The sequence below is a fragment of the Bubalus bubalis genome, chromosome 5, assembly GCF_019923935.1.
Source record: "Bubalus bubalis isolate 160015118507 breed Murrah chromosome 5, NDDB_SH_1, whole genome shotgun sequence".
NCBI lineage: Eukaryota > Metazoa > Chordata > Mammalia > Artiodactyla > Bovidae > Bubalus > Bubalus bubalis.
The window spans coordinates 51,325,238-51,612,530 of NC_059161.1; the positions used below are offsets into that span (position 1 = coordinate 51,325,238).

The 287,293-nt window shown below is 48.7% G+C and overlaps 2 protein-coding genes across 7 annotated transcripts; one reads left to right on the plus strand and one right to left on the minus strand.

Annotated features, from left to right (window-relative positions):
• The first annotated feature begins 66,886 nt into the window (after positions 1-66,886).
• Positions 66,887-171,948, plus strand: ITPKB (inositol-trisphosphate 3-kinase B). 3 transcript variants are annotated; one of them, XM_006046084.4, is made up of 8 exons: positions 66,892-67,186; positions 68,556-70,689; positions 157,687-157,786; positions 159,019-159,232; positions 163,927-164,131; positions 166,190-166,291; positions 167,841-167,912; positions 168,781-171,948. In XM_006046084.4, the coding sequence occupies exons 2-8, from the start codon at positions 68,770-68,772 to the stop codon at positions 168,994-168,996; spliced, it is 2,829 nt and encodes a 942-aa protein (XP_006046146.1). In that variant the 5' UTR covers positions 66,892-67,186; positions 68,556-68,769; the 3' UTR covers positions 168,997-171,948. The 3 variants fall into 3 exon arrangements, 2 of the variants coding, with proteins under 2 accessions (XP_044799031.1, XP_006046146.1); XR_006551194.2 differs by lacking the exons at positions 157,687-157,786; positions 159,019-159,232; positions 163,927-164,131; ... (1 more) ...; positions 167,841-167,912; positions 168,781-171,948 and adding exons at positions 122,430-123,058; positions 123,517-123,710 and having other exon boundaries at positions 66,887-67,186; XM_044943096.2 differs by lacking the exons at positions 157,687-157,786; positions 159,019-159,232; positions 163,927-164,131; ... (1 more) ...; positions 167,841-167,912; positions 168,781-171,948 and adding an exon at positions 122,430-123,715 and having other exon boundaries at positions 66,887-67,186.
• Positions 171,949-193,002: 21,054 nt separating this feature from the next.
• STUM (stum, mechanosensory transduction mediator homolog) lies at positions 193,003-259,860 on the minus strand. Of its 4 annotated transcripts, none has more exons than XM_006046081.4 (4): positions 259,439-259,851; positions 205,268-205,447; positions 201,162-201,170; positions 193,003-200,046 (listed from the first exon to the last, which is right to left on the minus strand). In XM_006046081.4, exons 1-4 carry the CDS (start codon positions 259,635-259,637, stop codon positions 200,012-200,014), a joined length of 423 nt encoding a protein of 140 aa, XP_006046143.1. In that variant the 5' UTR covers positions 259,638-259,851; the 3' UTR covers positions 193,003-200,011. The 4 variants fall into 4 exon arrangements, with proteins under 4 accessions (XP_006046143.1, XP_006046144.1, XP_006046142.1 ...); XM_006046080.4 differs by lacking the exons at positions 193,003-200,046; positions 201,162-201,170 and adding exons at positions 201,177-203,478; positions 204,405-204,511 and having other exon boundaries at positions 259,439-259,860; XM_006046082.4 differs by lacking the exon at positions 201,162-201,170 and having other exon boundaries at positions 259,439-259,850.
• Between the last annotated feature and the right edge of the window lie 27,433 nt (positions 259,861-287,293).

Sequence of the window (287,293 nt, forward strand, 5' to 3'; positions counted from 1 at the left end):
TACTGGTATCTCAAGGAACCCAAGGGCAAGAAGGGCAAGTAGTCTTACGAGGGCCGGGAACCAGAATAAACATATGTTCCAAACAGACATCTTTCTGAGTCTGCCAGCGGAGAATGTCGCGGAATCTTCCAACACTCAGGAGGTCTAATCCACTCCGTGAAACAGCACAGTCCCAGTTCAAGAGGGGACACGGAGACAGACTTGGCAGCCAGGAAAAATACCGTATTATATATAAAAAGTGAATGTGTGATAAAGAAAGCGTAACAAATGGTGCCGATAGCATTTAGAAGTTCATTTTACTTGATATACCCAAATAAGTTACAAGCTAATTAAAGGGCGCATGCTCAGTTGTGTCCGATTCTTTGTGACCCCATGGACTGCAGCCCAATCTGCTCCTCTGCTTAGGGGATTTCCCAGGCAAGAATACTAGAGTGGGTTGCCATTTCTTTCTCCAGCGGATTTTCCCAACCCAGGGATGAAACCCACATCTCCTGCATTGGCAGGCAGGTTCTTTACCACTGAGATACCTGGGAATCCCAATTAAAAGGTAAACATTTTTAAAGTATTTTTTAAAAGTATACCATAAAAACTAAAATAAAATATCATTTAATATTAATTGAGACTTTAATGGAAAGAAGAGAATAGCTTCTAAGCCCAGAAACCAGAGAGGAAAGTTCATAAAGAAATGTTGGCATCCACTAAGTGCTTATTACAGTCAATCTCGATTTTTAAGCATTTTGTCCACCTTACCTAATGTGTCTTTCAACCTTATGAAAATGGTATCATTATTCTCATTTTTTTTTATTCTCATTTTTTAAAATGAGTGAACTGTGGCAGAGAGATATTAAGTAACTTGCTCAAGATCACACAGTAGGCAGCACAGCCCAGTTTTACCCTGGAACTTTTTATCCTGAAGGCCAATGCACTAATCCTCCATGTCTTAAGGTCTCCTTCATATACATTTAAATGAGTTTATAAGGGTCAATTTCATTCACTCAGTCATTCAACATGTGTTTATTGAGTTCCCACTAAAGGATGGGGCTTCCCAGGTGGCACAGTGGTAAAGAACCCTCCTGCCAATGCAGGAGACACACCTGGGTCAGGAAGATCCCTTGGAGGAGGAAATGGCAACCTCCTCCAGTATTCTTGCCTGGAAACTCCCATGGACAGAGGAGCCTGGTGGGCTACAGTCCATGGGGTTGCAAAGAACAACTGAGCCTGCATGCACACTAAGGAATAAGCACTGCTCTGGGCACTGGGCCTTCAGTGATGGATCAGGCAGGCAAGGTGCCTGACCTCAGGGAGCTTATATTCCAGACTCTAGAATCTAGAGAAGATACACACTATTTAAAAAATTAATAAGCGAACAAGAGAATTTCCGATTGTGGCAAGTGCCATAAAGAAGGAAACCTAGGACTCTGTGATGAATAGTGACGGGGGCAGCTTGATTGGTTGGGGAGGGCTGGAGGAGGGAGCCTGGCTGGTGGATGAGACCTGAGGCATCAGGGAACAGGAGGAATCCAGAAAGACTCGGGATGTGGGCTAGGGTGGACTGGCATGCCATTTACTAAGATGGGGAAGAGCCGAGAAGGTACAGCAGGTTTAGGGAGGAAAATCTAGGGTCCCATTTCAATATATGTTAAATTTGAGTGGCCTACTAGACATCCAAGCTTGCCTTACAACTTCTAATGCATGCATAGCAAATATTACAAAGCATTAGTATTGGCTACATTGACAAGAAAAACACACTTAATTTCCAGCAGATGTGTGGGCAAAGTTGGAAATTCAGCATGTTTTTCTTGTCAATGTAGCCAATACTAATGCTTTGTGATATTTGTTATGCATGCATTAGAAGTTGTAAGGCATACTTGGATGTCTAGAACAATTTAGAAAAGGGAAAACGTAGTAGATAAACATGGGAAAATATTGGATCTCACTAGTAATTCAAGAAATGAAACTTGAAACATTAATGAAGTAGTATATTTTTAAGTACTAAATTAGAAAAAAAGTTAAAGAAAAAATTATACCCAGTGGAGCCAGGGTGAAATTGGTACTCTTCATACACTGATGGTGATATAATAAAGTGGCACAATATTTTGGAAAGTAAGTTGAGAAGAGTTGTAAAAATTCGTATATTTGAAGGGCTTGCTGTGCAGCTTTTTTCACTTTGGGGATTCTCTCTTTAGGAAAAGATACTGTGTGCCCATGGTATTTAGCATGGAATTGTTAAGGGTGAAAATTCAAAAACAAGAGCAAAGCAGTAGGAACTGGTTGGGGCTTCCCAGGTGGTGCTGATGTAAAGAAACTGCCTGCCAATGCAGGAGACGTAAGAGATGTGGGGTCGATCCCTGGGTTGGGAAGATCCCCTGGAGAGGGAAATGGCAACCCACTCCGGTATTCTTGCCTAGAGAACCCAATGGACAGAGGGGCCTGGTGGGCTACAGTCCATGGGGTCTCAAAGAGTCGGAACCAACTGAAGTGACTTAGCTTGCAGAGAACTGGTTACAAAAATGATGGTAAGTCTGCTCCACTAGAGCCCGGGGCTGCCGGTTTACCTCAAGTAACAAGTGCGGAAAGTTCATCCCAGAGGTCAGGTTAATCCAGTAGAAGCAGAGGAGACTGGGAGGCCACAGCCGGCATCAGGTGTCCCGAAGGGCCCAGACCTGGCTGGAGGGGTGCTTCCGCCCTGGTCCCCACAGCCTGGGGAACTGGGAGGATGCAGCTTCTGTGGCTCCTGGGACTGGCTGGAGCCTCTGAGATGCCCCAAGGCAAGAAGGGAGGAACCCACGTGCTGCAAGTCCTGTGCCCCAGACCCTAGGTGGTGGAACTTCTGACAACACCCATGTGGCTGCAGTGACCTTTCCCTGAGATGGACATACGGTCGCTTGGCCCCTGCTGCTTGGGGGAGCGTCTCCTGCCCCAAAGTTTCCCTCTCTCTGGGCTGTTTCTCTTCCTACCCTTTGCCTTGCGTGGGCTTTGTCCTGAAACACCTGGACTCACAACTGAAGTGGCTCAAGGTCATTGCCCTTGCAGCTGCACAGCAAGCCCTTCAAATGTACGACCGGGTGTCACACCATCCAGCTGCCGCCTGGCTGGTTCCTAGGCATTCTAGGCAATTTCCCCCGGCGACTGCTAAAGCTGGCGTGGAATGCGTTCTCCGGTCTCAGGGGGACCTCTCCTGGGAGTCAAAGGACCTCCTGGTGTTTCCATGCGTGTGAGGAGGAGGGAGCCAGGCCCTGCCTCCTGGAGAGCCTTTGTTAGCACAGCCCCTCTGAGCAGCTCAGGCCAAGGGCACTCCAAAAGTGACCTTTTGAAAATGTGGCCCAGGGAAGGGAGGAGGCTCAGAGGAACAGCCCCATCATAGCACGGAGAATCAGGAATCTGGGACCATGTCATACTCCTTCCCAGATCCCCTGGAGAGACTCCTGTGTCCTTGTTAGACAGCGTCCGAACAGGACCCGGGTGCATGTCAGGGGCAGCAGTGTGCCTGCCAGGCCACCAGTCTCCGGGGGTAGTTGTCTGGAGCGGCCACAGCACACAGCGCCACAGAGAAGCCCCAACTGAGGACACCACACGCTTGCTGCATCCCTGGCTAACCTACTCTGTCCCCAGCATTTTCTGGAATCAGCTGTGCCCACCTGAGGTTTCACCTCCTAAGAAAGCAATAAGCCTCCTGGATGCACAGCCCTGTGGTCACACCTCATCCTCACGCAGGGCCTGATGTAGACACCCAGGGTATGTGCCTACTCAGTTGTATCTGACTCTTTGCGACCCCGTGGACTGTAGCCCGCCAGGCTCCTCTGTCCGTGGAGATTCTCCAGGCAAGAGTACTGGAGTGGGTTGCCATCTCCTCCTCCAGGGGATCTTTCCTGCCCAGGGATCGAACCTGTGTCTCCTGCATTGGCAGGCGGATTCTTTACTGCTGAGCCACTTGGGAATCCCAAGGACACCCAGGATCTCACCTCAAATACCTGGTAACAATTTTCCTAATGTGAACTTTGAATACTTGGGGCATTGCCCTTCCCAGTCCCCACCTCGCTCAAACAGCCAGCACGGGGCAGGCTGCAGAGAATTCTCCAGCGGTGCCTGTTGCTGCTTGTCACCCACCTCCCTTCACCGCCATCCCTGCTGAATGGATCCAGCCACACTCATAATTTAGCTGTGGGCCCTGTCCCTGGCTACAGCAGTTTGGTCCAACTAGGGCAACTGAATGTCTGGTCAGTGAACTGTGTGGATGCAGCTCCAGTCCAAGTTGTGGGAGGGGGGTGGGCCTGATCAGATTTCTCTCTGGATTCATCTTGCATCAGGAAACTGAGGGCTCCAGGAGCTCCGGAAAGACAGGAGACTGATAAAGGAGGCGTGCCAAAAGGACAAAGTGCCTCTGTAAGCAGCTGAAGGAAGCACCTGGATCCCTACCAGCAGCAGTCAGCCGGCAGGGAGAGAGATCTTCCTTACAACCCCTTTGGAGTGACGGCCGTCCTAAATCCTTACCACAATGAGCTGTGTTCTGAGGCTCCCAACAAGGGGACTCTCCAATTAGAGACTCCCCTGTCACCCAGACACACGCAACCGATCGGTCCGGGGCTCCTGGGGCGCAGGTACCAGCAGGAGCATCCCCGGTGGGTGGGTCTGACCCACTTCCTCAGACAGCAGAAGGAGGAAGCCGGTGCTTCCTGTTGTCTCACTCTTGTTCTCGCTCAGCACTGACTGCCCACTGGGCTTTCAAGGCTGAAGGCCCCACGACCATCCTGACACCCTCGCTGAAGCCACAGCTGTGTCCTCAGCCTCGCTTTTTACAAGCCCGTGTGATCGGCATGGCTTGGGTGGTCTATTTTTACCCAGTTTGTCTGGATTCCATGCTGCACCAGAATCATTAGAGGAGAAAGATTACTTAGGAATAATGTAGACTCCCAGGTCACACCTCAGACTCAGTGAATCAGAATCTCTGGACCTGGAGTCCTGAATCTGTATTTTTAATGCTCCCAGAGGAGGCTGACGCACAGCTCAGGGTGGGAACCCCTGAGCCACGCCAACTCCATCTACTCCAGATGTGGAAACAGGCCCCAGGAAGGGGTGTGCCTTGCCTTGGTCACTCAACTTTTACCGGTGGTAGTGGCTGGGTGCTTCCCTCTCTAAACAAGGTGAATTCCCAAACAAGATCCCTTTTGTGTAGTCACATGGGTCTGATTTCTTTGATGTTCATGGGGAGCATAGGTGGAGGAGAGAAAAATAGACAGATTGACATTTATTTCACACTCAGGACCTGAAACCCAGACACAGCTCATTCATCCACACCCCTATGGAAATATACATACATGTGTATTAATAAGAAGCTTCTTAGCCATGCAAAAGGAGGACAGAAAGGACACCACCGAGACAGACTTCCTATTTCTGATCAATTGAGCTATTTCTCGTCACTGGATGTGATTTCCCTGCTCATCTCCCTAAGGCTCATAACAATAGAAAGTCAACACACACAAGCCTTGGGCGTTGACAGCACCTCCTAAAAGGAAGTATTAGTTTCTCTTACTCCCCAAGCCTCAAAGGAACCAGAAAAAAAGACACCTTGGAGAAACCATGATAAAACCCCAAGGGCAGAGCCAGACCTGTTTTGCTCATCACCACGTGTGTCTTCAGTCTTGAGCACACTCTCAGACGTACTGTGATGTTTACTAAAGACTTGTCAATGGAGGATTGGATAAAGTAGATGTGGTACATGTATTCAATAGAATATTACTCAGCCATTAAAAGGAATGAAATAATGCCATTTGCAGCAACAGGGATGGACCCAGAGATTCTCATATTGAGTGAGGTAAGTCAGAGAAGAAGACATTCGTTATGTTGGAATCTAAAAAGAAATGATACAAATGAGCTTACAAAACAGAAAGAGACTCACAGACTTGGAGAACAAACTTATGGTTGCTGGGGGGAAGGAAGAGGGGAAGGGATACTTAGGGAGTTTGGGGTGGACATGTACACACTGCTATGTTTAAAATGGATAACCAACAAGGACCTACTGTATATAGCACAGGGAACTCGGCTCAATGTTATGTGGCAGCCTGGATGGGAGAGGGGTTTGGGTGAGAATGTGAAAGTCGCTCAGTCGTGTCCAACTCTTTGGGACCCCATGGACTATACAGTCCATGGAATTCTCCAGGCCAGAATACTGGAGTGGGTAGCCTTTCCCTTCTCCAGGGGATCTTCCTGACCCAGGAATCAAACTGGAGTCTTCTGCATTGCAGGCAGATTCTTTACCGAGTTATCAGGGAAGCCCGGATACTGGGCTGAGTCCCTTCACTGTTCACCTGAAACTATCACAGCATTGTTAATCAGCTGTGCTCCAACACAAAATTAAAAGTTAGGAAAAAACCCTGTCAATCAAACTTTGAGCTGTTTATTGCCCACCACCCCCCATCCCAGTTTTATTGATCTATAGCATCAGCCACCTCCTGGCCTCTGGAATGAAGGGCCATCCTGCATGGCATGAGTAAAACCCACATCTGACACTGCAGAGGAGCTTTCCCCTTTGCCCAGCCATGACAAACCTCTCCTCCTCCACACTGCTGCCTCCCCCCCCGAAAGGCTCCTCCCTCTCTAGTCAGGCTGCACTTGGATGCTGATCTCACCCACAGTACCCAATGGGATCTACCTCTTCAATAAATCTCTCTCATCTTTTGTCCCCTCTATGTGGGCCTCAGAGCTTCCCTGGTGACTCAGGGATAAAGAATCCGCCTGCCAGTGCAGGAGACACTAGTTTGATCCCTGGGTGGGGAAGATCCCCTAGAAGAGGAAATGGCAACCCACTCCCGTATTCTTGCCTGGAAAATCCCATGGACAGAGGATCCTGGCAGGCTACAGTCCACGGGGTCACAAAAAGAGTCGGACACGACTGAACAACAACTGTGGGCCTCAAGTCATTTGCTTGGCTCTTCCAAACCATGTTGATGTTTGGCAGAAACAAATGCAGTATTGTAAAGCAATTATCTTTCAATTAAAAGTAAATAAATTTGATTATGAAAAAAAAAAATAGAGGTTGGGATTTGGACCCCAAGCACCAAATTATACTAAATTTTGAGTCTTAGGGAGTACAATAAATGAGAAGCTTGTTCCCGTCATCCAACTTCTGGACTAACTTAGAGATTAAAAAAAGGAGGAACAAGGCATATGGATATCAAATTTTCATCTTTGCTATAGATAAAGCTGATATTAGAGAATGTGGCTTATCCTGGAAGCAAGTAGAATTTCTTCCCCTACAGTCAGGTGTGGACCCAGGCAGTCTCCTGACTGGGAGACTGGCAGATGTCAGCTTCTGTAAAAACTGAAGCATGGACCAGCAGACAGGGCATGCTGTCTCCCCTGGGAGCAGTCAGAAATGCAATGGTGAGAGACCAGAGTAGTGTACTGACTGATACAAGGGTGACTGATCCTTCTAAGCTTAGAAAGCGACACAAGGAAAAAGGAATTCATATGGCAACTTAAGAAAAGTGGCCTTTCCTCTTTCTTGCTCATCTTCTGTTTCCTGAATGTTTCCCTGGGAGATCTGTAGATAGGCAGGGTTGGGCTGGGGCAGGATCAGACCTCCCCGCATTCTCTATAAGGTTTGTCTGTATCCCTTGTAGGCTTTCCTGATGGCTCAGAGTAAAGAATCCGCCTTCAATGCAGGAGATGCAGATTCGATCCCTGGGGTCAGGAAGATCCCCTGGAGAAGAAATGACAACCCACTCCAGTCTTCTTGCCTGGGAAATCCTGTGGACACAGGAGCCTTGCAGGCTACAGTCCATGGCATTGCAAAGAGTTGGACAACCTTCCGGTATTATGGCATTGAATGTTAGGTTCCAGTCTATGGATTTTAGAAGGACACAAACATTGAGGCCATAGCAGCTCCTCATTAGTGTCTCTAAGCCAGTTCCCCTTTGAAATCCACCTCCCACTTGCACACAGAGTGATGTTTCCAGAAACACAGATCTGACCATGTGACTCTGTTCCTAAAACCCTCAGTAGGTTCCTCCCCAGTTACAAAATGAAATTCTGATTAGCATCACCCTGTTGGGTAAGAGCCCAGACCTTCCAGTGGAGGGGTCAGTGTGAGGGTAGGTGTCTGATTGTCAGGGTTGACATTTCCTCAATTTGGGTTGCCTGAAAATGTAGCTCAGAAATTTTGTGGTAAAGTTCATCTAAGTCCACATGAAGAATCAATTTTAGATTTCTTAGATCAGCATCAACCCAGAAACCCAAAGATCCAATACTTGCCTATCCGTGGCTATTTGTATCTGACATGACATAAACAGGGTGTTCAGACATTGATGTATTTTCCCATCTCCCCTTACCTTTGAGTCTATAGCTGCAACCTCAGCCTAGAGTCTCTCATCTGGTCCTTCTCAGATGGAGGAGAAGGTCAAAATCTGGTAACAAATGATTATCAACTTAGGCCCTCTTCTCTCTTGGTTCACAGACTGGAACCCATAGACTTTAGGATTAAAAAAAAGAAAAAAGAAATCTCAAAGTATTCTGTGCCAGCTTCCACCCCACGTGCTCCCTCACCTCCATGTCACAGATGATGCTTTCACCAACAATGGCAGAACTTTAATCGTGTTTTCAGCCAACTGAGTGGGGAGAAGATGCAACACAGGAGTAGATGCCTGCCTCATAACATCGCATGAACCATCAGATGTTTCTCAGCTCAGCTCTCTCCTGAGCCACCTCAGGGCTGATCATTTGCTCCCCTCCCCCACCTCCCCGCCCCTTGCTGTGGGGCATCCAGAGGTCACCGCTGTCCTCTGTCCAGCTTTCTCTGAATGTGGAAATCAGCCTGAGAGGTATAAAGTAAACTCTTTTCTGATGACAGATGGTGCTGGGCTGGAAAATGAAAGAAAAAAGACTAATGATGCTAGTTGTTCCAACTTTTTTTTTCCTTTTGGGAAAATGTCATACATAAAACAGAAGGAAGCATGATTTTGCCATAAAATATGTCTTCCCAGAATACTCCAGCAGTGATTCCCTTGAGTGGTCAGGCCTGATCTGGCTGAAATAATTCCTTACACAGTCAAGGATGAGAATGAGAACCCAGTCCAGGCCCCTGGAGGCCCCCACGGCTTCTGAGGGATGTCCTGGCATGGGATTGCACTTCCCAGACAGAGAACAGTGGCTGGCAGCAGCTCCTGTCAGCTGGAAGTGCCAGCTGGAAGGGTGAAGCCCACAGAGCTCACCTTTGATGGTTGTGGGACGGTCACTCAGTGCTCGTCCTGGCACTCCTCCCCATGGCCACCAAGGCCAAGGGCCTGTCTTCAGATCTCTGAGAAGATGAGCAGCTGGGTTCCCTCTTGAGGCAGCTGAGAACCTTGATCTGACAGATGCTACGGTCCTGACACAGGTGAGAAGGGAAGGTGGCCAGACAGCTCCAATGCTGTCCGCAGAAGGATAGACCGGGTTCCAATATCCTGTACCAGCTTGACCCTTCCTCTCTAGGAGGAGGAAATCGATGTCTACCTGGGTACGTTTTGAAAGGACAGATGGGATTAGATACAAAAAATGACCAGCAGAGTGCCTGGAACATGGAAATAGTAATTAACTGAGCGAGTGGGTTCACTGCCCTCTGCACAGCAGAAAGACCAAATCCTGAGGCAGTGATATTTTGCAGAAATTAAAAAGCTTTATTGCAGGGCAGCCAAGCAAGGAGACAGGAGGTACTGCTCATATCTGTCTCCCCATCAGCTGTTGAGGGGATATTTATAGTGGAGGAGGGGGTAAGACCAGGAGAAAGCTTAGAAATGATTGGTGAAAGCAGTTTGTAAGTTTCAGGAGTTCTCTGTGCAGACTTGCCTGCTCTTCCTGCTTCTTCTTGAGCCCTACATCTCTGCGGCAAGCTGAAGCCTGAGGCCTTCGGGTGTCGCAGGCCCCCAGTTCCAGGGGGTAGATGGGAACAGGCCCATGATGGGAGGCCAGGCCGTTTCAGAGTCCATCTTGGAGGAAGATGAAGGACAAGAGAGGTAGGCTGGGGGCCGACTCTTTAAGGTAATTCCATGGGGCCCTGCTGCTTGCAGGACAAATTGGTTCTTAAGTCCAAGGGGGACTGAAGGCCTTCAAACCCAGACATTGTCTATCTTCAAAGGTAAAGCCCAGCTGCTTCAGGGAATGCCTTCCTTCTCAGCCAGAAGATATCAGTAACTCTTGTTTTGTCATCATTTTTATAAATAAGGTTGTCCAAAAAGTTCACTTCTCCAGGGGATCTTCCTGATCCAGGGATCAAACCTGAGTCTCCTCCACTGGCAGATTTTTTTACCATCTGAGCCACCAGGGAAGCCCTATCATATATAGGGTTGGCCAAAAAGTTTGTTCAGGTTTTCTGTAATATGTTATAGAAAAACCTAAATGAACTTTTTTGGCCAACTCCATAATATTCAGAGTCCTATGGGGTTCAGACACCCAGCTGGATTCTACGCCTGGGCGGGTGTCCTGAGGACGGGGGCAATGCAGCTCTCTTCCCTCCTCACCCCGCTCCCAGGGGGGTCCAGGATCTGATCTGCCAGTCAGCCTTCCAGACGCTGCTAGAATTGCTGACGATAGGGATTGGCAGTGGTGCAGGGATCATCCAGGAAACAGAAGGCTGGGCCTTTGGAAGTCTGCTGGGGGTTGAGCACTGTGTTCCCAGAGCTCAGGGTGGGAGAGGGTGACTCTTCTGTGCCTCACCTGACAGGGGCCAACTTTCCTTAGCTTCCACTTGGTCTTGCCACCCCTCTGCTACATCATTCACTTGTGCACTGGGGTCTGGAGGAAGAAGGGGCTGGTTCCGTCAGCTGCAGCCTGGAGATGGGGGTACCGGTACCCCACACCTCACCGCCCAGGCAGAGGGTAGGAATCCAAGGCCTTCCCATCTCACCCTTGGCTCTGGCTCCCTGTGGCTTTCTCTACCTTACTTCGCCCTTCTAGATAACCACTAATTCTCACTGTAACCAATAGCTTTGTTCAGGCCTCAGTGTTCCACATGTCCTAAAGAAGTCCTATTCTTAGTGCCCTTTGGAGAAAACCAGAAATGAGTAAATACTGTAGCGATGAAATTAAAAGACGCTTGCTTCTTGGAAGAAAAGCTATGACAAACCTAGACAGCATATTAAAAAGCAGAGACATTACTTTGACAACAAAGGTCCATCTGGTCAAAGCTATGGTTTTTCCAGTAGTCATGTATGGATGTGAGAGTTGGACTATAAAGAAAGCTGAATGCCGAAGACTTGATGCTTTTGAACTGTGGTGTTGGAGAAGACTCTTGAGAGTCCCTTGGACTGCAAAATCAAACCAGTCCATCCTAAAGGAAATCAACCTTGAATATTCATTGGGAGGACTGATGCTGAAGCTGAAGCTCCAATACTTTGGCCACCTGATGCAAAGAGCCAACTCATTGGAAAGACTCTGGTGCTGGGAAAAAATTGAAGGCAAAAGGAGAAGGGGGCAGCAGAAGATGAGATGTTTAGACAGCATCACTGACTCAATGGACATGATTTTGAGCAAACTCTGGGAGATTGTGAAAGACAGGGAAGACTGACATGCTGCAGTCCGTGGGGTTGCAAAGAGTTGGACATGACTTAATGACTGAACACCAGCAAGAACTGGTTAGGAATGTGGGCTCCAATTTGGGGTTTCCGCAGTATAACCATCCCCTGGGGCCACACACCCCCAAGAGCAGGAAGCAACCTGTGACTACCCACACTAATGGGGTAAAGCCAAAAGACAAAGGCCATTAACAACAAGAAACTTGCTTTTGGGAATCAAAACTATTCCGATTCCACAATGCCTCAGCTATGGAAATGCCTCACAATGGAAATACTTTAGGATTACTTCTTTACATACCTTACCTTTTTCAATTTTATCCATCATGGATAGAAATCCTTTTAAAATGTTTTATCCACTTTCTTGTCTTCCCAGAAGAGTAAGTTGAAATTTATTTGACCTACTTTTCATGACTCAGTTATCACTTTGAATATTGATAATGGTCTGTGATATTTGAAATCCCCTCATGAACTATTTAGGAAAAAAAAAAAAAACCAGTTGTCACAATTGGTGGCTAGTCTACTATGTTTTGTGAAGACTACTTTTCTTAATTCTGTCTTTGTTATATATATATTTACATGGATAGAGTAAAAACACATTTCTTTTCTTCCAGTTTTTAGTCTGCAGCAGATATAGAATAAGATGATGAAGTCTGATAGACCGATTTGTAAATTAACTGTCAACATGACTTGAGTGAGAGTCTAAGAGGCTACCCTATACGTGGAGTTCAGGATTTATAGTAGAAATTTTTCAGCATCTCACATATTAAAACACTCAACAGATAGCTTGTGAACACCCAGCAGCTGCCTGGCCTGTTCTGGCCTCCGTGGCTACCATAGCAAACAGGAGAGCACACTCTCGGCTTTCCCACACCCAGCTTGCTCACTAGCAGTTGGCTGTGGTCTGAAAGGTGAAATTGCTGAGTAACTAAGTTCCAGGTAGAGAGAATGTGGCTGCGTGTGCCTTTTGTGTGTGGTTCAGAGACATAACATTTAGTTCAGAAATGTGTTAGGACATGCAAGTAACTCTCCAACACTGTGCTCCCAAATCCCTCTGGATCCAACGGAATCTCCCTCTGGCCCTGGTGCCAAAGACACAGCTGGGAGTGGAGGCGCTCCACCATCGACAGGAAGTAGAATCCTGACTTGAATTGCCATCTGTAGACAGAAGGGCAAATAATTATGAGACAAATTTCAGAAAGAAAAAGTCATAATTCTCAGAGTGTCCTGTCTCCTTTCCTTCCTTCGCCTCTTACTCCCTTCCTTTTATTCATTTAAGAACATTTATTGAGCACCTACTACATGCCAGGCCCTGAGTTAAGTACTGAGGATATGAAATTAAAGAAGACTTCCCTCATCCCTAAGGACCTGACAGTGTAGTAAGAAGTGAGCTGACTGTCGTCATCTGAGATGATAAATACCAGGATGGAAACGCGCTGCTGCACAAGGAGCGCTGGGGATGCATGGTTGGGGGGAGATTTAACTCGGAGTGGAAAGAGCAGGGGGAGGAGATTGAGCACCAAGGACAGCTTCCTGGAGGAGGAGGCAGTGAAACTTAGTTTTGAAAGCTAAGTGAGAATGGGTCTACCTCATGCCTTTGACATCTAACCACTGAGTCAGATCCCAAAGGTTGTAAATCCCATCTAGGCAAGGTGGGCAATAATAGAGTCATCTCAGGATATGGTGGGGTGGGGGAGTAATAAGGGTTGTTAGAACCCTTTGGACTCCCAGTGTTCATGTCCTTCCTCACTAGCATCATTTGGAGCCAAGCCTTTTCAGGACTGATAACCTTTGCGAGGGGCTGTGGGGCCAGCAGACATTGGGTTTGTCTATTTCTGATCTCAATGCCCCAGCAACCTGGTGGAGACTGGTGGGTCAGCAGGTGACGCTTTTGTTCTGTACTTACTATGTGCCAAGTCCAGTCCTGGGCAGTGGGATCCACGTATGAGCAAACAAACCCTCAGCCCTCAGAGGCTGACAGCTTATTCTGTGTAATTTGATGATCTCAAGCAAAACAAAGTCCCCCAGACATGCCCTCACCCACTTGAACCCACTCAAGGTTTCTTTTATTTTAAAAAAAAAGCAGCTATTGACTAACCTTTTTTTCTTCTTTTACAAACATTTCTCCTCAAGAACTGAAATAAGTGTTTTGGCTTCCTTGCTTAAGTGTGTAGTATTTTAACAAACTGTTTTCTTCCTGAGCCGCTTTTGTTAAGGAAAATGAGAAGAGCACCCCTTTCCTTTCTTCCAATGACGAAGCAGAGAACATTTTCAACTCAACATGCCCGCCCGCCACCCATTTCCTCTCTCCACCCCTTCCCAGACCAGTTTGGCATTTTTCCACTTTCCACCTTCAGGTTCAAAGTGAGTCGGTGTGCTGTGAGAACCAGGTCATGGCTGGAACTCACCTCTACCCTGAGTGTTTTGCTTTTTTCAGCAGTAATACCTGGGCTTGGCGGGAAGAAAGGAATCAAGCAGATCTGAGCTCAAATCCTGTCTCCTGCACTTAGACCATTCACACGAACTTGGGTGGGTCACTTCAACCTCTCTGATCCGGTATCCTCCTTGTAAAGCTGAGCTGAACCAGCAAGCCCAACTGTTGACTCTTCTGGGTTGGAAGGGACAGTGACAAATGCGGGGACAGGAGAGAGAGGGTCATCATGGAAGTATACAGGAAATAGAGTCACGAGAAATTGGCCCAGCATCCTGACTATTGGACTGCCAGTAGAATCACTTGTCAGACTGCCCATTGCAGTCCTGGCTCCCCTGAGGCTCAGTTAATGCTCCTTCTTGTCTTGTCCACCTTCCCCAGAGAGGCCAAAGTCAGGGATGATCCAGATGACTTTGGTCTATCCCATGTGTTCTGGGATTGTCAGGACAGCCCTGATTTCCCTTCTAATGGTCTCTACGGAAATTCTCAAATAACATGAAAACTGTTGAGAAATCCAACACTTCAGCAGATATCTAACGACTCTCAGACTCTCTCTCCTATAAGAAGCTACCACAAGTGGGCCCTGTTCAAGCATAAGTCCTGTGATTTCTTTCCAAAATACTATTCATATAGCTGTGAAGTCTCTACGGGGACAGTAGGAGAATGAGGTTGGGTTCATGCAGCCTGTTTCAGTGAGCAGAGCTCTGAACACCCTGGCTTCCATGGGGCCTCCTGAATTTTTCCGGCTCTACAGTCCGGTACTGTGTTCAGTTCCTTGGCAGAAACAGCCTCCCGCCCCCGCCCCCGCCCTCTGATCACCTGCTGTGCACATGGGCCACTTGGAGGCTATTTTCTATGTATGGTTCTGATCAATTTTCATACGAATCCTGCAAAATAAATCTTTGTTTCTGCTTTTTTCAAATTATAAGGGATATTTGTTTTTGTAGTTGTTCAGTCACTAAGTCGTGTTGGACTCTTTTGCAACCCTATGGAGCCCACCAGGCTCCTCTGTCCATGGGATTTCCCAGGCAAGAGGAGCAGGTTACCATTTCCTTCTCCAGGGGATCTTTCTGACCCAGGGACTGAACCAGCATCTCCCGCATTGGCAGGCGATTCTTTACCACTGAGCCATCAGGAAAGCCTTCAAGGAATACAGACAAATGGTATTTGCCCCAGGGCAGGGAGAGCTATTGGAAAGACAGATTGGAAGTAAAGAAACTCTGGGTGTCAAGACATCAGAGCCTCAAGGAGACCAGAGAGATTGTTCTGGATCCCACAGCAGTGGGTGTGCCCTCCAAAGCAGGCCCACCTGAGTGTCAGTCCCACAGTGACTCAGTTATCTGGGTCTCTGTCATATCTGCAGCTGCTTCTCTTGCCCCTACCCTCTCCATCTCTCTTAGAGCACCTTCTTTCTGCCTCAAGGTTTCTGCTGACTCATGGCTTTCCTCACTGTCCTTCCTGGATGACACTCAGCTCCCCCGAGTCCCCTCCGTGCATCTCTCCGCAGCCACCCTCCACTACAGCAGGTAGGGTCTTTCTGCAGGGCCCCTGGGGGCCTCTGTGGCTCTCACAGGCTGCCTTGGAGGTTCCCAGGTCCAATCAGCAGTGGGATCACACACACAGAACAGGGTCACCCATTCTCGTGAAACTGCCAAGGACTGCTGCCCTCAGTGAAGAGCCACGACTGGGCAGCTGCTCAGCTTCACAGCCTGGTGGGGGATTAGCCCTTTCTTAGATGAGGAAATGGACCCCAAGGAAGATTCGGTATTAGTGGGAGGCAGAGCAAAGACCAAACTCAGCTCTGGCATTTCCAAACCCATCACACCCCCCTGCTTCCTGTTTCTGGCCACCCACGCAGGATTGGAGGGAAGAGGGGCTTCTCCTGGCTGCTCCCTGCTTTCAGCCTCTCTCCTGATATGACCTAAGTGTCCCTCATCCAAAGACCCATGAACCTCACTCACCTCGCCTCTCAACAGCTGGCCAAGACTTGAAAGTCCCCCTACCAGAGTCCTTAATGAATCAGACAGGAGGGCCCTGGTCTCCCTGAGGCCCCCGTGAACTCGCCAGTGGCCTGATGGCCAGATGAGACCTGGGATGGTGGGCAGGAAGGCCCAGGCCTATGGCACTGAGTCTGTGCTAAGGAATTGGAGGACCATGAGGAGAGGTGGCTGCAGGTCAGAGAGGGAAGCCTGGACCTCTAGTGGGTGAGGACGGACGTGCAAGGAAGGCCTCTGTTTTCATTTCCATCTAGGGAACGCCCCCTGAATCCATGGCCAGCCAGGTTTTGGGTCCCCAAACTGGAACACGTGGTCCAACATATCATGGTTTTTACAGTGAGATGTAAGATTCAAAATTGGGACTTCCCTGGAAAATCCAATCCCTCCTGTGGTGTTCAGGTGGGTGTGCGGTTGGGTTCAACTTCATGCGCGAGCTCCACTCAACCACAGGCGGCTGGGGCCCAGGAAGGAGGCGCCTCTTGAGAAGAGATAAGGACCGCCCTTGAGAGAGGCACTCTCCTCAGAGCAGGCAGCCTCAACTGCTTCTCAGTTCCTGTGGTAAAGACTCGAGAAGATCAAGGGAGAAGGAACCTGCCACCTCCTCCCGTCTTCGTCCTGTGTCCCCTCAGCCCTAACTCGTCCTCTCTTTCCAGCTCGCTCATGCCTGAAGTGCTCAGCCAGTCCTCCCACTTTGCAGAGGAAGAAGTGGAGGTCTTCAGGACCTAAAGACACTTTCCAAGGTCATAGAGCAAATCTGAGGCCAAACACAGGTTAGCCTGAAGTTTTCTATCATTTAAGACTGACTGTGGCAGCTGATCTCTCCCTGAGAAGGCCTTGCACATGTGCCCAGTGCTGAGTTGGACCATGGGCATTAAAATACAACAGATTAAAATTCCTACTCGAGAGGTATGTGGTCTACATGTGGAGGTAAAGCCAGAAAATGGAGTAGGGACTACAATTCAGCCGGAGCTCTGCTCTCCAAGTTGTGTGCCCTGCTAGGGGTTGGAAGAGCCCCCTTTTTAAAACTTGCACCTAGGACTTCCCTGGAGGTCCAGTGGTTAAGACTCTGTGCTTCTAAAGCAGAGGATGTGGGTTTGATTCCTGGTCAGGGAACTAAGATCACACATATGCACAACATGGCCAAAAAAGAAAAAGTAAAACTTGAATCAGAAGTACCATCTGGGCCAATGAGGACCTTGGGAAGTGAGATTCCTCAAGACTGGGCAAGCTAGATAGAGAGAGGTACTTAATGTTGAGACAGTCAGAGGTAATAGGGAGCCATGGTGTGTCGTGGAGTCACTGAGTACCTAGCCAGGCTGGGGGAGCCAGCAGTGAGAGGAGGGAGAGCCCAGGAGGAGGGGTGTCAGAGCCCACAGCCGTTGCGGTGATGATGGGGAAGCCCTGAGCTGGAGGCGATGATGACAAGGTTATCGTCCCTCCCCAGCCTGAGCCATCACCCACCTTTGCAGGGCCACTTGCAGCCCCTCCTCCACAGCACTTAGCCCACCATGGTAACTTGACACCCACGTGTGGCCATTTGATGACGGTCTGTGGACCTCCCCTTCCCCTACCCCTGGACTGATGCCCCCTGGGAGCAGAGGTTGTATATTTTTCTTTTTTTTTTGGAGTACAACTGATTTACAATGTTGGGTGAGTTTCAGGTGTACAGCAAAGTGAATCTATTATACATATACATATATCCACTCTTTTTTAGATTCTTTTCCCATGTTGGTCATAAGAGAGTATTGAGTAGAATCCCCTGTGCTATACAGTAGATCCTTATTAGTCATCTATTTTATATATAGTAGTGTGTATATGTCAGTCCCTGTCTCCCAATTTATCCCTCCCCTATTTTTCTGTCTTGTATCCCCAGCACTTAGTAGCCACTTCACTAATGACCACTGAATGAATGAAAGAATGAATAAATGAGGGGAAAAGTGCCCCTCATTTAGGGATAGATTTGACAAAGGAGTTTTAATATTTGTTTCCAGTTTTCCAATTCCTACTTTCTTGGTGGGTGGAATGATATGCTTTACTCTTTCCCTCTGATCCCAAAGGTAGAGTGATTGCAACACTTTAAAAACTTGGTATTCCTCTGGGATCTGTTTTTGTTTTTTCTTTTCCAGCTTCTGACCATGAAAATAAATCACAGTCATTACAGGAATTTTTTAAGTAGAAAAAAGCGTAAAGAAGCAGGAAAAAAATTACTCATGACCCCGTCATGAAGACGCTTCAATTTGTTGATCTATTTCCTTCAGGATGGTGACGTCTCTTAGGGGCAGAATGAGATTTCAAAGGCCTTGGCCTCAGGGCTTGTTCTCAGGCCTCTTTCCCAGCTGCCTCACTTGCAGTCATTTCTTCAATTCACCCAGGAACCATTCCCCACCCTTCTCTTCTCTTCTCCTGGGGCTTTCCAAGGGCCTTGACCCTGATGCTGGGAAAGATTGAAGGCAGGAAAAGAAGGGGATGACAGAGGATGAGATGGTTGGCTGGCATCACTGACTCAATGGACATGAGTTTGAGCAAGCTCTGGGAGTTGGTGATGGACAGGGAAGCCTGGTGTGCTGCAGTCCATGGGGTCGCAAACAGTTGGATATTACTGGGCGACTGAACTGAACTGACGAGCTTGGGAGGGGTTAAAGTAGAGGTTGTCCTCTACTTGATGATGGAAATGAAAAAGCACCTTTGGACTTGAGCATTTCCCCTGCAGCTGGCAGCCAAACTCTCCTGGTGTTGGGTGTTTGGCATTATGTTAATCTCTTGCACCATAATTCCTTCCCAACTTTTCTGACTTCCCTTCCAGACTAGCTGAGATTTCAAACAGTTGACTCAGCCATCAGCACGTCACAGAAATGAGTCGTGAGGTTTCTTCCAAATTAGTTGCCTAAAATTTTTATAATTTCTGGGTTTTCAAGACGATGCTGGTTCCTTCTAAACCTCTGTTGGGGACAATGCTGGTACCTAGGAAGCTACAAAAGAAGTGCAGACAGGGATGGAATGCAATTTCATTTGCAGGCTCAACCTGTACAGTTGGTAATTACAGATGCAGGAGCTCTGAGGAGGACTCTGAGGCTACATCCAGGTTCCCTGGGAAAAAGTAATGTGGTTGATTAGTTATGTCTGCTATGGGAATGGACTGAGAATGTGGAATGGAGCTCTTTTGCCAACCAGATTATAAGAGGGTTAGGCTTTCAAGGATCTTAATGATTCTGTGGGGAAGGCAAGTTAAATTCAAAGTCAAATAATATGTGCTAAACTGAGTGATATTATTGGAGTTCCCATGAGGGAGAAATTGAAGCAAGCTGGGAGGTCCTGAACAGAAGTCAGACAATGGTTGGACAGGAGGAAATGAGAAAACCCTCCAGACTAAGGGAAGAACTCAAAGAAAGTACCACTGTGACATGTTTCAGGAGGGTGTGAAGAGACCAGCCTCCTCAAAGTCAACATAAAACTTTAGAATATGTGTAGCCAGAATTTACTGGATAAGTTAAATCATGCCTTGTTGTTGTTCAGTTGCTCAGTCATATCTGAGTCTTTGCAACCCCATGGACTGCAGCACGCCAGGCTTCCCTGTCCTTCACCATCTCCCAGAGCTTGCTCAAACTCACATCCATTGAGTCGGTGATGCCATCTAACCTAGTACAGAGTAAAAATGCATTTAAACGTTTTAAAGTGATGAATACAATTTTTAACTTGTGAAATGTTTAAAAACACAGGGTTGGAGGAAAGAATGATATAATAAAATTTTATTCGTACTGTTTATATATTGTCATATTTGTCCCATCTCTTTTTATTTATTTTTTGAAGAAGTCATTTTATGGTATTTTTTGGCCATGTAGCACATTCCCTGACCAGGGATCAAACCCGTGCCTTGGGATCAAACCCGTGCCCCCTGCTTTGGAAGGGCAGAGTCTTAACCCCCCAACAAGGAAAGTCCCTCCTTTTCTTTTTAAAGAATACTGCACACAAAACTTTAATCTTTTTGACTGTCACACCATCCAGTTCCTTAGGAGCAAGACCCTCTTAGGACCTTCTGGGCACTCGCATCTCCTCTCCTCGTATTATTCAGTGGCCTCCAATTATTCATAGTGCCATGCAGGCACTAATTCTAACTAGTTCCAAACTATTTCCACCACTCCCAAGTAAAATCCCACACCCCGTTTCTTATCTCCCTTCTCCTGGCCCCCAGTCCCTGGCAACCACCTATCTGTGTCATGTGTCTATGGATTTATGTCTTCTGAATATTTTATGTAATAGGATCAGATAATATGTGACCTTTGTGTCTGGCTTCCTTCCCTTAGCATAATGCTTCCAGATTCATCCACAGTGTAGCATTAGTCCTCTGTCTTTATGGAAAAAAAATATTGTGTCCTACGTATATAACAGAATTTGCTTATTCATTCATCTGTTGATGGACCTTTACTTTTGTCAAGGTTCCTGTAAGAGGAAATATTTGCAGATCTGGGAAGTTACAGGCAGGGTCTCATAGGGAGGGGACAGAGGTTCACTTGGGGTCACCACGTGAGCCCGTATTACCCGCGGTTTGGGAGTATCTAGTGCACTCAAGTGCCCCTAGGGACTCAGAAAACCTCATATAATTCCACTCCACTTTTGCTTCCATAATTTCCACCTATGTGAGACAATCAGGACAGAAAAGCTTATTCCCATTTGATAGACGAAGAACTTGAATTCCAGAGACTAGAAGTCAGATGACCTGACTGGGAAATGTTCATTGTCAGGGCACACCCAGCCCTTGTGATCAAATCTCTCTCTCATGTCCTTTAAACAGTTACCATTGACAATAATCACAGTGAAAGACAAAGACCTAGGTGGGAGGGAGATTTGCGTGTCAGGAATAAATTTGGTGGAGAATAAATGGAAGTGAATAATTGCAAGTCTGTAAGCTCAATTGTTACAGACAAATAACAATTGGAACCACACTGCCACTGAGGCTGGAGAATGCCTTTTTCCATCCAACACCCCATCCTTGCTGTGCTGCATCTGCTGCCCACACATCAAAGAATTTGAGCAGGAATTTCCACTTCATCTCCGTGGATCCTGTTTCCTGAAGATCTTGGAAGATGGCATCCTGGATGTGGTGGGTGTGGGGTGGGCAGAGAATGTTCGAAATGGTGGCAGGCAGCATTCTGCCTTCTTACACATAGAGGTACTTAGGCAAAGTTCGTGGGCAGATGAACAAGTGGACAGATGAATATGGTTCAAGGCAGTTTTGAAACTTTTGCAACTTTTTCTTCTAGGCAGATTGTTCTTTTTGCATCAAAAACAAACAAAAATCTCTACATAATGGTGGCCATCAACCATCCAGAACCTGTACCCTCCCCTGCCTCTAGGAGAGGAAGAAGAGCAGAGGTTTCTTCTGTGCATTAGTTAGGGTGGAGGCTAGATACTTGAGCAGAGACCCCAAGATGTCAATAGCTTAAAGAATAAATATCTGTAGAGAAAAGGGAACCCTCCTATACTGCTGGTGGGAATGTAAACTGGTGTAGCCACTGTGGAAAATGGTATGCTGCTGCTGCTAAGTCGCTTCAGTCGTGTCCGATTCTGTGTGACCCCATAGACGGCAGCCCACCAGGGTCCCCCGTCCCTGGGATTCTCCAGGCAAGAACACTGGAATGGGTTGCCATTTCCTTTTCCAATGCATGAAAGTGAAAAGTGAAAGTGAAGTCGCTCAGTCATGTCCGACTCTTAGCAACCCCATGGACTGCAGCCTACCAGGCTCCTCCATCCATGGGATTTTCCAGGCAAGAGTACTGGAGTGGGATGCCATCGCCTTCTCCGGGAAAACGGTATGGATTTTCTCAAAACACTAAAATAGAACCACCCTATGACCCAGCAATTCCACTCCTGTGAATGTATCTGAAAAACAGAAATACCAGTTTGAAAAGATATATGTACTCCAGTGTTCCTAGCAGTATTACTTAAAATAGTTAAGATATGGAAGCAACCTAAGTGTACATCAACAGATGAATGGATAAAGAAGATGTGGTATGTATATACAATGGAATATTACTCAGCCAAAAAAAGAACAAATTTTTGCCATTTGCAGCAATATGAATGGATTTTGAGGCATTATGCTGACTGAAATAAGTCAGACAGAGAAAGAGAAACACTATATGATATTGCATATATGTGGAATTGAAAAAATACAACAAACTAGTGATTATAACAAGAAAAAAAAAGGAAGTCACAGATATAGAGAACAAATTTGTAGTTATCAGTGAAGCGGGAGAGGTAGAATATGAGTGAGGGAGTAGGAGGTAAAACAAGAAATTTTCTAAAAAACTAAAAAAGAAAAAAAATACATTTAAAGTTCTCTCCTGTATAGTTTTCAGGTGGGCATTCTAGGCTGAAGGGCAGCTTTCTTCTGCCTGGTCATTCCAAGAAAAATGGTGCAAATGAACATATTTACAAAACAGAAATAGAGTCACAAATGTAGAAAACAAACTTATGGTTACCAAGAGGGGAAAGCAAAAGGGAGGGATAAATTGGGAAACTGAGATTGACACATACACACTACTATACAAAAAACAGATAACAAGTAGGAACCTACTGTATAACACAGGAACTCTACTCAATACTCTCTAATGACCTATACGGGAGAAGAATCTAAAAAAAGAGTGGATATATGTATATGTATGTGGCTTCCCTGATGGCTCAGTGGATAAAGAATCCACCTGCAATGTGGGAGCTGCAGGAGACATGGGTTCAATCCTTGGATGAGGAAGATACCCTGGAGTTGGTAATGCAACCCGCTCCAGTATTCTTGCCTGAAAAAAAATCCCATGGACAGAAGAGCCTGGTAGGCTACAGTCCAAAGTGTTGAAAAGGGCTGGACATGACTGAGCCACTGAGTGTGCGCACGAATGTACACGTATGACTGATTCAATTTGCTTTTCAGCGGAAACTAACACCACAGTGTAGAGCAAGTATACTCCAATAAAAATTAATTAAAAAAAAAAATACCCAGTCTCCTTCCTAGTCATTGCTGTGTCGTCACTGACACATTGCTGTAATCTGCATGTCAAAGCTTCGTTGCTAAAAGTTCCGACTATCCAGCTGGTGGAAAGAGTGAAAAAGCATGCAGAAGGTAAGCCTGTTGTCTTAATGCCTGGCAGGAGTCACACACATTACTTTTGCTCAAATTCTATCGACAAGAACTTCATCTCATGAGGACACTAACTGCAAGGGAAGCAGGAAATATACAGTTTAACTTTGTACCTTGGAAGAAAGCAAGAATAGATTTTGAATCTTCACCACCCCATAAGCTTGCAGTTTGTTTCTAGAAGGTAGCATAGAAGGCTCACATAAACTCTCAGACAGAAGGGCCTCTGTTCTTGGCTAGAATCTTTTTCCTGACCTTTCCACTCTGACACAGAAGGGAGTCAACACTGAAGGATTCTGATAAGCACAACCTTGCCTTTGGGAAGAAGGACCTCGCAATCTGGAAAGGTGAAGGCAGAGGGGAAAACCACCGAGAGGAAGGACATCAAACACGACCTAGATCCAATAAACATTTAATTCAAACAGGGTAGTTTCCTCTGACACCTGAAAAAAGTAAATCTGAGACCAGATGCTCAGCTTCACACCGTGGGCAACAAATGCTTGGAGTTTTCAGAAAAGTTTTTGACAACACAGGGACTCATATCAACTTTCAACTTGACTTCACGGAGGATACCGTGCCCCCAACACATACACACATACATACACACACAGTCTGACAGTCACAACTCACATACATGCTCCCTAGCCTCGTGACCCCTCTCCAGACTGCCACGTTCCACTGGCCATCTACCCTGTGTATCTGTCTTCTTTTGTCTGATTTTGCAGGTGAAGAAACTAAGGCTTGGAGAAGTTAAATGACTCTTCTGGGACACGTGTAACTGAGCAGGACACTTTGGGGCCTTCCCAAGACAGGACTTCCCTCATATTTTCTGCTTTAGGTCCTCTCTGAAATACCTAGATAACAGGATTTGATGCACGTTTCCTGAGTTGTTTTGCAGATGTGAAACCCCCCGCCCTCAACAAATGGAAGAATTACTTGATGACTATGAGCACACAGCCCCAGGCCTCCTGGAGTCCAAGGACTGACACCGTTAACCACTGTGACACCATCCTGCTGCCTCACCATCCGTCAATCAGAGAATCATGCCTACGCTGATCACATGCCCTGTGACCCGCACCGCCTCCCTCCTGCCCTTTAAAAATGCTTTGCTGAAATCCTTCAGGGAACTCAAGGCTTTTCAGAGCATAACCCACCTCTCCTCCTTGCATGCCTTGCAATAATCCTTTCTCTGCTCCAAACTCCAAACTCAGTTTGTCTGGCCTCACATTGTGTGTTGGGCAAACAAACTTGCGTGAGCCAATAAGTAAGAAGCCAGGAGTTGAACTCAAAGGTGTCTAACCACACAAGTCTCCCATTACGACCATCCTGCCTCTCTTGATGTGAGCAACATCTTAACTGGACAAATTCTGAGGCTCCAAAGAAGCCTCAGGAAGAAGCTGTCACTGTGTCCACACGAGCAACCGTGCTGACAATACAAGGATAGACGTAGGACACATGTGCCTGAGAAATGAAGCATTTCCTGCCGTATCAGTAAACAAAGAACGTCACAGCCCTCAGCGATCGCAGCCACTACAGATGGTGAGCTGGTGAGCCCTGAGGAAGCTCAGGATGTGAAAACACAGGATACTGGCCCCAGATAGCTGAGGTGCATATCAAAGGAATGATTTCACTGAGCCCAGACTCTTGCATCTTCCAATACTTAGAAAAGCACTAAATTACTTAACTTGGGATAGCTGGTTTTCTTTAATTAACAATAATCGTTTGATGTTCCAACTACCTGGCTTTGGTTGCAAAACTTCTATATTACCTGGCTCCTCCCCTTGCCTCCTCAGAGCCGTTCTCACAGGGCTACCTGAGATGCTGTCTCTCTGGCTTGAAGTTCTAAAACCTCCCTCCAAATAAAGCGTAACTCGCAACCTTTAGGTTGCACGTATTTTTTCAGCCTCATGCACATCTGCCTTTGCTTGTGTGAGGCTCTGGTCCCCTCATTCACAGCCCCCGCCTTGTTCCAGGACAATGGGAAGGCTGTAAATCCCTAGGAAAATTCGTCTTTCAAAGACCAAATAAGGGGCTGGACCTTCAAAACAGCAATAAACCCCAAAAGGTTTTGTAAATATCAGCAGTGTAATCCTGGGCGGGGAGGGGTTCCAGGGCCACAAAGAAAGCCCGTAGGACTCCCAAAGGAAAAGAAGGGCTGAACCCGGCTGTCCACCTCTGTTTATTGGAAACGTTGTTCCTCCAACCCAAACTGCATCTCCATAATAGGGAAGAGGAGAGTGGCCCTTTCAGGGAGTTTTGACTCTTAGAGCCGGAAAGGAGTGAGAAATTCTTCTTTGGTCTGCAGAATGTCAGCCTCAGACTTTCAATTTCCCTCTCCTCTCCTCCACCCCACCCCCCCAGCCCTGGGGCTTTTGGCCTTTTGCTCACACAAAAATTTATTTCACATCTTGACACTGTTGAGATAATCCATAGCACCTTCTTAGGGATGAGATGAACAGAAAGCTGCAGGAAATGTAATCAGAATTTCCACTGGCTGGACAGCTGAGCTTCTGGGCAATAAGATGGAGACATCTAAACTCCATCATGGGATCGCAAGGAGTCCGAGGGGCTCTGCCATCCACGGGGGTCCTCAGAGACGCTGGAGTCCTTATTACAGCTGGGTGTGAGGAGGCTGTCCCGGCTATTGAGCTTGGGGAAGGGGCCTGCTCTGTGGTGTCTCTGCCAGAGGCAGGGAGGCAGGAGCTGGCTCTGTGCCCTGAGCAGCTTCGGATTATGAAGATGGCCTGCACGGGGTCTCACTGCACTTGCCAGTCTTTTTTTCCCCCTAAGCTTCCTGGTGTTGTTATAAGTACCTAGGAAGGAGATCTTGTTTTCAAGAAACTGAGAGACTCTTGACCCCACTGGTTCTGACTTTTGCAGGCACTGTGGCATGGATGGATGCCACTGATGAAGACCAGAGTTTCTCAGGCCAGCTCGCCCCTGAGCTGTCAGCGCTTGTTAGGCCCCTCACGGGCACCTAGACACAGGCTGGGTCAGCCTCCTCCTCACCTAATTTGTTAATAGACTCCCTGCCTCCTGGAATCTGATGGATGGCGTGAGTGCGTGTGTGCGTGTGTGTGTGCGTGTGTGTGTGTGTGAGATAAAGTGTGCATGTATTAATGTGGATGGGAGTGTACAGCAGGAGGCCTCCTGGGTTCACAGTTAACTTGGCAAGTTCACCACAGGCCAGGTTCAGTCATTCAGGCTGAGGGATCTAATGTCACTCACAATGAGAGTGCCCATTTTGTCAAGGGCCAATTAACCCTAACCTGGCTCACGAGGACTGATGTATAGACCCAAGTGCCTTGATTCAAAGTGAGAAATACAGTCACGGCAAGAACCAATCAGAGCATTCCCAGTTGACGAGTGAGTGATGTGGGAAGTGAAAATGTCACTTGGACTTTGCTTGGTAAACATGGCTGAGGACCAAGGGGAACTGATTACATCCATTAAATTAAATGGTGTATTTTCCGCTTACTCTTGTTCCCCACACCACAGTCACACCAAACAACTTGCATTTCCATAGATGTGCCGTGTTCCCTATTGTGTATACATCCAGTATGTTTTCCCCTTCAAACAATGCTCAAAATGTTACCCCAGGCATCAGCCACACACACCCCATGGGCTTTGGGAAGACTAACTCTATCCTAAGCTCCCAATCCAGATTGAACATGATTGGCCTCCCAAAACCCATTAAAAATTCCATGCCCTAAATAAAGCATCAGTCAGGGCAGAAAAATGACTTCTTCTGACCCATTCAGGGTGTATCTCAGGAACCTTGCAGGAAAGACAGGGGCAGAGTGTTCTCATTTCTTCTGGCCTCTGCAGTGTGTATGTTCCTGAAACATATCCACAAGCAGCAAACTTGCTTCCAAAAGGAAGGCAAATTGATGATTACGCTGGCACACAGAGAAAGGGAGAGCTGAGAAAATCGTGGAAAACACTTTCAGAGTCCTGATCAAGCCATACCTGGAGCTCACATCCTCCAAACAAATAATTCTTAAATTTGTGGGGCAAGTGGATAGCACTACCCTTTGGGGCATTTTGGAAACGTAATAAGATCCTTTCAGTTGTCTTAATGCTTGAGGATTTTAGGTGTCACTGGCATTTAGTTTATAGGTGCCAGTAATACCAGATATCTGCGATGTGTAGACTATTCCACACAGCAGAGAACAGTCTATAGTTCTGTAAGACTTGTGGATGTCTTATCTGACTTCAGTGTTGGTAAAAATCCTGTTCTTTGAGTTGCTCCCAAAGCAGATCTTGAAGTGTAAGTTTATGTGTGGTTTATTTAGGAGGTGATTAAGCAGATAGAATGTGATGATTAATTTTATGTGTCAAATTGGCCATGAAGTGTCCAGATAGTTGGTTAAAAATTATTCTAAGTATGTCTGTGAGGGTGTTTCTGGATAAGATTAACACTTGAATTAATTGACCAAGTAAGGCAGACTGCCTTCCCTAATGTGGGTGGGCCTCATCTAATCTGTTGATGGCTTGAAGGGAAGGCTGAGTTGTCTGAGTGAAGCTCTCTCCTTGCCTGTCTTTGAGCTGGGACGTTGGTCTTCCATTCCTTTTGGCATTGAATTCTAGCTGGAAAACACCTCCTGGCTCTAAGGCTTCAGACTTGGATGAAACTATATCATTGACTTTCCTGGGTCTCCAGCTTCCTGACTGCAGACCTTGGAACTTCTCAGCTGCCATATATTCCTTTTAATAGTATCTCTCTCTCTCTCATCTCTCTTTCTTTATCTCTGTCTCTATGTACCTATTTAACATATGTTCTATTATATAATAATATTATATAATATAAATAATATATATTCTAGTATATATTATATAATCACATTTTATATATATATATATATATATATATATATAGTCTTCCATTGATTCTGTTTCTCTACAGCAGTGGTCCCTGACCTTTTCGGCACCAGGGACTGGTTTTGTGGAAGACAAACTTTTCCACAGATGGGGGTTTGGGGGTTAGTTTTGGGATAAGCACATTACATTTATTGTGTATTTTATTCCCTTTATTATTACATCAGCTCAACCTCAGATCATCAGGCATTAGATCCCAGATGTTGGGGACCCCTGCTCTAGAAAGCCCTAACTAACACAGAGAGTGAAGCAAGGAAAGAGGAAAAACCAATAGTAAGCAGGGCTCAGTCCCAGGTGAAGAATGAGAGCTATCTCTTATGTTTCCTTGTTGGCCAGAAGTATCCCAGAGGCTACGGTCACCTCCACTTCCTAGTCCTGCAGGTGCTGGTAAGTGCACCCCACAGATAGCCAGGGTGGGAGAAGCCTGGGGCAGGAAGCCAACATGCTTGGGGTGCACTTGAGGCCAGCCTCTCTCTCCTGGGAGTGAAGTCTGCATGAGCCTGCACACTGCAGCAAGAGCTGGAGTCAGTGTCTGGCAGGCAGAATGCTAACCCCCAGGTACAGTCACGTCCTAATCCCCAGAGCCTGTGAATGTTACCTCACAGCAAAAGGGAGTTTGCAGATGTGATTAAGAATCTCAAGGTGGAAAGATTACCCTGGATTATCTAGTTGGGAGTGTAATCACATCACTGATTATAAGATGGACACAGGAGAAGTCAGAGGAAAAGGCCATGTGATGATGAAACAGAGGTTGGAGTGATATGCTCTGAAGGTGGAGGAAGGGGCTGAAGCAGGTGGCCAGGAGAAACTGAAAAAGGTAAACATGTGGATTTTCCTTTCAGAGCTTAGAAGGAACCAGCCTGGGTAACATCTTGGCTTTATCACAGAAACTGGCTTGAGACTTCTGGCTTCTAGACTTGTAAGGAAATAAATTTGTGTTGTTTTAAAACACTAAGTTTGTAGCTTGTTACAGCAGCTATCCAAAACTAATACACAAAGTTGTGTCAGAGGGGACACGAGGCAGCCGAAACATCTGGCTATAATTAACTGGGCCTAGAACCTAAGTCTGTTTTATGTACAAACCCAGAGTGATTTTTTTTCACAATTTTATCTTTTTATGATTTTTAATTATTTATTTATTTGGTTGTGTCAGGCAGCATGTGGGATCTAGTTCCCTCACCAGGGACTGAACCCATGCCTCCTGCATTGGGAACACGGAGTCTTAACCACTGAACCACCAGGGAAGTATCCCTTTTCACAGTTTTAAAATATATCAGATTTTCCAGGGCAGACTGGGGGTTTGCTAGTCAGAACTTCACCGAGAGTTGTTCCTCACTTTAGGCAAAGCTACCTGTGATGTGTGACTCACCAAATCAACCAGACCAGTGTCAGCCTGTGTTCATCACAATCACATTTATGGAGATTCTCAGTTCAGATGCCAATATCGCACTATGTCTTCTAGAGTAGTTGTGCCCCAAAGTTCATATATTGAAATGCATATTATTTTGTTATAAATATGTTCCTTTTTTCTTCCTCAATGTGACCTCCATGACCTAGTTAGGGCCTGATGGTTTTTTTTTAAAAAAACAGATGTATGCACATAGATTATATTATGCATTAATTCCCTTCCAAGAAATATAAACTATTTGTTGGGGGAAAAAGGGGGCTTTGCAGGACTTCCCTGGTGGTCCAGTGGCTAAGACGCCAAGCTCCCAACTCTGGGGGTCTGGATGAGATCCCTGGTCTAGATCCCACATGTCACACTTAAAAGATTCTGCAAGCCACCACAAAGATGGAAGGTCCCTTGCACCACATCTAAGACCTGGTACAGCCAAATAAATAAATATTAAAAAGAAAGAAAAGGGGGCTTCAGATTACATAATGACAAGCTGATAATGAAAACTCTCAAATTCTGCTGCTGTTGTTATGTACCTCCACTATCTAAGAAATCTGTGTCCTATGGCACCCACTCCCTCACCTGCAGGAAGCATATTACTTCAATACAGCATTCTTTTCCACTGAGAGTGATTCTGGCTAAAAATTCTGCTCCACTGAGTGCACTAAGCAGTGCTTTGGCTGAAGTCAGTGGCTGTCCTTTCATCCAGACCCGGAATGCGCCTTGACCTGAAACGTCTTTTCCCTTCCTGAAGGCCACTGCTGGCCTTAGACACCCCCTTCTCAAGAGGACCCCACCCTGAACCCCACCCTCGCCTGGGCAGGACAGGAGTCTGCCCTTGGCTTTCCCACCGTTGCTGTCCTCTCCTCGGTCATCACACCTATCCCCCAGGTTGCAAAAGTTGAAAGTTGAAAATTTAGTCACTCAGTCATGTCCAACTCTGCAACCCCATGGACTGTAGCCTACCAGGCTCCTCTGTCCATGGGATTTTCCAGGCAAGAGTACTGGGGTGGGTTGTCATTTCCTTCTCCACCAGCTTGCAAAGTGCCGGATTATTTCTCTCTCCCCATCTAAATTCAAGCTCCTTGAGAACAGGAGCTATGATGCATCCCTTGTGCTTATCAGAGAGCCTGGCAGGCAGCAGGTGCTCAATAAATCTCTTTCAAAATCAGACATACGAATTGACACCACCTGCTCTTGCCTTCCGATTTTCTATTTCATACTCTTCTGAAACTTACCAATTTCCTTCTAACTGACGATTTTTAATGTAGAGGTGCTAATAGATTCAGTCAGTTTGCAGTAAAGCTGGGGGCCTGTGAGGAACGCATGTCATTTTGGTCACCCACCTGCCAAACAGCCCTCGGTTGGGAGAATTCCGGCCCTGGTGGGAGGGGAGGGCAGGCATGAGGCCAAGATGGGATCAGGTAGGTGCTCTTATGCAGCATTTAGACTCTTGATGGAGATGGAAGGACACTAAGACAGAGTCAGTCTGAACCATCAGCACAGCTGTGGTGGACCCTACAGCCCAGAGCAGGGGTGGGGGGCTCAGAGCAGGGATGGTAGGGGTCCCAGAGCAGTGTAGGGGGGCGATTCCAGAGCTGCAGCATCTGGTGGGATGCTGGTGAGTGTCTGGGGTTTAGAGGAATAATAACAAATGTACATGGTGATGAGGGGGCTTCCCTGGTGGCTCAGCGGTAAAGAATCCTCCTGCAGTGCAAGAGATGCAGGAGATGTGGGTTCAACCCCTGGGTCAGGAAAATCCCCTGGAGAAGGAAATGGCAACCCACTCCAGTATTCTTGTTTGGGAAATTCCATGGTCAGAGGAGCCTGGTGAGCTACAGTCCATGGGGTTGCAAGAGTCAAACACAGCTGAACAACTGAGCAAGTGCATGATGGTGATGAGGGCAGTGGTGGTCTAAACAGACGGCTCCTGGGAGATCTTGACTAAGCCCTGTCTTGTTTGGACCTGTCTGAGCCTGGTTCTCCAGCTCCCTGTCAATTTTGTGAGTTCCCAGAGACCCCCTATTCTCACCTTTGTCCCAGATTCCTGCTCCTTTCTTCACAGCCTCTTTCTTCCTATGTCTCCCACCAAATCTTCAACCTCACCCTCCAGCCTGCCCCACCCCTGAGTGGAATCCATCTAGTTCCCCTGGTGCTTCCCCATCCTGCCCCTAACACACCTCAGATCTTGGCCCCCGTCCCTCCAAGGTCTGTGGCTACACAGGGATGCCGCCCTCACTCTCGAGGAGAGGAACAAGGCCAGAGGTCCGGCCCTAGGTGAGCGAGGACGTGGTTCTCTGCTTGGAATTTCCCTGTTGGAATTCCCACATGTGAGAGGTGGAGCCAAAGTCTACAAAAGCTCCTCGATGGAAACTCATGTTCACTTTTTCATATGTTCGTATGGTTCATTCTCATTGTCTGACACCATATTTAAGACAAACTATTTTCTTAGTTCAGAAGGTGCCCGACCAGCCCTCCTCGTTAATGAAACTGCGTCACAAGGAGGAGGAACTTCGGTTTCTTCTTGCTCCACCCAGAGGCCTACCTGAGTCCATTCATCTCTAATGATGCCTCACTTTGTTACCCTGGGAAAGGCTCCAAGTTCAATGAAATTTTTTTGATGGAGGGGTGTGGAGGGATTAGTCAAATCCTCCTGTCACAATAAGAAGAATGAAGACTGTGAAAGTGTCCTGAGCAGGTATTTTGCTTGGCACAGCCCTCAACATGTGGCAGAGAGCATGTCACTCAGCGTGACAGCAATTCCATGCTTGTGGCAGGCACAAGCACTCGCTCTGTGTCAGTGAGGAAATGCAAGTGCAGAGGGGCTCTGGCAGACACGGAGGACCCCTTCCAGCGTCCTTGGGTAGGCTCTTGCCTAACTCTCAGAAATGAATCGTCTGAGAGACACACATGCCGACAAAGCAAAAGACCTTATTGGGAAGGGGCGCCCGGGCAGAGAGTAGCAGGGTAAGGGAACCCAGGAGCACTGCTCTGCCACATGCCTCGCAGTCTCGGGTTATTTGGTGATGGGGTTAGTTTCTGGGTTGTCTCTGGCTGATCATCTTGCTTGGCACGTATTTGGTCTGACTCAGGTCCCTCCTGGTGGCAGGCGCATCTCTTAGCCAAGATGGACTCCAGTGCAAAGGATTCTGGGAGGTTGGTAGGATGTCCTTTTGGCCCATCTCAGATTCTCCTGGTTAGCGTTTGTTGGCAGCGCCGCGTTCTTTATTGGGACATCCTATTGTGAGACAACTCAGGCAAACAGTTCTCATGCCTGACCAAGGCAGGCAATTTTGATCAACCCTTTGCTAACAGGGCTTTCCTAAGGTCACACAGCTGGTGACAGGCAATCTTAGATACTAAGCCTTGAAGGACAGAAGGAAAAAGTAGAATGAAGAAAGAATGAGGGAAATGTTATAGAGTGGCAGAACAACACTTCCTGGAAATCCTGATCTTCTAGAATAATCTTGGGCAAATAACTCACACAAAGGGCTGTGTACCAACCTTTTGGTACTAAAGGCAAATTTTATTAAAAAAAAAATATGCTGGAGGGTCTTCCCTGGTAGTCCAGGGGTTAAGAATTCACCTTGCAATGCAGGGGATGCAGGTTCGATCCCTGGTCAGGGAACTAATATCCTACAGGCTGTAGAACAATGAAGCCTATGAGCCACAATAAAAGACCCCGAATGACACAACAAAATCTCGTGTGCTGCAGCTAAGATCTGGCACAGCCAAATACATAAATAAATAAATCTAAAAAAAAAGCTATAGAGTTTTAAATACATTGACTGAGTGAAGAGAACTCTTTTCTCTTTCCCAAAAGAATAAAGAAAATTCCTCTTATGAAAGCAAACAAGGATGACAATTTAACATAAATACATTATTCTGGAGAAATTCACATGCAACATTCCATTGTCCTCTTTCTGCTTTATTGACCAAAGCCTTTGACTGTCAAAGCCTTTGACTGTGTGGATTACAACAAACTATGGAAAATTCTTCAAGAGATGGGAATACCAGACCACCTCACCTGCCTCCTGTGAAATCTGTATGTAGGTCAAGGAGCAACAGTTAGAACTGGACATGGAACGACAGACTGGTTCCAAATCAGGAAAGGAGTATGTCAAGGCTGTATATTGTCATCCTGCTTATTTAACTTATATGCAGAATACATCATGAGAAACGCTGGGCTGGATGAAGCACAGGTTGGAATAAAGATTGCTGGGAGAAATATCAATAATCTTAGATATGCAGATGATACCACCCTTATGGCAGAAAGTGAAGAAGAACTAAAAAGCCTCCTGATGAAAGTGAAAGAGAGTGAAAAAATTGGCTTAAAATTCAACATTCAGAAACTAAGATCATGGCATTTAATCTCATCACTTCATGGCAAACAGATGGGGAAACAATGGAAACAGTGAGAGACTTTATTATTTTGGGCTCCAAAATCACTGCAGATGGTGACTGCAGCCATGAAATTAAAAGATGCTTGCTCCTTGGAAGAAAAAAGTATCACCAACCTAGACAGCATACTAAAAAGCAGAGACATTACTTTTCTGACAAAGGTCCGTCTAGTCAAAGCTATGGTTTTTCCAGTAGTCATGTATGGATGTGAGAGTTGGACTATAAAGACAGCTGAGTGCCAAAGAATTGATGCTTTTGAACTGCGATATTGGAGAAAACTCTTGAGAGTCCCTTGGACTGCAAGGAGATCCAACCAGTCTATCCTAAAGGAAATCAGTCCTGACTATTCAATGGAAGGACTGATGCTGAAGCTGAAACTTCAATACTTTGGCCACCTGATGGAAGAACTAACTCATTTGAAGAGACCCTGATGCTGGGAATGACTGAAGGTGGAAGGAGAAGGGGACGACAGAGGATGAGATGGTTGTATGGCATCACTGACTCTTTGGACATGAGTTTGAGTAAGCTCCGGGAGTTGGTGATGGGCAGGGAAGCCTGGCATGCTGCAGTCCATGAGGTCACAAAGAGTCGGACACGACTTAGGGACTGAACTGAACTGATCCTACTAGAACTTTGGTGCTTATAGAGTTGGATTGTGATTAAAAAAAAAAAAAAAGTGGCTGAAGAGCTACATCTTTGCTGTGTTTGGTTTGGATGTCTCCAGGGCAAAACTCAGGTTGCCTCTGTAATCCTTCTACAAGTGCTTTGTCCTGCCCCGGGTCTGGGCTTTCAACACTGTACATATCACACAGGAGCACCAGAAATAAACGTGTCAAATCACATACAGATGGCTTTGTCACTGGGATCTGGTACTCAATGTGAGTACAGCGAGGTTAGTAACCCTAAACTCCCACTGTATGAACTAACACCATCAGGCCTAAGAAAAACACTTCTCTACATCTCTTGCCTCATATTTTCAAAACAGAAAATGACTACTTCTGAATGCAATGAAGTCTGTGGGTTGTATCACTGCCAATATTGGAGATGGAAGTGTCTTTGGAGTGTGGAATGGTTGGAGCAATGGAAAAATTTAGATAAAAGACAAATTAATTTACAAGTTTAAGTCCTCAGTGCAAATGCAATGGATTCTTGTGCAATGAATCACCATTTCTCATTGGCTCAAACACGTATTGTCTTACCTATCATTGGATTCTCACTTGTGGTCCTGGAGGCCTTCAATGGTGCCGTGTCTGTCACAGTAGATGGGCCATCCTTGGAATACTTTGCAATATTAAACATCACTCTTAGATTTGGATATATATAGTCAACTCTTATTCGAAGTAATGTTCTATAAAATTATCACAAACACTGATTTGATGAATCCTGAACCACTGTTCCTGTGAGAAATAGAGGATCAGGCTCCTGTGAATCTCTGGTCACAGCATTTTTGTCCATTGATTTACACATGACCTTGCTTTATGTGTGTTTCTGGTTAAAGACCCCTTACTTAAAAAACACTGCTGATTCATTCACATTGAACTCATAGCCACCGGTGCTGTAAGTCCCGCCCGAGCGAAACTTACATAACACACATCTCGCCTTCTGGGCCAGCACAGCTCCTCGACTTAGGGCACTAGCAGCACGGCGGCACTGTGCAGGGGCCATTCTGAAAATCAAAGTCAGCCAGAGACCTCCAAAGATTCAAAAGTGTGGCTCCACCAAGACTGCAAAAACGGACCCTTACTTACAGTATGAAACAAGAAGACAGGCTGGAGCTTGTTCCACCTCAGCTGGGAACGCGTGTGTCACAGGGCTCAAACTTTTCAACGTAGTACCCAAATGATCTTAGAAGTCTTGAAAAGATTGATTTGAGGGTTATAAGTAAATTTTAGCAAGTAGGTGAATGCTTAAATACAGAATCCATGCATAAAGAGAGACAACTCGTATGTGATCTAGCTACAACCTATATGAATTAAATACTAATTTTTTATATTATATTAGCTGGTTAGGCATGGAATGCCAAAATGCAGGCACTGTTATTTTTATAAAAGGATATAAAAAGATTTAATGAAACCTTCAATAAAGTAAATTAAAAATTTCATCTTTATTTAAATAATTTTGATCAAAATATTCATATTCATTCATTATAATTTACAATTTGACTTTTACTTATAATAGATAAGCTAAAATATTTTTAAAGAAAACCTCAAAGAAAGCATTAATTTTAATTTATTGCATTTTCTTTATATTTTTGTGAAAACATTTTGAAACATACTTTGAATATGGTTGCTTTTATTAGTTAATTCTTTAGATGATTACTGTTAAAGGAAAGCAAATTATCCAAATATCTTTCTAACAATAACATAATTAACAGTGTTTCTAAAACAAAGATAAGAAAAAATAATGTTATGGAGTAAATAATATGATAATATGTGAATTATGTATGTCTTTTATTTTGTTACTCATCAAGATATCACCAGTCTGTCAACTGGAGACCACACACATCTTATCAATAAATTTACAATTATATATAATAATCAGTTCAGTCACTAAGTCATGTCTGACTCTTTGCAACCTCTTGGACTGCAGCATGCCAGACTTCCCCGTCCTTCACCATTTCGTGAAGTTGCTCAAACTCATGTCCATCAAGTCAGTGAAGCCATACAACCATCTTATACTTTGTTGTCCCCTTCTCCTTCCACCTTCAGTCATTCCCAGCATCAGGGTCTTTTCAAATGAGTCAGTTTTTCACATCAGGTGGCCAAAGTATTGGAGTTTCAGCTTCCGCATCAGTCCTCCAATGAATAGTCAGGACTGATTTCCTTTAGGATAGACTGGTTGGATCTCCTTGCAGTCTAAGGGACTCTCAAGAGTCTTCTCCAACACCACAGTTCAAAAGCATCAATTCTTTGGAACTCAGCTTTCTTTATAGTCCAACTCTCACATCTATACATGACCACTGGAAAAACCATAGCTTTGACTTTGTTGGTAAAGTAATGTCTCTGCTTTCTAATATGCTGTCTAGGTTGGTCATAGTTTTTCTTCCAAGGAGCAAATGTATTTTGATTTCATGGCTGCAGTCACCATCTGCAGTGATTTTGGAGCCCAAAATAACAAAGTCTCTCACTGTTTCCATTATTTCCCGATCTATTTGTCATGAAATGATGGGCCTGGATGCCATGATCTTAGTTTTCTGAATGTTGAGTTTTAAGCCAACTTTTTCACTCTCCTCTTTTACTTTCATCAAGAGGCTCTTTAGTTCTTCTTCACTTTCTGCCATAAGGGTGGTGCCATCTACATATCTGAAGTTATTGATATTTCTCCCAGCAATCTTGATTCCAGCTTGTACTTCATCCAGCCCAGCATTTCACATGATGTACTCTGCATATAAGTTAAATAAGCAGGGTGACAGTATACAGCCTTGACGTACTCCTTTCCCAATTTGGAACCAGTCTGTTGTTCCACATCCAGTTCTAACTGCTGCTTCTTGGCCTGCATACAGATTTCTCAGGAGACAGGTGAGGTGGTCTGGTATTCCCATCTCTTGAAGAATTTTCCATAGTTTGTCGTGATCCACACAGTCAAAGGCTTTGGCATAGTCAATTAAGCAGAAGTAGATGTTTTTCTAGAACTCTTGTGCTTTTTCAATATAAACTTATATTTATATAATAAAATTTAGATTTCTTTGATATTTTGTTGACTTGCAATCATACAAAAGTCATAACTTTACACATATTTTTAAATTTTGTTGTTAGAAAAATAAGTTTATCAAGGTAGGAGGATGGAACATGTTTTAACAGTTTAGGGGTTTGCTTTATTGCTTCTTACTATGTAGACAGTGTATGTGGAGCTCCATACTTTTGCCCTGTAGCCTGCTAATGCTAAGGTGGGCCTGTTTCAGTGGAGATTGATGGGGTTAGGGGTGTTTAGGAATCCGCATTCAAGAGGAGCAGCAGCTCCGCCTAGCAGATATTCTGATGTTCTGATCAGGCTTCACCTGGAATATCAGAACAAGAGACAGAAACAGCATCAAATCAAGCTAGAAACTCCCTAATAATAGCACTAAACATTGTCCCAGGGTTGAAAAAGTCCACCCTGGCAGCCTCGAAGCCAGAAGTAGAGGGGGTCAGAAAATGCAGTCAAGATGGCCACAGCAGGACCCTCAGAGGGTTGTTAGTTCTGCTGATTGGAACAAGCAATCAATGATGTCACTGTCTGGCCCTGGAGGACTTCTCCAATGGGACCAAGACCTGGTCCAGCCAGAGCATGGAAGGTTCCAGGCAAGAGAATTGCGTGCTGGGGCTCCCACCTCAGATTAACCCCAAACCAAGACCCCTTCAGAGCACGTTTGTAAGATATTAAAGACAAAACACTATCTGCCCAGGTTAAAGATAGCACCTTCAAGTGTTACAGTTGGGGCTGTAAATCGACTGAGGGAAGGTTCAACATATGCGAAACTTTAGGGGGACACAGAAAGTGACCTGGGCTCTACTTCCAGTTTCTAGTTTCGGTACTAAGTATTTGTGCGACCTTGGGCAATTTCTTTAACCTCGGCAGGACTGTTTCCTCATCTTGAAAACAAAAGCACAGTCTTAGCTGACTTTGAAGGTTCCCTCTTGCTTTGCCATGCCAGAATTTCTCTGCCAGAGGGAGTCCTTCTGTGTGTCTTGGATGACGTCCAGTATCAGGATTACTTATTGCAAAAGGCAGTTGTTCTTTTGTTTGCTGTCCTCAGGGGGAACCCAGATATTTTATGACGTTATGGGGGAGCGGGGGTGGCAGTGAGTGACTGGCGTGTTTCCCTCCGCCTCAGGGCCATGGTCACTGGCATAGGCCCAGCCTCTTTGGTGGAGGTCATCCCACCCTTTTATGCAGTCAGGCTGGCTACCTTCAGGGAAGTACCCTGACAATAGATTCCTTTGGCAGCTCCATGTCCTTTCAATTGTGAGAGACAGCCCTTAAGGTCTCTAACGGGGTTCAATTTGTAACTTCTTTAAACCATAACTTATCTTTATTATCTTATTCAATGAATATTTATTTGGGGAGTAATAATATCTACCTCATACTGTTACTGCAAAGAGTAAACAAATTCATATAGAATGTTGGACTGTGCTTAACACATAATACATTTCAGTAAACATCAGCTATTGAGTATCTACTACGTGCCTGGCATGAGCTAGGCGTTGGAATGCCAACTCCTAGCTCCTGGAGGTGGGCACAGCGGAAATGGACATGCGCAGAACAAGAGTACATGGTGAGAAGTAACGCAACAGGAAGAAATAAAAGTTATGGGAGTACAGACAGGGAGAACTCATTCTTTCTGGGGCAGAAAAGAAGAAAGGAAGGATGGCTTCTGTATACCCAGCATCACATCCCTCCCTTCCTCAGACAGGAGAAACCTATCTTACTCATGGGGAATGCATTCCACGTAGTCAGGTAGGACGAAAAGGGCAGGTGACCCAAGACGGGCCAATCAGAATATCAATCTCCCTGATGACAGTCCTTGCTCGAGGATGAGCGTGTGGCACACACGGGGACAATCAACTACTGAGGACTTTCCCCAAACCTATTAGAAAACATTCATTCTCTCTTTGTCTGGGATCCTGTGCTTTAGGGATAATGCATGCCTGCCTGGAGTTCTCAGTGCCCATCTTTAACTTCAGATGGGGAGAAACTGAGGGGCTTCCCCAGGTGGCTTAGTGGTAAAGAATTTGCCTGCAATGCAGAAGAGGTGGGTTCCATCCCTTGGTGGGGAAGATCCCGTGGAAAAGGGCATGGCAACCCACTCCAGTATTCTTGCCTGGAGAATTCCATGGACAGAGGAGCCTGGTGGGATACAGTCCATGGGGTCTCAAAGAGTTGGACACAACTGAAGTGATGTAGCTTGCACAACTGAACCTAAGTCAGAGGAAACACTCAGAGAGTAGGAGAGAGAGAGACAGAGTAAGAGAGCAATCATGGCATTTTTAACCTCTAGATCCAGTTGAGCCTGAAGCTACTCCGTGAGCTAGTAAAGTGCCCTTTTGCCTAAGTGTATTGGATTTCTGATATTTAGAATCATCAGCCTGAACTAATACAGAAAGGTGTCTTTTCCTCCAGATAGAGAAAGTTTAAAGAAGAGGGGATATATGAGCTGAATTTGAAGAACACGTAGGAGTTCATCAGGCAAAAAAAGTGATATTAGTTTTGGGGATTCGGTAACAAATCATAATTCCCAGGAGTTCTTGAGATTCCCCCCCCCAGATTATAAATTATTCTATATTTTTATAACATTTTATGTAGTTCTTTTCAAATAATAATGGGTGACCACAGTAATAAACTATGACTCATGTTTCTGCAGTAGGGTTATAATAAGCATTTCAGAGGTTTTGCATTTTTAAAAAGGTATAATACTAAATGCATAGTTTACTATTTTATGAGGAAATATATAGTGCTTATATATTGTATATTTCAGTAACACAAATAATCTCTACCTGATATAGACATTTGAGAGTATAAAACATGAAAAATTATACCAAAATAAATACCAAAGTCATTAAAATTGAAAGATATTATCACAAATAGTGAAAGTTATTGTTTTTAAAATGAAATGTTTAAACACAAAGAGCATCAATTGCCCTGAACAACGGTCTTGATCTTTGTTTCGTGACAAATTTTCCAGATAGATAAAGACCTTTCATTTTGTGTTGACACAGGTTAAATTGTTGAGAATGCAACCAAAACCATCTTCAAGTTGGGCCGGAGAGTCCATGTTGCTTCATGTAAACTCATTTCCTGTGTCATGAGGAAAACATTGTGTCTCCCTGATCTGATTATGATTTTGCCTTTAGAATAAGCATCTCTTTTGCTAGTGCAGACTTTAGGCTGTGCCTGACTTTGTGTCAGAGTGGGGCTCCATAACCCCATCATCTTCTCATGGCGTTTCTTCTTTTCTAGCTGGGTACCCCCAGCTACTCAGCAGGGCTTGTCCTTCTTTTCTAGCTGGGTACCCCCAGCTACTCAGCAGGGCTCGTCCATTCTGGCTCTGGGGAAGGCCAGCTGCCGGTGGTACTGCTTGGCCTCTGGGTCTCCAGGTAGCTTTCAGCCCTTTGTCGGGTCCTTGGCCAAGGACCACCACACTCAGAGCCCTGGGCTCCCTTCTCTCTGTTTAACCTCCTCGCAAATCCCAGGGGCTTCAGCAAGACCACCCCTCGCTGCATCACCTTGCTGTTGTTCAGAGAATGCCCCCCAGAGCAGGAAGCTGGCATGTTTGTGGGGCCATCCGTGTGTATCTCAGCTCTGAAGGGTCACAGCCCTGAGTTGCTCACAGTCTAGTCCCTGGAAACAGTTGTCTCATCTATTTTGCTCATTTTTCTAATCATTTTAGCAGGTGAGTATATCCAGTATCAGTTACTCCAATGTGGTCAGAAATGAAAGCTCACCCGTGATTTTCAATAGAAAATTGTGACCATGCTTATGATTATTATTATATCATCCAAGTTTATAGCATGTCTGTTCTGGGTTTGTGGCTATAATTCCACTCCTTTCTTTTCTTTTTAGCAATAATACTATATTTAAATAGATCCAATATTCTATAGATATTTATTATCTATAGATATTATAGATATCTATATCTATATCTATAGATATTATAGATATAAAAAAGATAATTTTTATAATTATCTTTCAATTCTTGAGTGTTTTATTTGATTCATTCCCCTAAAGGTTTGATTTTAAAACAAAATAGGCGTTTTGTGCTTTTTTGCTCCAAAAAAGACTTATAAGTGTTACATTCCTGAGCTCTTTCAAGTTTGGGAATGTCTGCTTTTTGTCTTTATAATGAAACAGCATCTTATCTGGAGAAGGCGATGGCACCCCACTCAGGTCTTCTTGCCTGGAAAATCCCATAGACAGAGGAGCCTAGTAGGCTGCAGTCCATGGGTTCATGAAGAGTCAGACACGACTGAGCCACTTCACTTTCACTTTTCACTTTCATGCATTGGAGAAGGAAATGGCAACCCACTCCAGTGTTCTTGCCTGGAGAATCCCAGGGATGGGGAAGCCTGGTGGGCTGCCGTCTATGGGGTCGCACAGAGTCGGACACGCCTGAAGTGACTTAGCAGCAGCAGCAGCATCTTATCTGGGCATCATTTTCCCAGCCATGCTTTCTCCATAGTGCCACATATTTGTTTTTATAGTGGTCTATTTTCTTCCTTAATTATTTTCCTGGGCTTCCCTTGTGGCTCAGACGGTAAAGCTTCTGCCTACAGTGTGGGAGATCCAGGTTCGATCCCTGGGTCGGGAAGTTCCCCTGGAGAAGGAAATGGCAACCCACTCCAGTATTCTTGCCTGGAAAATCCCATGGACAGAGGAGCCCGGTTGGCTACAGTCCATGGGGTCACAAAGAGTCAGACACAACTGAACGACTTCACTTTAAAAAGGTCTTTAATAACGTCAAACAACAATGAGATATCATCCCCCAACTGTGAGAGTGGCCATCATCAAGAAGCCTACAGATAACAAATGTTGGTGAGGATGTGGAAAAAATGGAACCCTTGCACATTGTTGATGGGAATGTAAATTGGTGTAGCTACTATGGAAATCAGTATGGAGGGTTCCCAAAAAAGCTAAAAATAGAGCTACCATATGATCCAGCAATCCTACTCCTGGGTATATAGCTGGAAAAAATTGAAAACACTGATTTAAAAAAAGGTACATGCAGCCCAGTGTTCATAACAGCACTATTTATTAATATAATAGCTAAAATGTGAAAGCAACCCAAGTGCCCATCAACAGAAGAATGGATAAAGATGTTGTATATCTATCTATCTCTATGTATGTATGTGCAAAACAGAAACAGATTCACAGATACAGAAAATAAGCTAGTGGTTAACAAAGGGAAGACGGAAAGGGGGAGAGACAGATTAGGAACAGAGAGTTAAGAGATACAAACTGCTATGTATAAAATAGATAAGCCAAGGATATATCAGATAGTACAAGGAATTATCCATCATCTTGTTATAACCTTTAATGGAGTATAACATAAATTAATTACATTAATTAATTTTTAATGTCTAGAATTTTGTTTCCTTTTTGCTTATGATATACTGATACCTACTGTGGTGGTGGTTTGGTCTGTAAGTTGTGTCAGACTCTTGCGACCCCATGGACTGTAGCCCGCCAGGCTCCTCTGTCCATGAACTTCTCCAGGCAAGAATACTGGAGTGGGCTGCCATTTCCTTCTCCAGGGGATTTTCCCGACCTAGGGATCAAACCAGGTCTCCTGCACTGCAGGCAGATTCTTTACTGGCTGAGTTACCAGAGAAACTCAATACCTACAGTTTATAACCTATATATCAGAAATCATCATCATAAAATGAACATGTATGAATTCATCAGCTAACCTCCTAACAGGTACATTATTGCCACTGAAAAAGCTTCCTTTTAGGCATGTCCCCACACTGAGCTCCTCCCACAACCCTTCAGCTCAGTTCAGTTGCTCAGTCATGTCCGACTCTTTGCAATCCCATGGACTGCAGTACACCAGCCTTCCCTGTCCATCACCAACTCCTGGAGCTTCCTCAAACTCATGTCCATTGAGTCGGTGATGCCATCCAACCATCTCATCCTCTGTCGTCCCCTTCTCCTCCCACCTTCAGTTATTCCCAGCATCAGGGTCTTTTCAGGTGAGTCAGTTCTTCACATCAGGTGGCCAAAGTATTGAAGTTTCAGCTTCAGCATCAGTCCTTCCAATGAACACCCAGGACTGATTTCCTTTAGGATGGACTTGTTGGATCTCCTTGCTGTCCAAGGAACTCTCAAGAATCTTCTCCAACACCATAGTTCAAAAGCATCAATTCTTCAGCACTCAGCTTTCTTTATAGTCCAACTCTCACATCCATATATGAGTACTGGGAAAACCATAGCTTTGACTAGATGGACCTTTGTCAGAAATGTCTTTGCTTTTTAATATGCTGTCTAGGTTGGTCATAACTTTTCTTCCAAGGAGCAAGCGTCTTTTAATTTCATGGCTGCAGTCACTAAGTCTCTCACTGTTTCCATTGTTTCCCCATCTATTTGCCTTGAAGTGATGGGACCAAATGCCATGATCTTAGTTTCTGAATGTTGAGTTTTAAGCCAACTTTTTCACTCTCCTCTTTCACTTTCATCAAGAGGCTCTTTAGTTTCTCTTCCCTTTCTGCCATAAGGGTGGTGTCATCTGCATATATGAGATTATTGATATTTCTCCCAGCAATCTTGATTCCAGCTTGTGCTTCATCTAGCCCAGTGTTTTTCATGATGTACTCTGCATATAAGTTAAATAAGCAGGATGACAATATACAGCCTTGACATACTCCTTTCCCAATTTGGAACCAGTCTGTTGTTCCACGTCCAGTTCTAACTGCTGCTTCTTGACCTGCATACAGATTTCTCAGGAGGCAGGTGAGGTGGTCTGGTATTCCCATCTCTTGAAGAATTTTCCACAGTTTGTTGTGATCCACACAGTCAAAGGCTTTGGTATAGTCAATAAAGCAGAAGTAGATGTTTTTCTGGAACTCCCTTGCTTTTTCCATGATCCAGAGGATGTTGGCAATTTGATCCCTGGTTCCTCTGCCTTTTCTAAATCCAACTTGAACATCTGGTTGGACAATGACCCTTAGAGGAAGTCATGATACGAAATTTTCTATAAAACTTATCAGGAAATTTTCCTCAAGTAATATAGTTTTTTTAACATGAAATATGCAGTCTGTTTCTTTTTTTATTGGGGCAGTAGTTCATGGGGTTGCAAAAGAGTTGGATGCAACTTAGTGACTAAACCAAAAAGAAGTTGCTTTACAGTCTGTTAGTTTCTGCTCTACAACAAAGCCAGTCGTTAGTTGTATACATATCTCCCCTCTCTCTGGAGTTTCCCTCCTACCCCTATCCACCATCTCACCTCTCTAGGCCATCAGAGAGGGCTGAGCTGAGCTCCCTGTGCTATACAGCAACCTCCCACTAGCAATCTGCTTTACACATGGTAGTGTTTATAAGTTAAAGCTACTCTCACAAATTCATCCCACCTCCCCTTTCTCTCTTCTGTGTCCACAAGCTTGTGCTCTACATCTGTGTCTCTATTTCTGCTTTGCAATAGGTTCATCTGTACCATTTTTCTAGATTCCACATAAATGTTAATGTATTTGTTTTTCTCTTTCGAACTTACTTCACTCTGGATAGCAGACTCTAGGTCCATCCACATCTCTGCAAGTGACCCATTCTCATTCCTTTTTATGACAAGAGGTCAAACCAGTCAATCCTAAAGGAAATCAACCCTGAATAGTCATTGGAAGGACTGATGCTGAAGCCCTTCCAAACTCCAATACTTTGGCCACCTGATGCAAAGAACTGACTCATTCGAAAAGACCCTGATGCTGGGAAAGACTGAAGGCAGGAGGAGAAGGGGATGACAGAGGATGAGACAGTTGGATGTCATCACTGACTTGATGGACATGAGCTTGAGCAAGCTCTGGGAGTTGGTGATGGACAGGGAAGCCTGGCGTGCTTCAATCCATGGGGTTGCAAAGAGTCGGACACGACTGTGTGACTGAAGTGAACTGAATATTCTGTTGTATGTATACACCACATCTTGTTTATCCATTCATTTGCCGGATGGACACAGGTTGTTTCCACATCTTGGCTACTGTAAATAGTGTGCAACAAAGGTTCGTCTAGTCAAGGCTATGATTTTTCCTGTGGTCATGTAGGGATGTGAGAGTTGGACTGTGAAGAAGGCTGAGCACCAAAGAATTGATGCTTTTGAACTGTGGTGTTGGAGAAGACTCTTGAGAGTCCCTTGGACTGCAAGGAGATCCAACCAGTCCATTCTGAAGGAGATCAGCCCTGGGATTTCTTTGGAAGGAATGACGCTGAAGCTGAAACTCCAGTACTTTGGCCACCTCACGTGAAGAGTTGACTCACTGGAAAAGACTCTGATGCGGGAGGGACTGGGGGCAGGAGGAGAAGGGGACAACAGAGGATGAGATGGCTGGATGGCATCACTGACTCGATGGACGTGAGTCTCAGTGAACTCCGGGAGTTGGTGTTGGACAGGGAGGCCTGGCATGCTGTGATTCACGGGGTCGCAAAGAGTTGGACACAACTGAGTGACTGAACTAAACTGATCTGATCTGATGTCTTAAGATTTGGTCACATTAACATGTGTAGCTTAAGTTTGTTTATTATCACTGTAGGAAAGTATTCAATTTTATGAATATGCTACAAGGAAACAGTGGAAACAGTGTTAGACTTTATTTTTCTGGGCTCCAAAATCACTGTAGATGGTGATTGCAGCCATGAAATTAAAAGACGCTTACTCCTTGGAAGGAAAGCTATGACCAACCTAGACAGCATATTAAAAAGCAGAGACATTACTTTGCCAACAAAGGTCCGTCTAGTCAAGGCTATGGTTTTTCCAGTGGTCATGTATGGATGTGAGAGTTGGACTGTGAAGAAAGCTGAGCCAAAGAATTGATGCTTTTGAACTGTGGTGTTGGAGAAGACTCTTGAGAGTCCCTTGGACTGCAAGGAGATCCAACAAGTCCATCCTAAAGGAAATCAGTCCTGACTATTCATTGGAAGGACTGATGCTTAAGCTGAAACTCCAATACTTTAGCCACCTGATGGGAAGAGCTGACTCATCTGAAAAGACCCTGATGCTGGGAGGGATTGGGGGCAGGAAGAGAAGGGGACAACAGAGGATGAGATGGTTGGATGGCATCACCAACTCGATGGACAAGAGTTTGGATAAACTCCGGGAGATGGTGCTGGACAGGGAGGTGACTGAACTGACTGACAAGGTATCTATTTTCTTGTCAGTTGACTGGTTGTTTCTAGCTTTCTTCTTTTCTATTATGAGCAATACTGTTATGAACATTCTTGTGCTTGTCTCCTAGAATATTTACAGTAATTTTTGTAGGATATACATTCAAGGGTGGAATGGGTGTGATTATAGATATGCATTTTCAGCTTTACAATCTAATGCCAAATAGAACAGTTAAACAAACATCCATACCCACTGTAGGGGGCTGGTGTTGTCTTTGCTTGGTGGTTTGTCTCCACTCTCTCCTGGCCTTGAAAATTGCTTGTGAAGAGGACTGAATCTTACCAGTTTTTGCTTCTCTAGAATGATTTGCTTTTTCTGTCATCAAGATGCCTGAAGAATTTTTTCTTGATCGTCACAGTTCACTAGTTGAATTAGACTATATGTTGGTATGTAGCACTCCACATCATGTTTTCTTGTGACATAGTGTATACTTCTTATTTATATGCTTCAGTCATGTTTGACTCTTTGCCACCCTATGGACTGTAGCTGGCCAGGCTCCTCTGTCCATGGGATTCTCCAAGCAGGAATACTGGAGTGGGTTGCCATGCCCTCCTCCAGGGAATCTTCTCCACCCAGGGATTGAACCCACATCTCTTGCATTGGCAGGCGGATTCTTTATTGCTGAGCCACTGGGAAAGATAGTTGGGCCCTCTCCCTAAGGGCTTTGAGTAATCTTTATATTCAATCATTACTTTTCTCTATTTCTCAGTGTCTCTCTTCCATACCTATTTCTTTCTCATTTACATTCACATGACTATCTTAAGCTTTTCTACTGCATCATAATCCATATTTCAACAGTATCTATTGAGTTTCTTCTTATTTTGTTCTTATTTCTAATCTATATTTTCATTCTATAATAATATTGCCCTCTGTTTCCCTAAATCTTCTTTTTCTTGTCATTTCTGTTGTTTTACCATCTTGTCTTTGAGTTCTTTCACCAGATTCAAGCTTTAATTAAACCATATAACATGAAATTGGGAGGAATGTCCTTCTGTTGCTTAAGATGTCTTCTCGTTCACAAGTTGCTTCTTCCCAACCCTCGCTCTGCAGTATGGTTTTATAGTTCTCATGCTTATGCTTTCCTTTTGCTCACGCATAGGGAACTACGTCTATTCAGTTTATTTGCTCTGATAGAGCGTGGGGGACTTGTGTACCCTCCCTGTTGTATCTGAGATCAGTTGATCTGAGATCACTGTTTCATTGTAAGGATGGAGACATCTGTGGGGTGGTGGTGCCAGCAGGGAAGCTCAGTGGGTGGAGTGTTGGTGGTTGGAATTCCTGAACGCTGCTCTCTTTGCTGTGATTTTGCAACAATACCAGGATTTAATCCTCAGGGTTGGCGTTGGATAGTACACACCATTTCTTGAGGGGGCAGAACCTCAGGATTTCACTGTGGCTCAAATTCGGTTTGCTGCCCTGAAGCCTTTACTGAGGTCAGAATCAGCCCCGTTTTTCACTCCCCCTATTTTACCCATTTCTCCCCAATAGCCATTTCTACCACTTTTCAGTCAGTGGAGGAAATGGAAGTGGACACCTACATGCTTGACTTCTCTTGGCTTTGGGGATATTAGTGAGAATTCCCAGGAACTTGGCAGATTCTCCACTGCAGCTCCCAGGGCCCCAGGGACCAGGTTAGGAGTCAAGCCCTGCTGGCCTTCTCTACTCTACCCCAACATCTTGTTTTCTTGGTTAATGGTTTTTGAAGTTTATTGTATTGGGCATGCCTCTTTCCTTATTTGTTTTTGGTGAATTTCTTCTGTTTATTTTTATATGGACCATTTTTAAAATCTTTATTGAACTGCTAAATATTACTTCTGTTTTATGGGGTTTTTTCCTTCAGCCACAAAACGTATGGGATCTTAGCTCCCCACCAGGTATCAAACCTGCACCCCCTGCATTGAAAGGTGAAGTCTTGGTCACTGGACCACCAGGAAAGTCCCTATTTTGTTTTTATTTCTTTATTCTTTTGGCTATTTTTGAGGTATTGACAGAACAAAACTTTGAGAAAGTTTCAATCTGCCATCTTAATCCAGAAGTCCTTTATTTGTTGTGTGTTACCCGGTGACCCCATTGGAATGTAAATTCCATAAGGACAGGGATCTTGTTAGGTTTATCCTTGCGTTCCCAGGTCTAAAGCAGTGCTTGACTACAGTAGGGGATCAGTAAAAATTTATGTGCAGAATGGACAGACTAATGGACAGATGGGGGGGATGGAGAAACAAATCAACCAGAAGGCTATCACCTTAGTTTCATGCAGGGGTGATGCGTGCCTGAGCAGTGGAGGCAGACATGGAGTGGAAGGGGTGGATTTGAGTCACAAGTTGGAATAGAATTGAGTTTGATAACTCAGGTGGGATGAGGGGCAGTGAGTAAGAAGCCCTGTCACTCCCTTAAGGTAAACTGAAGACTCTAGGGTTTCTAGCTTGGATGGTGATATCATTAGGTCCTGAACTGAGAGAGGAAGAACCAAAGGAGCAGAAGATACCGGCTCACTGTGAGTTTGATTCCATCTGGCTGCCTTAGATATGAGGCTGATTTGGGGAGAACACACGGCTGAGCAGTCTGAGGTGTAATCAGCAGAGGTGGAGTTAGAGAAGAGAAGGGCAGAGGAGAGAACAACTTATCTGTATTTAAGGTGGGGGAGGGATGAGCGGCAAAGAAACCCAATTCATTAAGCTCCAGATCCCAGACAATGTTTCTAGAAATAAAAAAAACGATTATGCAGATGTATATCACATTTGTGCCCAATCTGACTTTCTCCAGGGTCTGCCTTCTCCCCCATTCTACCATCCTTCCGCCTCCATCAAGTGTTTCCAGGGTACAAAAAGAAGATGCAAAAATAATCTCAACAAGAGTGAAATCACTGCATTTGGAATAGGAATGGTTTGCTTCTTTTTGCATTCACTAAAGTGCACAGTATGATGCATTTGAGATTCTGAAAATTCAGCAGAAACTGGGCATTTTAATAGTGTAATCAGTGGGGTGAAGGGGAATGGTGGGGGGTAGACAAGCATCAGACAGGAGGTGCTGAAGGTCAGATCAGGGAAGATCCCAAGAAGGTTTACCTTTGGTGATGCCTCTGGGTCTGGAAACAATGCCATCAGCACAAATAGCAGTGCTGTGATGGTGCCAGCTTGCCTCTGGCTTGGGTCGAGGACCCAGGGCTGGGGACACTTCCCATCATCTCCTAGCCTACCGCGTCTCCCCTGTCCCCGCCCTCTTTATCCTATAGTGTATTTAGGGCTAGGGTGATGAGCCCAATCTCTGTGAGCTACGCCCAAGGCCATCCTGAGCAGTGTCATTCCTGACGCTCACAAAAATTGGATGCTGGGGATGTGGGTTGAAGTGGAGCCTCCCTGGCCTCCCAGGGCTTTAGTTACTGAATTGCCATGTGCAGATCTGAGCCAGAAGGCATTGCTCTGTCAGGTAGACAGGAGTTCCTATTTTGCAAGTTTTCATCTTTTTTCCATTAAGTAGCTGAGACTTCAGAGTAGGGTTTATTGCCAATTGTCACAAAAATAAAATTATAATTATTAGTAATATAATTGGCTAGTTACTGCTAAATTAATATCATTTCATGTAGCTAATAATTATTCTCATTTATTATGGACTTAAAATGCTAGACTAATTAACTTATACTCATAAGCTTATCTACACCTCCTAACGACTCCTGAAGTACACATTACCAATTCTGTTTATTACTGAAGAAACACATTCACTCGTTTATTCATTCAGCCAATGGTTAGGGATGCAATGTGAATGTAAAAAATGCTGTTGATGGCTCGCCCAGATCCCTTCACTGGGCAGTGGGCCAGTCCCCAGTAGCTGTGTCCACTGGCTGCTAATGCCTCTCAGAATTGCCGTTGACGGAAAGGGAGATGCTTCACCTGGGAAGGTCTGCTTTCTGCTCTGCCGCCCATAGCCAATGACTCAGGTACCAGAGGAACAAAGTTGGTTGCCTTCTTGGCTCAAGTTGGACTAATTACTCTGTGGTGTAATTCATTCTCTAGAGCTCCTGATGCAAGTAGGCTAACAAACTACCTGTGTGTTAGCCACTCAGTCGTGTCCAACTCTTTGGGACTCCAAGGACTGTAGCCCACCAGGCTCCTCTGTCCGTGGAATTCTCCAGGCAAGAATACTGGAGTGGTTTGCCATTCCCTTCCCCAGGGGATCTTCCTGACCCAGGGATCGAACCCAGGTCTCTTGCATTGCAGGCAGATTCTTTATCATCCAAGCCACCAGGGGAAAAACTACCTAGCCTCAACTAAGACTATATCCTTCCTTTCACATCCTTCCCTGTCCTCACCCCCCCTTCCTTCGTGAGCACTTCAAAATAAAAGTGCCATACCCTTGTGTCTCAGGCTCTGTCTGGTGACCCCACCAATAAATGAGCACAGGCTTTTGTTTCAGACAAGCTGAGTTCAAATCCATCTGTGTAGCTGTGTGATCTTGGGCGAGTCGATTAACCTTTCTGAGTCCTACCGTACTCATCAGTAGAGAAGTAATACTACTAATTTAATCTTCATTTCTTCCTCCTTTCAATAAAGTTTAACGTTAAACTCTATGCTGGGAAAATAGAGACCCAAAAGGTGAGTTTTGATAGAGAGCAGGTTCTGCGGCTTGTCTATCCTTTCCTCTTGGTTTTATTCCTTCCTCTTGCTCCCAGCCCCACCCTGTTCTGGAATTCTACCAGGCTTTCTCTGTTGTGGGAGCTTGCCTGAAGGGGCCTTTGACTGCACTCTTGATGATGAATAATGGAGGAGGGTTGGGAGCCCTTTAGGAGCGTATGGGGACACTGGGCCCTGGAGTTGAGAAAATCTGAAGGACTGAAGTGCTATCCAGGAGAGAGGACCCCAAGGGACATAATTTATTGCATTTACTCCAAGTCAAGCATGGATTGCATGGGCTTTACATATGCAACATCAAATATTTATGATAACATGAGAAGGTAGATATTATTATTATTATCACTATTGCACAGATGAGGAATTTGAAGCTCAGAGAAATTTTTATTGCTTTGCCCAAATTACACTGTAATTGCTGAGCCAGTTTTTGAAACCAGGCACACCTGATTCCAAAATGCATACTCTTTTACATCCTCCAACATTGAATATGTTGCAACATCTTAACTTACAATGAACAATTCAGCATATAATAGGAGCTCAGTACATACTTTTCCTATGAATGGACAGATGGACAGGTGGATGGGATGGTTTGGGGTGCCACAAGTTGCTGTCAATTGAACTCTAGCCCTTGGTTGACTTTCCATCTGTGTAGGAAAATATTTGGCTTTGCATATGTGAAAGGTACAATTTTTCTAAATAAAGACATATTTATTCATCGAACTAATTATTATCAGTGACAATTTTTAAGCAATAACAAATACTTGAAATCAAGGTACTCTTTAAATGTTCATTGCAGACATTGAGAAAACATGAAATACTTTTTAAATGTTTATAATGCAAAGCCGGCAAAGGGGACAATGTTTTCTTTGTTAGCAATGAAGAATTCATGGATGTTCACAGCTAAGGATTTAGCCATTATTCCTCCCAATACCCTCAGTTTACAGTATTTTTTTACATTTTATAAGTACTCGAGCCCCAATGAGGAACGTATATGCTTGCCTGTTCACGTAATAATTATTCCGTGTTTCACTACAGGGAAAACTTCATTTCTCTGTAACTGGTCCTTATGTAAATTATTTAATCTTTCTGTTATTCAATTTCAGTGCTTTTAAAGAGGGAATAATTATCTTATTTACCTTATGCCATAGCTGTGAGAGTGAGATGACTAATACATGTAAATGACATATGCAAGGTCCTTAGAACAGTGCCTGGAACATAGTAAGCGCTCAAACAATTTAAATATCATTATGATTATTATCTACTGGTGGCAAGGAATTGGATTGTTTAGTCATTAAGTCATGTCCAACTCTTTGGACTGTAGATGGACTGTAGCCTGCCTGGCTCCTCTGGATTTCCCAGGCAAGAATACAGGAATGTGCTGCTATCTCCTTCTCCAGGGGATCTTTCCAATCCAGGGATCAAAACTGTGCCTCCTGCATTGCAGGTGAATTCTTTACCACTGAGCCACCAGGGAAGTCCAAGGAATTGGAAGAATGTGCTAATTAATTCTTAGCTGTTATTCCTTGAACGCTTATATGTGCTCCTGTGTCAAGCCCTTTGCTCAACCTGTCTCCTGCGTCGATGATCCTCCCCCGCAGGGAGCCTCCTGACTCTCCCCTTCCCTCCTTGCAGCTCTTTGTCACCTTAGCAGGGCAGTCTTTCCTGATCTGGAGTCAGAAATGGCAACCCACTCCAGTATTCTTGCCTGGAAAATCCCATGGACAGATGAACCTGGTGGGTTACAGCCCATGGGGTCACAAAGAGTCAGACACGACTGAATGAGTACAAACACGTGCTTTTCTGATCAGTTCAGAAAGCAATACCTCTGACACTCTATGCCCTTTTACCACTCTTGTTCTCCAAAGTACTCTGCAATACCACAAACACAGTCACACACTCAATACGTGCTCGTTACACTTGTTTCTGACAAAAGTGTCATCTTTCCAAGGTCAGGGATTGCGTCTGTTCTATCTTCACAGTCTAGAATTTGCCTGCTCAACAACAGGGTTAGGAATAAATTTGTCTTCTCTCTTTTTTACAGGTAACTGCTTTTTAATTATTTAAATAGAGAAGGTTTTAAGAGACCTGAAATAAACCCCAGTGGACAACGGACCACTTTTAGCTGCCCAGCCTCTGAGCCCCACATTCCAGCCTCCCTGCGGTGGGCACAGATCTCGACCAGGCTCAGCCTATCAGACACACCCACCAGATCTGGACACAGAGAAGCAGGGGCCTGGCAGGGCCACGTTGGTGGTGATGGGGCAGCCGTGGTGGCTGCACCCAGGAGGAACCCACCACACCACGAGCTGTGTTGACACAGCCGTGCCTGGTGCTGGACTAGTTCTTGGGCTCAGCACCGCCCCTTTTCCTGCCCCATTTCCTAAGCCTGATTTTCCAGCATGCTTAGTGATTTTATGAGCTCCCCAATATCCTTTACTATAAATTTATCTTCTGGTTATAAAGGTTAAACTCAAATTTCTGTTGCTTGCCATTAAGAACTCTGACTACTACGGGGCTCTGCCCCGTGATACTCCATACAAGATAAGCACCTGTACCAACAGAGGGTGGGGACGTTCAGTGACCCCTGAGACTGGAGGGACCACTGGAAAAGCAGTAGCCTTGTACAAGCTTTCCTAACGTCTCACAATCTACCTTCCCAAATGTGAGCAATTTAGTATTCTTTGCATCTCACAGTCCACCTCTATCCTTTTTCAGAGTGTCTGTGGTCTTTGGAACAGATGTCTATATTTGAAGTTCTTATACATCTGGGCATTCTGGAGTCTTCATATGGATTTCCTGCACATGATATGCGGAGAAGGCAATGGCACCCCACTCCAGTACCCTTGCCTGGAAAATCCCATGGATGGAGGGGCCTGGTAGGCTGCAGTCCATGGGGTCGCTAAGAGTCAGACATGACTGAGCCACTTCACTTTCACTTTTCACTTTCATGCATTGGAGAAGGAAATGGCAACCCACTCCAGTGTTCTTGCCTGGAGAATCCCAGGGGTGGGGGAGCCTGGTGGGCTCCGTCTACGGGGTCGCACAGAGTCAGACACGACTGAAGTATCTTAGAAGCAGCAGCAGCACATGATGTGAGCTATCCAACTTGGTGGCAATTGCACCACATGGAGATGGAATTTGGATGGGAAGCTTTCAACACAAACATTCATGCTCCAGGACTCCTCTGGGGGATATTCTTCTAGAGCCTCATTTCCAGAATATTTAATTACTGAAGCTGTGCTCAGGAGTCCTGATAGAAGAAGAGGCTCCCAGCCTATCCCCAGCTCCATCTTCTGAGCTCTGCCTTAGTTGGGAGCCACCCTATCCCACCCTGTTTACCGCAGCTTTCCCTCCTTAATCATGTGTCTTAGTTGAGTTAGGTGCCTTAGCTAGGCACATAATAAGTAAAACTGAGGGACACTCGAAGTCAAGTTCAATGTTGGAGGCTATGGACTCTAGAACCTGGGATGGGGGAGTAGGCACTCATCAGTCATTTTGGTTACAATTATTTTGGGAAAGAAGGATGTAATTACCTTGAGAGATTTCTGCTGTCTCTTAAGTCCACCATGTTGGACTTGGCTTCACATCCCTTCTGTGCCTGGCAGTGCCAGGCCATCAAATGAATGCTGGACCTTAGTGGAAGGGAGTTGCCCTTTGTAGGCTGGCAGAGCATCTGGAGAGGAGGACATGGCCCTGGAGCCCACAGCCTAGAGGGAAGTCAGCAAGTATTTATCAGGCAGTTATCAAAAGGATGGAGTGTCCATACCACAAGATACAAGGGCATTCTACTTTTACCACTGAGGTGACCTTGATGGTGGGTGTGTCTGTGACAGTCTTGATCACAGCCCTCTCAGGAGAAGCCTGGAGCTCAGGGTCTCTCATAGCTGGGGCTTGCTTTGTGCATGACCTTGAACAGGCCAAATGTCCATCTGGTTCTGTACTAGTGACCTTAGTTCCTGGCTTGGCCTGGATGTGGCAGAGCCCGAGGCAGGTTCTTCTGTAGACACCTCTCATTTAACCCCTCAAGAGCCCTGCAGGGTAAGCAGCAGTATTCCTATTTTGTAAATTTGGAAGCTGATGCTCGGAGAAGATACCTAACTTCCAGATTCACACAGCTCTAAATGTCAGAGCAGGAATCCCAACCTGTGAGCATCATAGATTTTTAAAACAAAGAATAAGAATAGAACAACAGGAAAAGATCAGATATTCGACATCTTATAGGCCCACAGCATTGGCTTCCTAATCAAGCTTCTCAAGGAAGCATCACCAGAGGAGCCAGATTGGTCCAGATAACCTCCCTTTGGATGCACAACCCTCCAAGAATACTCTTACCTTATTTTCTCCTGAATATTCTGAAATAGGTCTGTCTCCCTCCCTAGAGATAGACTCTAAAATGACCCCAAAGTATTTCTACCTATCGGTGTTCATGCCCCTGTGTAATCCCTTCCCCTTGAGTGTGGCTGGGATCTGGAACTTGCTTCTAAGCAATAGAACATGGAAAAGACGACGAGTTGTGACTTCTGTGATTATCTTAAGATCACCACTTCTGTCTTGCTAGCAGACTCTCTCTATTGCCTTCTCGGATCATATGTTTTGATGAAGCCAGTGGCCACACTGAGGGAGTCCACATGGCAAAGAACTGAGGGCTGCCTCTGACCAAAGCGAGAAAGCAGCTGAATCCCACCATCGGCAACGTAAGCTTGGAAGCAGGTCCTTCCTCAGTTGAGCCTGAGATGAAGTCTCAGCCCTGACCAACACCTTATCCATGGCCTGAAGCAGAGGACCCAGGTAAGCCACACTGCATCTCACACACTCTGGGATAATAAATATGTGTTACAATAACTGTAAAGCAATTATCCTTCAATTAAAAAGAAATAAATTTCAAAAAATAAAATAAATAAAATGAAAAATATGTGTTGTTTTAAGGCACTATGTTTCTGGTAATATTTTTTTAAATGTTTATTTGGCTGGATCATGTCTTACCTGTGGCACACAGGATCTTCCTTGCACCATGAAGGATCTTTTGTTGTGGTACATGGACTTTCTAGCTGTGGTAAGCAGGCTTAGTTGCTCCTTGGAATGTAGGATCTTCGTTCCCCTACCGGGGATCAAACCCATGTCCCCTGCATTGGAATGCTGATTCTTTACCACTGAACCACCAGGGAAGTCCCCATTGCTGGTAATATTTATGGTGATAGATAATTGGTATACACCCTCACTTGCAAGCTCTTGAAAGTCATCTTTGAAGTCCTAGCACCCAGCACAGGTGCTCTAAGAACATGGCCCCACTGCACTGGCCTCTGCCTCCCCTCTAATATATCCCTCCACATTGCCTCAAGGAGATGGTTCTAAAATGCTAATGTAATTGTGTCACTTTCTGCTTCAAACTCCTCAGAGCCCCTTATTATTTTTAATAAAAGTCCAAACTATTAGCATAGCAAACAGGGAACTTCACTGCATGTCCCCAAAGTGCTGTTCCAGGCTCTTCTCCTCCACTATTTACCCTCTGCCACACTATGCTCCAGCCACACCCACTTCCCAGTCTTTCACCTACTCCTCGAGGGCCCAGAGCCCTTATATATGCTGGGCCTCTGCCTACAATACTCTTTCTTCTTTGCCCAGTGAGTTTCTGTGCTGTGCTTAGTTGTTCAGTTGTGTCTGACTCTTTGAGACCCCATGGACTATAGCCCACCAGGGTCCTCTGTCCATGGGATTCTCCAGGCAAGAGTACTGGACTGGGTTGCCATGCCCTTCTCCAGGGAATCTTCGCAACCCAGGGATTGAACCCAGGTCTCCCGCATTGCAGGAGGATTCTTTACTGTCTGAGCCACCAGGGAAGCCCAAGGATACTGAAATGGGTAGCCTATCCCTTCTCCAGGGGACCTTCCAGACCCAGGAATCGAACCCCGGTCTCCTGCATTGCAGGTGGTTTCTTTACCAGCTGAGCTACCAGGGAAGCCCACCGTACTTAGTCTTTATGACCCAGTTCAAACAGTGCCCTTTTCTAGAGCCTTCCCACCTCCTCCCCCAGCCCAAGGGCAGCCTGCCACTGTGCTCTCCAGGTACTTTGATTGGTGGGAATTTTGTTTTTGCTTTTGGCTGCATCATGCAACACATAGAATCTTACTTCCCTGACCATGGGATTGAACCTGAGCCTGCATTGGAAGAGCAGAGTCTTAACTGCCGGACACCCAGGGAAGTCCCTTAATGCTGTTATAACACATATGGCAAGGAGTCATCATTGTTTTCAAGCTCGACTCCCCTTCTAGTCTGTGAGTTCTCTGAAGAACTTCCTAGACTTCTAGTCTTCTTCATGTACCTCCTCCTGTCCTTCTCTTCCCCTGCCCTGCCCCCCAGCTCTGGCCTGGAAAACTTGAGAATGGTTTGATGAGTGAACGAATGGCTTTAATATGAATAATAATACCCAAGGCTGGAACAAGGTGCCCCTGAGTCAAACAAGAGCTAAACAGGCTGTGTTCATGGGTCTACAGGGGAAGCTCTAGACACCTACAGTGTTGATGGATGGTGGTTTGCAAGCACCAGAGATATGATCTCATGTTGCTAATACTGTTCCTTTATTGTGAGGGACAGGAGAAATGTGAGGCCTAAGAAACTTCCTCTTTTTGCTGGAGATAGTTGTCTATTTTGTATTAGAACCTTACACAGTGACCTTTTCTGAAACTCTGTCCTTAAAGACTCTGTGTGTAAACTTTACACTTCCTTCCTCTTCGTAAAATATTAGTGAAGGGGACAGGTTTGACTCAAAGGCCCTCTCTGGCCCTCTTGGGTTGGCCCGTTGAGACCACTCAACCCCAAGGTAGACTATATCATAACTTCAAAGAAAATGTCTTATAAATGTCATGTAACTTACATGTCCTCCATGCTCTTTCTCATCACTTCTTTTTGTCCTGGGGGTGTCCACAGATATCACACAAATCCAGTTATCTAGACAAGTTGTCATGTAGATGCTGAGGCTGCTCCTCATTCCTTCACTTTTAAACTTTACATTAAGAGCAGCCTCTTCAGTGACAAATAGGCCCAGTGATGGGAGGGGATGCCTGGAGAGGGGGTGTTTGTGGTGCAAAACCATAGAGCCAGTATCTTAAACTGATAACAAATGACTTGGTTGAAATTTGAGCAAAGTCTTGGCGCTACATTTCAACTTGAATGTTTAAGTTGGCTAAGTTCACAATTAGGTACGGAAAGCAGGAGCCTGTCTTTTCAATCCATCTCTTATCAGGTCACGGTTGGTTGCAGACAATGAAGAAAATGCATTTGTATATATAAACCACTGGCTCAGATCAAGGCAGATCCATGGCTTTTGCATGTCTGTGCCTGAATCAGATCTGCAACACAGCCAATGCAACTGTGCAGAAATCTGCTTTTCACGTGGGCGAAAAGTCTATTTGAAATGAGATAAGTGTTCCCCATGTAAATAGTCTACCTATGGATGCTTTGCTGCAGGAATAGATCCAACCAGCTTTGCTTTTCCCTGTCCAGCACCACCTCAAAACAGAAGGTCGAAAAATCCTTCTGTTTCTTGCCCATGCCTGGGGTGGATATACTGATCATGTAACAAACATTGATCAAGAAACTTTTCTCCATCAGGTCCTGCTGGTGTTGATGGAATGAAGCATTACAATTTCTTGCCTCAAAGAGGAGACAAAGGGAGCCGATTACAACGGGTGTGTACTGAGGGGTGTTTATTAAATGATTGATGAATGACTGGAAGAAATGAAGAGTAAGCTCTCATAACACAAGGAAGAACTGATACTGAGGTCTGGACCCAGGAAGACAAGGGGCCTGAGGGGAGGGTCAAGAGGAAATTTTTCTTCTTCGTCTCAACCTAGAATTACAACATGCACAATTTGCATTTTTCTCCTCCGGATTCTATCTCCTACTACTAGTGGCAGAGGGCAGCAAGACTGTGTGTGTGTGTGTGTGTTTTTAAATAGCTTTTGTTTTTTTAGGCTGAGGAATTAATCATGAATAAATATTTATGTGTAAGGTAAGGTATTAGGTGTCTGGAGGAAGGAGGGGTCATTCATAGAAATGCCACAGCTGTTCACAAATCTAAGGGCAGATAGAATGTGCCAGCCTCTTGCCGTGCTGCCAGCTGGTAAGCCAACTCCCTGCCTTTCTCTCCCTGGCTTTCATCAGGTGCTGTGGTTTCTCTTGTCTCTGTACCTGTTCTGCACGCCCCACTCACCCAGGAACCCTTCCCTCATTCCTGGTTTCCTGCCTACAGCTCTTGTACGTGCTACACCAGCCCCAAGTTTACCACATGATCCTTCTGCTCGTTCCTGTAATAAGGATTCCAAAGTCCTGTGAGAGCAATCCAACTGACTGGTTCACATTTTCATGCCAGGTCATTAGGCAGCCTGTGGATTAGCTGTCTTTGGGAGCTTTGTCCGTCTCAGTCTAATTAGCTGTGAGTCCAGTGTGGCCCTTTGATAACCCAGCATTTCTAAGCAGGATCAGGCAGCCAGATTCACTTAGAAGGGGGTGTGGGCTGGGAACAGGCATCTCTCATGTAGTTTCACGTGCCTGAATGTGAGCATAGGCAGCTAGATGTCATTTAGACCTCAGAATTTCTCAAAATAGAGCGAAGAGAAACTGCCCAAACCTCTCCACCTTTAGTGCTGTCGCCAGGAGTATGATCAGAGTAGTAGATCATAGGAAGGAAGGGTCTCTGGGTACTGAAGAATCTTATACTGGAAACAACTATTTATTATTGAGTACCTGCTATGTATAAGGCAGATTCTTAGATCCACTAAGTCTTGGATCTTTCTGGTGTGATGGGCTAAAGGACTGAGAGGTACTTTTTAAGAAGGCATATCTTTTGGAGTGTTTCTCTGTGCATTATCTAGTAGATCTTTATAAGAACACCATGGAGGAGGGTATTATAATGCTTTCTGTTTTATAGAGCTCAAAACTGAGGTTCAGAGAGTTTCAGTTACTTGCCTAAGGACACACAGCTATGGTAAATGAAGGCGCCTATAAGAACCTCAGATCTAACTAAGTTGTGTCTCCCTCCTACCCTCCCTGGCAGCGGCTGAAAGAAGTGCACAGCCTGTTCTGGATGCCTTGCTGGTCTCCCCCTAGACTCAGTGGCAGGGCTTATCTTCATCATCTTGTGTCTAGTAGCTGCTGCAGGCTTGATGCACAAGCTCCCACTCAGTGGTTCATACCTGAGGGAAGGAGTGAGTTATCTACTGCCTTACGCAGATCAGGGAAGGTGAAGGAAGCCAGTGAAGAAGGGGCCAGAGAGTCCGGAGCAGAGGTGAAAGGTAATAGGAAGCTGCTTTGTGGCCTTGCTCTGCGCTGCACAGGAGAGGAGCCTCAGCCATGCCTTGGGTTAATGGTGTTTTGGAAACTTTATAACTAAGATTTCAAGGAAGAAGTGTAGGAGGAGGGAAAAACTGATGGAGACCTCCATCATCACCCCCTCTATTGCCTGCTCGAAGCAGCCAAGTATGGCAGTGGGAAGCACTTCCTTCTGTCTGGGAAATAGGAACAGGCAGTTTTCCTGATGTGCTGATTCCTTGGCCCTTTTGCATAGTGATTTGATTGCTTAATTCCTCTATTTTTTTTTTTATTTAAAAACATATAAGATTGGCACAACATTGCAAGTCAACTATACTTCAATTAAAAAAAAAAACATTAAAAATAAATAAATAAAAACGTAAAGATCCATTCTGTGTAAGGCTAAAACCTAAGGCTAGGAAAATAAATAAATCAGGGTCTTTTCCTTGAAGGGACTTCCCTGGTGGCTCAGCTGGTAAAGAACCTGCCTGCAAAGTGGGAAACCTGGGTTCGATCCCTGAGTTGGGAAGATCCCCCAGAGAAGGGAACAGTTACCACTCCAGTATTCTGGTTGGAAGAATTCCATGGACTGTATAGTCCATAGGGTCGCAAAGAGTTGGACACAGCTGAGTGACATTCACTTCCTTGGAGAGCTCACTATCTGGTAGGGAACAAAGACGGGAAGACTGAAGATTTTTACAGTGTAGCCAATAACTTAACAAGAGGTATATATGAGGGGGATGGGGGCACAGAGTTATTCCATGAAGTTCCTGAGTGAATTACCGAATGAATGATTTCGTATTTTACCCAGAGATGATATTATGTGTCAGCCACTGTGCCTGGTACTCGGATGGAGGCCCATAACAGCCTTGTCAAAAGCTATATCTGTCCATAGCTATTTTTTTAAAAGTATTTATTAAGTTATAATTGATATACAGTCCACTAAAGTGCACATATGTAACATTTTATAATTTGATAAATTTCATTGATGTAAACATTTCCTTACAATCAAGACAGTGAAAGTATCCATTACCTTCAAAAATTACCTCATGACCCTTTGTCTTCCCTGTCTCCCATACCTCCCCACAGCTCCCCAATTTTAGGCAGCAACCAATCTGCTTTTTGGCATTACAGGTGAAGTTGTGTTTCGTAGAATTTTATGGAAAAAGAATTGTACAGTAAATATTCTTTTTAGTCTAGTTTCTTTCACTCAGCATGATTACGCTGAAACTCATCCATGTTGTATGTATATCAAGAGTTCATTTTTTTTGTTGATGAATAGTATTCAATTGTATAGACATATCACAATTTGTTTATTCATTCATATGTTGATGAGCATTTGAGTTGTTTGCTGTTTATGGCTAATTCAAATAACGCTGCTGTGAACACTAGTGTATGTGTATTGTATAGACATACGCTTTCATTTCTCTAGGGTAAATACCTAGGAGTGGACTGCTTGCGTCATACGATTTGTATGGTTAACTTTTTAAGAAACTGTCAAACTGTTTTCCAAAGTGGTTATATCATTTTACATTTCCAGTAGCAGTGTATGAGAGCTTGGTTCCCCAACAATTTTATCATGTAAGTTTTTATATTTGTAACCATTCTAATAGGTGTTTAATGATATTTAATTTGGTTTAGTTTGCACTTCCCTACTGATGAATGATGTTGAACATCTTTTCATATGCATATTTGTCACTCATACCTCTTTCAATGCCCATTTTTTATTAAGTTGTTCTCTTATTATTGAAGTTTAAGAGCGCTTTATCTCTTCTAGATACAAGTCCTTAATAAAATTTACACTTTGCATGCATTTTCTTCTAGTCTGTAACTTGTCTTTTTATGCTTTTCAGAAGAGCAGAAATTTTAACTTTTAATATAGTTCAATTAGTCAAAATTTTTGTGGATCACGCTTTCAGTATTGTGTCTAAGAAATAGATACAATACTTTGCTGCTTAACCAAAGGCCCCAAAGATTTTCTCTTATGTTTTCGTATAAAAGTTTTACGGTTTAGCTTCTACAATTAGATCTATGAGCCAGAATGAGTTAGTTTTTTATATATGGTGTAAGATATGGATTGAAATTCTTTTTTTTATATGGATATCCAATTGTTACAGGACTATTTGTCAAAAACATTCCTTTCTCCACTTTTCTGCACCCGCATCAAAAATCAAATGTCCGCATGTATATAATGAATCTATTCATCTAACTTTATGCTAATACCACACATTCTTGATTACAATAGCTTTATGATAAAGGTTTATCTTGGAATCAGATAGTGTCAGTCCTTTCACTGTGTTCTTTTTCAAAGCTGTCTTGGCTTTTCTAGATCTTTTGTAGTTTTGAGCGAATTTAGAATCAGCTTGTCAACTTCTATAAAAATGAAAACTTGCTTCGATATTGATTTTGATTGCATTGGCTCAACAGATAAATTTGGGGAGAATTGAAGTCTTAACAATAGTGAGTCCTCCAATTCATGAACATGGTATATGTTTCCATTTATTTAGATCTTCTTTAATTTGTCTTAGTAGTGTTTTGTAGTTTTTATTCTATGATTGTATACATCTTTTGTCATGTTTATCCCTATGTATTTCATAGTTTTTGATGCTATTAAAATGTTCTGTATGACTCAGGGAACTCAAACCAGGGCTCTGTAACCACCTAGAGGGGTGGGATAGGGAGGGTGGTGGGAGGGATGTTCAAGAAGGAGGGGGCATAGGTATACCTATGGCTGATTCATGTTGATGCCTGGCAGAAGCAAACACAATACTGTAAAGCAATTATCTTTTGATTAAAAGTAAATAAAAATTTTAAATGTCATTTTAAAGTTTTAATTTCTGACTATTCATAGCTAGTATGTAGAAACTCAATTGATTATGGTATACTGGTATCCAGCAATCTTGTTTTTATGGCTGAATTGTGTACCCCAAAATTTACATGTTGAAGTCTTAATTCCTAGTACCTCAGAATGACCATATTTTGAGATAGGGTCCTTAAAGAGATAATTTAGTTAAAATTAGGTGGGTCTTAATCCAATATGACTGATGTTTTTACAAGAGGAGGCAATTAGAACACAGACACACAGAGAGAAGACCATATGAAGGCATATGGGAAAATAGCCATCTAAAAGCCAGGGAGAGAGGCCTTACAAGAAACCAAGCCTACTAACACTTTGATCTCAGACTTCTTGCCTCTTGAATTACGAGAAAATAAATTTCTATTGTCTAAGCCACTCGATCTATGGCACTTTGTTACAACAGTCCTAGCAACAAATACACTAAAAAGTTAAAGTCACTTATTAGTAAAAAGTCACTTATTAGTTCTAGTAGCTTCTTTGTAGCCTCCATAGGATAGTCTGCATAGGCAATCATATTGTCAGTCAATACAGTTTTACTCCTTTCTTTCAAATCTGGATGCCTTTTATTTCTTTTTCTCATCTAATTGCACTGACCAGGACCTCCTCCTCATGATTCTGGGGCTGAAACTCCAGTACTTTGGCCACCTCATGCGAAGAGTTGACTCATTGGAAAAGACCCTGATGCTGGGAGGGATTGGGGGCAGGAGGAGAAGGGGACCACAGAGGATGAGATGGCTGGATGGCATCACCGACTCGATGGACATGAGTTTGAGTGAACTCCGGGAGTTGGTGATGGACAGGGAGGCCTGGCATGCTGCGATTCATGCGGTTGCAAAGAGTTGGACATGACTGAGCGACTGAACTGAACTGAGGACCTCCAGTACAATATTGAATAGATGTGGCAAATTGCTTACCACTTTGTGCTTTAATTTCTTCATATATAAAATGAGGATAATAATAGTATGTATCTCATAGGATTGTTATAAGGATTGAAATATATAAATATATATAATGTGCTTAAAACAGTGCCTGGATAATAATAAGTACTAAGTGCTATATAACTTTTTTTCTTTGTCCATGTAAAATCAAGGGAGGCTACTAGATTCTGCTTCAAGATGCAAGCCAACCATGCTGGCTTCCAGATATGTGTTTTGCTCCATCTTTCCCCTAATCTCTGTCATCCTTAGTAGCAGTTAGAATTTTAGACTGGTAGAACTATCGTTCTACTGCCAGCCCAAGGCAGGAATTTCTTCAGCATGCCACCCCTAACCAGTTGCTGGCTGCGTTTTAAGCAAGAACTCTTCAGGCTCACTGAACATTCAGGAAGCTCAGATTTCTCAATTCTAGGGAAGGTCAGTGATATCTGCTGTGTGAGGTGACAGTGAGACTTCCCAGAGGCTGGAAAGCTAAGGTTCTGTGTTCACTGGATGCACTGTTAGGTCCTCCAACTGTTTCCACCATAACACCTGACTGACATGGATGTTTGCATCTCCTATGGTAGAAATAAACTCCACGGAGTGGGTCTCCTGAGAACTGGCAGCTCCTGTTTCTTGCCACTAGGGAAGCGAATTAGGGACAAGGGTAGGGCTGACGTCTATGCTTTAGCAACTGCCCAAGTCCTGAGTCAACACCTGAATAAACTCTGGGATCTTTTTATTTAGCCCCATAGGGGATGTGGGCTCCCCTGGTGGCTCAGATGGTAAAGCGTCTGCCTGCAAAACAGGAGACCCGGATTCAATCCCTGGGTCGGGAAGATCCCCAGGAGAAGGAAATGGCAAACCACTCTAGTACTCTTGCCTGGAAAATTCCATGGACTGAGGAGCCTGGTAGGCCACAGTCCATGGAGTCGCAAAGAGTCAGACATGACTGAGCGACTTCACTTCTTACTTCTATAGGGGATGGGACCTGGCGAAGGAAAAGGCTACCCACTCCAGTATTCTGGCCTGGAGAATTCCATGGACTGTATAGTCCCTGGGGTCACAAAGACTTGGACAGGACTGAGCGACTTTCACTTCACTTCACTTCACATAGGGAATGAGAGAGGACTCAGGCTCAGTCTTCTCAACATGGCACGTTAAAAAACAAGTGGACTCGGACATCCCTGGTGGTCTAGGGGTTAAGAATCTGCCTGCCAATTCAGGTGACACAAGTTCATTCCCTGGTCTGGGAAGATTTTTACATGCCCCTGGGCAACTAAGCCCGTATGCCACAATTATTGAAGCTCACTCGCCCTGGAGACCACGCTCTGCAACAAGAGAAGTCACTGCAATAAGAAGCCCACAGACTGCAACTGGAGAAAGTCTGCTCGTAGCCACTAAGACCCAGCACAGCAATAAATAAATTAATCAATAAATTTAACCAAAAACAAGTAGGACTCAACATTATCTCATTCCTGGGAATTCTTAGCTAGAAGATCTCTTGGTTTCAGATTTAAGATCAGATTTTTCCTGATGGAGCAGCAGGCTGCTTTTGTCACTTAAACAGTATTGTTACATAAACAATCACGAGACAGGTTTGCCACAAGCAAAGTTAAAATTTCTGTCTAAATTATGACTAATAGGAATATCAGGACTGATTCAGGCTTTAGTATTTTACATTTCCTGAGCCTGGCAGCTGGGTTTTTCCTCTTTCCACGAAATGCTATAGTTTAGGATTTAGGGAATTATGCAAAACACACTTGCAGCACCAGAGCTTAAATGGGTAATATCCCTGTCGGGTAGTATTTGCTGATGGTGGGGGAAAATGCCTCTGGAAAGTGATCCAGTTGCAGGAGACTGAGCAATGGGTCCCAGGCCTTCTTAGTTCCAGGGCTATCCTTCTTAAAATAAGTTTGAGAATGAAGTGCAAAAAATATGCCAATGTCACATTTGCTGAGTGCATTTAATAACAGAAAAATGTGCAATGCAAAGGCGTGTTTATACAACTAGCAATTGCACTGCAAAACCATTAACAGCTCACAGCCCAACCAGTCTTCCAAAATACAACTGTGATGCATTTAAAATCTGCAACTCTGCAAGGAGGTGCCCACAAAGTACCTTCTTCGAATTTGCATATTTGTGTACAAGAACATAAACCGTTTACGTGAGGCTTTAGCCCGTTTAAAATGCTTAAAAAGATCCCCATGATTTGCTCTGCTTAAAATGCACACTCAAACTTTATTAAAAACATTTTTCAAAAAAAAAGTTTCATAAAGCTAGCCATCAGCGAGGCTCGATATAGGGGGTGGAAAATGGATCGTATATCTTTAACCCGCAGAAGTTAAAAGGTTTTTTTTTTTGTTGTTAGCTAACAATGGAAACTTTTTTTTTTAAGTGTTTCCCTCCCTCGGTCTTGCCAAGCAATAGAAAAAAAAAAAAAAGAAGAAAAGAAAAACTTGTTCCGCTGAGTTCAACCCCAGACAGGCTCACAACTTCCTTCCTGCTTTCCTCCCCCAAGCCCCCGCCTTTCTCCCTCCTCCCTCCTCCACCCCTAATCCCCCACCCCCCGCCCCAACTTTTTTTTTAATCGCACATTGAACAAACACTGAAGTAGCCGGGAGCAGACACTGACAGGGTAGTATCTCCACGGCCCAGAAGGGCGTGCAGGGCCGGCCGGCGTCGCCACTGCCCGGATCTCCCGCCCCTGCCAACCGGTTTCTCTTCTTTCCCACTCCCCCTTTTTTTGTCTTCCAAACGAAGTGAGGAAATCGTTTCTGAGCTTTAAAAAAAAAACTTTTAAAGTCATCTTTCACCTACGAGGTCTGCGTCCCTGGGTCATGTAGTCTGCACAGGACCCGGGAATCTGAGAAACTGCAGGTAAGCTTGGCGACTTTTTAATGGCTTTCGCCTCCGAACCCTCTTTCCCCTCACTGCCTGCTCTGGAGCGAATCTGAGGAATCTGGGATCCGAAAAAGCGCGGAGAGGTGGGCCGGGGAGACTGGCAAGGGGAGGGCGGCGTGCAGACGAAGGACAGGCGAGTTTTCGCCGTCTCTTCTGCTCTTCCGGACCTCTGGCTCTCCGCCGCCTACCCCGGCGCGCTGCAGGCATCCGCGGGCTCGGGCCGCCGGGCGGCCGGCTTGGCGCCGGGAGAGGGTGCCCTGGATGCGGAGAAGCCCTGCACTCGGCCGCGCGGCCTCGGCGCTTAGAGCGGGACCCCGGGAGGTTTGCAGAGCCAGGGCTCCAGCCCTGCTGCAGCAACGCACACGCATCGGTGTGGACGCGAGTCCCGAAGCCCGCAGAGGCAGCCGCGTCCTCGGACACGGGGTGTGTGGAGCGCGGACTCATTGTCCCCACGCGTGCGCGCGCGCGCGTACACACACACACACACACACACACACACACACACACACACACACGCCCCTCCACTGGGGCGACGGCGGGGTGGGGGTGGGGGGCGGCAAGTATTGGTTCCGGTACAGGGGACGCGCAGCGCCTCGACACCGGGCGCGCGCAGACGCGCCCACACTCACAAAACACACTTGTTTGGGGACTGGCGACAAAGCCAGTGCTTAAAATGCCTCGGCTGCCGCCCTGCCGCGCGCCCAGGCCGTCGTAGGCCGAGGGACACAGCATCAAGGCCAGGGTCAGGAAGGTAAACGGCAGGCAAGCAGGGGTCGCCCCAGACCCGGGCGCAGGCAGCGGCCGGGAAAAGCAGGTTCACATCAGCTTTCCTCCGAGTCGGTCCCTGATGGCCAAGAGAAGGTGGAGCGAGGACATCCTGAAGCCCAAGATGGGGAGGGGGGGAGGGAGGAGGCGAAAAGCTGTCCCGTTATACACGGTATAGCCAGTGTTTGCAAAGCCGAGGAGACCCCGAGACGGTGGAGAGGGTGTCCTCACTCTCAGAAAGCTCAGAATCTGCCGCGCCCCGCACATAGGATTCAAGTAGTTGTATATCGTTCCCCGCCTGTCCCGCGTGTCTCTGGAAACAACTCTTAGCCTTTGAAATTGGAAGGGACCTTCAAGCGTATCACACACAGCGCATCACATCACCACCGCGCCGGCGGCCGAGGGGGGCCCCCCCAGGTTTATGTCCTCGCCGTGCCGCACTGCCCCTGTATATAAGACGTCCAGTGGCACCAGATCCCCGACAGATTGGGGTTCCGTGGGCCGGGGCCCGTCTTAATCCCCTAGCCGTCCCCCACACCCTCCCTCTGGGGTCCTGACTTGTTTCCTTGTGTCTTCACAGCGGCGCTGTTGTTTATGGACCTCTGGGCGGGGGCTGAGCCCGCTGTCTTGCCCCCCGCCCGCCGCCCAGGCCATGCCGCCCCATCTGCGCGCGGAGCCGCTGCTGCCGGGCCTCCGCGGCTGAGCCGAGAGCCGAGAGCCGCGGGAGCAGGAGACGCCGGCGGCAGAGCGGGAACTGGAGCGGCGGCGGCGGGCAGCGCGCAGGACCCAGTACTATGGCCATGTACTGCTATGCCCTCAACAGCCTGGTGATCATGAATAGCGCCAACCAGGTGAAGAGCGGCGGCGGCCCTCGGTCCAGCAGCAACGAGACGCCCCAGCCGCCAGGGAGGGCCGTGTTGAGCCCCGGCAGCGTTTTCAGCCCCGGGAGTGGCTCCTCTTTCCTCTTCCCCCCAGCTGAGTCGTTGTCACCGGAGGACCCCGGGAGCCCCCCGGGCTGGCGGAGTGGCCGGCGCAGGCTGAATAGCAGCAGCTGCAGCGGCAGCAGCGTGGGTAGCCCGAGCTGGGCCGGTCGTCTAAGAGGGGAAGAGCAGCAGATGGTGACCGCCGGTACCCTCTCCCCTCCTGGGCCGGAGGAGGCCAAGAGGAAGCTTCGAATCCTGCAGCGTGAGCTGCAGAACGTGCAGGTGAACCAGAAAGTGGGCATGTTCGAGGCGCACATCCAGGCACAAAGCTCCGCCACGCAGCCGCCCCGCAGCCCGCGTCTGGGCAGGGCTCGTTCGCCCTCCCCGTGCCCCTTGCGCAGCGTCAGTCAGCCCCCAGGAAGGGTCCTGGTTCAGAGCGAGGAGCGGAGGACCAAGTCCTGGGGGGAACAATGTCCGGAGACTTCCGAGGTCGAATCCGGGAGAAGAGGAGGCTCGCCCAGCGTCTGCCTCTCCAAGGACAAGGAGGGAGTAGTGGCACCTTTTCTCCTCCCTGCGGCCCCGTCAGGATCAGGGGCTCAGGGTCCCAGCGCTTCGGAGAGAATGGAGAAGGCGCTCCCTGCCAGACCCCACTGTGGCTCACCCACCGCTATGGAAGTTGACAAGAGGGGGTCTCCTCCGTTGGGAACTCAGAACTCCCAGGCTCCCTCGTTGGGACTGGTCAGAGTGAACTTAACCGTGGACACAGCAGTGGCAGCCCGAGCCACATCCACCGTTCCACACCATCCACACGACCCTGCCCTCATTGAGCCGTCTGAGAAGGCTCGTGAACTTGGGGGTGCACACCCCCTGGAGGCCCTGGCCAAGAGTCAGGGGCAGTTTCTTGGCAGTGAGACAAGCCTGGCCCCAGAGAGAGGCGGACCCCGCAGCGGAGAGCCCCCTGGGAAGGTGGGGAGAGGAACTCTGTCCGATGGCATGCCGGGCTCCCGGGCGCCTGGGGCCGACGGAAGGCCAGAGGAGAGGACTGGGAACGCGCAGAGTCCGGTGGAGCTCCCTGAGGCTCCGACCTGGTTCAGGCAGGGTTCCAGAGGCTCTGCCGGGACACAAAGTGGGGCCCTAGTGCTCAGGGAGGCACCGCCGGCCTCTAACAAAGTGGATGAAGGGTCCGCGACGCTGGGCTTGCTTGGGGGCAGCAGCTCAGAGCAACCAGGAACCCCGGAGGTGGAGGCGGGAGTTCCCTCTGGTGGAATGCTGGAGACTTTGCCCTGCTGGGAAGCTGCAAAAGAACTGAAAGAACCCCAGTACTTTCCTGGGGACAGGGTGGGCGTGCCGCCTGGGACCTCCAGGGTTTGGCTGAGCCCCATGGAAGAAGCCTGTCTGGCCTGGACGTGTGGCACAGCGGTGCAATCCCAGGGGACTTGGGGAGGCCAGCCACAGGGCAGAGACGCCCACCTCAGCCCAGAGCGGCTCTCCCCAGCACAGAAGGACAAGCCTCCCCTGGGAGAGGCCTGCGGCCGAAACAGCATCCCTGCCGTCATCATCACAGACATGGGTACAGATGCGGATGCCCAGGAGGACAGGGCCTTGGAGGAGGCGCAGGGAAGCCCTCGGGGCAGCCTGCCGCTGAGGAAACTCTCCTCTTCCTCTGCCTCCTCCACTGGCTTCTCCTCCTCCTATGAGGACTCGGAGGAGGACATCTCCAGTGACCCTGAGCGCTGCCTGGACCCCAACTCTGCCTTCCTGCATACCCTGGACCAGCAGAAGCCCAGAGTGGTATGTCTTGCCTTGAGATTTTTCTAGAACTTGTGCTGCTTTCATGCCCATGTGTCCCTTTTTCTTACTTTCTACTGAGTCGGGAAGACCCTGACCAGGGCCCTGGGGCAGTCACAACGTGTAATTCTCTCCAGGTGTTCCTGGGGAGGCACCTAGGCCCTGGCCCTGCGCTTTGTAGCTTGGACAGCAAATTGGAGTCACTTCTGTTACTGTTTCCATGTACATCTTAAAAGACATTTTTAAAGGTACCTTGGGTAGGTCACCACTCACTTCTTGGGAAGATCATATTCACGAGTGTTACCAAAGGCTTCCTGATTAATCTCCAGAGATAGAGAACAGAGGTGTAGCTTTTGTCTGATCAGGTGAAACCCTTTAATTCTGTGATTCATTTAGGCAGAGGGGAAACTGACAAGGATGTCAGCAAATTAACTCAGCCTGTACTAATAGGCCAGGAAAATGAGTGATGTGATTCTGTGACAGGTCCCTGAAACCTGTAGATAATGGCTGTGTCTGTTGGGTGAAGAACCACCTCACCTCAGTAAATTGTCAGGATGTTGCAATATTTGTGGGGCCAACAGATGTAAGAAACAGTTTGCTGTATGATTTAAAATGAAAAGCATGGTTTGAGGTAAGGAGACGGTTTCTTTAATGACAGAATATTACAATAGGTTGAATTGCCTGAGATAAACACCTGGGTGATACCCTTAGGGTATATACCTCTTCATGGACATACTTATTGTCTGGTACAGGTACATTTCAAGTACATTTCCAAGTGCATCTGTTGTGATTCGGCACACTTGACATGTTGTTCTGGCTATGGCAGCAGACAGGGGTTTATTTCTGTACACGGTTTATCTCAGTGCTAGGCTGTTTTAGCTCTTAGGAGGATCAGAGCATCGGACGGAAGACATAAGAGTTGAAGCTATCGCTTCTGAAAAGGTCTGGACTTTCTCTAAGCTTTTCCAGAGTCTGGGGAATTTCCTAGTTTGGTGTATGAGGGGGTTCTTGTGCTACCTTGGGGGAAAGTCTGCATTTTTATTGTAGTAGGTAGTCTTCCGACTTAATCTTGAATATCACGTACTATTCACTCAATGTGTTAAGCCACAGCAGCTGAGAACTTTATAGTTCTACACTACATTCTTCTCTAAGGTATTTTGAACTCCAAAGCATATTTCTATCACACTCCCACTTCAGAAATCACAGTCTGAATCTCAGAAGACCAAGCGTTTCTTTTCATGAGACTCTGCTTTCTGCTGATGGTGGGGAGGCAAATGTATATGCAAAAAGTGGTCCCCATCACCCTGGCATTTTGTGGCCAGCACAAGGCATCTGACATGGACACATCTGGTCCACCTGGAAGGGGATGGTGGTAACGGGAAGGTGGAATATGCTTCTCACTGAAGTTATGGCCCAGATTTCTCTGCCCTCTTGTCCACAATTAAAGGCCCATGAGACGGTCCTCTGTTCCTCTCCTCCCTTTGGCTTTTTAAACCCTGGAGCGCAGCCGGCACAGCCAAGTTTTTTTTCACTTGTTCTCCAACTTTCCATTTGCCCTTTCTAGTGGTGGATTAGCAGCTCCTATTGGCTGGCTCTCAAAGTATTTTGTGTGTCCTGATGTTTGAAAAGGGCTCTTGTCTGGAAGTGAGTTAAAGGGGAGATAAATAATGACAGGTGATAATTTTTTTTTTTTTCATTTGCCAGAAGGATGCCAGCTGAGAAACCAGAGGGTTGAGTGGTATCAAGTTAGCAAACAGGTCCAGAGGTGGAAATGAGGCCTGACGGCTGTCCAGCTTACCTCCCTCCTTTAAATAAGGTTTCAGACACCCACAGAATAGGGCCAGGGAAAAAAAATCCCCCGACAGCCTCGTTTTCTGAATCACATGAGGCCAAGGGCGAGTGGGGAGGGGGGTGGAGGGAGGGAAGGGTGGTTAGCCAACTGGAAATTATGGGATCCTAGGGACTTTTGAGTTTTTGGTTGAGTGATAAACTCAGTTTTCTTTTTTTGTACAGATTGTTATGGTGGAGCCTTATCAGTGACACCGCAACATCTGTTCTTTGGGTCAAAAATCACTTGATTACCTGAGATGGATATTTTGTCTACAGAAGGCCAGACAACTTGATTGACTGGGCCTTTCGGCTGGGCTGTTCAGTGTTTGACAGATAAAACCCGAGCTGGCGCTGTTTGAGGTTCGGTCAACACTCAGTCCCCTTCTCTGGGCTGTGCTGCTTCTGTCTACACTGCAGCCCTGCACTCAGGGGCATACACGTGCCCACGCACACTCCCAACACCCTACTGGGACGCACAGGTTGAAAACCTGAGTGTTCAGCCTGGCGGTCACACAACCAACCCCTGACCCTTAGACCCACGCTGAGAACATTTGTGTGTGTGTGTGCCACCCTGTCTTTCCACGGAGTTAAACCTTCTCGTGCTCTTGCCGAGGGGTCACTCTGTGTGACGCTGTGTGTGAGGGGTGACTCTGTGTGACGTGTCTGCCGGTGGAGGTGACAGCCCCGCAAAGCCTGAAGCCTGGCTGCCAGGTTAGCTCTCCTGCTCTCTGGCTTCTCTGCCTGCTCCCTGGCTGTGAGAAGCCCCAGCTTTCGGTGCAGGGGGATTCGAAGACGTCCTTGTACTTAAAAACAAAGTGAAAAGTCGTTTGGAAACACACTCTGAAACTCCTTTAGCCATTTAGATGATGCAAATGAGCAGAGGCCTTTTTACTCAACGGGTGTGTGGTGAGAACCTTCTCTGCTCATTTGCTTCCCTGGGTAGGAGCTGTAAAGACACCCTCAGAAACATGCAAAGTGCTTGAGGCCTTTCCTGGGCTTCAGGCTTCAGAGGAGCCTGACAGATATGCTTGTCTCGGAAATAGAATGTTCCAAATTTTTGCACCTGTGTGTCTGTTTATAAAGGATCAGACGCTTGAAATTTGCTCAGAAGTAGTTGTCGTACGTGCCTTGCGTTCAATGGCTTAAATTCAGGCATGTTCACATTTACTCTTTTCTGAGATCTGAACAGAAATGAATTGCCCTGAGGAAGAATGGTGTTCTCGCTTGTTCTTTAAGGCAACTAGAAATTAATCAACAGTTCTTGACTTCCTTCTGTTAATCCATTTAAAAGTAAGTGGGCCATTGAAATGCCAGGTTTAAAGCACTAAGTTAAGAAAAGCATGCTTTTTACTTAAAAAAATAGGTTTTTATTGATTTATTCCAAAATCGTACTATCAGTCATGTGTACGATAACGAAAACAAAATGTTGGTCTGATTATCTGGGGGCATATAAAGAAGTATAATAGAAAATCTTTGCCTTCTTGGGGGTTACTACTTTTTCAGGGCCTTTGAAATTTTGTTTCCTTTACTTTATTCGTGTTAACTAATTTTGTTGTCTTTTTTTCAGGTTCAAAAAGCAAACTAATATATGGTAAAAAAAATTTGAACATTTTAAAATGGTTTTAGGTGGTTTTTAAAAGTGTGAAATTTTTCCAATTAAAATTTAGAAGTCTTAGAGGGATCTTTGAGGGGGAAATGAATCTAGTGGTAAGTTCTTTTAAGTGGAAAATTCTGGAAGAGAATATTGAAGGCCCAGATTTATGGGGTAAAGAGTTCAGGTTGCATATGTTGTTTTCCTAAAATGGGGCACCCTTCCACCTCAGGTGTGTGGCGAGGGTCTTTCTGGAAAGGGCTTAGGACCTTTCAGATCTGAGAGAACCCTAAGTCATTTATGTGAGGTTCTGACTGTTACCCTGATCTATTTAGGTAGGAGACCAAGACTCAGAGAGGCAAAGGGACCTAAAGACTGCAGCTCTGTCTCAGATTCCCATTTTAAAATATGCACTCTGCCTGAGAATGATCTCACGGGGACCTGTAGAGTTGTAACTCTGCGTGACTATGTAATTCTAGAGATTGGATTCAAAACCTGCTGTATATGAAATAGGTATCAGAGTGTTTGGAAAAGTGACAAGATTTCTGTGGTGTGGACCTCAGGCAGTTGAGTCTGAAACAGGGCACGTTTAATTCTGTGCTTTTCTCTCAGACCTATTCATTGATCTGTTTCTCTTACCTGAAAGAATGTTTCTTTATAATTCCACATTGAAAAAGCATCATCAAATAAATCAGTACTATACCCAAGATTCTCATTAATGATTAGACTGATATTAGAGGCTGTGCTGGTAGGATGCCAGCATGCTAACCTGAAAAGTGAAAAATACATTCTGTTATCTGAGGGCTTTGGCCTCCTCAGATATTTAAGTTTGGAAATTGAGGTTTTGCTGGTGCAGAGCCAAAACATCACTTCAAAGAATTTGTATTATCAAAGATGAAAGTATAATTCATCCAGCTTAAAATCCTTCAAGTAAAGGTGAGACAGAGAAAAACGGAGATGGGTATTTAGGCATCACAAAAACACATCTCAAGATTTACCAGGCTTTTAGGTTTAACAACAACAAAATCAAAAAAACCAATATTAGACTGGACAGTTTCTGCTTTTAGAGAAATGTATTTCAGGTGTTACATAAAGCATTTTCAGAACTTTTGTTTTTAGCGCTGAGTTGCTACCGAGTCCCTTTTCTGATTTTTGTTGGCACATACCAGGTAAATGTAGTTACAGATTAGATTAGTCCTCTGTAGTTTATTTACATTCCTAGGAGCATTGATAACGTCGTTTAGGCTTGTTTTATTTTGTGAGGTTTCAATATAGTTATCTAAAGGTAGAATTTAAAGCAGTTAATGGAAATAATTTTATGTCCTGGTTGAACAAGCTTTGTAGACTTCAGGTAATCAGAGATTCAGGATTAACTCATGAACTCTTCTATATTGTGTTGTGGGCACACCCTCAGCATGGAAGGGTCTATAGATTTTTTTTTTTAATCTTTATTGAATTTGTTACAATATTGCTTCTGTTTTATGTTTTGGTTTTTTTGGCTGGAAGCCTTGTGGGATCTTAGCTCTTGGACTAGGGATCGAACCCGCATCCCCTGCATTGGAAGGCAAAGTCTTCACCATGGGACTGTCAGGGAACTCCCGTCTATGGGTTTTGTTAAGAGATGAAATACTGGCATTGTAGGTTATGTATGTCATGCCCTCCAGTCCATGACAAATGTGTCTTGCAATTATTTTTTTCCTGACTAGGTGGAATTGACATTGTGAATGATTTATTTTTCATGTATCAGGGAGCTCATTGTTTACAAAATCACAGCAAACCCAACTGTGAACTTGTTGGTAACATGAAAAGCCATTTAGAGTGCCAGTGGCCATTGTCTCGTTGGAATATTTGGGGTTTTGTAAGTCCAGTTCTCCTGAGTGCCATTCTGTGGTTGCGTACTGTCAGCTTAGTTAAGTAAGGGTTGTGGCACCATAGGTGACCTAACAACATAGGAACACTCAGCTTTATAGCATTCCTTCAGACCAGTGGGTCCAGTCTGCTTGACTGTGGAGGCCACTGGGGGGGCTGGAAGAATCTGCCAACCTGGTCCTATGACCCTGTAGTCAAACTCAGCTTGCTGCAGTTGTGCCCTCACCTCTCTCATTGTGGCCCCACCAGATACCTGGGCATTCATTTTTCCAGAGGTGAATTATTATTTAAAGACACTTCAGGTCTCCTGGGCTAAAAGACAATATAGATATAAATATGATCTCATTAGGAAGGTAGGCCTCTGTTCTTAGAATTTAAAAAAATAACAGAATTTTTTCTATGACCTGCATAATTATCATAATATAAATCTGAGTCTGGGAGAGGCTTTAGAGCTCCTTTCCTCCAATATCCACGTTTTACAGATGAGGAAAGTGAGGCCAGAGAGTATTCAATATAGTCATGTTTTACATTTTTCTTTTCACTTATAAAACTTCATTAGTGGATAAACTCCTTACTGCCCTGGGAAGATCCACCTTGGCTTTCAACATAGGACATGCTTTTGAAATGTTGGTTAATGGAATGGATGAATGCATGGGTAACAGGCAGTAGCTCTGCTGCATTGTCTACCTGTAGAAGAACTGTGGAGTCATCTGCAAGAGGAGGGACAAAGAAAGGGGGGAAAGAACAATGAAGACAAGCTCGTTGTTCATGCCCGAGACCTTTCTGCCACAGGAGTAGGGGTGCCTGACTGAGGTTTCTGAGAACTGGGTGAAATCCAAGACCACATGTGCCTGCAAACCCTCTGAAAAATGGGGAGTGAAGGCATGACCTTGCAGAGTAGGGGATGAGAGTTCAGGAGTGCCGTGTTTTAAAGTGCCTTAGATGGTTCCCAGAATGTAGTAGAGGCTCAGTTAACGTTAGTGGAGGTGGAGTTAGGAGACATCTTGAGTAGTAATGTCTGGAAAATCCACTGGGCCTCTTGGAAGAAATGCTTGGTAGCAGCTTAAGATTTTTGTTTAGGTACTACATTACAATCCTAGAAAATGATTATGCCTCACCCAATAAGGCTAGAATGAAATCGATTTCTCAAAACCCGGTGTTTACCGTCTACTTGTGAATTCACCAGGCTTCCCTGGTGGCTCAGACAGTAAAGTGTCTGCCTGCAATGCAGGAGACCTGGGTTCAATCCCTGGGTTGGGAAGATCCCCTGGAGAAGGAAATGGCAACCCACTCCAGTACTCTTGCCTGGAAAATTCCATGGACAGAGGAGCCTGGTAGGCTACAGTCCATGGGATGGCAAAGAGTCAGACACGACTGAGCGACTTCACTCTCTCTGTGTGAATTCACAGGCGACTGTGGGACCACAGCAGCTCCTTCAAGTGCAGTTCATACAACAGTGAGAAGGCTGGTCTTATCTTCTGTCTCTGTCTCCTAGTGTAGTTTCCTCTGGTTCAGTGTTGGGGTTGGGGATCAAAGACCAGCACCAGCCTCAGGGAACAAGATCTCCCAGAGTGCCTGAGCAGGGAAGACCACTCTGATGATTCTCATGGGAAGGCAGGGCCCTCCAGGCTTTCTCTGATGAGGAATGACATATGATCATCATTTCACTGGTAAGCCAACACGCAGGCTTTTGACTAACTTGTCTGGAGTGTTTCTAAAACAGTTTCATTAAGAATTCACTCTTAGAGATCTGATCTTTCCCCTCTGTTGAGTTTTACTTGGGCATTTTACTGACTTGATATTACTTAATGGAAACCCATTCAACAAAAGATATCTCTTCAGGCCACTGGTCAGTACTACATGTTTAATTTGCTGAAAATTTTACTTCTGTTTTGCTCCAAACCGGCTGTTAAGTTTTATAAATAACCAAAAAGAAGGAGGTACTGACAGTAAGCAAGCAGAATGAACCTTTGCAGTTCATATTTATGTAGGATTTAAAGAGGTGGGGGTGGAACATGGAGGGGGGGATACATTTTTATTTTCCCATTGTAGAATAAGTAGAAAAAAAAACTCCTCATTTGATCTGGTGGTGATAAATATTGGACTGAAGAGATCCCACCCTCTTGAAGGTCACTATTATTCTGTTAGTCTAGCTTTTTACCTTTGTGGTAAGATTCTGGGTGGAAAGGGAAAATAAAATGATGCAGCATCTCAAACAAAGGCATTGAGATCATTTCCATTGACCTGGTGACTAAGATTAGGGTTTGCCTAACCCAGAGATGGGGCTTCCCTGGTGGCTCAGTGGAAAAGAATCCGCCTGCCAATGCAGGAGACACAGGTTCCATCCCTGGATCAGGAAGATCCCCTGGAGAAGGAAATGGCAACTCACCCTAGTATTCTTGACTGGGAAATCCCATGGGCACAAGTGTCTGGTGGCTACAGTCCATGGTGTCACAAAAGAGGCAGACACGACTTAGCAACTAAACAACAACAACCCAGAGATGATGTAAGTATTATGATGCAGGGTAAGCCCTTTCCTTGGCCAAGCAGAACCTGGTCTATTTGCTCACATTTATAAAACTGATCTTAATGCGTCCAGAAGGTAGGAACGAGGTACTTTTGCTTTGGGCTTTTGGAACTGTGACAGCAGTTTTCTTTCTTGACCCGTCTCAGTGGGTCCTCTGCTTCCCACTCCCCCCACCATCCATTTAATCAGGATGAATAAACTGATTGTACTGTTTCCCAAGAAGAAGCTGTAATACATTTTATATTAACAGCGCTTAATATTTTCATTCACTATGGGGAGTCTTCAGAGTGCCTCAGAATGGAGGGATTTGGTTCCCCGGTGACCAGCCATCCACCAGCTCACCCCGCAATCTCTCTTGGTATGCTGTGAGTTTGTGGGACCCCGGCAGTTACTGGGGAGGTCCCTGCACCCCCAGGCGGTTCCCAGCAAGTGTTTTTCCAATTTCGCTGACATTCTTTCCAGGCTCAGCTCAATTTGTTTTCTTCTTCTCTATGGCAATTGATGACTGAGTCGTAAAATGTATAATTCAGCAGGATCTCGTGTTAAGCGCTTCTTCCATAGTTGTGTAGGAGCTGGTGTTTGGCTAGTCCTCTGCTATGCATGGGTGTGTGAGGTGTTCTTTTTGCAAGTTAGCTATCTGAAGAGTAGGTTTAAGAAAATACACCTCATAACTATGGGGAAAGGATACCGGCTCGGGTGCAGAGAGGAACTCAGGGAGTATCACTTCTGTAATCCTTATCTAACCTGAATCTATTAGCAGGAAACTGAAAAGGCCTGTGTATGACAATGAGATAAACAGTTTAATCTGTTAACAATGTCAAGTGGAAAATCCAACCGCAGCCAGTGGCTTAAGAAATGGCTCTTAAGAAATGGCTAGGAGGTTTTGTTGGGACAGCAGATCCTGAGACCCAGGTTGCTGAGCCAAGCATAGGAAAATGGGTCGCTGTGTGTTCAAGCTGGGAGGTTGGGAAGACACTGGTTTGAGAGACTTCTGGAAAATCCTTACAGATAGAAAAATGTGCTGACGTACGGGACATTTTGAATGCGTTATAAGTGGATATTTTAGTCTGCATGAGACCATCGAAACCTTTTCCTCCTCTTCACCATTGTCATCGTCTTTGTCACAGCATTAAGTGCTCATTAGTATTCAGCATTTAGCTAATTCCAGTAATTTAGGACACACAAGACGTTCTCTGAGAAGGTCTTGCTCCAGGAGTGCAGTGTGCTGGAAAGACTAGGACTCTCAGATTCGGTCCTTGGCTTCTTTGGGTTTTGGTGACGTCATTTGTAAAATGGGTGTATCGATCATCTTCTGATCTCGTGTGGTCTTTTGTGACTCTCAAATGACATTGTGTTTGTAGAGTCATTTTGAGAGTATATGCTTTCCTGTCTAAGTTTTTTTTATTATGAGTACTATGATGTTGCTTTTTTCCCCCCAAGTTTTCTCTTTATTTCTCCAGTACTCATTTGTTTATTTCTGTCATGCATACCCTTCCGTATACTTGTTTTTTTTAATAAACAATGATCTATATTATTTCTTAAAGTTGACATATAGTTACTTTACGGTATCATATTACTTTCAGGTGTATAAATATGATGTTGTTTTTATAAATCTTTCCAAAAGTGGATGGATGAGGGCAAGCACTGTACCAATGCAAGATACGCCCACGTCTGTGTTGCCGGAGGAGAAATTGCTAAGAAGTATGTCAGAGACAACCTTTATGTCCATAGCAGAGCCAGTTCTGACTTGGGCATGACGGTGGGGCTGGGAAGCAGGGATGAGCAGACGCTCGGAATTGCATCCTAGTTCCACTCCAGCTGCTCAGTAGCGCCTCTTCCTGCCTGAGTGACCATCGCGGCCAGAGCACTTTATGCTTCTGTGGTTTGCTAACCCTGCGAATGCGATGGACACTAGGAACGGCTGGCGGGAGTGAGGAGCAGGCTCAGAGCAGGGGTCTGATGTACCTCGAGCAGGGCTGTCAGCTCCTGAATAATTGAGACCAGACCACAACTCCATCTGGAGTCCAGGGATGCTTAATGGGGGCATTGATTTTTCCAGTACTGTGTGGTGGTTTTCTCTTGTGTCTTAGGAAGTGAAAGAGAAGATTTCAGCAAAATCTTGAGTCTTTAAAGCACACATTTCATTCGGCAGTTAGATGCTGGGCACTTCCGAAGTATGGCTGGGCCCTGGCTAGATCCCGAAACCCGTGCCCGGAGCTGGACCTCCTTTCCGGTGGCTGCCCATGTTGAGAGGCGGAGGTGGCACCCCCGTGGCTGCCCAAACAACAGGCATTGGTCTACCATCTCTGTCTGCAGTTACCTCTGCTGAGGAGAATGGCTTAATTGATGCGATCCCTGTCCTTGGGGATGTGCCCTCTAGGGCGAAGTGGATGCCAACAGACATACTTGAGATTTGCGAAATGCAAGAACAAGTTGTCTAACTATTAAACAAGCACAGTCATTAAATATGAGTTAATAAATAATGAATTGGTGTTGGCATGGAAAATGCAGGAAGCTTCAGTGCGTGTCGTGGAACAAGGAATAGAGGAATCTGGGCAGCAGCCACTGAAGATAGTCAAGGCCTTGAAGGGTTTGCTATCTCTGTTAGAAGTGGTCAAGCAAAGACACTATTCTGGATCCAAAGGCTCTTGGAGGTTGGAGAGGATGGGGGCACCCACCTTAATGCAATGCTTAAATGACTGTGCTGTAAATATGCTCTTGTGAGGCTAAGATGGGGTCTTGAGGGACCCCTACATCCTCACCCCAGTCGACCAGAGGCGCATGGTCAGGAAAACTTGGGAGGGGCTTTTACTTAGTATCTGTGCTGTGCTTAGTTGCTCAGTCGTGTCTGACTTTTCGCAATACCATGCCCTGTAGCCCGCCAGGCTTCTCTATCCGTGGGGATTCTTCAGGCAAGAATACTGGAGTGAGTTGCCATGCCCTTCTCCAGGGATCTTCCCTGTCCGGGGATCAAACCCATATCTCCTGGATTACAGGCAGATTCTTTACTCTTTGAACTACCAGAGACGCTTGAGTCTGAATCTTTGGAAGAGTTCTGGGGAGGCTGGCTGGGCTAGGGGTTGTGTAGACCCTTCCAGGGAGAGAGCCCTGGTGTGGGGTCAGGACAGTCTTGGGTTTGAGTCTAAGCTCTGCCACCTCCTGACTGTGTGACCCTAGAGAAATGTCTTACTTTTCTGTTCCTCGGTTTCAACATCTGTGCAGTGGGGCTGATAATACCAGCCTTAAGATGGTGAGCCTTAAATGAGGCCATGTGTGAAGTGCCTGGCACCGTGTCTGGATGTATGAAATGCTCAACAGACAGCAAGGTGGGAGGATTTAGAGGTAGCCTCGCTGTCGTTCCTGAGCATATTAAGCTGAACTTGCAATGTCCACCATTCTCTTTGTTTAGGTGAAAGTGCTGAGGGTACCCAAAGGAATATTGCCTGCTGGTGCCCTTCTTCCCCTAGAAGAAAAAGTGGGGACTGAGGTCTTTTGGATGCTGAGGTTAGTGGGAGGTGTAGGGAAGTTGGGGGGGGGGTCTGCTGGAGAAGAGGGCTCCGGCCAGCCACAGGTGAAGTCACACCCTCACTCTGTCTCAGAGAAGAACTTCACCTCTCTGAGCCTCGGTTTCCTCATCTGCCAAGTGAGGATGACCACCCTTCCTCGTGGGCTCTGGAGCTGATGAGCTGAGATTGTGTGTCTCAAGGTCCTGACACAGAACAGGCAGGGATAGAGGCAGCCTGTCTCTGGCCCCTCGTCCCCAACCAGGACCCTAACTTGCCTTCGCGGAGTGGCCCCCGGCCACCTCACCCCAAAGTGCCGTTAGTTGTGAAGGATGGTGACAGAATGGGTGGCAGGATTTATTTTTCCAAGAAGGTTTCTCCGTTGTAGGAGAGGCCTCACTTTGTCCTCAGGGCTCAGAGCTTCAAGAGTAGAAAACAATCCATTAGATCCAGCTGCTGGGCAAGAGGTGTCAGGTTACTCACCTGGGACCTGCCTCTTGTCCTGTTTGGGAGGTGGAAACTGACAGGTTCCCCAGGCAGGAGGCCCAGCCTTCTGGGGGGAAGAGATCTCTTCTCTCCCCTCCCCTTGCTCCTCTGCTTTCTTGCTGCATTTTTAGAGTCACCATCATGCATAAGAGAGAGGATGGAGTGTGTGTGTGTGTGTGTGTGTGTGTGCGTGCGTGTGCGCGCGCGCGTGCGTGTGTGTGTGTGTGTAAGAAACACCACCACTTTGTCTAGCTGTGGCTCTTCCCACCAGGGAGGTCTTTGAACTTGTATGTGGTTTGATTGGCCTTCATTGCTTCCCTGTACTGTGTCTGCTGGTGGGCTGGGCACACGCTTATTAAGACAGGATCTTTCTTAGGGTTTCTCTGCCAGTCCAGTAGTGAAGACTCCACCTTTCAATGCAGGGGGTGAAGGTTCCACCGGTGCGGGGGGCGGGGAGGGGGGAGGAGCTAAGATGCCTCACAGCCAAAAAACCGAAACATAAAATAGAAACAGTATTGTAACACTTTCGATAAAGACTTACAAAAAAAAAAAGAGAGAGAGAGCGAGAAGAAGACACGATCTTTCTTAGGTGGCTCAGAGGGTAAAGAATCTGCAATGCAGTGGACCCAGGTTCCATCCCGGGGTTGGGAAGATCCCCTGGAGGAGGAAATGGCAACCTACTCCAATATTCTTACCTGGAGAATCCCATGGACAGACGCCACAGTCCATGGTGTCGCAGAGTTGGACATAACTGAGAGACTAACACTTGCACTTTTTTCACTTTTTATTAGATTTAAGAGATGCTTTCTTCCACTGCAGACCCAACTGAGGCCTTGAGGCCCAGGCTGGGTCTCTGCAGCCCGCTTTGCACACCCCAAAGGAAAGAAAGCACAGGAGAGCTTGTCCAGCATTTTGCATCCCCACAGCTGCTTTTTGCCATTGTCCTGGCTCAACAGACCTGTTGAGCTGCTCTTGGGGCCGGGAGGGTGGGGGATGGTGTGGTGGGAGAGCACAGTCAGGTGGCCCGGCTGAGCTGGACCGCCCGGGGCACACCAGCACACTTTGGCATTGCAGGAGGGCCTGTAGGAGCCTGTGTAGACTCTCCCAGCAACTGGGGCTGCATGGCCACAGGTGGGTCCCCTTCCCCAACCCACCGAGCAGCACAGACTGTTCTGGGCCACACATCACCACCATCTTGGGCACCCTGCCTGCCAAACACGGGCCTCTCCTGTCGTGTACTGCCAATGTGGAAATCCCCCTTTCCTTCTTGACTGTAATATGCGGTGACAGCCTATGCTGTGATTCCTTGGGGTTCACATCTTTCCTGCCTGCCTCTGGTCCTCACTCACCTTCCCACCCCCAAGTCGGCCACTCGATGTCCGAGCAGAGTTTCTAGACCCTGAACTGTTGAGTCCTTCCCATGATGTTACTGGACCACATACCCTTTTGGAGAGATGGGTCTCAGGGCTGGCCTATGATAACATCCCCCTGAGCCCCAGTCTCCTGCTCTTCGCACAATGGAAGGGCTGACGTCTGGGAGGAATGAAACCACGAAAAGAACTTGTTAGCATGTGGCAGCCTTGACCTCAGAGGCGGTCTGGATGGTGAGTGTGCTGGACAGTAGCTCCCTTATTGCTCTGACCTGGAAATATACACAGGATGGTAATTAGTTTCCATCCCAGGCTAAGGCCATATGGAGCAGTGTCTGGGACGCTGTTTACCTTGCGGTATCACACTGTACATTAAGCATCAGCCCACTCCCTCCAGGGAACCGCCTCCCGCCTCACTGCGGGCTGCTGGTTCATGCCGAGAAACTGAACCAACTCTTGCAGGTCAGAGGTTCTTCCTGGCATTCTTTCTTTGGCATTCTGGACTGGCCTAGATTTTCTGGTCTGTCACCATTGGCCTCAAATACCACATCCCCAGAGGAAGGCAGTGAGTCTCACCAGGAGATGCAGAGGAAGGGAGCTGGCCCTAAAGGTCGGCGTGGGTTAGCCTGGTGGGAAGTGCCCTGAATGTCCCAGGTGGCACATTGCTGGGGATTATTAGTCTGGGGCTTCTGACTGTGGCTTGCAGACATATGACATGTGACCTTGGAAAGAAGATTTCAAGAACTTCAGAAAATAGTTCAGTATGACTCCATGACCAGGTACTGTAAAAGGGAATGTAAGGTCTTTGGTGGCTCAGTGGTAAAGAAAATCTGCCTGCCAGTGCAGGAGAGACTGGTTCGATCCTGGTCCGAGAAGATCCCACGTGCTGCGGCGCAATTAAGCCCGTGCACCACAACTATTGAGTCTGTGCCTGTGAGCCTGGGAACCACAGCAACTGAAACCCCCATGCCCTAGAGCCGGTGCTCTGCAACAAGAGAAGCCACTGCAATGAAAAGCCCACGCACCGCAACTCGAGAGCAGCCCCTGCTCTCCCAACTACAGAAAAGCCCACACCCCGATGAAGACCCAGCACAGCCCAAAATAATTAATGAATAAATAAAATTCTAAAAACAAAAGACTGTAAGTCCTGAATAGAAGTTGTACAAAATTAACTGCATGAAGGATAGGAGAGTGGAGACCTGGCTCAGAAATTTTTCTTTTGATGTTCACTGGGAGTTATAATGTTAACAAACATTCAGCACACACTAGTTGGTGGCACGTCTGTTACAAATGCGGTCTTAGGCTACACAGTACCGATGAAGTAACAGCAGCTGTGATTTCTGAAGTATATGTTATGTACCAGGCATGTTCCATAAGTTACTTTAATTTCTCCAAGGCATCTGTTAGGTTCCCCCTTATATAATGAGCAGACTGGGGATCAGGCAGATGAGGTCGCCAGTTCCAAGGGCACAGCTGGTCAGTGGCACGGCTGGTATTTGAACCTATCAGTGTCTCCCAGGTCCCTGCTCCTTCCTTTGTATGTTACCTGGAGAAGAGACGAAGTGGGTGGAGCTCCATGCAGAGGGCTGCTGAGCTTAGTTCCAGGCCTTGTGCTTTTGGAAGATGAGGACTAACTGTGCTGAATGCAGAGGAAGATGGGTTTCCCCTGTGGCTTAGTGGTAAAGAATCAGCCTGCAATACAGGAGATGCAAGTTCGATCCCTGGGTTGGGAAGATCCCCTGGAGAAGGAAATGGCTACCCACTCCAGTATTCTTACCTGGGAAATCCCATGGACAGAGCATCCTGGTGGGCTATTGTCATGGGGTCGCAAAGTGTTAGACCTAGCTACCAAACATCAAAGCAGAGCAGATGCTGGGCTGATGGGAGGTTTGAACCACAGGTGGAGGGAACTAGAGTTGTTTGCTGCTGCTGCTGCGCTGCTAAGTCGCTTTAGTCATGTCCGACTCTGTGCGATCCCATAGATGGAAGCCAACCAGGCTCCCCCATCCCTGGGATTCTCCAGGCAAGAGTACTGGAGTGGGTTGCCATTTCCTTCTCCAGTGCATGAAAGTGAAAAGTGAAAGTGAAAGTGAAGTCGCTCAGCCGTGTCTGACTCTTAGTGTCCCCATGGACTGCAGCCTACCAGGCTCCGCCGCCCATGGGATTTTCCAGACAAGAGTACTGGAGTGGGGTGCCATTGCCTTCTCCGAGAGTTGCTTGCTGCCTTGGACTTATTCCACTTGGGGGGCAAGAGAGTTGTCTTCACACAGGTGCCTTGGAGTAGCACTTTAGTCTGTTCGAGATAAGTTTTCTGTTCACAGAGGTGGAACTAAGAGAGTATTCTTTTCCTTCTAATGAATAGGCTTTTGTGCAGAAACAGATGGGTTGATGGAACTGTAGCAGAAGTGAGCTTCTGGAGCTGTCTCTCTGCCCCTGGCCTGAGGGAGGGGAAAAGTGAAGAACTCCTAACCCAAAAGGGCAATAAAAAGTGAAAAAGCTGCTCACTGCTCAGTCGGTGAACCTCTGACCATGGCAGGAGGGGAGGGCATCAGGCCTTGGTTCTTGCAGCCTGGGATCTCTCCTGCCTCCTCCCATAGGAGAGAGAGGGCACTGCTGCCGGCAGGGGTCCTGCAGGTACAGAGCTCTGATCTCTAGAGTCCCGGTTCCCCAGGCCACCCAGCGTGGGTGTCACGGGCCTCTCCATTTCACAGGTTCCTGGATTGATTACACTGCGCAGCCCCAGGCTTTCTGGCCCCTTTCAAACAGCACGGGTAAAAGCCTGTCCGGGGTTTATATTTCAAACATAACATTAGCACCTAAACTTGAAGTGGGTGCATCAGGTTGCATCACCTGCCTACAGACTTCAGCTAAATTAGGAGACACCGGATGAGCAGAGGGAAGAAGTTTATTCCAAAGGGGCAGATGGCCAGGAGGCCCCAGCTTCCCACAGATGCTTGTCTCGGGGTTACTGACCTGCAGGAAGGGACCTCTTTGTTGGTAGCCTCAGTGGGCAGAGCCGAGACCACAAGGCGTGAGCTCTGAGCGCTTTCTTAGAGAGGAGCAGAGCACCGTCACCAGTGAAGGTGGCTTCTGATGAGCACTGTGTAGGGGCCACGTGGGGCGGTGAACGGCCGCCACGGGGCAAAGGTGTGGCGTGGAGCGAGCGCCACACTCTCAGGGGTCCCTTAGCTTGTCAGTTGGAATCCTCACCCTTGGCGTGGCTTCTGAGACGCTGAAGAAACTCTCACATTTAAGAGGGGACATCTGGGTGGTTTCCATTATTTGGCAATTTAGATAGAGCTGACGTGAACCTTCATGTACAGGTTATTTTTGTGGCCATAAGCTTTCATTTCCCTGCATTGAATGTCCAGGAATGCAGTCACTGGGGCATAAGCTGTTGCCTATTTATTAAGTTCTTTAAGAAACTGCCAAACTGTTTCCAGCATGCCCTCACCCTTGTGTGTTCCTACCAGCAGCGATCCAGTTTCTCTGCATCCTCGCCAGCACGTGGTGGTGCTGCTATCTTTTTTTCTAGCCACTCTGATAGCCAGGCAGGGCTGTCTCATGGTGGTTTTGTTTTTCCCTAATGGTGGGCTGCCCCGGTGGCGCAGTGGTAAAGAATCTAGCTGCCAATGCAGGGGACAGGGGTTCGATCCCTGGGTCAGGAAGATCCCCTGGAGAAGGAAATGGCAACCCACTCCAGTATTCTTGCCTGGGAAATCCTGTGGACCGAGGAACCTGGCGAGTTACAGTCCATGGGGTCGCAAAAGAGTCAGACACGACTTAGCGACCAAACAACAACAAGTGGTGTTGAACATCTTTCCATCTGCTTAGTTGCCATCTGTATATCCTCTTCGCGGAAACGATCTGGCTTTGAAAGAAAATTCCACAGAGATGCTGTCAAACAAGAGTCAAAAGCCCTGGGCACTGGTCCCCCACCCTGGTGTAAGCTTCCTCTCTCAGGACTTTGGTGGGGGCGGTGTGGGTGGGTGCTTGGTCATCTCTGAGGTCCCTTCCTGCCCCAACCATCTCTTGATTCCAAAAAAAGCGTGGTGACCTGGAGCAGCCGCCCCCACGGCGGGACGGCGGTGTGCAGGAGACCCAGGGTGCCCCCACCCACACGCTGCTGCCCCCCAGCTCTGGCTCCTCAGGATCCCACCCAAGCTGACTCAACGGGTGCTGTATTTGGGAAAGGTGTTGTCGGGCCTGGAAATACAAAGAAAAACAAAGGAAGAGCTGCCGAGTGTCTCCATGCCGCCTCCCTGGCCTCCTGGAAGGCTGTGGCCCGGCAGCCCCCCTCCCCGAGGTGCTCCTTCCCTCTTCGTCTCTTCAGTGGCGCCTGTACTGGATTTAGTTTTGCACCACGGTCATCCTGAAGGTCCCAGATATGCTTCCCTTTTTATATTAATTAAACAAACAGAGAAGAGTGTGTGTATCATTTAAAACTGGTGAAGACAGTGGCGACCGCAGTCATTTTTCAGGGTGCCCTGAATGGCATCGTCTCACCCTTAGTTGCTTGGAAGTGTTCTTGATGTTTTGTCTTCTGCCTCCTGGCGGGTGGGGGTGCTGGCAGGAAGTGGTCCTGAGTGTTGATGGGATTGCTGCCAGTTTGAGGACCCGCAGGGGCGTTTGGGCTCCCCTGGGAGGCAGGGTAGCTGACTGAAGAATGCTTTTATTTTTGTGTTTCTGCCTAATGATGTATACGGGACTTCACAGCACGTGAAATAAGCATCCTTAATCTTCACGCCAGTGAGTCATAAGAAATGAAAGGACATGGTTGTTTCTCCCTCAGTCTAATGAAGTATAATATTTGCAAAATCTCCTTTGGTGAATGTGCACAAACAATCTATCACAAAGAAGGAATTGTTTTCTACGTGGCCTTAGAGGAGTTTTGGAAAAGGAACAGAAGATTTTTACACGTGTCCCCTTGAGCCCAACCCAGGCAGTGAAGATGGTGGACAGTCACAGGCTTTCCACACAGTCACCGTGGCCCATCAGAATATTCCAGCACATTTCAGCGGGTCATTTGATTGGGCCTGAGATCAAAGATGGAGCTGAATCACATGATGCTTTGGTCCAAAATGTTTTTCTGATTTGGTACTTTTTGAAAACCTAGGTTTATGTCTGGTTTGAACTTGTTCAATAGAGTTAAGAAAGGGGAAAACCCCTCTTGTTACATTCCTGGTTCAAATTAAAATTTTATATCTGCCCTTGGTTTGAGTTTGAATAAATAAAAAGTGTTATGGCTATTGGTGAGAAGTTCATTTTGATTCAAGTCACTTCTCCAGATAGCATCACTGTTATAAAACTCATTTCCCATGAACTTGCATTCTTCCAGGATGGTGTGTATGTTGATCTCATTTCTTAAATATTCTGGTTAATGAGAGTTACTATACTTGCAATAGTGCCCCGCAGTGAACTAGAAGTAATAAAATACTTGGCACAAAAACCAGCAGAGGTTTTGCTAAATGCACAGACTTTGTCTTCTTGGGACCAGGTGAAGGGTTTTATCTACTATTTGTAACTTGCTAACTTTCAGGGAAGAGTGAACTCTTATAAATAACTCCTTATTCATACAGCCCACAATATTTATTGTGTGCTGTCTGCATCCAGGTTGTCCTGGCAGATATGGATCTGTGTATTAGTGAACCTTAGTTCCTACCCAATAGGAATTTCCAGTTCAATCAAGGATGCAAATGACAATACCCAACACCTATTATGCAATAATTTATTTCAGTCCTTTTTTTTCCCTCCTCACACTCATGACTTGTGTGATCTTAATTCTCTGACCAGGATCGAACCCACAGTCCCTGTAGTGGAGAAACAGAGTCTTAACCACCGGACCGCCAGGGAAGTTCTTAACTACGCTTTTATTATGTGGTCAGCATTGAATGAGGAGTTAATCTGCCTAAAATCACAGTAATAGAAGAGTCAGAATATGAATATGAATTCAGACATTCTTACTCTAGAATAGGTTTTCTCAACTTTGACACTATTGACATTTTGGGGCATCATATATATATTTGTTTGGGCGGCTGTTCTGTGCCCTGTAGGGGGTTTAACAGCATCCCTGACCAGTTGCACCTTCCCCAGGTTTGAGAACCAAAAGTATGTTCAGGCGTTGCCAGATGTCCCCTGAGGGGCAGATCACCTCTGGTTGAGTCACCGCTCTAGAGCTTGTCCTAGTAACCATGGCCCCATACTGCCTATCCTGGTAATAGTGTTCAGCACAGTTTCTGTGTGTTTAGAATGATAAGTCCATTTGGAGTCCTGCTGGAAGCAGAGGACAGATGCCACTCCATCTGGGACTGTTGGGAAGAGAAATCTCTGAGATGGTGCTTTTTGAGTTAAATTTTGGAGGAATTCACTTAGGCAGGAAAAGGGGAAGGATATTTGGAGTGGAAGGACCCCCTTGCACAAAAGCATGAAACGTGAGAAAACAAATCTGGCTTAAGGGATGACAGATAATTCCCTCTGGACCCTTCACTTCCCTCTCTGTTGCTGTTTTCTTGTCTTAGCAGCAAGCTTGGTTCACAGCAGCCTTATAATTTTTACTTTCAACCAAAGATGTTGTATTAGTCAGGATGAGCTAGGTTTTATTGCATAACAAATAGCCCCTTAACCAACAAAGGTGTGTTTCTTGCTCATGCTGCCTACCTGACCTGGGTCAGCTGCGGGCTCCGCTGTTTGTTGTGCCCGCCCTGTGACCCAGGCCGGTGGTGCTGCCACTGTCTGGAGCTCCGCTGGGTACCAGCACAGAGCGAATGAGAATGTGGCGAATCCTGTCCTGGCTTGTAAAGCTTCAGCCCAGAAGTAGCACCTGCCACTTGTGTTTATATTCACTTGGCCAAGAAAGTCTCATGCCCTCACCTAACTTGAAGGCGACAGAGGACTCAAGACATACCACGTGCCCGGGAGAAGAACTGGAAATGTGCTAGAGATGGCACTCACGTGTCCCACAGATGTCAAAGGCCCGCCCTAGGATGTGCGAGCATGGACACCTCATCCTCTCCCCGAGGGCCTCCTGCTCGGCTTTCAATGATGGCCTATTGCCAAAGCCACTGTGAAATAGCCGAGCAAAAAGAGAAAATTAGATAATCAAGAGTCCAAAAAATTTTAATTCTCTGAATAAGTCAGAGAGGTCTTTGTGGGTTAGGACCAAGTCACAGGCTCTCATTTTAGAGTGAGGACGTCGAGGGGTGAGAGTGGGAGAAAGGATTCCGGTAAATACGGCCTGGATGCGGTAGGTTGTTTTATGGAAGTGGATGTAGGTGTTCAGGACGCACACAGGTAGTTGTCTTCAACATTCAGGATGCTGGCTGTCTCTATCGTAAGTAAGTAGAAGAGCTTTCAAGCCTGAGCTAAGTAGAAAGATGGTCTCCTTCGTGGGCTGTTCTGAGATACAAGGAAGCAATGAATGAGAGCAGGAGCCACCAAGAGCATTTGGGATGATTTTAGAACATCTCCACCGGTGCCTTATAAATAACCCAGGAGAAATTTTCCTTGTTGGAAACTCACTCAGACCGCGCCTCTGTCCTGGGCCCTGGGGCGAGGAGATAGACACAGAGATGGGCTGCCGTGGATCTAAAATGGGAAAAGACCGGAAATCTGCGGGGAGGATGCAGTCCTTGTCACCCCTAGGCAGAGGGGGCACAGAGGTCTTAGAAAAATAGAAATAAATATAGCAGTTGCTGGCCACTTCCCTCCCCAGTGAAGTGCTCTTTCCAAACCTGGTTTCCCCTCTATTTCCGAGCTATTTCTCACCATGGTGTGTGTAGGGAGCCAGGGCAGGAGAGGTAGAGAGAAATGAGGGGGGTGGGGGGGTTGGGAGGGGTGGGGGGACTCACAGGCATCAACTCACGGGGAGACAGGATTAGTCACAGTCTGGAAACTTGTGGAGGGGGCCTCCAGAGACCAGAACAGTGGAGAATAGCCAGTTAGGTCCAGAGTCTCTTCACCTCTGGGGTCTTGGTGGAGCATCTCGCTGCATGGCTGTAGGTGTGCATGTGGGGGCCTGTGCCCGAGGGAGGGGTGCCACACCAGGTGTGCAATGGGGGAGCACTCCAGACCAGCCTGTGGTTTGCTGACAGCTGCCTAACCTGGGCTGTATTAGCTTCCTCCCTCTGTTGTAGTCAGGTACCCCAGGGTGCTCCACGATGCACCAGGGTTCCCTAACATTTTTCACAGCCCCAGCCTCTTCTTCTCTCGGGGAGCATCAAGGTCTGTGGTGCCCTTAAGCAGGTTATGCAGGACCAGACGGGAACAGACAGGTGGGCCTGCTGAGAGCAGGGCCAGGGCCCAGCCAGCCCTCTCTCCTCCCAGGCCATGTTCCCCCCACCAGGACCACTGTCCCTTCAACACCTTTTTCTCAGCTGTAAAGTGGCACATGGGAGACAGCTGAGCAGAAACTGTGTGCAGGCGCATGGGCTCTAGGCATCTGTTCAGGCAGAGGAGGCTGGTAGCCCAGCTGCCCCTCGCCATCTTTCTCAGTTGCCCATGTAGTGTGGGGAGTCTTGCTCACCCATCACTCATCCTCAGACTGGCCCTGTGCCCACAGTGGCCAGGAGGGCAGGGGATCCAGACTCTGTGCCCCTCCCAAGGGCCCGACCCTTCCCAGCAGGGCTCCGAGAAGGTAGGTCTGCTTCCCAGTGAGCCCTGCTCACCCCTGGGGAGGCACGAGGTGGTTAAACCTGCCCTTCCTCGCTCTGAGGTCTCCGGAAGACACAGGTGCTATATATAAAACTGGGCGATTATCTCACGCTTGCTAAGTTTCCACCCTGGTGGCTCACAGCAGCCACCGCAGGGAGATTTCCTGAAGCCCTCCTCCCAGCCCTGGGCATCCGTGGGACCCTCCCCCATCCCTCCCAGGGCGGCCCTAGTAGGGCTTGCTTGGGAGGAGGAGGAGAGAGGAGGGCAATGAAGGGCAGCTAGAAAAATGACCAACCTCATACTCCAGCTCCTGCATGGTCCCAACCTACAGTGAAACTCCTCTTCTCTTTCTTGCCTTTTAAGGTGGGGCCTTGGGGCCAGGATGGGCGCGGTGGGTGAGGGGTGCTCAGTACTGGCAGACGCCCCAGCAGGTTCAGCTCAGAACTCGAGGGGACAACGGGCAGGACTCCAGAGGGATTTCTGTTGTCGCCTCCACGACAAAGGAGAGGAGGCGGCCCTGACGGGCAGGTTTCCACCGAAGCTTCGGTGACTTGAAATTCCCCTGTGTGGTTTTTCTAAGTGGGTGTCACTGCTGTGCTGGGGGGACCCGTCTCGTGGTTTGGGACTGCCCGGCATGCTACCGGTCATCTACTACCTTCCGCCCCTTTGCCTGTACTGATCCCCTTGTCCACTGAGCACCCCTCTTCCAGACGTCCACTGGGCCCAGCCAGGCACTGCTGCTGGTTAGGAACCACTGAAAGGAATTATTTACTTGGGCAGCATCTCAGGAGGATATCACATGGAGCCAGAGGATTTTAGGGGCAGTGGGGAGGAGACAGGGGTCGGGTGTTAGGCTGAGAAATTCCTTGTTACCTAGGGCCAGGTATAGGCCCAGTTTTTTTTGAAGTGATCGAGTTTAATTTTTCATCCTGTTTATGAGCACCGGGCACCCTCCGTTAGCTGGAGGATCTTTCGTGTCTGTTTTCTTTTGTTTCGTTGCATCCTCTCTGAATCTGCGCTGTGCCTTCAGGGCCAGTTTCCTGAGTGCACGACCAGTGCACTCACACAGGGCCCCCTGCTCTCTCCCCCACCCTTGGGCTTAATGCTCTGCAGTCACCATCTTGACGTTCTTAATAATTCTGTCTTTGAGTTGTGTTTTGTAAACAAAGTATGGGGAGACTGGGTCCCCTGGCCTGGGGCTGCATCTGCCTCCTCTCCCCACCCCACACCCCAGCAGCTGATGATGTCCCAGCAGGGGCCTGGGGGAGGGCTCAGGGAGGGCCAGGGTCTGTGCCACTGGTGGGGCGTGGCGGCCCTCCCACCCGAGGCTGGCAAGCACCACAAAGCGATGACTCAGTGGGGTCGAGTCTCCCACTCACTCCCCATCCAGGTACCAAGTGTGTCCCATGGGGAGATTCTGATCCTGTGGATGCGCCTATCCTGGGGCGGGCCTGTGGGGAGAGGAGACCTCTCTGACCTGGTGGCTGATGGAAGGGGACCCAGCAGCCCCCTTGAGTGGCCAGAGTCACGGGGCGAGGCCCCTGGGTCCCCTGTGGGTCTGCCCGGGCCTAGACATGTCTAGACAGCAGAGATCGACACTGTATCAGGTAGAGAAAGAGAGACTGTGGAAGAGAGGAAAAAGGTTTTTATTTTACTGCCATTCCTGGCCCTATTCCCTACTTTTTGAAGACAAGGTGGAGCTGTTTTCACTTTGCCCTGGGCCTTGCAAATAATACAGCATTTTTACCTGCCATTTCTGTTTAGTTCTCCTTCCTGTTTCTGGGAAGAAAAAGGGGGTCACTGTGAATGCAAGACATTCCATTCGTTTTCTCCCTTCTGTCCTTCTGAAGTTCGTGGTCACCAGCCCCAAACTTTTCTGAAGATACCTTGTTGGCACAGCCCCTTCTACAAGAGGCAGCAAACTGGGACGAGGAGAGAGGGGCTGGGGAAGGGAAATCTGTCGTGTCACTAAAACATGGCTGGAGTTTTTGGTCAGATCTTCCTGTGTCTGTGGGATGTTTTTTCACAGGCACTTACTGTGCGCCAGTGCTGGCCTGGGCAGGACACTGGAGGGATACCAGACAGGAACCATAAAGCCAGGTTCCAGGAAATGAGGCTCTGCTCTCATGGGCCAGCTATATTAAGGGATCGTTTGTGAGCAGGTGTAGACAGTGTCACACCAAGCAAATTCCACACACCTTGTCCTCGGCCTGGGGGATGGTGCTGTAAGACATGATCTGCTGGATGGAGACCACGCTGCCGTCATGACCACAGATGAGGTAAGTCTAGAGAAGTGGACCAGAGTCAGGGGACTCACATTCAGACAGAGTAGGCTGGGGGAAACATATCTTCTGCTTCATCAATGAAGTTCTTACAGGGGGAAGTTGAAAGTCAGGAGCCACTGAGCTCCCCCAAGTGCTCTACCACCTGCTGCCTACCTGCCCACCTCCCGAAACCAAAGTGATGCCTGCCCTACCCCTGCCTTTTAAGCATCAGCCACTTCTTGTCTGTTCCTCTAACATGTGAACCAGACCTTCCTAGACTCATCGGAGACCTCATGAGGCCAGATGCTGGCCATCCTCCTGCCTCTGGGCCAGACACACTCAGGGATGCCCAGATGATGAGCAGGGGGCATGGAGGTCATCTCCGTGTCCAGTGTGCTGGCAGAGGCCTGTGTCCTGAATCTAGCACCTGGCAGAGAGGGGAGAACTGGAGCAGAGGCATGGAAGCCTCACATGTGGGGTATACTTAGTAAAAAGTTACTGTTCTTTATCTGACTCAGATTTAACTGGGTGTCCTGTGCGTTTCCGGGCAGCCCTAATCCAGAGGGCAGTTTTGTCACAGGCTTTGTGAAACATGTGAATCCAGAAATGAACACTGGCGTCCAGGAGGCCTCTGCTGGTCCCCTCTTAAGGGACCAGACGTCGGGAGCTCAGCCGCCCAGTGTGGTCACCGGCTTGCTGCACCATCTGGAGCTGTCCTTAGGCCAGGGTAGGATGTCCTTAGGCTGGGTAAAAGCCTAAGTTGTCCTTAGATCTTCTGTAGGATGGAGATAGAAGAGCTACTGCCTTTTCTCCTTCCACCCTGAGCGCTCTCCAGGATGGGCTCCAGCGAGGCTTCCTGCAGAATCCACAGGGCGCAGGGCTTTGAGGGGCTGCCAGGCCTCCATCAGAAGGCTGTTCATGCTCCCTGCCCCATCAGTGAAGATGCTCTTGCTGCAAGTAACAGAAAACTGCAACTCTGCTGGCTTGAACATAAGGAAAATGTATTTTGTTGCTGTTGTGGTATACTTGCTAAGTCATGTCCGACTCTTTTGTGACCCCGTGGTCTGTAGCCCACCAGGCTCCTCTGTCCATGGGATTTCCCAGGCAGGAATACTGGAGTGGGTTGCCATTTCCTTCTTCAGGGGATCTTCTGGACCCAGAGATTGAACTTGCGTCTCCTGCATGGCAGGCGGATTCTTTACCACTGATCCACCTGGGAAGACTGTAAGGAAAAGGTGTTACTTCACCTTGATTCACAGGCCCCAGCACAGGCAGCTGCGGCCTTGGGTAATTCCTTAGAGCAGCAGGGTCACTCCTGTCCTTCGCATCAGTCTGCTGCATCCCCGGAGCATGGTGAGGCCCCTCTTCTCTAGGATGACGGGACAGCTGCTGCAGGTCCAGGTGTCCCGCGTGGAGGCGAAAGGGCGTGATTCTTCTCTGTGTCTGAGGCATCTTTCTCAGAAGGCGCCAGCAGATATCCCCAGTGTCTCACTGACCAGAATGTGTCGCCCAAGTCTGCCTCTGGTGTGAGAGGAACTTAATTAGTACGCGGTTACTCCCGGGGAGCTCCGCCCAGCACACTTGCTGCTGGGTTCCCTGGCGCAGTGTAGACACCCAAACAGTACTAGGTCCCTATTTCTGTTCCCTGCCTCATCCTGCCAAAGGTTTGAAGCAGTGTTGATTATCTTCTTTATTCTTTTCGATTTTTAACATAAACATTACGTAGAGAGTCTAACAATAAACAAGCAATTTAACTTTTTATTCTCAGTGGACTTTGATAAGCTGCATAACTTTGTTTTACATACTTATAATCTGATTTTAGTAGTTTTATCTTTTGCCTTTATCATTTGAATGTCATCTCGCGTTTTCAGGAACGGACATGGGGTCATCTGCTTGTCATTTTAAATGAATATTTAAAAGAAAAATTTTTTAATTTATTTATTTGACTGCACCAGGTCTTAGTTGCAGCTCGTGGGATCTTTAGTTATGGCATGTGGGATCTAGTTCCCTGACCAGGGATTGAACCCAGGCCCCTTGCATCGGGAACATGGAGTCTTAGCCACAGGACCACCAAGGAAGTCCTCTTTGTAAGTTAATATATAATAATAATAGCACCTAACTTTTATCAAGCACTTACTGTAGAACAGGCACTGTTTTAAGTGTTTTCCATGGATTATTTTACTTAATCCTCATAGCAACCCATTTTCAGGTGAGGAAATGGAGGCACAGACTATCTAGAAAGGGACTGCAGCCTAAGTCTTGAGCCTCAGCTTTGAACCACTGCATAATTTACGTGGTCATGCCTTTACTGTTCAGTTCAGTTCAGTCGCTCAGTCGTGTCCGACTCTTTGCAACCCCATGAACTGCAGCATGCCAGGCCTCCCTGTCCATCACCAACTCCCAGAGTTCACTCAAACTCATGTCCATCGAGTCGGTGATGCCATCCAATCATCTCATCTGCTGTCATCCCCTTCTCCTCCTGCCCTCAATCTTTCCCAGCATCAGGGTCTTTTGAAATGAGTCAGCTCTTCGCATCAGGCGGCCAAAGTATTGGAGTTTCAGCTTCAACATCAGTCCTTCTGATGAACACCCAGGACTGATCTCCTTTAGGATGGACTGGTTGGATGTAGCTGTTGCTGTATGCGGCAATGAGCATTTTCTTAAAAATTACCTTTTCTCTACTCCTTTTAGTTACTAACTTGGCAAATGGTCTTCTTAGTGGCATTGTTTGTCAGAGCCCAAGAAGAACATATGACTGTGTCATTGTCCCACCTTACCCTCTGGAAAAACTGAACCAATTCAGGGCCATCTGCAAGTTCTAAATGCTCTGGCTTCCCTACCACCACTGGGTTTTCTAGTCCGGAATTGTCTAGTTGTCCTTTAATCTTTTTTTCCCTTAGAGTTTTAATTTGTAATTCTTTAAGTGAGACTCTACTTGTTTCCTTGTGATGATGGCCTTAAATTACTCATGTGCAAACCGACTGTCTATCCCCATTGAGCAACCATGTAATTAGACTGCAGTGTTCATGGCCCGTGTTGATAGCACTTGAAGCTATTAGTTCCGTTATTACAAATATATTTCTATTCCATGACTTTCTCTGAAAAAAGAGAAACTGTTTCATTCCAATTTATTCTAATCAATCTCTATTTTCCCCCTTGTGAAGTTGTTAATTGTCTTGGCCTGGAAATAGGGACCACCTGGTACTTGAGGGCAGTGGTTTTTACTGATTTTGCTTATGCAACCAACCTTTGTGATGGGTCCTTAGAGGACTGAACTGTGCCTCACCCTGTGAAAACTGGGTTTTTTGAAAACCCCCTTTTGAGCTTCCAGGAAGCAGTGTGATGTAAGCTGGTGCCTGGGTGCTAGCTAGCTGGCAACTGGCCACATCCAGCCATCCCCAGTCCCCTGGCCATCTGTACACCTTGGCAACCAAGTGGTGACCGACACACCCAGACCCAGAAAGCCAGACAGAGTGGCGGCTGGAGACTTCATGGAATCCTTGTAATTAGAATGGGAAAGAGCCTGTTAGTGCATGCGGTGTCCTCCCCTCCCACGGGCCCAACCAGCTTTGGAAGGTGGCATGTAATTTGCTCTGTCACCTGGAGCACGCAGTTGAGTTTCTGAGCCTTATCTCTTGGACTAGATTGATGGTTTTTAACCCCATTTTGGACCTTGTGTTTTGGAAAGGGGTTGAAAGTAGTGCGTCCTTTCCCTGGGAAAGTACACATTTCACAAATCATTGTGTATGCTCTTTCAGGACATTTATAGCTAGAAGCCCATCTCCACTTCAGTCCAGTCTGCAGGTTTAGAACCCAAAGATCTGTTGATCTCTGAGGTCCCTTTTTAACTCAGAAAGCCAAAGTTCTAGAAAGTTCCTGGTCAAGGAACCTGGGATTGGAAGTGGGCAAAAGGGAGCCTCTTATACTTACTTGGAGAAAGCAACTATCCAGCCCAGAGTTTTACTATCTGGTTTTTTGGTTGGTTGGTTTTGTGTTGTTTGTTTTTTTCCAGGGTTGAGTTCAACTCTGTGATACCACATTCTTTCCCTGTATCTTATTCTTTGAAAATTTTGTACTGCCTCCGAAACCACTGAAATCTTTCAAGTGTATGTGGTGGAGCTGGGTTCCAAATGCTTTTTGACATTCCTATCACAGGACTGGGGAGGGGAACATCTGCCCAGATGTCCCTGGCAACTCCCAGCAGCCCTTAGCCTTGCCTGCTGACCCTTCGCCTTTAAAAGCCTGGGACATGAGAGAATGGGCTGGTTGCGTTGTTTTTGTGAACAGATGGGTCCTTGGGAGTTGGAAGAGAGGGAGGAAAATTTCTTCTGGTTGATCAGAGTGCTTTCCCAGCACCTCTGGGCTTACTTGGTTAAGAAGCTTTGCTTTAGTTCCCAGGGACTTTTCCAATTCCTCAAGTGACCTGCCTGAGAGGGAGCTGAAAGGAATGACTCGGGCCTCAAAATGTGTCTTAAGGAGTCAGGAGAAAAGTCCCAGTATCATTTGATACTAGCTGGAGGGAAGATGCCCATGGTCCCCAACTGAGCCTCCAGCTGTCCAGGCCAGCTCAGCCTCCTGCAAGGGGAGGGTGGAGACAGTCACAAATCCTTCTGGTGGGAGGTTAAAGGCATGTGTGCATATATGTGCACACTGCTGCTTCTCAATACTTGGATTCGACCCAGGAAGTCAACAGGAGTTGGGGCATAAGGGAGAGAATCAGAGTCTTCAACCCCGATTTTATGTTTCTGGGATCTCTTCTTTTCCTCTGGCCATTGGAACGTTTCTGTAAATTGGAGGGCAGGTGATAAAGGCATTCAGTTCAGTTCAGTCAGTCGCGTCCGACTCTTTGCAACCCCATGAATCGCAGCACGCCAGGCCTCCCTATCCATCACAAACTCCTGGAGTTCACTCAGACTCACGTACATCAAGTCAGTGATGCCATCCAGCCATCTCATCCTCTGTCGTCCCCTTCTCCTCTTGCCCCCAATCCCTCCCAGCATCAGTCTTTTCCAATGAGTCAGCTCTTCACATGAGGTGGCCAAAGTACTGGAGTTTCAGCTTTAGCATCATTCCCTCCAAAGAAATCCCAGGGCTAATCACCTTCAGAATGGACTGGTTGGATCTCCTTGCATTAGCCCCTAGATATTTTACAGGATGAATATTTACCCCCTAAATATTAGGATGATTTCACTGTGTAGGACAGTGGCCTGAGTGTGGGGAACCTATGGATCTGGTTCAACCATACCACTGATGCTGTTCTTGTTTCCTGCCTCTTCTAGAACTCATCTCTGAACATTTAGCATCTCTAACCAAGCAGGAGCAATGCTGTGATTCTTCTAAAAAGCACACCAACAATTTTGCCAGTAGTTCTCCTTCCCAGTTCTAAACTTTGAGAAGTTTTTTTCACAGTGTAAAGGAGCTACAACTAAGAAAATTCAGTCCAGCTCCAGAATTCAAAAGTTGAAGTTGTGTGAAGTCACAGGTTTTCCTGTATCAGCTGCGGAGCCGAAAGCCTCTTGTTCCTAGACTGGGCACTGCATTGTTGAACTTCTGTTACTTACTGTTTAAGTAGCCAGTGATCCCTGAAAAAAGCCTGTCTGTAAAGTTGCCAAAATGATGCACTGCTTTGTTTCAAGCCACTGTAAACTCTTTCCCCACAGTCATTTTTATCTCCAGTGCTTTTGTCTAGGTCTTTCTATTTGTTTCCCTAGAATGAGAAGACGTTGCATTCCCCAGAAAGACAGTTTTCAATGTTGTCTGCTCATTCAATTCTTCATAATGACCCAAGAAAGAAACTAGATGGGTCTTTTTTCCCCCAGTCTCATACATTTTCATCAGCACACACAAGCTTTATACAGGGAATTCTCACAACTTTGATCAATTATATTTGTTTTGTAGGGGGGGTGGCTAGCCTAGATTATATAGCAATTTTTAAAAAGATAAGTTGTTTTATTACTTTCTTTCTTAGTCATATACAATTACACTGGGGATCTAATTTAATAAGTTTATAATTTGTAGCTGATATTTTATAGCATGCTAAATAGACTTAAGTGCTGCTTCTGTTAATGTTTATTCTACTCTAAATTCTGGTTTTAGCAGCCTGTTTTTCATACGCCAAAGTATATTGAATTCAGCCTAAGATTGAATTATTCAAAGTTCTCTGGGCTGTGAACAAACAGTATTAGGGCCTGACCCTCTCAGTGTTTGGGGTCTTGGGAAGCTTAAGTCTGCTGGGTTTGGATGCAGAACTGGTCAGTATCTTTCACAAGGTGTCCGAGGAGTTGGGCACACTGTTTTCTGAAGAAATGAGGGTTTTTGTTTACTAGTGGCATTTTTTTGAGTATCAGTCTTACACAAAGTTAACTAACAGTGAGACCAAAAGCTCCTGGGGGTAAGAGGGATGGGGGAAGACATAGTCACCCAGTCGTGTCCGACTCTTTGTGACCCCATGGACCATAGCCGACTGTAGGCAATGAAATTCTCCAGGGGAAAATCACTGGAGTGGGTTGCCATTTCCTTCTCCAGGGCATCTTCCTGATCTAGGGATTGAACACAAGTCTCCTGCATTGCAAGCAGGGTCTTCACCAACTGAGCCACCAGGGAAAACATCAGAGCTGATAATTTCGGGAATTTAGTCTAGGCTGAATTCAACATACTCGGCGATATGAAAAACGGAGGCTGCTCAACTAATGAGTGGTATTTAACAGTACAAATACTCCAGAATAAACCCGTTTAGCGTGCCATAAAATATCAATCACAAGTTATTGCTAACTCAGTAAAGTAGGTCAGCACACCTTGACTATCCCTTTGGTTTTTCACAAAATCCCTACAAAAGAGCTATTGTACCTATTTTTACAAATGCTTAAACTGAGACTTCTATAAGTTTTCGAAAAGACCGCGGAGCTGGCAAAGAGCGGCGCAGGGATTCCTTCCGAAACCGTGCAGTGGAGGCCCCCTGGTCTTTGCCATCGCCGAGGAAGCAAGCAAATGAGCAGAATAGCATCTCCAGCTCCATTCACCCCGCCGCGGCCGCCGCGTGCAGACGCGCGGGCCCGCCCCTGCCATCACGTGACCACCACGGGCGCGCGCCCCGCCGCCGAGCATGCCGGGAGGCGGCGACCCCTCCCCGGCCGCGGGCTTCCGCGCGTGGGCGGCAGGCGGGGCGCCCGGGAGCAGCCGGCGCTGGGGGGTTGGGGCTTAGAGCTCGGAGGAACCGCGAGGCAGTGAGCCCCTCCGAGAGCCGGCCCTCCCCAGACCTCTCTGGCGGGGCGAACCCCAATGGAGGCCGGAAGGCCCGCCGCTCTGTCGGTTAATTGTAAACAACTCGAGTGGGAAATGAAGTCAGGCCGGGTCTCCTGGGTCCCCGGTGCAGGCTTCGTTGGTTTCAGGGGAGGCTCAGCCCTAAACACCCAGGGGTACTGACCCTCGCTTTTTCTCATGCTTAGGTGATGGGACTTTAGAGTGCAATCTCATTTTTTCTAGCAATATCTGCACCCCTTTCCCCTTCACCTACTCAGACATTCCCATTTTTCTTCATAATCACTTTCTCCTACTTAAACATACACACTTAGCCCTTGGCAAGCGAAGTGGAATCTTGGGTCCTTGTCAGACCTCAATGTTTAAGCTGCTAAAACACAGGGCATATTTGGTTTAGATATTTTACTGTTGTGAAAATAAACCACCTCCTGCAGTTACACCAGCTCAGATTTTTTCCTCGATAGGGTCAATGTAGATTATCTACTGGAGGAAAAAATGTTTAATTAGAAAGGAATGAAATTATTCTAACTCCTGGTTCCTTGATATTGCAGGGAGCTGGGGCAAGGAACAGTTCTATAGATCAGTACAAAACATACCAGGGACTGAAGAAAGCCCTTTGAAATGTTGGTTCCTGGTGATGACCCTCCTTTAAATTCGCTTTCTTGCTCTTAGCACAGGAACGGAGGTTCCCTGGTTCTGGGTTTCCCGGTTCTGACTCCACTCTAGACTTAAGACTTGAATTGTAGATGGATGAAGTAGGTAAGGGCCCTGTTAACGAAACTGCGTTTACACCTGCCCTGTAAAGAAACAGTGAGAAGTTGTTCCATGGGTTTCTCAGGGCCAAATGATTTGACTTAAATCTACACTCTTATCCTGCAAGTGTAGTCGGCTCAGTTCATCTCTCTCTAGGCGTGGTGCCTGCTGTGTCCTGCCTTTTTAAGAGATGCAGTGAGGCCCTAGAAGAACATAGGCAGCCCAGCAGAAGGTTAGTAATTCCTTCTTGGTGGTTCATTGTATTGAAATCAAGGGGGAGTCTCACGTTGATTTTTCTGTTGGGGAAACAGTTGCCCTGCTAGACAAATAGCTGGTGAATTTTTTTTTTTTTTTTTTTTTTTGGTCTCTTTCTGTTCTCTGATATTTTCTCCGGTCTTAGGCAAGCATTTCCTGCCTTTTCTGATCCTCTCAGTGTGTGTGTGTGTGCACACACGGGTGTTAGAGGAGGAAGGAGGAGGAAGCTTTCTGATAAGGGAGCAATTGGTGAGCAGGAAATGGCATTTGGTACTGGTTGTTCTGCAGAAGTAGGGATGTTTATGGTGCTGATGCTGTGTGAGGTCAGTGAGAAGCATTCAGCACATAAGGAAGGAGGAGGCTTCCCATCACAAGCAGCTGGGTTAGTGAGTGTCCCTAAAGTATGCTCATTTCAGGCCTGGTGAGCAGTGGGAGGACTCACCACCTCTCTTACTCCCTGCCATGCTGACAGTTCACTGAGCAAGTCTCCATGTATCTGCCGCACTTAAGAGATGAGGTCCTCAGAGAAAATGGGGAAGGTCAAGTTTTTGAAGTTCTGCCATTGTCAGATGTTAGAACCCTCAGAGCCTTACAGGAATTCTCCTTTGGGGATTGTACTCTCTGTTCTGTAGAAATGGTACTTCTTCCAAAAGCAGGAAGTTCCTGGCTAATATAGCGGGGAGCCTTGCCTGCAGCTCCCACCGATCCTGTGTGGCTGGCTTCTGATCAGAGTGCCAAGAGCATTTGAAGTTCTTGGAAGTGTGTTCACACGAAGACTCGAAGGTGCCGTGAGCAGTACCCTGTGCAGTTGGAATTCCAGAGTCAAAGGGAAAGCAGCAGATGATGACAAACTTAGGTCCAGAGAAGGACACAGGCTTTTATAAGATAGTGAATTTCTTCTGAAGTCTACAGCATCTCTTTTTGTATTCTTGTCCTCTCTTATTTGACTGCTGTTTAAAGGGCTTCTGGTGCCGTCTTGCTCTGTGCTGAGCAGGTGGTAGTCAGCAGTCAGGCAGCGTAGCCTGTGGCTCTGCAGTCAGAGGCTGAGTTTCAATCCCAGGTGGCCAATGACTAGTATCATCTTAGGCAAGATAGTTATCGTCTATCAAAGTACTTCCTGCATTGGGTTTATGTGGGGACTGAGTGATGTAAATCTCCACGATGCTTACATGGTAAATGGTACTAATTGTTTTTGTTTCACACTGATGAGGCCATGCTGGGTGCTGTTTAAGGACCGAGTAAGGACTGCTCTGAGAAAGTTGTCAGTAAAGATGCTGGTAGTTAACTCTTGTGGGCTTAATATACGTCAGGCGTTGTTCTCGGTGCTTTCAATATCCTGGCTTGTTTAATCCTCATAATGGGCCTGTGAGATCAGGCTGTTAATATATCTATTTTGGAGATGATGAAACTGAGACACAGGTTAAGTAACTTCTCAAGTGTCAGGGAAAATTCTAGTATGTGAACATACACAGCCTGGCTCTGGAGTCTGAGGTCAGAACTGTTCTGCTCTCCCCGACCTCTCAGTGCAGACTGTAGACTAGGGAATCAGTGTTGTCAGAGCCAGTGGGTGCCTGGTGGTGCTGAGACCCTCAGAGGTCATCCCCCAGGCATCCCGCCCTTGCACTTTGGCTTTCTATGTCACACAGCCGCTGTGACCAGAAGGCTGCTTCAGCCTTCCTATTGAGCAAACGGTCCACTGAAAACTCCGCTTTGGGCTGAGACCTTTCCCTCTCTCTTGGCCTGACAGGTCTTTATTATCAGTGTGTTAGAAAGTCAAGGCTGCTCTTTATGGGAGATGGTGGTGGGGCGGGGGGAGTGGAGGCCACAGGGCCATGGAGAGTTCAAGGAACCCGAGGAAAACTTAAGGCATTGTTCCTTGCCCATCAGCTCCTCCCTGGGTCCTCCCCAGCAGTATGTTTGAGTTTCCAGATGATCTTGGTTTGATACTTGTTTTCCAGCTCTTTCTTAAGCTGCCAGGCTCAGCCTTCTTCATTTTAAGCAAGTAAGTGCAGCAGTTTGGAGAGGGCACCAGCCTGCGCCATGACCAGAGTAACAGAGCTGGTGCAGCCAGGTGCTCTTCCGGGAGCCCAGTGGCAGGTCTGCGAGTGCTGAGTCACCAGGACTGGAGGAGAGGCCAGGTGCAGAGCTGGGCTCCAGCTCTGTGGTCTGACGAAGAGAGAGTTGCCCCATCGGGGTGCAGCCTTCCAGAACCTTCTGCAGATGATGCCTCTCCTCTTCCTGATGCCCTGATTTTGGCCAGGGGCTCCCTGGCTTTGGGATCAGCCACCTGCAGGAGGAGCGTGTCTTTTCCATTTGTCTCCAGCTGCTGGAGTGACAGAGTTATGACCCATTCAAATGTGAGTGAACCATACCTGTCCCCTGGCCTCTGTCTTTCTAGGTGTGGTTTAGGTGGGCCCTACTCTGAGTCTGGGAAGAGGCAGAATAAAACAAGAAGGCACACACTCTTCTGCCTTATGATTCTGAAAAGCTCTCCTCCTCTTATTAGCTCAGAGCATCCATGTCTCAGTTAAGAGAGGTTTCTCATCACCCATGGGCTCAGCATTCCGAGCCCTGCCACTCTGCCCTGAGGTCAGCCCTGTTCAGTCCAGAAATGAGCTGTAACTGCCACATTAGAGGCCTTAGCAACTCAATGACCTTTCTCGTCTTGCACATCAACAGAGATTTCCTGAACATCTACCCTGTTTTCCAGGCACCATGCTAGGTGCTGCAGAAACAGAAATTCAACACAACTTCTGCCCTTAGGAAACGGTCCGTTGTGGGTCCTCTTAGCCTTTGACAGCATACCCATGACATTTAGGGAACAGAAAATGAGATTTGATCTGGTTGGGCAAACAAACCCCAAGCTGCCTTTCAGCCTGTGGTACCATCCTGCCATGGGGCAGTGCTGCTGCCCTATCTGTCTGGAGAGGGCAGCGTGACACGTGTCTGGGTCTGGTGGCCGTGACCGGCGCTTCCCCAGTAGGCCATTCGTTCCTTTCTGGGGTCCTTTACATGCAGATGTAAAGGCATCTGTGTGGCTGGCTGTTCTTGCTCGTTCTGACAGGACCCTTCCCTGGAACGATCTCTGAGAAGATGGTTTAGCCTTCATGCACAAGGAAAGGCACTTTTCAGGGACAATGTGTAGCATAGGACTGGACGCATCACCACAGTCTGCCGTCCCTTTAGAGTTCAGTTTTGGCAATTATATTTTCCCCTTGAGGGCTTGGCTTGGCTTGGGAAAGGCAGGCTTGGGAGCTCGTCGCCCCTCAGGCCTGCACTCAATCTGGTGAGGTCTCCCAGGAGACACCACCAACCCTAGCTAAGGGCCCTGGCCTGGTGCATGGCTGGGGCCCAGGGTGCCAGGAGAGGACAGAGAACCGTGGTCTTGCAGGGGCAGCCCTCACCTGGAGAGCTCAGGGTTCTGTGCAGAGAGCTCTGTCTCTCTCACTGCTTGGAGCGAGGTGCCAATGTCCTCCCCTGTAGTCGCCCCCTCCTCTAGCCCCCACAATCATGTCGAGAAGTGAGTGAGTGCGGGGAACCGTACGCAGACCCTCCTCACGAGAGATACGCTGCATTTCGGTGCTTCTTCTTCAGCGTGGAAGCGGCGCCACGTCATATGCAGACAACCAGAGCGAAGGGAACACCCACCCGAGGTCCACACAGTGAGGGTGCTGAGAAGAGGAACCAGCGCCCTTGCTGGCCCGTGCCAGGGCTCCATCTGCTGCGCTCCTTTGTCTCTAACGCAGGGATTCTTTTCCTTGTGTCTGCTATACTGTGTGTGTGAACTTTTCAGATTTGCTTATTTGTGAAGGGGAAAGAAACTTAACCTCTGTTGAATATTTGCTAAACACCTCATGGTGCCCTTAAATGCGTCATGCCTTCATCATGCCCCATGATGATTATTTCTGCCATCTCTCAGCCAAGGAAACATGCAGAAAGGTTAACCACCTGGTCATGGGCACATCTCTTTAATCAGTGGATCTCTTCCTGGACCTCCAGCTGGTAGTTAACACTTGCCTGTGTTTTCTGGTTCAGTGAACTATGTGGCATTATTCTCAGATCGTGACACCTCCAGATTCAAGTGAACCAGTTTGTTTAGTGGTTTCTGATATGATTTGTTCCCAAGAAGGCCAGGTGAATGAACGTCAGGGTGTGTCCTCTTTTTAGTTAAGGACACTCTCTCTGTCCATATGTAGGAAGTTGGTATCCCTAAGTGTGATCCGTGGTGGGTGTGTTTCCTGGGAGTGGGGACTGCTTGTGCTGAGCCCCCTGCGGTCACTATGAGGGTAGGGGGTTCTCATGCCTGAGGGGGAGTCTGGGACCATGTCACTTCTGCAGTGTCTGAGCTCTAAGATTCTGTGACTTTAGTAAGTGTGATGAAGCACTTAGAAACTATTCAGAGCCCTCACTGGATATCAAGGCATGGTGTGTTGTTTTTCTCACTGCTACTAGCAACAGTCACTTTTTTGTAGAAAATCAGTCACCTTAGTGGGCACTTTGTCTCTGAAGGGACCCTGAGAAGTAGGAACAGCTAATGCTTCAACAAGAAGACAATGTCCTCAGGAAACAGAGGAGAAAGTGCAGGGCCTGGCCTGCCCGTTTCATCTCTTAGCCGTGGCCTCGTCAGAGGTGGGAGCTGGCATTTGGGGTCGTACAATAAGGTTACTCTTGACCTGCTAGGGGTATCCATTACATCTCATTCTAGCTACAGGGAGCACGTTCTGTGTGCCAGCTTCTCATTTAATCCCAGAGCAAAGCTATTATCCCATTTCACAGATATGGAAGCTAAGAGAAAGGCTAGTAATTGGTAAAGCCAGGATTTTAACCAAGTGTGTTGAATTCCAGAGACTCCCAGGTAGGGGTATTATGAGTGGGTAGTGGGTGAAGTTGGGTGTCCCGGGTGAGGTGCCAGGCAGAGGCTGGGGGATGAGGGAAAATGATGAAAGTGGGAATGATGGAGGGCTGAGGAGGAGGCCTGGGAGACACGCTCCACCTTATTCTCTTTTCTTCCTGGTCCTAGACTTAGGGGCCCCCCCTCAGCCCCTCCCTCTCCTCACCCTCACCCTCCTGCAATGCCCCCGCCTCGGCGGTTCTCTGCTGGTCTCGCGGTCTCTCCGTGCCCCGCCTCCTCTTCTCCCGGCCATTCTCTCCACCTTTCCCCTCTCTTCCTTCTTGCCATCTTGTCTGCTAGTTTCATTGCACACCAGACTCCTGGGAAGGGCAGGGTGCGGATGGGGAGGCGGCACGTTCAGGGGCGGTGTGCGCTCTGCAGTGTCTCGGGGTCCGCTGCGGTGGGTGGGGAGGGGAGAGAGGACCACAGGGCAGTGCCGGGGCCGTGGAGGGTGGGAGCGGGGAGACACCTGCGCTGCTGTTCACACGCTTGGCCCCCGCCCCCGGGTCCACCATATATAACCGCTGTGAAACCAGCACCCACCTCACTATATAGGGAGCATCTTCAACACCAAAATGTAGAACCTCCATTTTCTTTTATTACTGGTTTTGGCCTAGCAGTTTGCTCAAGATAATTCTGACTCCTGATTTCTGTGTTTTATCATACTCACTATCCATCCCAGCTTTTTGAGAGGGTAAGAAGAAGACCTACAGATACTTTTGTCTATCACAGCTTGAAGGGAGGAGGTGCCACTGCTATTCTGTGGGCAGAGGTCAGGGATGCTGCGCGACACCCTGCAGCGCACAGCAAAGCCACGAATTACTCCATCTGAGCGGTGCATGTGGCAGAGGTGGAGAAACCCTGGTGGCTGAGTCTGAGCTTCTTAAACTGCAAAATTAACGTCATGATCCCAGGCTCCCTCCCTTGGGGGTGGGGGTGGCTCAAATGAGATAAAATATGTAAAAGTACTTGATAAAACTGTTAAGTGCAATATAGGTGTCCAGTTCATTCATTTATCAATTATGATTGAGGCCGCTCCAGACCAGTTTGTCCTGCTGTATTTACCAATTAAAGAAGTCATTGATCAATAGGTTGCCTGGGACTTCCCTGGTGGCCCAGTTGTTAAGAACCTGCTGCTGCTTCAGGGGACATGGGTTTGATACCTGGTCTGGGAGGATTCCACATGTCGCAGAGCAACTAAGCCCGTGTGCCACAACTACTGAGTCCAAGCACCTGGAGCCAGTGCCCTGCAATGAATAGTAGCCCCAGCTTGCTGCAACTGGAGAAAGTCGGTTTGCAGCAGTGAACGCCCGACACAGCCAAAAATAAATAATAAGTAAATAAATAAAAATTAGAAAAGCTTGCCTAGGATTCAACTTAGGGAGGAACCCTCTGGGGTCTTAACAGAAGCATTCCTTGGGGTTAAATTTCTGCTGTCAGTAGCCCCCGGGATGTAATTCAAACAGCTTCAGAACTAATTACCCACTGTCTAGTACAGATTTTATTTCTCTGTTTTTTCATGCAACTTAATGAGATATAAACTCATTCTCTGTAGCATTCTTCCTGATTTTGTAGCCTGCATCCAAAGAAGACATGAGAGTGGTTTGCTGAGATTTTTTTTCTTGTTAAACCCACTAGACTGGTAGTGATGTCTACTTTTCTCTGTAAATGCTTACAACTCACTTGTTCTATAAACCAGCCCTATGTTTGCCAGTTGGAAGCTTCCAGAATCCAGTTTGGCAGAACAGTAGGCAAATATTGACCTGTCTTTAGTCCTCTGACCCTTCTCCCATTCTCTGTGCTGTCTTAAAGGTTACTAGCAACGGTTCTGTGAACACGTAGTTGAGTTCTTTGGGGCTGTCCCGGAAGACAAGGATAGTCAGCAATGTGTGCTGGGATATCCCCCGTGACTGGGGCCCTTGGATAACTTGAATTCTCTTAAAAGCACTGGCGTGAAGCTTTGTGGGGAAATTGGGAGTTATCCAGGAAAGAGGAATAAGGTACAGATGAGCCCCCTGATGTAGACCTTCCATCCGACCCATGGTGTCAGAATGTGAGGCCTGCCTCCTATGAACCACAGTGGTTTTAGAACTACAGAGCATGACCTCCATGGGGGTCGGCATAGATGGTTGCAACCAACATGTTTTAATGAATAGAGTCGAATAGAGACGTCAGAAAAGCATCACACAAGCAATGGTAAGTATGTTTTGCGAAACATCTGTTTTCTAGTTTGTGTGTGTGTGTGTGTGTGTGTGTGTGTGTGTATGTGAGGGATGTATTGGGGCATGCTGTAAATTTGATTGCCCCAAAAGGGTCACAATGAAAAGTTTGGCCACGCAGCAGGCGGTGGTCTCTAGACCCACATAGGAAGTGGTGCTAAAGTCTAGAAATTAAATTCTAAAACCGTAACTCTTAGACAAGGGTTTCCCTGATCTCTTTGTGTAAAGAGATTTTCAGCATTGCTTGATGGTTTGGTTTAGACCAGTGAGGAAGAGGCAGGAGAGGAGGAAGAGGGTGACGGAGGGGCCTGACTCCATCGAGAAGCCCAAGGCATTCCTAGCTCAGTGTCTTCTGTGCTCTTCTGCTATTGGGCCCCTGGGCCTCCCCGTCCCCAGTAGGAACTTGAGTTCAGCTTCTGGAAAAGTAAGGCTCTGCACTGTCTGCTCCTAGCAGTTGACTGGAGGATTTATTGGAACAGTTGCCTTGAAGGGCTCTTTGGTCTCCAGATTAAAGAAGCAGACTGGATCGAAATGCCTGGTTTATACCGTGACCAGCGAACTCTGTTCTATTCGGGTCTGAAGCAGTTCCAGGGTCAGGAGACTAAAGCCATGGACTTAGGGCCAGATATTGAGAGTATATTGTCTGCTGATTGTTGGTACGTGTGAGGAGAAGAGAAGGAGAAACAAGACACAGCATTTGCATTGGCAAAATTATCTCTTCAGAGTAGTGTCACTTGGTGTGCTGGTCTTTTTCTTTCTTTCTTTCCATTTTTTAAGAAGTTGGCACCTTCCTCAAACCTGAGTATTTATATTCTGGGCATTAACAGTTTTGCAGGTGAAGGCTGTCTCTAGAATGCCACATGCCCTCCAGCTCCTTTTTGGGGAATAAGCTAGGTGCTGGTGTGACGTGACTTTTCTTACAGGGGTGGCTCAGAATTAGCCACCATGGCCCAGACCCCCAGGCTCTCTGGAGGCCAAGTTCAGCCTCTGGGGGCGGGTAGGCTGAAGATCAGCCCTGGAATCCCAGGGAGGGAGGTGCTTTCTTTAGAAGCTTACCCCTTTAAAAATAATTTCCACTTTCCTATTTATTTAAAGAGGCTTTTGGACTTGTGTTTATAAAATCTCTTCCCGCCATTTCATGTGACTTGGGACACAGCAGCTGGGATGATGTTCTTTTTACCCAAATGGAAAGTTGGACTGGGTTGGGGCCTACAGAAAACTTGGGAAAGCAGAGCAGCCAGTCAAGTGAGATTTAAAAAAAAAATAAAAGTCATTCTGAAAGGCAGCTGAGCGTAATGGAAAGAGTGTAAACCCTGGAGTCAGATGACTTGGAATTGAGTTCTAGCTCTGCTCCTTGGGCAGACTGCAGAGTTTCTCCCCTTTCATGAAACTGGACAATTACAGGGCTGTGACAGCTCCTGAAAAATAAAGGCCTAGCCCCTTGCACATAGTAGGCTCTTGATAAATACTGATTCCCTCCCAGGACTTTTATCCTTGTTTTTCCAGAGTGGTTATGTTTTACTATTGGCCCGTCATAGGTCACCCATTTGGGCTCCAGCCGGTACCTGGGAGCGCAGGACAGAGTGCCTGCTCTGGACTTGGGTGGGTCCTGGTTAGGCCTCCTGGGACCCACTGAAACCTGCCTTCAGAATTAGAGCTGGTACAACCTAGTGTTTCTCCCAGAGCCCTTCCGTGTTTGTTTTTCGTTTGGGGGTCATTTAAAATTGAACCCATCATATCCAAAGACTCGATGGGGAGAGATGGAAGCAACACAGGACCATTTGGAAGCAGAGCACACAGCTGCTGCGGCGACAGGGCAGGCTGCTGGGCATTACGGCATTATTATTTATTAGGGAAAGTTGAACTTGGTCAGAGAACAAAGTTTTCCTTAACACATCAGTCTTAATACCAGAAGTCTCTTTTCATTGTTCCTGTGTTGAAATTATTTGCTGTGCTCTCTACTGGGCCAAATATACAAGCCAAAGTACTGCTTTGCAAATTGGGAAGGGGTGTATGTCTTGCTAATTTTAGGCCCTCCCTTTCCTCCTGTTGATACAGGCTTGGGCTAAGGCATTTATATATATTTGGGGGATTTTTCTGGGGCTGATTTTAGACTGTCTGATGACTGTACAGTCACATTTGGCCACCACCAGTCTCCCGCTGCTGTTACTGGAAGCCTTATGGCCTGAGGTTGGGAAGAGAATAAAAGAAACTGATCTTATGAACAGTTTATAACTGTATAAATAGCTATATAGTTATATACTATATATAGATACATATACACACATTATATATTCTTTTTATTATGGGTTGTTGTAAGAAATTGAATATAGTTCCCTGTACTATACAGTCAGTCCTCGTTGGTTTCTAGTCTATATATAATAGTTTGTATCTGTTAATCTCAGACTCCTAATTTATCCCTCCCCCACGGCCTTTCCCCTGTGGTAACCATAAATTTGTTTTCCATGTCTGTAAGTCTGTTTCTGTTTTGTGAATAAGTCCACTTGTATCACGTTTTAGGTTCCATGTTTACGTGATATCATATGTCTTTCTCTGACTTCACTTATTATGATAATCTCCAGGCCCATCCATGTTGCTACAAATGGCATTGTTTCATTGTTTTTAAGGCTGAGTAATAGTCCACTGTATATATGCACCACACCTTTATCTGTTCATCTGTCAATAGACATTCAGGTTGCTTCCATGCCTTGGCTATTGAAATAGTGCTGCTATGAACATTGGTGTGCATGTATCTTTTTGATTTAGAGTTTTCCCTGGATATAGGCCCAGGAGTGGGATTGCTAGATCATCTGATAACTCTATTTTTAGTTTTTTGAGGCACCTCCATACTGTTTTTCAGAGTGACTACATCAGTTTACATTCCCACCAAAAGTGTAGGAGGGTTCTCTTTTCTCCACATCCTCTTCAGCATAAAATTTACCATCTTAACTGTTTTAAAGTACGCATTTCTGTGGCATTAACTACATTCACATTGCTGTGTAACCAATGCCAGAACCACCCATATTCAGAACTTTTTCTTTTTCCCAAACTCAAACTCTGTACCCATTAAATACTAACTCCCCATCCTCCCTCCTAGCCCCTGGCAACCACCATTCGACTTCCTGTCTTTATGAATTGGACCGCTCTAGATCCCTCACATCAGTGGAGTCATTTAGTATTTGTCTTTTTGTGACCAGCTTATTTCACTTAGCATAATGTCTTCAAGGTTCTTCCATGTTTCAGAATTCTCTTCCTGTTTAGGGCTGAATAATATTCCCTTGTACATGTAGAATACATTTCATTCATGCATTCATCCATTGATGGACACTTGGGTGGTTTCCACCTTTTGGCTATTGTAAGATACTAGTTTTGATGTGTTGGGATGAAGGCCTGCTTTCCTTGCCTCCTTGTGAGGTTGACAAGTACTATCCTATGGACAGTACTCTGTGTGAGTGAGTGAGACACATCTGGATGTGTTTGGAAGTCTGTCTGTCTATGTTTACGTAAAGAGTTAGGAGATAAACGTCCTGGCTCAGTGGTAAAGAATCTGCCTGCAGTGCAGGAGACTTGGGCTCCATCCCTGGGTCAGGAAGATGCCCTGGAAAAGGAAATGGCAACCCTCTCCAGTATTCTTGCCTGAGAAATCCCCCAGACAGAGGAACCTGGTGGACTACAGTCCATGGAGTTGCAAAGAGCCAGACGTGACTTAGCGACTAAACAATAACACGTCCTATTTTATATCTGGAAAAACTCTTCCTGCCCACCTGACTTGTCTAAGACCCTTTATGAAAGGGTAAACAGTAGACACATGCGAGGCCAGCTCCTGATGCAAGAGGAGACATACACGACAAGCTCCTCCCTCAGGTCCTGGGTGCCCAGATCAAGTTTCCCTGCTCTGAGCGGTCTCTCCCGACCTGCTGCATCCCACTTCGCCTCCTTTACTTTCTTTTTTTTTTTTAATTATTTTATTTTATAACTTTACAATATTGTATTGGTTTTGCCATATATCAAAATGAATCCACACCTCCTTTACTTTCTAGTGCACACATGCGCAGTCATGTCCGACTCTGTGCGACCCCATGGACCGTAGCCCACAAGGCTCCTCTGTCCGTGGAATTTTCCAGGCAAGGGTACTGGAGCGTGTTGCCATTTCTTAGTCTAGGGGATCTTCTGATCCAGGGATCGAACCCGCGTCTCTTATGTCTACCTGCACTGGAAGGTTAGTTCTTTACCCCTTGTGCCACCTGGGAAGCCTCATGTATTAGGATGGCCTATATACTGCCGGTGCTGCAGGGGTGGGAAGTCCTAGCTGGGAGCCTGACAGCCTGGGACCAGCACCAGTCCTGCAGTTCCTGGGTTGTGTGACATTGGCTAAATCACTGAACCTCGTTCAGTCTCAGTCTTTGCATTTAAGAAGACTTTTCTTTTTTTTTTTTTCCTGGTGTGCGTATTAAAGGCAACGTATCAGAAGCTGTTAGCACAGAACCTGGCTTATGGTATACGGTCTCCAAAAAGTCTTTGTTCCCTTTCTCCTCCCTTTTCTACCAGGTAGTGTGCACTTCGATAGGACAGGCCTTGTTTTACTTACCTGTTTGGCCTTGGGGCCTAAAGTGCAGAGCTCACCACAGTGGCGGCTAGTTCAGGGCTTACTAATAATATGCTGGACTGTATGCAAAACAAAGGCTCTGCTACAACCAGGCTTTCCAAAAGTGTTCTGAACAAACACAGCACCAGTGGAATGAGGGCAGGGCCTCCTAAGGAGAACACTTTGAAGAAATATTATTTGGATGGGTAGATTCTGGCCAGATTAAAAACCAAAAACCTGATATTGGTCTTGTTACTTTTTTGGTCGTTGCCTCCTTGTCTGTGTGTAGAGCACTTCTCGAAGATTATTAGTTGGGACTTTAAAAATAGGCCAGTTGTCAGATGTCTTGGCAAGAAAACATATCCCAGTGGCTTTAGGTATTTTCATAAAGCTAAACAACTCTCCTTGGAGAGAGCTGTTTTGATGAAAAGTCACTAAATACTCTGAGGAGGTCAGAGAACAAATTCAACCCCTCCCCAGCTAGTGGCATGGAATCTGAAGGTCAGTTAAGCTGGGAGGGCTTGTGTGTTGCGGGTGGGGACGGATGGATTGGTGATGGGAACAGAAGGAGTTCCGATCATTCTTTCCAGACCACCACCCTCACCCTCACCCCCACCCTCACTAAGGGCGTCTGTCTTTGGTTTGACCAATGCATCATACCAGTCTCCGTGGACAGTTTGCGGCTTGGGCAGAGAGGAGGATGCAAGGGTTGTTGGTGGGGGGTTCCAGGAGCCAGGTAGAAGGCAGAGGAGAAAGTTCTAGCATAAAAGCTCTGTCCTGCACTGGACAGGCTGCTTCCACTCATGGGAATGTTGTACTAGCTCTGAGATCCATCTGGTGGCTGAGCCGTCTGCTCATGGCGATGGTCCTCGTTAGCATCAGCAGCGTCTCTGCCATCAGGGTTGCTTTGGTGACAAGACTTCCCTTCCTCCTTTCTCCTCGTGGCCCTCATGTAATGCCAGATGTAGCAGGATGGGATGGCTCTTCTCTTTCTCTTACGGGAGATCCTAAACAGATGGGACCATCCTGCAGTGCCGGGGGTTTGCATGCTGGGTCTCCAGGAGCAGCTCTGCACAGCACAGCACCTGTCCCCTGTAGGACTGATTAAGGGAGAGCTCTTCTTTTCTTTCCCTGGTGGCTCAGACGGTAAAGAATTTGTGTGCAATGCAGGAGACTCAGGTTCCATCCCTGGGTCGGGAAGATCTCCTGGGGAAGGAAATGGCAAACCCACTGCAGTATTCTTGCCTGGAGAATCCCATGGGCAGAGGTGCCTGGTGGACTGCAGTCCATGGAGGTCACAAAGAGTCAGACGTCAGACAAGACTGAGTGACTAACTCACTAACACGTCTTTTCTGAGACCTCAGGGCTGTAAGGATCTTCTTCACAGTGATACCACTAGTCCGATTTGTCATTTCAGAGGGACTCAGAATCGGTGCTACCATTTAATGGGTTAAGTCCAGTTTGTTTGTTTTTTCCTTGCTTTGGATTTGGGGCGGGTTAGTGCATAAGCCTCCACTTTTCCTTATCCTCAGGGAAATTTATGGAGATTGGTGCTTTCTCCTGTTTCTTGTTTAGAAAAAAGGGTGGGGGAGGTGGTTGTTGCAGACTGGTCTGGTTGCAGACCCTTGACTGGTCCTTGTTATTGGGAGCAGCTCTTCCCTCTCCCTAGATGCCCAGGGGAGCTGGTGAGCTCCTCAGAGAGGTGGGGGGATGGCGTCTTTTGAGCTCAGCCTCCGTTGCCTCACTGAGGGTCATGTGTAAGGGGACCTGGAAACCGAGGAGCGATCCCAGAGCTGTGCAGGTCCCCGCTGGCCTCTGCTCACTGTGTCTACTCCAGGCCGAGCCACGGGAGGCACCAGTCTCTGGGTGAGGGGAGCTGCCAGGGCAAGACTTCAGGGATCTCGTCGGTTTCACTGGCTTCACATCGTCGGCAAGTTCAGGAGCAGGCTTTGTGTCAGAGCTCGCTCACGTTCTTTTTCAGTCCAGGAAGCTGTTTCCTGGGCTGACCCCTGAGCTGGAGAACAAAAACCAGGGAGCTGCGAGGGACACAGGCCACGGCAGGTGGCAGCTGATACCCTCACATGACCCTTTTTCAGCCCACTTTTGGCAGATCGATGTGGGCAGTGGGTGAGGTTTTTGTTTCCATCCCAGCATGGGAGCTGTAGACTCTTGACTGCGCAAGAGCTCTCTTCGCAGATAATTTATGGTCCTGTATCTCATGGTCTATTTGGCGGCATTCCTGTTTCCTCTTCCTCTGCACTGTTCCTGCCTTCTCTTAACCAGAGTTTACGTTGCTCCACCCTGAACTTATTTCAGTCCGCGTGTAAATTACACTACAGGAAGATTCCTTATAGGAAGATTCCTTTTTAAGGTATTCCTTCTTGCTCACTGACTGTAGAACTAGAAATGCAAGGCAGCAGATGACTTGAGCCACATCAGTGAGGCAGGAGTTGGTCCAGGGCCACAGCGCTCCCTGGGTGCATCCAGTCCGGCGAGCCCTCCGGGGGCGTTTGTTGTCACACAGTCGGATCCTGCCTACCAGCACCTTCTCCCCACGTGTCCTTCTGCACCTCTGCTCTGCTTCAGCCCCTGCCATCGCCATAAATCAGCCACAAGCGGCCCCCTGGGTACAGAGGCCAGTTCGTACTTGCCATACAGAACAGTCCTTAGGAAGACTGGATGTACACCCAAACCCTTTGAGTGCCCTTTTCCAACATTGTACATAGTTAATACTATATTTCAGAAAGAAATCATAGGTAAGCAAGAGGGATGTTTAACACTGGGTTGGTCTGTATTGGGTGAAGGGCGCTCACAGCTCAGGCTGGAGGAGACTGGGCTCTCTCAGAGGCTGGGGAAGGGCTGGGTGTAAGAAAACTTGAATGGGCTGATCTTTTAAAATTTCTCCCATTTTTCCCAAAGCCTGGGGCTTCTTTGGTGGTTCAGATGGTAAAGAATCTGCCTAGAATGCAGGGGACCAGGATGGATTAATCTCTGGGTTGGGAAGATTCCCTGGAAAAGAAAATGGCTCCCCACTCCAGTATTCTTGCAATGGACTGAGGAGCCTGGTGAGCTACAGTCCATGGGGTCGTGAAGAGTCAGAGAAGACTGAGTGACTAACACTTTCACTCTTCACTTATCCCAAAACCCAAGGTGGATCCCCAGCTCTGGACTGCAAAATGCTGGCGAGGACCTGAGTCCAGTAATGCTATCCCCTGAAGCTGAGGGAATTTTTCCATGTCTGTTAGTAACTAAACATAACCTCTTTTTCCATCAGTACCAAGCATGACCAGAGGTGAAATTAGATCCAGTGGGTGGCTGAAGAATTAGAGAGATTCTCCAGCCACTGGAGCCTCACTACTCGTCTAAGGGCAGATGCTTCTGTGACCTGCCCCCCTGCTCACCTACCTCCACTGCCTCATTACAGCAGACAAAACCGGTTCAAAAGCCTGCTAGCCCACATGGCTTTCCCATGGGTTCTTCTGAAGTTCCCTGTGGGCAGGGGCCTTATCTACCATGCTGGAGGAGCTCTTTGCTTTCCAGTGGCAGCTGGTCCTGCTCATCAGGGGTGGATATCTTTATCCTCCCCCGACTCTTTGCACAGCTTCCACAGAGCTGTCATCAGCTCCCATGTTGCTCTACGTTTACCTGCTCACGAGAAGTGTCTTTTAAAGACTGCCCATCAGTCCCCTGCCCTTCTGGCACCCAGAAGAAGCCACTTCACATCCCTAGGTCTGGGGATTTTTTTCCCCCTCTACAGTGTGTTTGGACTTTTCATTAGTTCATTTTATAAACACTGAACTAAACACCTGTTACATGCTAAACATTCCAGCTGAGCGAGGCCCTGGAGGAACTGGAGATGTAGCTGATCTCAGGTCCAATCAGATCAGGAGCCTGGGAGCGGCAGGGCAGGGCTGTGGGGCATACTGGGAAACCTCCAGCCCAGAGCCATCCCCGAAGGCTCCCTGGACGTGGTGACTGTGGAGCCACGTCTTCAGTGGTGAGCTGGACATCAGTGCCTGAACAAGGGAGGGAAGTCGGATTCTATGTCAAACGATCCAACAGCCAAGAAAGTTGAGAGAATGTGGCGGGACCCGGAAATGGTGAGTGAGTGAGTATCCCAGGACTGAGGGGCAGGGCTGGGGAACAGCTGGGGTGTCTGTACTGCTGTACCAGGTGTACTTAATACTAAGCTGCTCAGGAGTTGCACTTTGGCAGGCTGCACTCTTAGGAGAGTAAGATATCCTATGGGTGATAAGAGAACACGTCAAGTTTGGGGAACATCATCAATATATCTGAGTATAGAGAGGCCACTCGGTTGTTCCTGTAGAAGACTGTTTCCCCGTGGTACATGGGAACCTCACCTTGGTTTTGATGGACCAGGAATCAGTCTGATTCTGAGTTCTGTATTCTCTTGCCCTGGGAATGCTGACCCGTGAGCATGAGCGGCAGAGGGCAGGAGGCAGATGCCAGGATGGAGGGGCCAGCTCATGGCCTCTGAACCCACCTGTGTGTCTTTCTGGACAAGTGGTTTCGGCCCCTGTGCCTTGTTTTTCTCCTCTGAGGATGTGAATGACTGCCTTCTTTCTGGATTCTCCCTGAACAGCAGATGATACCCCCGAACGTGTTCATTTGCAGCCCTGTTCTGGCCCTCCCAAGGGCTTACACCGGCTTCTTTCCATTGTGGAAAGAACATTTGGCCCCAGGAGAAGGGCTCTTAGAGACTCCAGTTCTAGGCCAAGTATGATTTCAGGTTTGTGTGGACTGTACCTATGGGTCTCCCTTTTTGGTTTAAGAAAAAAAAGATGCTACCTTTTTCCCACTCTTGCCCCATCATTGACAGACTCTGTGAATACAGATGTAGGCATTCCAGACAGGGTTTCAAGAAAGATTGGCTCCCTGGCTGGTGCGCATCTCCTGGAAGCCTCGTGCCCGGAGGGCGGGTTGGAGAGGAGCTGGTAACAGAGGAGCAGAAATTTCTCCTGCCCTGAGTTCTTTGGGGGCGAGTCTGCTGTTTTCCCTCATTTCCTGCTGCTAATGCATGTGCTGGTTCCATTTCTTCCCCCTTGATTTTGTTCCTAATAGCCCAACGTCCATCCTTGATGCAAAGGGTGAGAGTCCCATTGATGAGACTTGGGTGCTATACAGGAGCTATTTTTCTACTAGTTTAAATTCATTTGCTCTTTGTATTGGACATTTCCCTTAGACTCGGAAAGCCAGATGGTTTGTCAATACAGAGCATGCCTTGGGGAATTAGCAGGATATCTGTGCCTTCTGCAGCTGGAACTTAACATTTCCCGCTTTGGGCCAGCAACTAATAAAATCTCTTTGCAAAATACCTTGCACTATCCTCATTTCCTTAGTTTTTTTTTTTTTTTTTTTTTTTTTTTTTTGACCGTGCTGCATGGCATGCTCTTAGTTTCCCAACCAGGGATTGAATCTGTGCCCCCTGCATTGGAAGTGCAGAGTCTTAACCACTGGACAGCTCGGGAAGTCTCTCATTTCCTTAATTTTTTAAAATGAAGTTTGGTAAGATTAAAGCTCTGTTCTGGGGGCATAGACCTTGTAAGGGGCTTGGAGGTTGGTTTTTTTAGTCCTCCTTTAATCTTTGCATTGGTAGCCTTGCATTTCTCAGATGAGGATAGGAGAGAGGGAATGATGTGTTGCTTAAACTTACAATTTCGGAATTGAAAATCAAACCAGCTACCTCTCCTCACCCTCCTCTCCCCACCATTTCACAATTGACTTATACTGCACAGCAAGTGGGAGGGCTGTTGAAATGGGTAGGGGCAAGGGGACATAGCATAGCAGAGAGAAATGGGTTCTCAGTACACAGACATGAATTCAAGTCCTGGCTCTGCCCCCGTAAGTTCTGTGAACTTGAGCAAATCATGGGATCTGCTGAGCTTCTACTTTCTTATCAGTGAGTGGGGGTAATTTAGTCCCTGCATCTCTTGCCTCCCACGGCTGTTTGGAGCATCATAGGATATAATATATGCAAAAAGCCCCATCAACTCTGCGGATGAGGAGGAGGGAGAGGAGAGGAAAGGAGAAATAATTATGTTGGAAGCAGGATCTTTTATGCTGGGCTGCTCAGAGCATGAATTGGCAACTGTTGTTCGAGAGTTGGGATTCCTCCTTGTCTCTGCCTTGGGACACCTGGCACAGATTGCCAAGCTCTTGTCTCCTCCACCCAGGTGTGCACACATTTGTACAGAACAGGGGCCAGGTTGCAGTGGTTTGGCCGCCCCCTGGGACCTGGCTTTCCTCTGAGCATCATGGCATCATAGCCTAAAGTAGGAGGGAAGGAGGAGGTGTGGGTCCTTGGGCGGACACACCTGTCCTGGGCAGAGCTGCTGTGCGTGGGTGACATAACCGAGGGTGACATAATCCAATCTGATGACCACCCACTTTGGGAGGTACAGCTGTAGCCAGATGCTTTTGGACTCTCTTCCTAAGTTGCCACCTCCCTTTAAAGCTGAACTTGGGAGTGAAACGGGGACTCCACATGGGCAACCAGAGTGAGACGTGTCCTGGAGGCTTGGAAGGTTGTCCTGCCTGTCCTCCACGCCACTTTCAGTTTCATGGGGCTCCTCCCCAAAGAAGTATGACTCTCACTCACTCAAGAGGGCCCCTCTGAAGGGTACTGTCTGCCCACCACATCCCTTCTCTTCATGCCAACCGCGAGTTAATCCCAGGTGGTTTGTTAACAGTCACAGGTGTCACCTGCCGAAGACCTCGGACGTGCCAGGCAATGTCCTAGTACAGCTAGTGCTTAACACAGTCCCGTGAGGGAGGTGTTACTATCACTCCCATTTTACACACCAGGAAACTAAGGCTCAGAACCATGAAGTGGCTTGGCCTAGGTCACACAGTGGGCCAAATGCTGGAGTTAGGGTTCAGATTTCTGCTTGCTTGGCTCCGAAAACCTACCCTCTACACACCTTCACTGCCGGTCAGCAGAAGTCCTCAAGAACCCTGAATGGCTTGCTTCATGAATGTTACTTCCATTTTCTCAGCTCTTTGGGGCCACTATGACCAAACACTAGCCCCAAAGTTCTTCCCCAGGCTGCACATTGGAAATGTGGGAGCATTAACCAATCCTGATGCCAAACCACAGTCCAAACCAAGGAAGTCAGCATCTCTGGGAGGGGGACCCAGGCAACAATGGTTGTAAAGCTCCCAGGTGATGTTGTGCAGCCAAGGATAAGAAATGTTGCACTTGTCCACCAGGCCTCAAGCTGGTGGTGCTCCTTTGAGTAATCGAGGTGAAAGGTGACTGGGATCCTTCAGGAGGCTGAGAAATTCTTCAGCCCTTTGGGTGACCCACCTCTATGGCGGCTCCACTCTTTCTAGATACCTCTGCCACTGTCTTTTTATTTCATGGTGTCAGTCAGCCTATAAACTTTCTAAGCAGCATCTGGAACTCCCAGCTTGGGCCTCTCAAGACAGATGCAGGAGTGCAGGTATTTGTTTTGAAGGGGGAGGTACAGTATTGTCCAGGAGAGCTGTGTCCTGCAGGGCTGCCAGTAGACCTGAATTCACTCCCTTTTTCAGCACTCAGGTTGAGGCATGTAAATGTCATTGCAGGTGGGAAGGGGTAAGCACAGATCCAAATCTGTACAATGCAAAGATATGCAAATTGGGTTTTAAAATAAAAGACTAATTTTTAAATCAAATCTTCTGCCTTGATGTAGGTGTTCCAGGCAATTGAAGAAGGCAAGCTGACATCTAGCAGACCTGGGTTAGACCTCAACTCTGGATTTATCAAAATTTCTGCACTTACCCACTCTGTGCCCTTGCCACAGTGGCTGATAAGACTGAGGGAACAGACACAGTCCCTCTTGCACAGTGCCAGGCACAGAGTGCATACCCAGCACATGAATTCTTTCCTTTTCTGTCTCTGCCCCATTGTAAAGATGAGGAGGTTCACTATTCTACAATAGTAAACCTGCTGGTCAACCTGATGTAAGTGAAGTAAGACCCCTCGAGAGCAGAAGAGCTGGTTTAGACAGGATCCACAGGCTGGGAAGAAAGGTGCCGACAGCCCACCACCTGGTGTTCGATCTTCTCTCAAGACCACAAGGTCTGACTTGGTAAAAGGAAGCAGATGGTTACTTTTCTGACCAAGGTGCTCAGCTGAAAGGCCACCAGAAGTGGCACTAATAATTTGGCCATCCCTGGTGAATTTTGGTTTCAGAGGACAGCGCCTCTCAAAGGCACCCTCAGGCACAATGACGTCACCTCACAGGCTGACCATTTCCTATGTGGGGACTTTCTCTCAGCTTATGAAGAAACACTCACACAGACCTAGCTTATCCACAAGGTATGTGTGTGCGGTGGGGTGGAGTATGGTCTTGCATTTACCCAGCATGAGGTGGAACATTCTTCCCTGTTTATTGCAGGGACAGGCTAGCTGTCTTGTGTCCAGTGGGCTTTGAGGTGAGAGGGCAGCATAAATCTCTGTGCTGAGAGAAGACACTTTAAAATGTATCCCGGACAACAGGGCACTCCTGGTTTAGTGCCCTTGCTCTGACTTTTCTTTAGTTTGAGTTGCATCCCAACTCAGCTGAAAAGCCTTGGGTCCCCCTGTTTGCTTCCTCCGCAAATTGTGAGACCTGGCTTTCCTTTTCAATAAAAACCGTGGATAACTTAGTACAATTGATCACGGTGAAGTCACTGTCCAGGAACTCTCGTACACCCGCTGTTCTTAGACAAAGACCCTGACACATTCAGCCTTATCTCCTTAGAGGACGAATTTCTGTTCCTCCTCTCTGTACTCAGCTGCCTTCGGGATTTCCTGCCTTCTGCCTCGCGGCCAAAAGGGATTGAGAACCTCGACGCTGCCTTCAAACCTCAAGGGAATGAGAATTAAATTTGCAACAGCCGGGGGCTCTTTCGGGGTCACGCAGTTTCGGGCAGCAAGTTGCACTCCGGCCCCGCCCTCCCCCGCCTCGCCTCGCCTCGCCTCGCCTCGCCCCGCCCCGCCCCGCCCCGCCTCGCCCCGCCCCGCCCCGCCCCGCCTCGCCTCGCCTCGCCCCGCCCCGCCTCGCCTCGCCCCGCCCCGCCTCGCCTCGCCTCGCGCTCTGCCGGGGCCTCCGGGGCCGCGGCTCCAAAAGGTAGGGGCGGAGCCGCGCTCATGTGGTTGTTCCGAGGCCTAGAGGCCCCGCCCTCTGGCTTCTGGGTTAAATTTCTGCCCCTTTGCTGGAGCTAGGGAGGCTGAGGAGTTGACCAGCACTTCTGAGATCTGTTTTAGGCTTGGAGGTGGTCTCTATAGGCAGGTTAGAAGCGCAGACGTGGGGCCAGGGTGTCCATAACAATAGGAAAACAGATTTGCGGGGACTTTTCACATTTCCTCTTGTCCCACGTCTGGCATCACTTTAATTCTCCGATTTCTGCCTTGTTGCGCCAAGTGACAGCAGCTTACGCTGGTGAAGAGGGGGATATCTTAAGACAGATTCTTTCTTAACCCTGTCTCCGGCACTTAGTAACGTAAAACGTTATACGTCTGTTGTAGATAATTGGATAAATCTAGAAAACTATAAAGAAAAATCACTTATACTCATCGTGCTAAACACTTTAAAGCGTTTTTTGAAAAATTGCTTTCATACTGTCAAAATACAGTTTAAAATACATTCTTCGGGTTACTCTGATAAGGTAGAAAATTTCCATTCTCTTATCTGCTTTCTCCGTTAAAAACCACTTTAAAAGGGAAGCAGAATATTAACACAGATCAGTAACCACAATTGAGCCTTTTCTGAGAGTATCCAAAGACCACGGAATTTCAGAGCCAGCTGTTATTTTTTAGTTTATGTGGCAAATTCGTCTGTTTTATGGACTGAGGCTCAGAAGTGACATGACTTGCTTGGGGTTGCCAAATTAGCTCCCCAGACTCTTAAGAGCACAGAATAGGGCAACTCATTTTCAGGTTGGAGATTTAAACAAAAAAGCCTGAGAAGGGTAGAGGGGAGGTAGGCAGTCACATTAGAAAGGGACAGTTTTCTTTGGAATTTTGATGCATTCTATTTTTTTTTTATTATTTTAACAAATGGAGCTAAAGTGACATATTCTAAAATTCTAAATATTGATAGACATTATCCCTCCATGGAAGAAAACAAGGAGACAGCTACATATAGAGGCAAAGAGTGCTGTCTTAGAGAGGCACGCGTTTCTTTGGGATACATGGACCAATCTATGAAGAAGTCAGTTGCAATCTCCTCTAGCCTAAGACTTTTTAAAATAATTTATTTTAATTGGAGGATAATTACTTTACAATATTGAGATGGTTTTTGCCGTATATCCGTATGAATCAACCATAGGTATACATGTGTCTCCTCCTGAACTCCCCTCCTACATTCCTCCCCACCCCATACCTCCAGGTTGTCGCAGAGCACTGGCTGTGGGTGCCCTGCTTCATGCATCAAACTGGCACCGATTATCTGTTTTACATATGGTAATGTATATGTTTCAGTGCTGTTCTCTCAGGTCATCCCACCCTCTTCTCTCAGAGTTGGAAAGTCTGTTCTGTAAGTCTTGACAATGCCTTCTGCTGGGCAGCCGCCATTCTTCCTTCCTCCATTATTAGCACCTCCACCAGGACTGCCCCTCAGCAACCGCCCCGGGGCGCCCTCCACCCCCCCCCCCACCCTGTTTCTCCTGCTGGGAGTGTTAATTGACGACTCTTCATCACTTCCTGGGAGGCCTCCCTCTTCACACAGGAAACCTCTTTTCTGACAGCAGCCTAAAGTAAGCCTATTGTGAGTAGGGTTGTCAAGACCATGTGAAAACCTGACCAAAACACAATGTTGCTCTTTTTCGAATAGATAATTCCCTCTTTTTCTCTCTGACTGGGATGGTAATGATAATACAAGTGAACACCTAAGAGACAGGAAGGAAGGGGGCAAGGCACAAGAATTAAAAAGAATGACACAAGCATTAAGAACAGGATACCACAAAAACTGGTTAGAACCTCCTAGGCCCAAGATGGTGGAAGATTCGCTTTCCAGTGGACCTTGAGCCTCATTGTGCGCTCACTATAAAATATTAGCATATACTAAATGACTCACTAGAATATTCCTCCCACTCATGAGCCTGTGAAATTACCCAGCCCATAAAACCTTACCACCCCCACACATCGGGGCCTTTTAAGACAGACCAGACAGGATTCCGTCTATGGAATGTGTTTCTCCCAGTGCCTTTTGAGAGGCCCGAACCCACTATCCTGGGGCTATAGCTCTTGCCTTCTGTGGTGGCCCATTCTCTCTCTATGGAGTGGGCATCTCACTAAATAAGACTGTTTTCCCTTTACTGTGGCTCACTCTTAAGTTTTTGCCTGCACGAAGCCAAAGAGACTGCACTTGGAGTCCCGTGCCGAGGACTCATGTGAGACCTGGGATGTGACCAGTGTCTCGTGCCTTGTTTTTTCCTACAGCACCTAGAGAGTGTCTGGTGCTATCTCACCGTGTCCCAAGCTCTTTTCACAGATAAAGCGATGGATGAGGCACAGACCAGCTTACCTGAAGAGCTAGTGAATGGCAGAGCCGGAGTTCACACGGCTGGCTCCAGAGATGGTATTTCTAACCACTAGACTAGGCGAATTGATTTCCTTTATGGGCTCAGCCTTTTCCCCAAGGGGCAGTGTGCTAGAGGAGGTCTCAGCCAGCTGCACAGGGATTTTCTTTTCTTTCCTGAGCCAGACTCTGGTGTCTTTCAAACACTTAAGTTAGAAGCCTTGGTTCCGATGCCCTCATGGCAGCCAGTTTTCAATTTGTGTCATTTTGTTTTCTTCTCCATAGGATGTTTTTTTGTCATGTTTAAGAACTAATTTGTCACTGAGTAACTTCTGTAAAACTTTTCATACCAGTAATGTTAGAAAAATAATCTTCGTTAGCTTCCATGTCCTAGTTTGGGTTTGGACAAGTGCAAATGTGTGACCAGAGAGAACGTATTACGGGATTGGACAGATCTGTTTGAATACAAATCCTACCAGTGACCAGCAGCATATCTTTTTTTAAAATTCCTTCGTTTGATGTTTTTCAAGCTGTTCACACTTGATATAGCATGTGAAATAAGTGAAATACCCATACAGGTGGGATAATACAAGGTGTAGAGAAGTGAAGTTGGTCATCTCCTCCTTCAGCTCTGTCCCTCTTAATCAGTGTTAGATACTTTCTTCTACTGGGCAGTTTACTTGGCCTCTCCAAGCTTGTTTTCTTGTCAGTAATACAAGGATGATGCCCCACTTTGTGAAGGACTGAGCATAATTTATGTAGAAGGTTCTCTTTAAATGGTAGTTGTTTGCGGAACCTAAAAGAATGATACAAAGCAACTTATTTACAAAACAGAAATAGACTCACAGACATAGAAAACAAATTTATGATTACCCCAAGGGAAAACAGGCTTCCCTGGTGTCACAGACAGTAAAGAATCTGCCTGCAATGAAGGAGACCTAGGTTCGATCCCTGGGTCGGGAAGATCCCCTGGAGAAGGAAATGGAAACCCACGCCAGTATTCTTACCTGGAGAATTCTATGGACAGAGGAGTCTAGTGGCCTATAGTCCACGGGGTCGTAAAGAGTTGGACACGACTGAGCGACTAATACACATTGAAAAGTGGGGTGGAAGTAGGGGTAAGGGGGATAAATTAGGAGTTTGGGATTTGCAGATACACACTATTATATATAAAATAGACAGCAAGGACCTATTGTATAGCTCATGGAATTATAATCAATATCTTGTAATAACCTATAATGGAAAAGCGTGTGAAAAGGAAATTATATATATATATGTGCGTTGTGTGTATAACTGAATCACTTTGCTGTGCACCTGAAACATTGTAAGTCAACTATATTTCAATGACATAAGCAAATAAAATGGTAGTTATTATGTGTTGGGAACATATGTCCATTTGGGCTGCAGAGAAGGCGATGGCACCCCACTCCAGTACTCTTGCCTGGAAAATCCCATGGATGGAGGGGCCCAGTAGGCTGCAGTCCATGGGGTCGCTCAGAGTCAGACAGGACTAAGCTACTTCACTTTCACTTTTCACCTTCATGCATTGGAGAAGGAAATGGCAACCCATTCAAGTATTCTTGCCTGGAGAATCCCAGGGACAGGGGAGCCTGGTGGGCTGCCGTCTATGGGGTCGCACAGAGTCGGACATGACTGAAGCGACTTAGCAGCAGCAGCAGCAGCAAGTTGCATTTTTGCCATGGAAAGAAGGGTTCATCAACTTTCCCGCTCACTCAGTTTCTCCAGTCTCCTCTGTCTTGCAGCCTGTGGCACAACCCAGAGCTCAGGAGTGGGCAACTGCTCCTGGGAACCCCTAGCCAGGCCCATAAGGCAGGTGGAGCTCTCTTCCCCAACCATGAGCAGTAGTCAGAGTGAGTCTGGGTCTGAATTCCAGGCCTTCTGATCCTGGGGCTGGGCTTGTGTGAGATTCAAATGAAGTTAGAGGACTGAAGAGGAAGGAGAGACTGCCTTAACCCCCCCTCCCTCCCCCGCAAACCTCAGACAGCTCCCTGTGCTTCTCTCCTGCACATGCACCTCTTCCTGCCTTCTTCACCTGGATGCACTGGTCTGTCCCCAGCCAGGTGGCGTCTTGCCTGGGTGCCAATAATAGACAGGAGTAAATCTGCCAGGCAGTGCATTCAGGAGACTGTCCCAGCTCTGCTCTTTCACCGTGATCCTGGCAAACGGGCAGGGCTGACTTGGTAAATAGCCCTTGTGAGCAGAATAAGCCTTTGTGTGTCCTAGAGACTCCTGCCGTCCCTCCCTGAGGGCAGCACCCTCCTGGAAGGGTGATGGGGATGACTTTGGCCTGGAAATCTTAGGGAAACCTGGTTTCCAAGAACCCTAGACTTCCAGGCTGTCTGGGGGCTGGGAAGGGACACTGCAAGACGGCTACTCTTCATAGATCTGCCTAAAAGGCAACACGATATGTTTATGTTAGTCCTTTTCGAGGCTCTAAAGCAGAAATCAGAGTGAAAGAAGAAAAGTAAAAGATCTACAGTTTTCCTATTAAAAAAAATAAGAATCCCCAAAGCCTGCCTACCCAATGCAGTAGATCTTATAACTTGCTTGTATAAACTTCTTTAGAAATTGTTTCAGCACCCCTCTGGGCAGCTACCTTAAATTCTTTTTAAATTTCAAGGTAGGATATCCGTCCATGAATGGATTAAATGAAACACTTCCAGACTTGGAGGTTATTCTCCAGGCACTTTTGCTGGATACCTTGCACTTGGATGATGTTTTGTGGTTCGCAAAGCACTTTCACATCTGTTTTCTCACTTAGTTGTCACAATGACCTTGGGAACCAGGCAGCGCTTGTCTTGTTATTATCCTTGCTTCACAGATGAGGAAGCCATGGTTTGGGAAGGTTGAGTGGCCTGTTCAAGGTCACACGGGGGTGGAGAGGGCCCTAGAGCTCAGACTTCTCTTAATTGGCCTGCTTCCCACTGAGATGAAAATAGCAGGATGGTTCCTGGGACCCAAATCTGGGGTGTGGGGGGATGGAATTAGGGAGAATGTTCTTAGATTAAATTAATTCATAGTTCTTCTTTATGAGTGTGTGGACTCGCTGGTTCTGGCTACTTTTTTGCTTCATTAGAATTTGCAGGTAAGCCAAGATGGCTGACTTTGTGTTAGGCCATGCACAGTGGCATGAATTAGCATGGGCGTGTCCGTGACTCTCCTTTCTGCATTGCTTTACACATCAAAATTGCCCGGCAGGTTATCATGAGTTAAAAGACGGTACACAAAAGGCATCAGGCAGCAGCCAGATGTTCATTTTAATAAATGGAAAATATGACTCAGAACTGGGGCCTCTCTGACCCTCCAGGCAGGCAAATTAGCCCTTGAGGGTAAAGTCTTTGTCTTTGGATCGATTGTAGAGGATGTGGGAGCCCAGGGTCAGGTAGTTTTGTTTATTTCTCCCCACTTCTTCTGTTTGGTCTTGCTTAGATTCCTCTCGGCAGACTTTACAGAATGTTCTACCAAAATTCTGCAGAACTGTGGGCAGTAATAATAAACAAGGCTCAGAAGGATGAGTTGGGGAAGTACTCAAGTGGAAATGTAGCTGAGGGGATAAACTGGAGGAGACAGAGTTCAGCGCTCAAGAAAGCTTTGTAAGGACTTGATTCTTGTTGATGGTAAAAGCCTGCCTTTGCATAGCACTTTGGAGTGTCCTGAGAACCTTCACCTTTATGCCTTATTCCATATCACTCTCACAACCAAAGATGTGAGCAGAGCAGTTAATAATATCCCCGTTTTATAGGGGAAGTAGAAACCGAGAAGCAGGAAGGTTGAGTAATTTGCCCAAGGTTCCACAGCTAGTAAATGGCAAAGCTGGGCCCAGAGCCCCGGTTGTCTGACCCTTGCTCAGTTGAGTATTCTTTCCCATCCACCATCCAGCCTTCTTCCCCCTCTTCCTCCCCCCAGCTGCCCATGGGCTCCTGACCATCTGTCTGCTTAGAGATAAGGGAAGCGATAGTGAGAAGTTTTCCAATGCTGAGATGTTTCTGGAAAAGAGTGGACCTGTATCTGGATCCTGATCTGTGCTTTTTGAGGGTAATGGGGCTGAGCCTTAGACACTCTGCTCTGGAGGAGAGTGCTGTGCAAGCATTTCCAAGTGTGGCCGGACTTCTTGCACACTGCTAGTGGAAAGTAGTAAGAGTTCCATTTTCCTGTTTCAAGCGAGCATTTCCCCCTTGGGGTTATAGTAACCACTTCCTCCTCAGCACCCAGTGGAACGTGGTAAACACCAGTTACAGCAGAGTATTCCTTTCTGAGAGCAGGGTTCCTTTTTTTCCTCTTGTCTTGAAATACACACAGGGTCTGAAGGATAAGTCTCCTTCCCCTCTGATACAGGGCTTGGGGAGTACAGAAAACCCACATGCAGGTCAACTGCAGGTCTCCAGAGGTGCTTTGTCATCCTGCTTCGTTTTGGAGGAAACTGGGTTGGCCTTCCACCTAATAGGAATATGGAGCGGTTAATTTTCAGGAGTTGGGGGGAGCACGCTGCATCAGGTTGCTAGGAATGAAAAGGAACAGACCCTGCAGGGGTTTTTTTGAAGACTTTCAGGGGAGCAGAGCAGGACTTGGTGGTTAGGTAATGATGAAAAGGAAGCAAATAGGGATTCTAGAGAAATGAAAAGAGTGGGGGGATAAAAGGAAAGGATCAGTAAAGAATGAGTAAGATGTTTGAAGAGGGGCTGTTGATTTTAGATATTTTTAAACTAATGCTTAAAAATATATATTTATAATTGCTGGTTTGCCGTACACTTGGTACAAGAACTTCTGAATCCACCCCAGTCCTTTGTAGAACCTCGAAGACCATGGAATCCCACCCCCAGAAAATGCTTGTGATGTAGAGCTGATCACGCCAATTTTGGAGGGCGGCAGCTGAGGTGGAGTGGCATGTGGGTGAGCTTGAGGCATGTGTGAACCATAAAACCTCCTGACTCTGTCCTCCAGTTATGCAGTGACTGAGCCAAAGAAGGGGAAAAAGTAAAACCACTCTTTGTGAATTTGTGCTTAATCTTTATGCATTATTAAACAGAACAATAAAAGAGCAGGTCTCTGAGCCTATCTGGAAGAGCGATCTCGGCAGAACAAGCGGGAGCTTCCTGCAACTCTGGCGGGTTTTCAGGACAATCCAGATATAGAAACTTAAATTGCACACAGGCTTGTAACATTTCCCATTTGTGCAGATAGATAAAAAAGCCGAAAGGCCAAAGTAGAAATATATGACATACATCTCATGTATATGATGTGCATTATGTATCAATCTATGCTGTGCTATATTCTGTACTCTATAGGTACCAAAGATCTATCAAAATTTCCATACATCTTGAGAATTTAGAAGACTCCCTTGATAGGTGAGAGTTGAGACTCTGGCTACAGGTTGGGAGTTGGCTGGAGTCACAGTTCCTGTGACTGTGTTTAGACCGCCGAGGTCTCTGTGTTGGTCTTCTTCATGTCATCCCTACTCCTCAGCAAGACTGAAGGTGTTTTCACAATTGCTCCAGTGCTTCCCTTTTTAAAAACAGGAATATCCAGAAAAACATTCTTGCCATACACTTGGCACAGTATAAAGCACGTTCTCCATGTTCTCCACTTGTCAGAAGCAGGTTTCTGGTTAGGAAGGACCAGTGTTCTGAGGGTAGTGGGTATTTCTGATCACTGGAATTGGGGGACAGAAACCAAATGCAAGCTCTGTCCCCCAGACGGTCTTCCTGTTTGTCTGCCTGAGTTCACACCTCTCATTAGGAGCTGCAGTCTGGAGTGAGATATCTACAAAGTGAAAGTGAAGTCGCTCAGTCGTGTCCAACTCTTTGCGACCCCATGGACTGTAGCCTACCAGGCTCCTCCGTCCATGGGATTTTTCTAGGCAAGAATACTGCAGTGGGTTCCCATTTCCTTCTGCAGGAGATCTTCCCGACCTAGGGTTTGAACCCGGGTCTCCTGCATTGTAGACAGACACTTTACCATCTGAGCCACCAGGGATATCTACACCCCTTCATCAAACCTGAAATTACTTTCACCTCCCACAGAAGCACACCCAGGGCAGCACCCCTCATCAGCCCACAGACAGGTGCTTATCTCTGGTCCAGAATTCCTTCCTGTTTTCATGATGTCAGGATCCCAAGGCCTTTGCAAGCACCTCCTATGAACAGGGATCTCACCTCCAGGCTGGAGTGGGCATGTGAAAGAGTCGTGCTCTCACACCCAGAGGTAAAACAGTCATGGTCCAAAGCAGAGAGCTGTTGGGTGTTTGTTTTTTAATCCATCTTCCTCTCTTACCCGGACAATCACACAACCTCAAAACTGATCTCTCTGCCCTGCTTTCTGTTCCCCAGGTCTGTCTTCACACAGGCTGAATGAGATCTTTAAAACCCAAATCTGATCACAATGCTCCTCTCCCAGAACCCCCACTGCCTTCCCATATCTCTCAAGTAGAAGCCAAGATCCTCAAGGCAGCCTGAGGAGTGCTGCCCGAATGGACCTGTTTTTTTTTTCCCACCCTCCTTTGCTCGTTCCATTCGGGCGCTTGTAGCTCGTGATGACCTTTGATCTTGCCCAGCACACTGTGTCTCAGGCCCCTGAACTGGGCTGCTCTCTTGACCTTGGCCAGGACCAGGCCGTGTGCAGGGCTCAGCTCCTCACTTCCTGCAGGAAGGCCTTCCCTGAGCGCCCAGGCCAGATAGCAAACCCTCCCCCTGCCCTGAGCCACACCCTTTCCTCTGCCTCCCTTTATCTTTCTGCAAAACACTCACTGCCATCCGATGTACCCGGTATTTATTTATATGATGTACCATTTATATATTTATGCCTTTTTCCACTGGGAAGGGAGGGGCTTTGCTGTGTTCACTGCTGTGGCCGCTGTGCCTCGGACACAGCATGTGGCAGATACTCTATAAATATTTGTTCAAAGGCCAGCAGGGAAATGAACCCACCAGCAACAGCATTTATTGAGCTCTTGATTGGGCACCGTGTTTGTAGCAAGGGGTACAAAGATGACCCTCACGGTCCTGCTCGAACCATCTTGCTCTCGTCTCTGTGGGAGAGAGTCACACATAACTCTGTCCCTCACTACTGTTCTGAGTATTGGAAAGGCCACTCACTCTGTTATTCTAGCTGTTATCCTCCTCTGATGTTCCTGGGCTTCCAGAGTTCCATGGCGCCCCATTCAGGGAACAGTGTCCAGTCTGCACCTTGAGGAGCCTGCCCAGAGGGGAAGGAAGGCTGCTTCTCCCTCAGATGAAGGGGCATTTTGGAGGCGGCTGTGTTCTTGGATCAAATGCGAGAAGTACTGAAGGTGCTGGAGGAGACAGAACAGCAGGGTATGCATGTCACGTGTGTGTGTGTGTGTGTGTGTGTGTGTGTTGTGAGATCTGGGCTTCCCAAGTGGTGCTAGTGGTAAAGAACCTGTCTGCCAATGCAGGAGACGTGAGACGTGGGTTTGATCCCTGGATTGGGAGGATCCCCTGGAGAAGGGCATGGCAACCTACTCTAGTATTCTTGCCTGGAGAATCCTATGGACAGAGGAAGCCTGGCGGGCTGCAGTCCATGGGGTCACAAAGAGTCAGACACGACTTAGCTTGCTTGTGATCTGTACATTTTTAAAATTGTAAAAGCCAACTAACTGTATCACAGACATTTTAGGAATAAAGTAAAAGAACCTATAACCCTACTGTCATAACCCTAAAATTTTAACTAAGTCTATTGATTTGTTGATTATTAATTAACTGGTTAATTTATATTCCATCTTCTTTTTAAAAATTTTATTTATTTAGCTGCATCAGGTCTTAGTTGGGGGTTGCCTTGGGGGCAACTTAGCATGTGGGCTTAGCTGCCCCAAGGTATATGGGATCTTAGTTCCCTGCCCAGACCCCAAGGTATATGGGATCTTAGTTCCCTGTCCAGGGATCGAACCAGTGTTCCCTGAAAGGCAAGGTGGATTCTTAACCACTGGATCAACAGGCGAGTCCCTGTATTTCATCTTAATTCGAAGAGGTTTGAGGATGCTTACAAGCTTATATGTAGTACAATAGAATATAATAAATAAGAAATCAGAACAAAGGTTTAAATAGGTTTATGGAAGTCAATATAAACTTAATATGCAGAAATGCATATTCACGTAACTATTCATATACATTCATGTATTTCCTCCTGGCCTTTTAATTATGCACAATCTTCATAGACTATTCTGCTTTCCCCCCTGCCACCACTTAACACTAGACCAAATTTTCCATGTTACCTTCTAACTGTTATTGTTCAACACGGAATGATGAATCCCAAGGACGTACCCCTAATTTATTTAATCATTCCTCTATTGTTAGATCTTGAGTTATTTTCAATGCTATTGTTAAATAAACAATGGCTTAATTAACATCTTTGTGCTTGTAAGTTTTTCCATATTTTAGAGTATTTCCTTAAGTAGGTTTCCAGAGGTAGAATAACTGATGAAAGCTTCAGACATTTTTATGGCCTTTAAAACATATCTGTGAACTGCTTTCCCTCGAGGTCCTGTACACCTGGGGCGTCTCCAGCAGCCTCCCACTGTGCACTGGTCCTCACAAGCCCTTGGATTGCTTATGTCTCTGTTTTTTACTGACTTAGTGGGGAAACCTTATATGGTTTTTTTCATTATGTGTTGGTTGAGTTTATGTTGCCAAGTTATCTATTGGCATCTTAGAGGGTTTTTTCACCTATTTCTGTGAGTTCTTTATGTACAGAATGTGTTAACCCTTCCATCATAATGTATTCTGTAAAATATTATTTCCAGTTTGACTTTTACTTACATTTGGGGGTTGCTTTGCTCTTAATACTTGGAAGTCTTACATTTGGGATAGTCAAAGCTCTGTTAATTTCCTCTGTTAATTTCCCTAGAGACTGTAGTCCAGGTTCATTAGCCCGGCAGTCCAGGTCTTCGTGATCTTGGCTTGGTTCTCCTCTCCCAAAGCCTCACCTTCTCTTCTCCTCTTGAAACCGTCTTGTCAGAAAGCTGAACCAGTGGCATATCTAGCTTATTTGGCATGTGGTATGGATTTTTTTTAAAACACTCTTCTGTATGACAAAGTTATTTTCAGTGATAATAAAGAAATAAATAATAAAAATGGCCAGGAAATATTTGCAGACAATAAAACTTTTCTACTATTGAATTTTGTACATATGATCATGCCAGTCAATAAAAACTGGTGGTGGTGCTGGTGGTTGTGGGTCGGGGGGTAGAGGCAGAGATGAGCAGTGGATTTAATCCTTGTTAAAGACAGTGATGCATCCTTTGGGAAAATGGGAAAATTTGCACTTACATATTGGTCTGTAGCTGTAATGACTAATAACATTATAGCTCCTATTTCTGTTGCTGTTGTTGTTTAGTTGCTGAGTCATGTCCGACTCTTTTGCGACCCCATGGACTGTAGCCCGCCAGGCTCCTCTGTCTCTGGTATTTCCCAGGCAAGAATACTGGAGTGGGTTGCCATTTCTTTCTTCAGGGCATCTTCCCAACCCAGGGATTGAACCCTCATCTCCTACACTGGCGGGTGGATATTTTACCGCTGAGCCACCGGAGAAGTCTTCTATTTCTGAGGCTTGTATAAATTTGTCAGACTTCATAAAAACTGACCCTCCTTTGCATATTCATGTTAGGTAGACAGAGCCAGATTTCTCCATCTGTCTTCGCTTGTAGTTGGTTGTAAAGAATTTTTTATTCATTTTAATTTTGAAAGTTTTTTCAATTGAAATGTCAGGTAGACAAGTAGGAAAAAAAATCTCATCTTAAACATAAAGGTATGTTTGGCAGAAATTCACCAATTTCCCATTTTATAGTAAATCCAGAAACTGTAACACTATCCTTATCTGTCTTTCTTTGGGGTTGATTGTATGTCTCTGCTTTTGAAAAAATTTAAACATAAAAAAAAATCTCCGCAAGTGGTCTTAACAGAATGTCAGGGAAGCCACCTTCTGTGTAGAATACAGTAAATTTATTAAAGGATAAGTAATGGGCTTCCCTTGTGGCTCAGACAGTGAAGAATCTGCCTGCAGTGTGGAAGACCCAGGTTCGATCCCCTGGATCAGGACGATTCCCTGGAGAAGGGAATGGCTACCCACTCCAGTATTTTTGGGGCTTGCTTGGTGGCTCAGATGGTAAAGGATAAGTAATAAATCTGTGAATTTGAAGCTTACATATGTTATTAAAAATTAAACAGTCATGTGCTCAATTGTTTAGAGTTAGATAAGACGCTTGGAGGAATTAGACAAAATGTTAGGTTAGGAATATGTTCAATCAGAATTGCCAGCTTGTGGTGATAATAAAAAGCTGATCAGTTTTATTATTGTTGTAAATTTCCCAGCAGACCGTTAACCCTCTTAATTGCTTGCCTCTGAGGCAAACTGCCCCCCTTCGCCTGGGCTTGGTGGTGAGCTAACCTGCTTGCTGTTCTGAATGTGCTTTTATTTCTCTGTTTTGCTTATGTTTTTCCCAGGGCTGAAATCTTACCTGAAACACACACACGCCCTCTGCACCATCCTCATCTTCCAGGATGTGGCTTAAATGCCACCTTTCCTGTAGAGCTTCCTTAATGAATTTCCCCTGATTCCCAACTAAGCTAACTTCCTATAGCCCCTATCTGCACCTCCGTAAAATCGCCAACATTTTCTACCCTCTAATGTAGTTTTTTTTTTCCCCCATAAAGAACTCAGCACTGAACCTAGGTCATAGTATAAGGGTTGGAGTACCTTGCTGAATTGGAATGGGTACAAACTGTCCTGGGTGGTAGAGGACAAAACGAGGAGGAATAGGCAGGAGGGATCATGGGATTTTGGATTTCACAAGCAGGGGAGGTGAGTGGAGGCTGTTTTTGTCGAGACAGGGCCAAGGAGAGAGCAGAGCACGACTGTTTGCTCTCAGTCAGGATAGAAGCTTCTGGAGAGGACAGCCGACAAAGAGGTGGCACACTTGTGGAACCAGCTTTGACCTGGGTTTGTAGAAACCTGGATTCTTCTCTGTTGAGCTTGTGGTCTGGGCAGGTCCCTCCCCTCTGGGCATTCTTTGCAGTGAGGGACCTGCACAGAGTGGCCTGAACTCGAGCTGCTTCTTGCTCCAGCGTTCACAAGGTGAACTTTAGGCGCCTTTGCTGCTGCTGCTAAGTCGCTTCAGTCATGTCCGACTCTGTGCGACCCCATTGACGGCAGCCCACCAGGCTCCCCCGTCCCTGGGATTCTCCAGGCAAGAACACTGGAGTGGGTTACCATTTTCTTAGGGGCTCCTAAAGGGTTTAGGGTTCACACAAGGTGCCTTTAGGGGCTCTGCCTTCCTTTTGTGTCCAAGTCCCTGGCCATCCGTGCCCTGGGTCTGTGGGAGGAAGCCAACCCCTTCTGGGAGTTGTGTGCAGCCTGGACCAGCCTCTGATGGGGATGGGAGAGGCCAGGGAGCCTGCTCAGGGTGACCTGTCTGGGTCCTGGGTCAGGGGTGCTCCTGGAGGGGCTGGCCATGGCGGCAGGACCTCATGAAGGCCTCAGAGGCTGCTGCCTCTGGTTCTTGACTTCTGGGTGTGTGTGAAGCTCCTCCTTCTGCTTCAGGAATCACAGCTTTCAGCCAGACTCCACAGTGAGGACTGGGGCTTCTGGAGGAGTCCCCCTCTTGCCTTCCCAAGCAGCCTCTGAGTCCAGGAGGGCACTAGCCCTTTAGTGTAACGGGCACTGTTTGCTTCTTGACTCTGGGAAAGTCATGTGCTAGGGCCTAGGGTTTCAGCTGTTCGCTGACCTCACAGATAGCTCGCTGTAGTTTGAGTGACACCCATGGTACAACCAGATAATTTGATTTTACTCTAAAGGGAGCCGCAAATGAACATGCAGGGTGTGGAGGAGCAGTTCTCCAGGGAAGGAAGCGATGAGCTTCTGCATGTGTTGGACAAGGGGACGTGTGGTCTGGGGAAGGGCAGAGAGGAGGTGATGAGTGAGCAGGGTTTGAGAGAATGGAGACCAGCTCTCTGGGCAAGTCAGGAGGGTGGCTCTCCAGCCAGAGGGAGCAGCATAAAAGGCTCAGAAGCATGAAGCCACATTATGTGTCTTGGCGGAAAGATCAGATTTTCTTCTTCAGCACAGGGGGTGGAGGGGTGTGGCCGGGCCAGAGCTCTCAAGAGCCCCTCTGAAGGAGTTTGGTCTGTGTTCTGAAGACTTTGGGGAAGCTGTTGAGGGTTTAAAGCAGGCAGGGGTCTGCTGTAATTGACAAGATAAGCTTTACATTGTAGAAAGAGATGCCGAGGGAATTGGGGAAGGCACACCTGGAGAAAGGGAAGGCCATCTAATCCAGGTAAGATGGGAGGAGCACAGGGTGGTGCAGATGAGGATGGGAGAGCTGTCAGGGAGATAAACTCAGGGGCCTTGGACCATCTGCACCAGAGTCTCCTTAGCTCCCCAGTGGGGAGATCCCCAGGTCTCCCATGTGGTTTGTGATCCTCATTAGTTCCTGTCAGGCCTGCTGAACGGGTGTCAGGGCAGAACTCTGCCCAAAGCCCCTTCAGCCCCCAGCCACCAGGAAACCAGTGAGGTATGTGGGCAAACAGTGGGACTCCTGTCTTCCTGATGCTCTCTGAAGGAGCTGGTTGTCTTGGGAGCAGTGAGCAATTGGGCTCTGGCCTCTGAGAGCCTCTGGCTTTGGGGGAGGCACCCTGATTGGGTGGCTTGGTCACCTCAGCGTCCCCAGCCCCCAGCCATAGGCGCTCTGGCCACAGGATCCCATCTGGTGGTCCCTGCTCTTCTCGTTTCATAGCCGGTCTCTCCCCAGCCTTCCCTGCAGATAGCCTGTGCTTCATGCATCGCCTTCAGGAGGACTGCAGGGTGGACATGAGACCAAGGCATTTATCGCTCATACCTCTCCTTATCCAGGAGAAGCCCGTTGGTAGCTGTCCCTCTTCCATCCAGTTTATCATTTTATTCTCATTTTCACCAGATTTAGGGGAAGAGAGAGGTTGGGCAGGAGCTTGGCTCTGGTGTGGGCCTATACCTAAAAGTGCCCCTGCCACTGCCCTGGGAAATATTCAGAGGCCATGGGACCCTCTGGTTTCTCCTAGCATTCTTTTTTTAAAAATTTTTATCAGAATATCTATGTGTGTGTTAGTCACTGAGTCGTGTCTGACTTTTTGTGACCCCATGGACTGTAGCCCACCAGGCTTCTCTGTCTATGGATTCTTCAGGCAAAAATACTGGGGTGGGTAGCCATTTCCTTCTCCAGGGGATCTTCCCAACCCAGGGATTGAACCCAGATTTCCTGCATTGCAGGTGGATTCTTTACCGTTTGAGCCACCAGGGAAGCCCATACTTAATTGGAATATAGTTGCTTTCATTTCAGTTCAGTCACTCAGTTGTGTCCAACTCTTTGTGACCCCACGGACTGCAGCACTCCAGGCTTCCCTGTCCATCACCGATTCTCGAAGCTGACTCAAACTCATGTCCATTGAGTTGGTGATACCATCCAATCATCTCATCCACTGTCATCCCCTTTTCCTCCCACCTTCAATCTTTCCCAGCGTCAGGGCCTTTTCCAGTGAGTCAGTTCTTCGCATCAGGTGGCCAAAGTATTGGAGTTTCAGCTTCAGCATCAGCCCTTCCAATGAATATTCAGGACTGATTTCCTTTAGGATTGACTGGTTGGATCTCCTTGCAGTCCATGGGACTCTGAAGAGTCTTCTCCAACACCACAGTTCAAAAGCTTTACAAAGTTGTATTGGTTTCTGCTGTACAGCAAAGTGAATCAGCTATACATATATCCATCCCCACTTTTCTGGATTCCCCTAGCATTTTGAGTGTTAGGTTTTGTGGCTAAGACATTAAGATTCCTCCTGACCCACTGCGGTGATGCCATGGTGAGCGTCTCCTCCCCAAGGCTGGGCCACAACTGGCGGTCCCAAGTGCCAGGCACCCCTAGTTCTAAATTCTGCTCTGATTTGAGGCCCATCAGAGCCTGTTCTGTTCAGCCATGACCCAGTGATGTCCCACCTCTCTGGTTGAGGAGGCTGGGCCTGGTTGTGTGGCTCAGAAGTCCTGGGTTCTCCTTCAGCTTCCCTAAGTAACCACTGAGCCACCTCCTGCCTCCCTCTCCCTGGCTACTAATCTAATCAGAGAGGGCACCTTTCTTTGAGTGTTTTATTTTATCCTTTAGACCTAAATGGCCATGTCTCACCTTGCCTGTGGGGTGGGCAGGTGTTGAAAGCATTCCCCTTGTTCTCCCACATCATCCTCCCGACAGTCCGAGAGGCAGGGTGGTCCTGTGCACTGTCTGCAGATGGAGAAGAAACTTAGGGGGGTAGGTGACTTGACCGTGTTACATGGCAGTGAGTAGTGCTCTTACAACCAGTTGAGGTCCTAAGGCATCCTTGGAGCCTGATCCCCTTCGTCTGTCATCCAGAAACTCAGCTTGAATGCTGTTGGAGGCCAGGCAGGTAATGCAGGTGAACACCCGGTGACAGGTGACAGAAGGCCCATCTCAAGGTGTGCAGTTTAGCTCCAGGCCACAGACGGTCATCACCTCCAATTGGGGGAGGGGGGGGGTGGCGCGGTGTGAAGCACAGTATTTCAAAGAAAGCTGGAAATCTGGATGTTTGTGTGAAATGTCCTGATTTTTAAATGTTGGCAACTAGTTTCGAACAAAACAAATTGTTGGCAGAGAAAGCGAGTGTGCTGGCCACTGGCTGGAAGCTCGGTCCTGCGTCCTCCGGCCGCCCAGTGGCTTTCCTCTGGGTCTGGTTTGGAGCTGAGGGGGAACTCCGCCGCCTGACTTCCCCAGCCAAGGGTTTGGGAAGTTGGGGAAGAGGAAACCGTCCCAGGAGCTGCCGGTCCGTCCGCGCCCTGCTGGCCAAGCACCCTGTAAATAGCTCATCTGCTTGCATTCCCAGGGCAAATACTTTCCATTTTCCTCTTGGGTCACTGTGAATTCTGGGGTTCTCTGGCAGTGTATTGCCTCGCTTCCTTTTCCAAAGATTGAAATGACGGCGGCTTGAAAATATTTTCTCCATTTGGGTTTTTCCTTGGTGACCTCACTCGAAGACAGATGTGCCCTAATAATAGCATCGAAAATTGAGGGGCATAGATGAGCCAGCTGGTTCTGTTCCCTAGAAGTTATGTTACAGTTTCCAAATGTGGGCTGTCCCCAGGGACCTGGGGTGGAGGCAGAGCCTGTGACAGGGCCGGGGTCACCATGAGACTCCGGAGTGCCTCCCTCTCTGGGACAGAGTCCCTGCGGCTGTGTTTACCCTGGAGGGAGGCTCTCACGCCTAGTCCGGGCTCCCAGCTCAGCTGCTGGGCTCCCGGCACATGGCAGGTGGACGGTGCAAAGGAGGTTTGCACTTGGCATGGATTGGCAGACAGAGCACTTTCTCAACTCCTGCCTTTTCCCTGTGCCCAGAGGCTTAGAACTTGGCGAGACCTAAGCCCAGTCTGTCTGGAGCAGCCAGTCTTCCAAGGGTCTCTCTGGTTGCTTTGGCTCAGGCCTGCTGGCTGGAAGGACCCTCGGTCCTTAAGCCTGTTTCTCAGCTTCTGCCATCTGAGAATACGTTTTCCAGACAACCCACTTGCATCTCTCAATAATGTTTCACTTCCCCCGACTTAGTTGGAAGGGGCTGGAAACACGTCTAAGGGAATCAGAAGCATTCCGTAAGCCGTGTGGGCAAGAAGGGGGACTTTTGTAGCTCAAGCTTTGAGGCAGAGGGTGGGCTGTCCCTTGTATAGAAAACCCTTCACCATCCATATGCAGGTGCTGGTGCTGGGTTGTGGGTTAGCTCCTCTGTACATCTGAGGGAGAAGCTGGGAGAGACTGTGGCAGAAGCCGGCTTCCAGTTCAGTTCAGTCGCTCAGTCGTGTCCGACTCTTTGGGACCCCACGGACTCCAGCACACCAGGTTTCCCTGTCCATTACCAACTGCCCGTGTCTTCACACAGGAGATCCCCAACGCGGTGTTAGGATCTGTTCCCTGTGTAACTTAATCATCCCAAGAGCTGCTGTAAAATACTTCAGTGTGAGATAAATGTTAATGCATTGTAGCCTAAAGCAGAAAAGTGAAGGAAACAATTGTGGGGTGTGTGGGAGACCCCCCTGAAGTTGGGCATGTGAGAGATGCAAGGGCTGCCAGGGATGGGAGTTAGGGCAGGAGCCCCAGGTCTGTCCCTGATTGGGATCCAAGCCTGGATGAACCCCTTAGCCCCTGGGAGCTGCTCAGGGAATGAGAGGTGCCCTGGGAGGCTCCTGCTATGCAGTAAAGTGCTAAGTAAGCACTCAGGGCCCCAGTTGACAGAGAGGCATGGGGATGGGCGATGAGTCAATCTGTTTATGAAAATCACACATACCGACAGACGTCAGGATGACCCGGGGGACAGCTGCACTCTGATAGCTGACAAGTCTTGCTCATACTTGGGGGTTCACTGGTGTGTCTTTCTGGCAACCCATTTCCTGTGCCTCTAGCAGTCTGCACGTGAACAGATGCATGACCGCTTCACTGAGACAGGCCTCTACCCAGAACAGCCCTAGTCGGGAGAGGGAGGCTGGGTGACTCAGAGCTCTGCCTCAGCTCTGTTGGGCAGGGCCGCCGCAGTTGGGTTCCGAGCCTCTGCAAGCTTGCCTTCCTATTTGCTGAGCGCCGCTCAGCCACAGGCAAATCAGTGTCATCTGTCAGAAACATGAATTGCAGCCATGTGTCTTGCTTGGAAATATTTTCTAAATATAGCTAAATATTTGATACTGCACATGATTTGTTCTCATGTGGTATTCATGCTCTTCCTGAAAAGTTTCCTTGTTAGAAATGCCTTCGGTGGGAGTTCCCCCAAAATCTGACTTTGGCGTCAGTCCAGAATATCCCCTTTTGACCAACACCCTTACAAGTGCTTCCTGGGGTCTCAGAAACTACTTAAACAGTAGTTTTTAATTTGTGAATGTTCTTCCCTAGAGAAGAAAACTTTTATCAAGCTGAGGAGTGAGGAGTTCTTGTCTCTTCTAGTAATACTATGTACACAGTAGGATCCTCAGGTTCTTAAGTTTATAACCAGAAGATTTCAGTCTCAGAGCATCTTTGAGAAAATACAGGGAATCTCTGAGCTGTTAACACAGGAGAAGCTTGTTTCCATAAGCAGCGCTATTGTGCTTGTGAGCACTGGAGGAAGAGAAGAGGGCATTCTCCATTCTTCCACATTTTGCAGAAAACTTCCTTTCCGATTCCTGGCCTTTTAAATGTCATCTTCTAGAAAGGAGAAGGGGCTTCCCAGGTGGCGCTAATGGTAAAGAACCCGCCTGCCAATGCAGAAGACAGACGTCAGAGACTCGGGTGCGATCCCTGGAGTGGGAAGATCCCCGGAGGAGGGCATGGCAATCCACTTCAGTGTTTTTGCCTGGAGAAATCCCATGGACAGAGGAGCCTGATAGGCTACAGTCCACAGGGTCACACAGAGTCAGACATGACTGAAGTGATGTAGCACGCGGAAAGGAGAAGGGGGCAACAGAGGATGAGATGGTTAGATGGCATCATTGACTCAATGGACATGAATCTGAGCAAACTCTGGGAGATAGTGAAGAACAGGGGAGCCTGGCGTGCTTTAGTCCATGGGTTGGTTGCAAAGAGTCAAACACAACTTAGCAACTGAACGACAACAAAGCATGGGGTGAAGAAGTCTGTTTCCAGATGGGCCACCTGTCAGAGCTGCCTGGGGCCCGTTGCCTGGCAATAGGCAGAGTGACTTCTTTCACACCTTGGGTCCCTGGGGGAAGACTGGGGTGGTGAGAGGGGAGGGTCAGCAGTAAATAGAGGAACTGCTGGTAGTTGCTGGGCAAGGCTGCCTCTCATACCCCTCCTAGAAGGGCCCCTGGGAGTTCTGGACTTCCAGGAAGTCTCTGCTTAAGGAAAGAGTCGACCTGTTCCTGGGGACCCACTGCCTGATGTCTGTGGCCTTCATCCTCTGCACTTTCCTCTTGGAAAGGTGGCCTCCGAAGGCCAGGGCTGGGGTAGAGAAGGAGGTGATCAGAACCGCCTTCCGTGTGCTTCATCCCATGGATGGGCTCCTGTCCTCAGGAGGCTTACAGACCAGACCGGACACACGAGAGGTTTGCAGTACTCACCTCTACTGAGGGCTTCTTCTATAGCAGGCACTGCATAGAGATACTTTAATCCTGAAAATAACCCTGCCGGGTAGGTGGTATTCTCATTTTAAAAATAAGGAGGAAACTGAAGCTCAGAGCGGTTTGGTAACTTGCCTAATACCACCAGCCAGGAATAACAGGACCTAAACCTGGGTTTATCTGGCTATAATGGTACATGTTACAGATGACCAATGAAGCAGCTTAGCAGAGGGATGGAAGCAGCCTAGCAGAGGCATGGACAGCTTGGACCCTGAAGCCAGACTGCCTGGGTTCAAATCTTAGCTTTGCCAGATACCATTTGTAATTGGGCAAGTTGCATTCTTGGGCAAGTTGCTTAATCTGTTTCTCAGTTTCCCCATCTGTAAAATGGGCTAATGAAAAGACCTAGGTGACAGGTTGAGATACTTGAATTATGTATACAGAATACTTACAAAGCACTTAGCATTGTGTCTAGCTGTAGTAAACACTCGAGCACACATGCATGCATGCTCAGTCATATCTGACTCTTTGCAACCCCATGGACTGTAGCCCCCCAGCCTCCTCTGTCCATGGGATTTTCTGGGGAAGAGTACTGGAGTGGGTTGCCATTTCCTCCTCCAGGGGATCTTCTCCACCCAGGGATCGAACTAGCATCTCCTGTGTCTCCCGCATCGGCAGGAGGATTCTTTTTGCCACTGCCTGTCCAACCTTACATCCCAGAAGCTGAGAAGGAGGGACTGGGCTGAAGGAGGTCTGTTGGAGCTGCGGTTGTCCTGACTGGTCCCTGTGAGGAAGTGGCTCCGGGAGGGGCACTGGGGGTACTCAGCCTTCAGTGCCAATTGTCTGTTGACCAGTAAAGACCTCAGTAAATTTCCACCCTGTGCAACTTGGCCTTGTTTTTTGCATTTTAACCAAAGTAAAAATAAAATCTCTGGGGAGGGGTGGATGAGGCGACGGGAGGGAAGGGACCTGAGTGTTGCGGGGCGGCCCCCACCAGCTGGGCAGGGCCCCGGGTGCCCTTTCCCAGAGGAAAGGCTGAACCTTTCTGTCCTGTGAGCTTTGTCCATTAGGAAGTCAGCTGCTAGAAGCTGCTACCCCCACCCCCAGGGCTCTTCCCCGGCCCCCTGACCACTCCCTACTTCCTGCAATTGTTGGCTCCCCCAGGCCTCTGCTTCTGCGGCCCCACAGGCTCCTGGTGGGAGAGGTGGGCTAGGCCCCTGCGCACCAAAGCATTTCCTATGCTTTCAGCTGCTTCCCCCTCCCCGTCTTGCCTCTTTCCTCTAGCGCTCCATTATTTTTAGTTCTTAAGAGGATGAAGTCCAGGAGGGAGGAGGAAGGAGGAGCCAAGCCCGTGACCTTCTCAATCAGAGATGGAGCATTTGTTGGGGCTGCCTGGTAGGAAGTGTTCAGAGCATTTCCATTTTGGGTGAAGGATACCTCCATTCCTGGGTAACAAAACAAACAAACAAAAAAGGCTGATTTGGCCAGATTGTAAGTCTCTTGATTGCCAGCTCCTGTAAAGTTAGGAAGAGGGGAGGAGGGTGGATCTGAAAGAATTGTTGGTAGAAGTGCTTTCTTCATGAGCCAGAGTGAAAGAACATCCTCCAGACCCTGATGAGTGCGTGTGAAAAGGCCCCTGGGTCCAGCTCCGCTGTGCTGGAGCCTGGAGGTGTGTAGTGAACCCCAGGCAGATTGGACAGGAAATCCCCATAAGTATGCCCCCTGAAGATGTCTCTGGAAAGATCCAAGCTCAAGCATGTGAGTGTAAAGAGGTAGGAGCTGGTTTAGGTCTGTTTCAGCTCCTATGGGACTTCCCCAGTGGCTCAGTGGTAAAGAATCTGCCTTCAGTGCAGGAGCCACAGGAGACGCAGGTTCAATCCCTGGGTCAGGAAGATCCCGTAGCGGAAGGCACTGAAACCCACTCCGGTATTCTTGCCTGGAGTATCCCATGGACAGGGGAGCTTGGCGGGCTACAGTCCATAGGGCTGCAAAGAATCAGACACGACTGAAGCGACTTAGCATGCGTGCATGTAGTTCCTAGGAGGTGGGATGTAGCAAAGCCTCAGCCCTTGCCGTGTGGCTGGGTCTATAAACTTTTCTCATCCGTCACATGGCTGGTTGTGTCGTACTCCACTCTGTCCAGCCTGGGGCGCATCTAGCAATGGGAGGACACACTCACGGTTCTCCAGAAGCATACCCTCTGATGGGAGACACAGTACAGCCCAAAAGAATCCCGAAGCTCTCAAAACCTATCCTGCTAGGAGGAGGCTTCCTGGAATGGTGTGTCGCTGGTCTAAGCTTTATGGAGAAGATAGGGCCGGCTCACAGATTCTAGCACTGTCGGCTGGAGCCACAGGTCAAATGTGGATCAAGGAAAGGAGGACAGAGAGCTTTGCGGGCAGAGCACCTGCATGAGCGAAGACCTGGGGCTGGAGCAGTTGTGGGACGAGAAGATGGCCCTGGGGAATCAGAGAGGGCAGTGAGGAGCCTGAGTGTGGGCAAAGAGGGTGCACAGGCATCTGGGGCGGCCGAGTGTGCCTGTGGGGCCTTGATCCTGCCTGCAGGTGTTAGGAAGTGCTCGCTGGGACCTGCCCTGGCCAGCTGGGCCTGGGCAGCCTTGTCAGGCAGGGACTCTGGGTGATGGTCGAGGAGGGAGAGTGGCCGTGAGGGCCGACCCCTGTGTGCCACACCAGGTACTACCCTTTTCCCCAAATCTGGGCTTCCGGTTGCAACAAGACAAAGGCCATTGCTCAGGAGAGAACAGCTGGGCCACTGCTCAGGGTTTTCCTGGCTTTGGCTAGAACATGCCACTAGGAGTTGACCGACTGAGGTGGACATCCCTCAGAGAGGGCCAGGCCAAGCTGCACACTCCCGTCGGGAGCCCTGGGTCCTGAGCAGCTCCTGCCCTCCAGACCCGGAGCAGAGCAGCCCTCGAATCTGACCAGGAGTGGGGAGGACAGAGCACTCCCCCTGAGAACACAGAGCCAGAGCCCGCTTCTCGGGTGCACAGGAGCCAGGGGGTCCGGGCCTGCTGAGGCTGGTGAGGACCGGCTGTTCTCGTTCTCCAGCCCTAGAGCAGCCGTTGGTTCTGGGGGAGGTGCTCCACCCACCCCACCCCTCAGCGTGATTCTCACCCTCTGCTGTGGGTTTTTTGCAGGACAGGTGAGGAAACGGCATGCCAGGCACAGCCCCTGTGAAAGGTGTTCTGAACCACCCAGCATGTGGGAACATCATGTAGGGGCAGGAGCGGGGTACAGATTAAACTCAGCACTACTCGGATCTTTCTCAAAAAGTGTTTTTGCTTTTGGCTTTTAGGGGAGTTTTCTTGTTTGTTAAAGGAGGAAGACAGTTAGTCTTCAAATCCAGATCCTTATTTTTAGCTGGAGCTACCTGCCCTGCCAAGTCCTTGGGCTTCATTTTTCCGATCCTTGGTGTCTAGGTTTTGAAAGGCCTTCCCTCCTCCCCTCCAGGCTCCCGGCTCCCTTTGGCAGGGGCAGGTTTCGCTTTTGGCCCCAGCCAGGTTTCTAACCAGGGCTTCGGGACGGAGCTATTGAGCCAGGGGCCCCTACCTGCCTGGGCCTGCACCCAGCTGCCGTCACAGGCGGGCTCTGCCAGGGCGAATACAATGAACAAAGTTGGCTGGCCTCAGCTCTGCCGCCTGGGAGAAGCACAGGCTTTTCCCCAGCGGAGGAAAGAATGATCACTAGGGAAACCCAAGCTGCTTTTTTAGAAAGACCAAAAGAAGAAAAGAAAGAAAAATGCATTTTTTCCAAACAAGGACAACTCAATGCTTTTCGCTCAGACTTCTGCAAGAGCAGGACAAAGGCACTGAGACAGAGCGAACCTCCCGGGGCAGGGGCGTCTTCACCCGCTCTCGGTGCTTTGTCACTGCCTTCCCGCAGTGTCAGGGAGGCTGTTCTGGGAACAGCTCGGAAAGGAGGGCAAGGCAGGTCTTTATTCAGACCCGCTCCATCTGAAAGGTCACTCTTCTGACAAAGCACTTGCTGTTTATCCAAGACTATTTTTTAACTGGAGGAGAGATGATGGGGGCCCAGTTATCCTGTTGGCTGAAACAAAACAAGATCCTTGGAGCACACCAGGAAGCTGTGTGACCTTGGGCAAGTTACTTAACCTCTCTGAACATGTTTCACCGTTTGCATAATGGTGATAACTGGATGCATGTAGTGAGTGAGGATTACATGAAATATTAGCATGGTACCTAGTGACATGTTAGGCATTTAATAGGTGATTTCTCTGCCTCTTTTCCCAGACAAGCCAGGTTATCATCACTAACCAACACACATATGCCCAGGCATACTTGTATGCACACGTGTGCAGCAAGGCAAAGGATTATGGCAGTATTGGTTTGGAGAGACATGGGGTACAGAGATAATGTCCCTTTTCTGATATTTTAGAGATTTCCCTTCATCTCTTTCACTCAGGAAAAAAAAAAAAAGGATACTCTTTATAATTATATGAAAATAAAAATTAGCCAGGTGATCCACTTAAATGAAAAGGGAAGTGCTGGAGGAGAGAGTAGCATATTGAGGGAACAACTCAGGTGAGAAAGGGGTTAAGGAGAGTGTGTAAACCCCAGTATAAAATGAAATCCGTTCAGCAGGCCCACTGTTTATTATTTTCTTCACTGGAGCCTAGCAGAGTTACACATGTGTGAAATGGGGTTCTTTGGGAAGCTCTTCTTTCTCTTTTTAGCAATGTTACTGACTTTCTGAACCAGAAACTGCTGTCAAGACACCTGGGCACTGGCCACCTCTGCTGTCCCTGAGTCATGGAGCTCGGAGGCCGTGGGAGCCTCCCTGCGGGTTCCCAGCTGCCTCGAACATCCAAAGGGAAGCGTTGTAAGCAATTAATCACACAATTAGCTCATCTTCTTGCCACCGGCAATGATTGACCCTCTAGAAGTGCCCAATGGATTTTTTGCCAGTCTCTTACGCCTCGGAGGAGAAAACCATTGAATTTTTTTAAAAAAGGAAAGAAAGATAAAAGCTTGTACACAGAAGTACAAACAAAGTAAACATCTAAGGTTCACCTGTTCAATGACAGTATACAGAGCACCCATGTATATGTGTTACCGCTTCTTCCGTTCTCTCTCTAACCTGGTGGGGTGGCCAGTGGGAGGTTATCATGCCTAGTTTACAGATGAGAACACTGAGGCAGGAGAGGTTCGAAGACTTGCTCACAGCTGCAGCTGGGAAGCGGCAGAGCAAGGGATCATTCTAGCTCCAAAACCTAGGTTGTGTGCCTTCTGGAAACAAAATCCAATGCTGTGGCCTGCCTCAGAGAAAGAGGACTTTGGACAGACTCGAGGTGGAGGGGGAGAGTACAGAGAATCTGCAGGGCGGAAACAGCGGCAGGCCTGGCAGGGCCAGCGGGAAGGGAAGCTGCAGAAAGGCCGGCTGCCGTGGACGAAGTGGGGCTGTGAGGAGCTGTCTTCAAGAGGCCTGCTTGTCTGAGACAGTCCAGGCTCCGCTGGGGCTGTTAGGAGGGGAGCAGAGCCTGCAGAGGCCTGCAACTTCATCTCGCTTCGAGCGATTTTGACCAGGTTCCTGATGGGTGACGTTGGATGTGGTCGCCCTCCTGCTGAGCCATGGGGGACCCCTCACAGCTGCAGGCCTCGCTAATAGTGGTGACCTCTCCGGGGACCCTCTCAGCAAGCACTGGCTGAGTATCTGGTGGGGCCAGGTGCAGGGGCTCCTGGGTCTCTGAAGGGTTATACTCACCCAGAGCAGACGTGGGGAGCGGGTGTGCCCAGAGCACCATGGGAGCACCCTTCTCAAACAGAGGAAGGGCTTCTGGGGAAAAGGGTCTCTGAGCTGCCTAGGGGTTAGCGGAGTCCTTTGCCTCTGTACCCATGCTTATGAAAAATCCCTGGTGGCTGAAAGTGTTGAGGGCGGGTAGGGAGGGATTTAAGGAGCCAGGAGTTGCCTGGAGAACCTCAGCAGTCCTGAGAAAAGGTGTGTTTGTGTGTGTGTGTGCGCTTAGTGGCTCAGTCGTGTCTGACTCTTTGTGACCCTTTGACTGTAGCCCTCCAGGCTCCTCTGTCCGTGGGATTCTTCAGGTAACTGGAGTGGGTTGCCATTCCCTTCTCCAGGGGATCTTCCCAACCCAGGGATCGAATCCAGGTCTCCTGCATTGCAGGCAGATTATTCACCATCTGAGCCACCAGCAAAGCCCGAAGGTGTGTTTAGTGAGCTGCAGATGCCTCCTTGGGGAGGAGGGGGGTGGTGGGAGGGGCACCAGGCCTGGAAACCTCCTACTACGTGTGAGGCAGTCCTCTAGCAAAGGGGCATCTGCACCCTCAGGACACTACCCCTTTTTCCTCCACCCATCCCAACTTTTGTGGAGAGACACAGCGTTGGTTTGGAGGGGCAGGCGGTGGCTCGAAAGAAGACAGGAAGCAGGCCCCGGAGGGCAGTGTGGGCTGAGCTGAGGAGAAGATGGTGTTGACCCTGGGCAGCCCGCCCTCCTGTTGTGGGGGCTGGATCGGCTCCGATGCCACTGCTGGGCCCACTCCCTACTCAGTGGACGAGAAAGAGGTCACGAGCAAGGGGAGAGCAAGGCCATGCCCTGAGGAATGTGCAGAGGGTGAATGAGGGGGGAGCTGAGGACATCATTCCCCTTCTGCGATTTTTGGGGTGTACTGCTGGGAGCCCCCCAAGGAGAACCTTAAGCACCTTCAATCTTCAGCCCTCCCCTCCCAGCAGTCTGTGGTCATCGGCAGAGAGGGAGCAGGTCAGGAGCCAGAAGGCCTTGCAACCCCCGAGTCACCTGCTGCCACATAACAGCAGGGCTCTTTTCCACCCCGGGAGGCAGGGCCGGCTTCCCGGGGGAGTGAGAGCATGCAGCCCCTGAGGGCCCTCAAAGGGGCCCCACGCTTGGTGCATGCCGTGCCTCCCCATCCTGATATTCTTAACAAGTTCTGGGCCCGGGGCCCGAATTTTGCTTTGCACTGGGCCCTGTGTATCATGCAGCCGATCCTGACAGCAGCTGAAGCATCCTGTGGGTAGGGTGGCTGGAGGCCCCCTCATGCCCTAGCCTCGGCTCCGGATCCCTGCTTTCCCGCCTTCATCTTTCTCCTCATCTCCACCAGTCCTTTTTGCCTGTTTGATGGCCCAGCTTTGAGGTCATCCGTTTAGTCCTTTCATTTGTCTTAAGGCAATGTTCCATGCAGCACGAGGCAGATAACTGGCTGGGGGAGCCAGCCGGAAGGCGGCATTTGCCCAAGAGCCATTAGCATCATTGGGAAGCTTGGAGTCTGGTTAAGATAAACACAGAATCAGAGACGCTGCCCAGGCTTCCTCCCTGGGGCCCCGGCAGCCCCACCGGCCAGTGGATAGTTTCCGCGTTGGGCTCTCAAGGGCTCCGGCTGATTCGAGTCCAGGCCAGAGTGGGGGGTGAGGAGCAGCTTTCCTGGCCAGGGTTACCCCAGGCACTCTGAGGCTCCGTGTGCTGGGTGGAGGGGTCGCCTCTAGAGAGTAAACTCACATCTGCCCTGAGGCCTGGAATCTTCGGGCAAAGATGCGGAGGGAAAAGTGAGACAGAATGTGTTAGGCCCCAAGCCTTCCAAAGGCACCTAGTGGCTGGAGAGGGCTCCGTGCATGCTTGCCAGGTTCTGAAACTCCCTTTCCGGGTGACTTCTGTCACCTCAAGCTTGAAGAGGGTTGGGGTTTTGTTGTTGTTGGGTGTTTGTTTTTTTTTTCTCCCGCTGCAATCCCTCTCCACATTCTCCGAATATTTGAGCTCCCGTCAAGTCAGGTATGAAGGCAGGGAACCGGCCAGAGCAGTGCCAGAACACCACATATCTCTTGAGTCTTAAAGGACCAGCCTCTGCCCGCTGGGGCAGGCTGTTTTCTGATCCTCCTGAACTACTCTGAGTGCATTAGGGTTCTGCGCCTTTTCCCGTGCAGCCAGAGTAGAGAACAAGACCCCACCTCTCACAGAGCAAGGTCAGGGCTGTAGCAAAGGTCAGCAGAAGGCCCTCCTGTCCTGCATACAGGTAAGGAAACAGAGCAAAACCCAGACCAGTGCTTATTTAGCCCAGGTGTGCAGGCAGTCATCTAGGGATCTGTGGAGCCAGGTGGTCCAAGCCTACGAAAAACCTTACTTCCGATCTGCAGTTGACTTACATCCAGCACAGAATCAAGGTGAGAGATGTGCGCCTCTGATCCCCCCTGCCCCCCTGCCATCCTGCTTGACAGGCCATCAGCTTTGTGGGGCTTGCTTTCCCCTTGCAATGCCGCCCAAGAACATCCCCAGTGCAGAATCCCAGCCACAGTCTAGGAACGATTGTCTGGTCTGATCTGACTCGTGGGCGAGCCCAGTGTCACCTGGTGGCTAAGCTGGAAGTGGTTCCTGCCCAGCTCGAGTGAGACCTGTCTAGGGTTTGGTGGTCAGTTGTGAAGTGTCTCCCAAAGACTCTGGGCCCCTCTGCTGAAGAAGCAGCCTGAACACCCCGTCCCCCTGAGCAGCCTCGTGCCCTGGCTGCCCAGGGGAACTGCCATGAAGAACCGTCCTTCCTGCCCGGTTTTCTGTCCCCGTCACCTCGTCCAGCATGCTCTGGGCTGGGAAGGGCCCTGCTTGTGGATAGACATTGCTGTTGGTATCTTGGTGTGGGGTTCCCAGGATGAACTGGCACCTGCGGCTGAGGGGGAGAGTGGAATGACTGGGAAGCAGTTCAACTGGTAAGATTCTTCATTTTCCAGAGGTGGACTCCCGTCCACCATGGGGCTCTTTGAAGATGAGAAATGAGGCCGTAAAGGGCCCGGCCCAGCTCCTGTCACATAGTGAGAGCCCATAAGCAATGAGTCAGTGCTGGGGGAGGCTGGCGCCCATCCTGTTGCACGTCTAGGGAAATGAGCCCTCCTGGTGAGATGACAGACGATGCCAGCTTGCAGGCAGTTTCTGAGAGCCGTCCCCTTTGCTCTGTCATGCCCGGCAGACTGGAGGGGAACACCCCAGCTTATCCATTTAGTTAAGCCGGTTCCACACCTGCATGTGAGTAAGGAGTGCATCAGAGCTGAGCTTGCCTGAGTCAGCTAGCCAACTCCTCAGATTGACATGTGAGGATTCCGCTGCCCAGAGAGGTCAAGGGGGCGTGTCAGGCAGGTGGCGCTTCGGGGGCATTCCAGGGAGGGTCAGTGGAGGGTGTCCAGATAGCCCTGGTGACTGGGAAGTGATGGAGGACCGGAGCCAGCGAGATCAGCAGGCAGCCAGTGCTGCCCTGGAGGAGGGACCAGGCACCCTCGGCCACACCACTTTCAAGGCCTGTGAGGGCTGCCTGTGTGTCTGACATAGCTGGGCTCAAGAAGCTCGAGACCTGGGGCTGTGGTCTGATTCCAGTGACTGACGCTCTTGAGGCTCTCCCTGGAGAGAAAAGATGATCACCTCCTTGAGATGGAATTCTTCCAGATTGTCGGGCTGTTCTCCTGTCTTGCTGGCCTCCTGTCTTGGGTCGAGGGAGAGGCCTGGCCTCCACTTCTGAGAACTGTGGCTTCCTCCAGCGAGGGGCTCAGAGGGAGACTGCTAGCCCCCACCTGCCTTCTGGAACCAGCTGCCTGGGACATGGCTTCTACCTGGAGCAGGTGGTCCCTGGATGGGTGCTGGGGTCTCTGGCATCATCATAGGGGAACCGATTCTCTGCAACCTCCCACCTTTCTGTTTCTCTCCACTTCTATGGGCTGAGGGTCGGGGGCCGTGATCACCCTGCAGCCTCCTTTCCTGGGCCTGGACCTGGACCGGGATCTGCTTTTCTGTTTAATGTTTGGCAGCGACCTTAGGCACGGCCCGGGTGCTGCTATTTAAAACCACAGGAAAATCCCCTGCGTGCCGCTGCCAGCGCAGTTTAGAAATCCCCTGGTGTGCACACCCGGCCCAGTGGAATATTCCACCTTGGAAGGGGCGGGCTCTCTGGCCTTGGCCACGTGGGGCCCATTTTCACGTTGAAGAATTGCTTCCTTGTGGAGGAGGTGTGGGAAAAGGGAAGCTACCCAGAAAAAGGTCTCGTTTACTCAGAGCTTGGCCATGCTGGGAGGCTCTTGGGTCCCATAAGCCATCGGAGGACCCCTGCCCTGGAGCACCCTTCTCCTTTTTAGACCCCTGGACCTAGAGGTTTCACAGCTCAGATGCGTCCACTGGGCTGGACCTGGCTTTTCTCAGCCAGCATCAGTTCCCTCCTGCCTCCTGCGTCCCAGGCCCCCTGCCCAGTGGGTCCCAGTGGGTCCCCAAAGAGCTGCATCCCAACTGGGTGGGTCTGGCCCAGCCCCAGCTCCATGGCCTTTATTCTTTAGTAAACTTATCTCCAGACTGACTATTACTGGGGTGACTTCAAGGACACTCTTCCTTGAACTCAGACCACTAAGACTCTTCTACAAACGCCTCTGTGCCCTGTGAGCTCCTAATGGCTTTACCTCCTGGGACCAAAGGAAGCTACGTGTTATTCCCATTTTACAGGTAAGATAATAGGGCCTCAGGAAGGGTCCTACATGTCCCAGGTCAGTGAGGAGTGGATGGAGCCAGGACTCAGGCCCAGGGCAGCCTGTCTCCCCCACACCACAGTCCCCTGAGTCCAACCATTTCAGCCCGGCATCCAGAGCTGGTCTTGCCTACTCGTGCTTATCAACCACTGCTTCCAGCTCTCGTTCCCACCACACATGGCCCAGTTGCTCTAAACCCCGGTCCTGGGCCTCTGTTCCCACAGGCCCCGCTGCCTGCAGGAGTCTTCTGCCCCCTCGAGTCTGCCCCCAGACCGCCTCTGGGGGTCAGCCTTCCTTCCCAGCAGGCCTCAGGCATCCCCCACCCCCAGCCCCACCCCGGCAGCTGACACTCCTCCCTGGGTCTTCTGCTGTCACTACATCTGCAAACTGGGGCCTCTTGTCTTTCTCTGAGGGGCCTTGATCTTGGAATGTGAGAGGGGTTGTTTTTCAGAGTTCTAGAGTGTCCACATTGAGAAGGTGATGGCACCCCACTCCAGTACTCTAGCCTGGAAAAAATCCCATGGACGGAGGAGCCTGGTAGGCTGCAGTCCATGGGGTCGCGAAGACTCGGACATGACTGAGCGACTTCACTTTCACTTTTCATTTTCATTCATTGGAGAAGGAAATGGCAACCCACTCCAGTGTTCTTGCCTGGGGAATCCCAGAGACAGGGGAGCCTGGTGGGCTGCCGTCTATGGGGTCGCACAGAGTCGGACACGACTGAAGTGACTTAGCAGCAGCAGCAGCAGAGTGTCCACAGGACCAAAGAGCATGGGGGACCAGTTGTCTATCTCTCCCTAGACAGATGAGAAAACTGAGGCCCCAAGAGGGTTTGTGAAGAAGGGCAATGTGGGGGGACTTCCCTGGTGGTCCAGTGGTTAAGAACCCAACTCTCAGTATGAGAGATGCAGGTTCAATCCCTGGTCAGGGAACTAAGATCCCACATGCCATGGAGCAGCTAAGCCTGCAAGGCCAAAAAAAAAAGTCAGTGTGGGTTTAGTCGACCTCTTATGGGGGAGTGGTATAGGATGGGGTCAGCTTAGCCCTGGTTGGAGAACACTGTACCTTCCCCCACCTCCGACCCGGCTCTGAACCTGTCGGATCCTTGTCCCCTCTGAGCTCTGTTGCAGGAGTGTGATCAGAAGATGGTGACCACTATGCACTTGTCTTTTGGACCCACCTAAACGTCTACCCTCTGGGTCGAACACACCATCACTTGATTGGTTGTCTCATGTAACTAGATTTTCCCATTGCTGCCCTCATGCTTAGATAAGAAACACTGGCTTTCCTTAGCCTTCTTTGGTGATCTCCATCAGAAAGACCTAGGAAAAACACCCTTGTCGATGAGGCCAGCCCTTTGTCATGTAGCCTGGCAGAGCACTGCCCTCACTTAAGGATAGAGTAGGTCTTGACGGTAGAGCGAGGGTTTCTGGGATGGGGCAAACATTGCCAGGTTCATGTAGGGAAGAATTTTTCTCCTTAAACAGATTTTAACTTGAAAACTTGATGACAGAAGTAGCTGAGTCTCACCACGGAGAAAAAAAACAAAGGAGACCAATTTAACCTTGATTTACCCTTGGGGAGTCCATTCAGCATGCTTTGGGTGGCTGCTGGCAGACGGTTCAGGACAGGAAAGGAAGAGCTGCCTCTCTAGGGTGCCCTGTCTAGGCAGGACCCCCTCTTCTGCAGAATTCCCAGCTTCCCCTTCCCAGCACAGAGTCTTGGGTTTACTGTCTGTGGTTTTGCTGGTTCAGGGATCCACTTCTCAGGAACTTGAAATGCTTCTCAGTTCACTTCTCATCACCCCCTTCAGGGGCTCAAGACACTTGATCTTCATGTCTACAACCCATTCTTATTAAAGTTCACTTAGGGATATTTTTATACAGAGAAATGTTTATTGCTGGGGATAAAAAGGATTTTTTAAAAAAGTAGTCATGTAGGTGAGGGTTTAAATGCTGCTGTGTTACTTACTTGTCTGAGGCTGGGGTTCTGCAAATCAAAACAATGATTACCATGCTTGCTGAGAAAATAAAGTAAGGTGCTCAATAAAGGTTAGTTCTCTTTTCTGCCCAAGGAGCCCCTCCTACACACACACACACACACAGTTTTTATTTAAGAAACGTCCTGAGAAGGAGAAGTACAGTGGAGAGGGAGTCTCACGGGCTTGCTTGCAAGCCTCAAAGACTTGCTTGCAAGTCTCAAAGCCTTGGTGGCACTGCAGTCCCTGGGGAATTCCCTTTAAAGTCTCCTCACGCCTCTCATAGGCAAGAGCTGCCTCTGCTGCCACCGCCTGTGCCAGTGCAGAGTGAGATGGCACGCTGCCACGGGGCGACCATAACCTCTCTGGTCTTCCCCTTACGAGCCCTTGCTGTTGGGATGAGAGAGGTCATTTTCCAGAGTCCTAGAGTGTCCACTGATCCAAAGAGCATGGGTACCAACTAAACCCTCCCTAGACAGATGAAACTGAAGGCCCGAGAGGGGCACGAAGAAGGGCAGTGTGGGTTTAGCTGTCCCCTGACAGGGGCGTGGCATGGGATGGTCTCAGCCCTGGATAGAGAACCTCTGCCTACCCTGCCCTCTGTTCTCAGAGTGTGTCGGAGCCTGTCCCCTTGACTCGAGGTGTTTTGCTCAGCCTGTTTGTACAAAGGGGCAAAGCCCCCTAGATATATGCCACATAGATGTTGGAGGGGAGGACCTCGGAGGCTAGGTCCTCGGAGGCTAGGTCCTCGGAGCCACCTGCTTTGTGGGCGTGGCACTCACCTTTCGTCCTGTGGCCAGAGCTTACCTGGCTTTGAATTCATCCTAACCATAAAGTAGTAGTTCTGCTTCTAATGTTGAGTTTTTCGTTTGCTTGTTTCTAGAGCAAATCATGGAGGAAAATAAAAAACATGGTGCACTGGTCTCCCTTTGTCATGTCCTTCAAGAAGAAGTACCCCTGGATCCAGCTGGCAGGACACGCAGGTAGCTGCAGCTCTCCCGGGACGACTGGCTCTGGGGAGGCAACCAGCACATGGCGGGGGCGGCCCTGGATGTTCCGGGAGTTCAAGGTTCCGAACAGAGATGCTTTCCAAGAGAAGGGCCCTAACACTGCCTTGAAAATGCACATGACAATCGCCCTCTCCATACTGCGTCACCCCTTCACAGATCACACACCTCTCTCCCTTCAGTCTCTGTCTCTTTCGATCTCTTTCTTTCAATCTTTCATTTTAACTCAATAAAACAAAATCATCCGTCTTTTTAGCTCGCCTGCCATTTGTCACCCTGGACAAAGAGACAAAGCTAAATGCTTCCCCAAGTGCCTGTTGTATGCTCCCCTCACCATGCTCCTCGGGGTAACAGCATGAATGCAGATACAGTGTCTGCCCCAGAGGAGACTCGTAGCTGGTGGGAGAGACGGGCAGGTCACTCCATGAGTGTTAGACGGTGTGGAGTGCTGGATGCAGTGGCCAGGCCCTGGGCTAGCCATGAGGTCTCCAGGTGGCCCTCAGTGACAGGGGAGGGCATCTAGAGCTGTCTAGCCCACTAGCCGCGGCCCTTTGTCATGCATCATCCTTTGTAACGATGATCCATCCATCATCAGGGGGGTTTTCAGCGGCTGCCTGTGGACTTCACGGCAGTACAAGGTCTGACGTTTTTTTATATCCTCAACTACGTTGGCCTAGCTCAAGGCAGGCCGATGGACACCCTTCCTCAGTACTTGCCTGAGGGTGTGGCTCAGAAGTGTGGGGTCCACACTTCTCTGCCGGTCTCCCTGTCCTGGCACTAAGTCCCATCTTATCAGGGCTTCTCCACTGAGAGTGGAGACACCTTTGTGGCTGGGAAGGGTCATTGGTGGGGTGGGAGGTAGGAATCACATAAAGGGGGGTGCGTAGGTCCTGCCCAGACCTCTACTAGCCTTGCTCACCCTCCAGCTGTGAGCACTGCTCTGCTTCCAACTTCAGAGGAGGAGCCTGGGGTCTGGGAATTCAGGGAACCAGCCCAGAGTTGCCGTCTAGGTGTGGGGGAGACTGGGACTTGCCCTCACTCCCCTTAAAGGGCTCGTTCTGCCAGCAGAAACCTGGGCACATCCTAAGCCCTGTGCTTAGCCAACCCCACAGCATCCCGTGATGGAGGGGCGTGTGTGCCGGGGGGAAGGTCAGGGCAGGGAGGGCCCGGGCCAGAGACCCAGGGTCTCCTCCTACCTTGCTCCGCAGGGAGCTTCAAGGCAGCTGCCAACGGCAGGATCCTGAAGAAGCACTGTGAGTCGGAGCAGCGCTGCCTGGACAGGCTGATGGCTGACGTGCTGAAGCCCTTCGTGCCTGCCTACCACGGGGATGTGGTCAAGGACGGGGAGCGCTACAACCAGATGGATGACCTACTGGCTGACTTCGACTCGCCGTGCGTGATGGACTGCAAGATGGGCGTCAGGTGAGCCAGGCTTCTGGGGTGGGGCCGCCCACTCCTTGGCACCCAGCTGGCTGGCAGCAGATACTGGGCAGGGCGGTGGCTCAGGGATCCCAGGAGGCGGGGGCTTTCTGGGCGGTCCCTGAGGCCTCGTGTGTGCGAGGACGGGCCATAGGTCTGGGTGGACCCCACCCCGGTCATCTCGCATATGTGCGGAGGGGACAGGGAAGCTGGCTCTGCTCAGGACGACCTCTTTCCTTCTCCAGTGAGCCAGGGACCCAGGGGACCTGGAGGAGTGTGGAGCCTCCCCACGGAGAGGGCTGCCCATTTGGTCAGGCGGGATTGCTGGGGCGAGCAGCGGGGGCGGCTTCCTGTTGCATGGGTCACAAGGGGGGCACCTGGAGTAGAGGCTCCTCTTACCCCATTCTCCCACTCCTGCTGCCTGCCCCCATGCTGGTGAGTGGAAAGAAGGAACTGGTCAGTAGATTGTGTTGATTTGCCAAAAGACTCAAGCCTGCCATAAGGGAGCAACGGAGAAGGAAGTCCAGGGGCACAAGAGGTCCTGACAACAGGCACCAGCTTGCTGCCTTCTGGGTTGGGGCTGGTAGTGGCCCCAGCCTGGCAGCTGCATGTTCCCGGGTCAGGGGCAGGACACATGGCCAGATGGGTATGTGGGCAGCCTGTATGTGGAGTTGGGTCCTGCCACCTGACCCCAGACCCTACCCAGACAGGAGACAGGAGGAGTGGGCTGGAGGAGACAGGGCGGCGAGCAGAGCCCAGAGGCCCCGAGACCTGGCTGCCGGCCCTTCTTTGCTGGTCGGGTTTTCCTCATCTCTCAGACTCTGAACATTTCATCTCAGGAGTCACCGAGTGGCTCCTTCTCCCCAGCAGGGCAGCGGGTGGGGAAGTCCCCGCAGGCCTCAGAGAGCCGCCCAGCTGCAGGTGCCGAGAGGAGGCGGCCAGACGCCGGCTCCTCCATCCCTCCCGCTGCTCGCTGGGGAGACCAGGCTCCCAGCCGCAGAGTTCACAGCTGGAGCCTGTGTTTGCTTTGGATGGTTTAAGCAGTTTTACTTCTTAAAAGAGGAGACTGAGAAAGAGGAGTGTGTGTGAGAGTGTGTGTGCATGCGTGCGTGCGTGCAGGAGAGAAGCAGGCAAGCTGGTCAGTTTTCCTTCCCTCTTCATTCCTCCTGGGAGTTGTGTCATAAAATCAGACCCTGCAGGCTGGCTCAGTGTGTCCCCTTGGCATTGCCCCGAGGGCGGGGACGAAGGGGTCGGTAAGTATAGGTCCCAGTCTTTGCTCTGGCACTGTCCCCAGCCTCCCAGCCTTCTCCTCCCTCCATCCAGGGGTCTCACCATCTCCAGCCCACCGGGGAGGAAACAGAACATCCCTCCGTCCACCACTTGGCCACTGCTTTTCTCCAGAGTCTTAATTTCTGTGCCTGGAAGGCACTCGCGTGATGCACTAGGAAGTCCCTCTCAAGGGGAGACACATAAAAATTCTAATGGCTGTACAGTCAGACCACGGCCAAAATAAGTACACCCCGTGGGAAGAATGTGTGGCCAGCCAGTCCCAAAAGGCTGCCGGTGTGCCCGTCTGTTCCCTGGCAGGCTGGGGGGACAGGAGCCGCCCCCTCTCACCAGGGCTGCCCCCTCCCTCTGCCACCTGTCCCATTGCGGCCAGGGCTCTCGGGAGCCACCAGGAGGGCTGGGACACAGTTAGCTCAGTCCTGGGCGGAGCTTGGAGACTGAGAGTGTGGGCAAGTGAGGGCCCGAGTGGAGGGAAAGGGAAAGGTCTCCCCCAAACCAGTCCCCCTCCAGCCCCACCTTCCCTGTCTCCTGGGTCCTGAGTGTGGAGGGCCCTTCTGTGCTCCGAGTGTTGAGGACCTCTTACAGCCATCCTGGCAGATGGGCCTCGGGCCAGTCTCGGGCAGGAGCCCTTTGCCACCAGAGGCTAAGGGACTCGCCAGGGCCACGCAGCCAGACAAACACACCGCCCACCTCTGCCGCAGGCCTCTGACTGCCAGTCTAGCCTGGGCTGCAGCTTGGCCCTGCCCAGGGGCTCTGTGGTTGTCAGAGGGAGGAGGCTGGAGCCGGGGCCACCACAGACCCTGAATCCCCAGCAGGAGGGGCTCAGACTCATCACAGACTTGTCACTGTGATGGAAGGACGGATCAGCAGCCTGAGCCTCAGCCGCGGTGGAGCCCGAGGAACGGATGGAGGCAACTGTGATGTCCTAACAAGGGGCGTTCTTGGGACCCCGGTTCCACAAGGACACAGGCCTGCTTTGCTCTAGGGAGTTTTCTTCAATTTAACCTGTAACTCTGTGTCTGGAGAATCAGGAGTGTCTTCCTGATGTTGGGGCCAGAGACTGGCAGGCAGAGACCGAGCTGCCTGTAGCGCCTCTGCCCTTGTGGAAGCAGGTTAGAGAGGGTGGTGGGAGTGGGTGGCTTTGGTGTGTCACCTGTTGGCTCGCCACGGGCCGGCTGCCTTCCTGAGAGGAGCCCTCCCTCTGCTTCATCTTGTGGCTTCGCCCCTTGGCCTCTGCTCCTCCACGTGACATGGAGGCATGACCTTCCTGCGGGGGTGGGCGAGGTGGGCTGGGCCAGTGTCAGGACACCCTCAGTGGACCCCTGACCCCACCACCCGGCTCATGACCCTTGTGGGCATTTGCCCAGCCCCTTTCCTCCCTGGAAGGTGAGCAACTCTGCCCAGATTGAACTGCGCAGGTCCCTTTTCGAAGAAAGCCCTTTGTGGAAAGGGATTTGACATTGAGGCTTGCTTCCTGTTTAAGGAGTTACTGAGAAATCTTTGCAGAAGTGCACCCATCCACCCACCCTGCAGGCCCCTGCAGTGCACTCAGGAGCATTGGGATGGCAGCCCCTTCCACACCGCACACACAAATACACACAAATACACACACGGGCCAGCACGACACAAGTCGACACAGAAGCCTCCTGCTCACAGCCTCTGCCCTGAAGCTCTCATCATCACTGACCTGGCTCTGTACACGGTAGTGTTTGTGTGCATGGGCGTACATATAGTGGTGTGTGTATGCATGTGTGTGTGTATAGAGGGCATAACCAAGGCAGACCACCTCCTATGGTCTTCATCATTCCCTGTGCTGTGCTTAGTCACTCAGTCATGTCCCACTCTTTGTGACCCCATGAACTATTATAGCCCGCCAGGCTCCTCTGTCCATGGGATTCTCCAGGCAAGAATTCTGGAGTGGGTTGCCATGCCCTCCTCTAGGGGATCTTCCCAACCCAGGGATCAAACCTAGGTCTCCCACATTGCAATGGATACTTTACTGTCTGAGCCACCAGGGAAGCCCAAGAACACTAGAGTGGGCAGTCTATCCCTTCTCCAGAGGAACTTCCTGACCCAAGAATCAAACCGGGCTCTCCTGCATTGCAGGCAGATTCTTTACCAGCTGAGCTACCCAGGAAGCCCTCATCACTCTGGAAGGTCCTAAGTGACCAGGCCCAAGTTCACACCCAAAGATTTGCTTCTTTCAAGAGTTGGTCCAGTGGTTCTGGTAACTTTTTAATAGATTTAGATTTGACTAGTGTTTTCTGGGTCCCGCACTGGCAGGTTGGAGGTGTGGTGGGTGGCTGTGGAGCAAAGCCCCCGGGGACAGATGGTGAGTGGAGGCCAGGCTGGTTGTCACAGGCCACCGTGTGGGCAATGCCCACCCACACTGGCCTGGGGAGGAAACTTCCCTCTACTCAACTGACGCTGCAGATTTCTGTCTCAGGAAGGGTCACAGACAGCAGCTGAGCTCGTTGTGGGAGGTGACGGGGAGTTTGAAATAGGAGCAGGGAGGAGGGTGGGCGTCTGATGTGCAGCAGGGGGGTGACTCACCCCATTGGCCCTGGGGGTCAGGGAGGCATCTTGGGGCCAGGAATTCAGTGCCAGGCTGCCCAGAGACTGTAGCGTCCCTGCTTCTGTTATGTCCTCTGGTTTCTAGGGGACCCCTGCCAGTTGGGCCTGCAGGCTTCGTCCCCGCCCCACCCCCAACACCTGTGCAGAGGGCGCGGTGGTGAAACAGTTTGCTTAACTGTGTCTTCTCAAGGCCTGGTGTCTGAGAGGCAGGAAGAACCCAGCATGTCTCTTCTGTAGCAAAACGGAGCCCCGAGGCTCCCCTCTCCTCCCCACCGTCATGCTTCTCCCTCCAGCACTGTGGCTCCTTCAGAGACCACCTTCTGGCCTGGCCTTTTTACTCAAGAAGGTGTTCCCTCTTCAGAGAGAGCCCTCAGGATCACCAGGGAGATGGACAGGGTAGAGGGACAGAACATGCTTCCAGACCCATACAGGTTCTGGCTTCTGAAGCCCTTGCTTCTTGGGAGGGTCCCAGGCAGACGTGGGGGGCGGGGAAGCTGGGCTCTGAATGGACCTGCCTTCAGCCCCCTCCCCATCCTTACCCCAGCAGGACGAGCTCCCAAGCTGCCCTGCCTGCTCCTCCCCTGCTGGTCCTGTGAGCTTCCCCGAGAAGGAAGAGCTCCTTGGGCTTTGTCAGGCCTTCCCAGTGGTCCCGGAATGAAGTTGCCCCTGTTAGGCAAGGCTGCCCCGGTCTCTGTCAAGAGCCAACCCCAGCCCAACCCAACATGTGCCCGCCCTGGGTGAGCCTGGCTTGGCCAAGCTGACTGCAGCCCTTGGGCAAGGCGCCAGTGGGCCTTGGTCCAGCCAGCGGCCCTCATGTGGCCTCCCTTGCCTCGTAGGACCTACCTGGAGGAGGAGCTCACCAAGGCCCGGAAGAAGCCCAGCCTCCGGAAGGACATGTACCAGAAGATGATTGAGGTGGACCCAGAGGCCCCGACAGAGGAGGAGAAAGCCCAGCGGGCCGTGACCAAGCCACGGTACATGCAGTGGAGGGAAACCATCAGCTCCACGGCCACCCTCGGGTTCAGGATCGAGGGCATCAAGGTGAGGACGGCCAGCTGGGGCCTGAAGCTGCCTGAGCCGCCCAGCTTCTGGATGGGAAAGGACTGGGTCCTTGGATTCCACCACCATTCACCCCAGGGGTCCTTCAGAGACTGTAAGATTCCTCCCAGTATAGAGCCAGGGCACGGGCAGCCAGCGTTTGGGGAAACTGGCCTTCTCCTTGGTCTGAGGTGGGGTGGCCATGGAGGGAGCTGGGGCCTCGGAGCAGGGGTGCCTTCTAGCTCTGCCCAGCAGTAAGCGCTCTGCCAATGACCCTGCCTTCAGTCCAGACCATGCCCGGCATTAAGTACCCACACAGCAGGGCCCTGCCTGGATGCCAGGGCTGGGAGCTGGCTCATTCTGCCCAGGGTCCCAAAATGAGGACTTTCAGTGAGATGCAGGCAAGGGAGGGAGCCCGCTAGCTGCTTTGACATCCTACTCGTCTGCCCAGGCGGGCAGGACTAGGCACTGTTCCATCCGGGTCACCAAACACCTCTGGGGAGCCTGCACCGAGGCCACCCCTCAACTTCCAGGCCACCTCATTCTCCTTTCTTTCCCCTTCACTCATTTGAGTAGGGCCTGAGAATGCTCTCCCCAGAGCCAGGCTCCCAGACGCTGCCTTTGCTGTTGGATCTGGGCGTCTGCTCAGACGTGCGTTTCGCCCCAAGCAGCATGGTGTGAGGTGCTGGCCCCTCAGTCTCAGGCAGCCATTCCTGTCAGTGGAGGACAGTCCCTGAGCGTTCTTGGGTTTCTCTTCTCTGTCCATTCTTGGCTCGTGTTGGCCGGCCCTTGCTCAGAGTAGGGCATGACTCCCGAGCAAGTGAAGCCAGGGCAGCCTCCTTGCAGATGGCATTCGGTGGAAGTTTCTGCTGGGCAGTGGCCCCTGGGACAGCTGCTTTACGAGCTGAGAAAGCCACTTGCCCCTCCCCTGTCTTCTGAAATCAGCTGTTGCTGTTTTTGCATCCAGTGTTGTTATATGCACATCCTCTTCCTCTCAGCGCTCCTTTTCCTCTCTGGACCTGTCTGAAGCAGTCTGCTTTCCCCTTTACCTCTCTCTCCATCTCAAGCTGGATCTTCTGGTCTGTCTGTTGTCTAGCTGTGTGGCAGCAGCCCACAGCTTCTCGGGCTCTGAGAGAAGCCAGCTGCCTTCACCAGCTCTCCACCAGCCTCTCCCCTCCCTTAGTCCAGGAAAGGCCCCCCGCAGAGGCCCTCTGTGGGGTGGGGAAGGCCCAGCCACCGCTCTCTCCCTCTGCCCAGGGTTCTTGCAGAGGCAGCCACAGTGCCTTAAGCTCAGCTCCTGGGGTGCACAGACCCATGTCTGGGGGCTCCTAGGAGAGCCATCCTTTCTCACTCTTTGATCTTAAAGAACAGATTTCCTCATAGAGGTGCTAATTAAGCCTCACGTGTTGCCTGGTCTGCCTGGAACAGACATAGCACCGGGCTTAGGAAATGGGCCCATTTCGTGTGCTGGGCGGGGCTGGGAGCCGGGTGGGCTGTTAAATCTCGGCTTTCAGGGAGCCTAAGTCAGAGACCTGTAATTACAAAGGGAATCTGAACGTGGGGCAAGGGGCTTCCCTCTCCTGTGGGGAGCAAGGGCGTCCCTGGGCAGCAGGGACCTTCTGGCACCTAGGTTCCACGGTGCCAGCACCCTGGGCCTCTAGGGGCAGCAGAGGCCCGTGCGGCTCCCTCAGAGCCCCGCTGCTCACACTCGGGACCCTCAGGATGGGCAGCTCTCACGGCCCTGCTCCCCCAGCTTGGCCCAGGTGCCCCTCAGGCTTCCAGGCCTCCCTGATACTCTTCCTCTCTCTGAGACTCTGGTGCTACCTGCTCCCTCTCCTCAGCCAGGGCCCAGGTCAGGCGCCCCTCTGCTTTGCTGTCCCACTAACCGCCCCGTGCCTGGTCAGTCCAGCGCCTGCCTCCTGGTGCTGCACGCGGGCGCCTCACTGCCTGGGGGTCAATTTGGGGCTCCTGGCTCTGAAGCATGGGGTGGGGGAATGAGTGCAGTGCCCACCTGCGGGCTGTCTGCTGAACTGCCTCCCGGGTGGGTGTCCTTCTTTTCAGAAAGAAGATGGCTCTGTGAACCGGGACTTCAAGAAGACCAAAACGAGGGAGCAGGTGATTGAGGCCTTCAGAGAATTCACTAAAGGAAACCCAAACATCTTGGTGAGTCAGGTGCCCCCGGTAAAGGGGGCTGGGCCCTCTCTGGGGGTGCTTGCCCAGCCCAAGACTGAGCCGTGGTACCCATGCAGAAAACCCTGGCCCCAAACTTCTGCTTGGAAGGTGGAGAGGGAGATGCTGTGGTTGTCAGCCTGTCAGTGGGTGAACATGCGCTTGTTTTTTCCCTTCGCCAGAAACTCAGCTCCCCAGAACGTCTCCATCCCCTTCAGAGCAGCCCTTTCCAGCACTGTATTCCTCTAGCGCCCCCCCCCCCCCCCCCCGGCCCTCCTCTGCCTGCCAGGTATTACACCAAGTGCTCACCAAACCCTCAGAGCAGCCGCCTGAGGCTTGGCATCCTTGCCCCCATTTTACAGATGAGGAGACTGAGTGGTCAAGGGCACACAGCAAGGAAAGCAGGGGCCTGGCAGCCTGCTGGTCCCTGCACTCCTAGGCCTGGCCAACCCTCCACTAGGCTGAGACCGAGGGACGGAAGTCTGCGGGGGACGGAGGGTGAGATGTCACATCACCCTCCCCAGCAAGAACTGACAGGCTCTCTGAGCCTGAAGGTGTGGGTGGCATAAGTTCGTGACAGATGACTTCATTTGCTGTAGGCAGGCTGGACAGATGCTCTGAGCACTGGGATCATGTGAGGTAGGGCGTGTTGAGCCCCCACAGCCCAAGGACAGGGCACCCTGTGACAATCAGGGCCTTGACTACACCAGGGAGGTGGGCCCTGGAGCCCTCCTGAGAGGCACCTTCTCCTGCATGGGCTCGCCAGGACTGCTGAGCAGGAGGGCTGGACCCAGACAGCCCTTCTCCAAGGAGACTCAGCACCGGCTGGTACTGGGCAGTCTCCCTCCCGCCTTTTCCAGCCGAGAGACTTCGGCCTGTGGTAAGAGCTGAGGCTTCAGTCATGGGACAGGTGCCCCAGCTCAGCAGAGCTGCTTCAGAGTGCATGGTGCCCGCGCCTGGACAAGAGGGGTTTATTCCTGGCGCTGAGCCCCAGGCTGGCACTGCTGCACATGGGCATCGAGGGGACCCTGTGTGCTTGTGTGTGACGGGCTTCCCTCCTCGCAGCCCCCCAGGAGGGTGGATGCCCCAGGGCCAGCACATCTCTGTGGAGAAGCCACGGGCAGAGAGATTTGTGGCTTTGGCTCTTTTATGCTGTTCTTTTCAAAAGTTCAGGGCACTGAAGTTTGTGTCAGGAAGTTCGCACCATGGCAACCGGGCTCCCTGGGTGCTGCCTCCACACGGCTGGCATTCCAGAACAGACTTCACCCCTGTGCGAGGGGCTCCTGGAACTGACTCCCCTCCACCGCAGCACCTCCTGTCACGAAGCAGTGTGGAGTAGAGGGAGCGTGGGACCAGGGCCCCAGCTGCCCTGCCTTCATAGGGCCTCAGTTTCTTCATTTCTAGATGAGGAGCTTGAAATTATCAGAGTGTGAGGACCCTCTCATGCTGACAGTCAGTGACTCTTAACAGGCTAAAGGACACCTAACCCCACCACACCACCTCCCCGATATATTTAAAAATCTGGGCATCTTTCTGTTCCCAGATTGCCTACCGGGACCGGCTGAAGGACATCCGGGCCACCCTGGAAATCTCTCCCTTCTTTAAGTGCCACGAGGTAGGTGTCAGGCGTTTGTCCTCAGGGGCGGAGACCTGTGCTCTGTGTGGTGGGCCAGACCTTGGGGCGCGCCTGCCTGAGTTGTGGGCCTGCCCCCCACGCTAACAGACCTGCTCCCAAAGCCCGAGGGCCGTCCTTAGGCTGACCGCAGCCGGGTCAGGCCCCTCACTCCACCTGGGAACCACAGTGCAGCCATCTGCCAGGCTCCCCGGGACGGCCATGGGGCCTGTGAGCTGTGGTCCCGTCACCCTCTCCCTCCCGACCACGGGGGCTCCTCCGTTCTGAGTGGCTGTGGCAGGACTTGGGTCTCCCACACCCGAGAGTCTCTTGAGCCGCTGGAGTAGCCAAGAAGCCCTCCATCACCAACCCAAGATCTTCAGGAAAGGCAGGCAGATCCCAGGGTACCACTCTGGAGTAGGGCTCCTGCCTTCCTCTGCGGGCAGAGGGCAGCACACAGGGAGCCTGAGAGAGAGAGAATTTGGGGATTGACAGCAGTACCCGGAGGGGTTCATAAGACCCTGACTTGCTGGGGAGCCCAGGCCCACGTACGAGCACGCGCGCGCGCGCGCGCACACACACACACACACACACAGGGTCTACCATCCTGGACATTCCTCCCTGGCTCTGTTCACACTGTGGGTGGTCTTGTTCTGGATCCCATGTACTCTGCCCTGGGCATGGCCACCCTCCTGGGCTCTGCTGCCCAGGAGAGAATGGGGGAATGGAGCCGTGGGCTCTGGGCCTCACCTGAGTGCAGCTCTGCCCACTTCACACTGAGGTCTCCGGCTTTCCCGAGCCTGGTCTGCAGCAGGGTGAGGTCAGGGTGGGGCCTGGCCCTTCCCGGCCTCATCTCCTTGCTCCCCTCCAGGTCATCGGCAGCTCCCTACTCTTCATCCACGACAAGAAGGAACAGGCCAAGGTGTGGATGATCGACTTTGGGAAAACCACGCCCCTGCCCGAGGGCCAGACCCTGCAGCACGACGTCCCGTGGCAGGAAGGGAACCGGGAGGACGGTTACCTCTCGGGCCTGAACAACCTCATTGACATCCTGACAGAAATGTGCCCCAGTGCCCCGCTCGCCTGAGGCCCCGCCTCACCACCACCCTGGCCTCTTCTCGCCCTTGCTTTCCTTCTCCTTCTGAATTTTCCCTTCACTCCCCCACTGGGTGCAAGCCCCAGAACTGACCCTCCTGATCGATTGGCACTACAGGACACTTTGTAGAAGAGATGTGATTTTCTAATTACTTCCTAATTGAAGGGCTTGGAGCCGGGGTTTCCACTTTCTTTGTCAGTAGGATCTCCTACTAGCAGAGAAGTGCCCAAACCCAGGGATGGCCACCTGCTGGGAGGCCAGTAGGGTTTAGAGCTGGGGGGAGGCTCAGGCAGCCATGGAGTTCCTGGCTCCAGAGGGGACCCTAACAGAAGAGTACCCCAGCCTCTGGGCAGGTTACCTGTGGGGGCCTGCTGCCCCCTGGTGGCTGGTGCCGGTGATGGCACTGTTAGGTGTGGCCCGCTTCTGCCTTACCCTTTGGGGATGGGCTGACTGTTGCTCTGGACATGGGGGCCTGCTGCCAGGCTTTCTGGTATTTGGGGCACAAAACCATGTTGGCCATGAGTAAAAGACTCTGCTTATCAGCTGAGGGACTCCCAGAGATGCCCTGGTGGCCTTTGTAGGTCTGCCAAAGCAGGGACCCCTCCCATTGGGTATTGAAACACCCCAGCACTGGGATAGATCCAGGATCCAAAAGTCCCAGATCCAACTTGACTGTGCTCTTGACATTGAGCTTCCTGGGAGGGCGCAGGCAGGAGCTTTGTTCTTTCTTCTGTGGTCTTGGCATGAATTCAGGGGGACACTCTGCAAACCTGAGCTTTCAGAGCTGTCCTCTGACCCCCAGGGCCTTCCACCTGTGCCTCCCACTCTCCTCCTTACTTTGAGCGGTCCTGAGGGCTGGATGGCAGCGGGCCAGAGCCCAGGCAGCCCCAAGGGAAGAAAGAACCTGCAGAGGACACTCCTGTCCTCTCACCTCCCCACTTCCTAGTGCCAGCTGGTCCCCCTGATGCACAGCTGGGGCTCTCATGAAACCCAGAGTGTCCAGCAGTTAGGGGGCAGAGCTTCAGGCCAGTGCTGAGCAAGGACGAAGCAGGACATTGGCTCACTGGCATAATTTTCCCCCTGAAATAGCAGCCTGGAGGGCTTAGACCAATTTCCCAAATGTGCTGTGGGCAGCTTCCAGAATATGTGGAAGGTGCCAGGCATCTCTTCCTGGGGTTACTAGGTTGTTTGAAGATTCATAGGGAACCACTTGTAAGCCTTATTTTAGTTGTAAAACAAGTAGGTCTGTATTATTGAGAAGGATGTAAATCTTGCATGACTTTTAAAGAACAAAACTCCAGCTCTGTGGCCGTTTGGTACTGTGGCCCAGGTGCTGCTGCAGGAGGTTGGACCCATTGCTCTGCAGGGAGATGCTCCAGGGACACATGAAGTGGATGTGTCCCCAGGTGTGTGTACCTGGAGGACCAGTCCACAGGGAGGGCTTCCTGGGCTGCCCGCTGTCACCCCAGGGTCTCTGGGGGAACTGTCAACTTGCCCACGTGACTTACGTTTCCCTTTTCATCCTGGGTGAGTGACAGTTGGTGGGGGCGGAGGGTGGGACACACGAGGATGTGTAAGTACAGATTTTAAAAAAGGAAATCACTTTTCAACTTCCTGGCTCTTGTTCAAAACAGCAGTGAGCTCCCGTGTGGGCTGACTTGCTAAAGGTCACACCCCCGCCCGGCTGAGCACTAGAGAGCTCGTGACACCACCTGACCCTAGAAGGCAGAAGCGCCAAAGTCAGCTCAGGGTCTGGGAGCTGTGGTCAGCTGGGTCAGAAGGGACCCCAGGGGTCTCTGCTGCAACTGTCTGGGAGGGTCTGGGACATCATGAATTCAGATGTAAAGCCCCACTAGGGGCTGGTCGAGTTACCCTCATTCTATCTAAGAAAAAAAGTTTGCTAAAGCAAAATAATGCTATGAACAAAAACTACAGGGGACCAGCTTAATCAATTGAAGAGAACAAACTTTCCAAGCACTTTAAGCAGACGCCAGTTGTTTGCAAACAGTGTGCTAATATACAAGTGATTTGTTCATTAAAGGTGCCCCCGAGGCCCTCCTCTTGGCAATTCTTTGCTTTGGGTGACACGTATATACGTGAATGGTAGAAAGCGGTATCTCTGTGGGGTTATTCTATTACCTAGGGGTTTGAGGGGTTTGTATTTCCCATGCTACTCCTGCACACCTCCTCTCTCGCACCCCATTCCCCCCGCTGTCCCCCACTCCTCCGTTGTCCAAGCGGGCTGGATGGATCCTGGAATGGGATTCAGGCAGTCTGCAAACCTCCCCCAGCCAGCCCGGTCCAGGTAGGGACCCCCTGGGTCCTGGCCCTGCAGGTGTCAGGAGGGAGGGCCGAGGTGTGCACACCTGCACACAAGTGAGTGGGTGGCCCCGTGGGGCTCCTGGGGTTCAGCACTGCTCAGCAGTGGAGGGGGGTTCTCAACTGCTTGTCCCAAATGTGCTTTTAGTATCATGTAAGAGGTTTTTAAGTTATATTTATTTTGTGGGTTTTTCAATTGCACAAAACACTAAATCTGAGAGGCTGGATGCTATTTCTCCTTTAAAGCTCTGCCTTCTTTCTGAACGTCTTTTCCCACCCAGTGGAAAAAGCCCGGATGTAGCCTTGGCCACTGCCCCCCTCCCCTCCCAACTCCCCATGGACTCTTTCCACCGCTAGCTGTATTTAGCTTTGAGTTTCTCTGCGTCTGGTCAACCCCCGTGTGTATATAACCCAGGCCCTTGCTTGGGAAGAAGCGAGGTGCTCACCCCCTGCCAGTGCCTTTTTCTGGAGAAGAAGACTCCCCCGGCTGTTCTCCTTCCCTCTGCACCCCTCTCCGCGCCACACCTTTGGAGAAAACTGAGCTGTTACAGACCCCCGCAGCGTGCCTGCCAAACAGACTTTACACGCCCTGTGCCTTCCTGAATAAAGGCCCTGGAGACCATGGTGCTGGGCGCCATCTGTGTACTGTCCCTCCCGCCCCACGTCCTTGAGGGGTGTCTGGGGGCGGGGGCAAGGGTATCTTTGTAAGTTGGAGGATCCAGTGGGGCTCTGACAACTCCCAGGTTTGGGGGTCAGATTGGGTCATATTTTAATCGGCAAAGGGTTTTAAACACTTTTCAAAACTCTTTTCTACTCTTCCCATGAAAACTTCACATAGTATCTCAGGGACGAAGCCACAGTCTGCTCCCCCCCGGAGCTGGCAGAGTTGCCAGCAGCCTTTGCTTATGCAGCCTGGCTCTGGGTGCTCGCGTCTCTAGTCCCCTTGGATCCCGGTATTGGCTCCATGAGTAAAGCTGTATAGTCTACCAGTGGGGAAACTGAGGCTTAGAACAAACACCTTGCCCTGGGTAATAAGTGGGAAGCAGGGATTCAGATCCAGAATTTGCCTGTTTTCAAAACCAATTCTGTCTTCTCCCTCCCTGGGAGGACGTCTGGAGGGCAGAGAGCTTGTCTTGCCTTTGTCATGCATCCCAGGCACTGAGCACCAAGCCTGGCACATAACAGCCGCCCAGCGAGGGTTTGGTGGGCTAATGCACGGCCGTGGGGCTGGGTTGGCCGAGGAGGACCACTGAGAGCAGGAGCCCTGGCAGCACATCAAGGATTCGCCGTGCCCTTCCCTTCAGGCCTCTCCTAGCTCTGGATTGCTGGCGGCTTCATTTGCAGAATCCAGCATTCTGTATCCAGGGGGCTGGTTCATCCTTATCATTTTGAAAAATTACAGGACAAAAGCACAAAACAGCCACAGTGCCTTTGTACCTTCTGTCCCTCCTGGCTGGACTGCTCTCCCCAGGTTATCCCGTGGTAACTGTGCTCATTCTCACGCCTGTATCTCATTCCTGTCCCTGCCCCACACTAGCTCTGTGGGCTCCAACCAGGTTCATCCCAACTGCTTCCTGCCCTTCCTTTCCTCTCAGCCCAGAGCCCTGGGATGTGCCCATGTGCCTGTGTAACCCTGAAGTCTGGGGAATTTAACAGTCCCCCTTCCCGTGGTACAAACCTTTCCCCAGTGGGAGACAAGCACAGGTCACTAGGTCCCTGCACCTTCACCACACACCCACCTGCCTGATGGATGCAGCTCCCCAAAGGTCCTATCAGATCAGACCAGCAGCTGGTCTTCATTCTGACAAAGAAGCTTCATTGGAGAAAACTGAGCTGTTCCAGACCCCCGCAGCGTGCCTGCCAAACAGACCTTACTCGCCCTGTGCCTTCCTGAATAAAGGCCCTGGAGACCATGGTGCTGGGCGCCATCTGTGTGCTGTCCCTCCCGCCCCACGTCCTTGAGGGGTGTCTGGGGGCGGGGGCAAGGGTATCTTTGTAAGTTGGAGGATCCGGTGGGGCTTCATGCTGACAAAGAAGCAGGAAACAAGCCTCCTCCTCAGGCTTTGCTCCCTGGGGAACCTCAGCAGAGATAACCATCCTTTAGCTCTTGGCTCCCGTGTTAACTCCTTGGAAAAGTCTCTGACCCCCTGGCTAAAGCAAGCGCACCCCAGCCACACTCATCTCCCACATGCTGCTCAGTGTTCCAAACCATCTACAGGACTTGGGGTCTGTCTCCTCCATTCCGAGAGCAGAGACTTGACCTTTTAACTACAGTTTTCCACATTTTGCAGTGCCAGACACAGGGCAGGCGCTCAGGCAGTGTTGATGGGGTCCCTGAGCACCCGCAGTGACCATGGCTTTCGGGCACACAGATGCCCCTTCTTAGGCAGGAGCAGAGCTGCTCCCAACCGGCATGGATTACCTGGCCTCCATCCTCTGCCGCAGCCTTTGTGTCTGTGCCTCTTTCAGCCATCTGTTCTGAGTGTCTTTCTCTAGATCTTGCCATTGCCAGTAATTGCCCAGTAGAGGCACTAATGGAGAATACTCCCGTATTCTTGCCTGGGAAGTCCCATGGACAGAGGAGCCTGACTGGCTCTAGTCCATGGGGTCGCAGAGAGTCGGACATGACTGACAGACTAAAGAACAACAACCAAGGCTCACGACAGTGCTTTCTGGGGTGGATGAGTGTCACTCCCTCTCCTCACCATCATCACCCCTACCCCCGCCAGGCTTTGTGATCGCTCCCAACCCATGTGCAGCTCCTGCGGCCATGAAACCCTGGCCTCATATCCGCCTGGTTTCCCTGCTCCGCCTCCTATGTCTCCAGCACAGACGGATGGAGACATCGCTACAACCCACCAAAGGTGCCATCTCTACACCCTGCCTGGGACCTGGGCCACCCACTCGACCGGGGCTCCTCTCCAGCTGTGCAGTCAGGGGACCAGGAGCATCCAGGCCTTCTCAGCTTCCGCACTCCTCACCCTGCTAACCTGGAGTGGACCCTACATGTCCCCTAGAGGCTCGGGCCACAGAGAAAGGACCAGACCCCAGGCCGTGGGGACACAGAGGAGCAAGGGGACCACTAGGGCACACGTGCCCCTGAATGGGGAATAGCCATCCTCTGGCTTACTTAATGGGATCTTGGGTCTTTCCGCCTGCTTCAGACAAACTGCAGTGGCCAAGGTGGCCCGTCAAAGCCTGCCTGCCCTGGGGAGGGAGAGTCAGCACGTGAACCAGTGGAGCTCAGGGACCCTGCTGCCTACACGCCACACACTCGTAGGTGGAGACAGGATGGGCCGGCGGGGGCCGGGGGGCGGGGTGTGGCGGAATCACTCCAGTGCGGCTCCACTTCCTCAGAAGGGTTTGCCCTTAACGCAGCGGGTAAGTGCAGACCCGTCCAGAACTAAGTCACCTCACGTACCTCGGCCAATCACAGGGGCCTGCCCCTGCTCACCTTCCACCCGCGCTCCACTCCACCGGAACAAAGCGGGAGAGCCCTGGGCACAGACATGGCCTGGTGGGCAAGCTGATACCACCACCCCACCCTGAGGTTCTGCTTCCTAAGGGTGACCAGCTGTTGGGGACCTGTGTGGTGGGGAACTGGAAGGCCAGTCACCCTGCCGCTTCCCAGAACCACTTGTTGTACCAGCTGCCTTGGCAGGCTTCCCTGAAACATGGACGCCAAGGTAAAGGCTGATGTGCTAACACTTCATTGGGAAGAGCAGTCCCTGGGGGCAAAGGTGAGGGGTGGGGTAATCGAGGCAGGGATGAGGGCAACATGAACAGGAGGGAAGCTTACAGAGAGGCCTTCATGCTAGGGTCTGTGGTCGGTCCTACGGGGCAGGGAGGAATGGACATCCCCACTGGTTATCTCTGCATCTCTGGGGTGACACTCCAGCTCCTTCAACAACCTGAGCACAGGTGCCCGTGCTGGGTCAGTGCTGGGTGGGGGTAGGGGGTGGGGGGACGATGTGCCTCCTGGACTGTGGGGGGCAACAAGGGCTTTGCTGGGTTGCTCTGGTTTCTGGGGTGCTATGGGAACTAAGTCTGGTGAGGAGCTTTTTTTTCCATAAATTATACCAACAGGGCAGCTCCCATCTGACACTCCTCTCTTCTGCCTCTTGCATTTCCCTGACTGAGGGACTTACCCCACACTCAACTGGGCAGGACACTGGACACATCAAACCACCCTGCAGGTGTGCCAGGCCTGGGGAGGTGAGAGGGGTCAAGAAGAACAGAGCTCTCTGAGAGTCTACAAAGGGCCAGCTGGAGAGTTTTCGGCTGTCTGGACAACATGGAGGCTGCCCCAGGGATCAGCAGGAAACCTCCTTGAGATAGTATGAGGCCCAGCGGTTAGGGGAAGTTCTTGGGCGGTGTGGGCGGAAGGTACAGGGAGCCCCTTACCTGCCCCCTAAGCAGGTGTGGCCTGCTCAGCCAAGGGACCTCTCTTCCCACATCTGACATGGCCCCAAGGTCTCCCCAGGAATGTCACTGAAATCAGGGGAGTCATGTGGCTTAACCCAGCGGTCTTTCACCTTTTGAGGGTCATGGATGCCAGAGATAATCTAGAGCAGTAGTCCCTAGCCTTTTTGGCACCAGGGACCAGTTTCCTTGGAAGACAATTCTTCCAGGGACTTGGGGTGGGGTTGACCTGGGGGTGGGGGTGTGTGTTTCAGGATGATTCAAGTGCGTTGCATTTAGTGTGCACTTTAATGCCACCACCAATCTAATACCTCCTGAGCTGACAGGAGGTAAGGTCTGTGGCCCAGAGGATGGGGACCCCTGATCTAGAGGGAGCTATGAACCCTCTTCTCAGAAAAACGTCCATGAGCATACGCACAGACAAATTTATATATGAATGCAGGGACTTCTAGACACTCCACAAAGCCCCTTGAAAAATTCCCAGATAGTATATGGGCCCTGGCTTAAGAACTCTTGGATTGTAATTGCCCTTCCCAACAATACATTATGGACATGTGCCCCACCCATCCCCTCACTGCAAGGACGTATCTGTGCATGGGAGACTTGCCCGGCCTCTGCACCCCCTCCATCCTCCCCTCACTGCAAGGACGCCTCTGCATGGGAGACTTGCCCAGCCTCTGCACCCCCTCCATGCTCTCCCTTAACCATGCGACCTTCTAAACAGGCACCATCTTAGAACTGCAGTCCATCTGTCTTTAAGCAGAGCTTTATGGGAAACAGCCATGCCTGTTCCTTCATGTACTGCATATGGCAGCTTTCGTACTAAAGAGCAGAATTGAGTAGTTGCCAGAGACTGAACAGCTGCAAAACCTAAAATATTTACTATCTGGCCCTTCACCAAAATGTCCTCCAACCCCTGCGGTGACTGCTGATGAAAAATTGCTACCTGTCAGGCACCATATCAGGTGACTTAAGGCTACAGAAAAACTTATAAAACTTCACAAAATGGGCTTTGTTAATCCCATTTTGTATACAAGAGACACAGAGAGGGTGAATAACTTACCTAAGGTCACGCAGCTGAATCAGTTTTTGAACCAAAGCTCTAGATCTTTCCATGACCTACATGACCGAGCCTCCCAAGCAGCCACGTTTGTCCCCACACTGGCTGCATCACAGGATTGCTGGGATGGCTTGTTGTCAAGCCGTAAGTCCTGGTTTCGGTGACGATAAACCTGACCAGGCCCTGGGGATGTTCATCCCAAGCATGGCTTCTCCTAGGGGTGGGTGCTGAGCTGCAGAGCCCCCAAGACCAAGAGGCTGCCCCTGGTCTCCAGCCAGCCTTGGGGGGTTGGGCGGGGGGGGGACCCTGGATCAGGAGCTGTCTGATGAGGCACTGTTTGTTCTGGACTCTGAGTGACCCTTCAGGGAAGCGCAGCCTGCACAGCACCGTGACGCCACTGCTCGCCCCACCCCAGCCCAGCGGCCTGTGCATGTGCTGGCTCACGGGGGGCCTTTCCACAGAAAAACAGAAACCGCATCCTAACTTTTGAAAACACCAGGAAACCGCTCACGCGTCATTTTTCTCTCTTTACTGTGATGGTGTTGGCCGGCTCCTGGCTTCAGCGGGACACACGGAGGCCTGAGATGACAAATTCAGCAGAGAAGTCAGGGAGGGAGTGGAAAGTGCTGAGAAGAGGGCTTTCACTCTTTAGCAAAAGGTGAGGGCTTAAGGTTATCTTTTTCTAATGAGAAAATAACTAGTTTGATGTAATACTAACAACAATAATAACCTAAGAAAGGGAAGGGCTTTCCTGGGTAGGTGCCTGTCTCCAAACGTAACCCAAAGCCATACACTGGGCGGCTTCAACAACAGGGATTTATCCAAGTTCTGAAAGTCCTGGATAAAGGTCTGGCGGGGACTGGGTTCCGGGATGAGCTCTCTTCCTGGCTTGCAGACAGCTGCCTTCTCTCTATGCCCTCACCAGAGCAGCGGGTGGGGAGGAGTCAGCTCTTGTGTCTCTTCCTCGTCTTCTAAGGGCACCAACCCTATCTGATGAGGTCCCCACCATTATGACCTCACATAACCTTTATCAGGCCCTCACAGGCCCCATTTCCAAATACAGTCACACTGGGGGTTAGGGCTTCAGCATATAAATGGGGTGGGGTGAGGGTGTTGTGGGAGGGGGTGGGGGGGTTGGGAACACACAAACATTCAATCCATAACAGAGCCCCTGTGCTACCTAATACCTAGGGCTAGTTCCACCTCCACCTTCCGGTCCCGAACCTTCCAAACTCGTGAATGAATAAAGCAGTTTGAAGGGTAGGGATGGGTCATGCAATGCTAATTTCTGTGGTTTGCGATGTGGCAATATGTATTTGGGTTATTTTAAAAATAGTTTCTGCAAATCATGGACAACCAGTATCTTACTGAGACAATTTGCTGTTGACAGCAGCCCTGTTTTATTTCAATGGGAGAAAATGCCCAAGTTTAGTCATGCTTTAGAGAACACGTGCTGCAGTGAAATCAAGACTGCAGCCTACAGAGGCTGCTGAAGTAGAGAGCAGTCAGAGGAGGGTGCCCCCTTCTGGACAGACATGTGCATTACAATGTACAGGAGGAAATGGAAGATGATGGAAGATGGGTCAGTCAGTTCAGTCCGACTCTTTGCGACCCCATGAACCGCAGCACGCCAGGCCTCCCTGTCCATCAGCAATTCCTGGAGTTTACCCAAACTCATGTCCATTGAGTCGGTGATGCCATCCAGCCAACTCATCCTCTGTTGCCCCCTTCTCCTGCCCTCAATCTTTCCCAGCATCAGGGTCTTTTCCAGTGAGTCAGTTCTTCCCATTAGGTGGCCAAAGTACTGGAGTTTCAGCTTCAACATCAGTCCCTCCAATGAACACCCAGGACTGATCTCCTTTAGGATGGACTGGTTGGATCTCCTTGCAGTCCAAGGGACTCTCAAGGGTCTTCTCCAATACCACAGTTCAAAAGCATCAATTCTTCAATGCTCAGCTTTCTTTATAGTCCAACTCTCACATCCATACATGACCACTGGAAAAACCATAGCTTTGACTGTATGGACCTTTGTCGGCAAAGTATTGTCTCTGCTTTTCAATATGCTGTCTAGGTTGATCATAGCTTTTCTTCCAAGGAGCAGGCGTCTTTTAATTTCATGGCTGCAGTCACCATCTGCAGTGATTTTGGAGCCCAAGAAAATAAAGTCTGACACTGTTTTCATGATTCTTCCAGCCTAGTTACGTCTTAACTAATGTGGACACAGTGGCCATGGCAGTGTTGAAGGAATCACCAGTGGCCATTACAGAGGGTTTGCTGGGGCCAGTTGGGGGGGATGATGGTGAGCATGGTATATACATTACCTCACTTAACCCTTGCAACACCCAGCTGAGGGAGGTACTATTCGTATTATTGCCCATGTTGTCTAAATTAGAAAACTGAGACTTAAGAGAAGTTAGATAATTTGACCAAGATTATACTGCAAGAAAATCCCAGAGCCAGGTGTAAAGCGAGGCATGGAGGTGGGCAGGTAAGCGGGCGGGTGCAATGCACTGTGCGAGGGCCGTGCAGGGGTACACATGGGGCTCTACAGGCACACAGGGAGAGCACCTGCTCCCGGGGAGGGGCAAGAAGGGCCATACAGGGGTACACATGAGGCTCTACAGGTACACAGGGAGGGCACCTGCTCCAGGGGAGGGGCAAGAAGGCCACACGAGGACACGGGTCAGCTGTCACTCCAGGCAGCAGGAGCAGAGGATCTGTATGGAGCCCGGGGTGGGGGTGGGGGGAACACGTGGGGACGGGACGGGGAGAAGGGTGTGCCCAGGCACACTTCTGGTGCTGTGTGTGGACTTTCTCCCACCGACCAGAGGCTTTTATGCCAGGGCGTGATGAGATCACATTTGTAGTGGTAGATGGCTCTGGCTGCCTGTGCCTTGGGGCTGAGTAGAGGGGACAGACGAGGTGAGGGGACTCATTAGGAGGTTAAGATAAGCCAGAGGGTCCTGAAAAGAGGTGGAGACCATGGACTGAAGAATGTGAGAGGAGTAGTGTGGGTGCCCATGCACACATGGCTGTGGGAGGGCTGGGCTGGGGTGCCCAAGGGTGACCAGCTGGTAGACTGGGGCAGGGGAAAGGCAGGAGGAAAAGCAGGACTAGGGGTGGGCAAGGAGGGGAGAGTTTAGTTTGATGACTTGAGATAGAGGTACCTGGGCAACATATCCAGGTGGAGCCGTCTGCCGGCAACTAGGCACGTGGGCCTGGAGTTCAAGAGCAGGCCTGGGTGGGGAACGGGCTTCTGGAGTCATGGGAATAGACTGTGGGCTTCCCCAGGGAGGCTGGAGCAGGGAGGATGTTCACAATATCATAGTAAGTGACGAAAGCAGAATTCAGAATTGTATGTGCTATTTGGCCCGAGTTTTAGAGTTAAAAGGAAAACCTCAGATTATTCACAGTGCTTTTTTTTGAGTGATGGGATCATGAGTGTTTTATATTTCCTTCCTTACAGTTTTCAGTTTAATCAAAAATTTCCCAGCAGACATAATTTGCTTTCATAATCAGAAATATGTACGTGTGTATGTATTTTGGAGTCGCAAAGAATTGGACAGGACTTAGTGAATGAAGCTTCCCTGGTGGCTCAGATGGTAAAGCGTCTGCCTACAGTGCGGGAGACCTGGGTTTGATTCCTGGGTCGGGAAGATCACCTGGAGAAGGAAATGGCAATCCACTCCAGCACTCTTGCCTGGAAAATCCCATGGATGGAGGAGCCTGATAGGCTACAGTCCATGGGGTCGCAAAGAGTCGGACATGACTGAGCGACTTCACTTTCACTTTCAGTTTAGCGAATGAACAACAATGTGTTTTGTTTTTAGTCACTACCTCTGAAACCAAAATGTCCTTAACCCTCCCTTCTGAGCCCCCAAGCCCTGCTCTTTGGGTGCTTATCTCACACTGTTGTATTTGTTCACCTGTGGGAAAGTCTGAGTCCTCATCATCCTGGGGTCCTCAGCTCCAGCCCAGAGCCTGGCACATAGAGGCAGCATGAGAAATCTTGCATCAGTGGAAAAAGCAAACATGAAGGCCCACCACAAAGCATGTACCCCAATGGCCAGGCAAGACCAGGGGCTCCCAGGAGCCCTGACAGTGCCCTTGCCAGGATCTTAGGCTAGGCAGGGGACAGGAACTTGCTATTTAAGGAGCTCTCAATCCTTGGCAAAATCTGTTTATAAAGAAAAAAATCTAACTATTTGTAAATGTTCATGAAATGCTAATATTAATTATAAGGATCAGCAATGAATAATATATTAGTTCATAAATGAGCTCATAAAAAGCATCACTACTTTTATAGAGAACGATTTGGCAGTAAATAGTCTCAACTTTTTAAAGTACATATCCGCTGACTGAGCAAAACTGTCCAGGTATTTATGTACAGATACCATAGCCCATGTGTCCGATGACACTGGCATAGGAAAATTCAATCCAGGGCAGCCAAAGATTGCAAGTGCCGTCCATGTTATTGTGGGGCCAGGCTAAATGAAATCTTTCCAATGCAGCTGTTAAATATGACGCAAATGAACATATCTATGAAAAAGAAACAGACTCACAGACATCGAGAACAGACTTGTGATTGCCACGGGGATGGGGGTGGGTGGGAGGGGAATGAACTGGGAATTTGGGGTTAGTAGACGCAAACTATCATGTTTAAAGTAGATAAACAGCAAGGTCCTACTGTACAGCACAGGGAACTATATTTACTATCCTCTGGTAAACCAGAATTTAAAAGCATTTTAAAAAGAGTGTGCATATAAATAGACACACTCACCTCAGTCGTGTCTGACTCTTTGCATCCCTATGGACTGCAGCCCACCAGGCTCCTCTGTCCATGGGATACTCCAGGCAAGAATACTGGAGTGGGTTGCCAGGCCCTCCTCCAGGGGATCTTCCCAACTTAGGGATAGAACCTGCATCTCTGATGTCTCCTGCAGATATATATATATCTGAATCATTTTGCTGTACAGCAGAAATTAACACAACATTGTAAATCAACTATACTTCAATTAAAAATAAACAAAGCAGTAGGACACGAGAGAGTTCAGAAAGAGATCTATACACGTGTTATGAATTCTTTTTCAACAAAAAATGCAAAAGTAACTCCATGAAGAAGAGACAGTGTTTTCAACAAAAGGTGCTGGAACAATTGGGCAGCCATATACAAAATAATCTGAACTTTGACTCAAATTTTGCATCAAATACAAAAATTAACTCATGTAAACTGAACTCAAGTAAAACCTAAAATTATAAAACTTCCAGAAGAAAATATGGGATAACATCTTGGTGATTTAAGGTTAGGCAGAGATTTTCTTGGAAATGTCACCATAAAAGAAAAATACGATAAATTGGACTTCACTAACATTTAAAGCTTCTGCTCTTTTAAAAACTTTGTTAAGAAAATGAAAAAACAAGCCACAAATTGAGAAAAACTATTTGCAAAACACACATCTGACAAAGGATGCAACCATTATATCCAAATGTATTTTTTCAATTGTGGTAAAAAAGCCACATAACATGAAATCTACCCTCTTAACAAAATTTTAAATGTTACATTATACTGTTGTTAACTCTATGCACGTTGTTGTACAACAAACTCTAGAATTTTTTCATCTTGCATGACTGAACCTCTATATTCATTAAACAATTCCCCAGTTCCTTCTCCACGCAGCCCTTTGTAACCACCGTTCTATGCTCTGCTTCTGTGAGTCCAACTACTTTAGATACCATGTGTAAGTGGAATCATGCAGTATTTGCCAGTCTGTGCCTGTCTTATTTTACTTAGAGAAATGTACTCAAGTTTCATTCATGTTATAGCACACGACAGGATTTCCTACTTTTTCAGACTGAATACTATTCCATTGCATGTATATTCCATGTTTTCTTTGTCCGTTCATCCCTTGATAGATGTCAGAAACTCCTGAAACTCACCAGTAAGAAAACAACCTTCCACCAAATGGGCAAAACATCTGAACAGACATCTTACAAAATAAGACAGGGAATAAGCACGTAAAAGATACTCAACATCATTAGCCGTAAGGAAAATGCAAATGAAAACCACAGGGAGCTGCTACTACTCATCTATTAGAATGATAGGCTTAAAAAAAGAACCTGTGATAGCAAGTGCTGGTGAGGATGCAGAGCAAGTGGGACTCTGACTCACTGCTGAAGAGAATAACACGGTAACTCTAGAGAATGCATGACAACTTCATATGAAATGAAGCATACGCTTATTGTGCAGCCCAACAACTCCACAATCCTAGGGGTTTACCCACAAGAAATGAATATTTTATGTCCACATGAAAACATTCTCAAATGTGTATAACAGCTTTATTCATTATCCTGGAAACTCTGCCCATCTCCTTCAATCTGTGAATACATGAAAAATGTGGTTATCCTTACGGCGGTATACTACTCAGCAGTGACCAGAAGCAGAGTACCGGTGAAGGCAACAGCGTGGATAAAGTGGAAATGCATTAAGCTGGGACTTCCCTGGCGGTCTAGTGGCTAAGGCTTTGCTTTCCAGTGCAGGGGGTGTGGGTTTCATCTCTGGTTGGGGAGCTAAGATCCTACATGCCTCGGGATGAAAAAGCCAAAATATTAAAAAAAAAAAAAAAAACAGAAGCAATATTGTAACAGATTCAATACTTTAAAAAAAAGAAAGAAATGCATTATGCTAAGTGAAAGCAACCATGATGCTAGTTGTAATTATATATGAACTTTCCAGGTGGCCCTAGTGGTAAAGAACGCATCTGCCAATGCAGGAGACATAAAAGATGTGGGTTCAATCCCTGGGTTGGGAAGATCCCCTGAAGGAGGGCATGGCAACCCACTCCAGTGTTCTTGCCTGGAGAATCCCCATGGATAGAGGAGCCTGGCGAGTACAGCTCTTGGGGTCACAAAGAGTCGGACATGACAAGTGACTTAGCAGGCACACATGACTCTCAGGATATGACTTCCTGGAAATGTAAAAACTGTATAGCTGTACGTGTTTGACAAACTGTACATAGGCTTGTATACAGAATTATTTGCTATAAAGGGTGAATCATGTAAATTATGTCTCAAAAAAACTGAATGAAAAATTAATTGATGTCCCTTATTGACTCATTTGAAAAGACCCTGATGCTGGGAAAGACTCAGGGCAGGAGGAGAAGGGGACGACAGAGGATGAGATGGTTGGATGGCCTCACCGACTCGATGGACGTGAGTCTGAGTGAACTCTGGGAGTTGGTGATGGACCGGGAGGCCTGGCGTGCTGCAGTTTGTGGGATCGCAAAGAGTCAGACACGACTGAGCGACTGAACTGAACTGATGAATAAAAAACACCTGAAACAAATAAATCCCCCAGCGTCACTGTTAGTGTCTTGGACTAACTCCTTCTACATCTCTTTTTTGTGCCTGCTCTACATAAGCTCTGTTCTAGGCATTGTGCACATGTTATTTCATTTATCCTTAAACACGGTTATTAATTACAGAAACCAAATTCTGTGAGGCTACCTCATGTTTCTGTGAAGGTATTTTATAGCTGTGTTTCAAGTCCATCATCGGTGAACCTTAAAGTAAGGAAGACTATCCTCGATGACCTGGGTGTGTGCTAAGTTGCCTCAGTCGTAACTGACTCTGTCACCCCATGGACTGTGGCCCGCCAGTCTCTTCTGTTCCTGGGGATTCTCCAGGCAAGAATACTGGAGTGGGTTGCCAAGTGGTCCCCCAGGGATAACCTGGGAGGGCCAGTTTCAATCAGTTGACAGGCCGGAGGAGCAGAACTGAGACTTCCAGGGAAAGAAACGTCACCTGTGGCAGTTTCCGCTCATGCCCAAGAGCTCCAGCCTGCCCTTCCAGGTGGCCAGCCCCAAAATGATGAGATTTGCCACAGTCGCCTGAGCCAATTCCTTGCTACCTATGTGTCCCACTGGTTCTGCTTCTCTGGTTGGTACCCCTGAAAGATACACCAATACTCAGAGACATCACAGACAGGCATCGGCTTACCCAGCAAGTTAGTAGCTCAGGGGTCCTGCTCTTTCCCACTGCGTTACCCCAATCAGAGACAGGAGAGAAGAACATTTGGGGGTTTTGTTTGTTTTGTATATGCCTCCTTCTTTTATTTATTTAAATGAATTGCATGTACATTGCTAAAATACTACACAATTCTGTAGTTGAGATTTGGGCATATTTGTCTGTGATGAATGCCTGAATACAATTTTCCCCCCTCAAGCTCCTTTTCTAGAGTTGACATCAGAATTATCTTGGAGCCAGTAAGGAGGTACTAACATTTCTCTGCTGTGAAGTTGAGACAATCTGATTCAGGGAGTTTAGTCCCAGATTTCTCACCTCATTCACACTTCAACCTGTCTTCTCTTTCAGATTATTAGAAAGGAACATTTTGACTTGCTTCTCAGTTTAAAAAAAGAAAGGAATAGGATCCTGGACATTCCCTCCCTTTCTCCTACCCTATTTCCTCCGCAAAATCTCTGGCCATGAATTCTCTCTCTGGCGCCCCTTCTTTATTTTAAGCTTCTTCCTCTCATCTCCCCACCCAGTGTCTGGCTCCCCCTGCACTAGATTGACTAGAGCCCCTTCTCTGGTGAAATAGCTGCGGGCTTTCCCGCAGCAGGGCCTTCCAGAAACGACCCGGAGTCCTCCCGACCATCATTCCCCTCCTCCACTGTCTGTCTTTTCTCACCGCCTCTGGCAGGCGACAGTGGCTGTGGAAGAGGCTCCTTCTGTTGACCAGTTCACTCAGGAGAGAACAAAGTGAAGGTCCGGGAAGTGGCAGGTCTGAAAGTTCTAGCACCTGCAGGCTCAGGCCCCTCAGAGCTGGGGGTGTTGGGGTGTGTATGGGGTCTTAGACCTGCACCTGCTTTGAACTGGGGTTCCAATCACTCAGGAAGGGAAGCCAAGGTGGGTGCCAGGGACTCATTATTTCCTGGGTGTATCTAAATCTGTGTTGGGCAGTGAGGTGAGAGTTGTAAGGACAGAGCTGTGGGTTCCCTGGCTCTTTTCTAATCTCAAGGCACTGGGTGGTGGGGCACTGGGACTTGCAACCGTGTTGGTGAGACATGCAATCCGTACACCAACACACACACATGCTCAACAGCAATCAAAACACATTAAAAAAATAATTTTATTTATTTGTTTTGCGGGGAGCTGTGCTGGGGTCTTTGTTGCTGCTGGGGCTTTTCTCTAGTTGTGGCGAGCGGGAGCTACTCTCTAGTTTCAGTGTGCAGAATTCTCACTGCAGTGACTTCTCTTGTTGTGGAGCCCAGTTTCTAGGACATGCAAGCTTCAGTAGTTACGGCACATGGACCAGTAGTTGCAGCTCCTGGCGCTAGAGCACAGGCTCAAAAGTTGTGTCACATGCGCTTAGTTGCTCCAAGGCACGAGGGATCTTCTTGGGTCAGGGGTCAAACTCCCGTCTCCTGCATTAGCAGGCAAATTCTTTACCACTGAGCCACCAGGGAAGCCCCAAACACATTTTTTTGAGGAACTAGGATTTCTTGTTCAAAATATGGGCATGTCCAGAAATCCAGGTCATATGGGTGATGGTTGAAAGGACCAAAGACATATACTCTGCAGAAGAGAAGAGAAGGGGAGATAGAGACAAGAGAGACACCCTCAGATGACTGAGGGGCTTCCTGTCTCGTCGAAGAGGGAGAGGACCTCCTGCATCCCATCTCATCCCCATTCTTTAGTTCTGGAGGGACCACTGGGACTGATGGGGAAGAAGTTACAGGGAAGTAGGTTATGACTCAACCAACTCTTTCCATCCCACAGAGGAACAAGCTAGTGAGTCCCTGGTCATTAGAGGAATTTACATAAATGTCCCTTGACCAATCATCTGGCAGATGGGAGGCAGGAATTCTTAGAAAAGGTAGGGGATTGGGCACCATGACCTCCAAGCTCCCTCCCAACTCTAAGATTTTACCAAGAGCCACTTGACATTCATAGTTTTCAACTAACAAATATGCTTTTATGTTTACCTGCCTTATACTGAAAAAGATACACTTAAAGGCTCAAGTTTTCTACATCAAATCCTGCAAAACCAATAGGGCGGCCTGGATCCAGGGGAGGATGTGATAATGGAGTGACTGACAGGAAGTGAATCTGGAAAGCAATCTGGGGAGGTGAATTTTGAATAGGATGGTCTTTTTTTTAATTATTATTTATTTGATTTTTTTGGTTGTGCTGAGCCTTCATTACTTTGCTCAGGCTCTCTCCAGTTGTAGTGAGCAGGGGATATTCTTCATTGGAGTGTGCAGGCTTCTCACCGGGGTGTCTTCTCTTGTTGTGGAGCACAGGCTCTAGGCGAGTGAGCTTCAGAAATTGCAGCACGCAGGCTAAGTAGTTGTGGCTCATGGCCTTAGCTGCTCCGAGGCATGTGGAATCTTCCCGGACCAGGGATCAAACCCGTGTCTCTTGCATTGGCAGGCAGGTTCTTATCCACTGTGCCACCAGGGAAGACTAAATGGGATGGTCTTGACTTTCACCACTCAAACCACACTACTGTCAGTAGAGAATTAGATCATTCCAACTGGGTGCTCAGGGCAGGCCTCCTCCTTGGGGCAGGTCAGACCAATTCCCAGGCTGAGACCTCAAGGCCAAGGCAGCAGGCGAGGCCAATGATCTTCTTTTGCGGTCCTTGGCACACGCAGCACTCCCCACCTGTGCAAAGTGTGACTCCCTTAGAAGTTCCCAGATTCACCTCCAAGTGACCCGGGGCCTCACGACTCGGGGCTGCCATATGGCCACAGCAAACAATGCCTCTTGGGTTGCACAACAAAGAGAGAACAGAGCCTGTAGGTGATGCTTTCTCCGAAGTTGAGAGACATTTTGGAAATCCTTGTCAGGCCACCACTGCTTCCTGATGCTTGGCTGTTGACCTTCTTCCATATGTTCTCTGTCTTTCTGTCTCGATTCGTTCCTGTCCAAATGAAATTCTTTGAGCCCCTAGGCCTGTTGGTTTGTTCTTGTTTTCATGGCTAGCACCCAGCACTTCAGATGGGCAGGAAGCCAATGGACACAAACTTTACTTCTGTACTGGGTTCTGAGAGGATCTTTGGCACAGAATATTTCCCTTTTTAGGTAGAAGGTGGGAGGTGGGAAGAGGGGGCCAATATGCAGGTGTGCTTCCTGTCAATTAGCAACTTGCTGCTTCTAATTCCACCTTCCCCATGCAATGAAATTTCCCTGGAACAGGGCCAGAGATGGCATGCGAGAAATAAAAATATTATTGGAGCTGGTGTTATTTGGGGGAGAGTGTCATGTCTGAGAAACCTAGCTCCCTCTGTGAAGTGACTGGGGCCACTGGCTTGGCTTTGCGGAGAATTTTGTGGGGCTGGATGGCAGGACAGTAGCTGAGTGTCTACAATCGCAGAGAATTCCCAGGGACTTTGGGAAACTAACCTCTGTGTTCCATCTTCACAAGGGCTAATAAGGAGGAGCTTAGACCTAAGTCCTGAGGCTTCAGCCTTAGTTTCTTATTCCTTAACTGGCTTCTTGGTAACCAGAGAGCAACTCCCAGCATGCTTTTGGTGCCTCTTCACATGCTCAAAGGACCTGCATCCACCTGGAGAGTCCACACTTACAATCCTTCCTAGATGGGAAGAGGAAAGGGTTTTTCTGCATGTATGTTAATCTTTTCTGGACCTTTTCATTTTTATTTGTTTATTGATTGATTGATTGATTCAGCAGCACCTCGATTTTTGCAGGATCTTAGTTCCCTGACCAGGGCTTGAACCTGAATCCTGGTAGTAAAAGCACCAAGCCCTAACCATTGGACCACCAGGGAATTCCCTGGAACTTTTCACTGAAGTGAAAAAGTTTTCATTAAAATCATGTGCATATTTACACGTACGTTTTTTTCGTATAAAGACTGTTCTCCGTCACTGTTGAGATAGGAGGGGTCGGGGGGAGTGGGAATCTGGGAGGACAGGGCTGGAAGAGACGAAAACCTGTAAGAGCTAGACACACCACTTGTCACAAAGTAGGAGGCAGCCACACGTGCACTCAGGCCTGGTGTGGGCTCGTGTGTGTGTGAACGTGTGACGTACGTAAGGATTTTGTCTGTGTGTGAGACGTTGTAGAAGCTCAGTAGACGGTGGCTCTTCATGGGTGGGAAGATCAGTGAGGACAGGATGAGTCACACGAGGCTTTGGGAACAAATATTTACGTAGGGTTTTTTTCTTGTTAGAGAACCTCAACTTGAACCAGTTTATGGAAAGGAAGAAAGGAAAAAAATGCAAGGAGTCGGGGAAGGGGAGGAGCTCACGTTCCTCCTCATCTGTGAGGACCTCACAGATGGCTCACGCACTTAAACTGTCCTGTGGGCAGGGCTGCTGCTGCCTGGGGGTGATGGAGGTGACACCCTCCTTCCCTCTCTCATCTCTGCTCTTCCCCTTGTTGCTGACGTCTTGCTTCATCCTCATGACTCCATGTTGAGGGGGCGGGTGGGGGACCTTGGCCATTGGTCGCTTTGGGCTGACAAACCACTGCCTCAAGACCAAAGAGGGGAAAAAGCTTTCCTGTACTCTAGTTCGGAGAAGGCAATGTCACCCCACTCCAGTACTTTTGCCTAGAAAATCCCATGGACGGAGGAGCCTGGTGGGCTGCAGTCCAAGGGGTCGCTAGAGGCGGACACAACTGAGTGACTTCACTTTCACTTTTCACTTTCATGCATAGGAGAAGGAAATGGCAACCCACTCTAGTGTTCTTGCCTAGAGAATCCAGGGGACGGGGGAGCTGGTGAGCTGCCGTCTATGGGGTCGCACAGAGTCGGACACGACTGAAGCGACTTAGCAGCAGTACTCTAGTTAGGAAGATCTCAGGGGGATTCCTCGGCTGTCCAGTGGTTAGAACTCCACACTTTCACTGCCGAGGGCCCCGGGCAGGAAGGACCCGGATCTCTGCGGATTAATCCACCATAGCCTGTCCGTAACCCGCAGGACAGGCCTGTCTGGGGTGGGGTGGATTTTGTGAGTGAACGTCTTTCCCAGAATCCCATGGGCCAAGCGGGGGAGGAGCTGGCCCCTGGGAAGGGGGTGGACAGCAGAGCAAACAAGATCCCAGTCTTGCATCCTCCACCACGATGGATGCGGTTCCTGAGCTGGGCCCTGAGAGCCAGGGAGGATTTGAACGGAGAGAGGAGGAGGGCTGTCCTCCACTCAGAGAGAGGGAGCAGGCTGCAGACTCCAGGGGCACTGCCATGCCTAAAGCCACAGCACTGATCTCTTCACAATAAAATCTGTATGTCACCACCTCAGCTCCTTCAAAAAGATTCTGGACGTGTGTCAAGTTTCCCCAGAAACTTGAAACCAACAGCAGAGGTGATGCTCTTTCCCCTGACTGCTGGGTTCCCCTCCTGGCCTGGAACCTCAGGAGATGGAGACAGCTTCTAAGTGTTTGGAAAGTGCTTATTTCCTCCACTGACAACATTCCCAGTTTTAAAAGTTTCGTTGCTTTCTAGAGTCTTTTTTTTTTTTTTTAATGTAGCTATTTTTGATGAAAGTATAAATATCCACCAGGCTGACTGGAGAGACAGCTGCCGGCTCCTGCTCTGAGCACAGCCTCCACCCCCATTACCCTCCACAGAGCCAGCCAGAACCCATCAGGGGGCCTGGACTCAGACTTGTTGGCTGGAGGGGGCATTACTCCAGGGCCCATTCAGGTTTCCCCATCTGCTCATGTTCAGGACACTCAGGGCCGCAAGGCCACAGGAACGGCTGCACAGCTGTGCCCTGGAGGAGCCAGGAAGTGGGTGGACACCAGAAGTGCCCAAGGTGTCCTGAGCCCAGGACAAGGGGGCTACTCTGAAAGAGTACCCCACTCACATGGCCAGACATTACTGTCTCCTTTTTTGGAGGGAAGGTCCTACTTCTCCTCCTCCTACCAGCCAAGTGACCATTTCAGTAATTCCCAGTTTATGTTGCTGTGTGAGAAGGTCTCAGTGACCCAGCTGGCAGCCATCCTCCAGCACCTCAGGCCACTGGCCAGCTGGGGACTGAAAGAGGAGCTGTGCATTTAGGCCACACCTTCCTGCTCAAGGAGCTGCCCCGGCCTGCTGCTTTCTACCCTCCCTCCCTCCACTCCACTCTTCTTTCCCATAAACTGATATAAGTGGAGTCCCTCTTACTGGTAATAACAAATCTTAGCCAAGTCCTTGCTCCTAGGACACTTTGCCCTAGGTTTCTGTTCCCTTCCGGCTCCGTAGGCCACGCATCTTCAGAATAGATCCAAAACCCAGCCACGGCCCTCCCACCCACCCCGCCTCCCATCCCCAGAGCATCTTCCCACATCCCCTGCTGGGACTGACCACAACAACCACAAACCTGTCTCAGAGCTTGCAGTCTGAGAATGTGGAGATTTCTGGGGAGCAGTTGCCTTTGTGTTTGTCATAGCCTCTTCTTTCTGGGTCTGAGGAGAACTGTCTCTGTGGGGGACCCCTTTCCTCATCCTCTAGGAGAAGCGCTGGAGGCTTCAACCAGGTCACCCCTCCTGAACATGAGCAGATGGGGGCTGGGAGGGGAGAGGAGATCTCGGTGCCCCTGAGGGTTCTTTCCTGTGATGCAGCAGGGCTGGAGGGTGCTGCCAGCTTCATCTCCACTGCACCTTCCCCTCAGCCCATCTGAAGCCGGAACCCTCTGCAGGAAGAAGTCTCTGGCCAAGAGCATTTCTGGCATAAGTTGAGCACAGCAAGTACCAGAAGATGCACATGGTCAAGAAATGCTCCTTGGGCGGGGTCTGGGTGACCGTGATGTATCTTGGGTCATTATGTTACCTCAGGCTTTGCATCCTGGTTTTAGCAGTGACTAAAGTCAACCCTTGGACTTCCCAAGTGGCTCAGTGGTAAAGAATCTGCCTGCCAATGCAGAAAATATGGGTTTGATCCTTGGGTCAAGAAGATTCCCCTGGAGAAGGAAATAATAACCTGCTCCAGTATTCTTGCCTGAGAAATTCCATGGACAGAGGAGCTTATCGGGCTACCGTCCAAGGGGTTGCAAAGACATGACTTAGCAACTAAACAACAGCAAACAAAAGCCAACCCTTAGGCTCAGATGCCATTTCTGGGGCCTTAAAGGGTCCCTGAGGTTGAGCCTGACGTCTCCCTGCAAGGTTGTACTTTGTGGCAGATTCACTCTTTGGGGCAATAGCATCACCAAGGCCCTGAGATGTCAGCGTCTCTCAGTAGACACAGAAGAATAGCCCCAGCCAGAGGACCAGGACCAGATTGGCGACCCGTGGGGTCCTGGAGTGATGTGAGGAAACAGTGAGAGAAGCAAGGCCTTGCCCTTGTGTGTGAGTACGGGGGTGACACCCGGGGACTCGCCTCCCATGCCCCCCGGGACTGAATGCAGCTCCACAGATGCAGGGTCTCTCTGGACCCCAGCCTGCTGCTCCCAAGGCATGTGAAATCAGACGGTCTGTTCCATAATCCACACTCAGTGCTCCTGAATGTCGAGCCACCTGTCGTATGCCTCCCTGGGCACCAGGGAGAGTCTGGAGCCTTCTTAATTCCAAGCACGACTTCCTCATTTAACGTTATTAGATTTCATCTTGTTATATGGCCTCTGCCTGCCAAGAGCTTTTTGAATTCTGATTTGTCTAATAGATTTAGTTCCCTTCATCCACAAATTTGATAAGCTCTGCAGGTCTTCATCCAATTATTACAGAGAACATAGGCAGGGCCACCGGCCATGCCCTGAAATTCCCTCCAAGGTAAGTAACATCGGTTCAACCAGTCCCTTGCTGCAGCTCAAGAGGGAGTTGTAAGCTCTCCTAAGCACCCCTACTCTGCTCATTTACATAGGAGACTTGGACGAATGAGTATGCCACACACATGTCCCTCATCAACCAGTCTCCAATCAAGAGAAGGAAATGAGTTTCATCTGTGCCCCAATTCTTGGTGAGCCCGGTCTGGGCACCACGCTCAATTTAACTCACCAACTTGCGGTTACAAAGGGATCAGATTGCCAAACATGTGGGCCTTTGAGAACTAACTTGCCCAAGCCTCCCAGGAGAAGGGGTTGAGGAAGAAGTCTGAAAGAAGGCAAGGCCCATCTTGGAGAAGGGCAACCTTCACAGCAGGAAGGACGCCAGCCGCAAACGCTGCCGAGGGAATGGGAGGGAGGCACTCCAGGGCCAGAGGTCTGTCCAGTTATGAGCTCGAGAGGACACAGGCAGGTGAGAAGCCATCAGAAAGGTCACATGAATGTTTATTACATAGAAAAGAAGGAAAGGAAGAAAAGGTTTCCAAAGCCATCATTTTGGGATTAAAAAAAAACCACAAACTTGGAATGTCAAAGAGATGCCATGCTTTCTATATTTATAATAGGAATATATAAATATGTACATGGAGATATGTACACAAGTTTTTATTGTCATACGTGGTATTTTTCAATACATGTACAATAATGGTGCTTGAAGGGCGCATTTAAAGCCGGGAGAAGGCTGGAGAAATTGGAACCCTCCTCAGTGAGTGCCTAGAGGGTGCTGTGGAGACTCAGCCAGGTCAGGCAGGTCTGCCAAGGTGGGCACTGGGGAGGTGGGCAGGGCTATGAGGATATGGGGGAGCTAAGTTGCAGGCAGGGCTGGGCCCCAGGCTGCAAGGTTCGGGCCAAGGTAAGTCTGGAAACTTCCCTAGGTCTGTGACATTAAAGCTTTCTTCCTCTCTCAGAAGGGAGGAAGGCTGCCGTCGTTGCAGTGGGCTGGAAAATATAGGAGCACTGGATCCCAGGGGAAGTCTGTGGTGGTGGGGTGGGCTCCCAGTTGTCTGGACGGAAGACAAGAAAGCCCTGGGAGATCAGAGAGTGGGTCTTGCTGGAGAACAATAGAAATGTACGGTGATTCATCTAACATAAAGAAGAGAGACCCAAACAAAGCCAGTCATGGTATCAGAAATTATAAATCAAATACAACACGTATTCATATATGAATTCTGTCGAGACACACAGAATCAGTCTTTTTTCTATATATGTTGTTTTTTTAAAAATGGTACCACATACAGCAATATGGAGCTTAGCCTGTGTAGGGGGGCAGCCACATGCTCCCACAGGCTGTCCAGGCCACTTATAACCACCAATACCCTCTCCCTGCTTGGAACAGGGGTCAAGTGCTAACCCAGAAAGTGGGGGCAGATGTGACCTCTGTCCCCCTTCTCTTCTTACTGGTTCCTGTACCTGGGCTGCTGGCAGTGGGGAGGTGGGAACAGAAAAGGACCTTAAAGAGAGGGTTGTGTGCAGCCCTACAAGAGCTGGGAAAGAGACCATTGTCTCCTTCTCTCTGAGCAGACCCCCCCACCCCTCCCACAGGAGGCCAAACTGAGTGTGGGGATGGGCACAGCCAGGTTTGGTAGGGTGGGGATGCTGAGCCCATGGACCCTGGGAGGAAGAGATACAAGACCAGGGGTCCTGGAGAGAGAAGAAAAAGCATGGGTATCTGGGCATGGGATGAGGCCAAATGTGCCATCTGCCAGAGCCCATGCTGGAGGGAGACGGTTCCCGGATGGGGCACTGGGCTCCTCTGGAGACATTAATTCCCAACCCTGAGTCTCCAGACAGACCCTGGCCTGCCTCCTCCCAGCCTGAAGGGAGCTGTGTGTGCACGTGTGTGCTGTGTGTGGGTGTGAGTGTGTGCACAGGCGGGGGTGTGTGTGTGTCTGTGCTTCTGCTCGCTCCAGGGTGAAAGTGCAGGTGCGGAGGCGGACTGTGGAGTCTGGACCAGCCTGGGTGGCTGGCATTTCGACAAATCCAGGAAGGGATGAAGAAGGGTGGGGAATGATTTCACAGCTAGATCCAAGGTAAGAGGCAACTTGTACCAGAAATCAGGACACACGAGTGGGACCCTGTCGTCAACCTCCCCCTTCCCTGCCCTGGACAGGATCAGGAAGGGAGAGTGGAATTTGGGGGGGAGGGCAGGCAGTATTTTGGTTTTACTAGGAAGAGTCCATGGGGCCTGCTGCTCCCTCTCCCTGTCCCTCACCTGGCAAGGCTCAGCCTCCAAGCCCTTTGGCTCTGAGAGAAATGGGAAGAACGACAGTTGCCCAGCCCCTTCTTGTACCCAAGCTACAGATGGTTAAACTGAGGCACAAGGCAGTAGGAGAGAGAGAGTGCTGAGGGTGGAACTCACCCTCTCCAGGCTTGTGGGGCATTTGGGGTCACCTTGGTTTGGGGTTTTCCCCACCGATCACCAGAGGGGCTCGTCCTCTCTCCACAGGGGATTTGGGGTGGATCTATGAGAATCTGAGCATAATCCTCCATGCTCTGTGAGTTCAAGAACTTTCTAAAAGAATCTGAAGGGAACAAAAGTGATGAAAAATACAGGCCCCCAAGCATCGCCACCTACTCAGGCTGACCTCAGCCTCCCTTCTGCTGACAGCCTGGCTTCCTATCTCCTCCAGCACACGCCAAGCTCTCTGGGGGCTCAGCCCTAGGTCTTGGAGAGCATCTCCCCTCTCCGACCTCCACTCACCTCGTCGTCCCACCTGGGATGCTGCTCGCCAGGAAGACAGCACCTTCAATCAGCTTCTCCAAAGCCACGCTCAGGACCTACTTGGCCCATTTGGTGCCCACTGAGGGCTTGCTGATGCACAAAATCAAAACGGGTGCCCCCACTCATAGGACTGCAGGAAGCTGGCACAGGGAGCCCATGGAGACAAAGGCTGGGTTCCATAGAGGAGCATGTGTCAGCAAATGGTCAGCAATTGCTTCAAACTGCTCATCCTAGAGACGAGGTCATGGTCTCTGGGGAGTGGGGACTGGTCCTTTAAAAGTGCTCTGCCACCTTGGGATGCGGAAGGCGGTGGGAGAAGGTTCAAGAGGGAGGACATAGGTATATCCATGGCTGATTCATGTTGATGTTTGGCAGAAACCAACACATTATTGCAAAGCAATTATCCTTCAATTAAAATAAATAAAATTTTAAAAACATAGCAAAAAAGGGCTCAGCCACCTCCAGCCTGCCTGTTGAAAATCCTCTAAACCAACCAGCAACAGGGAGGAATGTAACACTGAACAGCTCCTGCAGACACCAACTGGAGAATTTACATCTAAAGTCTACATCCCCAAGCGGTTTACACAGCGCAAGAGGCTTTCTTTGCCAATGTCACTAACGTGATAAAAACAGCTGGTGTATTAAATCCCGAGGTGGGCCCGCAGCCCACCGCCTGCTCTCCTCCCAGGAGGGGATCCACCCCAGCTCAGGCCCAGGGACTCAGGCAAGCTGAATAGCGAGAAAACTCCTGCATGTTAGGAGGCAGCCCCTCCCATCGGCTCCACCGTTCTCTTACACTGCCGTGCAGGGCACCCTTCGGGCCTGCCTTCAATGAGGAGCGTGGGTCTGAGGGCCGCCTGGGTGGTGACGGCAGGGTGGTGCCCTATTACTGCCGAGTGGGCCAGGTACCACCCACCCCCCTGCCGAGGACTCCCTCTCGGCCACTGAAGTCAGCTCCATGCCATGCGCGTGTGATGCGGGACCCGTGGCCTCCTCTCTTGGTGCCTCAGTTCTGACGTTTGAAAACCCAGCATGCTGAAATTTCACCCCATCCCCACTCCACCTCCCCCGCCACTCGGGAAGGGTCACAGGAGATCAAAAGGCACCACACAGTGCCTGGCAAGGGCCCAGCGTCTGGAGGCTGTCCTTGTCAAGCGGGCGGACACGTGGGTCCAGGGCAGCAGCAGGAGGGCACTATGTCCCTTCCTCACCTCCCCTCAAGTACAGCCAGAGGCTGGCTTCGAGGCCACAGCGGGGTGGCTCCTGCCCGTTGCCCCAGCACCACAGAAGGCAGGAGGGGTGCCGGACTGGAGCCAGGAGCCATCTGTCCCTGTGGCTCCCACAGAGACCCTGCCCTTCCCTAAGTCTTGTCAGGGACTCAGATCTTAAGATCCAGGGGGACTGTCTCCACTGTCCACAGGACACTCCCTGGCTGCCAGGTGGCTCATGCTGGCTGTAGGATCCTGCTCTAGCCCGAGGGAATTGCCACTCTGATCCAAGTTTCTCATTCACTGTGATCCCTGTCCCGAGCACCCATGGCCTAGGAATGTCCTACGGAATTCTGACTGATCTATGGCTGGACCTGAAATGCACCCTGGGGTTTTTGGACTATCACCCCTGAGACAAGACCCAACCAAAGTGTTGGGTGTCAACCAAGCACTTGCTCATACAAGGTTCCTGCTTTTCAGTTGGCCAGTGCTTCATAGATTAACTCTGGCCATCTAACAGTCAGTGGACATGACTTTGAGCAAACTCCAGGAGATGGTGAAGGACAGGGAAGCCTGGCGTGTTGCAGTCCACAAGGTTGCAAAGAGTCAGACACAACTTGGCAACTGGACAAGCTAACCACCTGTGCGGCCAGCTCAGAGGACTTGGAGTACACTGCCCACTGTTCCTTATCTAATGACAATGACGAAACTATTTTGAGCTGATCCACCTGCTGGGCAGTCCTCACAGACTCATTGTTCAGAAGATGGGCAGGGGTCTACCTGGAAAGGGCCTGCCTCCCGAGGCTGGTGTGTTCTCAAGTTGAGAGAAGCAGCCACAGGTAAGGGAAGGATCTGGGGAGGGGGCGTAGGATGGGAGATGTCCTTCCAGGCACACACAACCCTGCATGAAGCCAGCCCACACTGGGACTCGTGGTGACACCTGTCACTCAAGAAAACTCCCCTCATGTCTGAATTGTGTCACTAAACATGAGACATAAATTGCTAGCTCTTCTTTACCCCGCTCAGCAGCCACCCCCAGCCATGCCAGGAAAAAAAGCCCCACCTCTCCGTATGGGTGCTGCCTCCACCTGACACCTGTCATTGCGAACTCCGGGGAGCTATCTGGGGGTGCCGGGCTGTGGGCTGGCCTTCCTTCCCTCTGCTGGAGCTGTTTTTATCCGACTCCAGGGGAGGCTCCGCGCTCCGACGCCACTTCCTCGAGAGCAACCAGCCGCCAGCCTGCTCTCCTCTTGGCCCGGGGGATGCTGTCTTCTCACAGCAGAAGGTTCTGACTTTCTGGATAAAGCCAAATCCGATCCCACGCCTTGACAACACAGAGGCTTCTAAACGTGAAAAGAAGCTGCAAAGGCTTGGGTTGAGGCCAGGAAGAAAGGAGGGGTAAGAGACAGACACTGCCAGGTGTCCACAACATGTTACCTGGCCCCAGGCAGCTCATCAGAACTAAGGGATGGACGGGGTGGTGGGAGGCGGGTAGGATCAGGCCAAGGAGCGGAGAGCCCACCTCTGATTCGGGGCCCGGGGTGGAGGTGGGGGGACAGCAAGTGGCTGAGGGAGTTCCATTTCTTCAAGGATGCCGGTTTGCTATCCAGGCCACAGGGAGCCCAAGACCCACCTCCCAGCAGGACTGTAACTAGAAAGTTCGGTGGATGGGGCAGGTGGGCCACTGCCCCAGGTGGAGAGTATAGGAACAGAGACTAAGCACGCAGTGGCCCCCAAAGGGGCGCACGGTGGAGCGAGGGGCTTACCCAGCTGCCGGTTCCCCAAGCCTTTCCATCCATTAAGGGATAAACTACCAGAAAAGGCCACTCTTCTGTGCTGCTTCGCTTCAGCCATGTCCGACTCTCTGTGACCCTATGGACCATAGCCCCCAGGCTCCTCTGTCCATGGGATTCTCCAAGCAAGAATACTGGAGTAGGTTGCTGTGTCCTCCTCCAGGGGATCCCCCAACTCAGGGATCGAAACTGCGTCTCTGTCTCCTGCATTAGCAGGTGGATTCTTTACCACTAGCCCACAGGCTGCTCTTCCATCCCTGGCCAAATTCTGACTGAGTCCCTGATAGATAGGAAAAGCCCCTTGGAGAGAAACACACCCAGTGGCACACAGTCCAGTGAGGCCAGAAACTTGGCTTTGGGCCAGTCCCACATTTTAACAACCCCTACGTTAGAATGAAAATGAAAAGAAAGCAGACATGTGATGTCTCCCTTGTCATTTAGATCTCCTTTCTCTTAATTGCTGATTGATCTTGAATTAGACATCTTCTGGTGGTTGTGACTCTGTAACAATCACTTAGATGTCCCAAAGGCCCTGATCATCCCTTTGCAACAGGAGGAATCCCCGTATAACACCAGCAAGGTCACCCGAATGCCTCTGTTTGCAGGATTTTTGCAGAAGAAGGATTTTCAGAGAGGGGTCCACAATTATTATTATTATTATTTTTTTTTGCAATTCTAAAACCCCTAAAGCTCTCAAATGGTGAGTTTTCTCCCCTTACGTATTTAGTGGCAAAATCTGACCTGTACTGAGGCGAAGCTATTTACAGTTTTATTGATCCTAATAAGTCTGATTATTCACATGCTCCTCTACAGAAGTGGTCCCGTGTTTCATGATGTGAGCAGGTCCAGACTCCGCTGGGCTGTCACGAAATGGATGGCAAACGTTTCTTCTCTTCCTCAGATTTAAAATGTGTGACGTCAGAGACCTGTCGGCCCTAAGGATTTCAGAGAAAGGAGTACGGGCCCCAGACAGTGTTGAGTGTAAAGGGGAAGGCTGCCCATGTGGACCTGGGTTGGTGAACTTGTACATGAACATCTGGCAATTCCAGCAATTTTGCCCCAGGAATGGAGCCACTGCCTTCTTCCCAGGGAAACAAAGGTCAGATCCACCCAGACCTGGAGACTTCAGTGGCGAGGAGATGGGGGCAGCCATGGGGCCAGCAGACACCCATAGGGACCCATCCCCACGGACAGCAGAGGGCACAGCAGGCTTTTCCACACCAGGCAGGAATCTGTCTATCCTTATTCATGCCCAGGTGTTGGCCCCAGGAGACCACTCCCACAGGGGCCCAGAGGAGGTGTCCACCGCAGTCCTGCCCCTTGACGAGCCCTGCTCGCCTGGACGGGGTCACTGCTGCCTGGCTTGGCCGCCCCGCACACCCTCACGGTGGGCAGCAGACGAAGTGAGGCGGCCCGAGCCTGGGGCACTCCAGCTTCTTGCATCAGCATCCCCGCCTCCACCCCACTCCCCACCCAACCCAGATGCCCTCTGGGCGTCTGTGCTTCAGGACTCTCTGGAGCAGCAGGAGGAGCTGGCAGCTCTCAGAGCCTGCTGAGAAAAGCAGGTGCGTTTTCAAAATAAATAGTATTCTCAAATGCCCTTCTTTCCACTCCAAACCCAGGAAGCGGCAGAAGAGAACACGTGAAGACCCCGGGCCGGCCGCTGCCTGACGTGGCCCTCCTGGGCACAGGGCTTCTCAGCGGCTCGCCCGGGCTCACAGCTGCTGTGGGATGCCCTGCTCCTTGTAGCCTGTGAGGGAGAAGCAGAGGAGAGATGGTCAGACACCCACTTCCCTCACCATTTCTCCAGGCGGTGTCCCCGGACTTGAATATGCTGGAACTTATTCACACAGACGTGTGAATGACTGCTACAGCCGTGGTCCAGCTTTTCCCAAGGGCGCTGGCTTCTTAATGGAAAACAGGGTATGAATGAAGAGAGTGTATTTCGGGGTTTAGTCGGGGAGACATGAGAGGAGGATTTCTGTTACAGACCTGCTGGGGGTTGAAAGGTTATCAATGTGCTCCTGAATCCACACCCCTGAAGCCACTGCACAAACGTGGCCCCGGAAGACTGGCCTGCTGCCGTTTCTTAACGCGGCGCCTTAGGAGAAGGTGCCAGGAAGACTTCCCCAAGTGATGGGCATCTGGTATGTGTGGATGCAGAGGAGGAAGGAAGAGAAAAGGAAGACAGCATGCAGAAGGGAGGAGCCAGGCTGGCGTGCTCCATCAGTTGGACATCTGTGACACAGGCCAAGGTGACCGCTGGCTTCGAGCCTTTAAAGCCTTGGTGGTGACTATGAGGACATGAGAAAAACTTGATCACTGTTGATATTAAGGAACTGATGCTAGTTTATTTGAGCATGAAAAGGTACTGTGGTTCCTTTATTTTTTAAGACATCTACTGGGATATTTAAGGGTGAAATTGTCATCTGGGTTTGCCGAGTAGTTACCCCTATTAGCTGGTAAGTCAGCCCACAGAGGAGCATCAGTGGACTTGTGTTTGTTTTTTTTTTTTTTCCCTTTATTTACCAGGTTACTTATCAAGTTAAGGTGTTGGGGGTGGAGGCAGATGCAGGCAGTAATAGAAGAAAACAGAACGGCCATGAGTGGATGATGGCTGAAGCTGGTCTGGGCGTTTGGAGACTCGCCTACTAGGCCTTCTATTTGTGTCTATGTTTAAACATTTGCCAAAATAAAAAACTAAAAATAGAAGCTTGTTGGCCAACTGGGAGAGGGGTTTGTGTGCAGGAAGTGGCGGGTAGGCAGGGGACCGGAAAGGGAGCAGTGTGAGGTGGGGGAAGGGCAGTGAAGGGGAGGGTCCAGGAAGCCCAGGCATGAGAACTGTGCACACCCCAACAGACTCACCTTGAGAAACTTCGGAGAAACACAGGAATATGAGGCAGCATGAGGAAGAGGAGAAAAAGAGAAAGAGAAAACAGTCTAAAAAAAGAAGCCAGACATGCGACAAGCTGGGACCTGGCACCTGAGACCCTTTGCTGCAGCGCTTGCACCTGGACAAACCCTCTTTGAGCAACAAAATACAAAGAAACTCGTCGTCGTGAAGTCACTCAGTCGTATCTGACTCTTTGTGACCCCATGGACTGTAGCCCACCGGGCTCCTCCATCCATGGAACTATGAGGGATCAAAAATAACTGCATGCACGTGCATGAGCAGTAGGGGCAAATTATGGACAAGAAGATACAAAAAGACCAAAAGAACCAACTGTCACTTCTGAAGCGCCTGGAGCAAAAGCAGGGTGTCATGCATGTCCCCTGCACACAGCACCACCTAAGGCACCCCTCCAGCCAGACCCCTGGACCTGCCCCTACCTTCATCCCATATAAGGAATCAGTTCACCTTTCTGTTCAGGGAGCGACCAAGGGAACCTGTTACTTGTTCTCACTCCCCTCTACTGCAACAGGGGCCCCCAATAAAACCTTGCCTGACTTCTCATCTGGCTTCCTATCAGTCTCTACTGATTAAGGAGGCCAAGAACCCTGGTTGGTAACAGAGGGACTGCCTGAAATATAAAAAGGGAGAGGCTGCATGCTGGGGATTGGGAGATGGAAGGGGTCTGCAGTCTGCATTCACAGTGACCAGCCACTGTGGCCAGTGGGCAGCCCCAGAGGGTGTGTGGGCTTTGGTTCAGGAGTGCGGAGCATTCCCCCCTCCCTGGGGCGGTCACTCTCCGTGAGACACCGCCAAGAAGCTCTCTCCTCTTCTCTCCGAATCTCAGCCAAGGTCGCTGTTCTGCTCACCTTCTGCCCCTCACTCTTCTTCTGCCTCCAGCCCATCTTTGCCTCAAGATGAGTTCTGGATGGCTCCAAGGAGGGACAGCTACAGGACAGGTTTGACTGTGACAACCTAAAGATGTTGAAGTGACCCATCCTGGCCCCTGTCTAAGCCATGGGGTTCACCTTTTATGTGGACAGGAGTCACATATATAAAACCTAATGCTTTGGGAAAGACTCAGGCAGGGAATGGCAAACAGATTTTTATCTTGTAGACATCTTGGACCCATTAGTAGTGACTGCCTGAAGCCGTGTATTGAAAACGGGTAAGACTATTCAGCAGAAAGTGTCAAGATAGATTAGCAATGTCTGCCAAGGGTATGGCAGCTGAAAAAGGCTCCTGTACAATTACCAGGTATTTATTGACCCACACCAATACAGGCTATTGTTAACTTACTGATTATTTTTATTAATATAAACAGAGCAGCAGCCTTGCAAGTTCCTGTTTTTAACTGCTACTTTGATTTAGAGTTCTCTGATTTCCCCCTTAGGAGGTTTTTCTTGATGGTATGTTTCTTTTGTTGTTATTGTTTTAATTAATTAATAAATTCTTTATAGTAGGTCCTTGTTGGTAATCTATTTTAAATCTAGTAATATGTACACGTCAATTCCAAACTCCCAATCTATCCTTCCCCATGGTACATTTCTTGGTGACACTCACGTAATGCTAGGTAAAAAAAATTACCCTGTGTTGTTACAATTGGAAAGCCTCCTTCATTTTTACAGGAAGAGGCTGGAGTGACACGAGAAACAACAGCCCCTTATCCAGCTATCTACGAGGGCAGACATTGTGCTAGGACAGTCCATTGTGACAATTCTTTTCAATGTAGTGTTCCTGAGACACGCACACGCCACTGTTGCTTGGGGTGATCTCAGCCCACAGCACCATCTCAACCGTGGCAATTATTGATCCTTTGCAGGTGGGTTTACTTTCTGGAAAAAGGGGCAAAGGCACCCGTTGCTGATATGGGTGAGCGAGTCTGGTGCCTAGGTAGGATAAGTGGGTAGCAGTGAGGTGTGGTGGGTTTTCTGGTGCAGCCCTCAAGTCCATTCCCCAAACAGTGTTCTAAAAAGTCTGACACAAAGACAGCACTCCTGAAACCAAGGAGGTGACCCACCGTGAAGGTGTGGGCTGGGAGGGAGGGGGCAGGAAGGGAGGGGCGGTGGGTTCCAGCACTTGAATAGCCTGCAGCTCAGCTACAGCCCCCACACCAGCCATGAGAGAGGGGTTGGTGCGGAGTCAACAGCTAGGGTGGTGGAAGGTGAGGAAGCAATAGGTTCCCATCTGCCCTTCTCGGGTCTCTGTGTCCTCCTCTAGGAGGTGATGTAGGGGAGTTCTTGAAGCTATCTCTAAGATCCAGACCCTGTGGGGTCTGGTATCAAGCGTGACCTGAAAAGAGAATACCAGAAAGCTTTAGGCATCAGGCTAGGCGTCAACACATTTATTGCGACACAGCTTTGTGCCGCTATAACAGAAAGTCTCCTCACTAACATGCCCCAGTGCCTGGCCCAACACCTGTGTGATGAGGAGATGACTCAGTAAGAGGGGTCCGGGGCTTATACTGGGCAGAGACAGGGCAGCCTCCCCAGGCTTTCCATCAGCCACTGAGGAAGCCTCTGAGAGCAGAGGGCCCCTTCCAGGTTCCGGCTGGGAACAGGCCTCTCAGAGAAGTACCAAACTCCCTCTGGGAAATGGTCAGACTTGGCTTCTCCAGATTCACAGGATGACTGGCAGCACGTCTGTCTTATCAGCGATGCTCTGCCCACTCCCCACAAATGGAAGTGGTCCGTGGACCTTTCCCGGGGCGGGGCTCCCCTGCAGGGGCTGGATGCACCTGCCTTGGTCTCTGCCTGCTCTGTGGGCTCTCCGACCCCCTTGCTGACGGGCAGCCCCTGCCCTGGGAGCAGCTGTCCCAGGAGGGACTGGACATCGTCCAACTGTTCCTCAGCTCCCCCCAGTGTTCCCTCCCCATTCTCTGGCCACCCCTGTCTCCTGGCTCTAATTCTGAGATGCCCTGGCAGTCCAGCACCCCGGCGGGGAAAGGAGCTGCTTCCACCAGCCTGTCTAACCAACCCACTGGCCCCGCTGGGCTCGCTCAGGCTCAGGGACCTGCCTTTTCTCTGGCCTGGTGGTTTGATTGGTCACTGACCCTAACCTTGCTGGGCCCTGGTATCTGAGTGAGCCTTGGGTCTTGGATGCTCACAGGATTCTGAACTCAGACTGAGTCAACTAGGAATCATTCTAGATCATTCTAGAGCCCCCTGACCCTTGGGCTTCCCCTCTTGCCCCCGCTCTTCTTCCCTGACACAGCTCACCTCTGGCACAGGCACTCCACCTGCAAATGGTCTTGTCAGGTGTGGGGTGTGGTGAGAAGGGCAAAGAGCCTGTGAGGACGTGCTCCGTGTGAGTGAGGAGCTTCGGCCTAATGAGGTAGACAGAACGTGTGACAATACAGGGACCTGCACGGGGGCACGGGGTGACGAGCACGGCTGCTTAAAATAGGTGTCTGTCTTAAGATCTCTCCGGGTTATTTTTAAAATGTTAATCAAGTCTTCTTCGGCAGTTTTGTGTCGGGATCAAGTTTGTGTTAAGTGACTGGTGAAGGTCCGCTGAATACAAATCAGGAAGAGGAAGGCTTTAGCACCAAGGAACAAAGAACTTACTTTAAAATAAGTTGAAATTATGTGGCTCTGGCTGCTAAATAAAAAGCAGTTACAGGGTTTCCTGAGCACAAGGATGCCCAGTGGGCTTTCCCTTCTTTCTGGAAATGGCACGATGGAGGCACAAGGGACTGAGCTCACATGGGTGACACCCTTGCTGCCCCGGTGTTATCAACTGGGCTGTTTCCCTGACAAACGTGATGCCTGGTGTGTCTGAGCTAAACAGGTGCTCTCTCCCTTTCTTATTCATGCCTCTGGCTCAGGTCTCTGACTGGTGCTCTCGTGATACCCTGCAGGCCCCAGGGCTGGGCATGCGGGGAGAGTCCCCCAGGCCAGGTGGCCACGGACACCAGTGAGCCCCTGGGGGAGGAACAGGCCCAGCCGTGCAGATCTCCCGCGAAGCCCCCTTCTGACCCCCAACAGGATCACAAACAAACCCCCAGCCCATCCTGGCCCCCACCCCTCCTCCAGCCCTGCTCCCCGCATCCCGGCCCAGCCCCAGCCCCACAGCTACTCACTGGCAAGGATAACCATGTCCATGCCCCAGAAGATGCTCATGATCCAGCCCACCATGACGATGGCCGTAAGGATCTGGATGAGGGCCGCGGCGATGTTCAGCCAGAAGACACAGCACACGTGCCTGTCCGGGAGGTCCGTGCGGGCGCCACACAGCACGGTGAAGGCCGAGACGAACGTCCCTGTGAGAGGCCGGAGGGGACAGCATTTGGAGGGGACAGCCTTTGGAGGGCGCTGGGAGACGCAGCGGCACGTGTGCCCATCATGAGCTGGGGCCCAACGGCTCGCCCTCCAGGAGCTCCGAGAGGAACAACTCAGGTCCAGCACTTTGCTGCTCAGACCACTGGCGCCCACGCTAGACATGCCAATGTTCCAGCCTGGAGGAGCGGCCAAGGACCCAGCACAGTCCTGAGGCCTCAGGGGAACACGGATGTCACCTAACAATCCATGCCTGCCATTAAGGAACCACAATGCAGCCACTTGAAAGGAGAACAGGCAGCAGGTGGAAAGGATACCAACCTCGTGTGGCAAAGCTCCTTAGCGCCTAAGAGTTCAGAGGTAGGAGCTGGAGTCGTTGAGGGGACAGGGAAGCCACCCAGAGGGTAAATTCAGGAAAAGACCCCCAGCACACACACTGACCACGGTGCCTGCAGCGGGGAGAAGCTCAGGCCAGGTGCATCTCCCAGAACCCTTCCTTCAAGGGGCTCTCCCAGACCCCCCAGACCTGTAGGAGGAGGGACAGAGAGCCCGAGATTTTCTGAGCAGCCACAAGGCACAAAGCAACGTGGTGGGTGTGTGTGTGGTCCTTACTTCATCCCAAACTTCCCAGAGCCCTGCAGGTATTAATAATATCACTAAATTTTTATTGACACTTTTCTCAAGCCAGGCTCTTTTCCACATGGGCTCTGAGCCCCATAACAACCCTGCAAGCTAGTTGGTGTTCCTCCTATCTGTGTAAGTTCCCTATGGCTGCTGTAAGAAGTTACTGCAAACTTAGTGACTTAAAGCAAGACAATTAAATTTAGTGACTTAAAGCAACACAGTGCTGGAGGTCAGAAGTCTGAAATGGGTCCTCGGGGCTGGCTCCTTTCTGAAGGCTCTGGGGGACAATGGTTTCCTTGCCTTTTCCAGTTTCTCAAGGTTGCCTGCATTCCTTGGCTCATGGCCCCTTCCTTCATCATCAAAGCCAGGAGCTGTACATCTTCTCTCCTCTCAGACCTCAGCTTCCATCCTTACATCCTCTCCCTCTGACTATGATCCCCCTGTCTCCCTCTTGTAGGGACCCTTCTGATTATCCTGGGCCCACTGGATAATCCAGGGTAAGCCCCATATTTTTAAGATCCTTGAATTAGTCACATCTGAAAAGTCCTTCCTTTTTATGTAAGGTAGCATCTTTGCAGGTTCTGGGATCAGGATATGGACATCTCTGGGGGTGGGCATCATTCTATCATACTATCTTACATATTGCATTAACCTGGTGTTTCTGATGCTTTGGTATCTGGAGACTTGCTGACTCTGTAGAGATCCCCCTCCCAGGGCTAGCGAATTCCTAGGGATAGCAAATGACTTTCTTATGCAAGACAAACAATCAAGAATGCATACCCAGACTGCTCTTTTATAGACTCTCACCCTCTGGGTCACTCTCTTCTGCCCTAATCACTCAGAGCCAGGCACCAGACAGCTCAGGCAGTCCCTACACCCTGGGGAGCACTAGCCCATCCTAAGCCTGCTTGACCTGTCTTGACATTCCTTCCCATGGAAATCACAGCAAAGTCTCCTGCCCATGTCTCCCCCTAACTTCCTCTGCCTCCTAATGGACCCTGGTCCTTCCACATGTGCACCTCCAAAGCGTGGTATGCCCTCTCCTCTTAGGAACTGTGAGTAACAAACTATCTTTTCAATGGCTGTCATTTCCTGATCTGTTGGCCTCACCATAGCTCACTATTAATAATAACAAAACCTACATTTTAAAGTGCACACATACACTCAGAGTCAAGAATTAAGTATCTCAGAGAGACCCAGCACAGCCAAAAATAAATAAATTAATTAATTTTAAAAAGAGGATTAAGTATCTTGTCCAAGTTCTCACACATGGGTAGGCATTGACCCCACCACTGTCTGATGAGAAAGACAAACTTGGAGAAAAGAGAACTGAAAAATGATGGGGACATGAATTCAGGGCTTAGTAGCAGACATGGAAGGAAATAGGACATAGGGACCATTAGAATGTATATGTCACCATCCATTGCCTCTGCTTATGTATCATGCTGTGAGGCATGAGATAAACACTAGATGACACCATTTAAAAAAACACAGCGAAAGCGGAAGGATGGTAGAAGATGAACAGGAGCATGTGGGGGAAATACTAAGTAAAATTAACACAGGTGCCACTTATCGCATCCCTATAGTGCATTACAACACACTACCACCCTCTCCAGGGTCCATCCCCATGGAAAAGAAATGCAAAAAAGCAAAATGGCTGTCTGGGGAGGCCTTACAAATAGCTGTGAAAAGAAGAGAAGCGAAAACCAAAGGAGAAAAGGAAAGATATAAACATCTGAATGCAGAGTTCCAAAGAATAGCAAGAAGAGATAAGAAAGCCTTCTTCAGCGATCAATGCAAAGAAATAGAGGAAAACAACAGAATGGGAAAGACTAGAGAGCTCTTCAAGAAAATCAGAGGTACCACAGGAACATTTCATGCAAAGATGGGCTCAATAAAGGACATAAATGGTATGGACCTAACAGAAGCAGAAGATATTAAGAAGAGATGGCAAGAATACACAGAAGAACTGTACAAAAAAGATCTTCACGACCCAGATAATCACGATGGTGTGATCACTGACCTAGAGCCAGACATCCTGGAATGTGAAGTTAAGTGGGCCTTAGAAAGCATCACTATGAACAAAGCTAGTGGAGGTGATGGAATTCCAGTTGAGCTGTTCCAAATCCTGAAAGATGATGCTGTGAAAGTGCTGCACTCAATAAGCCAGCAAATTTGGAAAACTCAGCAGTAGCCACAGGACTGGAAAAGGTCAGTTTTCATTCCAATCCCAAAGAAAGGCAATGCCAAAGAATGCTCAAACTACCGCACAATTGCACTCATCTCACACGCTAGTAAAGTAATGCTCAAAATTCTCCAAGCCAAGCTTCAGCAATATGTGAACCGTGAACTTCCTGATGTTCAAGCTGGTTTTAGAAAAGGCAGAGGAACCAGAGATCAAATTGCCAACATCTGCTGGATCATGAAAAAAGCAAGAGAGTTCCAGGAAAACATCTATTTCTGCTTTATTGACTATGCCAAAGCCTTTGACTGTGTGGATCACAATAAACTGTGGAAAATTCTGAAAGAGATGGGAATACCAGACCACCTGATCTGCCTCTTGAGAAATCTGTATGCAGGTCAGGAAGCAACAGTTAGAACTGGACATGGAACAACAGACTGGTTCCAAATAGGAAAAGGAGTACGTCAAGGCTGTATATTGTCACCCTGCTTATTTAACTTATATGCAGAGTACATCATGAGAAACGCTGGACTGGAAGAAGCACAAGCTGGAATCAAGATGGCCGGGAGAAATATCAATAACCTCAGATATGCAGATGACACCACCCTTATGGCAGAAAGTGAAGAGGAACTAAAAAGCCTCTTGATGAAGGTGAAAGTGGAGAGTGAAAAAGTTGGCTTAAAGCTCAACATTCAGAAAATGAAGATCATGGCATCCGGTCCCACCACTTCATGGGAAATAGATGGGGAAACAGTGGAAACAGTGTCAGACTTTATTTTTCTGGGCTCCAAAATCACTGCAGATGGTGACTGCAGCCATGAAATTAAAAGACGTTTACTCCTTGGAAGGAAAGTTATGACCAACCTAGATAGCATATTCAAAAGCAGAGACATTACTTTGCCAACAAATGTCCGTCTAGTCAAGGCTATGGTTTTTCCTGTGGTCATGTATGGATGTGAGAGTTGGACTGTGAAGAAGGCTGAGTGCCGAAGAATTGATGCTTTTGAACTGTGGTGTTGGAGAAGCCTCTTGAGAGTCCCTTGGACTGCAAGGAGATCCAGCCAGTCCATTCTGAAGGAGATCAGCCCTGGGATTTCTTTGTAAGGAATGATGCTAAAGCTGAAACTCCAATACTTTGGCCACCTCATGCGAAGAGTTGACTCATTGGAAAAGACTCTGATCCTGGGAGGGATTGGGGGCAGGAGGAGAAGGGGACGACAGAGGATGAGATGGCTGGATGGCATCACTGACTCAATGGACATGAGTCTCTGTGAACTCCGGGAGTTGGTAATGGACAGGGAGGCCTGGCGTGCTGCGATTCATGGGGTCGCAAAGAGTCAGACACGACTGAGCGACTGATCTGATCTAATCTGATCTGACCACACTCTCCTACTCACACTGCCTCTAATTCTTATGACAGTTCATGATGGTTATTATTATCCCCACTTTACAGATGGGGAGACCAAAGATCAAAGAGGCTAAATGACTTGTCCACAGACTAGTGCCCAGATTTAAACCCAGATTTGTCCAGAGCGGAAACCTGAGCTCTTTTCAGTCTAGGGTGTTCCAGCCTTACATTAAAAATTAAGGAAAACAGTATGGCCCTTCCTCAATAAAATTAAAAATAGAGTTGCCATATAATCCAGGAATTCTACTTCTGGGTATATACCCAAAAGAATTGAAAGTAAGGTCTCAAAGAGATATTAGTATGCCTATGTTCATTGCAGTATTATTCACAATAGCTGAAACATGGAGGCAACCCAAGTGTCTATAGATAGATGAATGGACAAGCAAAATAGGATCTGTACATATCATGGAATAGTATACATCCTTAAAAAGGGAGGAAATTCTGACACGTGCTACAACACAGATGAGCCCTGATGACATTACGTTAAGTGAAATAAGCCAGTTACAAAAAACCAAATGTATTATTTCACTTATATGAGTTACCTAGAGTAGTCAGAATCATAGGAATAGGAAATAGGATGCTGGTTGCCAAGGTCTGGGGGGAGGAGGTTATGAGGAGCTATTGTTTAATGTGTACAGAGTCTCAGTATTGTAAGATGAAAGAGTTCTGGAGACAGATGGTGGTGATGGGTGCACAGCAATTTGAATGTGCTTCATGCCCATGAATTGTGCACTTAAGAATGGATAAGACAACAAATTTCACATTCTGTGTAGTTTACTACAATAAAAAGAATTGGAGGGAAAAAGGAAAGAAACTTCATCCTTAATGATTTTCAAAATATTCTTGACCCTCTCCACATTCCCCCACCCCTGCCCGGGCCAATGTCCTTCACGGACGCAGATGGTGCCCTGACTCTGGCCAACAGTGTCCTGACTCAGTGGGATCTGGCTGAGGTTCTGTGACCCCCCTGTCTCTTTGTAGCTGTGGCCTCTCCATGGTCATCCTGCCTAGGAAATGGGAACAAGTTCTTACTAGACTGAACCATAAGAAATCGCCATCTTGGTAGGTCAGAGTAGCTGAATAGCAGCAATTTCATACGGCTCAGCCTAACATGTAGCTGATATGAAAAATTTGAGCATAAGGAAACCCCTGAACTCAGAGATTCTTAGTTAACTAATCCATCCTCTGCCCAAAAATAGCATATCACCAGAATTAGCAAACTGATGAGAGGCCAGTGAGCCTCTTCATGCATCTAGTTGCTTGCCAGGGAGGCAGGGAGGCCTAGCCAGCCTGCTGCTCTGGGGACAGGATACATCAGCAAAGAGGAAGGCTTATCTGCTGGGGAAGCTGGGCTGACAACATGTGTGTGGTGTGGGAGGGGCTTTCGGGCACTATTCTTTTACCCACATTGACAGACTAAGACGTGTATAAAAATAAAAGCACATTAGTCACATACCAACCAGTACAATATGTACATATATTACCTGCAGTTGCATCAATCTGGATAAACTACAAATTAGTTGTTAATTTGGATAAATAATTTCATTTACTAGGAAACAGTGGTGATAGTCCCTTTAGCCACTTGTTTCTGTTCAGTCACTCAGTCATGTCCAACACTCTGTGACCCCCATGGGCTGCCAGCGCACCAGGCTGCCCTGTCCTTCACCATCTCCTGGAGTTTGCTCAGACTCACGTCCACCGAGTCAGTGATGTCATCCCTTTTGCCATATGAGGTAATATATGCCACAGAAGGGCTTCCCAGGTGGCACTAGAGGTAAAGAATCCACCTGCCAGTGTAGGAGACAAGAGATGTGGGTTGGATCCCTGGGCTGGGAAGATCCCCCGGAAGAGGGCTTGACAACCCACTGCAATATTCTTGCCTGGAGAATCCCATGGACAGAGGAGCCTGGTGGGTTACAGTCCATAGTGTTGCAAAGTTGGACACAACTGAAGTGACTTGGCACACATGGCTGCACATGCTATCAAAGGTAAGCATCAAGTGAATGGATTTATAATATACAAACATCATTTTAATCTACTCAACAGGAAATTTAAAAAATTATTTTAGCACTGCTGCTGCTGCTGCTGCTAAGTCACTTCAGTCGTGTCTGACTCTGTGTGACCCCATGGATAGCAGCTCCGCTGTCCCTGGGATTCTCCAGGCAAGAACACTGGAGTGGGTTGCCATTTCCTTCTCCAGTTGCATATGAAGAGGTATTATTTTAAATGAGTCTTACTTGCTAAAGAAAGAGCCCCTACTCCCAACAGCAACCAGTTAGTCCTACCAGTCTAACCAGTTATTCCATGAGCACCAACCCCGAGCCAGTGCCAGGCCCTGGAACAGAGAGTGCAGGCTGGTGCTGGAGGCTTGGCTAGGTCCCTTGCAGGGAGCTCATGCTCTGGTGGGGATACTGGGTTCCAGAAAGAACAGTGATGAATCAAGTTTGGTTTATCAGGAAAGACTTCACAGAAGAAAACGTGATGAGGGGAAAGGTATAGAAAGCCAGTGGGACATAGTCAAGGGGAGGGGGTGAAGAATATCCCCAAGACAACCTAGAATGTCTGTCCAGAAGCCCAAAGGATGGCAGGGAACTTTGAGGGTGCTGCGTGTGAGGCAGGGATGAAAAACGGGGCTGGAGGTGGGCAGCTGTCAGACTGGAGGGGGCCCTGAGAGCCTTGCTATGGGGCCTGGCTTCCTCTTCCAGGCAACCAGGCAGCCCCTGGGAAGGCTGGTTTCAGTAGGGAATCACAGGTCAGGGTTGTGACCCCCAAGGGGAGGATGGGGCAGAAGGGATAAGGCAGAGTCTGGGAGGTGAGATGAGATGAGGCAGGCAAGGAAGCATGGTAGTGGCTGCAGGGGGGAGAAGGACCCTCAGGAGGAGGGGCGGGGTGTCCTGGGGATTGAGGGGCCTGATCATTTCAGAGAAGAGAGAAGGGGACACAGTTCGCTGTGGGTATCTGGTTTCCCACACTATGTGGTGAATGTGGAGCCAAAAACCAGGTGGGGAACCCAGGGAGGGCGGTACCCATGGGTTGAGCAGAGCCGAGCTAGAGACAGGCTCAGGAGGGTCGCCTGCAGGTAGTGAAGTCATCAAAGTGAATAAGGTCACCCAGGAGGGGGTGGAATTCAAGGAAAGACCCAGGGGACATCAAGGCCACAAAGGGGACAGAGGGGGGCCAATCAGAGAGAGGTGAGAGTGTGTGTCCCAGACACAGAGGAGTCTCAGGGAAGAGGAGCTGCTGGACAGGGTCACCTGCTGCAGAGATGGAGTGGGGACAGGCAGGCCCGGGTTGAATTAAGTCACCAGTGGCCTCAGGGAGAGTCTGAGAAGCTGAGAGGCTGACAGCAGGGAGCAGGATATCAGAGTTTCAGGGAGAGAAAGAGGTGAGGATTCGAGCACATGGGAGAGGACCCCTCTCTCCTTGGGAGAAACTCAAGCTTGTCTGGCTGGTGAGGAGAAGCCGGCAGGGAGGGACAGGATGAGGATATAACCAGACCAGAGAAGCGGGTAGCAAGGTTCTCGAGAAGGTGAGGGGTAGGGAGATCTACTGCAGATTTTCCAAACTGGTTCGCACATTAGAATTCTCCAACTGAAGTTTATTTATTTCCAAACTGGGAAATTTATTTCCAAATTGGGAAAGGAGTATGTCAAGACTGTATATTGTCACCCTGCTTATTTAACTTCAATGCAGAGTACATCATGCGAAATGCTGGGCTGGATGAAGCACAAGCTGGAATCAGGATTACGGGGAGAAATATCAATAACATCAGATATGCAGATGACACCACCCTTATGGCAGAAAGCAAAGAAAAATTAAAGAGCCTCTGGATGAAAGTGAAAGAGGAGAGTGAAAAAGTTGGCTTAAAACTCAACATTCAAAAACTAAGATCATGGCATCCAGTCCCATCACTTCATGGGAAATAGATGGGGAAACAATGGAAAGAGTGACAGATTTTATTTTGGGGGGCTCCAAAACCACTGCAGATGTTGATGCAGCCATGAAATTAAAAGACGCTTACTCCTGGGAAGAAAAGCTATGACCAACCTAGACAGCATATTAACAAGCAGAGACATTACTTTGTCAACAAAGGTCCATCTAGTCAAAGCTATGGTTTTTCCAGTAGTCATGTATGGATATGAGAGTTGGACTGTGAAGAAAGCTGAGCGCCGAAGAATTGATGCTTTTGAACTGTGGTGTTGGAGAAGACACTTGAATCAGTCCTGACTATTCATTGGAAGGACTGATGCTGAAGCTGAAACTCCAATACTTTGCTAACATGATGCGAAGAACTGACTCATTGGAAAAGACCTTGATGCCAGGAAAGAGTGAAGGCAAGAGGAGAAGGGGGCAACAGAGGATGAAATAGTTGGATGGCATCATTGATTCTAGGGTCATGAGTTTGAGCAAGCTCTGGGAGTTGGTGTTGAACAGGGAAGCCTGGCGTGCTGCAGTCCATGGGGTCACAAAGGTTTGGACACAACTGAGCAACTGAACTGACCTGAACTGAGGTTTATACTAATGCAGGTTGCAGGGTACCTGCAGGCCACCAGAGGCACAGGGATGGGTCCAAGGACTGCTTGTTTGAAAACAGAAAAGAAACATTCCCCCAACTGATTCTAACACACAATCAGGCTTGAGAATCCTTCTCTGATAGGTGGAGAGATTGACCTCCCAGATAGAGAACCAGAAAACCACACAACCTTGTAGGAAATTAGCCCACAATTCTTGCCTTTTACTCTGTCCCATAGCATCCCCCACAAGACTTAGAGCTGAGTCAGGGAAGCTGTCCTCCACAGGAGAGGCAGGGGCCTGGCCACAATGTTTCTGGCAGGGCCCAAGGTCCAATCAGGGCTTCCGTGGTGGCTCAATGGTAAAGAACCCACGTGTAATGCAGGTTCGATCCATGGGTTGGGAAGATTTCCAGGAGAAGGAAATAACAACCCGCTCTAGTATTCTTGCCTGGAGAATCCCACAGAACAGAGGAGCCTGGCTGGCTATAGTCCATGAGGTCACAAAGAGTTAGACATGATTGACTGATTAAACAGCAACAAGGTCCAGCCAAACACTAACTGGCACAAAAGAAAATGATGGTAATGAACTGAACTGTCAACTACCATAATCAGTGTGCTGAAAGACACCTGGGACCTAGGTGCAGACATATGCATTCTGTGTCCCTATGACCCCAAGGGAGAGAGATGGGTGGGGGAAGCCTGAGGAGGACCCTGCCCCCACCCCACAGAGGCTTACAGCAAAGACGCCAGAGGGCTTTGTAGTCACAGCCCCCTCTGGCCACCAGGGCTCTGCTGAGGTCACTGGCTTCCCCAAGGAGCTAGAGCTGAGGCTCCAGGAGCGGGCAGTGGGAGGGGAAGGACTCTTTCACTTCCATCCTGGATGTCCCAAAGGGTCCTGGGGAGGTGGTGGGGACAGGAGGAGGAGAAGCAGGGCAACGCCAGCTGGCAGCCTCCCATCAGGACAGAGCCTGAGGGCTGAAATCATCCTTCCCGAGCCCCTTCAGGCTCAGGTTTTCTCTTGACTCACAAGGGAGTAGTGGAAGGTTCTGAGCTTAAGGCAGGGGAGGGGAGGGATGGGGAGGGTCACAACAGGAAGAAGGGTAGAGCTTTCCTCTGAAGCAGCTGCTCCAGAGAAAATGCACTCCCCTGAGACGAAGGCCAGGCAGTCCAGTTGGATTCCAGGCATCACTTGCAGCTGGCTCTGTGGTCATTAAGATGTGCCGCTCGTCAGTGGCTGAGACTCACACCTGGATGCCCTCCATCACTCCTACAGGAGTGTGAGTCTCAAGAAGGAAATGTAAGGGAAGCCTTGGTCTGGACTTCACAGCCTAATGAAAGGACAAGCCACACCTTATAGAACACATCCCACTGCTAACTGTGTCCAAGTCAGAGCCAGAGTGAGATAAATGGGAGATCACGTTCAGGGTCAAACTCAGTTCTATAAGATTCCATTTCTCAAACCTGATGGGGGGTGGCATAAGAAGCAATGGAAATTGTACTGAAAAATACATCTTCCTGGATCAAACAACACTGAGATTCTAATTCAGCCAGTCTGGTCATCAAGTTTTCATCATTATGCAATCATTTCAGCTGGAAACTGGACAAAAGCCCTAGGAAGACAGAATCAAGATAGTTTCAAAGTAGGGCTTCCCTGGTGGCTCAGTGATAAAGAATCCACCTGCCAATGCAGGAGATGAGGGTTTGATCCCTAGATCAGGAAATGGCAACCCACTTTAGTATTCTTATCTGGGAAATTCCTGGACAGATTGAATTCCAAAGAAGATATACAGATGGCCAACAGGCACATGGAAAGATGCTCAACATCACTAACCATCAGGGAAATGCAAATCAAAACCACAATGAGATATCACCTCAAACCTGTCAGAATGGCTATCATCAAAAACAAAAACAAAAACAAAAAAAAAACAAGTGCTGGTGAGGATGTGGAGAAAAGGAAACGCTCATGAACTCTTTGTGAGAATGCAAATTGGTGCAGCCACTGTGAAAGACAGTATGGAAGATCCTCAAAAAATTAAAAATAGAACTACCATATGATCTAGCATTTCCACTTATGAGTATTTATCTGAAGAAAATGAAAACACTAATTAGAAAAGATATAGTCTATGTTCATTGCAGCATTATTTACAATAGCCAAGGTAAAGAAGCAACCTAGGTGTCCACCAATAGATGAATGGATAAGGAATGGATAAATTGAATACTACTCAGCTATAAAAAGAGAATGAAATCTTGCCATTTGTATCAAAATGAATAAACCTAGAAGGTATTAATGCTAAGTAAAATAAGTCAGAGAAAGCCAAATACTGAGTGATTTCACTTATATGTAGAATATAAAAAAACAAAACAAATGAACAAACATAACAAAACAGAGACAGAGTCAAAAATACAGAGAACAAACTGGTGGTTGCCAGAGCGGGAGAAGAGAAATAAGTGAGGGACATCAAGAGGTACAAACTTCCAGTTGCAAAATAAGTGAGTCATTGGTATGAAATGTACATTGTAGGTAATACAACCAGTAATTATATAATATCTTTATATGGCAACAGATGGTAACTAGACTTATCATGATCATTTTGAAATGTAAGAAATATCAAATCACTATGCTGTGTAACAGGAACTAACATAGTGTTATAGGTCAATTATACTTCAAAAACAAACACATTCACAGAAAAAGAGATGGGATTTGTGGTTACCAGAGACAGGATGGGAGAAGGTGGAACTGCATGAAGGTAGTCAAAAGGTACCAAATTCCAGTCAGTTATAAGTAGTAGGGATGCAATGTACAATGTGATAAATATAATTAACCCTGCTCTATGCTTATTTAACTTATATGCAGAGTACATCATGAGAAATGATGGGCTGGAAGAAACACAAGCTGGAATCAAGATTGCTGGGAGAAATATCAATAACCTCAGATATGCAGATGACACCACCCTTATGGCAGAAAGTGAAGAGGAACTCAAAAGCCTCTTGATGAAAGTGAAAGAGGAGAATGAAAAAGTTGGCTTAAAGCTCAACATTCAGAAAACAAAGATCATGGCATCTGGTCCCATCACTTCATGGGAAATAGATGGGGAAACAGTGGAAACAGTGTCAGACTTTATTTTGGGGGCTCCAAAATCACTGCAGATGGTGACTGCAGCCATGAAATTAAAAGACGCTTACTCCTTGGAAGAAAGGTTATGACCAACCTAGATAGCATATTGAAAAGCAGAGACATTACTTTGCCAACAAAGGTCCATCTAGTCAAGGCTATGGTTTTTCCGGTAGTCATGTATGGATGTGAGAGTTGGACTATAAAGAAAGCTGAGCGCCGAAGACTTGATGCTTTTGAACTGTGGTGTTGGAGAAGACTTTTGCGAGTCCCTTGGACTGCAAGGAGATCCAACCAGTCCATTCTGAAGGAGATCAGCCCTAGGATTTCTTTGGAAGGAACAATGCTAAAGCTGAAACTCCAGTACTTTGGCCACCTCATGTGAAGAGTTGACTCATTGGAAAAACTCTGATGTTGGGAGGGATTGGGGGCAGGAGGAGAAGGGGACGACAGAGGATGAGATGGCTGGATAGCATCACCGACTTGATGGACTCGAGTTTGAGTGAACTCCAGGAGATGGTGATGGACAGGGAGGCCTGACATGCTGCAATTCATGGGGTCACAAAGAGTCGGACACAACTGAGCCGCTGAACTGAACTGAACTGAACTGATGTTATATATGGGGCTTCCCATGTGGCTCAGTGGTAAAAAATCCACCTGCCAATGCAGGAGATGCAGGAGAAGCAGATTTCATCTCCAGGTCAGGAAGATCCCCTAGAGAAGGAAATGGCAACCCACTCCAGTATTCTTGCCTGGAAAATCCCATGGGCAGAGGAGCCTGGTGGGCTACAGTCCATGGGGTTGCAGAGTTGGACACAACGTAGCGACTAAACAACAACAACATGTTGTATATGAAAGTTGTTGAGAGAATAAATCCTAAGTGTTCTCATCACAAAGGAAATTTTTTTTCTATTTCTTTGTTTCTTTATGAGAGGATGGATGTTCATTTCATGATGTGTGTAAGTCAAATCATTATACAATACTGTATGTCAGTTATATCTCAATACAACAGAAATAAAAATACATTAAAAAAAATCTGCCAGTGTCTTTGCCCCATCCATCCTGGACTTGTGGCAAAAGGCTTTATGAATTGTTCTCACCATTCCAGACAGCACAAAGAACCCTAATGAGGTGGTAGCCGTTCATCAGAAGGTGGCTTATAGGGTGGAAGCTCATCATTTCAGTGCAGTAACGGGGTGGGGGGGGGGGTGCTCCTGTTGTCAGCAGCTCTGAGCAGACATTCTATCCATCTCTGACCAATTAGAGATGGGAAAGTGAGTTTATTACAACTTAAACCTTTCTGAGCATCAATTTCAAGAAAGAAAAATAATGAAGGGTGGACAGGTGAGCTTTCTGTCCCCTAAGTAAAGAGAAGGTGTAAGGTGCCCAGGACCACTTTGCCCTCAGCCCCAACTGCTACCCCACACCCGGTGCCCCTCTCCTCTCCCCTCTCCCTAGTCAGAAAGGACTAGGACACCCACTCTGTATTCCTCCCTGAGCCTCAGGCAAACTCTGAGGAGTCACTGAGGGATTCAAGGATTGAGGAGCTCCGGGAAAGGCAGCCAGGAAGAAGCCTTTGGTGGATAAAGGGATTTACAAGTGAGACCTCCGCAGGTAACAGTCCTGGTTCGAGACTACAGCCACTATGGGGCCTTAGATTTTCCAATGGAAACAGCTCCATGGTTTCAAGGAAGGAGAACAGGAAGACCCCATGGCTACCACTAATAAATCTGTCGTCCTTCCTTTGAGGACAGAGAAAACAAGACCAGCTCCCTCCTCTGTCCCTCTTACTGCGGCCACTGTGACATCAGGCTGATGGGGGTGAGGGGGCAGGTTGACTGCAAATGGTAATTTAATGGCACCAGGCACTGCATCAGCCTCCCTGTGCTTGTTAGCAACTCTCCTCTGCCCTCAGCTCCAAGACACACTCCCAGCCCTGGACAAGCTGCATGACTGAACCGGACCCCTTGGACTCTTGGGGGCCCCAGGCTTTCCCTAAGATCTTCAGCCTGAGCAGAAATATGCTGCTGCTGCTGCTGCTGCTGCTAAGTCACTTCAGTCGTGTCTGACTCTGTGTGACCCCATAGACGGCAGCTCACCAGGCTCCCCCGTCCCTGGGATTCTCCAGGCAAGAACACTGGAGTGGGTTGCCATTTCCTTCTCCAGTGCATGAAAGTGAAAAGTGAAAGTGAAGTCACTCAGTCGTGTCCGACTCTTAGCAACTCCATGGACTGCAACCCACCAGGCTCCTCCGTCCATGGGATTTTCCAGGCAAGAGTACTGGAGTGGGGTGCCATTGCCTTCTCCGAACAGAAATATAACCACATGCAATTTCTCAGTTCCTCAGTTTTGAGCCCTGTCACAACAGATTCTGCCTTAAATGGCAGAGAATAAACCGAAGAAGTGGGGATGGGACCAGGAAGGCGGCTGTGTACTGACCAGGGCAAGGAGCCCAGGCTGGCACGGAGGCCCCGGGGGACTGAGCTTCATCCCTCCTGCCTTCCAGCAGGTCCGGCGTTCAGGGTGGTCAGTCAGGTGGACAGACGGGCAAGGGCAGCAGCAGTGACATTTGCTGGAGGAGACAACACCGCTTCCATCTCTTCAGAATTTGCAACCTGACGAGATGCAATTTCCATGGATGGGTAGACACTGAGATTAAAAACAGAGAGGGGCTCTGCCCAAGGTCAGAGCTGCGCGGGAGCCCTTCTGAGATCACTGCAGTGAGAACCCGCAATGAGGTGAAACCCGAGGCGCTGCTCTGGGGACACTGCTGCAGCAACAGACTCGGGAACTAGAGCCCAGCATCCGCCCCTGAACCCAGTGGGCATCTCACCCACATGGGCAAGGCCTCTGGGCTCGCGGCTGACCCTCATTCGATCACCCAAATGACAAGTAACATCTTTGTAGCGGCTGCCATCTGCTTGCATCGAGATTGTTGAATTGGAGTCACTCTCTCTTCGCTGAGTCAAGTGAGAGGACGAGGCTGCCCTGAGCCTGTGGCACCCAAGTGAGTGGGAGGCCAGGTGTGCTAGCACCCGAGGGCGCTCATTGCTGGGATGCTGGGGGAGCTGACCCAGGTGCCCCGAGCGGTGGCCCCCCAGACAGGGCAGAAGGGAGGGCACCTCAGCCTGGCACCCTGCCTGAAGCCCTCGGCAGCAGAGGCCTTGGGGACCCCTGACCTGTGCACCGCAGGTGGTGGCGGAACACCCCCCATCAGAACACCCAGGCCTGGAGGCACGCATTTCTGGGTGCAAAGTCGCCCCTTCCTTAAAATCACACCGATTCATCTCATGCACTCATTGCCTCCACGTATTCAGGCAGCATTTATGAAGCACCTGCTGGGTGCCAAGAACTGGGCTGAAACACGTGCACCAAACAAACAGGAGTGTCCCAGCCCTGAAGAATCTCACAAGGTGGCGAGAGACAGAAGTCATGAACAATCCGTGAGGTCAGTCCTGGGGGATAGGGCAGAGGGAGGGCACCCCACATTATAAAAGGGACTCTGAAGCCAGAATGGCTGCAACCCCCACCCCCGCCCCCCGCAGAAGCCATGAGATCCTGACAAGTGACTGAACCTCTTTAGGCTTCAGTTTCCCCATCTGTGAAGCTAAGGTAATGATAGTAGACTGCCTCACAGGGACGTGAGGACTGAATTCGTGCATGTAAAGTACACGGAACACAGGGAGCCCTCATGGGAACAAGGGGAGAACCTTCACCCCAAGCAGGGAGACCCAGAGAATCTTGCCCAGGAGGTGATGCCAGAGCAGAATCCTGATGAACAGAGTTATTCTTGAACATGAATGAAGCTGAAAATCTCAATGAATCCTGCTCTCCTAGTGGCTTGTAGCCAATGGTACTATTCTTCATTCCACCTTAAAACACGGTTTATTATAACTTCTGAGTTCTCTATGTCAGCCCCATAGAGACGGAGGCTCTGTATGCATCCATGTCATAGTACTATGCGGCCAGTAAAATTACAATTACGATGAGTCTGCAGCAAGCCAGACAAGCGCTTTAAGTGAAACTACAAAAACAGTATGTATACTGTACAGCGGACTATTTAAAAATATTTACATCTGTGGACAAGGATTGGAGTGTATTAAGCAGATGGGAATTGTTTTGCTGTGGCAGAATTGTGCTTAGTTGCTCAGTTGTGTCTGACTCTTTGAGACCCCATGGACTGTAGCCCACTAGGCTCCTCTGTCCATGGGGATTTTCCAGGCAAGACTACTGGAGTGGGTTGCCATGTCCTCCTCCAGGGGATCTTCCCAACCCAGAGATCGAACCCAGGTCTTCCACATTGCAGGTGGATTCTTTACCATCTGGGCCACCAAGAAAGCCCATGGAAGAATTTGAGGTAACTTTTTCTCTATTTTCAAAAACAAATTCTCTTGGAACTTCCTTGGTGGCTCAGTGAATAAGAAGCCATCTGCCAATGCAGGGGACCCAGGTTGGATTCCTGGTACGGGAAGATTCCACAACTGCTGAGCCCATGTGCTATCGCTACTGAAGCCCGCATGCCTAGAGTCTGTGCTCTGAAACAAGAGAAGTCACTGCAATGAGAAGTCGGAGCACTTCAATGAAGAGTAGCCTCTGGTTGCTGCAACTAGAGAAGAGCCCACACACAGCAATGAAAATCTAGCACAGCCAAAATAAATAAATAAAAACAAATCCTTTTTTCAGTTAGAAAAAGTTTCAGGCACCTGTTAAGATCCGACTCTGTGGCCCACCAAACAGCATCTTACTGAAACGGAGCAGGACTCTATGGTCCTTGCAACCCCTCCATATCATCTACCTGCCTTTTGCCTGAGGAACACTTAAATCAAAAGAATAAGTTTAACCAGAGAAGTGAGAAATACGGAACAAAGAAAACAGTCAAGGGAGACTAAATAATAATAATAATGTAGTCATTAAGCCAGTCAAGGGCCTTCAGTTCTCAAGGGCTAGAGCTAATATTCTGAGCCATATCCTGTGAGCTGTCTTACAGATACTAAAACACCAGGAGAAGTTAACTACATGATGACCAAACCGTAATCATGACATAAGCTGCCACAATTCTGAGAACTGGCCTCAGAGAAATGGGAACAAATGGGCCCTAGAACTGAAGATTAACTGTATCTAAAATAATCAAGATGACACTGGTCAGACCACTGATGATCAACTTGAAGATGATGGTCAGAGATGACTGTATTGTTTCTGCATGTAGTCTCCCCCCCTCACTTCTGTCTATAAAAGCTCTTGCCCCGCTGGTTGCTGTGGCAGGTGGTGGGAGGGCAGTGTGCAGGGAGAATCGGCCTTCGGGCAGATGTCCACCATCCTCTACCCCCAACTCAGTTGCCGGCATCTGAAGTAAAGTGAACTTTCCTTTCCACCAACCTGGCCTGTTTATTGGCTTTTGAACAGCAAGCATCCAGACCTCACATATTCCCTTCGGTAACATGATTGGTGACAGAGAAAATCACATTGCAGTCAATCAAACCAGAGGACAGATGACACGCAGACACCTAACACAGAAAAGAAATGATGCTGTGTGACCACACCTGGGCTGCAACAAAAGCCCCTGAACATCCAGGAACATCTCTGGAATGCAGCCCCCAGTCCTAGAGCATCTTTCCCAGTGAAGCTGGCAAAGCCGGGCTCTTAGATGGGAGGGTCGGGCTCACTTGTTGGAGGTGGGAGGAGAAGGAGGAAGCTGAGGGTTCCTGTTTGGAAGCCAGGAAAGGACTCTAATCCCAAGAGACCTGGAGAAGCCATGGTGGCTTCAGCAGTCACGCGATAGTAACAGTGGAAAAGGAGGTGGCTGGGCTGAGCTGGTGCCCCAGCCTCCCAGAGGGCCAGGGAGGAGGAAGGAGGGCAGCAGGAGGCCTGTTTGGGGTTGGTGCTCAGGTGCTCCCTGTCTGGCTGGGGCCTCCCCATAGGCCCAGCAGTCAGACACACCTGCTCCTTCCTGGAGCCGGGCCTTGTGGAGTGGCCCCAGTGTGTGCTTCGTGCCAGGGACAGCTTCCTGCTGGAGCTCCTGGGGCTGGGCTCAGGTTGGCTCTCTCCACGCAGGGCTGATGTTGCAGCTCATGTCATGGAAGCACGCCACACCTGCAGAGAGAAGGTGTCCACTGCGGTTCTTCCTTTCGGAAGTAAGCAACTCAATAGGCTCAAATGACAAAGGGAGTCATTGGCTCACATAAATTGGAAAAGTTCAGAAACACAGTGTGGGCAGTAGTTAGAAAAAGTGGGCTCGAGGGTCAGACTGCTGAGCGCGATTCCTGATTATCATTTACTGGCTGTGGGGATGTGGGCAAATTACTCTGCCTCCAGAGGCCTGTCTCCTCATCAAAAATTTGTTGACCTATTTCTTCATCTGTAAGGTAGGAGTTATAATAATACCCTTATGCAGGCTCTTTGTAAGGCTTAATAGAAATTATGCATTTAAAGTGCCTGGCACACACTAAGTCCTAAACCACTGTTCACTGTATTATTATTAATAAGAATTCAGGATCAGTTTGATTCCATGACTCAGTGATTCAACACAGACCCAATGTCTTGCACCTCTCTGTCTTCCATGGCATCAGCTTTATCACAAGACCAACTTCTCTCATGGTGACAAAATGATCGTAGCAGTTCCGGTTTTCACGTCCACATACCACTTGCCCAGAGAAGACAGAACATTTCCATCCTACTATTCCAATCAAGAGTCCTGAGATTAACCGAGTGGGCTGTCACATGCCTGCCTTTGAACCAACAATTTGGCAGAAGATGGAAGGTACTTGCTGTCTTAAGCAATTGGGCTCGCCCCTGGAGCCAGAAGTAGGGTCAGCTTTCTTTATAATGCCCAGATTGCATTGGGATGTGGATTCTTGAGTGAAAATCTTAGTTTGGGGGCAGAGAGTGAAAAGAGGGAAATATGGGGCTGGTAAATTGTCCATGATGTTCACTAACAGAGGAGAAATGTGTTACAAAATCCAGCAGAGAAATGACAGACTGGAACATCTGTTTTGAAATGAAGGTGTGATTTCAAAAGGTAGCCCCAAATTCTTTGACAGTCTTCCATCAAGGGGCGGACGTCTACATTCCTTCGTCTTAAACTGTGTTCTGTGGCTGGCCAACAGAACACGTTATTATCAAAGCACAGAGCTGCCAACCACGTGTGGTATCACCTTTGACCCACACAACTGGAGGCAGCAGCCTAGGACGAGAAAGGCTCATTGGCCCTGTAGCAGGGCCATCTGACTTCTGCGCCTCCTGGACACAGAACTAATGTCTCTTGTCCCACCTCCCATTGAGGGATGCCAGGCTGAGTCAGAGACAGAGAGGAGGACTATGGTGACCACAAGGCCATGGGGAAAGACAGAGGAAGGGGCCAGTGAGGAGGGGCTCCCTGAGGACCACTCCAGGTGGACAAGGACAGACTAATAAGCACGGAGGGGGAAGAAGAGAGAACTGCCTCTACTTTCCTTTCGGCCAGACATGTGTGCCTGACGTCTAAAGACAGATCCTTTCCCAGCCCTCCAACATTCATTACTATGGCTCTGATGATGGATGTATAATGTATCAAGCATGCGTTAGAGATTAACATTTTACTGTATTGCCTCACCCGATTCCCACAACAATCCACATCTTTATCCTCTTTTAACAGACAGGACCTAGAGTAAAGGTGCATTAACCAACTGTAGACTAGCTTCCCTGGTGGCTCAGATAGTAAAGAATCTGTCTGCAATGCAGGTGACCCAGGTTTGATCCCTGGGTTGGGAAGATCCCCTGGCAAAGGGAATGGCAACTCATTCCAGCATTCTTGCCTGGAGAATTCCTTGGGCAGAGGAGCCCAGTGGGCTATAGTCCATGGAGTCGCAAAAAATCAGACACGACTGGGAGCAACTAACACACACACAACCAACTATAGTCAGCTGCAGAAGGCAGGAGCCAGGGCGTTGAAAATACAAATGAGATTTCAGTGGAATCTCAGAGAAACCTCAGCAGTGGAGGGGCCCCAATTCTCTCTGAACCCATGTCTTTTGCAATGTGCTTTGCAACTCCTCCCATGAAAAGAGCCTGTTTCCCCACCCTCTGAATCCAGACTGGCCTGGTGACTTTCACGGGCTGATACATGTGCTAGAAGTGGCCTCATACCAGTTGTGAGCCGAGAGCAAGACCCACAGGCGCCTGCACTTGCTCTCGTACAGCTCTGTCCAGGCACCACATGAATAGGCCCAGCCCATCTGTTGGGAGATATGACCACATGGAGGAGGCTCCAGCCATGCAGCCCTCCTGAACCCAGCCCACATCACATCCCACAGGCTGCTGTTTTAAGCCACTACATCTAGGGGAGGTTTCTTATACAGCAGAAGCTAGATAAACACCAACTGGGCCTGTTTTCAGAAACCCAGTGGCCACCAGGAAAGGGGAATGAGAGGCTGGAGGACTGGAGACCCTCTTCTCCATCAAGAGAACAGGAGGGAGGGGATGGACTCGGGTTTTGGCTGCAGACCCTCTCCTAGGACCTGAGAAAGCCTTTCCAGAAAATTAGCCTCCCCATGGATCATTCTGTAGAGAGACCACCTCTGGGGCTGCCCTTTGCACCACTTGCTAGTTTCTTAAAGGGGCAAGGAGCACAATAGATTTGATAAATCTACTTATTTCAGGCAAGGGCCAAGAATTCAAACCAGCAGGCCTGATGGAGGCCTTCCTGTAGGTTTGGGAGGCTTGGACCTGACACCTACTGTGCAGGGGGTCACATAGTCGTCCCAGCTGCAGCCTTGGTATAAGTGGGGTTGCAACTGCACCCCTGGGACCAGAGCTTCCAAGAGAAGGTTGGAACTTCTATGGTGGCTGTAGGCTGACTCAGCTGAGGGGGGCACGGGGAAGGGACGTGGAAGCTGTGATGCTCAATGGGGCAGACACGTGAGTGGGGAGGGAGGGAAAGGCAGGAGCTAGGAGGTTGAAAATGGAAATGAGATTTCAGTGGAATCTCAGAGAAACCTCAGCAGCTGTGGAGGGGATGTCTATGTTACCAACCAGGAGACTGGCCGTGATCAGTCCAGAGAAGGCTCTGCCCAAGCCACTGTGACCGGAGCGGGCCAGGCCAGGCTCAGGAGGGAACTCACTGATGGGTGGCAAGCCCCGCAGCACTGGCCCCTCCCCGCAGGCTCGCTTCCTACCCACCGGCCACCTCTTCTCATCTGATTGTGCTGGTTTCCTATTCTTCACCCTCCCACTAGCTGGCTGTCCGTCCTCCCCCACCATCTTCTCTGCTTACACTCCCTCTTGCTGTACAATCTCCCCGAGCACTCCAGCTCGGAGCACAGCGGTGCCAGCCCATGCTCCACCCGGGCCCCCACGGGCCTCTGGTTGCCACTATGTACTACTTGCATGTAGCTCTCTCGCCACAGTGAAAGGCCTTCAGGGGCCCCAGCCTCATCTGGTCCGCCTTTGAGGTCTCTACATTGCCTAGAAGCATAATCGGCTCATAGCAGGTACTCAAGTACCTGATGAATCTGAATGGAAGACAATTCCTGGGTAGAGAGTGGTCCTAGGAAGGTACACTCTCCCCCGCGCAAGCTATGAACATTTTGAAGGGTGTAGCCAAAAAGTAAGAAAGCTGACTCTGAACCCAGCCTCCTTGGGTCTGAGCCGTGGCTCTGCCCCTTACCACCAGTGTGACCCTGGACAATCTCTTAACCTCTCTGGGCCTCAGTTTCTTCATCTGAAAATGAGAGCAGTAATCTCTACCTCTCCTGTGTTGTCATCAACTTTACAGGAAGCGTTTGGTGCTTAGAACAGTGCAGGGCACCCACTCATTGTTGTGGTTCAGTCACTTAGTCATGTGTGACTCTTTGCGACACCATGGACTGCAGCACACCAGGCTTTCTTGTCCTTTACTATTTCCCAGGGTTTGCTCAAACCCATGTCCATTGAGTCAGTGATGCCATCCAACCATCTCATCCTCTGTCGCCCCCTTCTCCTCCTGCCTTCAATCTTTCCCAGCATCAGGGTCTTTTCCAATGAGTCAGTTCTTTGCATCAGTGGCCAAAGTCCTGGCATTTCAGCTTCAGCATCAGTCCTTCCAATGAATATTCAGGGTTGATTCTTTGGGGATTGACTGGTTGGATCTCCTTGCTGTCCAAGGGGCTCTCAAGAGTCTTCTCCAGCACCACAGTTTGAAAGCATCAGTGCTTTGGTGCTCCAGTAAGTGCTATGAAAGTGCTGAAACTATCAGTACACTAGAAATAGGGTTTGCATTTTTCTCCCCTCTATCTTCCAGGCACTGGTACAATGCCTGGCACGTGGCAGGCCTTTAGTAAGAGTTTATTACATAAACAGATCTCCACAGAGGCATCAACTAAGGCCCAAAGACATATGTCTAAAGAACTGGGCAAGGTGTGTTTGTAGATTTCTGCTGTTTCTGCTGCCCTCCTGTCTTTTCACAGGGGTCATGTGGTTGACCTTGAATGGACCATGAGCTGCTTGAGGGCAAGCCTGGGTGGTTAGCTTACAGGTAAGTCCATCTGCATTGGGCTCCCATCCCACACCCTGACCTGCTTCTGCACTCTGTACACAGCTCACATTAAAGCAGAGCCCTCGTGGGACCGCCTTAGCTGAGAAGCTGATGGTTACACAAGCCGAGGAGACAGATCTGCCTTTCACAGCCCCTATGGATAAGAGATAGGCTGAGGTCCTGGGAAGACAAAGCAGCTGCATACATGTGCTCCAAACTCCTTAGGAAAGGCCGAGTGGTAAAGGAGAGCAGAGTCACACTGTGGCCTTCCAGCCCTGCTTGGGCACTTAGCACTCACTGCGGGACCTCGGCCAGCACTTCCCCTCTCTGAGCACCCTTCCACTCTTGGGGTGGTTGTTATTACTGATGTTCTTGTCTTTGGCACCTGCAGGATTCAGTCGCCAGGACACTTAATCACTTTGCCTTCTGAAAATGAAACAACCCAGCTTCTTGGGGGGTTGTGCAGTTCACGAAGTATCTTCCCATTCTTCCTGCAGACACATCAGGGTCTGAGAACAGAACCGGGAAAGGACAGAAGCCCTCGGGGAACAGCCTGACAACAAGAGACCAAAGCCCTTTTGAGAAGGAGCTACAAGAGAAGCATAAGGACTTTGTGTCCCAGAGCACCTCACACCCCCAAAGTGAACACAAACAGACCCAAGCACACATCAGGAAAAATGTCCTTAAAGGGTTTAGGGGACCACAGCCCCCTCCCCGCAATGAAATGCCAGGAACATTTCAAGATATGTGAACAACCATGCCACATAGACAGTAGCCCCAAAGGATGTGTTTCCTCCCCTGCAAGACTGTGACCCCTGAACCCACACTGTCAGGGTGCGATCTCTGCAGCTGCAGACCCCCAGAATCCACATCAGGATTTAGACGCATGGGTTCTGGCCACAGTTCACCCTGATAGAAGTCAGAGTACTTGGTTCCATCACCTGCTTTATTCACTGCTTCACTGGGCTGCAAATTGGCTCTTTCCAGAAATGAATTTCACCCTCTCTGAGTGTGCTTTCTGGGAGTGATTTGAAATTAAAAAAAAAAAAAATTAATGTGCTTGTGACCTCAAGAGCAGACGCCTGGGGATGAGCTTGCTCTGAGCGGCAGCCACCCCACGGAGACCGATGACATGCAGGACAAGAGAATCTCCCATAAACAGAGAAGAACTTATTTCACTTCCCAGCCACCCCCTCAAATGCAATGGTGTCCCAAAGCAGAGCACAAAGTGTTGGTTAAAAATGCAGTCCTGTTCCCTTATGTCCCTTTCCTGTGCTTCATCAGCGGAGACAGGCACCTGGACATTTGGATGCTGAAGGGCAGTTACCAACTTCAGCATCACCCACCTCATCTCTAGAGGTGAAATCAGCACAGAGTCAGGTTTATACTGCACTCCGAGACCCAGGACATTACCTGTTGCAGTGATCCAGCCCATCTCCACAGGGTTGGAAGAAGCAGGTGCAAATGGAGAGAAGCCCACCAGCCTCCTCTGTCCATGGAATTCTCCAGGTAAGAATACTGGAGTGGGTAACCATCCCCTTCTCCAGGGGGTCTTCCTGACCCAGGGATCCAACCCAGGCTGACGGAATGGCAGGCACACCAGCCAAGGTCCTGTGGATACCACAGTGAGCAGACAGTGCAACCAGCTGAGGTACCAACCACAAGTGGTTATTTGTTACAGTATATCTATGTCTGCAGTTAATGGCATGAAATTAAAAGACGCTTACTCCTTTGAAGGAAAGTTATGACCAACCTAGATAGCATATTCAAAAGCAGAGATGTTACTTTGCCAACAAAGGTCCATCTAGTCAAGGCTATGGTTTTTCCAGTGGTCATGTATGGATGTGAGAGTTGGACTGTGAAGAAAGCTGAGCGCTGAAGAATTGATGCTTTTGAACTGTGGTGTTGGAGAAGACTCTTGAGAGTCCCTTGGACTGCAAGGAGATCCAACCAGTCCATCCTAAAGGATATCAGTCCTGGGTGTTCATTGGAAGGACTGATGCTGAAGCTGAAACTCTAATACTTTGGCCACCTCATGCGAAGAGCTGACTCATTGGAAAAGACTCTGATGCTGGGAGGGATTGGGGGCAGGAGGAGAAGGGGATGACAAAGAATGAGATGGCTGGCTGGCACTACCAACTCGATGGACATGAGTTTGACTGAACTCCGGGAGTTGGTGATGGACAGGGAGGCCTGGCGTGCTGCGATTCATGGGGTCGCAAAGAGTCAGACACGACTGAGCAACTGAACTGAACTGAACAGTTAATGGCAGGCTCATGTCATTCTTGAGGCTTGTAAATTTCCCTGTATGCTTTGTTTCCAAGGATAACCACTTGGAAAGTCTAGCTGAGGAACAGGAACAGCTCATATACCAGAGATGGTACTTCTTGATTTGCTTTGGGCTGAATGTGACACAAAGCCAACTCAAACTAGCCTGAGTGATATCATCGCAACTGATAAGAAGTTCAAAGCAGTTCAGTTGTGTCCCCAAGGCTCTTCCCATCTCTGCACGGCCATACTTCAACCCAAGTCCATACCCAGATGGCTGTAGCAGGTCCAGGAATCTCTATCCAGACATGATAATGTCTGCAAGAATAAAGACAGCCTCTTCCTGTAGCCCTGTTTCAGGCATGAGGAAACATTTCCCTGATTAATGATCATTGACTGTCAATTTCTGAACCAGTCACCCATAAGAGGTTGGAGTCACAAAACTGGCTTTGAATGAGTCATCTTGGTGGAAAGGATGCTTGGGGTCAACCTCCCTGCCCATCACACTAGGCCTTTACCTGGGAACAGTGGGCCTCTCTCCTCTTCACCTCTGGGCATACCTCCTCCCAGGCAGCCAGATGCTCCAAATCAACCCCAGAGACCACTGGGGAGCAATGTCACAGCCAAATGTCTAGAGAGTCCCTCAGAACAACCACTGCATTTCAAAAATGTACTGCCCAAGTGTCCATCACTGATGAATGGAGGCACAAAATGTGGAATATTTACAGTGGAATGTCATTCAGTCTTAAAAAGGAAGGAAATGCTGACACGTGATATGACATGGATAAACCTTGACGACATCATGCTAAGTTGAATAAGTGTTAGTCGCTCAGTGGTGTCCAACTCTTGGTGACCCCTGTGGACTACAGCCTGCCAGGCTCCTCTGTCCATGGGATTCTCCAGGCAAGAACACTGGAGTGGGTAGCCATTCCCTTCTCCAGGGGACCTTCCTGACCCAGGGATCAAAGCCAGGTCTTCTGCATTACAGGCAGAATCCTTTAGTGTCTGAGCCACCAAGGAAGCCCAGTTGCAAAAGGACAAATATGGTATGATTCCACACAGAGGCAGAGAGTAGAACAGAGGTTACCAGGTGGGGAGGGAGCAGGAATGGGGAGGAACTGTTGAATGGAGACTGAGTTTCGCTTTCAGATGATAAAGTCCTAGAGATGGAGAGCGGTGAAGGTTGCACGGCATCGTGAATATACTTACTGCTGCAGGGTTGTACATGTAAAAATAGTTAATATGGCCAATCTTATGGATATTTTACCGGAACAAGAAAAGTGCCCTCTGGATGTCTACTAACTCACGAGTCGCTGGCAGCCTTAGTGAGAATAGAGTCTTTACCAAGGACGTTCACACCGCACAGAGCAACCACTTGAGAGCTTTGATCCTGTGTAATCTCGCCATGATTTAACTTCATTACGGCTTTGGGCATACGGGAAGAACCCCTTTTTCTTCTCTGATTTGAATGCCACGCTGATTAAAGAGGCCCAACCCACAGGGAGGCAGCATGTGAATGCCAAAATGAGGGCCCCTAGATAGGGGCACTCACAGCTTGGGGACCCCAGGACACATGGCCTGCCCCCTGCCCCCTAGTACAGCGCAGTCCCTCTAACTCTTCCCTTGCAGTCACCCTACTCAGAGGCTCCAGGAGACGGAACGGCACTCCCTTTAATGAGGTGCTTCTGAGACCCGGGGTAAGAAGAGACCATCAGTCTACCTGCCAGGGGCGGCTGGGAGAGGAGTTGTGTTCTTTTCTGGTGATCCCCGTCTGACTACCGAGCCAAGGAGAGAAGCACGGGGTCAGACAGAGTTGCTTCCGCAGCTCATGGATTTCCGGGAGCAGAAGTCATTATGTGGAGGGAGTCTTATCTGGGGCTTTGCATCCTCAGCAGAAGGTTCTCTTCCCCGGTCTAAACAAGCAGAATGATGGAGTGGGCAGCCCAGGAGCTGGGGGGCGGGACTCGGCCCCAGGCCAGCTCCCAGGCGGGCTCTGGGGAGAGCTCACCACCAGACTTTGCCTATTAGGGCAAGAAGGCTCTGCAGATGTGAAAGCCCGGATCTGTGGTCACAATGTAGTTGCCTCTGATATTTTGGAAGTTCAAACTAGCCACTGTAGGTCCCAGTCACCTAAAAGGGGGCTGGAAAACGGGTGAGTAAGGCATACAGCTCTGTAGAAACAGCTGGTTGCTTTTTTCCTTCCGAACTAGCACTTTGGGAAACGTTGTATCTGACGGACTCCCAGGAATCCCCATTCCATTCTCCCCAGCAGGAGTGGTATAGGCAGAGGCTGGCCCGAGGCCACTGCCCCAAACTTCCCTGTTGCCTCTGAGCCATCCCTACTTTGTTACCCAAGGGCCAGCCAGGCCTGGCTGCTGAATGCAGGGGCCTGGCTCTCTTCTGTCCTGCCTCTCTCTCATGCTACCCACCCTGGGTGCTCTGCTGGGGTGGGGACTGGAGAGTGGCCTGTGAGAGACCCAGGCCAGGCCAAACTGTCTCTCTGAGAACCCTCAGCTCCCAGCCGGGGTGCTTGCTAACTTCCTGCTCCCCTTCCTGCATCTCCCCATCCCGTGTGCAATGGGGTAGGGCACAGTGCTCCCCTTCACCTGGGGCTTGCCTGAGCCGGGCCTGGCACACTCTCCACCCTGCTCATAACATGGGATGGGGGGTGACAGTCCATACCTGTTCTGTGAGCTTGTACCCTGTGAGTGCCCGACAGGCCTTCCCCTGGAGGGTGATGAGGTCTGCAGCCCCAGGGTCCCCTGATACCCAGCCTGGTGCCCCCTTCCATTTCTCTGACTCATTAACTGTCAGAGCCTGATTCCTACCTGCTCTGGGCTTCAGGAGTCCTCTCACAGCCCCAGCTCAGGTGCAGCCCTGGGGATGTTTAGTCTTCAGACTCCATAACAGATTTCTGAAGCACACCCCACTGGCTGCCTGCCCCATAGCTCCTCCAGAAAGGTGCTTCCTGGCACACAGGGCACAGACTAGTAGACAGGACTGGACTTATGGACCCAAATCTACTAATCAACATGAGTAACTCTCCAAGGAAACCCTCGACCTTGCCTCGGATTTACATCAGGGGCAATTTCTCTAATACTTTGTCCTTTGGCTTGGCCTGCAAGTCGGTTGCAGCCGCTGTGGCCCCTTCCTCCACTCAGCTCTCTCCATTCTGAATGTTGCAAGTGGTAACGCTCCCACCCTCACACCCCGAGATGAACATGTTTCTGTGAGGTGGCAACATCCCTCACCTGTCTGCTCATCTGTAACTTTACCTACTTCCTATCAGTTCCTCTTCTGGAAACAGTGCCCATAGCTTCCTCTGGGGCCTTCCTCTCTCCCACAACCAGGCCTTGAAGTTAGGATGGGACTAACCTTGACTCCCCCTCCCAACTCCCAAGGCAGAAGGGTGTTACAGACCTGGACCATCCAGACATTCTACTCCCTGGGCCACAGAGATGGGCACATGACTCAAACCAGGTCCATGAGATTCAGTTCCAGGAGATTACTACCAACTGGGAGGAAAAAACCCTCTTTTGACTGGAATTGCTAGTATAAAAGACATCAATGTGGAAAACCTGGGAGCTACCGTGTAGAAAGAACCCACCTAAAAATCAAACATAGAGGAATGGAATTAGGGCCAAAGTGGGGAAGAGAAACTGAGTCCTGAGAACATCTTTGAGCACCTGGATCCAACAAGGCCTGAAATCCACTGTACCCCAAGATTCCACAGTTCTACGAGGCAACACATTTTCTCTTCTTCTTAAGCCAGTTGAATTGGCTTTTTGATATTTCTGATTGAAAGATAGTAACCCACCACCATGTGTTCCAAGAGCTCTATGGGTATTACCTCACATACGACACAAAGCCTATGACGTAGGTACTAGTAACATCAAGTTGTTTGAACTGAGGCACAAAGAACTTAACTGACCTGCATGAGGGTAGGAAGAGCAGAGTCAGGAATGGAGGGCTGAAGCACCACTTGGGAGAACCTCAGTATGCAGTAAGTAACCAAGGTGGCAATCCAGATCACCTTATCAGAACTGCCCACGTAACAGTGTTGCGGGTGCTGAACTGACTCTCAGATAGTTGTATTAGAGCAACAAGCTGAACTTTATAACCTGCAAAAGGCCCAGGACTCAGGCATGACCTCCATCCTGCATCCCTGTGGGGCAAGAGAAGGAAGATGTGGTCACACCACACTGCTCAGGGCTCGTAGTCAGGGGCCTTGGGCTCTCTCCCTGCCTCCTGCACTGCCCCACAGCCTGGAAGAGTCCCTCTCACCTCTGAGCCTTGGTGTCTGAATCTGTAAATTGAGATGCTTGGACAGCATGTTCCCCAAGAACCCTTTCAGGTCTAACTTCGGTGGCCTTGGTCCTGTGAAACTGAAGAAAGCTGTTCTGGCAGAACCGACAGCATGGGGCCCATGACTTTACTTCTTAGTGATGGGGCAGAACCACTGAGGTGGGGAGGGGTGCTTTTGCACATTTTCTCAGAGGTTGGTGGGGTTACCTACATGTGGGTTTTTCCTATGGCTGGCAGAGAGTGCCTGGGCCCCAGGAACTCTGCCCAGTGGCTGACTCAGAGACTCTGGGAACACGGAGAGGTTTCCCTGCCCACCTAACCCGCCTGCAGGCCTGTGCACTGGGCATGGCCCACAAGAGAGCATCTCCCCCTCTGACCCCGAGGTGTCAGGGGCTCTGCCGTGGGCAGGGTCTGCTCCCGGTGCCTCCTGACTGGCTGTGTTCTCCATCTCCTGGTGGCACCTGGCCACACAGCGCTGTCAACCTCCCCACCTTGGTTTTCCTGGTTTCCACTGAAACCCAGGGGCCTTCCCAATGGCTCAGCTGGTAAAGGACCCGCCTGCCAATGCAAGAGACACAGGTTTGATCCCTGAGTCAGGAGGATTCACTGAAGAAGAAGATCCCCTGGAGAACTGAAACCTAGCTTCATGAGACCAGCACTGGTCTCATGAGACCAGCAATGCAGACCCAGGAATTATTTGAGTGACTAAATTTTTGGCACTTCATACACACATATTCAAAACTGTTAGATGCATATAGTAAATATTAGAGAAAACTGAAAAAAGCCCCATACCCTGTCCCTCAAGAATCTCATAGTCAAAAGCTCTCCTCTTTCCAAGGTCAAATTACATCTCAATGACCTTGACCCGGGACACCTGTGCTGCAAATGCCCCTCGGTAGAGGAAAGTGAGGGTGCCAGCCTTCTTGATGACACAGGTCACAGGTTCTCATAGCAGCCCTAACACTGCCATGACATCAACACTTACTTACTGACTGTTTGTTTAACAGTGTCTTGCTGCTTGTACACAGAAGGGCAAATTAGGAAGATTAGAAAGGGAAGAGGTTCTCAGGGGTGAACTGGGGGCTACAAACCCTCTGGGGATCCATGAACTAGGACTGGAAAAACTTCTTTATTTTCACTAACCTTTAACTTAATTTTAGCATTTCCTTTCATTATAAACGTAGGTGTCAGCTACAATAATATTAGCAGAACCTGGTCTTCATCACCAATCAAAACCACGGATAGTTCCATACCACACTGAGGCTGAGAAGTAGATTTCTCAAACTATCACTGACAGTTATTACTATTCCAAAGTTATAGCCCTTATTAGACTCACTGCTGGATCTTTTTATTTAGTGTATTAATACAGAAGCATGCTGTTTCTCTACACAGATTTGTCTTAATATTTTGATAACTGTTTTTTAATATTACTGTTCTTTTTATATGTCTGTGTACTAAAAGTGTATTACAATATTTTGAGAGGGAATCGAAGGTTTTACCAGATTGCTAAAGGGTCCAGTGGCTTCAGAACCCCTGGATCTGGGTCTAATATCCCCTCCAGGCGCAAATCTGCCACTCTCCAATTACACACTATAGAAGGCCATTTGACTGGACACTGGGTCTCCAGGTGGTGGGGAAGGAGGGTGGTGTGAGGAGAGGCGAGCCCCCCAGGTGATGTTTGTTCCACTGCCCAGAAGGAAGTGGCCTGGAGGAAGGTGGCTTGGTGTCCCTGGGTAGGAACTTTTCTCCCTCGGAGCTCTCCAATCGAAACCAAGGGCTGCTGCGTCTGTTTCGGGCTCTGAATTTCTCTGCCCACTGGAGGTGCTGTGCTCAGACTTTTCTTGCGTACTCTACAGATTTTTATTGTGTTTTCTACGGTGCTTGTGGGCATCGTTGGATGTTCTGACGCTGCCAGCGTGTTCTGGATGAGCCCTGTTGCTAAGAAACAAACCCCAGAGGTATCTTTAAACACACAGCCCCGTAAAAGCACATTCCTCCTCGCTCGACTCCAGGGTGTCTCTTCTTGGGGCTGCTTAGGTTCAACTAGCAGCTGTTTTCCAAAGGCTTCATTTTGAGCCTCAAGGATAACCCTTTGAACTGCTCCAATGACCCAAACAGGGGAGCCGCTTTCAGTGCTCGGGGTGGTGGCCCTGGGCAGAAAGGAGGGCACCACCCTGGCCAAAGCTGCCTGCAGACTCCAAGCTGGCAGCTGGTGAAGGAAGGTCTCCTTGGAGGGATCAGCACAGGTTGAGGGGACAAACGGGGCCATGACGTGCAGAGACGCCTTGAGGGACCCACATACCCACCTACACGCTGGGGGCTCCTTTTAGGATTTCTAGAAACCCCTGACCTCACCATTTCCTGCAGAGCGGTTCCAAGTTACACAGCCTCTCTCTCCCTGGAAGGCTTCAGTCTTCCCTGGTGTGTCCACCAGCCAGCGCAGAGCAAGGGCTCCAGAGAGGGACACCACCTTGCCCTCCAAGCCCCAAAGGCAGGGAGGCCCCGCAGGCAGGCCCTGCTGGTAGTGGTCACCCCTGGTTCCCTTCTTCTCCCCCAGGCCTGGCTCTGGGGACACCACAGATGGAGGCTGCCCAGGAGTTTATCAAATGGGGTTCTGTTTTAAAAATGCAACTTCTCCAGCCCCACCCGACTCCTACTAATACTAATGCAAACTCTCTGGGGAGAAGAGTTGGGATGTGACAGCTAACAAGCTTTCCAGGGTTTCTGATACACCCTGAGGTTGAAGAACCACCGTATAAGACCATGCACCAGCCATGTCGCCAGCTGGCTGTCCTGATATTAAATTACTGAGGACCTGCTGGGAGCCGGGCATTATAACAGGCCCAAAGGGTAGAGCTGAGGGAAGACTGGTCCTGTGTTCAATAGGCGCACAGTCTAGCACCCTGCTGGCTCACACAGCATCGGTCCTCTCAGGGCTGGAATGGGAGGCCTGGCTTCATCCCAGTACGAATTCCAAGGACGATGATGTTTATTTTGTTAAGCAATTTTAAAATAGGCAAAAAAACTTAAATAGAGATTTCTCCAAAGAAGACAAACAAAGGGCCAGCAGGTACAGCAAAAAAGTGCTGAACATCCCTAATTATCAGGAAAATGCAAATCAATGAGATATCACCTCACACCTGTCAAAATGGCTGTTATCATGAAGACAGGAGATAACAAGTGTTGGAGAGGGTGTGAAGAAAAGGGAACCCTCGATCAGTCTTGGGAATATAAATTGGTGCAGTCACTAGGGATAACAGTATGAAGGTTCCTCAAAAAATTAAAAATAGAACTACCATATGATGCAGTGATTTCACTTCAGTGTTTTTATCTGAAGGAAATAAAATCATTATCTCAAAGAGATAGCTGCATTCTCATATTCATCACAGTATTATAGTCAAGATATGAAAAGGGCCTAAATGTCTGTCAGTGAGTGAATAGATGAGAAAATGTCATATATATATTCACATATATATGAATGTTATTGAGCCTTTAAAAAAGAAGGAAATCCTGCCATTTGTGACAACATGGATGGAACACGAAGGCACTATGCTGAGTGAAATAAGCCAGACACAGGAAAGCAAATGTCGTATGGTCTCACGCACGGAATCACAAAAAAACTAAAAGCCAAATTCCTAGTAATAGAGAGTAGAATGGTAGTTACCAAAGGCTGGGCCATAGGAGAAAAGGAGAGGTGAAAGACATTAATCCCTTTATAGCTTGGGGAAAAATGGAATCCTCACTGTGTTCCAAGCACAGTTCTAAGACTTTATGTGTAATAGCTCATTTCATCTTCTACAAAGTAGGTACTATGATTATCCCCATTTTGCAGATGAAGAAACTGAGGCACAAGCCTTTAAGTAACTTGCTCAATGTCACACAGCTATCACATGGAAGAGTGGAATCTTGGTCCTCAGCAAAATAAAGAAGCAATACCCTGAAAAGGATCACTGGGATTTGGGAAAGCACACACAATAAATTGGGGATCCCCAACTCCCCATCATCAAATGCCCTTCTTGTTCCCAAACCCAAAGGGGGCCTCTCCCTCCCACACCCCCATTTCTGGGCAGTGTAGCAGGTGGTTCTGCTTCTAATTTATTTTTCGCACCCTGAGAGTGAAATCTTCCCATTCCTGGCAGGGAGAGTAAGGCCCAGCCTGGCCTTCCTGCACCCTGAGCATCTCAGATGGCAATGCCCCAGGGCAAAGCTCCCCACTGCAGTGCACACCTGGGTCTCCACCCCACAGCAGGGCAGCAGCCGCTAGAGGGGGTCACAGGCAGAAAAGCTCACGTCCCGCGGCTGCTGTGTTCTTGGCTCAGCAGGCTCCTACCCTCTCCGAGCCGCCCACCAGCCCCTGCCATGCTGCCTGCTACTGATGCATTGTTAAAAGAAAAGGAGAAAAAAAAAAACCAAAAAAACCTCTAAATTAAATATATGCTAAGGGAAGAGGCTGGAACAGTGCTCCGGGCACCATCCTGGTTCTGATTCCTACTCTGGACGGGACGGGGCAGTGAGCCACTTTCCAGCACTCTCTATGCCAAATTCCTCTAGGCTATTTCAGGGCAAATAAGAATGTCTGGGAAGCCCTCTGGGCAGTCCTGGAAGGCATCACTGCGGGAGAGTCCCCTGGTCCTAAACAAGTCACTCCACCCACGGTTGACCGCCAGACACATCCCAGGCACCCGACAGGAAAGTCCCAGCCACAAAGGTGCCAGCTTTCCGCCTGGCATCCACAGGTGGACCCAGCCCAGGTAACCCCCAGAAGGAGCCTCGCCCCAAGCCTCGCTTACTCTAGAAGCACCAAAGGGCGCCTCACATCTCTTCTTCACATTCTTTTTCAATAAACACCTTTAACAGCAAGATAGCAGCAGTTGCTGTCTCCAGTCTACACAGACGGTCCACTGGGTGAGGGGGAGACTATGAGTGGTGTAGCTGGGGCTCTGCACCTTTCCAACCCGTGCAAACTGGAATGTGCCCTTGTCCTCTGCACACTGGGGGCACCACCGTGCAGGCTCACGTGTGCACACACTGGATGAGCAGACACAGCCCCCTCTGGGTATCACAGTTCGACTTTCAAGGAATGGAGATCAGCACGCTGCCAGACAGGGAGTCTGGCACGTCCCCTGGGTGGCCCTGTTCGTATTTCCGGCGCTATATAAATAATAACAGTCAACACAATGGCTTTCTAGTAATTCATAATTCCTTATGATTCATAATTCTGTATGATTCAAACCCCTCGGCTGTGTCCAGGTGCTCGATTAGGCAGCTCCTGGCACCGAGTGCCCAGCCTGCTCACTAGAGAGCCCTCAGTGGAATTCATTTCACACTGACACACTTCCACTTTTAACTCCTCTTACTGGTCATTTCTCTTCCAAAATATTTTTAGTATCTAGAAAATCCTCTCTTATTCATTCTGCTTCTCCCTCAATGGCTTTGTATATTTCATTTTCTGGGAGATGAAGTTTCACTGAGAAGCCCCTCTGTTTGTGAGGTGAACAAATATCTAGCATTATTGGTAAAAAGTTGGGTGCCACTGGGACCCTCTACCTCTTCTTCTAATTAAATCTGCCTTTCCTTAACTGCTAGTGTTCAAGATGACTATAAAACTATTTCTGGTTCAATATGTTCTTCTTTTGTTTAACAGGAATATTGCTTTGTTTTGATTTCCTATTATTTTCCATTACAGACTTCAGCATTTTAACAGTATTGTGCATTAAATGGGATTTTTTATTTTTAACAAATCTGATTAAAAGGAATAAAAGAGCCCTGAGGCTCTTCACCATTCCTTGGGCAGCTCCAGAGTGTCTAGTTCTTAAAGGTTTTATGAAATCCACATTTAGAGAGACTGCAGGTCAGTGCGACCCAGACAGGACCATTAACTAGCAGAGACCATGCCCACGGTCCAGCACTGCACTGGTTTCATCTGGAGAGTAGACTGGCCTCCTTTTCTGCTAATCACATCCACTTCCCAGAAGCCTCTCAGGTCAATTGCATTGTTTAGAGACCCAGGTCTCTGCCATCACATGGATTCTTGGAATCAGATTTGTAGCATTTGAGGGAGCAGCCACGGGTGGCTGCCAAATTCACCTCCTACTTTCCCCCAGCCATATCAACCTCAGCCTTCAATGTGCAAAAATCTCCACAAAAAATCATGTTTATGGAAATTATATCACCATGGCAACTGTAAAGGTCTCACAAGTATTTTTAAAATAGCAAATTAACAAAACCCACTCATAAAAATCTAAAATCTGTTCCTTTATGGGCATTAGTGAACACACAGATTCTAACAAATACAAAATGTGTTTTGTGACATAATGGCCGAATGTCTGTAAAAAGTGCTCCTGATCTTGGATTAACTGGGGACAGATCTGTGAGATCTGTGAGAGCAAAGTTTGATTTTTCTAATAAGAGGTTGCACCTTGGATATATTCTGGAAAATAACACCAAGATCTTCTGGAGCAGAAAAATATGGGTAACAGATCTGAATTGCTGAAATACTAATTTCTTACTTTCTATTTTCACATCACTGATATTATTACCTTCCCCACTCTGCAAGACTATTCCATTTTTAACTCATAGGTTTTTAACAGTTGCATAAGCTTCTGCCGCTGTGATTTAGCCTGGCTGAATCTCTATTATAAAACCTGCTTCTCAAAAGTCTGCACACAAATCACAGAAGAGGAGGGGGAAAAAAAAACCAGATTCAGAGGTATCCAACCAAAACCTTTTTTCTTTTTAAAAATGTAATTGGTATGGCTATCAAAGGGGATCCTTTTAAGCAGATGATGCACTAATTTTTGGAGTCTTTTGTAAAGACTTAAAACGCAATAGGCGTATTTTGATGACTCTTCTCATAACAAGGAATCGTTGAGGGTTTTAACAACTCAAACAGTGGAGGTTCTTTTTGAGAGTGGAGGAAGAACAATCAAACCATGTACCTGACAACTTCTTTCTTTAGTTGGTCTCATCCTCCAAAGTGTGGTGGAGGGGAGCAGGGATAGACAAAGGAAATTGTGAGGTGAGGGGGGTGCGCAAAAGCAAAAGGATGGGTCCTCCAGAGCAGAACACACAGCAGAACACACATTTGCTCTCTGTGAAGCGTAAGGTGGAGAAGGGAATCACTACCCACTACAGTATCCTGGCCTGGAGAATTCCACAGACAGAGGAACTTGGCGGGCTACCATCCATGGGGTCACAAAGAGTCGGACACAACTGAACGACTTTCACAGGACAGTGAGGTAAAATAGCTGTTACAACAGCCTGGCCTGACGCTGCAACTTCCAAAGTGATCATAAAGACGGAGAAATAGCAAAAAGTTGCTTGTGAATGGGAGCTAGTTCTTAAAAGGCAGACGGTATTCAGACTCACATCAGGAAAAGAGGGAGAGAGAGACAGCAGGCCAAGTGGCCAACAGGCTCCAGGGTGAAGGAGAGCGGTGGCTCCCGAGGCAGCGATGATGCTTCCAGCAATCAGAGTCTGCAAAGGGGACCGAGGGTGGGGAGGGGTGGGAGGTGGGGGTGAGGGAAAGGTAGAACCCTGGCTTCTGCCGCTGGGGAAGGAGGGGCAGCCCAGAGATCTCTGAGCCAGGGCCCTCAACTGTCCAGGGGGGAGCTGGGGCTGGTGTCTGTTGATGAAATCCCATAAAGGAAAACACAGAAGGAAGATTCCTGGCCCTGGGGTGGGGGTGAGAGGGGGTGCCGCTCAGCACCGTGTCAACCCCTCCTCCCTGGCCCACCCCCTCCCCCGGCACTCTCAGGAATGTGGCATCTCACGAGCACGAGAGCCATTTGGAAGCTGGACGCCCACTCTTTTCTGGCTTCGTGTACTGGCTGTTCCAGAGCTTCCAGGAGGAAGACTGTGTTAGAAACCAACTTCTTAGCAAAACTGGGCTGTGGGGGGAGCGGGGTGTGGACAGAGGCGGTAGTGGTGCCAAGCTGGTGGTTCAGGTTCCCACAGCCCAGGTGGGGGTCTCTGTGCCAGTTGGGGTCAGTGACTATTGACAGAGGTCTGGGCAGGACCAGGAAGACCACCAGGGAGAGTGAAATGCTGATGTTTTGCAACAGAAGGAGCAGGAAGGGCGGTGTTGTCTGAGCCTGGAGAGGGCTGGGTGCAGGAAGAGGGAGTACTGGACTGAAGCTGCAGTCACAGCCAAGCCAGAAGGAGCTGGAAGGGCCAACACCCAACCTCTCTCTTCCTTTCCTCTGACCCCTGCCAGTGCCTCCCATTGGCCGACACACCTGGAGCAGGTGAGGTCACATGGAGGTCAGCCTCCAGGCCAGGGATGGGTGGAGAATGGATGGTGGGTGGGGGAAGAGGAGGGGTAGCTTCCTCTCCTGACCACCTCAGCAAGGGCAAGCCTCACTCAGGCCCTCAGAGCATGAAAGCAGGAGATGAGCCAGGTGGCAGGAGTGAGATGAGCCAGACAGGCTGCTGGAACAGAGCCCCTATTCACTTCCTGACTGATAGGGACATGGTCGTGGGAGCTAGATCTTATTTAATTAACTATCTCAGCACAAACAAGGAGGCAAGAACAATAATCACTTTCCTTTGGATGAGTACAAAGTGGGGCCCGTGGTGGTGGTGGGGAGGGTGGGGTGTGGGTGGGTGAAGACCACTGGGCCAAGGGTGCTGTTACACAGGTCTGGAACCAGAAGCCAGGATTTGGGATTGCAGCCTGGCAGGGGCCATGCTCCTTCCCAGCTCATTATCAGTCAGCAGGTGTGGCTGGGATCCTGCTCCATGCTGTGGGCTGGGCCACACTCCAGAGGACACAAAAGAGGAGTAGTTGAGGAGACAAGACTAACCCATGTGATAGATTTCTTGGTGTTCAATTGCTAAGTCATGTCTGACTCTGTGACCCCCATGGACTGCAGCATGCCAGGCTCCTCTGTCTTCCACTGTCTCTCGGAGTTTGCTCAAATTCATGTCCATTGAGTCGGTGATGCTATCTAACCATCTCACCCTCTGCACCCCCTTCTCTTTTGCCTTCAATATTTCCCACCATCAGGGTCTTTTCCAGTGAGTCAGTTCTTCACATCAGGTGGCCAAATATTGGAGCTTCAGCTTCAGCATCAGTCCTTCCAATGAGTATTCAGGGTTGACTTTCTTTAGGATTGACTGGTTGGATGTCCTTGCAGTCCAAGGAACTCTCAAGAGTCTTCTCCAACACCACAGTTTGAAAGCATCAATTCTTCAGCACTCAGCCTTCTTTACGGTCCAACTCTTACATCTATACATGACTATTGGAAAAACCATAGCTTTGACTATGTCGGCATGTGATAGATCAAAAAACCCAAAGCTTGAGTGACAGGTAGGCCAGGTAGTCCAAAAGAGTAAATAAATTCTCGATTTTAATGCATATTCTACCCGTCAACCCTATCCTCTCCCTCCAGTCTGTGTTCACCATCTCCAGACTTACAGTAAGAACCATGTGCATCTCCCCCATGGTTGGTGGTAGTGCCAATGCCCTGATGCCTAGGGGTGGTGGGTGAGGGACTCCATGCAGACTATAAAATGATGGGACGCAAACAGCATTGGGGAGATGTAACTGCTCACTCCCTCCTTCCTGGGTCTACCTTTAAGGAGCGCGTGAGTCTACCTCCAAGTCCTTACATCCTGGCACAGGGCAGACCAGCTCTCAGTCCTCAGGGCAGCCCACACAGGAACACTGATGGTACCTTATGGGAGGTTCTGCATTAAGCTCAGAGGAGAAGCCGGCAGGGAAAATAAAACACACAGCCATCCCATCCAAGTGTGGGCCCAAGCAATCAGGGATCTTGCCAAGGTCATGGCTTTTCTTTGATTTCCTTTACCCCAAATCGATTCCCAAGCCCCAGGGTTAGACACCTCTCCTCAGAATGGACTCAGAGTCCAGCCACAGGCACTGAGGCCCCAGACCTTGGAAACCTGGCCATGCCCAACCTGGGAGTTTTGGCATATCAGCCACTTGTCCCCCTTTCTGTCTTGAACCACAGAACCCCAGCTATAGGACCTAAGATGGTTATATTTATTTTTCTCCTCTCTGAGTCAGGCCACAGCGCAATCCCTGGAAAGATTCCACTTCTACGTTCAATCCATATGACCTCTCAGAGCAGCCCAGGCTGAAGGGCGAAGGGCGGCTCTCCCATGCTCTCCCAGCATGGTGCAATCATTGATTGTTGGCTTGAGGCTGGTTTCTTTGAGGTCCACAAGTGATTCTTGAACTTCACACTGAGATGTCAAAAAGAGGAATTACCAATACCAGAAAGACTTCTCCAAAATAGCTCTGCAGCACTGGGACCTACTCCAGCTTTGGCTGAAGCATTCACATGCCTGATGGGCCCCCAGGGAAGGCTGGGAAGGCAGCCGGGTCAGTCTCAACCAGCCACTGCAGGGCAGGCCAGTTATGTGCACTGCCCACTGGCTCCAGCCTCCCCAGAAACTCACTTCATTATAATCACACCTGTATTTTTTGATAGATGTGCTGATGGAGCAAAGAAATGGCTCACACTTCCAAATGGCTGCAGTAAGCTTCTGCACCACCTTGGGTTTTAATGTTTGGCATTCCTGAGAAAATCCCTCTTGGGTGTCTGGGCCCTGCAAGCCAATGCCACCTTATACCATGATTTTTTTTTCCCATGGCCCCAGGTGGTCCCTGACTGAGGTAGAGCTGGTAGACCTCAAGTGATAGGAAAGCACTTACATTGGGTGTAGCCACTTGGATTTAGGTGCAGTTGGGAAGGCAATGGCACCCCACTCCAGTACTCTTGCCTGGAAAATCCCATGGACAGAGGAGCCTGGTAGGCTGCTGTCCATGGGGTCGCTAGGAGTCGGACAGGACTGAGCAGCTTCACTTTGACTTTTCACTTTCATGCATTGGAGAAGGAAATGGCAACCCACTCCAGTGTTCTTGCCTGGAGAATCCCAGGGACGGGGGAGCCTGCTGGGCTGCCGTCTATGGGGCTGGACACAGAGTCGGACACGACTGAAGCGACTTAGCAAGCAGCAGGTATACCTAAACTATGAGTTCAGAATTTTTGACTCTTAACCGTATAATTTTTAACTTCTGATTTTAAAATACTTTCAAACCTAACAGAAAAGTTTCAAGAATAATACAGAAAAATCCTGTCTACCCTTTACCCAGATTGCCAGTTTTTTAACACTGGACTAGATTTGTTTTGTCCTTCTCTCTCTTTATCTTTACATATTATTATCTTTTATTCTGAACCATTTGTAAACAGGCTGCATACATCATGGTTTTTTATTCCTTAATACTTCAGTGTGTTTCCAAAGACAAAATATTCTCTTACATTTCCACAGCACTGTTACCCATTTTAGGAAACACAATATGGATACAATGTTTTTTTCTAACCTACAGTCCACATTCCAATTTTGTCAATTGTCCCACTAATGTCCTTATTGGTATTCTTTATTGCTCCAGTACAGAATCCAATACCCTTAAGATTATACTTTATATTTAATGATCATGCTTTTTTGTATCCTTTAATTTTCACAATGATGATATTGTGATGATACTACATGACAGGTATTTTGTAGACTGTCCCTCAATTTGGGGCTTATCTGATATTTCCTCATGAATAGATTCAGATTATGCACCCCCGGTTAGAATACCACAAAAGTAATGTTGCGTCCCTCTCAGGATATCACGTCCAGAGGCATGCAATGTCTGTCTGTCCATCCTTGATGATGCTAATTTTTTAAACAGCTTTATTGAGATATAAGTCACATACTGTGGCATTCGCCCATTTAATCATGCAATGGCTTTCAGCATATTCAGGTGGTGCCTCCATCACCACTGATCAATTTTAGAATGTTTTCGTCACTCCCAAAAGAAACCCTATACTCATTACCAATTATTCCCCCTGACCTCCCAACCATATCGCTCTTCCCCCACGACTATCTCCTGTCTCTACGGATTGGCCTATTCTGGACATATCATACAAATGGAATCACATAGTGTATGGTCCTTGGTGACTGGCTTCTTTCTTCTAGCAGGTTTTCAAGGTCTAGGTAATGTTATTTTGTTCACCCAGCCAAGAGTCTGTCTGGTTTCTCCACTGTATGATTCTTCCCCTTGCAATTAAGAAGCATTCTGTGGAGAAACACTTTAAGATCATGCAGATATCCTGCTTCTCATCAAAATATCCCCCTAGATTTAATTTGATGGCTATTGCCCGAACAAATCTTTATTAAAATGGTTTACTAAGATTGATTTGCCTCCACTGCTCCCCCCCATCCCCACCTACACTCAGCCGTTGTTGGCTGTCGACCCGGCTCTTCCCAGTCCCACGGTGGCGGACCTCAATGAATCCGCCACAGAGCAAGCCCTCTGGCCCACGGATGGGGAGGCCAACATCCTGCCTCTGCCCTACATCCCTCTCCTGAGGAGCTGAAACACCAAGGACACTCAAGAGACACTCTTGCTGTGGCACAGCCCTGCTCTAGTGCCATCTCAGACCCGGGAACGGAATCCCTTCCTTCTGAGTCCGGAAGGCTAAGAACTGACGTGAACGCTGCATCCCTCGGGTGAGGGACACACTCACTAGGGTAAGGGAGTAAGGATGTGCTCTTGACCCCACCTTCACAACCAGAAGTCAGCTGCACACATACCTCTCCCCTGACAAGTGCCTACTGGACCCTGCCAGGTGCTGTGGGAGGTGGAAGGTGATGTAGCATGGCCCCACCCTTCAAGGAGATGATTCCAGTACAAAGATTAAGACAACAGAAGAACAGAATTTAATGAAAACAAGAGAAATGTCCTAAATGGCCTGACAGTCCCAGGAAGGTGGAGCACCCCACGTGGGAATGGTCAAAAAGGGGTTGGAAGAGCAGGGCCTTGGAGATGGGCCTGGGAGGTGGGCAGGATTTAGACCTGATGGTGCAGGAGGATGCTCCAGGCAGGGGTCCAGAGGGGCACCATAAAACCATGTGCTTCAGTTCGACTAAATTAAAGGGAGGGAAAGAAGAAGTGAAGTTTGTTGAATCCTGGTGGGTCCAATGTGGAATGTGAGCTTAGTCCGTGGACAATAGAGAGCTATTGCAGGTTTCAGAGAAGCAGAAAGAAATCAGCAGAGCTGAGCTATGGGCAGAGATGGGCTTAATCTGCTAACATGGAAACTCTATTAAAACCATAGGCACACTGAGCTGTAGCGCAGAAGACCCACGTCCATCTGAGGTGCTTTGGGCGTGGCTTTCTGCCGCCTGGCCGAAGGGTGACTCTCAGGCCCATGCAATATCCACGACCAGGGCCATGCATCCCCAGGGAGAGGGGACATTTCCACCTCAGAAATGGCCCACGTTTCAGCTTATACCACCAGTGCCATGTTTTTGTGTTTTCACGGAGAAAGTTTTCCTTCTTGCTGAGATGTTTCTTTTTAAAACAAAACAGAAAATAAAACATGACAACCTCCCAAACAATGTTTGTTCCGGAAGCCTCCAGGTGGCTCGCGTCTCGCCCATCTGGGCCTCGCCTTCTGAGATGCAGATCCCTGACTAGCAGAACTTGGAGGCAGTCGTGACCAAAAGGTGCCCCAACAATCTCCCTTCCTCAGAAGCACCTGCCTGAAGGTGTTCCTGTCACAGGAAGCTCCCGAGGTTCTGAACAGAAAGTGGCCAGATGCTGAGGCTGGAAGGCAGGGCAGGAAGAGGAGCAAGAGGCTCTGGATTTGCTAAACACCACCGAGCTGCGCATTCTGAAAGTGATATTTATGGTATGTAGCTAGATCTCAGTAGAGCTTACGAGGGGGAAGGCTGGGGCAGTGAGAAGAAGGGACTCTGGGTGATGGGACTGGATGTGGTCACTGATAAGTCACGTGTTGTCCCCTGCAGCCCTCATCAAGTCTTTATAATACCTGCACAGTCGTTTAATTTAACAAATAAGTAATTAACCCTCTAGTACAGGGCTTCCCAGGTGGTACAGCGGTAAAGAATTTGTCTACCAATGCAGGAGACTCTGGAGACGTGTGTTCGATCCCTGGGTTGAAATCTCCTGGAGAAGGAAATGGCAACCCACTCTAGTATTCTTGCCTGGAAAATTCCATAGACAAAGGAGTCTGGCAGGTTATAGTCCATGGGGTTGCAAAGAGTTGGACACAACTGAGCAAGCATGTGAGCGCGTGCATGCGTGTACACACACACACACACACACACACACACACACAAGTTCCAGGCACCAGGGTGGAAGGTCTGGGGCTAGGAAAGTGATGTGAGGTTGTGGGGAAGAGCCTCAGGTCCTGGAGGAGGCCTGTTCTCTGTAAAATGAAGTGGGCAGATGGCCCTAAAGCTTCCTGACCCTGGGAAAGGTGGACCATTTTCTTTATTGAAGTTTCAGGACAAGTGACAGGCTCTTCTCTGCAAACACCTTGGCTTCAGGGTTAAACTTCTCAGTCAGTGAAGATCAAAGCCTACAGAAGGCCTGGCCATGGACCCTACACATTCCAGGTTCTAGGACAGCCCTGGTCTCATGTCATTTTATTCTTTTCAAGAAAAATGACTTATTCAATGAACTTAAGACCTTTCATAAAATAAACGCATATAAGTATCCATCAACAGACGAATGGATGAAGATGTGGTATATATATACGAAGGGATATTACTCAGCCATAAGAAAAGAATGAAATATGCCATTTGCAGCAACATGGATGGACCTAGAGATTATCATACTAAGCGAAGTAGGTAAGAAAGAGAACAACAAATACCATATGATATCACTAATATGTGGAATCTAAAATACATCACAAATAAACGTATCTATCAAATATATCCGCCAGACAGAGAACTGACTTGTGGTTTCCTGGGGGGTGTGCAGAGGCTTGGGAGTTTGGAATTAGCAGTTACAAACTATTAAATATAGGATGGATAAACAGCAAGGCCCTACTGTATAGCACAGAGAACTATATTCAATATCTTCTGATAAACCATAATGGAAAAGAATGTGAAAAAAGAATATATATATATATACACACACACACATCTGAATCATTTTGCTGTACATCAGAAATTAACACAACATTGTAAATCAATTACACTTCAATAAAATTAATTTAAAAAATGAAATTCTGTCATTTTCAACAGTGTGGACTGACCTGAAGGTTATTACACTTAGTGAAATGTCAAAGATAAATACTGTATGATTATCACTTATATGTGGAATCTAAAAAAAGAAATGAATGAACGTAACAAAACAGAAACACAGAGGGAACAAACTAGTGGTTATTAGTGGAGAGAGGGAAAGGGAGAGGGGCAAGACAGGGGCAGGGGATTAAGAGATACAAACTGCTATGTATAAAATAAGCTATAAGGATGTATTGTCCAGCACAGGGAATACAGCTAACACTTTGTAATGATTTTAAATGGAGTATGATCTATAAATACACTGAATCACTATTTTGTACACCTGAAACTAATATAATATTATAAATCTGCTATACTTCAATAAAAATACACTCTCCCAAGGCCAAGCCCACCTTTTGCCCAGGTGATGGGGTTTCAAGGCTACAAACCACCAATATGGCCTCCAACATGAATGAATGGTTTCCTTGGACCAATGAGCTGGGAAGTTCAAACACAAACCTAAGAACTGCCTAACTTTTTTTTTTTTTTTTTTAGAACTGCCTAACTTTTGTAGTAAGATAATGACAGGAAAAATTTAAAGGGCATTTGTGTGTGTGCCTGTGTGTGTGTGCACACTTGCATGCACACTCACACACCAACCTGATGCTCCCACAGCCTCTTAGCAAACAGTAAAGTTGTCCTCAGAGACATATTCCTTGCAGAGGCCCAGGGTTTGGGGGTTGTAATGGCAGAACCTTCTCATAAATGGTAAACCAAGCCCTAGAGGCCAGGCACTCCCTCACCTCCAGCATGTCAAGTGTGTAAGGTCCAGGCAGGGCCCAGCAGGAGGTCCCAGGTCTTGGCTCTGAGCTACGTGGCACCAGAGGCTGAAAAAACCTCCCTGCTTAGGGCTCTGCTGCCCGCCCTAATGACACTGAGAGGGAAACTCCAGGACTGATCTTGGAAACAAAGGAAATTTTGTTCATGTTAACTGGTAGTGATAACCCCCTTTCTGACCGTGGAGTGCTTCGTGGTTAAACAGAACACAGTAGCCTTATGAAATGGTAGAGCAGGGGTTATTTCCATTTCACAGATGGGGAAACAGGCTCAGAGAGGAAGGGGCTCAGAACTACACACATGTGAAGAACCAGACCAAGCTCTGGGGCCTCCTAACTCCCTGGGGCTTTGTGAATCTGACGCACTAGAGATGTGACTTAGTCCAGTGCCCTCTATGTCACCCGCTGTATTTACCCTCCCCCTCGACCTGTGCATTGCAAGACCACTTACAAGCCAATGTATAAAAGTCACTGTGTCAAGTGACACCTGTTCAGCGAGTCTCCAGTGGAACGTATCCTTTCGTGAGTGGGGTCACAGCCTGGGCAGTGACACTGAGGAGTGACCAGGTCAGGTTCAATAACATGAATTGCATCCATGTATCTTCTGAGATGTTGCAAGAATCAGAGCTGCTGTGGGGAGCAGCCACAGTCAGCCAGCAGGTGACCCTGAGGAAGTTGGTGTCAGACTCAAGTGTAGACCCAGGAGCGTGCCGAGCAGAGGAGAACTGACTCACTGCCTTCTACAGCACGCCCCTCCTGCTGTTGGCAGGTCTGTGCTCCAGCTGAGATGCAAAGTCAAAGGAGATGAGGTCCCTGTACACCGTATGTTTGACAGAGACAGTGCTCTTAAGGAACACAAACTCGCCAAAGAAAGGAAGTCTGGGGAGGATGGAGAAAGCCACAATCTTAAGATCATCTGGAAGGTGTGATGGGCTGAACAGTGTCCCCTCAGAAGTCCTACCTCCCAGTGCCTCCACACGTGACTGTGTTTGGAGATAAGGTCTTTAAAGAGGTAAATAACTGAAATCGAGGCTTTTAGGATGGGCTCTAGCTCAATATGACTGGTATCCTTATAAGAAGAGAGATGTGGACACAAAGACACACAAAAGGAAAATCCTGTGAAGACACATGGAAAAAGTAGTCACCTACAAGCCAAGGAGAGAGAATTCAGGAGAAACCAGTGCTGCTAACACCTTGATCTTTGACAATTTCTCGTCTTGAAGCCACCTGGTCCATGGTATGTGTTATGGCAGCCCTAACAAACCAATACAGGCCCAGTGAGCTGGTGACATTTGAGCAAAGTAAAGGATAGGAACAAGGAATCCACATAGATGTCTGTAGAACAAGTACTCCAGCACATCCAAAAGCCTTGAGGTGAGAAGATGCTTCCAGCACAGTCAGGAAACAATGAAGAGGCCAGTGGGCTGGGGTACAGTAAGCAAGAAGGAGAGGAGATGAAATCAGAAAGACAGTGGGAGAGATGCTGTCCCCCAGCCCACAGTGGTGCTGTGTTATCCAATATGATGGCCACTGTGGCTAGTGGGCACTTGAATGGGGTTAGTCCAAACTGAGATTCAATGCCAGTGTAAAATTCACAACAGATTTTTGAGAACCTAGTACACAAAAAAAGAAGCATAAAATATCCTGTCAATAATTTTTATATTGATATGCATTGAAGGATAAAATTTTGGATATACTCAGTTAAGTACAATATACTAATAAAGTTAATTTCACCTTTTCCTTTTTTATAACATAGGCACTAGAAAATTTCAGATTATACTTGTGGCTCATGTTGTATTTCTTTTGAAAATTTCTGGCCCAGGGTCTGGTGGGTCATCATGAGAACATGAGCTTTTACTCGAATGATATGAGAGCCATTGAAGGGTTTCCAAGTGACAGGATCTGACTCACTTGGGTTTTTAAAAGGATCACTCTTATTGCCATACTGAGGACAGACTATGAACAAGGTCAGTAAAGGCAAGCAGCCCATTAAGAGGCCATTGCATTCTGGAGAAGATGGAGGATTGGGCCAGCAAGGCAGACACAAGGTAGGCAGAAGTGATCAGATACTGGCTATATTTTGAAAGCGGAGCCAAGTATTTCCTGACAGACTGGGCGTGGGGTGTGAGAAAAAGAGGAGTCAAGGATGAATCCCAGACTGGCCTGAGCTACTGGAAGGATGCCATTGCTGAGATGGGGAGAGATGAGGGAGTAGATTTGGGGAAGAAAATCAGAAGGCTGGTTTTGGGTAAGTTAAGTCTATGATGCCCTTTGGTTTCCAAGGAGAGATGTTGAGAAGAAATCAGTTGGATATAAGAGTCTGGAGGTCAGGGGCGAGTCTGAGCTGGAGATCTGGATCTGGCAGTCATCATCACGAGGATTTAATTTACAGCCAGGAGACTGAGTGAGAACATCAGAGGGGTGAGTGGGGGCGGAAAAGAGAACAAGATCAAAGAAAAAATCAAGATCAAGAAGATCGAGTGCCTGGGGAACTCCCAAGTTTAAAAAACTGATGAGATGAGCAAAGGAAACGGAGACGGATTCACAAGGTATAAAGAAAACTAGGGAGTGTCGTGTTCCAGAAGCCAAGTAAAGACAGTGTTTTCAAGGAAGGAGTGAGCAATTGTGTCCAAAGCAACTGCAAAGTCTGAAGACAGAACTGACCACTGGATTCAGCAAATTTGGAGGAGACTGGTGATCCTGATAAGCACAGTTTAGGCAAGTGATGGAGGTAAAAACATGCTTAGAGTGGGCTGAAGGGGGATTGATGACAACAAATGTAGACAACCCACCCAGGGAGCCGCACCATAAAGGGGAACAGAGCGATGGGCAATGGGCAGAGGTGAGGGTACGGTCAAGAGAGCCCATTTTAAAAAGATGAGAGACAATTTTAGCATGCATATGTGCTAAGAATGAGTCATTCAACAAAAGAAAACCGATGATATCAGAAAGAGTGGCAACTCCTCTGGTGTTTTCCTAATCTCCAGAGTATGCTTATATTGCGTTTTCTGTCTTATCAACTACAGATGTCATTTATTGACTCTTGTTATGATGCATAAGAGCTAGCTTACTTTTATCATTCATCATTCCTTTCCACTCTTATCTCAACATGACCCCATTGTCCTGATACATTACTATCTCAGTGTCTCTGCTGATTTCCTTGGTAGCCTTTATTTCTTGGTCTATCAACTTCAGACAGCATGTCTTGATCACTTACATTACATGAGGAGGGTATTCACACCTCTACCCTACCCTCTACACATTAGTCAGTTGTGGTAGGTTGTGCTGGGAAATAACAACCCTAAAACAACAGCAGAAAAATCTCAATGACTCAGGTTTATTTCTCACTCATGTGACATGTCATGCCCTGCTTCCGTTGTTCTCTTTATTCTGAGAACCAGGTAGAAGAGCACATCTGAGACCTGCCGTTCCCATGAGAGAAAGAAAAGAACGGTGGCAGAACTTCACAAAACCTCTGAAAATGTCTGCTTAGGCCCAGCATATGTCACTTCCACTCACTCAGCTGGCCAAAGTGAGTCACATGGCCAAGCCTGATAACGTTGGGCAGGGAAGGAAATAGTCTCCTCCCACAGGAATCATGGCATTAAGTGAGTATGTGACATCATCTTTCAGTTCAGTTGCTCAGTTTTGTCCGACTCTTTGCAACCCCATGGACTGCAGGCAGGCTTCTCTCTCCATCACCAATTCCCAGAGCCTACTCAAATTCATGTCCATTGAGTTGCTGATGCCGTCCAACCACCTCATCCTCTGCCATCCCCTTCTCCTCCCACCTTCAATCCCTCCCAGCATCAAGGTCTTTTCCAATGAGTCGGTTCTTTGCATCAGGTGGCCAAAGTATTGGAGTTTCAGCTTCAGCATCAGTCCTTCCAATGAATATTTAGGACTGATTTCCTTTAGGATTGATTGGTTGGATCTACTTGCAGTCCAGGGGTCTCTCAAGAGTCTTCACCAACACCACAGTTCAAAAGCATCAATTCTTCAGTGCTCAGCTTTCTATATAGTCCAACTCTCACATCCATACATGACTACTGGAAAAACCATAGCTTTGACTAGACGGACCTTTGTTGTTAAAGTAATGTCTCTGCTTTTTAATATGTTGTTGGTAAAGTAATGTCTCTGCTTTTTAATATGCTGTCTAGGTTGGTCATAGCTTATCCATAAAGTCATAGCTTATCTTTCAGTGGATAAATGGAAATAACAATTTATTCTATCACAATTTACCTGTCAATTTCTGTAAGCTGTTTTTTTTTTAAATTTTATATTGCCAAGGGAAAAAAATCTTACATCCACCTTTATAGCTATTATTAAGTAGTCTTCAGTGCTTTGCCTGTGGTTGGTGTTAGAAGTTAAAAACCACTGAGATGCATTTATATCATTATGACTAAGCAAATACTCTTCACTACAGAATCAAAGAGACCCATATTGTGCACCACTGTTCACAGACCGACTCTATGCACTTAAAAGAGCCTTTCTTATATTCCACCACTTGCCTAAAACCAGGTCACAGTTTGATTTGCTTCCTATTTAAGCTATACCTTTAATACAGTGTTTTTTGTTTTTCCCAAAGTTGTTACTTTTTTCTTTTTTTAAATTGTTGATAGAAGAAACATCTGCCTTCTACACACATCCCTAATATCCTCAAATTCTTTTTCATTTAGTGTTTGGAATCCTCTATTCTTTTTGAAGCCTACTGACCTCCTGATATAATTGGATAGTTTGCTTCATTTGGAGATCTTAACACTTTTACACAGCTTTTTGTCTTTACTGCAGTTACTAATTGCCTTCTGTTTTTCTTGCTTTCTGTTTTGTATTACCACTTTAATCTCTTACACTGTACTAATAATACTCTCTACTCTGTGGAATGTCCCTTTCTCCCAACTTCCTCAGAAACCTCATTCCTGGAGCCTTCTACCCTCCTACAGTAATGAAGACTGACTGCTCTCCAGGCCTGCTGAACAATTTTATCCTGGGTTGCTTTTCATGGCTGCTTTCAATTGGATATACTATTCCCTGGATTGCATACCTTCTTTTTTGGTTTACTCTCTTGTTTTGCTGAGATGCATCCTCAAATGATTTCCTTCTTTCACCCTTGGGACTGCCTCACTTCTATATAAAATAAAGGCCTTGGACCAGACGATCTCTAATGCCTATTCAAGGAATATAATTCTGGTTGGTCAGTGTGCATTCTATAAATAGTATACTATATCAAGGAGAGACTTTAAACGGTTCTTGCTCTAAGGAACTTACAATCTACTTGGATAGACAAAGAATAAACTCTTGTAACAGTAATAAAAAGGTAACAATACAAAAGATGCCACAAGGCAGGGCATGATTCATCATCAACTAGACGCTCAGACTTAAAGGAAAGAGAGAGAAGCTGAGCCAGCCTGTGATGTGCTGACCAGGGAAAGGAGATCTTAGCTGAGTGCCAAAGAGCAGGCAGTATATTAGGGGGGGATTAATTATTTATGAATATTCAACAGTAGATTAATAGCCAACATTAATCTGATGGAATAGTTAACAGTCAGTGAAAGTTCTCCTCTGTCCCACTTTCCCTGCCACAGAGTTATCAACATTTTCATTTCACCAAGTCAATCAAGATAGAAACAATTTTCAAATATGAAAGTATAGTTTTTCTCATAACAAATAGATAAACCCTTTGGCCACTTTGGGGCATAACATTGAACTTCCACTACATGTATGAGCAATTGTGTATACTTATAAATGCCATACCTGTTGGACTATGAAAGTGTTGGCCATGGTCTCTGTTAGCAGAGTTTCACTGAACCGGAAACTACCATCATCCATTTTTCAAATTCATTTTGTATTGTTCCAATGAGGATCCAGAATGACCATAAATCACTTTTCCTTCCCATTGACTCCCCAAGAGAGGAAACATCCCTCTGATGGTATGTTACCCCAACAGCCCTTCTGCTTGGACCAAGGCAGCACCAGGGAATTGTAAGGACTGGGCATCTCCATGGTGGGTCCTGCAGACTGGATGAACCTGAAATGCTGTCAGAGAAAAATGGTGCCTTCATTCAGCCCAGCACTGGCACTCCCATCCCATTTGCGAATGAAGAGAACACTTGCAGGTAAGGAAGTTTCCAGAAAAAAGAAGCGTTCTTTGGGCCCGTGCTGCTACCAGTTTCCAGAGAGCAGGAGTGATGTGAGGATGGCAAGTGCTTGGAGCCACATGATGGAAACTTTTAGCAGGGTCTAACCTAATACTACTCCTTCAGGGAGGCATCGTCTGAACTCCCATCCCAGCCCTGGAAGAATGAATTACTGCTCAAATACTGTTCCTGCTGCCATTATAGCAATAACAAATTTAAACAACGTTTGCATCAGTTTTCCTCAACAATATATGACATCTTGACTGATTTATTCATCATCACATCCCCAGTGCCGGGCATGCAGTGGGTGCTCTGTGTTTGTTGAATGAAAGAGTGAACAGATTAAAAGAAGCTTCATTTCCTCAAAGGGCAGGGCCAGACATGAATATTCAGTTTTCACAGGAGCATCAGATAAGCTGGAGGACCTGGAGAAGTGGATCTGGGCTAAGGGAAAATTTTCTAAGCGCTGGGGCCATTCAAATCCCAACAGGGTCAGTTGCGGGGGGGCAGGGCGGGGAGTGGGTAGCAAAAAAAAAAAAAAGCCTGGAGATTTTGCCTGGGCTGTTTTGTTGTCCAGGATTCCACTGCAGGTCAAGGGAAGCAGAGAGGTCAATACATACTCAGAAGAAAGGTCCCAGAGGGCAGCCCCCCCACCCCAGTACACTAGAGATGGGACCAGGGCTCAGCTCTGCAGAGGGTCAAAGAGCAAGACAGACCCGCGGTCTTCAGAACACTCTCTAATGGCCAGACCCCAAGCTTTATGTAATCTCATTTTATCCTCCCAGCATCCCGGAGGGACAGGCATCCCTGACTGACAGATGAGAAATACCAGCAAGGATCAAGAACTCCCTTCAGTGTGTGTGTGGGGGTGGGGGGTTGGGGGTGGGAGGCAGGAGCCCATGCACCCAGTCAGTTGTACAATGACAGCCAATACAAAACAATAAAATGCCTGGATTTTCAGTCACTGAAAATTCAGAAGTCTATGTACCCATGGCTCACCTCAGCCTGTTTTATTACTTTTGTAGTTTGCTTTTTTTCTCTCTCTCTTTCTTTTATTCTGTCTTCTTAGAAAGGTTTCTTACAAAAATCCCATAGGATTCTGATCTAACAATAACAGCAACAAAATGTTATAAAGGGCATGGGCATGCGTGCTCAGTCATGTCTGACTCTTTGTGACCCTCTGGACTGTAGCTGGCCAGGGTCCTCTGTCCATGGGATTCTCTAGTCAAGAATACTGGAGCGGGTTGCCATCTCCTCCTCCAGGGTATCTTTCCAACCCAGGGATGGAACCCCATCTACTGTGCCTCCTGCATTGGTAGGTAGATTCTTTATCAGCCAGCCACCTATGTAAAAACGGAAAAACTGGGGGGAAGGTGGGAGGAGTTGGCAGGAGGGCAGGGGGTGTAGCAGAGGGCCTAAGGGTGGGAAAGGGACCTAGTGAAGCAGACCTAGGAGATGCCCAGATGAACAGGGGCTGACCCAGCAGAGACTTGGTATAGCTCTGCCCACCTGGCACCAATGTGCGTCTTTCCTCAAAGACCATAAGATGGCATTTACTTCACTACCTTAAGAAAAGGAGAATCAAGACACATCCCTGCCGGTGATCTTCACATCCCCAGGGAGATGGACAGGCAGTGAGTTTTTCACTCCAGCAGGTGGGAATTTCTGACACAGCTACATTGGCCTTGGCTTGCCTTCTCACAGGGTCCACATGTGCAGAGAGACCCAGCCTGACGACACCTACCAGGCTGCTGAAGGCACAAGGGGACGCCCACCTGAAGGCCACCTAGCTTTCTGCTCAGACACATACACTTCTCCAGCAGCATCCCCCCACCTCCCCCTAGGGGGCAGAAAGATGAGCAGGAAGGGGAAAGGGAACCCGACCTGCGTGGGTGGGTGCGATCTTCCCTATCAGCACCCCAGAAGCCCCTGCAAAGCTGGTTAAGAGCTGGGCGTGAGAAAGGCCAAAGCAAAACAGAAAGCCACTTCTAGCTGACCTCTGTTCTTGGGAACTTGGAGCCTTGCAGCGGCAAGCTTTTCTCCTGGGCACAGAGGTGCCTGCCTCTCCAGTCCCGCGCGGAATTGGGGCGTAGGGTGCTCTTAACTCGGAAGAACAGCCGGTGCCAAGTTGGCAAGTTGGGAGTGAGCGGGGAGGGGATGCAGACATATTTGGGTGTGGGGTTAGGAGAGGGAGGGTCAAGAAAACTTCGCATTTCCTCTCTTTATGCCCCCACTGGGCACTCCTATCTCTGTGATGGGCCTCTGTTTTAAAATTTGGGACACAGGTGCCATCAGGGACCGTCCAGGCCGCCAAAGTCCAACACAGAATTACACCCGCGGGCACTCCACGTTCTCAGGAACGGAAGCGATGGGGGGAGTTATGGGGTCAGCTCTGGCCAAGTGCGGTTCAAACCCACAGGCATCTAAACTAATAAAATCGTCCCTTCTACTCGGCGTCCTGCGGGGGTGCTGGTGGAATCGCTGGCACGCCGGAAGGCGGTGGAGGAGACTCTGGCTAAAGAGCTCTCGCCCCCACACGCCCCTCACTGCGAGAACGCAGGCGGGGCTGCGGGGTGTCTTCTGTCCCAACTCATCTCCCTTTTTCCCCCAGCTCGACCGACTTCTCCAATGCCCAGGAGCTTGGTCACCGGCGGCCCCAACGCTGGTCTTGCTGGGGCCCCGCGCCCCTCGGAGGATGGAGCTCGTGGGAGGGCGCGCACGGCGGAGAGAAGAGGCAGGAGTAGCCGGGGCCGAGAGAGCCGCCCGTGGGGCTTGCCGGCAGACTCCAACATTCCCGTCAAAGTTTCCGGCTCCTCGAGGCCGGATCACCTGGCTCCCAGGTCGGAGAAGGTGAAAGGAGTGTCAGGGAGCCCTGCGCCTCCCTCCGGGCGCCCCCTCCACGCGCTTCTGCCACCTGCCAGAGGGCGCTAGGAGCGCCGGCGCGGTACTTGCAGCCCGTGGGCGCGGCCCGAGGGTCCCTCCCTGACCCCTCCCCTGCCGCCCTCAGCTCCCGGGGCCCGGGGCGCAAGGGATCGCGGCCGTCGCGTCTTACCCAGTCCCGGCACGAAAGTGTTGAGGAAGAGGCAGATGACGGCCACCGGGAAGGGCATGTAGGGGATGGCGGCGCGCAGAGGGCCCTTCTTCTCGCGGACTTGCACCACCACCCCGCTGGACGAGGACGCCCCCCGCTCCGCCGCCGCCACAGCCGCCGCCGCCGCCGCCGTCTCGGCGTCCTTGTGCGAAGGCTCCATGGCCGGGCGCGCTCCCCTCCCCGGGAGCCGGGCTGCCGCGGCCGGGGCTGCCGCCCAATGCACAGGGGGCGGGTGGCGGGCGGCTTTCCGGGCACTGGGATCCGCGCCGAGCTCAGGCGGCCAGCGCGCTCCGGGTGCGGCGCGGCTCGCCCGGAACCCCGCACGCCCGCGTCCCCACGCGCCCGGCCCTCTGCCGCGCGCTCGGCTGCGCTCCCACACCCCCGGCGGAGGGGCGGGGAGGGCGGCGTGACACCCGGTGACAGCGCTCCGACGCCCCTCCCCGCGAGGCCCCTTCCCCGCCCTCCCTTCCACTCCCCCACATCCCCCCGCCCCCCCAAATACCACTTACAAATCTGGGCGGAGGGAAGCAAGTAGACGTGGACCGCGGAGGAAGCTGGCTGTCCAGATACTGGGAGGCATGGACACACCTCTCTTGCCCCAGACAGGTGAACGGGGCGGGGACCTCCGCCGAGGACACCGTGAATTGGGCGCGTGCGTTTGGCTGGCACGGAGGGGAAAGGCTTCGAGACTGAGTCTTCTAGTCTGGAGGTTGCGTTTTAACGCTAGGGAGATGGGGGCAAGGAACGCGCCGCGCCTGCTGCCTCCTGTGCTTTAAATTCATTCTGATTTGAATGGATTTCAAGTCAGTGAAAAAGCGATTTTAGGATCGATCTAGCTGAAAGCAGGAGACCCAGCTATTCAAACAGGTCTCCATGAGGCGAGTTAAAATGGAACCCTTCCTTACACACACACACACACACACACACACACACACACACAGAAGCGAAAACTAAAAGAAATGAGCCTGTTGCTCGGAAGGGGGTATGTTGGGAACTGTCCCCGAGCAGTTTTGGGGAAAACCTGGGCTTTTTGTGAGCTGGCCTGGTGGTTGAGAAGCCAACGAAGACACAGCGCCCTCTGGTGTTGACAATGCAGCAGTTGGTAGAAGCGGGATTTGGTCAGCCGTGTGCAAGCGGTTAACAGGAGGCCCCATATTTAATCAGATTTTCTGAATATCGCCGCCTTCACCTCCACACCTGGAAAAAGTGAAGGGATGAAAGCAACCGCCACTTACGTTAGGGAGGGATTCAATGCATCAGAATTATCCTGATATTCAGCAAATCGTCTGAATAATTGGAAGGATGCAAATCCACTTCCTTCCCAGCAACCCTCTTTCTCCAGGAAAAATGGTGATTGAATAATCCCCAAACAGCCCAGAGACTCTGGGGAAGGATACTAAAAAATCGTGTATTATTTTGGGGGTATCTGAATTAAATTATTTTATTTTTAAAAAATATTTATTTGGCTGGGGCAGGTCTTAGTTGCAGTGGGGCGGGGTGGGGGGCGTGAGGGGGTTGGGGCGGGGCGGGGAGGGCTGGTCGACTGGGAGAGGATCTTAGGTTGTGGAATGTGGACTCTAATTCTCTGACCAGGGAGGGAACTCAGGCCCCCTGCATTGGGAAGGAGGAGTGTTAGCCACTGGACCACCACCAGGGAAGTCCCTGAATAGAATAATTTTAAAAACAGATGGTCAGCAGGGGATAGTGGTGATACTAGTGAGCACATACTAGTAACTAGTTAGGCCTGGCAATCATAAGTAAACAAAACTGAAACACTTGTTCTGTCTGACCACTAACTACCTGTATGACTCAGAAGAACTCATCAAGCCTTTTATGGGCTTGAGTTACTGTGATTCAAATCAATATTCAGTTTAATATGCATTTATCAGGGGTCTAATATGACTTGGATTCTGGAGAGAGGTAAAACCCAGCCCCTGACTTCAAGGGTCTAATAGATGAACTGACAGATACTAACAACTACAAGGGCAGAATTATAGATGGTGATGAGTGCTTGTAGCTGCGTTAAGCAGAAAGTGCCGAGAAAACATGGACCCATCTGTGAAACCAGCTAGAGAAGGGAGGCGTCAGAATATCTCCCAAAGAAGGTGATAGTGGATGAGACTTGCGAAATGACTACAGTTAATTGCTTGCAGGACATTTATTTTATTTTAAACAAACACATTTATCCAAGCCCTCTACCAGGTGCTATGCACTTTACACATTTTAACTCATTTAAGCCTTACTACATTCTATCTTATTGGAGAAGGAAATGGCAACCCACTCCAGTGTTCTTGCCAGGAGAATCCCAGGGACGTCGGAGCCTGGTGGGCTGCCGTCTATGGGGTCGCACAGCGTCGGACACGACTGAAGCGACTTAGCAGCAGCAGCAGCACACTCTATCTTGTATTATTCATTACCCCATTTTACCAGTGGGGTCACTGGTACACAGAGAGGTTAAGTAAGGATTCTCTGGACATTTTTTCACGGAGTACCTGAATGGTTTGGGGGCCACTGAAAGGATTTCAGGGAGGGAAATGGATTTACATCTTCCAATTTTCTAGATAATGTGCTTAATATCTGGATGTCAGAAAGATATATAGAGCAACAGCATGTACAAAAGCATGGAAACCTAGACTTGTAGGAACATTCCAGAAATAGGAGTATGTCAGGACTAGGACTGGTGTGGGCAGGGGCTGGAGATGGGGGTGGGGGATGGGCAAGAATTAAGTAATGATCTCGAGCAATTTGGATTGTATGGAATCAGTGCAACATTCTAAGCAGGCATGTGGCATGACCTGAGTGTTACAGTTACTATGTAACAAACTACCCCAAGACACAGCTATTTCATTATGATGACAGATTCTTTGGGTCAGATTGGACAGAACAGAGCTGAGACAGCTCTTCATTGCTTTAAAATATGTCTAGAGCTGAGAGGACTCAAACAGTGACAGCTGGAATAGCCATGACTAGAGGATCCACTTCCAAAAGGATCCTCAACTCTGATGTCTTGACTGGGATGACTTGACAGCTGGCTCCACTGGGGCTGTTCTGTAGAGCCCCTACACAGGGCCTTTCTACATGACTTGGACTTTTCACAGTGTGGAGCCTGGTTTCTGAGAGGAAACTTCCCCAGAAAGGGCATGGTAGGACCAGAGGAAGCTGCACGGACCTTCTGCCCTAACATCAGAAATCACACAGCATCAGTTCTAGGGGCTGTATTCATCAAAGCTGTCACAAACCTGCTTAGATTCAAATGGAGGACACCCCACCTCTCAATGGAGTAACGTCAAGAATTTGAGCCCTGATTTTAAAGCCACCCTAATGAGATATGCTGACGAAGGTCTGTATAGTCAAAGCTATGGTTTTTCCAGTAGTCATGTATGGACGTGAGTTGGATGATAAAGAAGGCTGAGTGCCAAAGAATTGATGCTTTAGAACTACGGTGCTGGAGAAGACTCTTGAGAGTCCCTTGGACTGCAAGGAGATCCAACCAGTCAATCCTAAAGGAAATCAACCCTGAATATTCATTAGAAGGACTGTTGCTGAAACTGAAGCTCCAGTACTTTGGCCACATGGTACAAAGAGCTGACTCATTGGAAAAAACTCTGATGCTGGGAAAGATTGAGGGTAGAAGGAGAAGGGAGCAGCAGAGGGTAAGATGGTTAAATAACATCACTGACTCAATGGAGATGTGTTTGAACAAACTCCAGGAGATAGTGAAGGATAGGAAACCCTGGCGTGCTGCAGACCAAAGAGTCAGACATGAATTAGCGATTAAACAAGAGCAACCAATGAGATATGGTTTGGTGGAAGGACCGCTCAGTCAACTGTGTGGAGGATGGATTCTAGGGGATTGTGGACAAAAAAAAAATGTTGCCTGCCATTTCAGTCAACAACAAACGCTGATCTCCATCAAGTGAGCAGCTACTGCAGCAACCTGATGGTGTGCCCTGAGGATTCAGGATCAAGAAAAAGCGAGATACTGGCCCTGGATAGTTAAGATGCATAACAAGGGAGTAATTTCAATGAACCCAGACTCTTGCATCTTCCATACATAGATAAGCACTAAAATTATTAACTCTAGATCCCTTTTTGTGTGTGTGTGTGATTTGCCATAATCTTTTGATGTTCAACTACATTTGTTTATTTAGCAAAAAATCCTATATATCCTTGCTCCTCCCTTACCTCTTCGGAACAGTTCTTCAGAGTTATCTAAGAGGTTATTGCCCAGGTTTTAGTTCTCAGTAAAGTCCCCTAATACAACATAACTCTCAACTTTCAGGTTGTGCCGTTTTTTGTTTGTTTTTTGTTGTTGTTGTTGTTGTTGTTTGGTTGGTTGAGGTTCTTTTGTTTTTTTTTCATTTGACAGTGTAAAATTAGGTCTCATGAGAAGGGAACCTCTTCCTGACCTTTCCCCTATGGTGAATAGGGCAGGAATAGTTTTTATTAATAGACCAAAAGGAAAAGTTGAGTCTGAGGGACTGAGGGCGGCCAAGGGGTGGTGGGCACTTGCTGATTAAATAACCAGCTGTCTTGACTTTCAGTCAACGTGAGGCTCAGTAAAGCAGTTTGGGTTGCAGCTTTGGGAGCCATCAGCGTACGAATAACAGTTAAAGCCCTGTGGAGTAAAACAGACGTGGAGTAAGAAGAGTGGAGGACCTAGGAGAGCCATCAGAAGTTACTGAAATTAAGCAGAAAGGATAGGAGGAAGGAGAAGGTTTTTAAAGAAGAAACACTAGGAATGTTTCATGGAAGCCAAAAAGGAAGATTTTTAAGGAGGAGTGGTCAGCAGTGTCAAATGCCATGGAAGGACCAAGGAAGACCTCAAAATTACCTATGGGGCTTGGCAGTTAGGAGGTTCAGCTCCCTGGAATCCCGACTCTAACATCTCACCCACTGTGTCTGTTTTTAAGGAATTTGTCCATTTCATTTAAACTGTTGAATTTGCTAGGATAAAATTATTCATAATATTCTTTTATTGTCGTTTTAATGTCTGTGAAATCTGTGATGATGTCTCCTCTTTCAGTCCTGATATTTGTGCTTTCTCTTTTTTCTTAATCCCTCTGCAAGGGATTTTTCTGTTTGACATTGTGACCACAACTTGTATTTGAAGCAGAGTTTAAGATCTAAGTTGTTTCACGTAGGAAGAGGTCTCCAAAAAGGTTAAAACCTTAAAAAATTATCTCCCCCCAAAATCAGACACAAATATAACAACAGAAAAAAATCAGTTGATTGCATCAGCCAAATATATCTGGGCCAGGCATTGGGTCATCAAGATAAAATCTGTTGTTTGGCCTTGTTCTGTCATCAGCTGAATAAAGTACTTCAGCTTTGGACCTCTTTTTAGCCAAAAACTTTTTTTTTTTTGCTTAAGTCAGCTTCCAAACTGTACAAGGAGTTCATATATCAACCAGGATGGCTCCTTTTGGCAAAGATTATATTGTAGCTTTGGCAGTAGAAAGACAGACCTTATTTGGAGCTCTGTGTCTGAATGATTTCTTAACCTCTCTGAGCCTCAGTCTCCACAATTGTAAATAATACTTATCTCATTGGTGTACATGTCAGGATTAAGGGAGAAAATATGTGCAAGCTACTCAATAAATGGCCACTGAGTCAGGAGCCTTTCATTCCCAGGAATACCTTAGTGGCTCAACAGTAAAGAATCTGCCTGCCAAGCTGACAAGGGTTCAATCCCTGGGTTGGGAAGATCCCCTGGAAAAGGAAGGGGCAACTCATTCCAGTATTCTTGCCTGGGAAATCCCATCGACACAGGAGCCTGGCAGGCAACAGCCCATGGGGTCACAAAGAGTCAGACACACCTTAGCCACTAAACAGCAAAAATAGAAAATCCTAACTCAAATTTAGCTTACAGGGAAGACAGGGTGTTTATGGGTATGATGGCTTTTTGATATATGAATTTGGCAAAGCTGAATTTCAGCTTCCTGAATTCCCTTTCTAATTTGTTTCCATTTAGAGTGGACTAAAGGTGATGAACTCTCTCAAGAATTGAAGGACAGAAGCAGTCAGTGGTCACTTTATACCATACACGCACCTTCTCTGAGGTATTTCATCAAATGTTAATCTAGGTGTTGTGATAAAGGGATTTTGCATATGTGATTAAAGTCCCTAATCAGCCAACCTTAAGTTAATCTATGAGAGAGTGTCCTGGCTGGGCCTGACTTCATCAATTACAAGTGCTTTAAGGCCTTATCTGAGGGAGAAACTCACAGTGACTGTTAGGGCAGCAATTGCTCTCCCTTCCTTCTAGATCTTCCTCTGTGACTGAAACCTGTGAACATCAAGGTTCAGCTCTTGCTTGTGATCTTCTCTTCCTATCTGCCTGGACTTTAGATTTGCTTGTGTGTGCTCAGTCATGTCCCACTCTTTGCAACTGTATGGACTGCAGCCTGCCAGTATCCTCTGCCCATGGGATTTCCCAGGCAAAAATACTGGAGTGGGTTGCCATTTCTTCCTCGAGGGGATCTTCCCGACCCAGGGGTTGAACCTGCATCTACCAGATTTGCTTAGACAGTCCCTATAGCTGTGCAAGCCAATTCCTTGTAATAAATCCATATTTACATCCTTTATCTATCAATCATCTATGATTCTGCTGGTTCTACTTCTCTGGTTGAACCCCAACTGATACAATGGGATTGCAAGTCTAGGAAGTCCAGAGAAGGACTCAAACTATAACAATGAGTCATCTAATCAATTTCCCACCCCCCTCCATCTCTCAGCTCTGCTTCCCTCTGTGTGAGGTGGCTTCATTCTGTAGGCTGGTGCTTCCCATGTGGTGAGGAAGATGGCCTCTGAATGCTTTAGATTCACATCTTCCAAATCAAGCCAAGCAGAAAGACACTTCTTTCTTTCCCACAGAGAAGGGGTTCTGATTGGCCCACCTCTTGGATTAGTCACTGTTGCCAGGATACTGTGTTAAATTTGACCAGGCTTGTGAGAGGTAGGATTCTGTGACTGACAGCCCCCAGCAAGCCTTAAAGATTGGTTAGAGCGCCTCCCCCTAAAAGAGGTGCTACTGTAACCGGAACAGGTGTCTGGGGATGCCTATTAGACAAACAGCTATAGTGACCACAGTCCACCACAAAGATGGTTAGTGGAATTCTTGGTGACGAGCCTTCTAAATCACTGATTTTTATCTACATGAGTCATGTGTTTGAACTTCCATCCACATGCTGACTTCCACTGACACTCTTGTTGCTTTTCCCAGGCACAATACACTCCTGTGAAGTGTGGTCTTAAAGACAGAGCCCAGCCTGGCGCCTACTCATAACTGTACTTCTACCCAACCCTGTGCTCTCAATCAGAGCGGGTCATCTCTCTGTGCCTCCATTTACCCATTTATTGAATAGGAATGTTCATGCCCATCTTTCTCACTCTAAAAGACCAGGCATGGAACAGCAGTATTATTTCAAGTCTTGGGATCAGGTGGATCACTTCCCTGCTTCCTCTGTGGATGGAACTTCTCATCCTCCTTCCTAAAATGACATTTGCCCTCCCTACTCCTCCCCTGAAGCCATAATGGTATAATGTTTGCAAAGGAACATAATGAGAGAAAAGGAATGTTTATAATGCCAAGGTCAAACAGAGAAGTGGGGGCATGGGCTTCCCCATTCTCCCATCTTCCCATGCTGGAAGCAGTGTTCTCTGCTGGAATCCAGTGAGGGTTCTTGTTCTAGTGGAGGGGTCCACCCCATCATGGGTATTCTTTTTATTTAAAAGAGTAACAGTAGAAACTTTGAGCATGGAGGGATAACCAGACCAGGCTGTCTAGATTTGGAGACTGTTTACAAAATTTGGAAATCTAGTGCTCGTAGGAAGTCACCCTCTCACAGGGAAGGGTAAAGCACGGCAGCAGCTACTTATCCCTCAGGTGGGAAAGTGAGCTTGGTTACAGCATCTCCAAGTGGGGAAAGAAGGACCTGGAACTCAGAATTACTGTTAAACAATCTTGCTCCTTGCCCTACACAGCTTTTAAGGATCAAGGGAAGAATTATTATCATAATTGAATTTAGAGTCTTGATGATCTGCAAAAAAAACATGTTAAGATTTACTCAAGCAAGACTTGGGGAGGGGACAGATTGCTATCTCTCTTTAAAACAAAAAAAAAATTTGGCCACAACACACAGCATGTGGGATCTTAGTTCCCCCACCAGGGATCAAACCCACACTCTCTGCATTGGAAGCGTGGAGTTTCAACTACTGGGCCACCAAGGAAGTCCTAAGGAGACTGCTATATCTCTTTAAGAGTCCTCAGCAGACACTTGTAGCCAGAGCTTTACCTTGGCAAGTCCTATTTCTTGTGCAAACACTTTTACAGTTTTCTAAAGTTGGTCAGGCTGTGCTGCAAGCCAGGTTACTAAGAAAAATGCAGAATGCTGTTAAGAGAGAGACCAGAAGAGCTAGCAAAGGCCTTCCTGATCTAAAAGTAGGCAGATCTACACCCTCTTAATAACCAAGCACTCCTAGACTCCTGCACGCTGAAAAATGGGCCAAATTCTGAACCACAAGAGTAAGAGAGAACCCTACCCCAGGGACTTCTTCTGTACATGGGGACGTAGTTGTAAAGGTAAAAAGGTTTCTCCAGAGAGGACTGAGCAACCTGGAGCCCACCTCAAACACGAAGCAGCTAACATCCTGCCCAAATAGGAGCTGTAGCTACCTGTGGCTACTTAAAGCTAGTTAAAATTCAGCAAAACTTAAACTTCAGTTTCTCAGCTGCACCAGTCTCATTTCAGGTGCTCAATGGCCACCTGGATGATGTGGCTAGAGAACAGTTTCCTCATCCCAGAAAGTTTGGACAGCACTGAGTTAGAATAGGATTGAGCTGAATGTTTAAAAGATGCAACACCCAGTGGTTTAACCAAGATACTAATTTCAGTTCAGTTCAGTCACTCAGTCGTGTCCGACTCTTTGTGACCCCATGAATCACAGCACGCCAGGCCTCCCTGTCCATCACCAACTCCCGGAGTTCACTAACCCTAACCCTAATTTTTGACACTGTTTCCATTGTTTCCCCACCTACTTCCCTCTTTTATAAAATTCTATGTCAGTAAAGTAGCTCAGTTCCCCAGAGTCATCAAGACTGATTATGCTCATGTGGTGTCCACAGAGTGAGGGACCCAGGATCCTTCCATCCTGATGCTTTGCCGCAGCAGGGTGTTTCCTGGTCCACAGGGTTGAGAACGGTGCCCCAGCGGGGGAAGAGGAATGGGGATGAGCATCCCTGCTCCTTTCAAAGGCATCACCTAGGCCAGCATCGATCACTTCCACTTAATCCATTGGCTCCATTTTTTCTCGTGGCCTCACCTAACTACAAGGGAAGCTGGGAAATTCTATTCTGGTCAAAAATTAGAAGTTTATTCTTATGGGAGAAAGAGTGCATGGATGTTGGGGGCATGTAGCCATCTCTTCTGTGGCAGTTCTGTGAGTAACCCTGGAATCCATTTCTTCCAGTTTTCTCTCTTTCTTGTAACCTTCTCTCTGTTCTCCATCCTTCTTCTTTCCTGTTTCCTCCCTCTTCCTTCTACCCCACTCCCTGCAGCACCCCCTTCTACCCAGCAGGCCCCATATGCCCCAATTTCACATACACAATCTCATCTTACCATCACAGCCACCTTGTGAGGAGGTGTTCATTGTACCTATATGACAGATGAGGACATGGTGACTCAGAAAAGTTGAATAATGAGCTGGACTGGACTGGTGCTGAAAGCTTTCTCCCCACAGTCACTAAGTTTCACCTGCTTCTTCCTCTCCCCCACCAGCCCAGGTCTCTCCTTCTACTCAGCTTCTCTTCTCTGCCTGTCTCTTCCCAGCCCAACCCATCTTCCCTCCCCTGGATTTTAGGCTGTTATTCTTTTCTGTTTCCCAGTGTAACAGGCTGGCTTCACTCAGCTCCTAATAAATCTGTGAAGTTGTAATCAATCTATATATCAGCTCTCCTGAGGAAACCTGGTGGGGATTAGGTTTGCGTTTCTCTGTAATTATAGCTGAAGACCTGGGCAATGAATCAAACTGACTGACAGAAAGAATGGGGTTACCTCAAAACACCTTGCGTCTCCTCTCCTGTGGTCTGTCCGGCCAGGCCCCAACCACAGATGACCTGCCTCGCTGCTGCGCCTCTCCCCCCCATCCCCAAGGCTGAGGGTGAGGGCCAGACCAGACCTCTGACCTTGGGCTGGAGGTCAAGATCCTGAAGGTCACAGAAAAAGGGGGTCTGCAAGATGTGCAAGAATCTTCCAGAGCTCTCATCTAACTACGCATCCTCTCTCCTCCTGTGGGTCTGGGTAATTTCTCTCTCCTTTAGTTTCCTGGAGTTTCTCTCCCTCCACTTGGGTAAAGTGGGAGAGAGGGGGTCTTTTTGAGGAGTGTCAGTCCCCTAACTAGTCTGGAAACTCTACACTTGATTTTGGCTATTTTTGGCAGAATCAGAAGGAGATGGTAGGCAGCAGTGTGCGTGACAGTGGAGACCAAAGATGGGGGAGGGGTGCTAGGCTGCTGGTGGTGGAGATGCCTTGGAAACTGAAAATCCATCTGCCTCTCCTTTCTTTCCAGGGGCCCAAGTGGGGTTGGTGCAAGAGCACTTGGTCCAGGCAGGGATGCTGGCCTTTCTTCCCACATCCTGTGAGGTTCCTCACCATCAAGCTTAGACTTCGGTAGCCTTCACCTCGCCCACCCCACCCGCAACTCCTCTTCCTTGCAAAACCCTCCCACACCCATACACAGAGGCTGGTGCATCCTGGGTGTTCAATCAATGCGAATTGAATCGCCTACTCATTCAGGCGCTGATCAACTCATATATCCACATGCAGTTTTTATTATTCAGCTGTCCCAGACATTCCCCAATTCACTGATGTCTTTTCGGAAGCAGTGGGAGTCCTAGGACTGATGACTCGCTAAAGGATGAGAAACCAGGAGGAATCAAAAGAGAAAAAGGGAAGAAGAGAGAGGAGGGTTTGGAGAGGAAAGGTGAGACAGAGATGGAGAGATCTTGCCTTTCACCTAAAAGGTGAGCTGAGCCAGGGCAAAGGGTGAATCGTGTGCCCTTATACTCACAACTAAGAGAGTAACAGACTAGGAAACAAAACAGAGGAACACAACCCCAAAGTCCAGCCCACCTACCAGGCAGGCACTATCAGCCCTGGACACCCTCAAACCACGCACACGCGATACCAGGCAGAGACCCCGTGTCTTCTACCGAGCTGCTTCCATGCCCGTCAACTGAATTCCCTGGGAGGACGAGCCCAGCAGCCCCTCACCAGCAGCCCAGCTGGCCGGCTCCCGCTCCCCACTGCCTGCTTTTCCCTTTCGAGGGGCCCCTCCCCGGGCCCAGGCTGCTTTGCACAGTTGCCTGGTCTCACGCTTCCTGTAATGACACATGGGGACAAGAAGCTCTGTTGTTCTGGCAGGCACCACAGGCTGGTCTCCCTCTGCACTTAGTTCCTGGGCGTAGGTTGCCTTGTTTCTCCCTAAAACACCCAGCACTTACGCCAGTGCTGCCTTCATGCTACAAAGAGCACCCCCAGGAGGCCCTCAGGCCTGGGCCCTATTCCCCACCCCCACTCTCCCAGGGTCCCGGGGGAGCCTTGGAGAGCCCCAGGGGAGGCTCACACACGCACCTTGGAGGTGTGCACACACACACCAGATACCAGGAAGGGACATGCTAGGGTCCCTGAGAGGCACTGTCGCATGGGCTCTGGAGTTGGACATTCCAGGGAAGGACAACCCTACCTCTGTCACCTACCAACTGTGCAACTCACAGCAAGAGACAGACTCTCAGAGACTCTGTTTCCACAGCTGTAAAACAGAGCCAGTAATAGTATTCACCTCATAAATTTGCCCCAAGGGCTGCAGAGGGAAGGCTTAGCACAACGCCTGCACATGCAAGTGCTCGATAAATTGTATTTATTACTATTATCATTACTGACACTTTCCAGAAGGGACAGATACCAGTTAGTGCTAGTCATCCTATTTCCAAAATACAAGCTCACAAGTCCAGGTGATTTATCATGCCCATTGTCCTCTCGAGAGGTGGGAGGAGGGAGACATGACCTTAGAACCCTATAAGAGATGACCCTATAAAGTAGCAAAGTAAGTGGTGATCTAACCAGAGTAATTAAGAGTGACCTTCCTGGCAGCTCAGTTACCATCTTTATCACTCACCAGTCATGGGTCCCTAAAATGTCCATCACAGGTCACTTCTTAGGGATCTTTGTCCAGATCCCCCGACAAAGAAAAGGCCTTGAGTCATCTTTGGGGGACTTTCATCTTTGATCTGATCACTGATGCCTGGTCAGGCAGCAGGGAGAAAAATTGTGCTGGACTAAGATGAGGGCTGAGTCTTTGATTACCAGCTGAGAAGAGCAGGTCTGGAGTTGGGCATGGTGGAGTGGGTTGGGGCGTAGGGTTGGGGGTGGGGAGAGTATGGATCCCAGCAAGCTAAGTCATGAAGCCTGGAGTTTCCAAAAGAGGGTGTAGGGGACACACTCCAGGGTGGCCGCCATGATTCCCGCCCCCTGGTGTTGACGCTGCTCTTTGAGCCTGAATGAGAACTGTGAGTTATTCTAGCTCAAGGTGAAGGGATTTTGTAGATGGAACTAAGGTCCCAAATCAGTTGATTTTGAATATAAGGAAGATTGTCCTGGGTGAACCTGACTTAATCAGGTGGAAACCCTTAAAGGGGGACTGGGCCCTGCCCAAGGTGAGAGCTCTCCCTGTAGCCTGCGGGGGTGAAGTCAGTGACCAAGTTGACAAGGTCACTGTGGCAGGAGCTGACCTTCTAGGGCCTGCAGGCTGCAAAGTCAGCAAAAAGCAGGAAGCCTTGATCATATCACTGCAAGGAAATAAACCTTGCCAACAGCTCAAGTGAACTTGGAAGTGGGTTCTTCCCCAGTTGATCCTCTGCAGGAGAATGAGGCCAGCCAACACCTGGGTTGCAGCCCAATGGGCCCCTGAGCAAAGGACCCAGTTGGGCCACATGCAGCCTCCTGAGCCATGAACATTGTGATAGAATAGTGTGTGTTGTTCATCTTGCTAAACTTGTGTGATCTGTGATGGTTGACAGAAAATTAATATCATGGAGGGAAATGTCTTGGAGCTGAAGACAGCCTCCAACTGTAACACTCCAAGAAGTGCCTACTTGGGCCAAAATATTCAACCCTGATCACCTTCCTGGCCCCACTCTATTTTTGACTTGAGATGGAAAGGTACCGTGTCTGTGGGGCCTGCCCCCCTAAGGACCCTTGCCTGAATCTGCTATGAGGAGATTGGCCCCTGGAGTCACACCCCCAATACCTCTCGCCCTGAGGGAAAGCCCAGTGCTCTGAGGTAAAGTGCCTGCACTGCCAGGCTCACCCAGGGAGGGAGGTGCTGGGGGCTCAGGGGGAACTACAGATTCTCCAAGTCAGACCTGGTCCCAGGCCAGTGGCCTCCCTCCATGTCCGTGCTCCCAGGGAGTGGTCATCCTAGCAATGCTGGCCTGGGGCTCTGTCACCTGAGACCTCACACCACCTTTAGGTAGACACAAGGCCACCCCTGGGTAAGTCCCCCTGGTACTAACCCCTGGGTAAGTCATGGAGACTGTACCCTCAGCCTTGGTTCTGGAGCTGACACTGGACCCTGCTCACCTCAGCTGCCTCCCTCCCTGCCTCCATGGCAAAGACCTGTGCAGCCTGCTTCCCACGCCGGACCCTGTATATGACACCACCCCATCTTGTGTCCCCACAGGCAACATTGCCCTTGACCTGACTTCATATTTCTTATGGATGAAATCTCTCTGAGTGATTTTTAAGCTTTTATTTTCTTAGCCTTAGAAGCCTTTCTTCACACACATACACAAAATCATACTAGAAAACTCAGTCTGCAAGGACACAAAAGTGGAGCAACTCTGGTTGAGTGAAGGGAGGTGAGTGGGTAGAGGCCACACACAGTCCTGTCCCCTCCCCAACTTCAGCTGAAGTGCTTCTTGGAAGGTTGTTTAGACCCTCCTGCCCAGGACCCAGTCAGGACTTCCTGTTTGTCTTCTGCAGGGCTGGCCAGGACAGGAAGTTCCACCCTCTCATCCCCAGGACAACTGTCAATCAGTAAACACAAAGAACATTCCCAGTCCATAAAGACTGAGTCCCTAAATAAACAGCCACTAAGATATTTTCCACCTGGTGGGAATGTAAGTTGGTACAGCCACTGTGGAAAGTACTCTAGAGGTTCCTCAGAAAATTAAAAATAGAATTACCATATGAGCCAGCAATCCGACTTCTGGGCATATACCCGGACAAAACTATAATTCAAAAAAATATATGCACCCTATGTTCATAACACCACTATTCACAATAGCCAGAATATATGTCCATCAGCAAATGGATGGAAAAGAAGAGGTAGTATACATATACAATATACAATGTATATATACCCATATACAATGGGTAGTATACATATACAATACTCAACCTAATAATGCGATTTGCAGCAACATGGATGCAACTAGAGATTGTCATATTAAATGAAGTAAGTCAGGAAGAGAAAGACAAATACCATATGATATCACTTATATGTAGAATCTAAAATATGGCAGAAATGAACATTTCTTCAAAACAGAAACAGACTCACAGACATAGAGAACAGACTTGTGATTGCCAGGGGGGAGTAGGGAGGGAGAAGGATGAACTGGGAGTTTAAGGTAAGCAGATACAAGCTATTACATTTAGAGTGGATAAACACAAGAGCCTACTGTGTAGCGCAGGGAACTATATCCAGTCTCCTGGGATAAACCATAACAGAAAAGAATATGAAAAAAGAATGTACACATACACACACATATATAAGTGAACCACTTTGCCACACAGCAGAAATTAACACAACACTGTAAATCAACTATACTTCAATTTTAAAAAAGGTATTTTTCACGTGGAAGATTATGATCCCTGTCCCCTCACCTGCCTCACAGGTGGCCTGACACCTGAACTTGTTCTCTATGAGACAAATGTTCTTCCTGACCTGCCGAGGACAGTTTTAAATAGATTCAGAGTTGGAAGGAAGCATATGATTACTCAGCCCAACTCCCAACTCAGGAAAGAATTCACTGTACATTCCCGCCAGACTCTCTTTGGACACCTCCCATGATGGGAAGCTCACTATCTCACAAAGCAGGCATCTCCCTGTTGGGCAGCTCCTATTAAAACTCCAGTTGGTCTCCCTGTACCACGCCCCAATGGTCCTGCATCTGGAGCTCAAAGAATAAGTTATGTAACCTTTACTAAGAGGAACATAGCTCACTCAGGGCAGTCTGTTCCTCTCCTACACCACTCTCCTCAGAGACATCTGTATAGACTGGTGCATTGGTGGCCCAAGGAACCACGTCTCCCAGTATCCGTGGCCTGTACATCTTGCCTCACTGACTCTCAGATTGGCCATGTGACTTGCTTAGACCAATTGAGATATTAGCTACACGAAGTTTGATTAGTGCTTGCAAACTGGGGCTTGCCTTCTTACAAAGTTCCTTCGTAGAAGCCAGCTACCATGCTGACAGAAGCACAAGATAGGTTATTGAATGATGCAAGGCCATAAGGAGAGAAGCTCTGGAGGACAGGACACCACGTTGGATGTTCCAGCCATAGGTGGGCGTCCAGCTAAGTGCCCCCACATGAGTGACCTAAACAGGACGCATGGAGCAGCACTGCCTAGCTGAGCTTAGCCAACCCACAGAACCGTGAGATATAATAAATCATTCCTTTAAGCCACTACTTTTTGGAGCGGTTGTTATGCAGTGAGAGGTAACTGAAAACCACCAATAGGCTTTTTCTGGGAGTAAGTTTCTGAAACAGAATAACCAAGATTCTTCATCCCAGGTCAGACATTTACAAAGAACAGAGACCAGCTGGCTCAGCTACGAGATAACAAGCATCTTCACTGGGAATACTGGGAGTCCTGCCACTTGGAATTAAATTAGAAGGAACCGGTCAGAGGAGGGGAGGAAGTAGGAGCCTTTGGTTTGAGCAAGTCAGAGAGCCCTGGCTGGATGACAAATTATGCAGAACAGCTTGGCTTTCTGCACAAAATGGAATTATGTTTCGGCTCAAATTCTTTGCCACTTATAAATTGCTTTTCATTTTATTACCTTCCAAACCGCCATCCAGCCAGGCTTGAATGTTGTTTTGGATACGCCAGTTTCTTTCCAAAGCTGTGAAGGTGCAAATCACGTGCCATCCCCAGTGGTTTGGGAAGAAATGCCTTCTCTTTCCAAAAAAGCAATTTGGGTACGTGTTGTGGTAATGACTTAGAAGTAGAAAAAAACAGCAAGATCAATTGGGGATTATAACAACATTCTGAATAGGGGAAATCAGTGTAAAATGTTCTAGAATGAATGCTTCCTCAACCTCCATGCACTCACTCCATAAGCATTATTTGAGCACCTATAGTCCCAGCCTTCCCAGAGCTCTCTATTTGAGGGGAAAGACTGACAGGTGAACCAGCAGATGCAATGGGGTGTGATAACAGGTGAGTTGGGGTTGGGGAAGCACCTAGAAGAAGGCTGACGCCTAAAGAAGCTCTACCTAAGCTGAGAACAAAGGGTCAATAGAATAGCTGAACAAAGAGAAAGAATGTTGAGTGGCAAAGATTACTAGTTCCTGTCCAATATCCATCCGTCACGTCCTTATGATTAGACTATCACCTTGTCATGGTGTGCAACGTGTCCAGCTAAAACACTCCCTTGTCACTAGTAATGAATAATGAGATAGAAATGGAAGTTTATACAGATTCTTGGAAGGAATTCTGTCTCACTTAGGACCTGCCTAGGACATGTGCCTGATGGCTGGAAACCCAGCAGCCATTTTTTACCATCAAGCAAACTTGAGGATGAAAACCAACTGCTGAGAATGGTAGAACGGAGAGTTGGAAGGAGTCTGGGCCTCTGACAACTGTGAGGCAGCTGGGCCGGCCCTGGAGAGCCTCCCATGTAGTCTCCCATGTACTTTCTTTCACGTGCAAGAGAAATAAATGCTGTATTCAAACTACTTATTGGTTTTGTTGTTGCAGCATCACAAGTCCTAACAGATATGGAAGATGCAAGAATCTTGGAGAAGGAAATGGCACCCCACTCCAGTACTCTTGCCTGGAAAATCCCATGGACAGAGGAGCCTGGTAGGCTGCAGTCCATGGGGACGCGAAGAGTCGGACACGACTGAGCAACATGTTGTTGCAGCATCACAAGTCCTAACAGATATGGAAGATGCAAGAGTCTGGACTCACTGAAATCATCCCTTTGATATGCACCTCAGCTATCTGGGGCCAGTATCTTATGATTTTCACATTCCGAGCTTCCTCGGGGCTTGCCGTGGGGAATGGCTGAAGTTTGATGGCTGCTAGATAGCAGGGCTTCTTTCCTTCCTGAGTTCCCCCCAGGGCTCACCAGCTCACCTTCTGTGGTGGCTGCAATTGCTGATGCACCCTTAGGGTCACAAACAATGGGACATGACTCAAGCGACTTAGCATGAATGCACGCATGTGACATCCTTTGTTTTCTGATATGGCAGGAAATGGTCCATTTCTAAGAAACAAAAAGTCCTAAGTCAAAGAGTGTGTCTCAAAGTTGGAGACCTGGACACAGATGACTGCCCTCATGACTTCTAAGCTGCATTCAATGTAGCTCTGAGCCCCTTTCCAGGGTTGTATCACCAACCTCCCTTTCCCAAGGGAGGCAAAAAATTAGAGAACAGAACTTGCAGAAAACCAGCAAGAACTCTAGCCTTCCATTGTGGTAGTATATCTGAGATGCCCACTGCCAGGCTGGCATGGTCCATGGGCAGCTTCATCTCTGCCCAGCAAAGCCTGGGAACGAGGATGCTCATGGAGAAGCCTAGGTCCACAGCTCACTGTCAACAACCTTTTGCAACCATGAGCCTCCCTTGCAGAGGTTGACAGCACCCAGACTCCAAGGGGAGCAGGCCTTGCTCCCCGCCATCCTCAGAAATCCCCAAACACAGCCCCTCACCTTCCTTGGGGAAACTTCCTCACCTCCTTCTGGACCAACCCCTCCTAGCATCAGCTCTGGCCCCTCCTCCAACCCAAAGGAACTCAGCTTGAATCTCCTGAGAAAGTTTCAATCACAAAAGAGATTTTCTTCCCACTTGTCAATCCCTTCTCCCTGCCCCCAGGGGAAAGAATGTTGTAAGGAACTCCTTTGAAAACTCAATTAGGCGCCTCCCATCATCACTGGCAGAAGAGGCCCCTGAAAATGATGCAGCCTTGAGCAACAAAGACCACGAGAGCCAGGGCTGAAGGACTTGGAAGCCAGGCTGAAAGGCTGTCTCTGGCAGAGACACAACATTGTGTGTCAGTAAGGATAGTGACCTTGAGAGATTGAAACAGGTAAAATATATTTAAGTCTTCGAGTCTGTAGTGATATCTTTTTAAAAAGAGAAACTCATTGGTTATCTGCTGAGGATGCTAATAAACTGATTCATTATTTTGAAACTGACAAACAAAAGGGAAAGCTCAAGGAGGAGATAAGGATAGAAAGAAACCACCCTGTTCTGAGTAAATATATCCCAGGATGCTAAAGAAGAAAGAGGAGGAGGAGGAGGAGGGGGATGAAGAGGAGAAGGAGTTTAGTCTGTGATGACTCTGATGTCATGGAAACAGGAAAAGCAGCAGTTTTTCACTCCGGCACTGGGAACCACAACTTATACTGTCCTTGCTGGTCAGCTGGGGGGTCTCTGTGGGCCAGAGCAAGCAGGGCTTCTTAGGATATAGTCCTCCAGAGAAAACACCATGCTGAAGAGAGTGAGGGATGCATGGGAGAGGATAGCAGCAAGAATATTCCAGAAAGCATGTGGGCATGTTCTCGGAGTCCAACGAGCTCTTTTACACAATGCTGGGTGAGGCAAAAAGATGCCACTTCCTTGGGAAGGATGAGAACTGAGCAAAACCATTGGGTTTTGCAGTTTGCAGACTTTAAAAGACTTTGAATATCCTTCAAAGGAGTTGATTCAGGAAAGTCACATTGGTTGTTGGTTGTCAGTTACTCAATCGTGTCTGATTCTTTGAGACCCCAGACTGTAGCCTGCAAGGCTCCGCCGTCCCTGGGATTCTCCAGGCAAGAATACTGCAGTGGGTTGCCATATACTTCTCCAGAGGTCAGGGGTTGTCCCCAAACTGCAAAGCCTGGAGGAGGGAAAGTTCAGCCAGCCTCTGCTGAGAGAACCAGCAGGAAAGTCAGAGAAGGAAAAGTGACTCAGGGATGAAGCCGGGAAAAGGGAATTTCTATTTAGCCTTTTTTTTTTTTTTAAGCAGAGGCAAAATATCATAGTGGTTAAGATCGTCAGTGCTGAAATCAGACAGACTTGGTTGAATCCCAGCTCTGCCAATTACTAGTTGCAAGTTACTTAATTTCTCTGTGCCTCAGTTTGTTCAGCTGTGAAATGGGATATAATTGTGGGAGAGGCTGGAGCAGCCAATCATTACAGAGTGGACAAGACCTGAACAAGAGACAGCTGAGCAGTCATGACGTGAGAGGGAGGCCATGAATTTCCAAGTTGGGGGCCACCCTGGTTCTCACTCAGGGCCACTGGCTTTTGCTTTGCCACTCTCTCTTGTGCTGGGTCTCCACGTGGGCTGGGGATCCCCTGGGGCTGGAGAAATTGCTGAGCCCCTGAGGGTGTCCTCTGGCTCATGTCTTCTCTGAAACCTTCCCCTCGGAGAAGAAGTGTAAAAGCTGGGCTTCAGACATTGGTTTTATGCCTGGTGCTTTCTCGTTGTCATCTTGTTAAGTCTCTGTCTAGACAACAATGTGAAGTGGGTATTATCTACTTTTTCTACAGAGGAAGAAGATACAGTGCCCAGAGGTCACACAGAGCCATGGTGAGATAGAGCGGCTCAAGTCCATCTCAGGCATCCTGGCTGTGTCTGCCTTTGCCCCCTGTCCCCCAGCCCCATGGCCCTTCGCTTCTCTTTCAGCCTCCATCCCCAAAACGGTCTTCAAAGGGGACTTCCTGGCCCTGGGGTGGAGGGGTGGCAGGGTGGTCTGAGACAAGCTCTTCCACCAAAGCTTTAAACCCACCTGTAAAGAGGATGCCAAATAGTGAGAGCTCCTGTCCACTGAGTGCCAGGCTCCATTCCCTAGCCCTGAGCTGGCACCCAATAAGCAACATTGCATTTAATCTTCTTAGACCATGTAAGGTAGGAACTGAAAGCAACCAGACCCACAGGACAAACATCCCTGACAGAGGGGTGCTGAGCTGGCCCCTGCGGAATTAATGACCAGCAAGAGAGCCTGCAGGCAGGGCACGCTGTGACAGGAGATGGTGGGGAAAGGCAAGAGAAAGAGGCGTAATTGAGTTGGGGTTGAGGGGCAGGCACCTTGAGAGATTTCTTTATAATTTGGTGGGCACCCTGGCCAGGTACCAGCCTGGTCTGTCCACTGTCCTCCCTTACCCTCTTCTTCATTTGAGGATGGACTGGGGTCCAAACACCCAGGAGAAAGACGAAGAGACTCCCAGGATCTCACTCCTGAGAGGCTGGGAGGTCAGTGGGCAGAACTAGAAGGTCTGGGCCACCTGGAGCCAGTAGGATAGAAAAGGGAGATGGGCAGGAAGGTTGGGCGTGGGGAAGCAGGGACAGTAAAGAGGAGGGAGCAGCGTGGGGAGGAAGGGAGGTAGAAAGGGAGCTGGCAGACATGGAAATACAGTGTAATTACAATTTGCTAACATTGTGTCTGACACTTTTAAGGTTCAGATGAGACTATTCAGACCCCAAAGGGCCAGCTCTCCACAGAGCTCACTCGTGTCCCAGAGGGGTGGGCTAGAGGTGCAAAACATGTGAAAATTATGTTGCCACATCACAGAAGAAAAGGCTGAACGACCCCTGGCTCCACCCGGGTCACATGGTGTTGAAGGCGGCGCTGCAACAAGAGCCCGGGAGTCTAGTGTGTATGGAGGCAGGCCTGTCTCTCAAGGTTAGTGCCACCCTTTCCCAAGCTCTCGACTCTGGAGGGAGGTTCACGGTCTTAACTGCTGTTCAGTGTGTGGAGTAGGAGACAAGAGACTTGGAAACATGTGAACACCTGCCCTAGTGGAGAGAGGACAGGGGGCCCTTGCTATCACAGGTGGGACTCAGGCCTGCTCCAGGGAGGCAGGCTGCCCCGACTCAGCAAGGACTGCCGTCACCATGGAAACTTCCCTGTAAAGGACTGAATGGCCTGCATTTTGAGTTTCATCTCCCGACATAGGATTTTAGAATGCAGAGAGCAGGGATGAATTTTCTCTGTTTCAGTGCCAGCTGAGCAGCGTATGTAGCCCAGGAAACAGCCGCTGAGCTGCTCTGGAGTATGAATGAGGTGGGGGCACCTCCCTGAACCAGCCTCTCCCATTGGCCACTCTGCTTCATTCATAGAGGTTCCAGGTGTGCTGCGTCAGGTGCCAGGGACATGAGGATGAGCGAGGGACAAATCGTGACCCTCACATGAATCGGGGGTGGTAACACCGCTCTCCAGATCCCTGTGGGCTCGTCCGAGGCCTTCCTGCCCAATTTGTCTCCCCAGAACACCCAGGAGAGGGGAGTGCTGTGCCCAACACTGGTACCCCTGGCCGGAAAGCCTCGCCAGTTCCAGGCTAAGTGTGAACATCGAGCCATGACTGAACACTGACTCTAGAATGTAGTCAATGTGTGTCGTCATATTAAATAAGGGAATGAGAATTCTTCAAGTAAATAAGAGAAAGGACAGCCTGCAGGAGGGAGTGGAGAAGGCAATGGCACCCCACTCCAGTACTCTCGCCTGGAAAATCCCATGGATGGAGGAGCCTGGTAGGCTGCAGTCCATGGGGTCTCAAAGAGTCAGACTGAGTGACTTCACTTTCACTTTTCACTTTCATGCATTGGAGAAGGAAATGGCAACCCACTCCAGTGTTCTTGCCTGGAGAATCCCAGGGACGGGGGAGCCTGGTGGGCTGCCGTCTATGGAGTCACACAGAGTCGGACATGACTAAAGTGATTTAGCAGCAGCAGCAGCTAGTGAGTAAGTGGCAAAACCGCATCCTCCCCAGTTTGTTTGTTTTTTTTTTTTAATTGGAAGGTAATTCCTTTAAAATGTTACGTTGGTTGGGCTTCCCAGGTGCTATTAGTGGTAAAGAACCCGCCTGCCAATGCAGGAGACATAAGAGACGTGGGTTCGATCCCTGGGTTGGGATGATCCCTTGGAGGAGGGCATGGCAACTCACTCCAGTATTCTAGCCTGGAGATTCCCATGGACAGAGGAGCTTGGTGGGCTACAGTCCATGGGGTTGCAGAGTTGGACACGACTGAAGCAACTTAGCACACAGGCATGTTGTGTTGGTCCGTCCTGTTTTGAAGCCCAGCCTTGCAGGCACTCCAAATGGCCAGTGACTGTGTGACCTCCCGTGGCCACTCAGGGCCTATCTGTTCCAGCTGGGTCACCAGGTGCTGAGGAGGAGGGACTATCTAACCCACACAGGTGTCCCCCAGCCCCGCCTTCCCTGATTCTCCATGGGCTGTGTGTGACTGTCCTCCTTTTTCTGTCTCCAGCCCCTCACATGATGAGCCTGGCATTCTTGTCTGCATTTGGATCCCATATCCCATCAAAACCTCCTAAAGGCCCTCTTCCTGATTTTCACCTCTTTGGTCCCATTTAACCACATGCTTCATGTGCCGGAGCAATTCATGCCCCCTCCCTTCCCGGGATAACTGACCAGCTCTTTATCAGTCTGCTGGCACTGCCTGCCCAGAACGCCTGCCACAAACTGCCTTATCTGTAAGGCAACCGGGTCATTTAGGGTGGATGTTTGCAGAATTTTGTCATCACTCTTAACTGCTTTGTAGAAGTATCATTACATTGTATTCAATGCTTTGAGTAACAATTGTGCAACTGCCACCGCGATTGGATTTCAGGCCGTTGTCCTTACCTGGAAAAGACCCCTGTGAGCAGCTGCAGTCACTCTCTGTTCTGAGTCCCAGACCCAGGCACGTGACGATATTTTTACTAAAAAAATAAGAGTCAAATTTTTTTTCCAAATGCTTTGCTTTTGAAAGTAAAGCTTCAAACACATCCTCACAGGAAAACTGTAACAGCCATCTATGCTCATTTCTCACAGACTCTGATGATGCAAGGAAGGGCCGGGTATCTGAGGGGACACAGGAGTGCATGAGCACCCTCCTAAGACTACATCTGTAGTTGTTCCGTTGCTAAGTCTTGTCCAGCTCTTTGCGAACCCATGGACTGCAGCGGGCCAGGCTCCTCTCTCCGCTATCTCCCAGAGTTTGCTCAAATTCGTGTCCATTGAGTCAGTGGTGCTATCTAACCAGCTTATCCTCCGCCAACTCCTTCTCCTTTTGCCTTCAATCTTTCCCAGCATCAGGGTCGTTTCCAACAAGTGGGCTCTTCGTATCTGGTGGCCACAGAGTCCAGAGCAAAGCCAGGACTGGAACCCTCCAGCTTTCCACATCCAGCAATAGCTGCTACAGTAACTCTTCTAAAGCCCCTCTAATGATGGCTATCCTAGTTAACTGATCTTAATTAACTTAATTCTTTTTTTCCCCCACCATTTTTCTCACTTTCCCTTCACCCAGCAGAAAGGTTAACTAGAACTGAATGTCTCAGAAACAAACAGCAAAGACATACCTGCAAGCTTAGTTGTGTCCAATTCTTTGAGACCCTTTGGATTGTACCCCCACCAGGCTCCTCTGTCCTTGGGATTTTCCAGGCAAGAATACTGGAGTGGGTTTCCATCTCATTCTCCAGGAGACCTTCCTGACCCAGGGATCGAACCCACATCTCCTGTGTCTCCTGCATTGTAGGCAAATTCTTTACCTGATGAGCCATCAGCAAAGCTGATGGAAACAGCAAAGAGGGAGGTAGAAAAGAAAGGGCTATAAAATCATAGGTCATTCTCTGAACTTCTCAACCAAGACAGGAGGCTTCTCCTTGACTTTCTCATCATCACGTGGGTCTCCAGTCTCTGAGAGCTCCCTACTGACAGTCTCTGTATGTCTTTTTTTCTCATTATAGGCTAGAACAAGACAGTGAGTGTAGTTCCCTGTGCTTTACAGTAGGTCCTTGTTTATCTACTATATATATCGTAGTATGTATCTGCTAATCCCGAACTCCTAATTTATGCCTCCCTGCCCCATTTCCCCTTTAGCAACCGTAAGTTTGTTTTCTGTCTGTGAATCTATTTCTGTTCTGTAAGTATACCATTTCTCGGTACCATTTTTTAAAATTCCGCATGTAAATGATATCTTATGATATTTGTCTTTCTCTGTCTCACTTCACTTAATTTGATAATCTCTAGGTCCACTCATGTTACTTCAAGTAGCATTATTGCATTCTTTTTTATGGTTGAGTAATATTCCATTATATATAGGACTCTTTCCTTCTGCTGTGAACTGTAGTGTTTTCCTAGCATGTTTCCCTGTCCCTTTTAGGGACAATGGATCCCCACTCCATAGATGCAGATGGTCCTTAACCAGATGCACATTTTTAAAAAATTCAGATGGTGGGACTTCCCTCGTAGTCCAATGGTTAAGAATCTACCTTGTTAGTCCGGGGACAAGAGTTGGATCCCTGGTCTGGAAAAATTCCACATGCCTCAAAGCAACTCAGCCTGCATACCACAACTAGAGTCCATGTACAACAACAAAAGAGCTGAGATGATGCAGAAAGACCCTATGTACTGCACCTAAGACCCAATGGAGCCAAGTAAGTAAATAAAATAAAATAAAATGTTTAAAGTTCAGATGGCAACACGGGAAAGAGAGTGTAAAGGCAGAAACTAGAGGCCAGGAAGTCTGGTAAGGGATCATGCAACAATCCAGGTAAAAGATGATACAGCCCTGAGTAGCAGGGGCAAGGGGGAGAAGCTGGGGAGCGCAGCTCTGAGAGATGTTTAAGAAGTGGACTCAGTGACTTTGCTATACAGCCAAAATTAATACAACGTTATGAATCAACAATACTTCAATTTAAAAGGAAGTGCTTCTTTTATTTCCTATATTAAGATTTTATCTGTTTAGTTTTCATGGATATTTATTTCCAGGAAAAAAATTGTCTTTACTTTAGAAACAGTTTTTAACATGCTGCTGCTGCTGCTGCTGCTAAGTCACTTCAGTTGTGTCTGACTCTGTGTGACCCCAGAGACAGCAGCCCACCAGGCTCCGCCATCCCTGGGATTCTCCAGGCAAGAACACTGGAGTGGATTGCCATTTCCCTCTCCAATGCAGGAAAGTGAAAAGTGAGAGTGAAGTCGCTCAGTCGTGTCCGACTCTTTGCAACCCCATGGACTGCACCCCACCAGGCTCCTCTGTCCATGGGATTTTCCAGGCAAGAGTACTGGAGTGGGGTGCCATTGCCTTTTAAAAGTGCTCAAATTCATCAAAACTAAATCTATTGCACCCCTTGAGATGATTAGATGGTTTTTCTCTTTCAATCTGTTAATATGATAAATTGTATATGCCATGTTCTAGTAAAAAAGACATCCCTAACATCTGGAAGCGTGGCGGAGAGAAGCTACCCCATGTCCGAGGTCAGGGGCAGCACCCGGGAGGAGCTACCCCACGTCCAAGGAGCGGCAGCTGCGCAGACGCAGGAGGGCCAAGAGGAGCTACTCCACGTTCAAGGTCAGGAGGGGTGGCGGTGAGGAGATACCCCTCGTCCAAGGTAAGAGAAACCCAAGTAAGATGGCAGGTGTTGCAAGAGGGCATCAGAGGGCAGACACACTGAAACCATACCCACAGAAAACTAGTCAATCTAATCACACTAGGACCACAGCCTTGTCTAACTCAATGAAACTAAGCCATGCCCATGGGGCCACCCAAGACAGGCGGGTCATGGTGGAGACGTCTGACAGAATGTGGTCCACTGGAGAAGGGAATGGCAAACCATTTCAGTATTCTTGCCTTGAGAACCCCATGAACAGTATGAAAAGGCAAAATGATAGGATACTGAAAGAGGAACTCCCCAGGTCAGTAGGTGCCCAATATGCTACTGGAGATCAGTGTAGAAATAACTCCAGAAAGAATGAAGGGATGGAGCCAAAGCAAAAACAATACCCAGTTGTGGATGTGACTGGTGATAGAAGCAAGGTCCGATGCTGTAAAGAGCAATATTGCATAGGAACCTGGAATGTCAGGTCCATGAATCAAGCCAAATTGGAAGTGGTCAAACACGAGATGGCAAGAGTGAACGTCAACATTCTAGGAATCAGCAAACTAAAATGGACTGGAATGGGTGAATTTAACTCAGATGACCATTATATCTACTACTGCAGACAGGAATCCCTTAGAAGAAATGGAGTAGCCATCATGGTCAACAAAAGAGTCCAAAATGCAGCACTTGGATGCAATCTCAAAAATGACAGAATTATCTCTGTTTCCAAGGCAAACCATTCAATATCACAGTAATCCAAGTCTATGCCCCAACCAGTAATGCTGAAGAAGCTGAAGTTGAACGGTTTTATGAAGACCGGCAAGATTTTTTAGAACTAACACCCAAAAAAGATACCCTTTTCATTATAGGGGCCTAGAATGCAAAAGTAGGAAGTCAAGAAACACCTGGAGTAACAGGCAAATTTGGCCTTGGAATATGGAATGAAGCGGGGCAAAGGCTAATAGAGTTTTGCCAAGAGAATGCACTGGTCATAGCAAACACCCTCTTCCAACAACACAAGAGAAGACTCTACACATGGACATCACCAGATGGTCAACACTGAAATCAGATTGATTATATTCTTTGCAGCCAAAGATGGAGAAGCTCTATACAGTCAGCAAAAACAAGACCGGGAGCTGACTGTGGCTCAGATCATGAACTCCTTATTGCCAAATTCAGACTGAAATTGAAGAAAGTAGGGAAAACCACTAGACCATTCAGGTATGACCTAAATCAAATCCCTTATGATTATACAGTGGAAGTGAGAAATAGATTTAAGGGCCTAGATCTGATAGATAGAGTGCCTAATGAACTATGGACTGAGGTTCATGACATTGTACAGGAGACAGGGATCAAGACCATCCCCATGGAAAAGAAATGCAAAAAGCAAAATGGCTGTCTGGGGAGGCCTTACAAATAGCTGTGAAAAGAAGAGAAGTGAAAAGCAAAGGAGAAAAGGAAAGATATAAGCATCTGAATGCAGAGTTCCAAAGAATAGCAAGAAGAGATAAGAAAGCCTTCCTCAGGGATCAATGCAAAGAAATAGAGGAAAACAACAGAATGGGAAAGGCTAGAGATCTCTTCAAGAAAATTAGAGATACCAAAGGAACATTTCATGCAAAGATGGGCTCAATAAAGGACATAAATGGTATGGACCTAACAGAAGCAGAAGATATTAAAAAGAGGTGGCAAGAATACACAGAAGAACTATACAAAAAAGATGTTCATGACCAAGATAATCACGATGATGTGATCATTCACCTAGAGCCAGACATCCTGGAATGTGAAGTCAAGTGGGCCTTAGAAAGCATCACTATGAACAAAGCTAGTGGAGGTAATAGAATTCCAGTTGAGCTATTCCAAATCCTGAAAGATGATGCTGTGAAAGTGCTGCAGTCAATATGCCAGCAAATTTGGAAAACTCAGCAGTGGCCACAGGACAGGAAAAGGTCAGTTTTCATCCCAATCCCAAAGAAAGGCAATGCCAAAGAATGCTCAAACTACCGCACAATTGCACTCATCTCATACGCTAGTAAAGTAATGCTCAAAATTCTCCAAGCCAGGCTTCAGCAATACATGAACCATGAACTTCCAGATGTTCAAGCTGGTTTTAGAAAAGGCAGAGGAACCAGAGATCAAATTACCAACATCTGCTG

Excerpts from the sequence above, each read along its gene's own strand:
- ITPKB (XM_006046084.4), top strand. The coding sequence starts at position 68,770 with ATGGCCATGTACTGCTATGCCCTCAACAGCCTGGTGATCATGAATAGC. Across the intron at positions 159,233-163,926 it reads GACTGCAAGATGGGCGTCAG|GACCTACCTGGAGGAGGAGC; the intron begins GTGAGCCAGGCT and ends CTTGCCTCGTAG. Across the intron at positions 167,913-168,780 it reads CCTTCTTTAAGTGCCACGAG|GTCATCGGCAGCTCCCTACT; the intron begins GTAGGTGTCAGG and ends GCTCCCCTCCAG.
- STUM (XM_006046080.4), bottom strand. The coding sequence starts at position 259,637 with ATGGAGCCTTCGCACAAGGACGCCGAGACGGCGGCGGCGGCGGCGGCT. Across the intron at positions 204,512-205,267 it reads GGACATGGTTATCCTTGCCA|GCCGAAGCTCCTCACTCACA; the intron begins GTGAGTAGCTGT and ends CTACCTCATTAG. Across the intron at positions 203,479-204,404 it reads GTGGAGTGCCTGTGCCAGAG|GTCACGCTTGATACCAGACC; the intron begins GTGAGCTGTGTC and ends TTCTCTTTTCAG.